The sequence below is a fragment of the Chelon labrosus genome (assembly GCF_963514085.1).
Source record: "Chelon labrosus genome assembly, chromosome: 21".
Lineage (NCBI taxonomy): Eukaryota > Metazoa > Chordata > Actinopteri > Mugiliformes > Mugilidae > Chelon > Chelon labrosus.
Window position 1 is genome coordinate 16,754,041 of NC_140354.1, and position 288,358 is coordinate 17,042,398.

General features: G+C 42.8%; 13 protein-coding genes and 1 gene segment (V, D, J or C); 6 read left to right on the top strand and 8 right to left on the bottom strand.

Moving 5' to 3' along the window:
* The window catches only part of col1a1a (collagen, type I, alpha 1a), a 19,213-nt gene extending 12,392 nt beyond the window's left edge, over positions 1 to 6,821 (top strand). Inside the window, exons 30-48 of the mRNA XM_084570784.1 lie at positions 196 to 294; positions 399 to 506; positions 755 to 916; positions 1,022 to 1,075; positions 1,182 to 1,343; positions 1,442 to 1,495; positions 1,583 to 1,744; positions 1,907 to 2,014; positions 2,175 to 2,282; positions 2,396 to 2,449; positions 2,889 to 2,996; positions 3,146 to 3,199; positions 3,303 to 3,410; positions 3,503 to 3,556; positions 3,666 to 3,773; positions 3,922 to 4,201; positions 4,319 to 4,509; positions 4,657 to 4,899; positions 5,119 to 6,821. Coding sequence (XP_084426910.1) covers positions 196 to 294; positions 399 to 506; positions 755 to 916; positions 1,022 to 1,075; positions 1,182 to 1,343; positions 1,442 to 1,495; positions 1,583 to 1,744; positions 1,907 to 2,014; positions 2,175 to 2,282; positions 2,396 to 2,449; positions 2,889 to 2,996; positions 3,146 to 3,199; positions 3,303 to 3,410; positions 3,503 to 3,556; positions 3,666 to 3,773; positions 3,922 to 4,201; positions 4,319 to 4,509; positions 4,657 to 4,899; positions 5,119 to 5,265 — 2,364 coding nt within the window. The 3' untranslated portion in view covers positions 5,266 to 6,821. The remainder of the gene's footprint in view (positions 1 to 195; positions 295 to 398; positions 507 to 754; positions 917 to 1,021; positions 1,076 to 1,181; positions 1,344 to 1,441; positions 1,496 to 1,582; positions 1,745 to 1,906; positions 2,015 to 2,174; positions 2,283 to 2,395; positions 2,450 to 2,888; positions 2,997 to 3,145; positions 3,200 to 3,302; positions 3,411 to 3,502; positions 3,557 to 3,665; positions 3,774 to 3,921; positions 4,202 to 4,318; positions 4,510 to 4,656; positions 4,900 to 5,118) is intronic.
* A 14,777-nt stretch (positions 6,822 to 21,598) lies between these two features.
* On the top strand, positions 21,599 to 25,184 carry LOC311506179 (T-cell receptor beta chain C region-like). The segment is given in 6 exons: positions 21,599 to 21,639; positions 21,898 to 22,010; positions 23,462 to 23,809; positions 23,904 to 23,927; positions 24,015 to 24,121; positions 24,755 to 25,184.
* Positions 25,185 to 28,013: 2,829 nt separating this feature from the next.
* Positions 28,014 to 34,256, bottom strand: LOC311506180 (complement C1q tumor necrosis factor-related protein 4-like; the record flags this gene model as incomplete). Its single annotated transcript, XM_084570057.1, has 8 exons — positions 28,014 to 28,019; positions 28,102 to 28,374; positions 28,501 to 28,745; positions 29,647 to 29,730; positions 31,952 to 32,102; positions 32,229 to 32,473; positions 33,377 to 33,460; positions 34,241 to 34,256. The coding sequence occupies 8 exons, from the start codon at positions 34,254 to 34,256 to the stop codon at positions 28,014 to 28,016; spliced, it is 1,104 nt and encodes a 367-aa protein (XP_084426183.1).
* Positions 34,257 to 44,813: 10,557 nt separating this feature from the next.
* Positions 44,814 to 47,732, top strand: pex12 (peroxisomal biogenesis factor 12). Of its 2 annotated transcripts, XM_084571473.1 has the most exons (4): positions 44,814 to 45,022; positions 45,601 to 45,728; positions 45,825 to 46,360; positions 46,444 to 47,732. In XM_084571473.1, exons 2-4 carry the CDS (start codon positions 45,606 to 45,608, stop codon positions 46,850 to 46,852), a joined length of 1,068 nt encoding a protein of 355 aa, XP_084427599.1. In that variant the 5' UTR covers positions 44,814 to 45,022; positions 45,601 to 45,605; the 3' UTR covers positions 46,853 to 47,732. The 2 variants fall into 2 exon arrangements, with proteins under 2 accessions (XP_084427599.1, XP_084427598.1); XM_084571472.1 differs by having other exon boundaries at positions 45,601 to 46,360.
* A 3,106-nt stretch (positions 47,733 to 50,838) lies between these two features.
* Positions 50,839 to 105,616, bottom strand: hdac5 (histone deacetylase 5). The gene is made up of 29 exons (XM_084571306.1): positions 105,226 to 105,616; positions 93,332 to 93,501; positions 78,844 to 78,930; positions 77,314 to 77,561; positions 77,079 to 77,223; positions 76,843 to 76,948; positions 74,723 to 74,856; positions 72,728 to 72,859; positions 71,191 to 71,300; positions 69,903 to 70,019; positions 69,530 to 69,641; positions 68,566 to 68,676; positions 68,288 to 68,481; positions 68,083 to 68,201; positions 67,792 to 67,987; positions 64,872 to 64,983; positions 63,036 to 63,169; positions 62,752 to 62,872; positions 62,538 to 62,587; positions 62,339 to 62,446; positions 61,672 to 61,727; positions 61,501 to 61,588; positions 60,449 to 60,568; positions 59,138 to 59,235; positions 58,775 to 58,893; positions 58,523 to 58,656; positions 55,857 to 55,938; positions 55,576 to 55,756; positions 50,839 to 54,406 (listed from the first exon to the last, which is right to left on the bottom strand). The coding sequence occupies exons 2-29, from the start codon at positions 93,351 to 93,353 to the stop codon at positions 54,367 to 54,369; spliced, it is 3,276 nt and encodes a 1,091-aa protein (XP_084427432.1). The 5' UTR covers positions 93,354 to 93,501; positions 105,226 to 105,616; the 3' UTR covers positions 50,839 to 54,366.
* Positions 105,617 to 114,055: 8,439 nt separating this feature from the next.
* On the top strand, positions 114,056 to 124,346 carry cyb561 (cytochrome b561). The gene is made up of 6 exons (XM_084571246.1): positions 114,056 to 114,144; positions 116,087 to 116,294; positions 121,062 to 121,160; positions 121,272 to 121,375; positions 121,463 to 121,620; positions 122,315 to 124,346. Exons 2-6 carry the CDS (start codon positions 116,090 to 116,092, stop codon positions 122,505 to 122,507), a joined length of 759 nt encoding a protein of 252 aa, XP_084427372.1. The 5' UTR covers positions 114,056 to 114,144; positions 116,087 to 116,089; the 3' UTR covers positions 122,508 to 124,346.
* Positions 124,347 to 124,508: 162 nt separating this feature from the next.
* Positions 124,509 to 154,748, bottom strand: tanc2a (tetratricopeptide repeat, ankyrin repeat and coiled-coil containing 2a). The gene is made up of 27 exons (XM_084571304.1): positions 152,979 to 154,748; positions 149,429 to 149,565; positions 146,416 to 146,584; positions 145,971 to 146,294; positions 142,344 to 142,469; positions 141,993 to 142,259; positions 140,097 to 140,239; positions 137,431 to 137,662; positions 137,161 to 137,333; positions 136,492 to 136,572; positions 136,208 to 136,408; positions 135,990 to 136,124; positions 135,692 to 135,888; positions 135,481 to 135,589; positions 134,932 to 135,054; positions 134,713 to 134,850; positions 134,534 to 134,632; positions 133,980 to 134,171; positions 133,692 to 133,785; positions 132,223 to 132,356; positions 132,013 to 132,136; positions 131,612 to 131,787; positions 131,386 to 131,518; positions 130,429 to 130,520; positions 130,202 to 130,336; positions 129,985 to 130,085; positions 124,509 to 129,560 (listed from the first exon to the last, which is right to left on the bottom strand). The coding sequence occupies exons 1-27, from the start codon at positions 153,262 to 153,264 to the stop codon at positions 127,670 to 127,672; spliced, it is 6,012 nt and encodes a 2,003-aa protein (XP_084427430.1). The 5' UTR covers positions 153,265 to 154,748; the 3' UTR covers positions 124,509 to 127,669.
* Positions 154,749 to 172,232: 17,484 nt separating this feature from the next.
* On the bottom strand, positions 172,233 to 177,861 carry LOC311506182 (ornithine decarboxylase-like; the record flags this gene model as incomplete). Its single annotated transcript, XM_084570059.1, has 9 exons — positions 172,233 to 172,469; positions 173,986 to 174,107; positions 174,369 to 174,531; positions 175,193 to 175,276; positions 175,376 to 175,592; positions 175,674 to 175,846; positions 175,928 to 176,101; positions 176,174 to 176,289; positions 177,840 to 177,861. 9 exons carry the CDS (start codon positions 177,859 to 177,861, stop codon positions 172,233 to 172,235), a joined length of 1,308 nt encoding a protein of 435 aa, XP_084426185.1.
* Positions 177,862 to 197,501: 19,640 nt separating this feature from the next.
* On the top strand, positions 197,502 to 208,356 carry LOC311506183 (ornithine decarboxylase-like; the record flags this gene model as incomplete). Its single annotated transcript, XM_084570060.1, has 9 exons — positions 197,502 to 197,529; positions 197,736 to 197,845; positions 197,937 to 198,110; positions 198,190 to 198,362; positions 198,442 to 198,658; positions 206,815 to 206,898; positions 207,075 to 207,231; positions 207,404 to 207,525; positions 207,788 to 208,356. The coding sequence occupies 9 exons, from the start codon at positions 197,502 to 197,504 to the stop codon at positions 208,034 to 208,036; spliced, it is 1,314 nt and encodes a 437-aa protein (XP_084426186.1). The 3' UTR covers positions 208,037 to 208,356.
* A 3,129-nt stretch (positions 208,357 to 211,485) lies between these two features.
* LOC311506184 (immunoglobulin superfamily member 1-like) lies at positions 211,486 to 215,095 on the bottom strand (the record flags this gene model as incomplete). The annotated part of the gene is made up of 7 exons (XM_084570061.1): positions 211,486 to 211,853; positions 212,721 to 213,014; positions 213,162 to 213,455; positions 213,555 to 213,848; positions 213,962 to 214,255; positions 214,357 to 214,644; positions 214,774 to 215,095. The coding sequence occupies 7 exons, from the start codon at positions 215,093 to 215,095 to the stop codon at positions 211,522 to 211,524; spliced, it is 2,118 nt and encodes a 705-aa protein (XP_084426187.1). The 3' UTR covers positions 211,486 to 211,521.
* A 1,299-nt stretch (positions 215,096 to 216,394) lies between these two features.
* Positions 216,395 to 227,625, bottom strand: LOC311506186 (uncharacterized protein; the record flags this gene model as incomplete). Its single annotated transcript, XM_084570063.1, has 15 exons — positions 216,395 to 216,696; positions 216,798 to 217,085; positions 217,216 to 217,509; positions 217,611 to 217,898; positions 218,029 to 218,322; positions 218,424 to 218,711; positions 218,841 to 219,134; positions 219,236 to 219,523; positions 219,653 to 219,946; positions 220,048 to 220,335; positions 220,468 to 220,761; positions 220,889 to 221,179; positions 222,077 to 222,382; positions 222,989 to 223,303; positions 227,595 to 227,625. 15 exons carry the CDS (start codon positions 227,623 to 227,625, stop codon positions 216,395 to 216,397), a joined length of 4,155 nt encoding a protein of 1,384 aa, XP_084426189.1.
* Positions 227,626 to 229,839: 2,214 nt separating this feature from the next.
* Positions 229,840 to 240,264, bottom strand: LOC311506187 (immunoglobulin superfamily member 1-like; the record flags this gene model as incomplete). Its single annotated transcript, XM_084570064.1, has 9 exons — positions 229,840 to 230,194; positions 230,344 to 230,637; positions 230,787 to 231,080; positions 231,230 to 231,523; positions 231,673 to 231,966; positions 237,315 to 237,510; positions 237,657 to 237,823; positions 240,132 to 240,144; positions 240,235 to 240,264. The coding sequence occupies 9 exons, from the start codon at positions 240,262 to 240,264 to the stop codon at positions 229,893 to 229,895; spliced, it is 1,884 nt and encodes a 627-aa protein (XP_084426190.1). The 3' UTR covers positions 229,840 to 229,892.
* Positions 240,265 to 253,349: 13,085 nt separating this feature from the next.
* LOC311506188 (uncharacterized protein) lies at positions 253,350 to 285,395 on the bottom strand (the record flags this gene model as incomplete). The annotated part of the gene is made up of 17 exons (XM_084570065.1): positions 253,350 to 254,341; positions 254,444 to 254,737; positions 254,840 to 255,133; positions 255,283 to 255,576; positions 255,679 to 255,972; positions 256,075 to 256,368; positions 256,471 to 256,764; positions 256,867 to 257,160; positions 257,263 to 257,556; positions 257,706 to 257,999; positions 258,102 to 258,395; positions 258,545 to 258,838; positions 262,306 to 262,620; positions 273,752 to 273,916; positions 279,758 to 279,913; positions 281,396 to 281,576; positions 285,336 to 285,395. 17 exons carry the CDS (start codon positions 285,393 to 285,395, stop codon positions 253,974 to 253,976), a joined length of 4,479 nt encoding a protein of 1,492 aa, XP_084426191.1. The 3' UTR covers positions 253,350 to 253,973.
* On the top strand, positions 267,039 to 270,932 carry LOC311507100 (zinc finger BED domain-containing protein 4-like). The gene is made up of 4 exons (XM_084571307.1): positions 267,039 to 267,565; positions 268,250 to 269,310; positions 269,552 to 269,868; positions 270,063 to 270,932. The coding sequence occupies exons 1-4, from the start codon at positions 267,383 to 267,385 to the stop codon at positions 270,425 to 270,427; spliced, it is 1,926 nt and encodes a 641-aa protein (XP_084427433.1). The 5' UTR covers positions 267,039 to 267,382; the 3' UTR covers positions 270,428 to 270,932.
* Positions 285,396 to 288,358: the final 2,963 nt, after the last annotated feature.

The following is a 288,358-nucleotide window of genomic DNA, read 5'->3' on the forward strand; positions in this document are numbered from 1 at the left end:
AAGACAGAGCAAAGCTAATGCTAACAAGCTATTTTGAGGTAGTGACTGGCCAGTGCTAAAGGGATGTTGCAAGTCAAAAAACTGACAACAACTGAGAGCAATCTTTACTAGATATTTCTTTGTGTTTTTGAAACACCTCTTCTGATAGCAGACAGAAACTCAAAACGTGTTCTCTCTACCACCCTTTCCTCCCAGGGTGACAGAGGATTCCCCGGTGAGCGTGGAGCACCTGGCCCTATTGGACCCGCTGGTGCCCGTGGATCCCCCGGATCTGCTGGAAACGATGGTGCTAAGGTATACACCAGCAGACGTCAAGAAAAAAGAGGATCATTTTCATCTGATGGGTGACTAAACGGTACATATTCAACAGTTTGACATATTTCCCTTCTCTTCCTCAGGGAGATGCTGGTGCCCCTGGTACTCCTGGAGCTCAGGGTCCTCCTGGACTGCAGGGAATGCCTGGTGAGCGCGGAGCCGCTGGTCTTCCAGGACTGAGAGGAGACAGAGTGAGTTTCCACAACTGTCTTGTAGTACTCCCAATAAACTCATCACTACTGATGTACATAGCCAGTTTAAGGTCAGAGCTAACTCATCCGTTCAACAAAAACACAGACCAGGCCTTCCACTTTGATGAGTCTGGCCATTTCTAGTTACTGATCCAGCTCTAGTGCCACCCACAGAATGGCTGCAGTATTACAACATCCTGCAATCACTCATTGTTTAACCCAAACTCCCTTGTCATCGAATAATTCAGGGTGACCAAGGAGTTAAGGGTGCTGATGGTGCTCCCGGCAAAGATGGTCCTCGTGGTTTGACTGGACCAATTGGACTTCCTGGACCTGCTGGATCCACCGGAGACAAGGGAGAGCCTGGTGCTGCTGGACCTGTCGGACCTTCTGGCGCCCGCGGAGCCCCTGTAAGTACATTTTTGTTTGTTGGTCTGTCTTCAGAAAATTGACCTTCAGTTCTACTGGTCAGTGAATCTTAAAATACTTGACTGACTCTTCTTCCTCTTCCACAGGGTGAGCGTGGAGAGTCTGGACCACCAGGACCTGCTGGATTCGCTGGACCTCCTGTAAGTAATTTCTCCATGAATGTCCCAGCCTCTTGCTGATGCTTTTCTTTTGCTTGAAGCTCCACCAAAAACAATTACTGATAAATTATTTCTCTCTTCTCTTCAGGGTGCTGATGGACAGCCTGGTGCTAAGGGAGAGGCTGGAGATAATGGTGCCAAGGGAGATGCTGGTGCCCCTGGCCCTGCTGGACCAACTGGTGCCCCCGGACCTCAGGGTCCCGTTGGAAACACTGGTGCCAAGGGAGCCCGTGGACCCGCTGGACCTCCTGTAAGTCCCCACTCTTGCGCCACTCTGTTAAATATCACAATAAGCCCATTCCAATGTTTCTGAAACTTATATCCGCTAATGGCCATCTGTCTCCCTAGGGTGCTACTGGCTTCCCTGGTGCTGCTGGCAGAGTTGGACCACCCGGCCCTGCTGTAAGTCTTTCTCAGCAGTTCTTGATGCTGAAGCAAAGCTAAAAACATCCAAGATTGCTATAATTTACCCCTTCACCTACACCACAGGGAAACCCTGGACCTCCCGGACCTTCTGGACCAGCTGGTAAAGAGGGACCCAAAGGAAACCGTGGTGAGACTGGACCCGCTGGTCGCCCTGGTGAGGTCGGTGCTGCCGGTCCTCCAGGAGTTGTTGGAGAGAAGGGTAGCCCTGGTGCTGATGGTGCTCCCGTAAGTTGTCTTCACAAAGAAACCCTCAGAACAGATTGATACAGTACAAATAACTGATGCATTTCCAGTGACAGAACAAAGAACTAGTTACTGTCAGTTTTTCTACCCTGAATCTTCATGTCTGACCACGTTGTCTCTATTTCTCTTTGCTGCCCCCTACAGGGTAGTGCCGGTCTGCCTGGACCTCAGGGTATTGCTGGACAGCGTGGTATTGTTGGTCTGCCTGGACAAAGAGGAGAGAGAGGTTTCCCTGGCATGCCCGGACCTTCTGTAAGTTCTTATTGTTACTCTAAAATCTCAACTTGAAAAAACTACAGGTTTCTCAGCTCCAGAACAGCAAACCACACTGAACTCTGTTACCCAATCATCTTTAGAAATGCACAAGATGAATTTATTTTGACTGGACTGATTTTGTCTGTCCAATCTACAGGGTGAGGTTGGAAAGCAGGGACCTTCTGGCCCAGGTGGTGAGCGTGGACCTCCTGGACCCATGGGACCCCCTGGTCTTGCTGGTGCCCCTGGTGAGCCTGGACGTGAGGTATGAACAATCGCAGTAGAGCAAAACAATGCTGCGTGTCTTCCCTTATATACTACCATGTAAAAGTCAAACCCCTGTTTCTCAATAAGCTAACCTGCTGTGTTGTTTTCTAGGGAACCCCCGGAAACGAGGGATCAGCTGGTCGTGATGGAGCCCCTGGACCCAAGGTGAGTTCATAAGTGGTAAATCAAGACTTGCAAAGCCCAATTTGGTAAAGTACATTTGTGGAGAAAATTATCTTTTCATTGAACCTCCTCTTTGACACCTCTGTCTTTAGTTTCTAATACGGAATTAGGTTTTAAAAGTGATTCTCCTGAACCAACCAACCGCTAAATGAACAGCATCAAACTCCTTCAGTAAATAACACAGTGGCTTCTATGATACACATGCATATCTACTGGTTAGATAAAGAGTAAACATTGCCACATAAAATCATCAAAGTGAATCTGTACTGACATCACTTTTGATGTGCATGGCCTGTCCTGGAGGACAGATATTTGGCTAAGCAATATCATCATGGCAGCTCTATGATTTTCTTAACATGCCATGGTAATTAAATACAGAAACAAAGGCTAGAGATAAACAAATTCTGTGTTTGCATTTTAGGGAGACCGTGGAGAGAGCGGCCCATCTGGAGCCCCCGGTGCCCCCGGACCCCCTGGTGCCCCTGGACCCGTTGGACCCGCTGGAAAGACCGGTGACCGTGGAGAGACTGTGAGTGACAAACCTACCTTTTTGTCTTGGTCTTTTCATGACAATGTGAAAATGAATCAAAGATATTGAATGTACAATTTCTGGGAGTGGAAATTGTGCTTCCATGTAATGTGCCTCAAAATTGAACAGATTATTTTTTTGCGTTCCAGGGACCTGCTGGCCCTGCTGGTGCTGCTGGCCCTGCTGGACCTCGTGGCCCTGCTGTAAGTTATAAAGTCTGCACTATTAGCATACAACTACAATGGATGGATCGGCATGCAAATGAAGGAAAAAATAAACATTTCATCTCCTTCTTCCTCCTAACAGGGACCCTCTGGAGTTCGTGGAGACAAGGGAGAGAGTGGAGAGGCTGGAGAGAGAGGCATGAAGGGACACAGAGGATTCACTGGAATGCAGGGACCTCCTGGACCTCCTGTATGTTACTTTACTCTTGAGCCTACAGATACAACATACTCCATACAGCAACATAAAACCCCTAACTTCTGTTTTTGTATGTGGACCCATAGGGATCTTCTGGAGAGGCTGGACCTGCTGGTGCTTCTGGACCCGCTGGACCTAGAGTAAGCTGACACCACACTGTCTTTGAATATTCAGAGCAGTTGTCCATGTTCATATATTCTGACTGCAGACTTTGGTTTTCTGAGTTTTTTGTCTCTGTGTTATTTCTAGGGCCCTGCTGGATCTGCTGGTTCTCCTGGTAAGGATGGTATGTCTGGTCTGCCCGGACCCACTGGACCTCCTGGACCTCGTGGACGTTCTGGAGAGATGGGACCTGCTGTAAGACTAACTGTTCAAATCCATGCACCCATTTATCTGTCTGTTTATTTTCTCCCACGACACATGAGGCAATATAGTGTTGAGAAAAAATCTTTACTTGTAATGAATTAACCAACCCCATCTCTTACTTCTATTTCCCTTCTTCTAGGGTCCTCCTGGACCTCCTGGACCCCCTGGAGCACCTGGTGCACCTGGCGGTGGATTCGACCTTGGCTTCATTGCCCAGCCCCAGGAGAAGGCCCCCGATCCCTTCCGCATGTTCCGTGCTGATGATGCTAACGTTCTCCGTGATCGCGACCTGGAGGTGGACAGCACCCTCAAGAGCCTGAGCCAGCAGATCGAGCAGATCCGCAGTCCTGATGGAACCCGCAAGAACCCAGCCAGAACCTGCCGTGACCTCAAGATGTGCCACCCTGACTGGAAGAGCGGTGAGTTTTTACACTTCCGCAGTAGAGCAACGGATGAAACACAAAACAGCCATGGCCCAATGACCAATTGCATTGTGGAGTTTTGACTTCTCTGACCTTTGTGTTTTTTTCCCCTAGGCGAGTACTGGATCGACCCCGACCAGGGCTGCACTCAGGATGCCATCAAGGTCTACTGTAACATGGAGACTGGCGAGACCTGCGTAGCTCCCACTCAGCGTGAGGTTGCCAAGAAGAACTGGTACATCAGCAAGAACATCAAGGAGAAGAAGCACGTCTGGTTCGGAGAGGCTATGAATGACGGCTTCCAGGTAAACAAGCAGGCAAATCCCTACTTGACATCTCTTCCTTCACTCCTCTCTTCTCAATCCCGGATCCTCCTACTTCATGTCTTCCACAACTGAATCTTACCTCCCCTCTCAGTACCAGTCAGTAATTCTTCCCCATTGTCTTTACAGTTCGAGTATGGCAGCGAGGGTTCAATGCCCGAGGATGTCAACATCCAGATGACCTTCCTGCGTCTCATGTCCACCGAGGCATCCCAGAACATCACCTACCACTGCAAGAACAGCGTCGCCTACATGGACGCCACCGCTGGAAACCTCAAGAAGGCCCTTCTCCTCCAGGGCTCCAACGAGATCGAGATCAGAGCCGAGGGCAACAGCCGCTTCACCTACAGTGTCCTGGAAGATGGATGCACGGTGAGGGAACAGTAGTCTATTATGTCATGTTTGTCCCAGTGACCACTGAATGAGCCTCGAATGCTAAATATTCAATGCATATGTTCTTACTTTTGAAACTCAGTGGGTCACATAGCAAAGATAGCTATAGTAGAAAGTCTTTCAGCTCATGTGTTTTGGACAAATGGTGGCTGTTTTGGACCTTGAGCCTAATCCCGCTTTCTTCCTCTCTCCTTCCAGTCACACACCGGTACATGGGGCAAGACAGTCATCGATTACAAGACATCAAAAACATCTCGCCTGCCCATCATTGATATCGCTCCTATGGACGTTGGTGCTGCAGACCAAGAGTTTGGCCTTGAAGTTGGACCCGTCTGTTTCTTGTAAAAAGAGAAATCTGGACTTGAAATTGTTGTTGTTGTGTGTGTGTGTGCGTTTTATTTTTTCTAGCAGTCATCTCTCTAAAAAAAACACCCCACCAAAATGTTCTTCTAACGCCCTTTTTTTGAAAAATCCAACCCCTCGCTCCTGATTCTACAAGTTTCCATTTGGCCGTTGCTCCAATGGTCCACTTTGCCTAAAAACCTGCACTTCAACAAGAAAAAGACGGCGGCGATGTGGCGGAATCTGCATCGTCGCGTTTGGGACCACTATTTTTATTTTTATTTTTTTTTGTTTCTGACTTTTTTCGTTTCATTTTTTTTTGCCATCACCAACACCAAGGATCCTGTAGAGAAGACATTTTGTTTCACTGGCAACAAGAAAATAATATATGCCTCTGTAAAGTGTAAAAACAAATTACTCCCCCTCTCCATCCCGCCACACCAGCCGTCTCTGGAGTTTACATAAACCAACAGAAACACACAGGTGACTTTTGTATTTTGATACACCTCTGCGGCGAGAGGAATGAAAGGACAGTCCCAACAGACAGAACCCAATTGCTTTGTACCACGTTTCCGGTGTTGATGAATAAACGGTGAAACTGACAGCCACGTTTGTCTCTGTTGTTCTGCCCTCCCCACCTCCACCTGCCCCAGACAACGCTGACAACTATTCCCTCCACCTCATCTGCTTGTGTTGTAGATGATTTGTTTGTTGTTGTGGTCGCTTTCTTGTTTGTTCCTCTCTGTTTCTCCCTCTTTTTTTTATTTTAAAGAAAAGCTACATTAAAACCACCAGCAGAGAAACATGGGTTTAAACCTCTTTTTTGAAAAAAAAAAAAAAAAAATCGTATGGCTACCTCAGAAAAGCAAGGAATTCCAGCTATTGAAAAAGGGCCCAGTGTTTGTGAAGGGACGCCTGCAGTAGATGGAGTGGTTGGTGGGGTGGTTGAGGTTTTACAGACACTTCCGCAGAAGCAGAAATAGCTAAAACTTAAGGTGCTATTCTTTCATTGAGGGTTCCTGGCTGTCCGTTATGGCTATACTGTTCTGTAGTGTTGCAGTCACTCTGGCATTGCGTGGTTCCCTCTTGGTGCTAAAACAAAACCACAGTTTTAATTCTTGCTGTCCAGAGTGAAACAGAATTCTTCTAGTTCCAGCCTTGCTAGTTAGTGTCGGCCTGTCACAACTCTTGCTCTGTTTCTGAGTTGAAAGGGAGACTAGCGTCTCTTCTCGCTTTTACATTCTCCACGTCCCGTTCACCTTCTCTTTCCGATCCTAGTTCCCCACTCCATCCCCTTCATTCATGCATCTGTTGTAGTTTGTTTCTTGTTTTCTTGTGCAACGGGTGAAAAAAAAAGAAAAATTGGAGATTTTTTTTTTAAAAAAATGCACAGAAAGACATCAGTAAAGAGTTTGTGAGAGAATGCAGACAGACACACCCATGGGAGAAAAAAAAACACCACAAGGATCTGTACCTATTTTGTATATGTATAATAAATTGAGATGTTTTTAATTATTTTGAATGCTGAAATAAAGCATGTTAAGTGGTCTAACATTGAATCCTGCCTAATTCCCTGTCTGACTCACTGACTGCCCAACCCCCCCCACGGCCCCCACTCCACACAGGACTTGAATTAAATCATCTTGTCCAGTGACTGGCTGAGGAAATAAAATAAAATAGACTGTAACTCCCAGACAAACAGTGTGTGTAAAAGAATATGCAGCAGGTGCATGTGGCACGTTCTTAATGACAAATCACAACTTAAGGTGGCAGCACTATGACATTTCGCCTCAAATCTTGAGTTGTTTTTCTAATAATGTAAAGCTTGCAGTCTCTGTGGTCTCAAAATGATTCCCATAAAGCAAACAATTTAGTAAATGTGGCTCCTTACAAGCAGCTTGTGCCACTTTTGGGGTCAGGAAGGAAAAGGTAAAAAAAAATAATGGCCTACCTGTAGGTCGGTGGGGACTCCTTGTAATCGTCAGATATTCCAGGCCGACAAATCCAATGAGGAAATCAAAATCCATAATCCAATCAGGAGATAGATGCAGCTAGTCCAAAAGGTTAATAGTCCAAGAAGGATGGTCAGGATATTGGGTGCATTGTGATATTAACCTTTTTTTTACTTAAAATAATCCAATGTCTCTGCAGCTGAGACCATCAGCGCAGCTCACACTGCAGGACTGAGGGGCTGCCGGGTGGACCTGCTCGATGCTGTTGGCATCGGCCTGGCTTCACAAAGACACCGATTGTCCACCTTGAGGGAGGCAGCTGCCCCGGGAACAGCGGATAGGTTTGCACTCCCAGAGGGAACCTGGATTATTTCTTCTGCAAGAATTTGTGTCTTTATTCGAGGCCCGGGCCGAGGAATGCTAACCTCTCCGGTTTCAGACAACAGAGGAGGGTCTGTTTGCAGAGAGGAAACCCCTCGACGGGCCGGCGGGATTTCACAGCGAGGGTAAACATCAGAGCGATGGTGATGAGATGAGGCCAGATAAGGTGAAAAGTTTGGGTACACTAAAGCTTCAAAAACCTAAACTTCAGCTTTAGATTCATCTACCAGTCTCTTTCTCAGAAACCAACACTGGATTAAACACAATCTAAGCAAGACAATAAACTGTTTGACTGTTTGTGACTTTATAGCCAAAACCAAATGACGTCTAGGTCCCTCCTTTGCTCATAAGGTGGCAGTATATCTTCACTTACTGACTCTGGTGGTGTCACAACCCACTCTAATAGTCTCTGTGTTTTATACTGACTGGAAGAATGTGGGTGAACAGTCTGACTGTAGATCCAATGAGAAAAACAACATAAAGAAACATCAAGATGATTCCCTTGTTCCTGATTCTGATTTGTCCCAGTAATATAGTTTCAGGTAATGTCGTTAAACGGGGAAGTTTCATATCTCTAAATGGCTGTCGGATAATTCCTAGTGTTAATTGTTGTCTTTTTCCTCAGGCGCCTCACCCGGTGAAGTCCACCAGACTCCAACGGAGATGTACGGACCCTCCGAAGGGACGGCGGAGCTCAGCTGCTCGCACACCATCCCCAGCTACAACCAGATCCTCTGGTACAAGCGACTGAAGAGTGGACAGTTGCAGCTGCTGGGATACATGCTGAGGAACAGTCCAACTCTGGAGGCCAACGTGTTGGTGAAGATGGGGGGGAGCGCGGAGACGAATGAAAGCTGCACGCTGACCGTTGAGAGGCTCGGGCGCGACAGCAGCGCGGTGTATTTCTGTGCAGCTAGTTTACACGGTGTTATCTATCGCTGTTCCTCAACACAAAAACCTCCCTTTCAATTACTTTGCACATCCTTAATACAGCCTTGCACCTGGTTAGCTTTTTTTGGGGGTTTTTTAGAGGTTACAGTGGGGGGTTTCTTTATTTAACCTCACAGCTCTCTTTATCTCACATGTGCCTACGAAGCATCTTATTTTGAAAGGATCACTGTGACTAATTGATTTTCTCATAATTTTCTCACAGATTCCCAAACACTGGTCCCCGGACCAGTACTAGGCCATAATTAATTGCAATAACCTCTGCAAAAACCTGTGAAAAATAAACTTTTAACATATAAAATATGGGTGATACAGGTGTGCACAAATTACACTCAGCTTGACCCACTAGGGTTAGGTTGGGGAAGAAGACGCAGGTTCAGCAGGTGAGTTAGGGTTAGGGTTAGGGCTGGCCAGGGTCCATGAGGCCCTACAGAGATTTCTTTAAGAGGAAAAGTCACTGCTAGCACTGCAGAACAAGAAATTGTTGGTAAAACTTGTTCCTCAACTTGCAAAGTAAATTTAGTGTCAAAACAGATCGTGTTTTTGGTCCCAGCATAAATTTGGGGGCTGTGAAGGTGGGCCGTCTTCATTCCAGCTGATGCACCTGGTCACCTGGCTTTGATTATGTCCATGGCTCTGTGATTGCTCCTCCCTTCCCAGGTTCTCTGCCTGCCTTCTCCCACCTCGTGGGAGTGGCGTCCTCCCCTTCCTGGATTCCTGGTGCCTCCAGGCATCCTAGTGTAGTTTTGTTTGTTTTGTTCATTTTGTTTGTTTTGTTTGTTTTGTTTGTTTCATTAGGTTTGGTTGTGTTCTGTTGGTTCTTTAGTTTAAATAAATTTATGGTAATTTCACTGGTCGCTGTGTGTTCTCCCTATTTGGTTGTGCTCTCCAACGAGTTGGGCATAACAGGCCCATTTGTAAATGTCCCAGTGATGTCCGTGTCTGCATGACAAGAAAATCAACTCCTTGAACTTGCAAATAGCATCAGGCTAAAAAGTCTGACATAATATCTGAATATAAATATCCTGAAGCACCCAGTAAATGCAACATTGCTTCCTTTTTCCAACATCAAATCTCTGTGAAGTGAAATATACTTCAGTTTTTTCGCGGGTTTCAAAATTTCAACAGTAGAAAAACCTTTATTTCTCTTTGAATTGATTTCTCACGTTTCGCATCAAATTTATCACGTGACCCCCTGAAAAAAGACATGGTTATGTGTCATGGTTTTGAATTTTGAGTATTTTCCGCGACCCTGTTTGGTTTTCCTTGCGTTTCCTGTTTTTATTTTTTAAAGTTCTTCCTTGGCGTTTCTTGTCCTGCTTTACTTCCTGTGTTTCCCCCTCTTCGATCACTGGATTGGTTTCTCCTTGTGTGATCCGCCTTCATTAGTTTCACCTGTGTCCCGTTAGCCCCTCTGCCCATGTGTGTCTTTATATATAGCCCTGCCTTTCCCTTTGTTCTGGGTCAAGTTGTCTGCTATGTTACCCCTGTTTTGGTCCTTGCCTGGTTTTTGTAGTTGTTGTTCCTTTTGGATATCCTGCCTTTCCTGTACTGCATTTGTTCCCTGAGTTTTGAGTTTTCATTAAAGTTACCTGGCTTCCTACTCCTGCCTCCTTCTGGGTCTTGCATCTGGGTCCTACTTCTGCGGAAACTGTGACATTATGCATTTAAATATAAATAGAGTCACTCGTATTGTATATGCTAGTAGAGTGAGCTTCATTAAGAGGCCATGAACTTAACTGTCTACATGGTGGTTTGTTAACAGGACTACGGAGAGGCTCAAATAGGTATTAACAATTATAAGGTCATCAAAACTGTGCCTGCACTTTCTGACGCAGCCGTTAATTGCGAAAGCATTCATATTATGGCTGCTTAGATCTTCTTACTTGGTGATTATTTGTCTTTAAAGGTCTTCCACACTTCCCGAATCAGTTGACCTATACTGTGGTTTCATATATACTGCAAATCCTAACACTTTTGGGGAGTACGGTTACTGGCTTTCCTGCTAAGAGGTAGGTGAAAATAAGAATTCCTGTCACTTTAGTAGGTTTTGCATGCCGTAAAAGACTCATTTAGACTGAAATGGAGACAGATCGATGTCTAATTTTGACCTGGTGGGATGTGAACACAGAGCACTTATCTACCCTTGATAATGAACAACGTTTTTCTTCCTGTGACGCAGATGCCACAAAACCCCCACTCTTTCCTGCTGCAGAAATGTATGTCAAAGGGTTCTCGTCACTCTGCAGAGATGGTGCTCAACATGAACAGTGCATTAGTCATAATTATTATCCACCTGTTCTGTATTAAAGGTACTTCAAGATACTTATTTCTGCCTCAGTGCTGAAAAGGTTTGTCATATGCCTTCAGTTAACATCTATTTCTTTTCTGTAGGAGCATCACCAACTCAAAGTAAAGATGTCCGTCAGACTCCAGGCGAAGTCCTGGGTGGCAAAGGCGGAAAAGCCACGCTGACCTGCAAACACAACATCACCAGCTACGACACGGTTCTGTGGTTCCATCGCCCATTGGGAGACAATGCTTTAAACTTGGTTGGTTTCACAAGTTACACGAGTGTTCAGAACGTCGAACAACCCTTTATTGGCTTCTTCAAGATGAACGGAGACGGAGAGTCCCAGGCGTCCCTTCATTTGCTCAACATGAGGCACCCCGAAGACAGTGGGCATTATTTATGTGCAGCGTTCAGTCGCACCGCGATGGAAAAGCCACGGATCCCTATACAAAAACCTTTATCTGATCCTGTACACCTGCGGAAAACCACGTGATGTTTGTACAGTTCACCAAACAATGAGTGGAGCAGAAGAAATAATGATTGACGGAACTTTTTTGAAACCTAAATATCTTCTTCTTTTACTTTCTGCTGTTCCCTTCAGGGGTCGCCACAACGAATCATCTGCTTCTATCTCGCCCTATCCTGTATGTATCCTCTTCCCTCACACCAACTACCTTCATGTCCTCCTTCACTACACCCATAAACCTCCTCTTTGGTCTTCCTCTAGACCTCTAGCTCCAGCTCTAGCCTCAGCATCCTTCGACCAAACCATCTCAACCTGGCCTCTCTAACTTTATCTCAGCTGTCCCTCTAATGTACTCATTCCAGATCCTACCAATCCTGGTCACGCCCAGAGAAGACCTCAACATCTTCAGCTACGCTACCTCCAACTCTTCCACCTGTCTTTTCCTCAAAGCCATTGTCTCTAAACCATACAACATCACTGGTCTCACCACCGTCCTGCAGACTAATCCAGCTTACCAATTTCAGCCCTTGGCAGAGGGTTTACAAATTCATCCTCTGGAGGGTTGCAGGGGGGCTGGAGTCTATCTCAGCTGTCATTGGGCAAGAGGCGGGGTACACCCTGGACAGTTCTCTAGTCTATCGTAGGGCACAGAGAGACAGACAACCTCTCACACCCATGGCCAATTTAGAATCACCTAATGAGCATGTCTTTGGACGGTGGGAGGAAGCCGGAGTACCCGGCAAGAACCCACGCAGACAAACTCCACTCAGAAAGGCAGATAGATTCAAACCCGTAACCTTCTTACTGTGAGGAATGAGTGCTAACTGCCACACCACTGCGCTGCCGGGTTTACAAGTGAATACATCAAAAATTAGATTCAGCCAATAGGTGGAGGTAGAGCACGTAGCACAGAGGGCTTCTTACTAAGCATGTGCTGTTGGAAATAGCACCTCCCCAGTCCAGAAATACAGCACATAACCTTAGTCACTCAGAAAAATTAGCCTTTTCACACAGCAGTATGTGACAATGTCTCCATTCATGCACACATTTGGTTTACTCCTCGTCTGCTTTACAAGTAAGCTCTTAAATTTCAACAGATTCTCCAATTTCCTCAAATGTAAACTCTATTCTACAACAAATATGAACCTAATCTGTCCACAGCTCAGGTGATCAGCATCACTTTACACCAAAGTCTTCCTCAGATAATGAATGAGAGCTCTGAGGTCCACATCAACTGCAGCCACGACGACGAGAGTTATCCCATCATGCTCTGGTACCAGCAAAGGAAGGACAGCAGCTCTCTGGTCCTCATTGGGTTTGGATACGGAAAGGGTGCCCAAAACTACGAGGGTCGGTTTGAAGAGGAGTTCGAGCTGAGGAGAAGTGAAACGGTGAAGGGAACTCTGGTTGTTCGCAGGGCGAGCCCCTCGTCACACTCTGGCGTCTACTTCTGTGCAGCTGCTGCACTGTGATGTAGTCTAATGCCACTCCCACACAAAAAACCCTCGGCATCTTTCATCTTTCTCTTCCAACAAGAGAGGGCACACATCTTTAGAAAGCAGGTGGTATCAGGAACAGGAGTCTCTTATTATTGACTGGATCCAGAAGAGAAAGATGTTTTCAGTTTGGATCAGACTTTATCTTCTCTGGCTTCCATGTAACGTTTCTCCTAAGAAGTTTTACAAAATAAGTCAAAAAGCAACATTTTAAGGTTTTTATTATTATTATATTTTGCCAAGTAATGCATGCACCAACCTTACTTTAAATCTCTTTATCCACAGATCAAGTCAAGGCTGTGATGTTCGAGCAGTCTCAGTCTAAAATAGTCAATGCGACAGAAAGGGTAGAAATTCAATGCAGCCATGATGACGACAATTTCTACTTGATGTTCTGGTACCAGAAGAGAGACGACGGACCCCTGAGCTTAATGGGATACACCTACGACCGCAATGCGCCCCAATACGAGCCACAATTTAAGGATCAAGTTGAGATTTCGAGGGAAAACCGACTGAAAGGAGCTCTAATCCTTCGCAGCGTGAACGTGTCAGACACAGCTGTGTATTTCTGTGCTGCGAGTACACAGTGATGTGGCTCAGTGTCATCGACTTACTAAAACCACCTGCCATGTTCTCCCATTCATTATTCTGTCCTTTTATTGAATAGTTTATTGTACATCAAATGTAAGAGCAAAAGGGAAAGGAAACTCTTATTTGCAAGTCTGAGATCGTTTTCAATGGTGAAAAATATAACAATATAACCTAATTTCATCAACTGAATACCTTTAAAAAGGAAAAACATTTTAAATAAGGAAATGAAAATATGTGATATGTGAAGAATATACTATATACATAATAACTGGAACTGCAACGTTATTACAGAAACATCCATAGAAAAGCTGTCATCAAGTTTGTCTTTTCTTGTTGAAGAAGGTCTTGTAGGTCCACCTGAAGGCCTGGACACATCAAACTGAAAGAACTACAGGCGGCAAAGAAGCCGACTTGTCCAGAGCAAAACATTGCACTTGAACACATCGCACAGACTACAGCTAACTGGCACACATGGTACCGCTTAGAAGTAGTGTTTTCTACATTTCTGCATAAAAAAATAAAAAAAAATGACTTGAAACATCAGCAGAGTCCTGAAAGTAGACACAGGGAACCCGATCAAAGAAATGAAATATTATTCAGAAAAATTAGCCAATATTAAGATAACAAGTTAGGCCAAATTAGCCAAATTCAGAAGTTTCCAATCAATATAAGGAGACTACGGTGTCATTCAGTGACACGTTTTGTTTTAAAAAAAATAAATAAATTAGAGATTTGTCTCAGTCTGATCTTCACAACACATGTTTGTGGAAGGGTATGATGGTACAGACAGAGGAACTTTCTGAGTAGCTCAGGAAAAGACTTGCTCTCGATCATCTTGCTGGAAAAGGTTACAAAACCATCTCTAAAGAGTTCGGGATCCACAAATCCACAGTAAAGACTGATTGTGGACAAATAGAGGAGATTAAAGACGACTGTTAACGTCCACAGGAGTGGTCCAGCAACAAGATCACTCCATAGTAGTCCGATAGGTCTCCCAGGGTGACTTCTAAGCAACTAAAGGCCTCTCTCACACTGGCTAATGCTAGTTTTCATGAATTTGCCATCAGGAGAACTCCGAACAACCATAGTGTGCATGGCAGAGTGGCCACTACTCACCAAAGAGAATATTTCTGTGGACAAGCCAGAAGACAATTGTGACAATGTTTTGTGGACGGATGAGACCAGAGTGTTTGGTTCTGAAACAACACAGCATTCCAGCAGATGAGTCTTTTTTATGCTAACTAGAAAATGTATTCTAATGTGTGTAGATGACCAACTTACCCTGCTCTAATTCCATTTATCTGTCTAATTTGCATTGACAAGCTTAAACGGTTAAACATGTGTTAATCAACAACTAGTGGGTGGAGCATTCAGAGACCACTCAATAAAGGTGCAAGACAGAGAGTGTGGTCTTATTTTGCATGTCCCAATATGAACATGATGCTCTTCGCTCTAGGACTCCTTCACTTTGCCAGTAAGAACATCTCTTTTTTTTTTTTAACATGACTGATGGTTTGATCTTTATATAAAACATAATTTCTGACTTCTTTATTGTTCAGGTTTTTGCAGCGGCGTGAATGTACATCAGCCTCCGTTTGCACTCAGCCAAGAAGGAGACAAGTCTGTTACGCTGCAATGCGAGCAAGACAACGAAGAGCATTTGTACATGTATTGGTACAGACATGGAAGCGGAGGGCAAATGCAACTGGTAGCGTATTCTGCTAATAAGGGCATATGGACCACAGAACGCCCGTTCAACAGCTCGCAGTACACCATGTCGCGGCCTGCAGTGCGCACATCCTCTCTGCACGTACACCATGTCGAGGCTGGAGATTCAGCTGTTTATTACTGCGCTTCGCAGCTACCACGATGGTGCGCATTCACTCTGTGGCTCAGCAACAACCCCCAGACAGGGTCGTCAGTGCTCTGTCACTAATACATTGTCACTTTTCCTTCAGTTTTGGTGTGCTGAACAATGTTCGTTGCACACACATTTTCGTTTCATGCTGTACTTCGTTAGTAGGTTGTCTCTGCAACTTAATTTCAGAAATGTTCTCTTCTTTTAATTTATTGTATTGCTTCAGTAACTGTAAAGCTTAAAAGATTTAATGGTAATACTTGGACAGCTTGCAAGGCAGTTTGTGAAATAATTCTAAAATTAGACCTAGGTAGTCTTAACTGATCCACAGGGGAAATTGCTTGGTTTTGCCGCAGAGCTGTACAGCTGAACAATATAAAGAAATCAAGACAAGTTAAAATAAATAATGAAACACCAAATAAAATACAAGTACAACTGTCAATTAAAAAACTGTGTTAGCAAAATAAAATCCAAGATATCCTGCTCAACTCAGACTGAAGGGCAGCCAGAAGAAGTGGGTTTTCAACAATGATTTAAAATGCTCCAAACTCTGGGCAGATTTCATATAAAAGGGCTGGCTGGTTTTCGGGCCACCACCGAAAAAGCTCTATCGCCCCTGTTTCTGAGCCTGGATCTGGGGTGGTCCAGTAGCAGCTGGTCCGTTGATCGCAAAGCTCTGGGTAGGACTTTACATTACTTAGAAGTCCAAAAGGTGGAGTCAACAGTCACGCCGAGATTTCTTCTGACAGGGCGACAGTAGGATGCTAGAGGGCCGATGGCAATGTCAAAACCATCTAAGAGACGGTGAGAGAAAATAAAATAAAGTTGTTTAACCCTTCTATTATCTTCAGTGTTTAATGTCTTTAAATATATGAATTATGTTAATATTTTCTAATTTAATGGGGACACTGACACAGACACTGGCCCCAATATATAATATAGTATGTTATTATTCTGGATAATAGTTGTGATAATAGTTTTTTATACCAAATGTTATAGATAACAACAATATGTACACATCTCTTTCCAATTTAAGGTTATTCATTCATTCATTCATCTTCTGTAATCAGTGGGTTATCAGTGGGCTTAAGGTCAATCAGTGAGATTTTATGGTTATCTGCATATTTCACCATGGTCACGTAACTTGTATTGTGGATGTATATGTGGGGTGAGAGATTTGTTTTATTTAAATAGCTATTTAGGCAGTCAGCAAACAAACATAAAGAGTCTGACACATAACCTTGAGAAAATCTTTTAATTTTAAAAGATTTTCCCATGGTATTTCCTGTACAAATCTACACGAAATAGAAATACAAGTAAATATCCGGAGTTACCTGTTATCATCATCCGGGGTCTGTAGATTGACCTACTAACCGATCTGACCTGGATGATGTCATCTCTGAGCGCCGCGCGCACCCCCGCGGCTTGTTTACCTGTAATTTGCTACTGCTTGTTTTTTGCAACATGGCTGAATATTTTTCCAATTCTGAGGTTGTGGACGACGACTTTGTTTATGATGGACGTCCTTACCGTTTTGAGCCAGAGTATACAGATTAGGAGCTCGTTGAAAGGAGGATGCGGAGGCAGAGAGAGGAACAGCTGGTCAAAGAACAACAAACCGCTGCACGTTCCCGAATAGATAACAGGTAACTCCGGACTCAACGGGGAATAACACTAGCGTATCATAACAAAATATTGGTGAAATGAACGAGTTTCGCGACAGACAATGCGTTAGTTAGAGGCTGCTTTGCGGTGCCCCAGTCACTCCCATTATATGGATATAGCTACGCAGATCTAAATATCTGACGAACGACACCAAATAACACCAAAGTTATATGGGTGAGTAAACGATCGTATTTTATGCCAGAAATAAGGTCCAGGTTGTAAAAATCAGTAATTTCCCATTAAGTAAAGCACTGCCGCTTAAAATATGTTTTGCACGAAAGTATTATGTTATGTTCAGAATTTTGGATATATTTGCAGCACTTAATATAGCCTTCATGTTAACTCAGTGATGTACATTGATCAGGCTTAACATTATGACCGCCTTCCTAATATTGTGTAGGTCTCCCTAGTGATGGGCAATCGAGGCTTTGTTGAAGCCTCGACACGTGATTCAAAAAAAGGTTCATTACTCGAAGCTTCAATGACACAGTGCTCTATTAGAATAGAATATCTTTATTTGTCATTGCACAAGTACAACGAAATTTAAAGTGCCTTGGACATCTAGTGGACAATAAAATGTAGTGCAATGGAGACGTGTCATACTGGTTCATGCTTGTATGGGACTTGATTTGCCATGCACATTCCTATTCGACTACATTACATGGATATGTGGTTTAAAGTTGATTATAAGAAAATTATATACATATAACAATAAAATAAATAATAAAGAACAAATGGGAATCGAACCCTTATTTCGCTAACGAAAGACCGGTGATTTCACAGTGTACCACGAACCTCATCAGTGATGCGCCGTTGTCGGTGGACCATTTTGATTACGTCACTGCTACACTCTATGAACCTTTGCTAACTTACACTAATGATTATGTTTCAGCGCTTACATCAACTATTTTCTTTTGCTCTTGGTATCATGGTTTAGTAGTGTTAGAGAATATTTGTACTGAATGCAACAGTGTCAAACCAAATCTCTCTTGACTCAGTCATTATTTGCTTCGAAGACTCATCTCATCTCTCCCGAAGAGCCAAGACAACCAAACAAGTGACAGGGTTTCTGAATGAAGCAGTGAAATAGTTCATACGTCACAAAACACGTGATTTGTCCGAACCAAAACTATACACGCACTTCTGACTATATGTCTATATCTTATCTGTATCTCTCGCTCTCTATCTTATCTATAATGATATTTTGAACTATCTATGTAACTATGTCTATCTATAAATCTAGTGTTGTCTAACTGTGTAACTATTTTATCTATTTCAATCTGAATCTTACAATCTATCTCCACAAAATACGCAACTAACTCCAACTACAGCAACAAACCAACCTATTATGCAAAGAAACATTCAAATGAGCATCATTAAATAAGGATAGGATATCCGAGATATCCCTGAACACACTCGATCCCACCAGGTGATTCACATGACAAACCGAACCCCTCAGGTGATTCGTTTGCCGCTGAAGCGTTCGAAGCACTTGAACTGCTTCGAACGTCACTCAAGTGCTTCAAACGTCACTAGTCACGTGACCGAACCACGCCTCGGCACAGTGGTTCGATACAATTGCTTCATGAGCTACGGCGCATGTGTCGGAGCCTCGGGCGTCAGAGGGCCATCACTAGGTCTCCCTCGTGCCTCCAAAACAGTTGTGACTCATCAGAGAATGAACATAGGCCTTCTGAGGGTGTCCTGTGGTGTCAGAATGGGGGGGGGGGGCTTTGGGTCCTATGTGTTGAGGGGAGGGGCCTCTGTGGATCATCCCACAGATACTTGATCGGTTTGGGATCTAGGGAATTTGGAGGCCAGGTCAAAACCTTGTGCTGTGTCAGGCTGCATCCTGCTGGGTGTCACCGCTATGGGGTGAGGTTGCCTGGTCTGGTCTAGGTGGGTGGTGCATGTCTAAGTAACATCTTCTGTCAGTGGTCATAATGTTGTGGCTGATGGGTTTATATGTAGGTTTTATTTTGGTTCCGCAGCAATGATTTTTTTTGGGGGAGTACCATAAAAAAAGTCTTATAACCTCCCAATGTTTTTAAATTTTAGGCCTGCCTGAAAACAAACTGTACTATGTATTAAATGTTCTCTTTTTTTAAGCATGATCACGTGTAGTTTTCAGTAAATTATATTATCTAAGCTTATCCTGTTTTAATGACTGAACAATATAGCTTATAATAAACTTGATGAGAAACACACTGATCATGTTCCTATTCAAAAAAAGCTTCTGTCTCATTTCTTCACTGAAATTCCAGCAGCACCGCAGAGCTGATCAGTGAGATAACCACCCAGGTGCTAGAACAGAGAGAGAAATGACTGTCTGTCACACACAGTCTGACTGCTGCACATCCATGTCTCATTCATTTTAATTCTCATGCTTTTCTTATTTATTCTTTAATTGAGTCTACTGTATCAGCAGAAAGAGTCTCCTCTGGACTTAGAAGGAAAGTTTAAGAGTTGATCATACCCTGACCTCTGCTGGCTGAATTTGGCATTACATTTTTTTTTGACAAAATCAAAAAAGTGGAAATATTACATATCAAATAGCGTTTACGTGTAAATACGAGCAGATGGGTGTAACTGAATGGACGACTGATTAAGAGTTGAAACGCTTTAATGTTCTCAGAGTTTCCTGAGACTGGAGCAAATCTAGCAAACTGGATGGATTAGCTAAATTGTCTGCTGAGCAATGTCTGGTTCATCTTTTCATCTTAAAATTCAAGATTCAAAGACATACATTATTTATTCTGATCAGTAATAAAATAATAATAATAATTAAAACAAGATAACCAAAGATGTGATTACACGGACAAATTTTATCAAACCAACTTGGTTAGACATTTCTATGCTAGTAATGCCAATCATGTATAATCTTTGGGTTGACAATCACTGCCCTACGGAGGAATTTAAGGCAGCAATCAAAACCAGTACAGGCCTGGAAACGTCGATCTGCTGTGTTGTTAGTATTTCACGTCCAGTTGAGTGGTTGTGAATTTTATTTTGCGGGGAAAACATAGAGTTTGGGATAATTTAAAGCCAGATTGGAACAAAACCAAAGTGCGTTTGCGTGTGTGCATGTTGTCCACCAGTTGCTGTGATAAGGTAAGAATTTATTAGTTTTATTTGCCACATGCATGGTTATACATACTACAATGCACAGTGAAATGTGTTTTTCATACCTGCAGTGAGTAGTAAAAAATGTAATACAGTAAAAACAGTAATAATTGCACAGAGCATTATACATGTATAAATGTAAAACTGAGAAAAATAAAATAAAATATAGACTATAGACTTGAAATGTAAACTTAAAGGGGGGTAGCTCATAAATATATACATTTACAATATTTTAAAGTAGCTATGTGATTAAAGTGCAGTAATGCGGTGGTATTTAAGACCGATTAAGGCTCAGAGTTGAGCAGACGGATGGCATGGGGATAGAAACTCTTCTTCGGCTTCTCAGTCTTTGTCCTCAGACAGCGCAAACGGAGAGTGTCCGGGGCTACTGGGCTGTTCCAGGATCTTCTTGGCCCTCAACCTCCAAAGTTTTGTGTAAATGTCCTGCAGGTTGGGGGGAGGGGAGTTCTGATGGTCCTCTCTGCTGAACGGACCACCCTTATGAGATCCATGAAGCCCTGCCTGGTGCAATTTCCCATCCAGGTGGTGATGCTCCCACGGGTGTGTTGGTGGTTAGCTGCAGAAGATTTCTATGCTTAGGCTGCACTAGCGTGAGCAATCTGGGTGTTAAACTAAATATTAATCGAACATTCGGCCGTCTCTCCCAAACCCTTACTCTGGCGTGGGACGCAATTGCTGACAACAGTGCAACTGGGCGTGACGAAGAGGTGTGACCCCCCGAAAAACGTCACTTCCTCCGGGGCACCTACTGCACGTAGAAACTCGCAGTCTTCTTTTTCCTTTCTGAATCTTTTCTTAGCTGTCACAGAAATAGTGCCTTAGCCTCAGCCTCAGCCAGAGTCAGCCCTGCACAGCTGCCACTCTCAGGCGCAGAGGAAGATGGAGGCCGAGATACGGAGGAGCTGGGTGGGGGTGGGGGGGTGAGAAGGCGAGAGCAGCGAAGAGAAGTCAGGTTTTTGTGTAGTGCTTTTTCACTGTGGGGACAGGGGGGGCACGGTGATACAATCCAATAGAGCCGCCGTACAAAAACCTCCTCCATTTAGCATGCATTGAGTCGATTGTTGCAGGTCGCCTGGGACAACCTTGCAGCAATAAAATGGGCTATTTTTTAAAAAGCAAAGGATTATCCTCATCCTGGCACTGCATAGAAACCACATTAAGTGGTGAAATTTGTTTAGAATACAACAAAATTTAAAAACAAACTCTGCATCTTTTGGGTTTTAGTCACTCGTCTTAGTAGGACAGCAAAGTCAGATGAAACCAAGCCCATTTTCTTTGCTGAAACCAGAGTGGTTTCGTGGATATTTAGCCAGTTTCCAAGTGTGAGATTTGGTACTTTTTGCTAAAGGATGCAGTCAGTGTGAGACTACAGCTCCGGCGTACTTTGGAAGGGGGACGAAACTAACTGTTCTTGGTGAGTCAAAGTTCTCAGTTCACCACAAAAAAATAAAATAAAATGTTAACAAGGTTTGACAATGATTAGCTAAAAAAAAAAAGCTTAAATATTTCTTCTTAACCTCGTTGCTTTTTGATTTCGAGCTCATGCATTGTGCCGGCTATGAAACCCGGATCAACTGTTTTAGGTAGAAAATACAATTAAAGGCAGATTCTACTCACTTATGAACAGTTTATTTAGATTTGATGTGCCCTTCACTACTAAGACTGACTGACATGGTGCAAGTGGTGATGAATGCAACTTAAATTATCAACTTAAAAAATGTCGAAATGTTTTATGTTGAAATTTTGAGGGTGATATTTGGCAGAAAGCAGCTTAAAATCGTTGTCAGATAGAGCAGGATTGCGCCGCAAATCTCACGTGTGTAGAAACGTGACAAGTAAAGAGTTAGAAGAACTGCAAAGAGGAGCAGTAGGAAGAGTTTTTGTAGGAGTTTGAGAGCACTGTGTTCATTCTCTGAGGCATATTTTGGAGCTGGGACTAAACTGACTGTCTTAGGTAAGAAAAAAAAAATAATAAAATATATATATATATATATCCACAGCTTGTTAACATGAGAGAGTCAACGTCCGATGCTTGGACTCTGCTTTCGGGTGATTTTATTTATCTGCAGATGATGTAGTATTCTCTCTTTTTTTTTTTTTTTTTAAAAAAGAAAGAAAGTCAAATGCATTAGGAGTTATTTTTGTTTCAAACAAATCAGCCGTCTCTCGTTCAGAAAACTGCAGGAGGAATAAAAGAGTTGGCTCCGTGCCCGGGCTATTGCTCCCGGCGACGGTTCGTATAAGCTCTGTGAGCAAAAGTGTTTCCACTCAGAGGTTTAGATTTCGACGAAAAGCAAACACACAGACTGTGCTAAGGTTTGAAAAAGTAATTTAATCCAATGTAACATATTTAGATATATTTGCATGTTAGTTTAGTCACTGTTTGGCTTCTCTTTACCCTATTCTCTAAGATTTATCAAAAAGGAAAGCTTTGAGTTTGTAATTTTGTCTTTCTGAAAAGAGCAAAAGACTTGGTAGTGGGGCGAAATTGGCTGTCTTAGGTAAGAAATTATCATTAATATACTCTACACATCTCTGTAAATTTATAACTTCAGCCTTCTGTTTTGTTAAGTTTAGTATTGTAGATGCAAATCTGTACCTCGGGGGATGTGCCTCCTTATTTCTGAGAAGAAACCAGGTTTCAACGCAAGTTTGAAACAAACAATGCAATATGTTATCTGGTTTGTTTGGCATGACAAAATCCAATAATGTTTATGATGCCTCAGCTCCTATTGGCAAAGTCAAGCTCCTCTAAAGCTCATTGATTAAGCTCTTAAATATGTTAAAAGTTTGATTAAGACCTGACTGACTTGACGTCTGGCAGAATTAAGCCTAAAACACTGAAATGTGTTTACCGAACCCTAACCCTAATTCTCTGTTGTTTCGAGCTAACTGCCTACTACATCTACGTGCCACACACACCGATCAACCACAACATTAAAACCACTGACAGGAGAAGTGGATAACATTGACCATCTTGTGACAATACAATGTTCTGCTGGGAAACTTTTGGACCTGGCATTCATTGGTGTGGATGTTACTTAGGCATGTAGCACCCACCTAGACCAGACCAGGCACCCCCACCCCATAGCAATGACACTCCTGGTATCTCTAGGATAATCCATAGAGACCTCTGCCCTCAAACCATAGGACCCATAGGACCCCCACTAACAACATTCCCTTGCCAGACACCACAGGACACCCTCAGAAGGCCCATTCTCTGATGAGTCACAACTGTTTTGTAGACACAAAGGAGACCTAAGGTGGTCATAATGTTAAGCCTGATTGGTGTATTTAGTCAGCAGACATGACTGTGGTATCTATCTTCTCATCTTAACAATAAAGCAATGAAATCATAGTTCCCAAAACCGTCCAACAACCCTAATCATTTGTTTCCATTGACAGAATCAAACCGCAATGCCACAGCGCCAACAGTGAAAGTTCTTCCACCGTCGGAAAAAGAATGCCAAAACCAGTACGAAAAGAGAAACAAGAAGACCTTGGTGTGTGTGGCCTCTGGTTTCTACCCAGACCATGTCAGCGTGTCCTGGCAGGTCGACGGGGAGGACGTCGCAATCGACGTGGCGACCGATCGCTCTGCCCGCCCTGATGGCGGCAATTACACCATCACCAGCCGGCTGAAGGTCAAGCTTGCACATTGGTTCACACCCGGCAGGAATTTCACCTGTATTGTCAGCTTCTTCAACGGGGAGAAGACTGTTAACTACACTGGCCACGTCAAAGGCATTAACGGTATTAGCAACGTTTCGTGTAATGATATGAAACCCTAAACTCATATTTGCACACACAAAAAAAAAAACATTTCATCTTCTTGTTTTCTTCTCAGGACCAGGAGCTCGACAGATAAGAGGTAAAGTTTTGTGCGAACCCGAACTTCTCAAAATGTCGACTTCTCCTCGTCATGTCGGTCTCTGAACTGCTGCGAAATTTTCTGCAGAAAACTACCTGAGAGTCACGCATGCTGCCAAGCTGTCCTACGTGGTGTTGATCTTCAAGAGCAGCGTCTACGGGCTCTCCGTGGTGATCTTGGCGCTGAGGCTTCAGGTTCGTGATCACACCGCTGACCGTCCCGCAAGACACGGCCCTGATCTTACATGATTTGATTTAAAAGAGCCGGACAGAACATGAAGCCCCTCTCAGAGATAGAATTGACCATTGCGAGAAGCTGCAACTTACAGTTCTGTATCAAATTTATTTTAGGTGTAGCTATGCTGAAAAGTAGCCTGAAGCACATCGTCTTTTTTAGATAAATGTTTCTATCATTACCTTCTACATTCTAGTTTGTCTCGCCTTTAATTTTCTTGGATAGTCGCATAAACTGCCTGTTTTATATGTCCCAAAATCCAGTGATTAAAGAAAGAGATCTAATCCAAAAAGAGGATGCCGTCGTTGCCGTTGGCCTTTTCTCCTGCAGAATATTTTAAAATTTTAATGCTCTAAGTACGTTTATCTGATTTTTCACCTCGTTGAATGGAGGCTGTGAAAAATCTTTCCACATGTGTTAGTGAGCAGTTTGCCAAAATCACATGCAAAAAAAAAAAAAAAACATACTGTAAGGAACTGACACATCTGTACATCTGGAAGGGGTTTGTACGAGTTCAAAAATACGAATCATTTTTAAATAAATTACTGACATGGTGTCTTTTCTTTGCTTTTCTTTTCTTCTCTCTGCTGCAGGGTTCTCTTGGAAAACGGAACGACTGAGACCTGAGCCCAGCACCTGCACCTGCGCTCATCCTGGTGGTTTATCTATTAATAACAGCGTTTTGCTTTCAGATTCAAACGTGCTTCACTGAAAAGCTTGTGAACAGCATGAATACTCTTGTTAATGCTTAACTGTGCTGCCTGTTTGTGCTTAATGCTGAACAAACAATAAAATTGTTTTAGAAGAGACGAATGACTCTGATTAGTTCTTTTACGTCTGAAGTGACAGAAGACGCAACATATCCAAACCTTCTCACATTAAAAGCACTGACAGGAGAAGTAAATTAGCGAGGTGTTGACCTGGCCTCCAAATCCTCTAGATCCCAAACTGATCAAGTATCTGTGGGATGATCCACAGAGGCCCCTAAACTCAACCCATAGGACCCAAAGGCCCCCACTAACAACGTGTTGCCAGACACTACAGGACACCCTCAGAAGGCCCATGTCCATTCTCTGATGAGTCACCACTGTTTTGGAGGCACAAGAGAGACCTACACAATATTAGGAAGGTGGTCATAATGTTATGCCTGATCGGTATATGTCAGCCTTCATTGCATTGCACACTCAGCAGGGAGGTATTTTTACCCGCTTATCTGTTGGTTTTCTGTGAGCTCAACCTTTTTTATTTCTGGCACATGTTTCCATGAAGCTAGCTCCATAAACTGGGACGTTTGAGTTTTTATGAGAAAGGACCTCTCTAAAGACAAACCCATGCCTGTGGATTTCTCCCAAATCTAATTTCTCCACTCCAGCATGACCATATTTCTTTATGTACATAGCTACATTGCCTCACTGCAGGTTTAAGTAAGTGTTCAAAATGCGAGCCGACTCCACAGTTCAACAACAGGAAATCAATACTCTCTCTCTCTGCACAGAAGAAGGTCGAGGGCTGCTGCCGGTGAGAAGCAAACTGGGGCGCGAAAAGCCTGCGGAGGCGTTGAGAGCGTCGTCAGAGGAGAGGATGTGGTCGCAGGTCGGGCTGCAGGCTGCCGAGAAAAACGGCAGAGGTGCAGACTTCTGCTTCACCGCAACCTTTGCACCGGTGCAACAGCTCCCTCGACTGCAGGGCTGCAGAGACAAACAGCTGTTGCCGTGTCAACTGATGCTTGAACAGCTGTTCAGTAGGATCTGCTGCAGCAACCTGAATATAAAGAATATAGTTTTATATGCATGTTGCATTCTCTAAGGTCTTTCCATGTTGTCAAGCGAAGCCAGTATTGGTACTGTCATAATAAGAGTTTGAGGGCGTTGTGTGATACAAGCATTGTCAGGACGTCAGTTTCCACCACTAAGACATTCATTTTAATGAAAAATGAATGATGATCAGCTCAAGATCAACCACTGAAAAACAACTGAGCTTGTGACACACTATCAGAGGATAATGGACAGTACTCCTATTGGATATTTGTATGAAAGGTTAATATGGGTGTATGTATTCGTCCATTTTAGCCCAATGTCTCAAAGAGATACACCGATCAGGCAACATCCTGGCAACAGAATGGTGTTAGTGGGGGCCTCTGGGTCCTATGGGTTGAGGGGAGGGGCCTCTGTAGATCGTCCCACAGATACTTGATCAGTTTGGGGTCTAGAGAATTTGGAGGCCAGGTCAACACCTTGTGCTGTTCTTCATGTTTAATTGAGTTGTTCCTAAAGCGTTTTTGTGTGTGTGACTGTGTCATTGCTATGGGGTCGGGGTGCCTGTTCTGGTCTAGGTGGGTGCTACATGTCTAAATAACATCCATACGATTAAATGGTTTTCCAGCAGAATATTGACTTGTCACAAGAAGGTCAATGTTATTTACTTCTACTGTCAGTTGTTTTAATGTTGTGGCTGCTCAGTATAGGTATAGAGAGACTGTTGTCCAGTTTCAGGAGGATGGTCTTCTTAGTCAAGGCCATCGATATGTGATTTATATATTTAAGTGGTAACAGAAAAGGAAGTAGCAATGGTAGCTGAATCTGAAAACCTTGTAGTCCATAAGCCTTTACGTCAACTGGTGAGGCTACGTTAGTAAGTTTAAAAAATAAATAAATAAATAAAAAAAAGTAGGAATAGGTAAATCTGAATTTTGTTCTTTTAATTAAAAAAGATTTGTAATTATATTTGAAAATATAAAGTTATATATTAGCTGTAACCCCTATCCCTGAGTAAAAAATCGCAGTGCCATTCTCAAAATAGTCAAAAAGCAGTCCTGCAGAGGTACAACATTGATATTTAGGTTTAAATATTAAATATACTTCATATGGAACCCTACTCAGCCCTTGAATTTTTAACTTAAATGAAAAAGGTAACACATTATTGTAATAGAAGCTGTACATGACTGACATCCCAAAGCCAAACCATGGATGTGTCTGTTACAATATGCAATATGTGTCTCCATCTGCTGGGCAATCCATGCATGTCATTACCTTAATTCAAACACTTGAAGACTTCCATGTAAATAGGTTAAACGCATTTCGCCACAAGTGAAGCCAGCCTCAGAAATAGAAAAAAGAAAACTAAAATTCAAACAGCAACACCATAGAGTTTTATTATTTTTTAAGCTAATTGTTTCGGGTATCTATCTCACTGTTGCAAACCAACCTTGATTGCCACTACTAGCTTGCCATGTCCAACAATTGGTATGCTACAAATAAGACAAATAATTATGAGCATCAGTTTTCTTTAACCCTTAAATGTATGGACTTCTACTGTACATACAATGTGTTTCTACAGACCCAATATTTAACAGTGCATATGTACTGTCTTTAAAGCAATAGTCTCAGATACATCTTCAAAGAGCAAAACTTTACAGTATCACACTAAGCCTGGCCACCCAAGTGCTGCACCGTAGACTGTATGAAGATGGACGGCGGAACAGCTCCTCGAATGTGAAGCCAAAGCAAGTAGAGCTCCCCCTGGTGGCTGGGTGCAGTATAGGTCATAAGCTCCACCCCCTCTATGTTAGTGGATGGGACTTGGGCCGAACTAAAACACTAAAATACACGTCAAATAATTTTTTTTCAAAGATGGTTTCAGTCATTTTAGGTAGTTAATATAATACTGATGCATTCCCAAGTGTCCATTTTTCTGATAAGTTTTGTTTTAGTTTTAGTATTTGACGCTGTAGAGACTACATGTGACATCATGATGACTACCAGTTGCCATGCCAACCGCTCTGTGAAGGTAGGACCATGAGATTTGAGGAAAAAAAAAAAAAATAATAAGGATAGTGTATAATCCAACATTTCTTTATAACTGGAGATAACAGCATAAACAGAATGAAAGACAATCACATACACAAGCACAAGGTTAATGCAAGACAAACCAGCAGAATTACACTAGATGGAGCAAAACTCCGTTCTGCTCTGTCGGTCAGCGTGTTCATGTTGTGGCTTAAACTGGGCAGTGGACAGGAGAAGCCAGAGCCATACTTCTCTCCCAACATGGGAGCACCCTCACTCGCCAGCAGGATGCCAGAGAAGTTGATAGTTTTGGAGTGAGAGTCGGCCCAGGCACATGATCCTGCCTTTTGTTTTATCCACACCCGGTCACCTTCCTGAAGTTCCACCATGAAGTAACAAGTGTTGAGGACTGAGGCACCATCAAACACCTGGGTGATAGGAGTAGGGAGGAGAATGGGTTTTTTAGACACACTGATCAGCTTAGTTTTCAAATATCTAAATCACCTATGACTGTCAGTTAGTTTGTTTAATTAGTCTGGTGTTGTCTTGAGTACCTGAGCATGGCAGACCATCATTTTCCTGTAGTTGACAATGACGTGCCAGAAGTTGTTGAGTTCTCCGCGGCACAGCTGGGCAGAAAACACAAACTGGTAGATGCCAGCGAGTGGTGCAGTGAAAATACCTGTCTTATTGTCATAGGCAGAGCCCTGGTTCACCAACACCTGGTTGAAGACCACTGGGTCGACAAGGATCTCTCTCAGCTGTCCTTGGTAGGTGGCGAAAAACAAAACAGCGCCCCCTACAGCACAGATGGTTGTGTCACAGTTTGTATGTAAAAATGCTGGATCCCTATGCCGTGTCATTTCATGACCTTTTTGAGTTAGAGTTAGCATTAACATTCATTTTAATGTATTTCTATGTATATGTGCGCAGGGTTAGGGTTAGGGTTAAGGCTCATTTAACATATTGTGATACATAGACGCCGTAACCTACACATGTAGCCTACATCGGTGCAAGCCATTTATACTTGTACGCTTATCAGTCTGGCTTACTCTGTGAAAACTCCATCCTAGTTGGCGCTGTGTCTTTTTTGCCAATTGGCTTCATTTTTGTTTCTACTTCCTGCTTCACTTTCAACATAACCTTTCGCTGAACTTTCGCTGAAGACAAGTCCTACAAATGTTTGTATCTCCGAACCTCTTCAGCTAACCTTTCCTCAATGTGTTCCGTCTTTATTGATCCAAAACCGTCAGTTCGAAAATTGTGGAGATGGAGAAGCAGCTGGAATTAGTAAAGCGGTAATACGCTACTACCAAGCGGACCAATCAACTCTTGTGGTCTGCATCGTCATGACGGGTAGTTCCATTTTTGGGAAGGTGCATGTCAGGCTGTGGCGTTAGGGTCTGCGTAAGGTCTTTGTAGGGTTTGGGCTGACGCTGTTGCTATTATTGATGTTGAAGTATAAACCGCACATTAGGGTAAGGGGTTAGGGTTGTTGTACCCTATGCGCGCAAACACACACAACGCTTGGGTTATACAGTACACAATATAGTTACAGGTGCGCACACACTTCCTACCCTGTTTTCTGGCTGCTGTGAGACGGGGGGTCTGTTTTGAGAAAAGAAAGGGTGGCTCATTACATGCTGTACCAGTATCAGGAGCTGAGGGCCGATGGGTCACTCGCCGGTCGGATCACTCACCATTTCCACTGGGCTTGCAAAAGCCAAACTGGTAACGCACAGCACAGTCACACTCACGGTCACAGTTCCAAAAAAGGAACTTCTCTGCAACAAACAGCAAACACAAGGTAGGGAACAAAAGAAAAATCTGATGCAATTAGACAAGTTACAATTAATCAATAATTGATAATAATAATTAATGAGACTGGCTAACAAATAGGTACCTTGGCGGCTCTCATCTCAGCTTAGAGCTAAACAGCACTAACATATACTGCAAGGATTCAGTAAATGTGTCCCTATGTCCAGAAGTCAAAGTCCACCTGCTACTGTTTTGTCACAAAGTCTGTTGGCTGAAATATGTCTGCAACCCACACCTGCCAAACAAATATATACAGTTGTGCTCGCAAGTTTACATAAACTGGCACAATTTGTGATTTGATTATCTGGCCATTTTTCAGAGAATATAAATGATAAGAGAAAAACTTTTTTTTACTCATGGTTAGTGAATTGATGGTTAATGGCCTGATAACATGCACACATTTTGACACAAATGTCATCCATGTTAATATGGGTGTATATATTTGTCTAGCCCAATGTGTTTTATTAATTCACTGTGACCTTTATCTTTGAACATTAATCTCATCCTCGCATCCAGGTGAGCATTTGTGCCACATTTGAAAACTCTCTTAAGACCTTCCCGAGAGATACACTAACCAGGTATAACACTACGACCACGTTGCTAATACATCCTGGCAACAGAATTGTGTAAGTGGGGGCCTCTGGGTCCTATGGGTTGAGGTGAGGGGCCTCTGTGGATCGTCCCACAGATACTTGGTCAGTTTGGGATCTAGAGAATATGGAGGCCAGGTCAACACCTTGTGCTGTTCTTCATGTTTTTGTTTTAGTTGTTCCTAAAGCGTTTTTGTGTCTGCCCCTGTGTCAGGCTGCATCTTGCTGGGGATGGCTGCTGCGATCAAGGAGTGTCATTGATATGGGATGGGGGTGCCTGGTCTGATCTAGGTGGGTGGTATACGTCTAAGTAACATCCACACGAATAAATGCCAAGTCCAAAAGTTTCCCAGCAGAACACTGTATTGTCACAAGATTGTCAATGTTATTTACTTCTACTGTCAGTGGTTTTAATGTTGTGCCTGATCAGTAGGTGTAGAGAAACTGTTTTCCATTTTCAGGAGGATGGTATTCTTAGTCACCGTCAAGGCCATCGATATGTGATTTACATATTTAAGTAGTAACAGAAAAGGAAGTAGCAATGGTAGCTGAATTCGAAAACCTTCTAGTCCATAAGCTTTTGCTTCAACTGGTGAGTCTACCTTAGTAAGTTTAAAAAAAAATGTAGGAATAGGTAAATCTGAATTTTGGTCTTTTAATTAAAAAAGATTTGTAATTATATTTGAAAATATAAAGTTTTATATTAGTTGTAACCCCTATCCCTGAGTAAAAAATGACGGTGCCATTCTCAAAATAGTCAAAAAGCAGTCCTGGAGAGGTACAACTTTGATATTTAGGTTTAAATATTAAAAATACTTCATATGGAACCCTACTCAGCTCTTGAATTTTTAACTTAAATAAAAAAGGTAACACATTATTGTAATAGAAGCTGTACATGACTGACATCCCAAAGCCAAACCATGGACATGTCTGTTACAATATGCAGTGTGTGTCTCCATCTGCTGGGCAATCCAAGTGCTGCACCATAGACTGTATAAAGATGGACGGCGGATCAGCTCCTCAAAAGTGAAGCCAAAGCAAGTAGATCTCCCCCTGGTGGCTGGCTGCAGTATAGGTCATAAGCCCCACCTCCTCCATGTTAGTGGGTGGGACTTGGGCCAAAATAAAACACTAAAATACACGTCAAATAATTTTTTTTCAAAGATGATTTCAGTCATTTTGGGTAGTTAATATAATACTGATGCATTCCCAAGTGTCCATTTTTCTGATAAGTTTTGTTTTAGTTTTAGTATTTGACGCTGTAGAAACAGGATGTGACATCATGATGACTACCAGTTGCCATGCCAACCGCTCTGTGAAGGTAGGACCATGAGATTTGAGGAAAAAAAAAAAAAATAATAAGGATAGTGTATAATCCAACATTTCTTTATAACTGGAGATAACAGCATAAACAGAATGAAAGACAATCACATACACAAGCACAAGGTTAATGCAAGACAAACCAGCAGAATTACACTGGACAGAGCAAAACTCCTTTCTGCTCTGTCGGTCAGCGTGTTCATGTTGTGGCTTAAACTGGGCAGTGGACAGGAGAAGCCAGAGCCATACTTCTCTCCCAACATGGGAGCACCCTCACTTGACAGCAGGATGCCAGAGAAGTTGATAGTTTTGGAGTGAGAGTCGGCCCAGGCACATGATCCTGGTCTTTGTTTTATCCACACCCGGTCACCTTCCTGAAGTTCCACCATGAAGTAACAAGTGTTGAGGGCTGTGGCACCACCAAACACCTGGGTGGTAGGAGTAGGGAGGAGAATGGGCTTTTTAGACATACTGATCAGTTTAGTTTTCAAATATCTAAATCACCCATGATTGTCAGTTAGTTTGTTTAATTAGTCTGGTGTTGTCTTGAGTACCTGAGCATGGCAGGCCATCATTTCCCTGTAGTTGACAATGAATTTCCAGTCGTTGTTGAGTTCTCCACGGCACAGCTGGGCAGAAAACACAAACTGGTAGATGCCAGCGAGTGGTGCAGTGAAAATACCTGTCTTATTGTCATAGGCAGAGCCCTGGTTCACCAACACCTGGTTGAAGACCACTGGGTCGACAAGGATCTCTCTCAGCTGTCCTTGGTAGGTGGCGAAAAACAAAACAGCGCCCCCTACAACACAGATGGTTGTGTCACAGTTAATATGTAAAAATGCTGGATCCCTATGCCGTGTCATTTCATGACCTATTTGAGTTAGAGTTAGCATTAACATTCATTTTAATGTATTTCTATGTGTGCAGGGTTAGGGTTAGGGTTAAGGCTCATTTAACATATTGTGATACATAGACGCCGTAACCTACACATGTAGCCTACATCGGTGCAAGCCATTTATACTTGTACGCTTATCAGTCTGGCTTACTCTGTGAAAACTCCATCCTAGTTGGCGCTGTGTCTTTTTTGCCAATTGGCTTCATTTTTGTTTCTACTTCCTGCTTCACTTTCAACATAGCGACTGAACCTTTCGCTGAACTTTCGCTGAAGACAAGTCCTACAAATGTTTGTATCTCCGAACCTCTTCAGCTAACCTTTCCTCAATGTGTTCCGTCTTTATTGATCCAAAACCGTCAGTTCGAAAATTGTGGAGATGGAGAAGCAGCTGGAATTAGTAAAGCGGTAATACGCTACTACCAAGCGGACCAATCAACTCTTGTGGTCTGCATCGTCATGACGGGTAGTTCCATTTTTGGGAAGGTGCATGTCAGGCTGTGGCGTTAGGGTCTGCGTAAGGTCTTTGTAGGGTTTGGGCTGACGCTGTTGCTATTATTGATGTTGAAGTATAAACCGCACATTAGGGTAAGGGGTTAGGGTTGTTGTACCCTATGCGCGCAAACACACACAACGCTTGGGTTATACAGTACACAATGTAGTTACAGGTGTGCACACACTTCCTACCCTGTTTTCTGGCTGCTGTGAGACGGGGGGTCTGTGGTGAGAGAAGAAAGGGTGGCTCATTACATGCTGTACCAGTATCAGGAGCTGAGGGCCGATGGGTCACTCGCCGGTCGGATCACTCACCATTTCCACTGGGCTTGCAAAAGCCAAACTGGTAACGCACAGCACAGTCACACTCACGGTCACAGTTCCAAAAAAGGAACTTCTCTGCAACAAACAGCAATCACAAGGTAGAGAACAAAAGAAAAATCTGATGCAATTAGACAAGTTACAATTAATCAATAATTGATAATAATAATTAATGAGACTGGCTAACAAATAGGTACCTTGGCGGCTCCCATCTCAGCTTAGAGCTAAACAGCACTAACATATACTGCAAGGATTCAGTAAATGTGTCCCTATGCCCAGAAGACAAAGTCCACCTGCTACTGTTTTGTCACAAAGTCTGTTGGCTGAGATATGTCTACAACCCACACCTGGCAAACAAGTATATACAGCTGTGCTTGCAAGTTTACATACCCTGGCACAATTTGTGATCTGATTATTTGACCATTTTTCAGAGAATATAAATGATAAGAGAAAAACTTATTTTTTCACTCATGGTTAGTGGCCTGATAACATGAACACAAGTTGACACAAATGGTACCATCCTCACCTGTGATCTGTTCGCTTGTAATCAGTGTGAGTGTATAAAAGGTTAGTGAGTTTCTTGTCCAAAGTCATTTGGAGTGGTGAGACCAAAATTGAACGTTTGGGCCACAACCATAAACGTTACATTTGGAGAAGAGTCAGCAAGGCCTATGATGAAAGGTACACCACTCATATCATGTAACACGGAGGTAGATCACTGATATTGTGGGGATGTGTGAGCTACAGAGGCACAGGAAACTTGGTCAAAACTGACGGCAAGGTGAATGCAGCATGTTATCAGAAAATGCTGGAGGAAAATCTGCACTCATCAGCCCGGAAGCTGCGCATGGGACGTACTTGGACGTTCCGACATGACAACGATCCAAAACACAAGGACAAGTTGACCTGTCATTGGCTACAGCAGAAAAAAAAATGAAGGTTCTGGAGTGGCCATCTCAGTCTCCTGACCTCAATATCATTGAGCCACTCTGGGGAGATCTCAAATGTGCAGTTCATGCAAGACATCCAAAGAATTTACAGCAACTGGAGGCTTTTTGCCAAGAAGAATAGGCAGCTTTACCATCTGAGAAAATGAAGAGCCTCATCCACAACTACCACAAAAGACTTCAAGCTGTCATTGATGTTAAAGGTGCCAAGAAGTGGGAAGTTTTTGTGTTATCATTCATATTCTCTGAAAAATGGCCAAGAAATCATAAATTCTGCCAGGGTATGTAAACTTATGAGCACAACTGTAAATATAAAACACCACCTGTTCGAGCAGTGGTGACAGATACCTATAGAATGGCCTTAGGCTGCCGAAGGTCTAGCCGCATTTTTACAGAGAAAATTGAGCACGAAAAAACCTACGGCATGAGTTTCAGAAAAAAAAAAAAAAACTATTTATGTGTGATAGCGCCACGTTCGCAGCCAAAAGACAACGCTGAAATCAGCCCAATCGACAAGGAGGTCGGGGAAGACGGACGGGTCAACAAAAAGCACCAGGGGTCTTTTTGGTTTCCAATTCCTACTGACAACATTACCATGAACTTAAAGGTCTACCAATCCTTTGGGGATTAATTCTGCTTTCACTAACAAATATTTAGTTCATGCTAGGACTTTTATTGGTTGGCGGTGAAATGAATGGAGGGATGAATGGAGTCGAGGTGATGGACAAAGGCAAATATAGAGAGTTAAGCACTCCTTCATAATATAATGACAAGTGATTTTTTTTCTTTCAATCTGGCTTGTTTGCCGTGTTTCAAAATTTGTAAAATTATTCTTGAACAAGATTTTAACCAAAAACCTTAAGGTTATGTTTTTCCCAGTAAAGTCCCATGCTCAGAGAAAGAGCATTGACATTGTCAGAGTCAGTTTCAGGAATGGGTTAGATGAAAGTGGAATTTGGCCTCAGGCCTGATTGGACCACAAAAAAAAAGAAAAAAAGAAAAGAAAAAAATGTCAGTCAAAGACCGGTGACCCATTTAGATGAGCCTCTCATTGGTTTACTCTAGCATTTTGTGTTGGTTTACAGAAAACAGGTGTCACACTCGGGAAACAAAGCAAATAAATGTCCCTTTAAGCAGCTGAACGTATGTTCTGTCTCAGTTCCTGGACGTACCAGAGGAAAAAGTCAAAGGAGAGTTATTAGTGGACTTACTGAACATTATGATGAATGACAATGTTCCACAATTGGAAATTTGTAAATAGGCGTCATGTTAAAGGGAAACTACTGTTTTTTGCAACCTGGACCTTATTTCTGGCATAAAATACGATCGTTTACTCACCCATATAACTTTTGTGTAAACTGTATTCCTTCGGGAGATAATTATATCAGCGTATATCCATGTAGTGGGAGTGACTGGGGCACCGAAACACAGCCTATAACGCATTATCTGCCGTGAAACTCGTTCATTTCACCAATATTTTGTTATCGTACGCTAGTGCTATTCCCGTTGAGTCCGGAGTGAGCTCCGCAACCTCAGAATTGGAAAAATATTCAGCCAATTTGCTAAAAAACTAGCAGTAGCAAATTACAGGTAAATAAGCTGACCGTCGCGGGTGTGCGCGGCACTCAGAGATGACATCATCCAGGTCAGAAGACATCATCCCCCAGATGATGATAAAAGCTAACTCCGAACTCAAAATATTGGTTAAATTAGACATTGTAATTCCAGGTTTATGATCCCAAAAGCAATGTTGACTTAAGTTGATCCTACTTTTGAAGGATACGCCGTATATACAAGTTTGACTCAACTTAAAACTTGTCTGTCATTGAGTGAAGGAGAAAATGTTTAGTCAAAATCATTTCAGTCAGTTTTCTTCATTTAAATTTTTGACCAACTTCCTAAAATAAGTTATCAGGTCACTAAAACGTGTACAGGTAACAAACTCTTGAACCAATCAGAGCCGTTACACCTCTCTCCATCCCCCTATGAAGTCCATCCAAACGACTGACCCAATGAAACATTTTCCCATCAGCTCCCTGCAAAGTAAATCTCCCTCTAATCCCTGTTGTTCCAGTCTGCTCTGTTCAGCCATAAAAGCCGTTACCTAAAAGAGACGGACGAAGGTCAGATTTGTTTCTTGATGTCATTATCAGCTATCACCGACCTGTAGCGATTGGCTAAACAACTTTAGGGATACTATGTTTAAATGCTTTATTTTTATTTGCTGCCCACTTTGGGGGTAATCCAGTCGGATAAGTCTCAGTCAGTGTGGGGGAGGAATGCATTACCTAGCAAAGACTTTCAGTTCTATTATTACTGTGACTGTAATTTTAAAAAAGCATTGAACATTTGCCCGTGTTCATTAATTTTGTATGTTAAAATGTTTTTGTTTTTTTTATTATTATTTGTTTTTGCATCAACTCCATCATCCTCAGGGGATACTGAGTGACACTCATGTATCCAATTACTATTTAATTAAAAGAATCAACAAAAATTAACGAATAAGGGTTAATCTTATTTTATATGTAATTTAATATATATATATATTATTCTTAAACATTATAATTATTATTATTTTATTGTTATTAATTATATATGTGTATTTTTATCATTTATATATGTAGTTTTTAAAAAAAAATCTTAATTATATATTTTATTTATATACAGTTTTATTTCTAAATTACATATTAAATAAAATTAATCTCGTTTTATTCATATATATTAAATTACATATTAAATTAGATTAACCCTGGTTTATGCATTTCTGTTGGATACTTTGATTGAATAAATCTTTCTTTTTGGATCAACCAATAACTGGATATATCTGTCACTCAGTACAAGCGAAGGATGATGGTGTTGATGTAAAAATGCTGTCATATCCAACTGATAAGCTTTCATGGTATAAATAAATACATTATAAACATGTCAAATTTAGACCAAATAAACTAAATGTGACAAAACTGAATTGCTGCTGTCAGGGGTCAGTCAGGTTTCCTACTCTGTTTCTTTAATCCCCCCTCCACCCCACACCCCAAGCACACGCACACTGAATACATTGAATACACATTCCAGTCAGGCAGTAATTATCTTGACATCTGGCCACGTCTGTGACCTCAGTAAAACTACGCCTCTATCTGTTCTCTCCATCAGTCCTCCAGTAATCTTCTCTGGAGTCCAGAGACATATGGTCCTCATAACACCCTCGACATCTGATTGTCCGTCCGCGAGGACAGTAGTGTCAAACGGGTAACGGACATTTGGAGTACCCTCAAGCAGTATTTTACATTATGAGTTAATAGTATGATAGCTAGGGCCATGTTCAAGTGACAGTGTTTTCCAAAAAATGACACAGAAATAGATTAAAATAATATTTTGCAATATTTTATCACTAAGCAAAAATTGGCGACGGTGAAATAATCACTATTACGGTGTTGTAATTTTATTTCGTACGATGGGAGGATAATCTGACCTTCTTAGAATAAAACGCAACACATGATGCAGCATTTCTTGTGTTATGGATATTGCTAATGTCTTGTGCTACTGCTAATGAATTTACAAATCAAACGTTTTCTACTGATGCCACTTCAGATTTAAAAGGAAGTTAAATGCAGGGTGGCTTTTATTGTGAAAGATGAAGCCAGTTAAAACAGTGCATTAGTTAGTTATCGTTAATCAAATTTTTCTCTGCAAAAAAAAACAAACAAACAAAAAAAAACCTTCTTACAGTGGAGCTGTTTTAGCAGCATGGAAGTAGATCAAGGAGGCAATTAGAAGTACATAAGGAGTGTTTGTTGTAGCTTAAACGACACTTGACTGGCTCCAAAGGAAAGTAAAATGTACTCGAAAAGATGCGCAAAAACTAAAAATGTACTTCCAGACTTCCAAACAGCACATGTTTTTGCCTGTAAATTCAAAGGAGAGGGGAATTTTTCTATTCAAGCAATCATCAGTTTCTGGCAACCATCTTGAAATATATGCTACAAGCTATCTTGTCTCTATGAAGAGTCATAAAATATCCATATCCTCCTCATTTCACTCATTCTAAAAGTCTCTCAGGAAGGAGGGCTCTGAGTTTGGCCCTGCGACTCGGTGTCCCAGTTCTTCCCGTTATTCCTCTTCCTGTTCCTCTCCGCCATCACCAGAGCTGCCACCACGGTGACCAGCACGGTGGCGGTGATGACGAGCACGGTGGCAGTCTCTGCGATGCACAGCTGGCTGTCCACCCAGGCCAGTGCGGCCCCAGCCAGCTGGGGAGGGTCCTGGCACGTCACGTTGCGGTAGTCGTCGATGTGGAGGTGGCGAACGTGCAAGATCTTGCTGAAGACGCGGTGCAGCTCGCAGTCGCAGCTCCACGGGTTGCCTGGAAGGGCAAAAAAAATAAAAAGCGTTGAGTCTAAAGGTGATCAGATCGGAGCTGTCTATTAAAATGTATCAGATTTACAAAAAAATGTAAAGATGTACCCTAGAGATACTGAGATCACAAGTATACGCCTCCCTAATCAATTGAAGATTTTGACAAAAGCCAAAATTCTAAATTTACTGCTGGCTAAAACTTCATCTGATGCACCATGACATGCACATGAATGTCTCTACCAAATTCCATCCCAATCTGTGAAACGGTTGTGGGGATATTTTATTTAAAATCCCTGTTGTGACGGATTTAGTTGGCGACTCACTAAAGCCAGTGCGATTCATTCGTCGGGGACAAGAATCACGATGTTCGCTTTTACCGCCTTTAACCATGGCTATCTCTAAAATACGTAATCAATTTAATGTTACATGGCGACCTATTAAGTACACACAGTATTTTATGGATTGGCATGAAACAAGTCTTGGCTAAAGTGCTGGATCAGCCGACAAACGGACTAGCACTGCCATGCCTATTAATAGCTATGTACTGCAGTATTAGAATAAGCCTCTTAAAAAAAAAATAATGATGATTGTTTGGCTTAAAATAATTGAAATATGCCATTACACAAACACAGGATTTTTAACATCTGTTTGAGGTTTTCAATGCACTTTTATTGTTGCTATTATTTTCGTATTTATTCGTATTTCTGTCTTCGTCTTTTGCAGTTATAAACTATCATGAACACCGTTCTGTAACGTGATATAACATGGAACATAAGGAACTGTATGGTTCTGGCTTCAAACTGTCTTTGGAAGACAGAGTGCATGGAAAGTGTGATCCAAAACATTTAAAACATTTCAGTATTTCAGCAAACCTGACAGCTGAATGTGTGTGGCTGTTGTATGCAGGCTGATGAAAGTCTTAAACTTGAGGTGATGCAGGTTGTTTCCTTCCAGGACGAGAACTGCCAGACTGTAGAGAGGAGCCAGAGCATCAGTGTCTATCTGAGAGATGTTGTTGTTGCTCAGCTGGAGTACCTAGACAGATGAACGAGGGAGGTAATCAGACAAACAGGCAAACAGACATGAGACACAAGAGATGGTGTGCCACAAGGCTCTATCCTTGGTTCACTTCTCTTTTTTTCACTATTTATTCCTACTCTGCACATGAGTATCTGTTTTTTTTGCAAATGACGAACTTGACAAGGTTGGATAGACTACCCCAGAGACGAGGAGAAATAATGATTCTGTTCATGGACTTTGGATGATCCAAACCTCGGCAGCACAATGTCAGCAAACCACCCTCAAACTAGTATATTATACCTTTTGGGGTTTTTAAATCGATCTCCACCTCAATGAGACCCAGTTCAATTGATTTTAAAGAGAACCTACTCACCTCTAGTCCAGGCAGCATGTCCAGGCTCCCCTGCTGCACCACAGTCAGTCTGTTGTTGTGCAGATAGAGTTGTCTGAGCCTGGAGAGGCCCCTGAACACACCGGGGCCAACAGACACCAGCTGGTTATAACTGAGGTCCAGCTTTTCCATGTTGTCCAGATACTCCAAGCTGACAGGAGTGAGAAAAAAACATACGAGATGCTGATACGGACGCTGAAATAGAGAGGCAAAACCACTGCAAAATGCTCCCATCTGCAGCACCATTCACTGGTTGTTAAAGGTTGTTTAGGTGTTGGTGCATTTGCTCACTTTAAAATGACAACTTTGTTTTACTTATTAATGTATCGTGTTTCTGTCGGTGAGACTCTCAACAGCTGTAGTACTTTTTCCAGATAATTTGTCCCAAAAACACACTGAGAATATTGTAAAACTGTAGTCAAATTCCTTTCATGTGTGTGCATAGTTGGCCAAATAAAGCTGATTCTGATATTCATCCCCTTTGAGCTCTGTTTTTGGTCTCCACCATTTGTTTTGAGCAGCTGTTGAGTCTGTTCCAAGATATGTCAAATAATCGAGGCAGTGATAGATATTTATGGTGCTAGCTATAACATGAATATGACAAATCAAGTGATTTGACACTTGATTAGCTATTCCCAAAATAAACTACGTAAAAAAAAGCACTATAGCTTGAAAAGATGTGCATTTGGGAGTTTTACTATTTTAGGCACTCAAGTTGATTGTATGATGGATCATTGACCTTAAAAAACAAAATCGAGTCAAGGAAGAGATCCTTGCGTGGTTGACATGAATATAATGGAAGAGAGATGGCCTTCCATTGGGCCAACAGAAAGACCTAGGTACCTGTATCCAGATATATAATGTAAGTTGTTGTGTTCTAGTCGCAGCTCTTTGAGAGCGGACAGGCTGGTGGAGAAGTCTACAGGGAGAGTTGTTAACTGGTTCCAACTGAGATCCAGCTTCTCCAGGAAGGACAAAGAGAAAAACGCCTGTGGACAAAGAGGAAAACCTGTTTCAGACTTCAACTGAAAGCTACTTTTCAAATGAGCAACTACTTTCCTATTTAAAATGGGATCCATTATGTTTGGTCTCAGTCTATTTGAAGCTCCACTACCTAAAAAGACCATTTTGTTCTGATGGACCAACTTCTGGAAAGCGTCTGCAGGCAGCAGTCAGCAGCAAGACGTGTGGCAATTATCTTATTTGTACAGTAATGTTGTATTAAACCATTTGGGCATTTACATGGCAGCCAACATATCAACAGTTTTTTATGTCACGCATTTACTTTGTACTTCATCTACCACTTTGAACACACATCTACTGTAACTCTATTGCAATGTCTTACAAGGAAATGTACATTTACAGACTTCTTTCAAATGTCTCTGGTGTCATTTTCAGAAGATGCATGTCAAAATATCCCTGCGTTAACAGTTTGTGCAGTCGTTTGTTCCCACCTGTGGTTGAATTTCTTCTATCTGACTGTTGGTCAGTATCAGCACCCGCAAGGACCACAGTCCAGTGAAGGATCGGGTGCCTATCGCGCTCAGATTGTTTCTTCCAAGCTCTAGCAGCCACGTGCCGTGAGGGAGGCCCCTGGGAACATGCTCGAACCCACGGTCGCGACAGTCCACCAGGTCGGCGTGCTCGTAGCAAACACAATGGTGCGGACACAACCGTGAACACTTGACAAATGGAAAAAGGGACTCGGGGTGAAAGATGGCAAGAAAGAGGAAGAGAAGGGTGGGGTAAAGGAGATTCATGTTTCCCTGGATGGTTCACGAAGAGAGGGAAGCTCAGTCACAGGGGAAGTTAAAAAGTGGAAGGTTTAATGAAGCTAGCTCAGTCCGGCTGTTCTCCTCATCAAGCCTTGAAATTTGTGTCGACGGAACTGTAAATAAACAGCAAGCACAGCACAGAAAGTTTACTTCACTCACATCAGTCAATCTTTCATCAGGTTTGGTGGGTGTAATACCACTTTTGTCCACAGAGGGCAGCAGAACAAACTAAAAGAACACAACTAATCCTAAATATTTCGCAATATTCACTTCATTTTGATCCATGGTTTCTATCAAGTCTCGGAGGAAACAGTTGGTACTTTAGCTGCAAAATGCTACAATGTCATTGTGATACTACTACTGTCAAAAGTGTGGCAGTTAGCATGCATTTTAGCTTAAACCCGCTTATTAACTGAAAGGAGCCACCTGCTGCAGTAAAAATACATGTACATCTAAGGCACAGTAACCTATAAATAACAACAACTCCAGATGTTTCCCTTTGTTTTAGAGCTAAAAAGAACACAATGAAGATGTTTAATGAACTATCCTTTTACAAAACATTTCATGAACAACCTCAAACATCGTGGCAAATTTCTGCCATCTGCTGTTTAGCGTGTCTTAGTATCGGGTTTTGTCTCTGATTAAAACAGTGCAGCCCCTAGTTGACAAATTAGGAACAGCAGTTACTTTTATTGAAAAATTGCAGTGAATTCACAACGCAGACCAGATTGGACCCTCTGGCGGTCGGACTTTGGCCCGTGGGCTGTATGTTTGACACCCCTGATCTAACGGGTAGCTGTAGAATTTGATAATAATTATACCTTGTTAGGTTTATGGCCACTAGAAGCACAGTGGAGAAGTGTTTTTAGAAGTACATCTCTCTGTTGTTTCAAGCATTTTAATACTTCTGTTTTATTTGAGAGGTAACATATTAATCTGGGAACCCATTGGCTAATGTCAGTCTTGTGGTACAGGCAGTGGATAATATCCAAGACTTCTCTATCTACCTGTCATTGTTTACCTTCCAACTATAGCAACTTGAGACATGCAAATGGATTTGGAGTTGAGAGACGCCACTCAGTTGAGATCGATCACTACTATTTGGGGCACAAACAGAAACCAGTAAGCTTCTGACACCAGAACCCTGTTCTTAGATTTCATTATTTAAGATTACAGTGTATATATATATAAACACAACTTTGTTCCATTGTAATTAAAATTTAATGGGAAGCTTTAAGTATGGGACGGTGCCCAACAGTGCATCATCCAGGGCAACCGCATCATGGGCAATTGACAACAAAATGGCATACAGAATTAAATCAAACCATTATTTTTCACGAAAAAGCTAAATTTAACCACCTCTCAGCCATCCAACAACTGGATGCACTCCAATATGATACAGATTTAAAGCTATTTAACTTTTGATCTTGGTGGTTATAGAAATAACCCTAGCTCTTTAAGTGAGACTGTATTCTTTATAGTTTAATATTGCCAACAACTTATATTATATAGACAAATATACACCAATAATGTATTTCTCCTCCACTAGGATGGCCCAGAAAGCTTACATGACTTTTGCAAATGGCAGCTTTACAGCAATAGTTGTCAAATATTCATCATTACGTAACTTTCTCCAAGTTCCCCATCTGTTGTGCCCTCCGTTTTCCCATCCAACTGTAAATATATAATCACGATCATTAAGAGCAGAGCAGCTGAAAGGATTAAAGTCAGCAAGACGGTCTGATTATACTGTGGTTTGTCGGAGGATAACATAGTATAAAAGCAGTATTTTTATTTATTTTTTCAGGATGTGGGGTTTACAGGAGGAGATGACTACCTGCTAATACCAATACATACTTCTCCATAATGTGTAATGAAAAACATGACAGATAATACAGTTTCCTGAATTATATAATGATTGCAAAAAAACAAACAAACAAAAAAAAACACATCCAGTTAAATAAAAATCATTTACTGAATGCTTGACTCACCTTTTCTGCAGATGAAGTATCCACACCTGTCCATGCTGCATCCTAAACTTCTGCATGTCCTCTTACTTCGCTGGAGGTCAGCGAGACAATGAAAGGTAGGCAGATGATAGACAGAGGGAGAACCAAAGACAAACTGAGGATGCTGATGGAGGCTTTCAGTGCAGTCAGCTGCGTTTGTAATCCTCTAATCCTCTCCAATCACCAAAAGCTTCCTCTCATCCACTCTGCTCTGCAGCTCGTCTCATGTTTTTTATTGTGTTTCTGTTTCCTTCATTTCCTGTAAATACGAATCGAAAGCCGTGGCACCCCTCCAACCGTCTGTTTCACAGATTCTAATATAATATAAAGACTGTTAACATTGTGTAAATAGTTTGTGTGAGTGTATTTTTCATTTTTATTAATTTTATCTTAACCATGTAGCATCTCATGTGCAAGGGGCCACACAAAGAGAGTTCAAGAGATGTTTATTTCCATCGGTTGATACAGCACATAAGTACGTGGCACGTGGAGTCCCGCAGGGTTCAGTTGTTGGGCCTCTATCATTCAATTCAATTCAATTCAATTCAAAGCACACTTCAAAGTGACAATGTTGAATAGTGAATGTTTTGATGGACTAACAGCCTATTCGTCAATCAATATTGGTCATTTTGAGCCATGGGACCCTCTAGTCCTCCAGAGAGATTGGGTAATTGTAACAAATTTAATGAATTAATTTTGTTTATGTTTGCTTATTTTAGTTATTATATTATTAAACATGAATTGTCATAGTTTTATTATTATCTTGTTTCTTTAAATACATTTTTACAAATTATACTCCAAGCGAGTTTATATTATTATTATTATTATTATTATATATTTTTTTACTACCAGTCTATTTTCCCAGCTCGAAGAAGCTCGACAATACCGGAAATACGTACCCTCTGCGTCATGACGTCGCTTGGTTGAGAACGTCCGTTGAGTGCGGAAGTGGCGTTTGTTGTGGACTATGCACTTTGCTACTTCGACAACAGAGCACACATGGCAAATAAACCGACTCCCCGTGCTCGCTGTCGCGTCCAGCTCGGCGGCAGGTCCTCTTAAATCACCGGGTGATGTTTGCTGACGGACACTGACGCGTCGGAGCGACTCTGTCCTGCTAGCTTAGAGCTAACTAGCAGAGGAAGGTATGCAGTGGAAGTTGGAGCTCGTGCTTCAATAAAGCAATTCATGAATACACGTTTCTCAAAATATGGCTTTTTAGACAAGTTGCTGTTGGTTAAACTGGTTAGCTATTGCAGCGATAATTAGCTAAACTTTGTGGTAAACCCAGTGTGGTTCACGTATTAGTGGAAAAGTTTGAGATTTATTTTATGTTACGATATATCTGTGGGGTCAAATTGTTCACGAAATGATTTGAATTCCTCGAAAGCACGGGTGATTTGTAATACTGGCCATTTTAAACGCAAAACAATCTCTTTACTTGACCCATATAACTTTCTGTGATATTCACGGAGTCTTTCCAACTGAGCTTCTCATTGGTCTGCTGACCAGCCAATCAGGTGGCTCCTACTCTCAGACAAGTAGACCTCGACTTCCTGTGTTACTGTTGCTAGGTTAGACAAACAACAGGGGGTCCATGTCACTTGGAAAAACTTTAAAAACCAGCAGACTCGTAATTGCTAGTCTTCAAAAACGCGACGAAGACTTCTTTGTTGGTGCGGACGATGTTCAGTTAAAGGTATTGGTGTTTGTGTTCGTGCAGCAGCCATGGCGGAGGCCGGAGCTCACATCACCTCCACGGCTGGCAACGAGCAGCCGTCCATCTTCGAAGTGTTGGCTCAGGAGTCTCTGATGGAGGCGGTCCGACCGGCGCTGAGGCACGCTGTCAAGGTGAGAACTGCTCATTCAGCAAGAAACATTTACTATTCTGTGAATCTTTGCTACAGAATAAAATATTCAGGTCTAATAACACCAAGACCCTCTCAGGTTCTGGCGGAGTCCAACCCGTCCCGTTTTGGCTTCCTGTGGAGAAGCTTTGACGAGCTCTACCTGCTGCTGGACGTCCTCCTCCAGAACCACTTCCTGTCTCACTGCAGCGCCTCCTTCTCCGAGAACTTCTACGGCCTGAAAAGAGTCTCGGGCGGGCGGGGGCTCCCCGTTCGCCTGGGCCTGAGCAGGAAGTCCCACTGGCGCTCCCTCCTCCTCCTGTGCCTGGCGCCGTACCTGCGGGCCAAGCTGGAGGCGACGCTGGCGCGGCAGAGGGACGAGGAGGACTTCTCCATCCGGCTGGCGCAGACCAGGGGCCAGAGGCTGTACCGGGCGGCCGTGGCGGCGTACCCGTACGTCAACTCGGCCTGGCAGGCGTGGATCTTCCTGCAGCAGCTGCTCTTTGTGTTCGGAGCCACCAAGACCCACAGTCCTCTGCTGTGGCTGGCACGGGTCAAGCTGGCGCGACTTAACACTCGAGATATCAGAGACATGGAGCAGAAAACCAGCAACACTAGCAGCCCACCTGGTGGAAGGTGCGCCTGGCAACCTGCACACACGTCTGTCTGCTGTTAGAAAAAAATACATCACCCATAATGCATTATTCCTGTGTTTGCAGCCTGGCGCAGAGAGCGTGGTGGCTGATGGGACAAGCAGCGAGGGGCGCGGTCGTCTCCCTCTCCACCTCCCTCACCCTGGGCGTCTTCTTCCTCCAGTTCCTGGAGTGGTGGCACTCGTCGGACAACCAGAGCACGGTGAAAAGCCTCACCTCCCCGCCCGCCCCTCCACCCCCTCTCCACCTGCAGCGGGACGTGAGCGAGGAAACCCCGCCGGGCGGCAGCAGCAGCAGCAGGGACTGCCCGCTGTGCCGGAGGCCGCGCGCAAACGCCACGGTGCTGTCCACCTCGGGCTTCGTCTTCTGCTACCGCTGCGTCTACACGTATGTGAAAGCCAACCGCCGCTGCCCGGTCACGGGATACCCCACCGAACTGCAGCACCTCATCAAGATCTACGCACCGGAGAGCTAGGTCACATGACCTGACGAGGCGTTCAGGTTCACTTCGAGCGTCTTTGGACTTTCCAGCTACTTTTAGAAAACCTGGTTTTCTTCTGCAGCTTGGTGTTGACAGCTCTGCCATGTTGATATGTTGTACATATGTTTTTTTTTGACTGAGAACAAACAAGAATTTTGCTTTTGTATGCAACCGACTCTTCAATGCTCCCACAGTTCTTGTGAAATAATGCAATAATACGAGCCGTTATAAGACGCTGAATTGTTTTTCAGCACATCACATTCATTTTTATACATTCCATAATTTCTCTGTGATAATGCCAGTAATTCATTGCAGTAAAAATCTGAACATATCAGCGTCCTGAGATGTGCTCATTGCTTTGAGTTATTGGACGCAAACACCTATGATTTCTCAAAAAGAAACGGTAAAGGAATAGTTTGACATTTTGGGAAATATTTGTGCTTTTAATACTTGATGCCACAGTCAGGTGTTGGCTAGCTTAGCATTAAAGCTTAGAAATAGGGGGGCAACAAAAAGCCTGGTTCTGGTGGAGCCAAGCTAACTCTTTCCTCCAGTTTCCAGTCTTTGAACTAAGCTAAGCTAAGCTAAGCTAACTGTGTGCTGGAAGTAGCTTCACACTGTGAACTCTGACTGTTTACACGGACAGTTGAAATCATTCTGACTAGGAATTCAAATTTTGCATGGACACTAAATAAAATGATCATATAAGATCTATACAGATCGGCCACAACATTATGACCACCTACAGGAGAAGTAAATAACACTGACCATCTTGTGACAATACAATGTTCAGCTGGGAAACTTTTGGACCTGGCATTCATTCATGTGGATGTTACTTAGACATGTAGCACCCACCTAGACCAGACCAGGCACCCCCACCCCATAGCAATGACACAGTCACAAACACAAAAATGCTTTAGGAACAACTCAAATAAACATGAAGAACAGCACAAGGTGTTGACCTGGCCTCTGAATTCACTAGATCCCAAACTGATCAAGTATTTGTGGGATGATCCACAGAGGCCCCTCCTCTCAAATGCCCCCCCACTAACAACATTCAGTTCCCAGACACCACAGGACACCCTCAGAAGTCCCATGTCCATTCTCTGATGAGTCACAACTGTTCTGGAGGCACAAGGGAGACCTAAAGAATATCAGGAAGGTGGTCATAATGTTGTGGCTGATTGGTGTATTTGACATGCACACAGTGGGTCTCCATCTGTCTCTAATTTCCTGAAGATAATTCAACACACTGAACTATTCCCTTACAGTATGGTCACATGAGTGCTGCGACAGCAACAGTCAGTGAATTGCTTTATTGAGTTGCCAGACAAATTTAACAACAGGCCCACTTTAAAAAAAAAAACAAAGAAACAGATAATCAGGATCAACGTCACAACATTACAGTGAGAGTAATAAAAAAAAAAAAAGAAGAAGAAGAAAGGGCTTCATTAAAATGTCCACAAACCCTTGAAATTAAACCGGAGTCAACTTCCCTTTTTTAAGCTCCTGCGACACAATTCACCGACAAGGAAATCAGGACGAGGAGGGGGAGGAAAAACGAAACAAAACAAACAAAAGAAAACAAAAAAGGGCTTAAACTTCGAGAAAAAAAAAAAAAAAAAAAGAAAAGGGGGGACAAGTATCATCATCAATAATAGTCACAGTAATAGATTGCTCGAATAGCGTGTATTGCACATGTGTACACATATATGCGCTCTATGTACATGTGAGTCGGCGAGAACTAGACACATGTTGTATCGTCGCGACGGGAAAAAGGATCTGGAGAAAGAAGGAGACGACGTCGACGACGGCACGGACAGAGGAGAGTCAGGAATGTGCTTGTGATCAGTTCCAACAAAAATGGCGCCCCCCCCCTCCCCTCCCCTCCCCCAACCCCCCCACAAAAAAAAAAAAAAAAAAATTAAAATGTTTCGGTCACGAGCCGGTAATGAAAGGAAAGGTAATATAGAGAGAAAGAGAGAGACAAGGTGACAGTCACACCGATACTGAACCTCTCCCGTCCCGTCCCACCCTAAGAGTTCAAAATACACCCCCCACACGGCGTCATAGAAGGACACTACATTTACACCACAGTATCAAACATATCAAGAAATATACAGTATTAACTCATGTAGCAAAATAGTCTTGAGTGTGTGTGTGTGTGTGTGTGTGTGTGCTGTGCCTCGGTGTCTGTGTAACAATAAAGCTGTGTGGTTTCAGGTAGTGGGGAGGCGCCTCGCCGCGACGGCGCAAAACCCTCCACGTCGGAGCCGTTAAAACCATCTCTAGGTGACCCCTTCGTTCCTTTAGGACGGTGCTTTAAAACATCCGAGATTCAGTCAAGTATCTGCAATCTGTGCTTATGTGTCCTCCCACCCACTCCCTTCACCCACCCACCCTTTTGAGACCAACTTAAAGGTCCCTTGAGTAGGATGGGGGGGGGGTAAAGGCCGTTTGGTTTGTCCAATCTGAAAAGTGTTCCTTTTTAAACTAAGCAGCCAAACAGCAAAATGAAAACGTGACTATTCCTTTTCTGCTCGTAGATCCCTTTAAGTCCGACACGGCGGTTCCTTAAAGGACGGTTCTCTTTGCCGCAGTTTCAATTTTTGTAGTTTTGGCCGTCTTTTTCCCGCCAGCTTGTAAAATTATTCCCTCCGTGTTTATTTTGTTTTCCAGTGGGCTTCACTTTCGGGGGTGACCTTTCCTCAGAGGCATTCTTGGTGCTGTATTAGAAAAGTGTGACGAAACACGAGGAAAGCCAAAACCACTCGATCCATGTGAGTTTTCTCTGAATTGAAATAATCTGAAATATTTCCGTTAAAACGCAAACAAAACGTCACCTTTCCAACTTTCGTCTTTGCTGTTTCAAACCTTTAAAGTGAGGACACCAATGGAAATCTTGAATTTTTTCGTTCGTCTCTATAATCCTTCCTCCAAACCTGAATATCAAATTGAATTTTTTGAGAATGTAACATTGAAGGACTTCGTGCAAACAGATTTTTCATTTTTCTCTTTTTTTTGTGAATGCGATGCGCTTCCGTAACGGCCTTCCCAAATCTCCCGTAACCAATTTTCTTACTTCTCGTAAGGAATGATGGCCAAAACTACAAAACAAGATTTTATAAACTAGAAGTAACCCTTAAAGCTACCGCAAGGAAAGTTTATCTCCCCCTTCTGGCAGTATAAGTAATTACACCGTTGACACGATATTTCTTCAGCCCCTTTTCTTCTTTCAGCAAGGAAAAACCACACCATTGGCAATCTTCGTTTGATTTCGCCATTTATCGCTTCGGTTCTTCGAGTGTAATCCTTTTCTTTAATTATTTTTTAATCTGTGGCATCAGAAATGTCTCTTCTTTGAAGCCTTGCAAGAAAAACTCATGGAACCGTGGTTACATTAGTAACTTTTTTACAAGAGTTTCTAATGTGGTTGCTCCCTCTCTACAGTTCTGGGAAACCAAAAAAAAAAAAAAAAAAAAAAGAGAAAAAAAAAAGCAGTGGGAATGTCACCAGAGAAAGCAGTTTTTGAATCACCTGCCATTGATCGGCTTAATCAGTGTCGTGTGAACTCGTTTGAGAAAGGATTGAATGTAGCTCGGCAGCTAAAACGTCATGTACGTGTGAATGTGTCTATTGTTTAAAGCCGCAGTTCCGCTAGTGGCCAACAGATACCGCCCTAGTGACTCGGATAATGATAAAGCTCCTCCAAACACTGAATCCATGACCTGTTGGTGGTCATTCATTAAAAAAAAATAATAATAAAATTATTAAGGCATTTTCATTGAGTTATAAATAGCTATAAGTGACAGCTCTGGTGCTTACTCATCTCAACACAGATACTTATTTCGTTCCTTTGTGCTTGCATGAACTCCAGTCGAGCTCAGCTGTCGACACCCACCCAGTCACCCATACGTCCAACCGCCTCCCACCCCACCCCGCCCAAAAGTAAAATGGACAAAAATGGCCATAGTGTTTACATTAGTACAAAAAGACTACACTGAACCACCTGGAAACAAAGGTCAATAAATCAATCAATCAATCAACCAGTCACCCCTTTGATACCGTCTACCCATCCACATACGTATAAACTCTGGTTGCAATGTTACCACGGCAACGGCGAAGCAGGACTCCGCTCCAGCGACCGCAGTTGCTATTACTGTGATATTGCTTTGAGCCGATGAGACCCGAAATGTAGTAGCGTAGTAGGGGTCCCCGGGAAATGGAGTCAAGCGAGGATCGAGGGTTTTACTGTAACTTCCTGACGTCGCCGGATAGTGTTTACTGAGTTTGTCGATAAGACGTGGAAAAAAAAAATAGGGTGGTCCAGTTTCTGAAGCTTTGCGTCCAATGAGCGTGGCGTGATTGTCGGTTTGTGGAGCCGTGATTTAAGGTGAACAAAAGCGAAAGCCGCGCGTTAAAAAAGTGGTTTGCAGGTTTGAGCTTTGGTTCCCAACAGTTCGTCCTTTTTTAAAGCTTATAAGAATGGTAGTATTTGTCCTTTCAAAGCCTCAAAAGCTATGGTTCACCTTGTTTGATACGTCAGCTGTAGTTTGGTTGAAATGTACTTGGGTGCAACACGTGACGCTCTAAACTTGAGCGATTTACAGAAGTTGTCCCAGCTGTCAGATCGGGACTAGCGTTGATTTGTCCTTTTGGTCAATTATGAGTAATGCTGACTTGCGAGAAAAGCACTCGCCCAGTCCTATCATCGCCTTCTATAACTGGTGGTCCATTAGCACTGATCCAGGAACAGCATAACAAACATTAACAGTCACTGAGAGGATCTGCAATTAGTTTTGAGTGTTCCCTGAATTACACAGTTTAATTAAGAGAAACGTCAGAGTTTTATTGTACAGTCCGGGACCGCAAATGGCGTTAATCATCGTTAGCAGCACTTGCAATATTAATCATGTCACACTGCTGATCCCTTTCCTCTATTTTAAGCTACGACAGTCCCTGTTTAGCAGCGTAACAACATTATACCAGACGCACAGGCCGGTAAGATCAGAGGTAGCCAGGAGGCACCGTGGTAGATACAGATAGCTAAGTGGTGGCTGTACAGCAGCAGCAGCAGCAACCACTTACCGTCTGAAAGCACCTTTACTCATCTCATAGTGTTATTTCTGGCTGCGAGAGGCAGCTATTTTCAGCTAAAAAGCTCTAAAAAGCCACTCCACGCTTCCGGCCCAGCACCGAACTGCAGACAGACAAAGCTGGCGACAACCTGATGACGGGAGTGGAGCCTATGGAGCGACGGATATTTCTGTCAAGGGGTGGTGGAGACCAAAATAGAGCAAACAGGGGAGTGAGTGCAACGGAAACTCACATGAATAATAATGTTGCTCTCTATCTGCTGGCTGTATAAAAACAGATGGGGCTTGATTGCACATTACCCCGTATTGACTTTAGAAGGCAATAACACGCAAGTGATCTGTTCACGGCTTGAGTCTGCTGCCCCCAAGTGGCAATGATGAGAAAACAAGAGACAACAGACATCTTCCTGATGTTAACAACACAAAACATACTTTTCTCAACTACAGATGTCTGCCTGTTGTGTAACACTTTTGCTGTATGTCATTTTCTGAGCCACTCAGTGTCCGTCGTGCATAGTTTGCTCTTCCTGGATCAGGGCTAATGAGACAAAGATAATTCGGCTGGTGATTCAAGTACCATGATATGTAACACGACGGCCGCGGCTAACGAAAGTCAAAAAAAAAAACCCACGAAGGTAGCAAGCCGCCTCCCTGCTGGACTGCAAAAACGCATCATCACTGGACCAGCCTATTAGCAATGACTTCTGACCTCCTTTGCGTAGTTGCTGCTGTTCGCCTGAGGAGGGCAGCGCTGGTCCTGCCAGAGAAAGTGGAGCTCGCCAAGTTTCCCTCCAACAAAAACAACAACAACGACAACAACAACCGTCCTTTAACATCTGTAAACAAACAAACTCAACAGGGTGCGGTCCGACGTCATCAGACCGTGTGCTTACTTCCTGTCAAACCTTTAAAACATCAAATCTCCAAATAGAATATATTCATAAATCCAATCTGACTGGATGAAACACTGTTTACATTATATATATATATTTATAATTTATATAGAATATTATTTTTTGCTTTTTTTTATACAAAAAGAGAAAGCATTTTGTGTGTTTTATATATATATAGATATATATATATATATGTATGTATGTACAGATATAGAAAAGTGACCACACAGAGTCTGCTGTGACGTAACCGTGGGCAACAGGACAGGAGACAGCATTTATACACCGAACTAGAAATATTACAATTAAAAAAAAAACATCAATAATAATAATAATTGTGGTGGTTGTCATGGTGTTTCCTACTTTAGAAAGGGGGCGCGGGGCTGGGCTCAGGTCACATGACTCTGAATCGGAACAAGTGAAAGAGAGAGAGACAGTTTCAATGAATACTGCTGAAGGTGACCTGATCCTGATATTATTTTAACGTCACTATTAATATTCAATGCATACTTTTTTATTCTATGGATTTTTTTTTTAATGATGGCTTTTGCGGCTTTTCTTGCGTCAGACAAAGTTGGGACAATCCGCCATGGATATTGCCAGATTTGAAAGACAACACAGTTCCTACCAGTTACAGTCTGTATGATTTCTGTAAATTCTCTCCCTCCGTCCCTCTCAAGGTTGCTAAATAGTGAGATTAGAACAAACTAAGGCATCCAGATGAAGAAACGAAAGACCCAAAGATGAACTGACTGACTGGAACAACAACAGCAGCGTGTTTTGTTTTTTTTGTGTGTGTTCGTGAATGTGTGCATTAGTGTTTCTTCAGTCCTGGTTGGCTGGTTTGTTTTTTTCTGAGGTGCTGCGGCGGTGGTTTGTGGTTTCTGATTGGACGGTTTGTTTTTGATAGACAGAAAAAAAGGCACCTAGTTCCTCCTCCTCCTCTGCTCATTTTTTAAAACGGATTGTTCCTCCTCTGCCGGGCGACCTCGCGTTCGCTCGGCCCGCCAGTCTCTCTCCGCGACGCACAAGAGGACAAGTCGTCCACTTGGTCTCCGACGTTTAGTTTCGAGTTCAGGGTTTGTTTTTTTTCCCCCCTCGGTGGAAACAGAGGAGCAGGCGTGAAAATAAAAAGAAATCATTGGAGGGTGGAAGAGAGAAGTTCAGTGGTGCTGTGTACAGGTGGTGAATTACAGTACACGAGGGCACAAGATGTGTATCCTTGCCGACGATCCCCTCCTCTGGTTTCCGTGGAGATGCTAACAAGTCGTCTGCTCCTCCCTGGGCTGGTGAACCAGTAGAAAAGAGATGCGTCCACGCTTTTCACAGGGCCCCGCCGCCTCCTGCCTCCATTGTGTTCTCCTCTGCCAATCGGGAGTCCTCCACAGCGGCACAATTCCACTCTGTGTGTGCGTACCTACGCACACTTTGCGGAGGAAGAGGCAAAGGAAGAGGAAGAGGAGGTGCTAGAAGGAGGTGAATGTGGAGTTTTTTTTTGCGTGCTTCTCGGTTTTAGCTCCTCCTACAAGACAGGCTCTTCTTCCATTGGCTCCTCTGTGGACCTGCAGAAGTCGCAGAAGAGCAACAATTATCAAAACATGTGCAGCAAAGTTAAATTGTAAGCACAGATTTAGTCAAATTCAGCAAATAACTCCTCAACTTTACAGTAACATAAAATGTACAATTGGTGTGCCGCAAGGATACCTGTTAGGGCAACACAAGTTTTAATAAAACGGCACACGATGTTTGCACACAAGGGCTTCCCTGATATCCCTGGCAGTCTATTCATAGTCACTTTTAGTAGTTATGAAGCTCTAGCAACTACTTTTTTTATTTAAATGTGTCTATACACCGATCAGGCATAACATTATGACCACCTTCCTAATATTGTGTAGGTCTCCCTTGCGCCTCCGTACCAGTTGTGATTCATCAGAGAATGGACATGTTCCTTCAGAGGGTGTCCTGTGTTATTAATGGGGGCCTTTGAGTCCTATGGGTTGAAGGGAGGGGCCTCTGTGGATGTCATAGATACTTGATCAGTTTGGGATCTAGTGAATTTGGAGGCCAGGTCAACACCTTGTACAGTTCTTCATGTTTTTTTGACATGTCATTGCTATAGTGTGGGGGTGCCTGGTCTGGTCTAGGTGGGTGCTACATGTCTAAGTAATATCCACACATATGAATGCCAGGTCTAAAAGTTTCCCAGCAGAACACTGTATTGTCACAAGATGGTCAATGTGATTTACTTCTCCTGTCAGTGGTTTTATTGTTGATCTGTTCTTGGCAAATGGCAAAACCCATTAAATTCTTAACTTACAAATTCATTACAATACAATATTATAGTTATGGTTGAGTGCTGAAAGCGTGTTAGTTGCTAATGATTTAAGCTACTGTAATATTTAATGTTTAATAACTGTTATCAATAAATCATCTGATGACTGTGTAAGGCAGCAACACACTGTGCTGAAAGTGCTGCTGCAGGCTTATCACACTCCCAAATTAAACATAGATATCAAGTTAGTATCAGGTTGCACAATATGTTACTGTGCCAGCTACTGTGTGCGCTTGCCTCTGATTCTCTCTAATTAGATTTTTGACGGAACAACAGTGACAAACAACCCTGCTCATAGTGGAAAAACCCATTAATATCAGTGCTTTAAATGATCCTTTTGTACTGACTCCCATCGGTGGATCCTCTAATAATGGTATGAGGCTACGCTACACTGCTGACCTGTTGGTTTCTGTGTTTTCTGGAACGGAGCCCGGCTGCTCGACGTCGACACTCAGGGACGCCATGGCGCTGACGGTGTCTGCCTCGTCCTTCTCCGATTGGCCCTGAGCACCAAGGGGACTGTCCAATAGACAGTAACCGCAGGTCTGAGACAAACTCTGGAGACAAGGCCAGTGTTTACCTGGACAGGACAGAAAGAGGCGCAGAAATTAATGACGAAGGGGACAACATGCCATAAAGTACCACCCCACCATTGTGTTGTATTTACTGCTTGTTCTTACTCTGGATCTCTATTACTCTCTCCAGTGAGGCGCAGGCTTTGGGGCAAGGCTTCTCCTCAGGCCACTGAAACATAGAGTCACACTGAGACAGACAGGAGAAGATGTGTTAATAAATAAATAAATAAATGTCCGCACTTTATGTTTAACACATTAGGATAAGTCTAAAATCACAATGGTCATCACTGATTGAGGGCTAGATTACCACTGACTGAAAACAAACTGAAAACAGTCAATGTCTTTCTTGTTTGTTAAGTAAAGAGATGTGATGCCGTTTTTCTGTGTTTGAAGTCTGAATTTAAAATGACCACTTTGTGCATTTTCAATAAAAAAACGCGTCAGCATGTTGATGCACGCAAAGTCGTCTCGTCGAGTTAAGTTTACTGCATTTACTCAACAATCAATGGTGTCTTTAGTCTTCTTTATTTTTCTTTTTAGACATTTTAGAGGCGGAGACGAAGACATAAATCACAGGTCATTATTTCCACAAAAGCTGCTATCATGTTACTAGACCAGAACAGTGATGTTCATGGTTCTGAAACAGCAGTGGGACAGATATGGAATGAATTTACTATCATAATGCAAGAGCATTTTAAATTGATTCGAGGGCAGGATTTATCGATTTCATTCTCAGATTTTGTGATATTATCTCTCAAAACTCTGCTCTCGCTCTCAAATTTGCTCTGCGCTCTCAAATTTGCTCTGCGCGTGCTCAAACTGTGTCCACGCACTCGGTTACGATGCTGCTCGCGCAGATTTCCTGCGCTCAATCTCCAGCTATCTCTCTTGCTCTCACGGAACATGTGCGCTCACGAAACTCTGCTCTGCTCGCGGATCTTTGGTGTATCAACGCTGTCAACCAATAGAAGGCCGGCTGGTAGTGACCAATCAGATGATCCCTGTTTGTATACGGTGCGTTGGCTGTTTTTCAAAGAGCGTCGCATACGGGCGGGCACTCTTTCAACAGGTTTCATTCACTCCCTACCCCCGGGGCAGTAATAAATGTGATTTCTTTTATTTGTTGGACCACTGTTCGAATAAAATATCATTCAGCACATACAAGAGCGTCCGAGCTTCTCATTAAAATGGCTATATTGTATAATAATAGTGTTCGATGCTAGCCTGGGTGTTCCCATACTGCTTTGCGCGCAATTTCATTCTCACTGCAAAAGCAGTCTGGAAACCATCGCCCTTATTTTCGCCTGAGATAGGGAACCAATCACAGATCGTCGCATAGACGATGACGACGTCTATGCGCGACACCGAAGCTTGTAGTGTGTTAATCCAACATGGCAGCGGACCTAACGTTACCGTTCGATGCAGCCTTAGACAGTGTTTTAAGTAGCTTAGAACGCAAGTTTATTTTAAAAAAGAGCAACGTTTGGCGTTGAAAGACTTCACTGCCAAGAAGGATGTGTTTGCTCTGCTACCAACAGGCTTTGGCTATGAATCGCGCGCAAGGCAGCATGGGAATTACCAGGCGCATTTGATAGACATTCGTAGCGCCCAATAAACGGCTCTAGGCATTTGTAAAACCACGCCTCAAATACGAGAAAATAAACACGTAGTTTCCAGACCAGCATCTCATTGAGATGTGCAGTCGCGTCAGCCAGGCTAGTTCGATGCGGCTATTATTATACAATGTAGCCATTTTAATGAGAAGCTCGGACGCTCTTGTATGTGCTGAATGATATTTTATTCGAACAGTGGTCCAACAAATAAAAGAAATCACATTTATTACTGCCCCGGGGGTAGGGAGTGAATGAAACCTGTTGAAAGAGTGCCCGCCCGTATGCGACGCTCTTTGAAAAACAGCCAACGCACCGTATACAAACAGGGATCATCTGATTGGTCACTACCAGCCGGCCTTCTATTGGTTGACAGCGTTGATACACCAAAGATCCGCGAGCAGAGCAGAGTTTCGTGAGCGCACATGTTCCGTGAGAGCAAGAGAGATAGCTGGAGATTGAGCGCAGGAAATCTGCGCGAGCAGCATCGTAACCGAGTGCGTGGACACAGTTTGAGCACGCGCAGAGCAAATTTGAGAGCGCAGAGCAAATTTGAGAGCGAGAGCAGAGTTTTGAGAGATAATATCACAAAATCTGAGAATGAAATCGATAATTCCTGCCCTCGAATCAATTTAAAATGCTCTTGCATTATGATAGTAAATTCATTCCATAACAGACAGCAGCTCGACTGTTCCCCAAATGACTGCATGAGCATTTGATACCAGGTCTGAAAAGGGTCATAACATCAAAAAAAAAAGGGAGGCAAACAGCTAGTCTGGCTCAGTTTAAACCAAAAACACTTGATTTAACACAGCGGTTGTTCGCATTCTTATCCATATTCATAACCACAAGGGGGCGCCAAATCAGCCCCAAAGTCATTGTACAGAAGGACAACAGAACTACTGCTGTTTTCAAGACAATAGGTGGAAATATCATAAATATTTTTTATATAACAACAAATAAAATCATTTATGCACTTCAGTTTTCCATACTGAGCAACAAGAACAGTTTTTAACATAAACTTCACCGTCATAACGCCTACTACAGTTATTTTTCCACATTACTCATAGGGACGGTTGGACAACACCTCCAGGTTGAGAAAGGTTAAGTCGTATATATTAATAATGAATTTTTTCTGAAAATCTGACTCTCGTCTCTCACCGGTTCTCCCAGGAGCGCCGAGACGCAGGCCTCCGACGCGTCACAGATAGCGGTGAGGTCATGACCGCCCTCCAGCGCCATGACAACCCGCCCACCCGCCAGACCCATCAGGAGCTGCGTTAGCTGACCGAAGCCTGCCGACACACATCCGTCACAGTTAAGAAACGCTGCTTTTGAAAAAAAAAAACGGCTCGGCGATCATTGTCGCTGAGTCACAGAGACCCGAGTCGCCTCCGTCTGCGCTACACTCACATTTGGCAGAGACATTGTAGCCTCCCAGAGGAGATTGGTGGCCCTCAACTGCGTCAAAGCCTGCGGACACCAGCACCACATCAGGACTGAACTGCTGGGCGATGGGCATGACCACACTCCTACACACACACAACGGACATTTTAAGATATATTATTTGCTCAAGTCCTGTTTTTCTTTACTGTATTTGGACACATTTCACCACTGGTTGTAGCTTTTGTTAAATGCATTTATTTTTACTGAAACGTCTTTACTGATCTATTTTATTATTATTTATTTTAATTTATCTTTCCCGCTGACTTTGTATGCATTCACAACCCCCAAAATAGTTATATATTCAAAACCCGAATCTTAACACTGCTTACCTGAAGGCAGTGAGGTACTCCACATCACCCATAGGGGGCTCCACTCCTCCAGTCCACGCTATGTTCACATTAAAACCCACACCTGCACCTGATCCCACCTGTAGAGAGAGAAAGAAATTTAATATATACTGTCTGAGTTGGCAACTTGCACATGAAAATAACAATTTTGTTTAATATCTGCCATTTAAAAACACCAATAAAGAAGTTTTCATTACGCAGCAATGCTTGCTAGCTAATGTTAGCTTAGCGGCTGCCGCAGTAGCTTCATATAGGCAAACAAGGAGACAAGTTTTGCCGCTGCGGATTGTGGTGTCTACATTTGTTTGATAGAAAAACGCTGCAAATGAAATATGTTCACAATAGTAACAACACCAGAGGATGGTTAGCATTAGAATCTTACATATAAAAACATTTCTGGTTTGTGGTGACATTTTAGCAAGTTGTCGCTACTTTAATGGACTGATTGATAGAGGCTGGCTTTTTTAAAGGTTCGGTTAAAGATCCCATATTTTTTAGATTCTTTGAAAGCAGGATTGTCTGGACTTTTGGGAGAGGCGCATGTGAAATTATTATAATGACCCCACATTGGCTTTTAGAAACCATTGGAATTATTCCAATAGCGCAAACCGTGACGTAATTACGGTAATCCATAGTACACTTGTGCTAGCTATGACCCCGGGTAAAGTACAAAAAAATGTCAACATATACCTTTACACCTTTTTTTTTTTTATCATTGTCATTCATATTAAACAAGCCTCTCTTCTGTTCTCGGGTATTGCATAGCCAGGCCGATAGTCTTACAAACAGAAATGTACAATTGTGATCGGAAAAGCATTGTTAGAAAAAAAGTATGACATATTTTTCATATTTCCTATCAAAACAGTATTTTTTTTTAATCAAAACTTCATTGAGAAACCTGCACAGTTTTGAGCTTGATTTAGCCACTGGTCTTCATATTAGGTCTTTATGTTTTATTTGAGACAAGAGAAAGGATGTTTAATGATATATTAGCTTCTGACATCCAACAAATTTGCACTTTTCTGTCTTGTTTCTTGATAATTAAGTAAAAACCACCGACAAAAACAGTTGGATCATGCTTCCAGGTGGGCTGTGATGACTCGTTTAAAGGCAGTAATGGGCAATGTGCCGTTCTCTATTTAGTAACACCTACAGTAAACCTGCTTTATAATAGAAAAAAAAACCTTTTCCGACAAAATGAGACCTTCAAGGTAGGGGTAAAGCGTCGAGGGAGGGCATTACATAAACAAGTGTCCTAACGACTGCATGAAAAACCAACGCGTGTGCGAGTACCTCCTCGGGAGCGCCGCTGCCGGGGAAGAAGTTGCCGTCGTCGTAGCGGTGGAGGGAGATGTAGAGGACGTTGGGGTCGCTGTAGAAAGCCTGCTGGGTGCCGTTGCCGTGGTGAATGTCCTGCGGCGACAGGTCACATTGGCGTCAGAGAGAAGGTCAGAGGGATGTTACGGTACAGACACAAGGAACAAACACTGAGTTTGGTCAACATCTCACCCAGATTACGAAACCCACTCTTACTCTACCTCTGAGACCATATGTTTAATTGGCAGTCAGCAAAACAGTTTTAAAGAAAGAAATATCGACGTGTCCTTTTAAATCCAAGAGGTCCAACCAGACCAGCACATATGTTAAACTGGACCTAATGGCTTTGTGCCAACGAGCCTCCAGATGTTTTCTGTTTCTGCAAGTGTACAAACATGTTGCGTGCGATTAAAGGTGCTTGGTCTTAGGATGCTGTGTGATCAATGTTCATCAATAAATCGCAATCCATGTGTAATATTTAACACATGGTGCACAGTTGTGGCTAAGAGTGGTGCTCTTTAAGAGGCATCTATCCTTTAATTTCCTCTCTCTTACCGCTCATGCGTTTGTGTGCTACTACTGTATAGCATGTTCATAGCTGCACGTCCCTCTCTCCTCTCTCCGCCTCCATCTTCTTGTGAGTGTCTCCAGCCTGGAGCTGTGTGTTTCTGACCCATGGAGCTCTGTACTACTCATCTGTGGTCCTGCTCTCATTATCCTGCCCGGTTTAATGTCCCGCAGTTATCCACTCCTACTTGAAATGCATGATTCTCCAACCTTCCTATGATACCATTTATATTCAATCATTATAGCAGCTAAATCACCTGTGACAGAACAACTACTGTCACTAACAGTTTATGCCCCTATGCTCTGGTTTCTATTCATTCTATTGTTGCTGCCGTGACCCGACTTCGGATAAGGGAACGAAAAACGATGGGTGCATGAAGGGTAGGGCAGTGACGTACGTAAATAAATGTAATGTCCACTGTAGTGAAGAAAAAACAACGTGTGTGTGTGTGTTAACTCACCCAGTCCACTATGAGGATCTTTCCCACTCCTAGTTTCTGCTGCAGCAACTTGGCAGTGATGGCCACTGAATTGAAGAAACAAAACCCCCTGTCCACACAAACACACAAGTTAAAAGCATTATCCAGATGTTGTGAAAGAGTGAAATGTGGCTCTGTAATAGAGATACTGACATTGCAGTGGACTCCTCAGCGTGGTGACCCGGTGGACGAACGACAGCAAAGCCATTCTAGTTCAAACACAGGCACAGAGTGAGAGGGGGGCAGGATGGACGGTATATTTAGTTATACAACTTAGGTTCAGGAACAAGTCCACGCCTCAAACATTCCATTATTTACGTCTACCAATAAAGGCACGGCCATTACCTCGATCACTTCATCCCATCCCCTTGACACATTTCATCCCACCCCCCTCATCCCATCCCCTTGACACATTTCATCCCACCACCCTCATCCCATCCCCTGGATCCCTTCATCCCATCCCCTTGACACATTTCATCCCACCACCCTCATCCCATCCCCTAGACACATTTCATCCCCCCCAGCCCTTATCCCATCCCCTAGACACATCTCATCCCATCCACCCCTCATCCCATTCCCTCGACACATCCCATCCCCTCGATCCCTTCATCCCATCCCCTGGATCTCTTCATCCCATCCCCTGGATCTCTTCATCCCATCCCCTAGACACATCTCATCCCATCCCCTAGACACATCTCATCCCACCTACCCCTCATCCCAACCCCTCGGCCCCTCTGATCCAATCCCCTACCTTTCCCTCCCCGTATATGGTCGTACCTACTGAGGTGTTTATTTTAAGGGTGCGCTTCTAAGCGTTTACCTTCAGCTCCCCCGCGGCTACTCTAAAGGCCAGCTCGATGACCGAACCCACCGCCATGCGTACGGCTGCCGACGAGTGCATCTCGTTCCACACAGTGTCACTGTCCACCTGAACACAAGGTGGATAACAAAGAGCTCACACCGAGGCTAAAAACCTCTGATATACAGTATAGATAGCAGAAAAATAAAGAGGGCCTCACCCCTATTCCTCCACAGGGAAGAACAGCATACATTTTCTGGCTGATTGGACCTGAAAAGAAAATCAGAGAAAGGGTTACAGTAAAAGACTTGAACACTGTGATGCACTGTGAAGCCGTACTAAAAAATCAAGACATGACATCAAATCAACTAAAAAAGTAAATGTTTAAATGTCTGTAAACTCTATTCCAGTGTGAGTGTGGACAGATAGGTTACCGAGCAGCTTCTTGTGGTCCAGTTTGTGCCGATTGAGCGGACTGGTTCCATAAAGCAGCGTGTGGAACTCCGAATGAACGGACTGGATCTCATCCAGAGACGCTTTACGCCCACGGATCCTCTGCTCACACACACAAAAGGAAAGTGAGAGGCTTTTAAATGAGAGAATAATATTATAATACTACAGATATTTGGTCTTTTTTTTCAAATTATTTTTAGGATAAAACTAGTGAAAGTGTTTCTACTGCGGATGCTTGTGACAGTCTGTAGGCGTGTTCGTGTACCTCGCAGCGGCCCAGCAGGCCCGTCTCCTGCAGTCTGGACCAGATGCTCTGAACTCTGCCAGCATGCTCCGGGTGGATGTGAGCGTTGCCACACACACACTGATGCTTCAACATCAGACTGTCATACACAAGACCTGGAGACACGCAAGGGGGGGAAATAAACTGACATGAATACCATATACAGCACTCGACCCTACAAAGAGATTTTCAAGCAGCTTTAAAAGCCCTATTTGCACGGGACTAGTTTCATCTGGGGACCTCCGGTACTTTGTAATAACAGCGGAGGTCGTCTGTGATCTTGATCCCGTGCGAATCCGTCTAAATGGGTGACCCATTCACCAGAACGGGGCTAAAGACACCAGTGGCAGGTATAGTACCACATAATAACCACAAGATGTCAGTAAGTACATGGGATATAAATGCAAGGTATCCAGAAGATTTAATGTGGCACAGCACTAGTCGAGGAGTTCTTCAAAACTGAAGAAATCAAAACCTATGAATGTGTTGTAGTTTTCCACTGAAAAAAATATTAATTAATATTAAGGTTTTACTTCACTTTCAGAAGCTAGACAATAAGCTAGACTTTCACATATAAAGGAACAGCTCCAGTCCTAAACAAACATAATTAAGCCCATTAAGCGACACGATGAAAACAAATCTGGCGTTTACGGCTACGTTTCAGCTCTGGTGCACTGTGAGCGGTGTGATTTTACCAGTAATAACTTGTCTGTTTGAGCCTACAGCAGCTACGGTGGAGTCGGTGGCGGTTTTACAAGTTACCGATGTAACCCGGGGTTCTGTGAGTCAGAATCAAGATCCTGGGGAGAAACAAAGCGCTCAAAGGAAAGGATTACTGTCTAAACAAGAAGGTGATTGACGGCCAAGGACGAGGATTACTATATGTGCGGCGTCTTCCTCATTGGAGAGCGCTCAAAAGATGAGAAGGGGCCACGGACTACGGGCGTACAATACACGTACGCGTCAACTCACTCTCAAATGCCAGAAAGGCGGGAAGGAAAGTCGAAAGTTCAGCACTGTAGCTTAAAATATATTAAAATATTGACCTATTGCTTGAGATGATAAAACTGAACCGGTTTCAAATATGAAAATCTTTGTTTTGGTGCAGAGACCACAAACTAAAGGCATTAAATAACAATTTGGTGATTTAGTATGTGACTAAACTATCAGTTCTAACTGACACAACACGGTTCATCCGCCATATATCTTGCTGTAACAGTTTAAGCACTCAAACACGGCTTTATTAACAATAAATTTAATATATCCCGAATTATTTTGAATGAACCAGTAAAGGCAGAACTCCAATTTCAGCTTTAGAACTGCATACATGCATTTCTCTCTTTTTGTCAACACTTACATTTATGGGATTTCTGTCAATTTTACAGACAGAAATACTTATTTGCACCGCAACTTCTTAGATCGAGGCGTCGCTTTGTAAAGAACACATGCACTGCCGCACCCCTACCTCTTAGCAATGGAAAATTATGCTACCCCCTCACCATTTTCATCAAAAAACCCAGTAAAGGAAACTTCCAGAAACTTAAAAATCCGAGAGCTGAATGTGACTGATATTATACAACTATAGAAAACAGCCGTAACGACAGACGAGACACTTTTAAATAAATTATGGTGTTCCATTCAGTTTCGCTCAGTTTCGTCCTGAAGCGTCAGCCAAAGAGTGTCAGCTCCCCGTTGCTAGGCAACAAGCACGGAGGCTTACAGTAGGAGGCGGGCTGGCGCCGTCACACTCTCGTCAAATCAAAAAAAATCAAAAAATAAATAAAAAATTAGCCAACACACACACAAACAAAAACTGACCGGTAGTGAAGAGGTGTTTGATGGGATTGACAGTGGCCGCAGGGGAGGACTGCGCTCTTCCCAGGGGTCTGTGGGGCAACGAGGACTGGAACACACCCAGCTGCTGCAAGGCCTGACGGGATGGGGGGAGAGAGAGAGCGAGAGCGAGAGAGAGAGGAGAGAAAGTTATGATTCATTGCAGAAGGATGAATCAGAGATTAGTTCATTCACTGCAGTGATGGAGGAGGGACAAGCGCGCTCAGCACCGAAACCCCTTCTGCCTCCCTCGCCGTTACCGCACACGCTGAAATTACTATGATTCAAAAAGCCATTCACAAAAATAAAGAATGAAGTGAAACCAACTGATTGATAAAAAAAAAATAATAAATGTGTGCAACCTACGGCTTTTGTTTTCATGACACCGTCCTGAAATTCAACAGATCGCCGGCCCCATCCCATCAATGTGTGTGCGTGTGTGTGTGTGTGTGTGTTTTCAAGGTTTGTGCGAGCACTGCAGTCGCACGCACACACATATTCTGTAGCGTCTATATATAGGGAGTGTTGCTGTGCTCCCTGCTGCGAACTGGGTGACTCATCATGCGTGGGTGGACACTAAAACACACTTGAAGATATGCAGACGTACAGGACACACACACACACACACAGCGGTGAGTCCAGCGGTTGAGTCATCGCTTTGTGACGTCACAGCGGCGTCAGCAATTGTGTGTTTGTCTCGGTGACGGCTCAGGTCCGACTGGACGCGGTGCAGCTGGGTTTATTCGAAGTGGGCGGTTCGTCTTTGCTTTGTCACGTCGCAGAACATCTAGACGGAGCCGTGAAGGACAAGTCCCGCAAAAAAGGATCCGTCCATAGCCCTGATCCGATTCAGCATCGGCGAGGACACAGACATAGCTGCATGTTCACATCTCGTCTTTTTTTTTCTGTTAAAAATGTCAACTCTCTCTCACTCTCCTGATGACTCACCCTCTGCTTTTGTATAAAATGTTGTTACTAAAATGATCCATTCAACCCTCCCGCCCCGTCCAACGAAAGGCTGATGCTTCGCCCTCGAAACAAAAACGCCCTAAGTGCCGCCCACAGCGGACACGAACCGGAAGGCTGCGCGGGAGCCGTGACGAGAAGCGGTGACCGGGGAAAGCTCGGAACACGCGAGCGCCCCAACTCGTGGTCAATGCCGTCACGTTAAGAAGACCGACAGAGACGGGCGCTGCCGAGGCACGGGCGTCACACGTACGCCGTTCGTTCACAAGACAGGCATCAAAACACATAAACGAGAGGCGACACTTAAAAGGGGCGTTCCGGTATTTTTGCTGTCAAAGTCCTTACTTTTGTGCACATCTTGGCAAAGAAGATGCCTTTATCCGTGAAATCGAATAAACGTCGGAAAGCGGACAATATTCGCCTTAACGTGCACTTTTGCTTCTTCCACGCTACCGTACGTCCCGGAAACTCGTCGCAGGACCTAATGTTTACCTCACGTGGTGCAAATAATCAGAAGGAAAAATTACTTCCAGCTCTATTAGTGGAATATTGGTGTGTAAACACATCAGCCACAACATTATGACAGGAGAAATGAATACCATTGACCATCTTGTGACAATACAATGTTCTGCTGGGAAACTTTTGGACCTGGCATTCATTCCTGTGGATGTTACTTAGACATGTAGCACCCACCTAGACCAGACCAGGCACCCCCACCCCATAGCAATGACACTCCTTGATGGCAGCAGCCATCCCCAGCAGGATGCAGCCACAGGAACAACTCAAAAAAACATGAAGAACAGCACAAGATGTTCACCTGGCCTCCAAATTCACTAGATCTCAAACTGATCAAGTATCTGTGGGATGATCCACAGAGGCCCCTCCCCTCAACCCACCAGACTGCAGCGTGGATGCATGTCTTTTGCTGGACCTTGTCTTGCTGAAAAAACGTTCTGGCGGTTCAAATATTCGCTTTGTTAGGAAACACCAATGCTAAATAGAGTAAATGGGTTTTATGTGGAGTAGATGTAAACTGTAGGGATGCACTGAAAATTTTTGGCCCGAAAACCGAAAATGCACTTTTGGGCAACAAAAGTGTTGGGAAACAACACAGCCGAAACAGGATGTCGTGGTGATGCAAGCAACAACCGCAGCAATTTTTGGCCGAAAATGGCCCAAAAGTGCATTTTCGGTTTTTGGCCGAAATTTTTCGGTGCAGCCCTAGTAAACTGTAAACTCCAGAGCTCTCTACTCAGTCTTTGAGAAAAGCAAAACTCTTTGTTAGGGCTATCAAAGAGTGTCTGTAATGGATTTGTCAGATTTTGGTAAATTAATTGCATATACGCTTTACTCAGAGCAGATAAGTCACGGTAAGTAATGAGTTCACCATACAATAATTAAAGTAAAAAGGAATACTTAAGAGCGATGCACGCAACAGAATTTCAGAAGTTCCACGTGTGAAAATAGTTGCGCGACGGTGAACAAAACACCTGAAGCCTTCTCAGGTTTGGAGATAACTAAGAGGCCAGCCATTAGCAGGGATGAGTCAGATCAGCTAACGCGCAGCAAACCGCTGCAACACAGCAAACGCTGGGAGACGGGGAACAGCAGCAGCAGGGGCTTGGGCGATGATGCATTGGCGTGATTCATCCCTCTGTGGGATGATGCCGCGTAACAAACATGTTTAAGACTCACTGGACCGTTAGGCTTTTTCCACGTACACCCCACATCCCTATCAGATGAGCTCAACCGCCCCTTAATCAACCCCACCCACCAGGTTCCAAATGTGTTCGTTGGGTTTCGCAGTAACGCTAAAATAAGATCTGTTTTTTGGGCTGATTTGGTTTGCAGTCACGCTGGACGTTTATATTAATTTGTTAGTTTAAGTTGATTATTTAACCCTTTATGGACCCTGAGACTTGTACAGCAGCACACAAACCTGCGTATAGCTCCCCTTGTCCTCGTCGTCGCCCTCCCGTAGCTGAATGATGTCTTCGTCCTCTTCCTCTTCATCCAGTTCGCTCTCAGTGCTCTCCCCTTTGATGTGCATGCTGCCGAACTCGTCCTCGCCCTTCACGTGCACACTGAGCCGCTCAGATGAGGGCGTGCTGTCGTCTGAGCCCTCCTTCTGAAGCCTGATTGGATGAAATTAGAGGGCGCATTTAAAAAAAAACCTTTATACACAACATAGATACGGATTAAGATCGTCTGTTTGTGAGAAACGCCGCACCTGTGAAGGCCCGCCCCAACGTCGTCCTCCTGCATGTCGTTGGTCTCTGTTAGCTCCTCCTCTGTCTCCTCTGGGTGAGTGGGCGGTGGCCGAGGAAGCTCTCCCCCCTTCGACAGCATCTAAAAACATTAAAAAAGTATGTTAGCATGTGGATATGTGTGACCGTCTGTGTGTGTGTGTGGTGTGTGGTTGGGAACGCGTGTACCTTGTAGTGTTTCTCCAGGAAGTGCTGGTGTTGCTGTTGGACCACCAGCTGCTGAAGGGCCTGGGGCGACTGGGGCAAAGGTGCACTCTGGGTACGGGCCAGCGGCCGATGGCGAGGCAGCTTGTTGACCGCCCGCATGCCACCAGAGACGCCTCTCTCCGCCGTAACCAGTGGCGACTGACTGTACATGGGGACTGAGCAAGAAGAAACACAGTAAGCAGGATGATACGATGCCATGGATTACAGCGTTCTTCTGCATGTGTGGGTGTTTGAACCACCTAGCATAGCAGTCTGTTGTCTGGCCTGCTCCAGCAGTAGTACATGTTGCAATAACGAGGAATGGGCTGAATGAGAGCTGGGGGGTGGAGTCTCCACGTCATGGCCCACGCCTGAAAAGAAACATTTCATACATCACTAAACCCAGATAGAAGCAGTTCTCTTATTTATTTTCCCTGTATTACATAAAAATTATGCTGTTTTTCATAAATATTTAAACGTTGGCTAGCTTTTCCCATGTTTTTGGATCCAAACAATTAACAAGGATAGGCAACTGTGCAATGTTTGCGATGGACTACTGTCCACTGACAGTCTCAGATTGTTATTTTATGTCGGACAACATTCAGTTGAATTAAATTTTGTTCATAAAGCGTCAATAACGATATACAAATTGTCTCAAGGCGCTTTACAGAACCTGAAGACTCTTTAGTATTAGTTACAGTGCAAATAAAGTACTCTGTAGTATTAGTTACAGTGCAAATAAAGTACTCTGTAGTATTAGTCATAGCCTAAATAAAGTACTCTGTAGTATTAGTTATAGCCTAAATAAAGTACTCTGTAGTATTAGTTACAGCCCAAATAAAGTACTCTGTAGTATTAGTAATAGCGCAAATAAAGTACTCTGTAGTATTAGTTATAGCCTAAATAAAGTACTCTGTAGTATTAGTTATAGCCTAAATAAAGTACTCTGTAGTATTAGTTATAGCCCAAATAAAGTACTCTGTAGTATTAGTTATAGCCTAAATAAAGTACTCTGTAGTATTAGTTATAGCCTAAATAAAGTACTCAGTAGTATTAGTTATAGCCCAAATAAAGCACTCTGTAGTATTAGTTATAGTGCAAATAAAGTACGCAGAACGCAGGATTACACAGAGCACAGTATAAAGTAGTTAACATTTGCACTTAATTAATAATTCTTTCACACAATAATTAACAAATAATTACCTTTACTGAGGTTAAGCTTACCTGCAGGTAGGGAGGACGTGGAGAGAAACTTCCCCGTTAGAGCGCCGCCCCCTCGCAGCGACTGGATAGCTTGTCGTTCGGCTTCTTGTTGGCTGGACAGCTTCTGGGGGGGCTATAAAAGGAGCACTGCAGCTCAGTCATAGCACAGACGAGTATAAATAACTAGCAAATAAAAGTGTGTGGCAATAACAGGTCACGTGACATCCTCAGTGCAAGTGTTGGGCACTCAATATATGTATATACTTTGTCCTCTGTAAATAAAGTTGAATTGAAACACAGCATCACAAGAGTGAGGACTGTGCTTTGCAAAAGTTGTCGTTGTGTGCGCTTATATGTGCGTGTTTAGCTGAATACGTGTGCTCTGCTGACCCACCGTGATGTGTGTGTTGGCGGGGAGGCCTAGAGAGATGTTCGGCAGGGACGGCGAGGTGTAGAGACTCAGAGGACTCAATGTACCATCAGCCCCCAGCGTCTGATGCAGAGATCTCAGCTGCAGACAGACAAACAGGCAGAGTTCATTCAGTACCTGAGAGGGTATCATTCACATCGGACGTTGTTCTTGATGAGGTAAAAGGATAACCAGAACATATCGGGATAAATGGTTTCTGTGCAGCAAAACAAATAATAATAAACTTCGCCCATGTTTCCCATTAATTGCCTGGAATAGGGCAGCCAGAAACAGTCACTATAGTCTCATAACAAACCGGAAAATGTTTTCCGCGTCTCAAATAATAAGGTTGTGTTTTTGCCCCACTGTCTCTCTCTCTCAAAAGTCCACCCTGATAAATGATTGTGTTCCATCCTCTGGGATAGTTAGATCTTGAGAAAAAAAAAAGAGTCAAACTGATAGTCTTAATAACTTTCAAACAAAAAAATATCCCGAATTTTTAATCTATGTTGTTGTGAACGTTCTCAATGCTGCCCCATTAACATTTGAGACAAACTGAAGTTAACTTTTTTGGACTTACAGTATAGGGCAAACCTTGCTAAGATCAATACTAAGAAATATCAATAAATATCAATAAATATCAATAAATGAATATCAACTGCAACTGATAAATTTTTCATTTTGCTAAACTCTGCGGTGTGCCCCAGGGATCTATTTTAGGACATTTTGAATTTTCATAATGTCTGTAATTATTTCTCCTTAAAACTGAGCAAAACACATATAACCTTCTGTTTACTTAACACTACAAAGAAACACAATGGAAACAGACCATAAATACAGAGAGCACAAATACAAAAACTCTTGCTGCACGGGACACGATAGACATGAGTCAAGAAACTCGTCGTATCCTCTAATCATTTAGTCTTCACCATTAATTCCCATTGACTGAGCATTTCCGTTCCCGTCTTTAACTTTCAAACAGTCCCATTCAAAATTGTTTTAATTGAGACATTTGCAATTATTCATCCGTTTATTTGGTTTTGACTGTATTTTTAATTTTACTGTAAAACACTCAGCTGAAAAAAAAAAAACAGACATGACATAACAATGACCTGCAGGGGGCGAACTCGAGCTGTGTGCTCATTCTACCGGAGGTGAACGGATGACTGTGAGAATAAAACCAGCCCACGCGGGTCAATGGGTATAATTTATTTTAACCTCAGTTTGTGGGACTCTGTGGGATTTGTGTGTGTGTGTGTTTGTGTGTGTCTACCTCTGTCTGTATGTTGGGGACTGATCCTGTGTTGCCATTGGCGATAGCACTATTGGAGCTGTTGGGACTGCTGGGACCCGATCCTGGTGCACTGTTACAGAGAGAGGAAACTGGTGGAGAGACACAGAAAAACATTTTTTTTTTTAAGGTTAGGACATGAATGTGTTGTCAAACAAGTTATTCAGACTGAGTTTGTGTACTATACACCTGAGTTTTTCGTTTGCACGGTTTCCCATACAACGCTAATACTATGGCGGCTCACCAGGGTCTAATTTACTCTGCCCATGGTCTCATAACGAATTGGAAATTGCTTGTGTTGCGTTCCGGCTATTGCTCCCGAAATCATCTCTCCCCATTAGTTAGATAATCTCTCCCTCCCTCCCCTCCCCTCCCTAAAGCCAACCCCCTACAGAACCCTCCCCTCCACATAAATACCAGTCGCTCACCTGCCACGGAGATTTATTAGCTGATACAGGGTTCCCACTCCTGACCTGAAATTATTTTCCAGGACTTTTCCAGGACATTTTCAGCTGCTACAGAGACAAGTTATCATGTCATACACTAATACATTCCCCTGTCCCGCTCATTCTTTGGAATGATATTAGCGACACTGGCACTTTTCAACTTACCGTAGTCCCGAATTTTGTCTCTAGGCGCGGGGTCTGAAAAGTCGCTAAAGCCAGAAATTCTCTGCTAAAGCTAGCGACAAAATCACTGCGCTGGCTAGAAGCAGAGAAGCTCCGTGCCGTATGTTGCCCAGAAGACATGCATGCGCATAACTTTTAACCCGTTTGCATTCAGTCAGAAGGCAGGGGAAGGATAAATATTTTTCCAGGATAACTTAATAATTTCCAGGACATTTGACCTTTTTTCTCTTCCATATGTTTTCCATGACTGGAAAATTGGTCAATCATTTTCCAGGTTTTCCAGGTTTTCCAGGACGCGTGGGAACCCTGTGATACTTTATTTAATCTTACATACATTTGTTTATAGAATAGTTAACTTTTTTGGACGTACAGTTTAGGGCAAACCTTGCTAAGACCAATACTAAGGCTAACATGAAATACTAACCTAAATCCATATCAACTGCAACTGATACATTTTTCATTTTTGCTAAACTCTGTGGTGTTCCCCAGGGATCTATTTTAGGACATTATGAATTTTCATAATGTCTGTAATTATTTCTCCTTAAAAGATTTATTCGCCGATACTTAACCTTACATACATTTGTTTATAGAATACCACATATTATTATCTTATGTTTAGTATTTCTGTATATGAACTGCTAATCCTATATTATTACAGTAATTTGGAGGCAGTTCATATAGTTTCTAAATAGTTTTTAAGAGTTGAGATAGCATCACAGCAGATATTTAGGGACTTTTATTAAGACAGCAGAATTTACAATAATAATTTACATGCCCCACCCCCCTCTTTCCCAGGAACCTGCCAGGGTCTCACAAAATCTTGTGGGAAACACCGATTTTTTTACTTTCAAAATCAAAACGGGGATTTCCATGCGTGAGTGTGTGTTCACCTGATATCTCTATGGCTCTCTTCTTAAAGGTGCTGATTACGGTGCCGTCCTTCCTGCGCAGGAGCGGAGAGCTCCGCCTCTCTGCGACCTTCTGCTTCAACCGTGAGCGCACCTTCAAGTTGGGCTCCGAGACTGGACGAGAGACCCAAAGGAAACAGAATCAGAACTGAGCTCATCTCTGAGCCAAAAAACATAATGAATTACCCGTAACTCTACTGAATTAAAGTCAATTTTAATTATGCTCTCCTGTGTGTACTTTGGATCTTGTAATTTTGAGTTAAGGATTGTGTCATTTTCTATCTTGCGTTACATGTTTCAGTGGAGGTGCAGTGTTTGGTTTGGTAGCGTACTTCATAGGGGTATTTTAAGGTGCCTGGTGATTTGCCAACAGCAGACTATCAGGGCGGACACAGGAGCGCGGGCCGTCGGCTAATCCCACATTACATTTTGGCCGGCTGCGCATTTTGGCTGGCTGGTTTGATTGCTGAATGAGCGGCTGCCGAAGGTGCATAAGTACTTTTCGGTGTACGATTCAAGGTGAAGAGGGAAGGAGCAGGATGAAGGGGAAGCAGCCAGGTTTTTAATGGTTCCAGCTGCCCAAACAGTACGTGTGGATCCAGGGAAAATTGGGATGTTTTGTCAACGCTTGCCCCCGTGGCATCGGGGCAGCCAATGAGTGAGAGATCTGACCGAGAGAGACTTGACATCCTAGAAATGGGGATAATTAATAAAAATACGAAACTACAGACGTAAAGTCTAATGCGAATGTCGAAGTAATTAAAAAAGCTGAAGAAGATCTCTGTTGGTGATCCCATTTCAAAATAGAAGTCTATGTTTCAAATACAGCGTAATTCACCCAGTGAACTTCAAGTAACCCAACTGCCCCCATCTTGGCTGTGTCGGGCTGCCTTGATTAGATCCGTTTACCTAGAGAGAATTCATGATATCCAGTAGCCGTGTTTTGTCTAGCTAGCAAGCTATATGTCAACAATTTATTCCAACAGACTTATTACACGCTTAGCTTGTTAGGCGTGGCATTATCTTGCTAATTGGGTAAGCCTAAGGCGGTTACCACAGTGAGATGACTAATGGAACATAATACCGCCAATCACAGGGGGCGGGGCTTATAATGTGTACTGCAACCAGCCACCTGGGGGCGATCAAGAGTTTCATTTTCTTCGTGCTGCATCCTTCATCTGTATACAGGCTACCACCGGGTACTATGCATGTCAGTTTTAACTTCCATTCTTATCATCAGGCATAACATTATGACCACCTTCCTAATATTGTGTAGGTCTCCCTTGTGCCTCCAAAACAGTTGTGACTCATCAGACAATGGATATATAGGCCTTTTGAGGGTGTCGTTAGTGGGTCCTATGGGTTGACGGGCGGGGCCTCTATGGATCATCCCACAGATACTTAATCAGTTTGGGATCTAGTGAATTTGGAGACCAGGTCAACATCTTAAGTTGTTCTTCATGTTTTTTGAGTTGTTCCTAAACCGTTTTTTGTGTGTTTGTCTGTGTCAGGCTGCATCCTGCTGAGTGTCATTGCCATAGGGTGGGGGTGCCTGGTCTGGTCTGGTCTAGGTGGGTGCTACATGTCTAAGTAACATCCACACGAATGAATGTCAGGTCCAAAGGTTTCCCAGCCTAACACTGTATTGTCACAAGATGGTCACTGTTGTTTACTTCTCCTGTCAGTGGTCATAATGTTGTGGCTGATCAGTGTATGGGCTAAACTAAAAAGAGGACGGAGCTTAGAAAGAGCAGGACCCGGTCTGTTCTTCAATGGTAAAAGTTTTAAATGGTGTCAGAGGTATTTCAAAAAATGTGTGTGTGTGTTATTGGGCTACCTATTCCCTGATGAGTCAGACTGAGTCACCAAGCAGGTGCACACACACACACACACATCATTCAGCCACAAAAACACAGATATCAACCACACAAGTCGCTGCCTTCACATCCTCATCTGCCTCGGTCTTTGCCCCCCTACCCGTCTTGCGCAGCGGGAAGTCGTCTTTGCCCTCGTAGTTCCCCAGCAGAGGGGGCAGTTTATAGGAAGGAGGCGTCCCTGGGGTGTTGCTCTGCGGAGGAGAGCTCTGATCCATGGAGGTGTGCTGGGCTCCCCTGCAGACACAAACAGACACGGCATGTTAGCCGAAACCCTTTTCATAACAACCAGTCATTTCCCTTCAGCGTTCTCAGTATAGTTCTACCTCATTTAGTCATTTCCCACATTTCCTAGAAAGCCTTTCCTGTTATTTCCCCGAGTATGGAAACATTTGCTCTATGCCTCTTCCTCCATTCGGACAAATGCTTTTTGAAGCTACAACCTTTTCTTTTTCCATTTCAGGCGGGGAACGTTTTGCATTCACGTATTCATTGGAGCGACGGCTTCTCGTCATACAAGCACAGGCATCTGGTATGTGTTACAGGGATGTGTTAGAAGTGTCAAAGCAATATTACTAAAACAGACTCAGGTGTTTATCCGTCAGATCAATATGAGAAACTGCTGTCACGTTCACATAGCAGGGCTCGTTGGTTGACAATACATGAGAGACAACACACTGAGAAGAGCGAATTTAGCTTGTTTTTACTTGCACGAGGCAAGTAAAACACTTTTTTTTTTCGCAGCAAGAGAGGTTTGTGTAAGGACAAGCGATTGCAGCAGTAATAAATCAAACTCTGATTGCTGTCACAGTGCCTCATTAAGATAACGCACGACTAACGTGTCCTGAGCGCGAGCGCGGGCCTGAACCTTTATTTTGAACAAACGCAGACTCCTGGATGTCATCTGCTTAACTGCAATGAAGAACAGCTCAAGTTAATTATAGATATTAGCTTCTTTTTTTCTTCTTTTAAATTGCAGTGGAAAGGAACTATAATAAGAGACAACTAGAATTACAGCCTGTGTGCCTCCACCGACAATCCAAGTTGCCGTTTGCATCCCCGTCTGTCCGCAAACATCACGTAGTGACGACTTTGGACGTGTTTTCACAACATTACGACATCGCGGTGAAGTTGTTTTCCGACCTTTCGGATATGAAAATGTCATTAGGTAAAATGTAATCGGTTTGCGTCGCGTACTTTTACAAGGAACTTTACTGACGTTCTTCTCTGATCTCACACGTGCCCTAGGATATCACGTAAGATTCTCATGGATTGTTTTAATATCTGTGTACTGCAGCGTGCTAACGTTAGACCATAGGGTTACATACTCCGCGAGAAGTTTGTTCTTGCAGCTTGTTCTCGACACATCAACCGGGCAGAACTTTGTTCTTGTGTGGTGTCCAACAACTGTTCTGTGATTGGTCAGAAACTGGAAGTGGGCGTGGCTACTCTGTGATACACTGCCATACTGCTAATTTTGCAATATGACAGTAAAAATGACTGGCCGACATTCGAAAAAAGAAAAGAAAGCAGTGCAGAAGAAAGAAGTAAGAAAAGTGCGTCTTGTCGTCTCATCTCCCACAATGCTTAGCGTGTGTGACGTATACTGCAGTGGGAGGGGCCTATGAGGACTTTCGGCATTTGAGTTTCTCAATGCATAGCGTGTGTGACGTATACTGCAGTGGGAGGGGCCTATGAGGACTTTCAGCATTTGAGTTTCTCCTGAAGTATAAATGACCTGGCCAGAACAAAATTTTTTCTTGTTCTTGCAGCCCAAGTCTGAGAACAAATTTCTCGCTTCTCGTGGTGTATGTAACAAGCTTTTACTGCGTGATCCGTCAGCTGCTCGGATTTCAAATAATAATTTTAAATTTATTTCTAATAAGCCCTTATAACCCCTTAATAGTGGATCATTAAACACATCACATTACCAAATAATCTGGGCTGGATTTCTTTGCTGATTCTCTGCATAAATCGAACTGAAACACTTGAAGGCATTTTATCTTGCATTCGACCACTCAGATCTAATCACTTCATCCCCGAGTTCAAGCGAGTTCTGTCCTTAGTTAGTCTCACGGTTAAGTCAGGATGCTAAACACACACCATGCGAGGCCTTGCAGTTCTGGTTAAACAGAAACAACTGTCAAAGAGGAAAATTTGCAGCACAGGACGCGTAACACAAACAGCATCACAAAAATAGGTCTGCTCTGTAGCAATTCTTACCAGCACTTTGGGGAGAAGGAATGGTTCAGTCCGCCGGGACCAGGCTCTTTCTTACTGAGAAGGAACTCCTGCAGCTTCAGCTTCACCTCTGTGCTGGCAATGGCACCTCCAAAAAAAACACACACAAACACAGACAGCAATAAAGACACTTGGTTGTCTTTCCGCCAACGGCTTGTAGATGCAGTGCAAACAGGTGCATAGCATGGTAGGAAGTGGTAGCGGCAAGTATGACCTACTCTCTTTGCCTTTCTCCTTGTTCCTCAGCAGTAGTAGTTGTTGCTCTAGTCGCTGTTTCTCTTGTTCTTCGTGTCTCTGCTGCTCCAGTTTCCTCTTCTGCTCCAGCTCCTGCTGCCGTTTAGCTGCCAGCAGCTCTTGTTGTTGCTAACGAACACACGCATATACACAGGTTACCGGATAACTCCCGGGACAAAAGGTAAACCAACAAGGTTGCACGGTTGTCATTTATCCTACCTTTAAATGTTCCTGCAGCTGGACTTCGTGTTGTCTGGTTAGCACTTCGTGTTTTTTCTGAAACTCTGCAAACAGTAGCTGCTTCTGGAGTTCCTGCTGCTGTTTGAGCAGCACGAGTTCCTGCTGGAGCTGCTGCTCTCGCAGGGCCGTGTCCACCCCTGCACCCCCGGACAGAGACCCCACCCTGGGTTCTGTTCGCAGGTCCACTGGACCACCACCTCCTCCAGGGCCTTCTCCTGGGCCTCCACCTAGATACAAAAACTACTTTACTCATTTTGAAAACACAGCAAATTTAGTTCCTTGGGCTGCGTATTAAAAGGGAACTACTGTTTTTTACAACCTGGACCTTATTTCTGGCATAAAATACGATCTTTTACTCACCCATATAACTTTTGTGTAATTTGTAGTCGTTCGGGAGATAATTAGATCTGCGTATATCCATATAGTGGGAGTGATTGGGGCACCGAAACGCAGCCTCTAAATAACACATTATCTGGCGCGAAACTCGTTCATTTCACCTGATATTTTGTTATGCTACGCTAGTGCTATTCCCCGTTGAGTCCGGAGTTACCCGTTATCATCACTCGGGGTCTGTAGATTGACCGCCATGCTTCGTCCACAACCTCAGAATCGGAAAAATATTCAGCAATGTTGCAAAAAACTAGCAGTAGCAAATTACAGGTAAACAAGCCGACCGTTGCGGGTGCGCGCACGGCGCTCAGAGACGACATCATCCAGGTCAGAAGACATCATCCGGGGTCTGTAGATTGATGATGATAACAGCTAACTCCAGACTCAACAGGGAATAGCACTAGCGTACAGTAACAAAATATTGGTGAAATGAACGAGTTTCCGGAAGATAATGCGTTATTTAGAGGCTGTGTTTCGGTGCCCCATTCACTCCCACTATATGGATATACGCAGATCAAAATATCTCTCGAAGGAATACAAATTACACAGAGTTATATGGGTGAGTGCGCGCAGCGCTCAGCTATGACATCATCCAAGTCAGAAGACATCATCCGGGTCAGAGGTTAGTAAGTCAAAGGGCAATAGCACTAGCGTACGATTACAAAGTCATGGTGAAATGAACGAGTTTCGCGGCAGATAATGCGTTATTGGAAGTGGGCGTGGTTAATGCGGAAAAGCGGAAAAGCTAGTTGCCGCTCCATGAGCTTCCAGATGCTAATATTCGCAGTGTGACCGCTAATCTCTCCTGGGTGGAGATCGACATACTGTGTGCGGGTGCATGCCAAATGAACGGTGTGATCGAAACGACTAACATCCTAAAATAATAATCCCGCATCTCCCACAATGCTTAGCGCATGCTTAGGAGTTTCTTGTGAAGTACAAATGACCTGGCTAGAACGAACTTTGTTCTTGTTCTTGCCTACCTCGAGATCAAGAACAAATTTCTCGCTTCGGGCGGAGTATGTAACAAGCTTTAGGAAGCATTGCACCCCTCTTTTAGACACATGGACCCCCCTCCCCCCACCTCCATCAAGGACTCCTGGAGGACTCCCTACTCACCACCTTCTCCGCCTCCTCCCCTCTGCTCGCTTGCTGTTCCTACAGGGCTCTGCATACCTGATGGGAGGCTGCTCTTCACCTCCACTACTGCAGCAGAGAGAGAGAAAGAGAGAGAGAGAAAGAAAAATGAATGACTGATTATTAGTCTGAAAAGTGTTGTCAGGGACACATAGGATTATTATTACGTCACTCATTGCGCGCACACACACACAGTCAGATTACATTTGGTTTGGCTGAACCGTGATAATGTTGTAAGAAAGTGAGGGACACAGTGTCCTACCGCTTAAAAATAGCCGCAAGGCTAGCATTAGCCTAGCGCTGGATAGACTTGTGTTGTTACCTCGGCTTTGGTCTAGCCTATATTCAGCAAAGGCTAAAGGCTAAAGGACATTCCAGACTATGTTAGCATATGCTGCACATATTAATAGAGACAGTTTATTATAGAAGGCAGCTGCTATTCATAGCAGCATGGCAGAAATAAAAACAAGGAACAACTTGTGAACTCTTTCATGACATGTGTTTCCCTCCCGTCTCCTCAATCAGTGACAACCACACCGCCTTGTTCTGCTCTCAGGCCGGTCAGTGTGACAGGTTAATATAGATTTCCTGCTCCAGGTAGCGGAGTGGCAGTGGCTGACATTTCACCTTGTGACATGACACGCATACACAGATGAGGCATATCATTATGACCACCTTCCTAATATTGTGTCGGTCTCCCTTGTTGTCTCCAAAACAGTTGTGACTCATCAGGGAATCGACATGGGCCTTTTTCAGGGTGTCCTGTGGAGCGATTTGGGTCCTATGGGTTGAGGGGATCATCCCACAGATACTTGATCAGTTTGGGATCTAGTGAATTTGGAGGCCAGGTCAACACCTTGTGCTGTTCTTCATGTTTTTTTTTTTAGTTGTTCCTAAAGCGTTTTTTTCAATGGAGAGTCCACAGTCGTTTACTCACCATATAGTGGGAGTGACTGGGGCACCGAAACTCAGCCTCTAAATAACGCATTATCTGCCGCGAAACTCATTCATTTCACCAATATTTTGTTATGATACGCTAGTGCTATTCCCCATTGAGTCTGGAGTTAGCTGTTATCATCATATCATATCATCATAGGTCAATCTACAGACCCTGGATGATGTCTTCTGACCTGGATGATGTCGTCTCTGAGCGCCGTGCGCACCCGCGACGGTCGGCTTGTTTACCTGTAATTTGCTACTGTTATGGTTCGTCCACAACCTCAGAATCTGAAAAATATTCAGACATGTTGCAAAAAAAATACCAGCACTAATGCACGATAACAAAATATCGGTGAAATGAACGAGTTTTGCGGCAGATAATGCATTATTTAGAGGCTGCGTTTCGGTGCCCCAGTCGCTCCCACTATATGGATATACACAGATCTAAATATCTCCCGAAGGAATACAAATTAAACAAAAGTTATATGGGTGAGTAAACGACCGTATTTTATGCCAGAAATGAGGTCCAGGTTGGAAAAAACAGTTGTTCACCTTTAACAGGCATTTTGAGAATAATTATACGACTAGTAAAGATGTTTTTATCAGTTTATTTTGAACTAAAAAGCACTCCCCTTTTTTTTTTTTTTTTTAGTCTGGCTGACTGCATCATCATGCGCTCTTCGTGTACGTGGTAATGTACATGTTCAGCACTCGGATCGGAAGTTTCCAATCAGCTTAGCTGCTCTCTTAGCAGTGCTTTAAGAGCTAACAGGTTAACACGTTGCCTGACAGACAAGAGGCAGATACGAGAGAGAGAGAGAGAGTGAGACAGAGAGAGAGGGAGCTCCCTGCATCCCATTTCCATCAGGAGCTGTCAGAGTGTCCTTGAAGAGAGCAGTGACCCTTATCTGCCACGGTCCTGTGGCAGCTACGCTCTCCTAGCCTAGGATGACGTCGGCTATGTGATCAGACTTTTTTTTTTTTTCCTTCCAGAAAACGTCACACACTGCAACATGCTGAGACGTCAGGATATTTCCTGTCTGCTGGCCAAGAAGGAAATTCAATTAGGACTTAACTACCTTGTAGTCTGACCTTTGACCTTTGCAAGGTGCTTTGGACGGTCATCTCCTACTCTTTGGCACACCCTTTCTGTTTCTGTACCCCACGTGGGTACTAAGCTAATTAAACGTCAACATGCACAATAAGACAAAGCCTGTTAGCTACATCCTGGAGGATTGTGACTAGTTTGGAGTCGGACGCCGACACAGATAAAGAGAAACGGAGTAAACTGCATTGCCTTACTCGGTTAAATCCACAGTTAATGCTGAAGTTTGCAGGATTTTGTCAAGCATTTACTTTAGAAAAAGTTGCCCCAAAACTGAGGGCTGCGGATAAACAAGGTTATGTGTGTGTGTGTCAGAGTGTGTGGTCTTGTTTTTATTAAGTTGTGGGGGTAAACTCTTCGTGGAATGCAAACGTCGTGAGGCCTTCTGGCTTTCTAAGGGGTGAAAACCTACTAGGGTTAGGGTTTAGGCTTTGGCACGTAGGTGAGATGGTTGGGGTTCGGGGTTAGGGGATGCATTATATCAATGGAGAGTCCTCACAAAGATAGAAACGCAAGTGTGTGTGTGTGAGTGTGCACCCACTCACATCTAAATTACCTAAACAAATATTCTGGCATTTCAGTGTGACGCACGTGTCTCCCCTTCCACTACAACACACATACTGTCTGTGTGCATGTGTGTGCATGTGTGTGCGTGCATGTGCATGTCTGTGCATGTTTGTGTGTGTCTACGTGAGAGACTGGTCTGTGTGTGTGTGTGTGTGTGTGTACAACCGTCCGTTTGGCAAGAGAGCAGCATTCCACAGCAGCCAGCGTCTGACGTCAAACTGAAGACATTTATAGTCTGGTAAACACACACACTAACGTACGGTTGGACACAGAGGCGGGGTCGGGGCAACATTTCAGTCAATCATATCGGTTTCTAACGGACTGCAGCTCGCTGCCGTTACACACAGTAATTCATCAGCGGGGCGGACGCAGTTGAGAAAAAAAAAAAAAAAAAGACTGAAAGACAGACTGTGCATCCAGTTTGTCCGGATTGTCTGTGAATCCAGATAGAGACGAACACAGACCGGTGATTGTAGCTTGGCTCTGATATGACTCACACTAAGGCTGCACTGACGCAGCCAAGCTTTTTCATATCTGCTAATCACTGATTAAAAACTTGGAGTAACCATTTGGCCAATATTATGTCAGAAAGTAGTGAAAAGGAGTTAATAACAATTAGTCTGGGTCTGATCCAGGCATTTAATACTTCCTCTTCGTCTTTGCCTAGAGTAAAAACTGCGCTAAAAAAGCACAAAAAAGACTACAACTTCTTCTATTTTAGTGGCTGTTGGCTAGCGTCAAGGCTGCCAAAAATCTGAGTAAAAGAAGAAGAACCAAAACAGCAATTTGTAAATTATGCAATGTTAATGTTTCACAAAGTGGTAGTAGGAGATCGTCATTCAATACTACCAACCTGATTCACCACCGAACGACGTGAAACTGAAATGATAACAAACAATGAACGCTGCGTTTGGAAAAAGAAAGTAAAAAAGTTTACTCAAGGTGGCATCAAGGAGAAAAAATTCTACAGAGGGTTATATGGGGTTTATGCTTCTACATCAATCTGACACCATAGCTAGCTAACGCCATAGCCTGATGCACACGTCCCCCAGAAATTCAATGGCGACACAGAGCTGACTAGTCCGCTTGGTAGTAGCGTGTTTCCGCTTTAGTATTTCCAGCTGCTTCTCCCACTCCGCAATGCTTGAATTGATTGTTTTGGATCGATAGATAGATACAAACATTTGTACAACTCGTCTTTGGCAAAATTTCGGCAAAAGTTTCAGTCGCCATTGTTGAAATTCACTTTCAGTCACTAGCAGGAAGTAGAAACAAAAATTGACCCAAATGGCAAAAAAGACACAGTGCCGAATAGCACACGGGTGGCGTTGTCACAGCAAGCCAGATGGACGAGCGCACAAAAATAAATGGCTAGCACCGGCATAGGCAACGTACGTAGGTTACTGCGTCTTAGTCTCGCAAAGTCATAAACTGCGCTTTAGGGAGTTAAACCGGAACGTCGATAATAACAAATGACGCTAGCAAATTGACTGTCTTAATATATATAAAGAATATTAGCTTATGAGAATGGGAGACACATTTAAACTAACTGTTAAAAAATATTGCAGTTTATTGCATTAGCTAAAATTTGGTGCCTGCAGTCTCATTTCAGTCAATACCTGAAATTGGTGGCCAAGGCTCAAATTGGTTCGTAACAATTTTAATAATCATAATCAAGTAGCCGCTCAAAGAAAACATCACTGATTGCTTCTCTTCAAAAGTAATTGTAATTTTCAATTAAAAAATGAAAAACAATTGCTATTTTCCAAAAAGACATTGAACCTGGGATGGCACAGGTAAAATATTATCCAACGCCTTCAGACTAGAGCAGGGGTGTCAAACAATATTAGCATCTGGAAGCTCGCTGAGTGGCCGCTGGCATTTTGGCTTTTCCACATTAACCACGCCCACTTTCAATTTCTGACCAATCACAGAATAGTTGGACGCCACACGAGAAAAGCGTTGGGACCGGTTGATGTGTCGAGAACAAGCGGCAAGAACTCCCAAACGAGGGTGTGACGGAAAATTACGTCATTTCGTTCTTGATGCGAGAACAAGAACAAAGAACAAGAACAAACTTCTCGGAGAAGTTGTTGCAGACGTAATGCAACACTGAGAACTAAACAGCAGATGGCTACAATGTGCGGAAATTGCACTTTTCTTATGAATGACGTTCATAAAATGAAAGGATGGTTCATTAAATGTAAACATTTTCATAATGTACTAAAACAAAGGGAAACATTTGTCGTTATTTGTAGGTTATAATGCTTTTGTGTTACCTTTGTATGTGGCCCCTGAGCTAAAATGAGTTTGACACCACTGCTCTACAGCTTCTTAAAAAAAACATCAACACGGGCGAAAACAACAACAACACAACAATATGCACGAGTCTCAGCTCCTAGAGAGTTTCCCACTGGTGAAGTAAAGACTCTTTTTCGGTTCACACCACTGGAATGCGTCAATTCTTCACCACAATTCACCAACTGGGAATTTCCCCCCCGGCACGTGGCCGCTATAAAGCTCCCAATATGTAGAGTCAAAGATGCTATGCTAAATGTTGACCAGGATGTGCCACTGCTAATAACTATGAGAAAAAACAGGGATATGTAGTTTGTGGACTAATGTGGATGACATTTCACTCTTTGCTTCTTTTTCCTGGCGCTCCTGTTTGCTGCTGCCGCTGCTGCTACTGTTGCTGCTAGGAGGTATTTCTGGAAACCAATATTCGTCTTTTCTTTTCTCTCTCTTTATCTCCCTCCCTCCCTCTCTCTCTCTCACTCTCCCTGTCTTGTTCGTTCTGCATTGCTAAAAGAAAATAGGCACCATGACGTCAGCCCTGCAAAACACTCTAAAAAAAGCCAGGAGACAGGGAGACAGAGAGGGAGAGAGAGAAGACAGAGCATTGGGGGGAGAGGGAGGTAAAAATAGTATAATGGCTGTGTGTACTTCAGACAAATTAGAAGCTAAGAGAAAAAGAGAAAGAGAGAGAAAAAGAAAGAAAGAGGAGTCACATGTGTGGCGTTTCTATAGAGATTCATGAGGGGGGTCTAAGTATTATGGGCTAGCAGACTGTAGGTCATCCATTGTGGATGTTGTGTTACAGCAGGCTTAATGAATTTAACAACATCTGGTTGGAAACAATTACCCAGCACGCATACACGGTTTTAAAACTGCGCTAATCCATATTTTCAAATTTAAAACGAGTCCCTCGGCTCTTTAAACTTTTCTTTTTTCATGATGTTGTTTTTGTTTTTTCAACCCCCAGCTTTAATGTTGTGGTTCAGGTCTCCACACTCTCATCAGCCTTTTCCGTCAACAGCAGGGAGCAGTTATTTATTTTTTTTTTTTTTGCATAAAAGCTCTCATTATCAACCCGTTCAGCAGATAGACGAGCTTAGCAACCAATACGCGGTTCAGGCTTCTGCGTCAGTTTGACGGCGTAGCTATGGCGACAGCGCAGAACATACGCAAACCCTACACAGAACATACGCAAAACCTACGCAATACCTACGCAATACCTATGCTTTGGTATTTCCGGCTGCTTCTCCATCTCCGCACTTTTCAAATTGATTGTTTCGGATCAACAAAGATGGAACACACCGAGGTAAGGCTAACTGAGGAGGTTCGGAAATACAAATATTGGTAGGACTCGACTTCCGTGAAATTTTGGCGAAAGTTTCAGTTGCCGTAGCTCAGTTGACGGCGTAGCTATGGCGACAGCGCAGAACATACGCAAACCCTACGCAATACCTACGCTTTGGTATTTCCGGCTGCTTCTCCATCTCCGCACTTTTCAAATTGATTGTTTTGGGTCAACAAAGATGGAACACATCGAGGTAAGGCTAACTGAGGAGGTTCGGCGGTACAAACATTGGTAGGATTCGTCTTCGGCGAAATTTTGGCTAAAGTTTCCGTCGCAATTGTGGAAAGTGAAGCAGGAAGTGCTAACGTTTGAATGCTAATTGTGGAAAGTGAAGCAGGAAGTGGAAACAAACATTACCCGACTGGCAAATAAGACACAGCGGCGACTAGCGTTTGGGTGACGTAGGCTACGTACGTAGGTTACGGCACCTATGTCCCGCAGTACTCTTATCTCTTTGACATGGCCTTAAGTGTACCAAGATGGTGGAGACCAAAACGGACCTAAAAATAAGAGTTAACGTTGCATTTACATCATCAGAAGGAACTCTCAATGAACGCTAACGTTGGTCTTAATCTGATGCGAGTCGTGAAATACAACACAAAACACATTCAAGGCTCTGAATTCTGGCGTGGCTTCGGCAGCGAGCAAACCCTGAAACTGCAGCCGAAAAAAAAAAAAAAAAGAAGAAGATTAGAGCGGACCAAGGTCCTGCTTTATACCGGCTAACAGGCTGCTGGCATCAAGCGACACTCAAACCAGCTCACCTCATATATTAACAAACCAGGCTACACTCACACAAACAACCTACACTCTACGCAGACCTCAGCGGCTGACACTGTTATAGCTGTGCTCCCTGCAAAAAGCCCACTGGATGCGTGTACAAGCGTTGCATAAATTACTAATATTTGAAAGTGTTAAGCGAGAAAGGAGACCCCGCAGTGTGCAGAAAACTGTTCTCCCGAGCCCCGTGTTATACGTCTAGTTTAAAATTACTAATAATCTTTAAAAGTACCTTGACCTTTGCAGGAAATCACGAGAGAACAGAATTTATAGAAGAGTGTTTTTTATTTTTTTGGTTAAAGGCTGAAGGATTCCTCTAATGTGTCCTTGCATTTAATCAGTTGAACAAAACTGCACTGTACTGCTTCTTAGTACATGAATACTGTCAATAAATAGATAGACAAGAGCTTTCCTGACAACCAATACAGCTGATATTACAGCTACTGGACATATTTTGAGCATCCATGTAATCCCCTTAACTGCAACAGTTATGTGCTCTACCTGCCCGGTGCAGAACATTTATTCTCAGAGCCTTTTCATGTCTCTTCTACCTGGTTTAAAACAGAATTTCACTTATTTCCGCTGCCGTGTACTCCATTTCTTTAGGACCTTCAGTCTTGCGGCAGCATCCTGCATCATAACTTGTTTTATTTTTTAGGAAACTGGTCAAAGGGAAGTCTCCTATTTCTTTTTGAAGTCGGGTCTACATGCTGAGTAGACCCAAACCGCAGGGCTGTTGCTGGGGTAAAGGCTTTCGGTCTGGTGCAAAGCCTGATGAGCAAACACTTGCCGGATCTCTAGTTGTCAAGTTTTCTTGACAAACTATTTCAATATTTTGCTATTCAATGTGCTGTTAATGCGTTTATTTTCTTATTATTGCGCATTCTCCACATGTAGACTGATGTAGCGCAAATATCGGTACAACATGAAAACCATATGCTCTATTTTTGCATATCTGGGGTATGTTGGTGTGTGTTGGTACTAGCCCCTTTTTTGCAAATTTGTACCATTAACCTGCAACTTGCAACGCACCCCAAAGACACTACTACCAATGAATTGCTTTCTAAGCTGATATAAAGTTGTTTATTCGCAAAAGACATTGGAAATAATGGCATTGTTGGGAAATATAAGTCACACTGAAGCCGAACATGCATGTGATGCCTGTGCAGGACTCTGGAGCGAAGGATTTGGCGGCAACCGAGCGCTAAGGGTTCGAAAGCACCTGGATTTATTCTGCGGGCTTTGCCACAACTCGTGCTGCTTCTGCTGGAGCTGTTGACCGCACTGATAAATGAAACTTCCTGATATTTTCACGATACCACAACGCATCTTCTGGACTTACGTCTCTCCCTGCTCAATCCCAACTCCCGTCCAGCCTACACCTGCTACCCTTCGATCCCATTCCATCCCACAACACGCACAGCTAAAAGCCTCCTTACAAAAGGTACGACATTTTAATCAATCCCATCAAACCACCTCCATGAGCAACACACTCCCCTCCTCCCTGCCTCTCCTATTCCCGAGATGACTCACCGGAGGTGGGCATGGCAGTGCTGGAGCTCCTGTTGCCACTCAGGAGCTCCAGAGGCTGGCGACGGCCGTCTGTGCCGGCAGAGGAAAAACAGGACTCGGTCTCGTAGATGGTCTGCAACATGGCGCACAATCCTGACACCGTGGGATGCAACAGCATGCCAAGACGAGAGCCGGGGCCGCTTTGTTTTGCTGTGAAAACACCAGTCAGTTCTTCTTCTCCTGAGATACCGCCATGGCTTAAGTCAGGGAGTGAGTTGCAGAGGACTGGGAGAGCGAATGTTTTCTGTGCTTCTGTTATAAGATGGCTTTTAAATTGAGTGGAAAAACGTGTAAGCGAAGAACTCCGCTGTGCTTTTTATTGCGTAATCCCGGTCACAGTTTCATTTTCTGTTTTCTTCTGAGCTCCGGGTGTCCCTGGACGTTCGGTTTGTGTTGTGATGATCGGTCACGGACCAAATCCAGGAAGCCTCCTCCCCTCTGTTTTCGGGCTTCAGGAATAAATCAAACCGCACAGAATCAAAGGAAACGGGGAAATACAGCCTTCCCGGGAAATGACCTGAAATGCGACTTGGGCTCAGTTAGCCTCCCTCTCTCTGCTGCATCACCTGGAGTCCTGGTCCGTGCGGTAAAAACACTTTGCCGGATCCTGAAACAAGCAGGCAGCGGCTGGTGTGTTTTTAAGGGTGCAGTTGCAGATAGATGAAAAAAAAAAAAGTTCTTGTCGCTCTGCACGGGCTGTGCGGCTCCAAAAGCCGAGGAGCGATGCGCGGGATCGTTTCAAAAGGCAGAACGGACAACACAACAGAAACACAGAGACGGAGGAGAAGCCGAATTCCCCCGCTCGAGAGCATCAAAGGATCCTCATGCTGTTCTCCTTCTGGACGAGGAGAGGAGAGGAGAGGAGGAGGAGGAAGAGGAGGAGGAGGAGAGGCGAGGACGTAAATAGCTTTGGGAGAGCGCTCCCCGAGGTTCCATGTTTCCAAAATTAGAAACGCTGAGAGAATGACAGAGAGAGAGAGAGTGAGAGAGGGAAAAGGAAGAAGAAAAGGAGGAGATGAAGGCTGGGCTGGAGGAGGAGGAGGAAGAGGAGGAAAGAAAAAAAAACAGCCGGGGATCACACGTCGTCCTCTTATCCCTCGGTTTGAAAACACAGGCACGGAAAAAAAAGGACAGAGGCTGCCGTAAAGTGGAGCCTCCGCTGCCGCTGCTGCTGCTGCTGCTGCTGGTCAGACGACTGAGATTCTCTGTCTGAGAGTCAGCAGCGAGTGTGAGCGTATGTACGCGGGCGTGTGTCTGTGACGCTCTCTGAGCTGCTGAATGAATGTCAAGAGAGAGAGAGAGGGAGAGAGGGAGAGGGATAGGAGACAGAGGGAGGAGGGTGAGGAGAGAGAGCGAGAGAGCGAGAGAGGCTGAAAGTAGATCACTGGGTGGAAAGGAAGTTGGACGGACGAAGAGAAAAAGTCAACAACGGCTCATTTCATTACGCCGAGCGCCACAACACGCGCGGCGGCGGCGGCGGGGAGGAGGAGGAGGTGGACGGGGGAGAACAAGGACGCTCCTTCAACGTCCGTCCGTCCATCCCTCCGCTCACCTTCACACCCGCTGCTGCACGCTTGCACGCTGCAGAAGAAGGAGAAGAAGAAAAGAGAGAGGAGAAGCAAACACTAACACAGGAGATGGGGGCTTGATGGAGGGACTAGTGATGAAAATAGCTTGCCAGGGTGGAGGAGGAGCGAGAGATAAAAATAGACAGAGAGAGAGAGAGAGAGAGAGAGAAAGCAGTAAGCCTACAGCTCTGGGTTGGGTTGGGGTGGTGGCGGGGATGGAGATGGAGATGGGAGGGTGGCGTTCGGTGCTTTCATGTTTTTTTTTCTGCGCCGCACTTCCCAGAGATTGTCTGTCAATCAAAGAGCGTGGGTGGGCGGGGACTAGTGGCTTCATCTTCCTCCTGCCTTGAGTTTCCCTCATTGGTGGAGCTTGTGTCCACTTTTTTTTTTTTTGCCACTGTCGCTGTGACAACAACCTATACGCTCTTGCATGCAACGTAGAATAATGCTACGGCGCAAGTTGTAGCCACGCTAGTCTATGTTTTTTTTTATTTATTTACTTTTTATTATTATTATTATTATTATTATTATTATCTGGTCCAAAAAAACTAAAACATCGCCTTAGCGCCACCAGCAGGTTAAAGTTTGAGTAATTTAACGGTGCAGCTCTGACATTCCCAGATGATAAAACCTACCGGAGCTCGACGGTCCTCTGACTTTTCCTCTAGTGCCACCATGAGGTTAAAACGTGTCATTAAAAATATATGTAATTATGAATAAAAGAAATTGTTTAGAATTTGTTTTAAAGCCATAATCTTTAAGAAGCTGAGGTTATATTGGAATGAATTAGTTGACATTTTCCCAGAATACAACACACACCAATCAGCCACAACATTATGACCACCTACAGGAGACGTGAATAACATCTTGTGACAATTCAGTGTTCTGCTGTGAAACTTTCGGACCTGGCATTCTTTCGTGTGGATGTTACTTACATATGTAGCACCCACCTAGACCAGACTAGACACCCCCACCCCATAGCAATGACACTCCTTGATGGCAGCAGCCATCCCCAGCAGGATGCAACCACAAAAACGCTTTAGGAACAACTCAAAAAAACATGAAGAACAGCACAAGGTGTTGATCTGGCCTTCAAATTCACTAGATCCCAAACTGATCAAGTATCTGTGGGATGATCCGAAACCCACAGGACACAGAGCCACACCCTCCCCCTTCACTACCAACATTCTGTTGCCAGACACCACAGGACACCCTTAGAAGGCCTACGTCCATTTCCTTGGTAAAACCACTTCCTACTTTTACCAAAAGCTGTATTCAAGAGGTTGTGTCGCATATCGGGGTAAAAGTCCCAGAGAACCTGGCAAGGTTGTTTTGGTTTTTTTTAAACCAAAAGCTGCGCTGCTCGCTTCTCTGTCAGTGTGGATATTATTAATTGAAACCGCTGGCTGCTATTTATAGTGATTGTTCAGCTCCTACAGTTCGCTCCTAAGTGAAGCTGCGCTCTAAGTTCCGGCGATTTAACAGAGTATGAAGGGATGTCTCTGTCTGCTGGCGAACCCAGAGCTAAAGGACGTCACGTGATTGACTCTGAAGCGTTTCGTTTTGTCAGATCCAGCAGATGAGCTCAGGACTCGTCTCATTTATTGTATTTATCGGCTTTTTGTTGTTTTGTTTTTAATACCCACACTGACCGCATTCTGCCGTGACGGTCTCCCTTTCCCAGAAATGATGCTTCCTTGAGTGTTTCTTGAATCATTTAATCATCGCTCCCGTCCCACCTCCTCCTCCTCCTCCTCCTCCTCCTCCTCCTCACCACCTTCATCACGCTCATCATCCTCGCCTCCTGAGAAAACAGCTCCGTGTGTCCTCTAGCAGGTTTACCGGCACCTCGGCGTGACTCACAGCTAAAGACTAAACACACGGATATAAGAAGAAAATAAAATGTAAATAGAGGATGTGAGGTGTCCTGTGTGGTTTCACTCTGACTTGAGGCGTCTATTATTGTGAATCTATGATTATTTATTAAAGCCTCGTCCTCTTAAATCATCTATTTAAAATGCCTGGTCGGTGGTGAGGCGACTGACCAGGCAACATGTCGGACATCTCAATGGTCCAACATATTAAACACATGGGATAAAGGTAGGTGTGTGCATGTGTGTGTGTATATATATATATATATATATGTGTGTGTGTGTGTGTGTGTGTGTGTGTGTGTGTGTATATGTGTGCGTACTGCAGTAGCTCAGCGGATGACTCATCTCTGCGTTTCTATTTGAGGCGCATCAACCCCTGGAGTCACACTGCTGTCTGTGTATATGTGTGTGTGTGTGTATTTGTGTATGTGTGTGAGTGTGTGTACTATATCTGTATCCATGACAACCAAATTACAGTCAGTCAACCATTCACAGAGGACCCAAGACAAAGCTGTCAAATAATACCTGGGGAAGGACGTACAGGTGTCCCGACCGTGCGCGACCAAATTAAAACCAGAACGCGGTTAATGTTGAATTTTATGTTAAACGCGGCGGGTTTATATTTACCAGGTGACCAGAGGCTGCAAATGTGCAGACACGACTTTAAAACAACCGGACAGTAGCGCCAGTGTTCGGGCCGTTACAGTGAGTTCTGATCGATTGTCGATTGGTGTTCCTGCGTATGTTTTCCCTAGCATGGCAGCGCCGCTTTCCAGCATAGACTGTATATAAATATGGACGACGTGTCCCCACTTCCTTGCATTGGCGAAACTGACGCTATTTTCCCGGGGATACGGGCGACGCCACACTCTACCTCTACCCGTTACGAGGAAACGTTGGACTAGACACTGTACTTGTTTTTAATTCTCACGGTCTCACGGGAGTGCTTTATGGAGCCGTTAGCATGGCAACTGGCAGTCGCCATTATGTCACATCCTGTTTCTGTAGCATCAAATAACTGAAATGAAACGTATCCAAAAAATTGACACTTGAATATGCAACAGCGTTATGTTAACTACCTAAAATGACAGAAACCGTCCTTAAAAAAAATGATTTGCCATGTATTTTAGTGTTTTAGTTTGGTGCAAGTCCCATCCACTAACATGGAGGGGGTGGAGCTTATGACTTATTCCACAGGCAGCCACTAGGGGGAGCTCTACTTCACTTTTGAGGAGCTGTTCCGACATCCATGGTCTCCACACCTGTACCTGTAGAACTAAACAACTTGGCTTTCCGTTAACGTTATACTCTAAGTAGGTGCAAGCAATGTTTTGCAGTAGGGCTAGGTTTTTAAAAAAAAAAAAAAAAAACTCAAACTATCATTGTTTGAACAATCCTATATTAAATCATTGCTACTGCATCCTCTCGTCACAAATCTTGCTGCAATCCCACGAGGCTGTTTTTTACATGACTGGTTGAGATTTGTCCACCTTTGAGGGAGATTCGAAACATAACAGAAGCTACAGCTGCAGGTCTGAAAGCCGATTTTGTATTGAAAATAGATGCGCCAACTAAAAGTTAAATTCCACAAATGTTCAAAAGCACATAATACTAAAAATCTTCCATGACAAAGCAAAAAATAATTAATTGATTGGGGATTTAAGCATGCTTGAGCTAAACACCCATGACAAAATACTAATGATAGTCACTGATGATCTGTCAGAAACCCATTTTTCCTCCAGTTTCAGAGTTTTGTGTAATTTAGCTGTACTTGGGAGACATGGGAGACACCAGACGCAAATACCAGCCAATCCAACCAGGGAGTAGTAAATACGCTTACACGGACGCTCTGGTGCTGGACCAACAGGCTATAATCAGCTGACAAGCGCAACAACAAACTACAGCACTTATCTGGACTCAGCACCAGATGTCAGAACTTTGACAGACAAAACACAAAGATCATGTGTGTGTCAAGAGCGGTGTCTCATGTTGGCATTGCATAGAGGTACATCCACCAGCCGCAACAGTGCAGTTTCATGTTTCTGGGATAAAGGCTGGTGGTGGATTACTGATGTCCACTGACCAGCCAACCGGTCAGACACCGTTTCATTTGTTCCACCCACAGACCGTAAAAAATATGGACGACATGTCTCCAATTGGTCAAACTGACGCTAAAATTCCAGGCATACGTGCGATGCCGTGGTCATGGCAACTGCTAATAACTTACTAACTTCTCAAAAAGTCCCATCCACTAACATGGAGGGGGTGGAGCCTATTACCTATACTTCTGCTAGCCACCAGGGGGAGCTCTACTTCCTGCAGGCTTCACTTTTGAGGAGCTGTCATGGCGTCCATTTTTTATACAGTCTGTGGTTTCACAGATACAAACCACATTGAGACAGACATCTTCGCAGAGACTTACTTGAGGGGTGTGATGAATTCATGAAGGGTGAGACCGGACTTCCCCTCCCCAAGCCTTCCGCCGTATTTATGTGTGCGTTAAAGTGGGTCCTCGGAGTCGGCCATGTGTTGGAGCACGGACGGCGGACAAGGCGTGGAGGTGAATCGGACTTGTTCTCAATGCGGGATATTCTGCAAAAAAATGAAATTACACTTTAGAGTAGATCAATATATTCATGAGTACTCCAAGCCATGATTTGACAGTGAGAAAGTGAGTTTGTCGCAAATAACTATCTTCCCTGTGACACTTTCACAACCTTCTGACGGCATGTTTCACACGATCGCAACGCAATTTAATTTAAAGCAAAGTTCTGCTGGAAACGTGAAGCACAGCCATATTGATAACTGCTTTAACTTGAACAAGCCTCGGCTGACTAGATAAAATCCACACTGGTGCCATCTGCTTCAACAGTAACGACACATAAAGGACCTTAATTGATTGTCGATCTCGTAATTATGCCGAATCTGAATAATTTCCTCAATTCTTCAAGCAAAAACTTGTACATGAACGTGTAGTTTTAAGTCTTCAAACTTGATTAATTCCAGCAAGTTGTATTTATTAACAATATCTTTGAATAGATAAATTAAGGCAGCCTGTGTAGTAAAGTCTGGTTTTGTCTTCTGACCTTTTGTTTGTTCGCATATTCTTTAGAAATTACATTTGATTTCAGCTGTATTTATTCTTAACGTAAATTATCTATGTTCTGACTCAGCCCCCTTAGTGAAAAAGCTGCAAAATCTGCACCCTGGTGCCTACTGGAGCCTCACCCTGGTCCTCTGGCGCCACCTACTGGTCTCCCGTGTGAACGCAGTGGCCAAGAAACAGGATGTGCACGGAAAAAACATCACACACTGACATCCTGAATTATTGTCTTGAATGAATGTCAAAGGGCCTTCGTGTGTGTGTGTGTGTGTGTGTGTGTGTCTGTGCGTGTGCGACACAGTTGAGGCTCTGGCTACTTAACTGTAATGTGATTTAAAGGAACATGTTTAGCTCCGATTCCCTCCACCCCACCCTATGTTTCCACACTGACACACACACACACAAACTTGTTGGCTGGTTGGTGTGCACATCACACACACACATACACACACAGCAGTAGCAGCAGGTCTGTCTGAGGTCTGCTGGCACTCAGCCCAAACGGTGATCAGAGTCATTTAATGCTCTTAACTGTTGGGGGGGGGGGGGGGGGTGCACCACGCTGTGGGTAGATTCTTCCTCGTCATCCTCATCATGTCACCTTGAGCCTCCATATAACTGCAGCTTAATGATTATAAAATGGCTTATAATGAAGCATTTTTTACATGTGGAGTCAGGTGCACCGCGTGTGCCGTACAATGGTCCTGACAACAGACACGTACACAGGACTGCAGGTGGCCCGCCAGTACGCCGCGCTTAGCATTGAGTCAAATGAACTGCATGTAGGGTAAGATATGTGCACTAAACTGTTTCCTGCTCATGCAAACTGTGGATAAAATGGTCTACATTCATCTTAGTAATCTTTGGGAAATAATAATCACATATTAATAAGTATATAGAATGATATATCCATGTGTTCTAACAAATATTCTGTAACTATGCGGTGGTGGCGCCGTTTCTATAAATCCACAAACCTTGACTTGCACGTATGTCCCGACCTTTCTGACCCACGCAGCCGCAATAACTTATTCATACATTTGGCTTTGGGGGAATTTATTCATCCGGCTCAACAACGCAGTGGGAAGCAGCTACAGAAGAAGTCGGTGGAGCGCAGCTAACAAGCTAAAGCTGACTAAATATTGACCTTGCAATCATCATCTGGACACAGACATGACCTAAAGTACATAATACATACACAGGTAGACGGGCAACTGTGCGCTGACGAGGTATCTTAGAAGGTGATGAAGTCTGGTAAATGCTCACGGCTTACGTCTGCAGCGACACAGACCAAAATATTAGTTAATTAACTTGATAAAGACCTTTTTAAGCATATGACATGTTATTTTTAGGGATGTCCTGATAAAGTTTTTTGGTCCCCGATCTGATAACGATCATTTAATATTCAACATCAACCAATCCGAGTCCCGATCCAATCTTAAATAAAACAAAATTTCCTACCCTGTAGATTCTTAGACTTTTCTTGTATTACGTGTATTTTCTTAGAGAGGGGTAGCTCGTACCTTGGCTACAGGAAGTCCAACAACCCTTTGTTTAATATTTTTCTCCTTGATGCTGTCTTAAGGAAACTTCTCACTTCTTTTAAACCCAATATTTATTCCGTATTTCGTTTTTTTTTGTTGTTATTTTGTGCTTAATGAAGTTGGTAGTACCGAACGACAATCTCCTACTACCATCTCGCCAAACTTCCACATTGCATGATTTACAAATTTCTGTACGACTGGCTTCACTTTCCAAAGTTAAGTTCTTCCACACAGCAGATATGTTAAGTCATGTGATTTTGGTTCTTCTTCTACTTCAGTCAGTCTAGTTTTGATTTTTGGCAGCTTTGACGCTAGGCAACGAACGGGAAATAAGGTGCTTTACAGGGACGTGGTTTTGGTTTATGGCAGACCTAGATTTGATCATTTTAAAAATACCTGGATCGGCCCAGATATCGATTGGGACGTGGCTAGTTATTACTTTTTATAAATTCAGGGCTTGGTATTGTGCACATGGTTTCACCAAAGAGGCGTCCTGGGCAACTTAATGGAACAGAGCTTTTTTGAATATTAGTTGCTACTATGCCTTGCCCATGTCAAAATGTTTGCTGTGATAAAAGGTCTATTACCAAATTGCACTGGTTTTTGTGAAGCTGGACACTTAAAGCCTTCGATAGCAGAGAAATAGCCTTTAGCGTCAAACTATTACTGTGCTGCACCTTCCAGGGCTTAAAAATGGAAATTGCCAAAAACTGCAGTTCCTTGAATGGCCACTTGAGGCTGTATTCGAAAGCAAATCAGAAACACTAAAAAAAAACATGTTTACAGACTAGTACAAAGTCTCATTAGATAATTTCCAAATTCATTATTGTAAAAATCACCCGATTAAATCATATCAAGGCGTAAAGCTATGCATAATTTAGGGCGTGGCCGCTTTGTGAGATGGTCACGTGTTCCTAGCCGCCAATAGCCTAGGTATCACTTACCTGCCTCAGCTCCACTAACACTCCACTTCTTTGCTCATTAGTGAATTAGCCTGGAGTTAAGCGGATACAAGCAAAAAGGCCAGAGTCACCACCAGCTTTTCAGGAAATCTACGAGTGACGGCACGAAGGGTTCAACCAGCACTATATACAGCTACCGGTTGCAACACAGGTGCAGGCGCACGCTAAAGGTGGTAAAAACAAATGTCGATGTAAAGAGGGGAGGTTGACATTTACAGAAAATTTTTAGAGTGTACAGAAATTTAGTTTGAAATTATGCACAGGATTGTCAGCTTTTTGCAAAAAAAAAAAAAAAACAAAACAAAAAAAACAACAACTTACAAACGAACCAAAAATGCTAAATCGGGGTTGTAGAAGTGCAGCGTGTGAATAAGCCACAGGCCGTCACTACAGCAACTGGGCTGGGTGCCGTGGTAATAGTGTCAGGGCCCAGATAATGGGATGAAACACTGCGGGTGTGTGCATGCTTGTGTGTCTCTGAGTGTGTGTCTACTTAGATTATGGTGCTAACTTACTGTGACAGACTAACCTGCTGGCCAACTTCTCCATTAACCTAATGACATGAACACAAACTCATGCAAACGGGTTAGAAAGAAAGAAGGAGAGAAAAAAATAGAGCATGCTCGGAAATGGGACAGAACAAGCTAGCGTAGCTACCGAAGCTAGTTTTGTGTGTCAGTGTTTGCCAAGTATCAAGAAATATAAACGTCTCTATCTCTCTCTCTCTCTCTCTCACTCTTCCTCCCTCTTTCTCTTTCTGCCCGCCGCCACCTCCTCCTCCACCTCCTCCTCCACCTCCTCTTCACGCCATCATTTCCTAAAATACCTGGCCCCTCCCATTCTGGAGAGCAGCAGGAAGTGCTGCCTGGCAACTGGGGAGCTGGCTGCCGTGGTAACGGTTCACCTGAACACCTCTTCCCTAAACAAACAAGCGAGTGTGAGCGCATGTGAGAGGGATACAGAGAGAGAGGGATGATGCAGGGTTTAAGTCATAGCTGATCTCTTGTAGTATGTTTATAGTCTCTTTGTCTTGCATCGGCTAAAGTGAGCATCGGCTAACACGTCCCCTCGCAGATGATCCAAAGCTACCCCTAACCTTGATCTAATCAAAGCTTCAGTCATATCTTCACCTTTACACGCAATGAGTTGTGGTTTTTGTTTCAGATTTAGGTTCCCACAACACGAGTGGACTAAACAAACACACCGAAACTGTTCGACCATGACTGCGTATAACACCCCCCTCCGCAGTAACAGCAGATTCAAGGAGAAAGAAGACAAATACACATATTGCACTACACACACACACACACACACACACACACACTGTAACTGTCCTTTCAGGGGTGACCTTAAGATTGAATATGGAAGATTAGTTTTACGTGGAGCTTCAGAAACTAGTGTTATTTTCTGTCAATACTGTATACGCAGAATAAAATATATGGAAAAGGTTGCACAGCTGAGACAAAAGTTCAGGGTTTCAGACTGCTCCATATGCCGCTGACGTCAGCTTTCTACGGCACAGTGCACCCGCAAAGTCAGACAACACTCTTCTTGGTGAACGTGCCCGTTCCTGCTTGAGTATTATTAACCGCTGAAGGTCCTCTGGTGCACACGCATGACGAAACGAAAAGCTGGCAGTGACCGTAGAGACGTCTTGTTGTTATCTTTGTCATCGTGGATGTTCCTGATCTCAGATTCGAGATTGGACAGGAACATATACGGACAGATTTGAGAGGTTCCAAATTAAGACTGAGAAAATACTTACCCGGTCGCTTTCCCTTCCAGATTAGCAAGAGGATGAGACACCTCTTACCCGCAAAGGCAAAGGCCAGATGCTGATTTTATGGTCTGCAAAATACTTAAGTGCGGTTTACGCCTCTGCGGGACACAGCCGGCGTAACCTACGCACGTAGCCTATGCCAGTACGAGCAATTTATACTTGTGCGATTCATTTTTGTTTCTACTTTCTGCTTCACTTTCAACAATGGCGACTGAAACGTTGGGTTAGGGTTAGGGTTAGGGTTGCGGTAACCTACGTACGTAGCCTACGCCACCCAAACGCTAGTCGGCGTGTCTTTTTTGCCAGTCCGGTAATGTTTGTTTCCACTTCCTGCTTCACTTTCTACAACTGCGACTGAAACTTTCGCCAAAATTTCGCCGAAGACGAGTCCTACAAATGTTTGTATCTCCGAACCTCCTCAGTTAACTTTTCCTCGATGTGTTTCGTCTTTGTTGATCCAAAACATTCGATTCGAAAATAGCGGAGATGGAGAAGCCGCCGGAAATACTAAAGCGGAAATACACTACTACCAAGCTCTTGCGATCTGCGTTGCCGTGGTGCTTAGTTATATTTCTGGGGAGGCGCGTGTCAGGCTACAGCGTTAGGGTCTGGGCTGTCGCCGTAGCTGCGCCATCAAACTGACGCCAGTTGATTCACTTCAACTGGTCAACTCAAACAGCAACTCAGTCCCCTCTTTGTTGTAGTACATCAACCAGTAAGTACAGAGACCCTAAGATGTCTCTCTAGGATAGCTCTGTACAGCTATCAAGTAGTAGTACTACTAATATTTCCAAGGTAAGGGAATCTCAAGCTTAGTTAAAGATAGAACCAAACATAACAGCGCTCAGAATCAAGTCCGGACACATGAGGTGAAAGTCAGTAGCATGATCCGTAAGGCTCTTATGCAACTAATGGACTGACCCTTGACTTCTAAGGTCTGACCAGCTTGCGTTAATAAAAAAAATCACACTGCACAATAAAGCTGCAAATCTCTCATCAGTCCTTCCAGCCACACTGACACCAGCCGGAATGATGGCCCTGCAGGGAGGAGGGGTATGCCCACGTATTAAAAAGGATGCCAGGTTCAAAGATGGCGTCACATTTGCTAGGACACATTTGCGTAGGTCTTCTAGATTTTTGGGGTCCTAGAGTGTTCGTCTATTGGAGCCTACCGACTGCCAGGGTGAAAAAGATATCTTGGTTTTCTAGCGGGCCTAATGGCTTGAAGTATGATGCAATAAGAGCAAATGTAATGCACTAGACAGAAGGAAGGAAAGAGCTGTTAGAGATCGTATCATCCATCTCTCTCTCCACATCTATCTATAGTATCTGACTAAGGTTTAGTGCCACATAAAATGTCAAATTCTGACAGACAGATTTACTGTGATTCATTGCAGCAATTTAAAAAAAGAAAAAGAAATCCATGATCAAAACATCACCTTCCACATCAACACGCACTGTGACTGAACATTTGCCGACCTCGCAGCAAGAATTAGACGTTCTAACGTCAAAATTCACAGCACTGAGAGTTGACAAAAATAAGACGATGGCTATAAATCCTCACCTGCACGTCATTAAATTAGTTCATCCCGTCCAAAATAGTGTATTCCCAAAACGTCCTGATGTCACGCAACAGATTTTGAGCTATGACAATTATTTGAAAAACATTATTTGACTGAACAGGCCAAGAGTTGCATTTGACTTGAGCTGAGTGACCACATGAACCGAATACACCAAACTTCTTTAGTCTGTTTATGGCAATTTATGTAAATTTCAATCCACTCTTGTGAAGGTGGAAGTCAGGTGTCTGTGGCACTTATTCTCAAGTCAAGTGTTTTCGAACCAGTGCAAAATAAAAAAAGTTGCAGTGAGACAACTTACGGGTATCAATCAAAATTCAAACTGTCAAAACGAATTACAATTTTGCCGCAGGACAATATGACAACCGATGCAGTCACACAAGTGTGTGTGGTTTAAGCCACTTGTAGGGATGAAGAGTTCGGTCCAAGTACTCATGGGTCGGAATATCAACATGTTAGCAGGCATTGTGGCCGGTGTGATCCCATTGCGCCCATGGTCTCATATATTAATGTTTGAAAAATGCTACAAACTCTGCATCAGTCCACAAGCATAAGTCTTCTGTAAATACACCGATCAGCGACAACATTGAAACTACTGACGAGAGAAGTGAATAACATTGACCATCTTGTGACAATTCAGTGTTCTGCTGGGAAACTTTTGGACCTGGCATTCTTGTGGATGTTACATAGACATAGCACCCACCTAGACCAGACCAGGCACCCTTACCCTGTAGCAATAACACTTCTTGATGGTAGCAGCCATCCCAAGCAGGGTGCTACCACAAAAACGCTTTAGGAACAACTAAAAAAAAACATGAAGAAAAGCACAAGGTGTTTCCCTGGCCTCCAAATTCCCTCGATCCCAAACTGATCAAGCATCTGTGGGATGATGCAAAGAGGCCCCTCCCCTCAACCCACAGAACCCAAAGGCCCCCACTAACAACATTCTGTTGCCAGACACCACAGGACACCCTCAGAAGGCCCATGTCCATTCTCTGATGAGTCACAAAAGTTCTGGAGGCATAAGGGAGACCTACACAGTATTAGGAAGGTGGGTATAATGTTATCCCTGATCGCTGTATAGGTATATTTATTTAGTGCTATTCAGGCCCGGCTATGTTACTCTTTGGAAATCCCACCTATGTTTCATCTGTTGGCTCCCAAAATTAAACAGCTGTCCACGCAAATGCCAAACTTCCAGCATAAACACAACGTCCACAGCAGCACTCTGAAAGTTTACACTGCCACGGCTGCAGCCCTGACCATCATCGACAAAGCTTTCTAAACAACGCTGAACAACTCCTGATATCCTGCTTCCTTGGGAAAAGTTGGCAAAAAGTTACAGCATTTGCTGAGATAATTCACAAATTCCCAAAATCAGGGATGGCTAATTTTAGAAAGTTACAGTCCTAGCTTTTGATGCGTCACCTGTGCGCAACTTGACTCACTGCTCTTAGCTCCTTAGCTTCTGACTGGAGGCTGTTTTTCCTGTGCCAACCACGAGTAAGAGAGACAGCCAGTCATTGGGTTGACGCACACTGAAAAAATCCACCGCAATTAACAGGAAACCATCATCACGGTGCAATTTTTATAAAATAACTACATAAAGGACCCATTCAAGGGGTTTAAATCCCATTAAACCAAGGAAACAAGCTGACAATAGTACTATTTAAACAGTACCAGTATTGATACTGACCAGTCCTAACAATATCACCACCAAACCTCCAACAAGGATGGAAGGAAGCAGGATTTTTTTTCTTGATTTTCATGAAAATGTGTGCTGGTTGATGAAGAATGTAATCGTGTTAATGTGTATACAGTCTTCATGAAAATTTTCAAAGCTTGCGCATCTAGAAAAATCAGCTGAAACAAAGTTTGTGTTAAATAGTCGAAAAGGGAAAATTGTCCACTGTCCGATTTTCCCCTAGATTTCGGTCTTGGAGCATAACCTCCAAAAGAGGCAACTTGGATGAATAGTGAAATTTCTTGTCGTCTCGTACTTCCATTGGCAAGTAAATGTTGGCTACTGGTCCTCAACTAACCATCAATAAGATATCTTGTCTCCTCTGCTAGCTCTAGGCTCATACTGTAAATCCAGTTTGTTGCATATTAGCCACACACGCACTAAACAGCAACGTCACGTCATGCATACCCTCTTTAAAAAAAAGGTTCTAGACAGTCATCTGTAACGAAGGGTGACGTAGTCAAGTTGCAGGTTGGGCTTTTTATTTTCGGCTACATTTCATGTGCGGCGAGATTCAGTAAAATACTTGACAGCCTCGAGGCACTTAGCACGGATAGTAGCTTCTTCACTGGTAGCCATTGGGAAGCAAACATTGGCTTCTAGTCATCAACTAACCGCGAATAAGATATCTTGTGCCTTCATTTAGCTTTAGGCTTGTAGTTTGCTGCATGTCAGCCATTCATGCACGAGCAAAACATATATATATTTCCACATACGGCAACATCACATGCATAGGGTATGCATGTGATGTTACTCTTAAGAGTTGTAGCAAAGGGTGACATAGTCAGGCTGCCAATTTTGCTTGTTTTTTGCCAGACTACTGTCTTCATTTGCAGTAAAACGCTTGACAGACTCAAGATTAGTCAGCGCACTTGTGTGTCAGGTTCCTCATGTTGTAGGATCAACTCTGGTACTGGCACAGATAGTAGCTTGTTTACTGGTAGCCACTGGGAAGTAGTCACGTCCTGTACTGCTCGTACTGCAAATGCAGTTTGCTGCATTTTAGCCATTCACGCTCAACTATTTACACACACAGGAACATTAGTTGGAGTTTTTAGACAGTCAGTTGTAACGCTGGGTGTCATACAGTAGTTGAGTTGCAGGTTGGGCTTGGTTTTGAAGACTACTGTCTTCATTTGCAGTAAAAGAGACATTCAAGATTACTCGGTGCACTCTTGTGCCTTTCATAGATGCATATACAAATATGTTATAGGGCAATAAACACAGGTTGATACCCATATTTCATTCTCAAAGGGGATCAGTTCTGGTTTTGGCATCTTGCAATTTTTGTAGCTTCTTTACTGGTAGCCATTGGGATGTTGGCTTACAGTCATCAGCTACCCATCAATAAGATATCCGTGTGCCCTTGTCTAGCTTTAGTAGCTTGTACTGTGAATGCAGTTTGCTGCGTGTTAAACATTCATGCACAAGCAAAGAAAAAAAAAACCCCAGCAACATCACATGCACGCTCTCTGTAGAGTTTTTAGACAGCTGTAACAAAAGGTGACATAGTCGGATTTCAGGTTGGGATGGTTTTTGACGGACTACTGGCTTCATATTTGCAGTAAAATGCTTGACGGATTCATGATCAGCCAGTGCACTCTTCTGCCATTCATAAATGCATATACAAATGTGGACATGTTACGGGACAACAAAGACAGGTTAATGGCCGTATTTCATTCCCAAAGAAGAGCACATCTGGTATCTAGCAATTTGTGTAGCTTTTGTGTGCCCTCTGCTAGCTTGTACTGTAAATGCAGTTTGCTGCGTGTCAGCCAAAGTTGCACAAGCAACAAAATGCATTTATTTTCACATCCAGCAACATCACATGTATACTCTCTTTGGAGTTACAAAGGGTGACACAGTCAGGTCGCAGGCTGGGCTTGCTTTTTGACGGACCACCGTCTTCATTTGCAGAATCTCGACAGATTCAAGACTAGTCGGTGCACTTGCGTTCCTTTCGTACGCATATACACAAATATGGACATGTTATGGGACAATGAACACAGGTTGAAAGCCGTATTTCATTCCCAAAGATGTTCACATCTGGTAGGCTACTGGTATCTAGCATTTTCTGTAGCTTTTGTGTGCCCTCTGCTAGCTTTTACTGTAAATGCAGTTTGCTGCGTGTTAGCCAAAGGTGCACAAGCAACAAAATGCATTTTCACATCCAGCAACATCACATGTATAGCCTCTTTGCAGTTACAAAGGCTGACACAGTCAGGTCGCAGGCTGGGCTTGCTTTTTGACAGACCACCGTCTTCATTTGCAGAAAATCTTTTGCAGAATCTCGACAGATTCAAGATTAGTCGGTGCATTTGTGTTCCTTTCGTACGCATATACACAAATATGGACAAGTTATAGAACGATAAACGCAGGTTAATGGTTGCATTTCATTCCCAAAGACGATCACATCTGGTACTGGTATCTGGCAATTTGTGTAGCTTTTGTGTGCCCTCTGCTAGCTTTTACTGTAAATGCAGTTTGCTGCGTGTTAGGCAAAGTTGCACAAGCAACAAAATGCATTTTCAAATCCAGCAACATCACGTGTATAGCCTCTTTGGAGTTACAAAGGGTGACACGGTCAGGTCGCAGGCTGGGCTTGCTTTTTGACAGACCACCGTCTTCATTTGCGGATAATCTTTTGCAGAATCTCGACAGATTCAAGATTAGTCGGCGCATTTGTGTTCCTTTCGTACGTTGCAGAACAATTAACGCAGGTTAACAGCTGCATTTCACTCTCAAAGAGGACCAGTTCTGGTTTTGGTATCGAGCATTTTTTGTAGCTTATTATTACCGGCTGCCACTGGGAAGTAGATGCTGGCTACTAGTCATCGACTAACCATCAATGACGCTTGTACTTTGAATGCAGTTTGCCAATCCTGCACAAGCAACAAAAACGCATTCATTTTCACATCCAGCAGCATCACATGCATGCCCTCTTTACAGTTTGGGGTGACACAGAGCGGTCCGTCCGCAGGTTGAGCTTGACTTTTCGCCAGACTGCCGTCTTCATTTGCAGTAAAACACTTGACTCGTGTGCCATTCGCGAAATGCACAAACATTTTGGACACGTTATAGGACGCTACAGACCGGTTAACAGCCATGTTTCGTTCGTCTTTAGCACTGGTAGCAGCTCCTTTACTGGAAACCAGTGGCGAGTAAACGCTGCAGTCATCAACTAACCATCAATAAAGATAATTGCTGCCTTATGCTAGCTCTGGGCTTGGTCTGTGGGTGGTAGCTGGTTAACTTTTTCGGCTGCCTTCAGTTGTACGCCAGCTCGCTGCGCTGCTATTATGCGCCAAGTTAACTCTCCCAGGCGCACGGTTTAGCTCGCCGTGCGGAGGGGCAGAGATAATAGCCGTGATAATAACTGTTACCTGCTCGGTTAGCCTCGTAGCTAGCCGCGGCGCTAAGTAAACACTAACTGTTTCCAAGTTGGCTAACGTGTAGTAGGAGCGGAGGCGGAGGGGTTAGCAGGAACAAAATGTCACCTATTCAAATAAAAATGAATAGAAAAGAGAACAGCTGTCTGTGGGTGTCCTCCTCGGACGGCCGCGCACACATTTACGCACACTCTCTCTCTTTCCCAGTCACAAACGGTACCGTGGATGTCGGCGGGTCCTCCTGGAACGCGTATTAGCGCAGAGGTCGCTTCCTCCCGGCTTTGCTTTCCGCCGAGGCTCGGTGCCTGTGTGCGCGTGTGTGCGCGTCCTCCCCCCGGTAGAGGCTCCGTCCTCTGCGCTTTTATTTCGCACGACGAAAACGCGTAATTTACCAAGCGGGTCGCGTCTCACCTCCTACCGTTTCACCTCCTCCATATTTACAGTCTCTCTCTCTCTCTCTCTCTCTCTCTCTCTCTCTCTCTCCAACACCAACAACAACATTATTGACGTCCTCCCTCCTGCCACGTGACTCGTCTGCTGGGGCTAAAAATAGCCTCAATAGAAACCAGCGGAGGCAGACAGGAGGCACAGATAGAGGCAGGAGGACGCATTTACCCCTTAATTTGACATGTTTGCCCGTTTAAGCCGTGCTTTTGTCACGTCCCCCTGGCTCCCCCGCGCGCGCAAACGCACGCGCATCTGCACGCATAACTTCTCCAGCCTAAAGTCGACTACTTCTCTCCTTCGGACGAGGAGTGTAGCCGCTGAAACGCTTCCAAATGCTATTGTGCAATAGATGCATTGCCGAAACAAGTTGGCTACCGAGTTAATCAACTAGTTAATCAACAAAAAAAAAAAAAAAGGGCAGACTTTGATTTCCTTCTCTGAGCTCGAGTGTCAATGCTCCTCATGAAAAAAAAAATGACCCAAAAAATGTAAACCAGTCTTCGAAAAACACCCTGAAAGTTGTTTAAATAACTCCCGGTGAGCTTAAAGAAGCTTTTCATGCTGGGAAATCTGGGATTATTGTTCTGTTTTGTGAGTTTAATCAAATCCAGACCCGCAGCGGCCTCCAGAGTCCGCCCGTTTAGTCTGGTAACTTTGATTTGTGTTGTGGGAATGTGCGCCTGCAAAGCACCACATGCAGTGAAGCGATATGGCTGTGTTGCCTCATCTTAAAACTGTCTTGTAGATAGTTCTTCCCCTCATCTTAATGAGTCAAAGTACTGTGCAAACCCACGGGCCAGTGCCCAGACGGAAACCTGCATTCGAAGGTTCGCGTTGGCTTCATCGGCGTGCTTTCTGTTGCAGTAAAACAAGGTTGCGCATTCAAACAAGAAGAAGCTTTGGAGCACACACTGAGGAGTTACGGTGCCAACGACAAACATATTGCTAACGGTGTAGGCAAATACTTATAGGCGCTGGCACTTTAAGGCCGTTAATGATGCTATTTCAGATAAAATATTTGACCTTAATATTCAATATATGTCTATAATCACCGTGACTAGATTCAATTCCCACGTCTGCCTGCTGTAGCTGTCTGCCGGAAACTATCGCTAGTCTTATTTGTGGTGGGACTGTTGTCGGTTCTTTAGTTTTGCCCTTGCTGCTAAAAAAAAAACGTATACCACACCTATACATACCTTTGAAAACCCAGTTTTACTATTGAGCCAGTGCAGTGGGAAGTAGGAGTACTGCAGATGCTGCAGTTGGATGATTTGCCCACGTTTGATCACAGGTTGATGTTTTGGCCATATGCCGTTGCAAGAATGCAGCTGTGCAGTTGTGTTCTGAAGATTTTTCTTTGCCGTATCAGTGTGTGATTAATGAAACACACGTATAAAGACAAAACCACTGAGGGCAGCCACATCTTCACAACACCACACACTAACGCTAGGTTTCATAGTATTTTAGTTTTACTCTGACACTTGAAGTTGTCGCCTTGATTAAATATACTTTCAGGAACAAAGACCACACTTTAATTATATGCAAATAGGTTTATCGGTTGACAGTTTGTGAGACAAATGGATAAGAAGGGTCGAAGGGCATGGGATGAAAAGAGGTCGAGGGGATGGGATGAAAAGGGTCAAGGGGAAGGGATAAAAAGGGGCTGAGGGTAATGGATGAAATGAGATGAGATGAGGTCAAGGGGGATGGGATGAAAATGTCGTGGGGAAGGGATGAAAAGAGATGAGATAGGGTCGAGGGGGATGGGATGAAAATGTCGTGGGGAAGGGATGAAAAGAGATGAGATAGGGTCAAGGGGATGGGATGAAAACAGATGAAAGGGCTTCGAGGGGATGTGATGAAAAGGTCAAAGGGAAGGGATGAAAAGGGATGAGATGGGGTCGAGGGGATGGGATGAAAACAGATGAAATGGATCGAGAGGTTGGGATGAAAAAGGTTTCAGGTGATGGGATGAAAAGGAGTCAAAGGGATGGGATGAAAACAGGGAGGGATGTGTAGACTGATGATGGTAGAGGAACCCAGGGAGTGAGACTCCAGGTAATAGCACATCTCAGAAAGCTTCAGATCCTTGTCCCCTGGTTCCTATAATGAAAAGTGGAAGAGGACAAAAAACTGAGAACTAAGAAATCAGCAATATCACCTCATATTTTATATTTTCTGTAGAAATTCACAGTGTAGCTTGAATGATCGTGACTTGTTGATACCGGCAGACAAGCACGCCAACACGTGATTGTGGGTGAGAACATTCTTCCTTTTTTTACTTTTAACACTTAAAGCACTGTGAGAGCGTGGTTTTCATCAAGATGCAAACTATAGCTACTTAGCTCACCGCCAGTGGGGGGTTGGGGGGGGAGGTGAGGACTTGGAACTGCCGCTGCATATTTAGCAGAGCATGCAGTTGCAGCAGACACTCTGTTCTGGAAGTCTTCAACTTGATCTCGCTGTGCATCGCATTTGCCAAACACAAATTCCCGTTGGGAAACATGCTTCCTAAAAAACATTAAAGCATACATCAAATTTATCTCTCCATAAATCTGAATGTCATCCGTTATCTGGCCACATATGTCTCAGTCTCAGTTAATACCCTCCCATAGTCGAGGACTGTAATGTTTTTGAGCTGTTAGCTTTAGCATCAGTTGTTAAGCATGATATATGTAGCCTTTATGCTCGTAAGCCCAGAGTTAAAGTTAGGTGGAGTTTAAGGGTTTTTAGCATTAGCATTATTAACTTTTAGCATTATTGTAGCAAACCATATCCACCGCTGTTGACTAGAAATTAGCATGTGGAGGAGGTGGAGGGAATAGGAAAAAAAAAAAAAAAAAAGGAACATTGGGGGACAAAATAAGAGGCCCGAACGGGAAGGCAACAAAGGAGGTCGGACAAAAACACGTTGAAAGGAGGACATAATCACGGGAGAGAAATAAGGCGAAGACTGGAGGTGGGAAGATGGACGGCTGGAGAAGGCCTGCGAAAAAGGAAAAAAAAAAGGAGAGCGGAGGGGAGGCATTCTGCATGAACAGAGGAGCACAACGAGGAGAGGAAAGCGGAGGGTGCAAATGAAAAGGGACGGAGAAAGTGCGAGACAGAAATAGAGAGAAAGAGAGAGAAATAAAGAGCTATTCTGGTAATGATGTTGTTGCCATGGAGACGCCATCCTCAGTCTGACTGCTCCACAGGTGCCGCGTGGGTATTTTTAAAAGGGCTCCGCTGATTGGCGCAGGTCTTGGGAACAGACGGATATGGATTGGCTGACATAGGTAAAGGTCAAAGGTCACAATGTTGGTCTCTTTCATTCCATTACTTGTCTATAAATAGGCCTGGTCATACTAAAATAATTGACATGAATATACTGTGTACTGCCCAGTGCGAATTCAACTACACACCGTGCCACACAAGTCCCTATTAACCTGAAAGACACTTACATAATCAATATTTTTACAAAAACAATGGATTGTATGATGGCGTGTATAGGTTAGAGTAAATACTGGACACTAAACACTAATAAATAATGATGCAGCCCTCCTAAACTCTACTGAGAATTTTAGTGTTATTCAGCTCATTGTTTGGGTTTCACAGCTCATGGCTGTCTGGTCTTGCAGCAGGCAAGACTGGATTGGCGAGAAACTCCCCGAGGGCCCCAGACTACCAGGGGACAAGCTACCACAAGGCAATTAGCCTGTGACAATACAATGGATTTCAGGTTATTTTCATTATGTCTGCGCCACCATGCAAAATAGGGGCCCACGGAACAGTTTTGGCCAAACCCTTGTACTCAAAGTCAATGTTAAAGTCAGCTTTAATGACAATTCTGACATGTGCAACACATCCACAGGATCTAAAATGTGTATAAACAAAATAGAATAAAAATTAAGGCACATAACAACAGACATAAAGTGGCTGGTGCAAGTTGTGCAGGTGCAAAAAGGGATAAAACGAGTCAATAAATATAATATACACTATAAATGTCACAGACGAAGCGTAGAACGGGGGGGAGAGGGCAGAGAGTTGAGCTTCCTGACAGCCTTCTATTGACGTAGCCCAGACCAGACCTGGATGCCTGCCCAACAACAAATGTCACCGTTAGCGGTTAGCAGCATTTAGCAGGTAAAGAGTCAAATATGTCCTCCTGGACTTGGTAGATACCAAAAACAGAGCTAAAAAAGAAAGTGTTTCGGGTATGATGTAAATAGGAAACTGAAAGCTACCTCAGTCTAATAATAAAAGGTGAGAGTTCACTATAGTCGTTGTGTGTCTGTAGTTTGTTGTTAGACAAAGCATTACCGTGGATGGACATATTTTAAAATTTAACATTTTACATTTTTCTGTGGTTCTACAACTTTGGATAGGCTAGCTTCCACAGTCTAGATGTTTCTCCGTGTTTCCTGTATTTATGCTAAGTTAAGCTAAGCTAAGCTAAGCTAGCTCATGCCGAACACTTATCTGAAAGGTATTATTCCTGTAAATAATAAATAATAGAAAAAAAAAGATCGTTTAGTAGCTATATAGACAAACAACTATATAAATCTGCAGTTGGTGGAGACCAAAACAAAGCTAAAAGGAAAGTGTTTGGGTATGCAATAAGGAAGAAACTGAATTCTAATCATCTTGTGTTTATAGTGATTTTGTATATAGTTAATTACTCTGACCTTACAAAAAAATCTGTTATTAGGAGTGAAAAACATTTTAATCTTTACATCAAAGTTAATGTTGACAAAGCATTACCGTGGATAGAAATACTTTAAAATTTAACATTTTACATTTTTCTGTGGTGCTACAACTTTGGATAGGTTAGTTTCCGCAGTCTAGATGTTTCTCCGTGTTTCTTATTTATGTGCTAAGCTAAGCTAAGCTAAGCTAAGCTAGCTGATGCGGAACCCTTATCTGACAGGTATTAATACTGTAAATGGTCTTGCGTTTAGCTGATAAGTTCGTGTTTAGGTTGTTTCCTTTATCCCACCTTGAGATAAAAAAATGATTGTTTACAAGCTATATAGACAACTGTATATCTGCAGTTGGTGGAGACCAAAACAAAGCTAAAAGGAAAGTGTTTGCAATAAGTAAAAGTAAAATAAATAAATGTAACCATTTTACATTTTTCTGTGGTTCTACAACTTTGGATAGGCTAGCTTCCACAGTCTAGATTTTTTCCTGTTTTTGTGCTAAGCTAAGCTAAGCTCATGCCAAACCCTTATCTGAAAGGTATTAATCCTGTAAATGGTCTTGTGTTTAGCTGATAGTCTCGTGTTTTGGTTGCTTCCTTTACCCCACCTTGCAAAGTGAAAAAGAACAAAAGATAACTTAGTAACTATGCAGACAACTAATTCCCTCTGGAGCCTCTTAGCTTCGAGCTAAGCTAAGCTAGCACATTTGGAGCACTTACATCTGAAAGGTATTAATCTAACTGTCGTCTCGGCCGGAAAGCAACTCATCAAATTCACCGTGCATAATGACAAAAATGTGACCTCGCGCCGCACCAGTGGGTGGATGTAGAATCTCAGACTAATAGAAGCGCGACAGGTTCAAACCCACACAGGTAGAAATGTGTCCGGTCACACTGAAGGAGGGAGACTTTTATTACTGCACCGGGAAGAAGGTTGGAGGGAGGAAACGGTCTCTCAGGTGTCTTTAAAAGCTGCCGTGAAAGATGAAGACAGGGATGGATGGAGAGAGAGAGAGAAAGTGATGAGAAAATATTAACAAATAACATGTCAATATGCGGCGCACACACACACACACACACAAACACCGCTAAAGGAGCAGTGGTGAGTCAGCCTCCTGTGAGTCACAGGAGAAATCAGAAATGTCAGACAGAAAAAGAGCACACACACACCGACACACACTAAAACACACACACTAACACACACACACGGGCTGCAGACACCAGTTTCTGACATTAATGAAGATAGCCTTGACAACTGTTCTCTTTCCACCTTCTAAAAAAGTAAGAGTGGAAGTCTTGACGCACGTTCAGCAGAGGCGCAGAAACCTGGCGAACACGTGAGCCGTGGCCCGCCCCCCCCCCCCCCCCCCCAACTTAACACCCATCCATTTTCCAAACACGCTTTTTATTTTTTAAATGTTTCACAAGGCAGCGGCGCAAATTTATAAATTAAGCAACACTCTCACGGCAACTGTACTGCGCGCAGAAGCATCGCCTAATTGTGCATGAAAGCTTTTCTGTAGTTTTTGCCATCATCCCCCCATGCACCCCCACCCCACCCCGGTGCATCTCCAGACCCCTGGGTGAACGGCAGTGATCCTGCAGCTTCGCTAAATGTCAGACTGCTAAATAAATAAAAAAATAAATGTCAGGCCACTAAGTCAATTATCAAGGACTGCGGCGCCCTCAAGAGGACAGGACCACAGAGTGCATGGGTAGTAACTGACAGCAGTTCCTTCAGTGCACTGCCTTTATACAGCATGATGCTTAAACACAATACAAATCTAAACCCAGAACAATATGAGATAGAGACATGAAGATAAGCAGCGTTAAAAACAAACGTCTAACCATGCACGGTACAGCTAGCATGTCTTGTGATGTCTGCATCTGGACTGTTGCATGTTGTCTGTGCTCCAGGCCTCTGCGTTTAAGGACAACTCAATTTGAAATTAGACTAAACGCATACTGGCTTAAAATCTCGGCTTTAATTACGTTAAGCGTTTCTGGACCGTGAGCCATGTCAACAACATGTTCACTGAGAGCTGGGGTTTGGTTTGAGGTGGGGTTATATTTCTGTGTGAGGAGTAAACAGTGACCGATGTTAAAGGAAGCTGGAGAAACGCTCGAGTGAATGGCAATATGCGCCGGAGATTATGAGAGAGATTATGAATGAGTGAAAAATGTTTCGTGTGGTGAGGAAACACTACCTTGTGACTCGTGGTCCAAGGACCTAGGTCAGGGGCGTCAAACTCATTTTAGTTCGAGGGCCACATACAGTAACAATTTGATCTCAAGCGGGCCGGACCAGTAAGATAATAACCTATAAGTAACGACAGCTCCTGATTTTTTTCATTTGTTTTAGTGCAAAAAAGAACAAGTAAATTAGGAGAATGTTTACAGTTGATGTATCCTTTAAAAAAGGAAATTTCTTAAGCAAAATAAGTGCAGTTTGGGCACTTTGCTGTCTGTTGTTTAATCCTGGGGGTCTGTGTTGTGTTCTGTTCACTTCTCTTACTGAAACAGTGGACAACTTAGGGCTAACAGTTATTTTCATTGAAAATCTGCTGTCTTCTATGTAATTTTCACACTGTGGGCCAGATTAGACCCTGTGGCGGGCCGCTTTTGGCCCACGGGCCGTATGTTTGACACCTGCGACCTAGGTGAACAAATGTCCCTGTCAAAGATGAAGAAACCAGAACTGCAAGATGCTAAACCCCTGAAGAACAAATAAAACCGAAAAGTTGCAGTGGTGGAACAAGGCAACGGGACGCGTGCGGGGGAGCCTACCAGGAGTTTTCATCATTCAGAAGGACAGAGCTTTGTGACGGCAAAGAGGTGGCAATTCACCTGATCCCAGTCGTATTCAGGTGCAGCCCGTCTGCTAACGACCACACTGAGTTAGAGGCGACACAGGGGCACGAACTGAAGGTGTGTAGGAAATAAAACACTTCACGGATAACCGTCCACTTAAGTTTGAAACAGTGCATGAGTTAAAGGCGTGCACCTCCCCCACAGATATGCTCTTATACTGATGTAAAGTCACTTAAAGCCGAGACTCGTCCCTGCATCGTGAGTTAAGCCAGTGGTTTAGAGTCAAATACACCTTAATGAGCCACAGCTTTTCTTTTTCTAATCCAGCTGGTGTTAAAACTTGCTTGAAATCTGAGTCACTTCCTTGGCGTGCTGCTGCAAAAAGTGGCACCGCTGTGTGGGGATATTTGAAGGCGCAGCTTGTGCAGCATAAAATCAGTCAGTCATGAATGGCACGTTTTTTAAATTTATTTTGTTCGCTTGCTGACGAAGCCACCTTGTATTTAACCATTTCAAACGCGACTGCTTCATTAACATATTAGCATGCCTAAATAAATCGCTCTCTGGGTGACGACACAACCCCAGCTTCTCTCTTAACCCTTCCGGGAGCAGAAGCAGCAAAGGGGGGGGGGGGGGGGGGGCGGCGGCAGCTTTAATTTAGCCGCTGATTAATCCGATTTACTTCCACTAATGAGCCGCTGTGATTCTAAAACAGTCACTCCCATCCTCCTCCTCCTCCTCCTCCTTCCCCCCTTCACCTCCTGCTCCTCCTCCTCCTCTCCAAATCCATCCCCCCGCTCCAGCGTCGCCAAGGCAACGCACCTTGCTGTTAGTCATCGATCTGCGCAGTCCACCTAACCCCCCACCCAAGCATCTCTCTCTTGGTGACACTTAAGAGTTGAATTAAACGCCTCATTTTGCATAATTCAATAAATTTAGCGTTTATTTGCATAAATACCAATGATGATAATAATAATAATAAGAAGAAGAATGATTATGCTGGCAGTGCGTTTTGCTTCCTTCTCCTTATCTCAGTCCCACAGTCACATGGTTTGCGCTGGTTTAGGAGGGCATCCAAAACACACCCACACCCACGCACGCAGAGCACACACACACACACATCTGCGCGGTCTGAGGGCGGATCTGTTAAGTCCAGACTCCAGGACTTCCTCAGCACAGCAAAGCGAAGCCTGCAGCGCAGTGAGTATTAACCTCCACCGGCTTCTTTATTGTCCATTTCCCCTTTTTCCTATTGTGCGTTTCTTGTTTTTCCTTCTTTCTTTCTTAACACCACTATCAACATCAGATAAATATAGGCTACTGTCCCTGAAAAGTACAAATATTGGCTGCCGTCGCGTCGCGTTGATGTCAGGTAGCTAACAGGTGCCAGCGCACCGCCGCGGCGTGTCATTTAATTGCAATCGCCTCGTAATTCTTGCTCCTGTGACACTTTTACGAGGTGTCTGAGCAGGTGATGAGCCTCGAACGCAACAGTGGCAAGTGTCAGCCATAACTGTCTTTGCAGAGGTTGTGATAGTAATTGACTTTTGGGTGCGTCAAAGGGTCGTTTGATTTCGGCTCGCTTCTGCTACGTGCCCTCTTAAAGCTGCTGTTGACAGCCGCCAGCTCCTGTGCGACACTTCCTGTTATGACCCCTTAACGCCACCGGCGTATCTCATGACTCCTTGTTGATGAAAAACATGATTAAAAAAAAACAAACAAAAAAAAAAAGATCAGATGCGGGCTTTGTGAAACATTATATCATGTTATTCTCAGGGCTTTGCGCTGAGTAGTCCTGTTCTCACAGTCACAGATGTTTGAGACATGGCAGCATTTGCTCCTGCCAGCAGAAAAGCCAGTGTTTATGTATTTACCTACAGCAACCATCGCCTTAGTGGATGTAGAAGTGTGAGATGTTCCTCAAAGCACCCTTTAGAAGTACTTAAACTTCACTCAAGTCTTTTCATGCTCACATTTCACTGCATCTCATTGGGAAACCTCAAGCACTGCGTGGTGTACACCGCTGTGAAGCATGGCGGCAGCAGCATCATGAAATGCATTCATCTGACGCTCAGAAGAAACTGGACGATGCGGCAGGACGATGAGCCTAAGCTTCAAAGTAAATCTACTGCGGAAAGATTTTAAACAACAACCTTGGGTAATGTGCCAAGTCATGTTGCGTGCTAGCACTAGTAGTAGATTGTGGTTATGGTGTGTTACTTCAGGCTATGTAATCTCCATCCTGTCCTTAGCTCTGGCCTGTCAGCTTTACTGACTAACTGCAACGGAGGCAAGGGTCTCCAGAGGAGTCCCATGGTGGATTTCTTTACTTATACCAGTCGTCATGTTCGTGGCCGTAAAAGAGCGAGATTTTCCTCAGGTACCTTTTCGTCAAACTTCACTCAAGTCTTTTATACTTACATTTAACTACATTTTCATTGGGAAATATTGAGCACTGCATACCAGAATGAATACAGTGAATCCCCACTGTGAAGCACGGCGGCGGCAGCATCATGCCGTTGGATGTCCTGCCCTGCCGCCTTTGAGTGCAAAATGTATTCCTGACTGTCGGCTGAAGCTCGAAAGAAGCTGGACAACGCAGCAGGACAGTAACCCTAAGCGTCAAAAAGTATTTTAAAAACCCCTTTTGGAGTAACATGTCAAGTCATGTTGTGCGCTCTCAGTACACATATTGTGGTTATGGTGTGTTATATCACGCTGCGCAACCCCCATGAAGGACTGTCTGCCTTGTGTGTAGTTCTTACCCTGAGAACCGTCTTTCAAAAGCATCCTTCTTTTTGTATGCAATTCCATGCTCGACTGTCAGCTCTTCAGGACATCATGTGGCCCCTGACCTCTCATTGTCTCCACCCAGATAGAAACTTAAAGAGCGCGTAAAGATGCCGAAGCATCCTTAGCTGTGTGCTTCATGGATACAAATCCTTATATTTAAGGTGGTAAAATGTGTTTTTGTTCCGCCATAAATGCTGAAATAGGTCCAACAAAATTTATTTGTGGGGTACAGATTTGCCACGTCATGCACTGCGTTTGTCTTCGTCTACCTCAGCTTCCTAATTGAATTCGCTCTGGAAATGGTACAGCCCGAGGCATCAGTTGTGATTGCTCTGTTTCTGTCTCTCAGATCATGGATGAATCTGGCCCCCGTCAGGGTCGCTCTTTGTTTGCGGGGCTGGTGGGAGCGTCGCAGGTGCTGGGGCTGGCGTCGGTGGTGCTAACCGGTGTGTGGATGGGTCACTACCGAGGGGGTTTCGCCTGGAATGGCTCCGCACAGGAGTTCAACCTGCACCCCCTGTGTATGGTGCTGGGTCTGGTCTTCTTGCATGGTGACGGTGAGTCTGCACCTGAACACAATACATCCACAGCATCCGTCTAAATGATTCTTCTATCTCTAACTGACAAAAAACTGAACAATCAAACAGTCCATCCCTAGAGCCTTTACGGAAGTGACGTTTTCTCTTTGCAACCACTGATATCTCCCATCACGTCTGTTGTCATGGTTATGAGAAGTCCTTTTGGTTAATCTTCTGTAAATTGAGTGAAACAGGAAGCAAGTCATCATGATTCTGTGTTTTCTTAGGTCTGTGCCTATGAATGCGGTTATACATGTGCATCTTAGCCTCAAGCCACACTCTATTACTGACCTGCTGCATTAGGCCAACACTAACCAGACACACAACAGTTTCCCTCATTCATCCCAGCTAGTCTGATTGTTGCAGAGAAAGGGAACCATTTTTAAAGCGTGTGTTTTTATGACACATGCAGTTTTGACCCGGTTTCCCAACAGGGAATTAAACTGGTTGACAAGGAAAGCGCCTGTCAGCACACAGGGCGCATAAATCAATGCATAAACAAATGATGCACTCATAAAAACCTCTCGCGTGTCCACAATATGACTTACTATTTAGAAACTTCTTATAATTAGTATTTAAAAACTGCAGTTTTTTGGCAAAGAGGGTAATGGTAGCCACTCTTATTTAGGCACCACAAAAATTTTGCAAATGGTTTTAGAGAAGCCAATTTGACCTTATTGTCCTGTTAGCAACAGAGCTAATGGGTTTGGTAACTGATAATTAGCAATCACCTGTTAGTATGAACTGCTTTCATTGTCCCTTTAAAGTAAAACTCTTTATTATAATCATATTTTGACTGACTGGCACTAGTATAGCTAGCCAGTGTTAGCCATTACCTCATAAACTACAGTTGTTCATCATCTAGACACGTGAGAAGTCAATACATCGCAAAGTAGATATAGGTATTTTGTAATACCATGTACATTCAGTTTGTTTTTTCTCTTTCTTGTGAAACTGGACATTTACAGTCCCTTTTTTTAAGACAGGAGTCAATTTCAAGGACATGTTTTGAATCAAGTGTGTGACCTTATTGTCCTATTAGCAACCAAGCTAATGCGCTTGCTAACTGACAATTAACAAAAATTTAGCAAACTTGTTATTAGCCTTATGTCCCTGCAAAGTAAAACTCTTTTATATGATCATATTTTCACGCACTGGCACTACCATGTTCCTAGCTAACTAGTGTGTTAGCGGTTAGCCCCCGCACGACAGTACTTCATCATCTAGACATGCGAGCATTACTACTCCAGGCTTTACGCACTAAATATTTAGTAAAACTATGTAAATTAGCATTTATAGTTATAGTCATATATAGTTTGAGGAGTTAATTTTAAGTACATGTTTTATATTAAGCGTGTGACTTGACTGTCCTGTTAGCAACCAAGCTAAAAAAGCTTGCTAACTAACAATTATCAAACAGTTATCAAACTTGTTATTAGCTTTTTATCCCTGCAAAGTAAAACTCTTAAATATGATTATATTTTGAATGGCACTTGCACGTTCCCAGCTAGCTAGCGTGTTAGCGATTAGTAGTTCACCATTTAGACATGCGAGTACTCACTACTCCACTGAGTGTTATGCACTAAATATTTTGTAAAATCAGGTAAATTAAACTCCAGGTGTGTCATTTGTTATTCTTTTTATTCTCTAGCTGGAGGAGTTTATGTGACTTTATTGTCCTGTTAGCAAACAGCTAATGAGCTTGCAACTGGTGATTAGCAAGCAGTTAGCAAACTTCTTAGCATGAAGACTATTCTGTCCCTGTAAAGTAAAACTAGTTTGTTAGCAGTTACCTTACCAGCTACAATACTTAGGCTTATTTCTGGCATTCTGTTTTGGCCATCTTTCCTTATTTGTGTAAAGTAATCTTCTCTTCTTGTTACTGAAAAAAGTTACATTTCCAAACCACCACTATTACCTGTCTTAATAAATTTGCCACAGGCACTCAAGGTCCTGAAAGAAGAGTCCTTGTACTTTTGGCCTAACTGTGATATTTTCATGCTGACTGCTCATGATGCACCAAATCCCAGTGATGTCAATGATCCATGAAATGAAGACAGCGTGAGATTTCCCTCCTTTTTGGTTGCATGTCTGCAGCCTTGGGTGCTTTTGCTAATGAGCGTAACCACATTAGCTCAACTGGTCCAGCGCTAGATTGCATTAGAGCAATAAAATAAAAGGTCAGCTGGACATTAGATGGGCTCTGGGAAGGGGGGGTTAATGTGAGTTGGAAACACCCTTGGGGGTTCCTCACACAAACACATGTCCGCGCTAACGCGGTTACATTTTGACAGCACATATTTTTTCTTTCTTAATAAACCCTTTTGGCCACTTTCCAGTATGTTTCAACACCTGAGGTTGCGCAGAGCTTATGTGGAGAACAGAACCTTTCAAAAGGCCCTTTCAGCTTTTGGGCCGCTCGCTCTGAACAACAAATGTTGCACCTTGAAAAGAAAAAATATGAAGCTGCTTAGTGGAAATCGAATAAAGCCGCTGGCACAGGTGGCCAAAAGAAAGGATTTAAACTGAACACAATAAGCAGTTGTGTGGGGGTGTACATGAATCTCTCCAGTAAAAGGTGACATTGGGGGCTCTGTCTGTGCACAGTACATATGTCTGTCAGCCCTTTAACCCAGCCTTATACATTCAATATGTAGTACATATACACTATATTACCAAAAGTATTCGCTCATCCATTCAAATGATCAGAATCAGGTGTTCTAATCACTTGGCCTGGCCCCAGGTGTATAAATTCAAGCACTCAGGCATGCAGACTGTGAAACAAGACATTTGTGAAAGAATGGGCCGCTCTCAGGAGCTCAGTGAATTCCAGCGTGGAACTGTCATAGGATGCCACTTGTGCAACAAATCCAGTCGTGAAATTTCCTCGCTCCTAAATATTCCACAGTCAACTGTCAGCTCTATTATAACAAAATGGAAGCGTTTGGGAAAAACAGCAACTCAGCCACGAAGTGGTAGGCCACGTAAAGTGACGGAGAGGGGTCAGCGGATGCTGAAGCGCATAGTGCAAAGAGGTCGCCGACTTTCTGCACAGTCAATTGCTACAGAGCTACAAACTTCATGTGACCTTCAGATTAGCCCAAGTACAGTACGCAGAGAGCTTCATGGAATGGGTTTCCATGGCCGAGCAGCTGCAGCCAAGCCACACATCACCAAGTGCAATGCAAGGCGTCGGATGCAATGGTGTAAAGCACGCCGCCACTGGCCTCTAGAGCAGTGGAGACGCGTTCTCTGGAGTGATGAATCACGCTTTACCATCTGGCAATCTGATGGACGAGTCTGGGTTTGGAGGTTGCCAGGAGAACGGTACATTTCAGATTGCATTGTGCCAACTGTGAAATTTGGTGGAGGAGGAATTATGGTATGGGGTTGTTTTTCAGGAGCTGGGCTTGGCCCCTTAGTTCCAGTGAAAGGAACATTGAATGCTTCAGGATACCAAAACATTTTGGACAATTCCATGCTCCCAACCTTGTGGGAACAGTTTGGAGCGGGCCCCTTCCTCTTCCAACATGACTGTGCACCAGTGCACAAAGCAAGGTCCATAAAGACGTGGATGACAGAGTCTGGTGTGGATGAACTTGACTGGCCTGCACAGAGTCCTGACCTGAACCCGATAGAACACCTTTGGGATGAATTAGAGCGGAGACTGAGAGCCAGGCCTTCTCGACCAACATCAGTGTGTGACCTCACCAATGCGCTTTTGGAAGAATGGTCAAAAATTCCTATAAACACTCTCCTCAACCTTGTGGACAGTCTTCCCAGAAGAGTTGAAGCTGTAATAGCTGCAAAAGGTGGACCGACATCATATTGAATTCTATGAGTTAGGAATGGGATGGCACTTCAGTTCATAGAATGAGTAAAGGCAGGTGAGCGAATACTTTTGGTAATATAGTGTATCTCCTAATGTCTCCCTCTCACACAGTACTAGTATAACTGTCTTATGCAAATGTTCAGGTTTTCAAATTTAAGCAGAATCAATTAATTTCTATTTAAAGTCCCCAAAGAGAAAGCAGAATGCTTTTTTTTCTGCATATTTATTTTTTCCCTGGAAAAACCTTGTAGACATGGCAGCTTTGTGAGGGGATTTCTGTACAAGTAGAAAGTGGGTGGAGGGACACAAAATTACAGTACACGCCCCTTAGTGCAGGATGAGTCATGAACATTTCTTTCTTTGTTTTTTTTTTTTTTAGAATTTGACAAATACGTTTAATAAAAGCTACAAAACAACTTTGTGCCGTTTCAGATGCTGGCAAACCCAACTGGTGACATATAATAGAAGACACATCCAATTGAAAAATACTTAAGTAAACTGATGTTTAATTCATTTCATGGGGACTTTAATGTGATGAAATCTTGTTGGGATGTTTCCCCATTTTCAGTTTTTAACTGTTGATTTTTTCATGGTTGTTGTCAATATTTTTAAAACTTAGTTTTAAAGTCCAAATTTAGCACATTGCTGCCCTCTGCTGTTTAGTTATGTGTCTTAGTGTTGCGTTACGGCCGCAACTCTTACTAAAACAGTGCAATCCCTAGTGGAAAAACTATGAATAGCTTTTACTTTTATTGAAAAATTGCAGCTAATGTCATTTTTGCACTTTGAAAATTCCAGACTGGACCCTCTTATGGGCCTAGATCTAGAGTGTTGTTTTTCTTCAAGGTTACGAGGACATTTTGATGCCTGATGAAGACCTCTCTTTCTCTTTTTCCCTTTCTCTTCCTCTGCAGCCATCCTGGTCTATAGAGTATTTCGTAATGAGGCGAAGAGGAATGTGAAGCTGCTCCACGGCATCATTCACCTGCTCGCCCTCATCCTCAGCATCATAGGTGAGGGAAAGCGAGCGAGTTGTCATTGTGAAACGAATACCAAATGGTTAGCCTTAGATCTGAGACACTGACATGTCAGTTCTACATGTGTGTCTGATTTTGTTCTTGCAGGTTTTGTTGCTGTGTTTGACTTCCACAGAGCTGCTAAGATTCCAGACATGTACTCCCTACACAGCTGGTGCGGCATGGCTACCTTAATTCTTTTCTGCACACAGGTACACACCCTATTTTTACACGGTATACTGTACGCCACGAAGTGGAACGCGGATTGAAACACAATGCTGTCACTTTGTTTCTTCCAGTGGGTGATGGGATTGATGTTCTTCCTGTTTCCTGTTGCATCGGCATGGCTAAGAGCCTCTTACCTCCCCGTCCATGTGTTCTGTGGCCTGGTCCTACTGGTTATGGCTATAGGGACCAGCCTGCTTGGGATCACAGAGAAACTCCTCTTCAGCATTATGTACGTTGGTCTGCCCTTATCTTTTGATATACTTATATATAGTCTCTTTCAATGCCATCTCTTGTGAATGCAATGTTCTGCTGGGAAACTGGGAAAATTCGTGTGGATGTTACTTAGACATCTACCTCCAACCTAGACCAGACCAGGCACCCCCACCCAATAGCAATGACACTCCTTGATGGCAGCAGCCATCCCCAGAAGGATGCAGCCTGGCACAAGCACATACACAAAAACGGTTTAGGAACAACTCAAAAAACATGAAAAACAGCACAAGGTGTTGACCTGGCCTCCAAATTCACTAGATCCTGAACTGATCAAGTATCTGTGGGATGACCCACAGAGGCCCCTCCTCTCAACCCATAGGACCCAAAGACCTATTGCCAGACACCACAGGACACCCTCAGAAGGCCCATGTCCACTCTCTGACGAGTCACAGCAGTTTTGGAGGCAACAAGGGTGACCTACACAATATTAGGAAGGTGGTCATAATGTTATGTCTGATCAGTGTATGTATAGCCTGTATAAAAACAAGCTGAAACTCAGCACCATCAATAGCATTTAATAGTACTCCAGCCTTCTCGCTGCACTGAGTCGACTAATCTGTACAACCACTAGGATGCATCTTATCTAAGTTTGCATCGGTCTCTTTCTTTACCTCTGTCTCCTGAATGTCCTCCTCTCTTTTCGGATTCAGGCCCACCTACTCCAAATTTGCCCCGGAGGGAGTTCTGGCCAACGTCTTGGGGATCCTGCTGGTGTGCTTTGGTGTCCTACTGGGTTACTTGATCACCAGGGAGGAGTACCGGCGCCCGCCAAACCCAGAGGAGGAGACTCTCTCGGTCCACTTCAAGACCCTGACCGAGGGTGGGTCTCCGACCACGCCCTGACCTCACTCGTGACACCTGGTGCCTCCCTCCTCATGTGGATACAAAGTCCAGACTAGCTGTGCCATCAGTCTCTGTCAATACCTACGTACGAAGTCATGCATTTAAATTTCAAATTAGTTTTTTGGTCCATCTCACAAGTGTGATTTAGAGCAACTGTGGGCTGCGCACATATTGATTCAACTTGAGTTTGAGTGCAGTAACTTTTACGTTATCAACTGCTGTGCATTTCCCAAGTTTACATCACAACGCCCATTTGTCTTAAACGTCCCCTTGACTCCTTCACTTACACCATGTCTACGCAGAAGGTGTAGCGTCATGCAACACAAGCAGACACTTGTCTTTAACACAAAGGAGCCTATACCTCATGACCAAGTAAAGAAGGTAAAAACTGAACACTAAATAAAGCAGCTGAAAATCACACAATCACCTCTCACGCTGCCATCGTTTTTGCAAATATATTTGTGACTGAGAAGTATTCCTACATAACCTAATGAGAGCTACCATTCCTGTATCTGTATATTAGTTGATCATTTAAGATAATCTTTACTTATCACACGCTATAGGATAATCTGTTAACATCTGTCACCTCCAGCAAGGATAAACCAAACAGACCTGTCTCACCTGGTCTAATCAGCTCAGTAGTGGTTGTGTGGGTGGCCATCTTTCTCAAGACAGCATCAGAATTTAACCTAATTCTCAATATCTACAAAAAGAAAGCATTTTCCTTAAAAGTGGTTTCTTTTATGAGTACAAATAATACATTTGATCAGTTCTAACCTCTTAAAAGCACCAAAACAGCCTTAATTATAAGTGAAATATAAGGGTAGTCGAGTGGACTAGAGTAGCTCTGCATAATTCATGAATTTAAAACAAATCCTCAGTTCTTATGTCTGAAACATTTAAATTCCTGTCTCTGCGGTCTTCATTTTAAGCCCACTTTCCTAAGACTGGACAACTCCTGAAAGTCTGCAAGTCTGGTGTGTTGTGCCTGTAGCACATGATCAAAAGTTGAAAACCCCTCCAGAAACCTACAAGAATTACCTTATTACCTCATCATTTGAAACTGTTGCATATGGAAAATGACAGAAAACAAAATAGGTCTCCCTTAAGGTAAATAACCTATTAACAGCTGATGTCAGCTCAGCTTTTGATGCCGTTGATTGCCTTGAAAGGCTGGTTGGCCTCAGGGATGCTTCCCAGAGATAATTGCTTTAGATTGTTCTTGTCAAACGGAACACATGCAGCAATCATTGGTGATGCCTCCTCTGACCTGCGGTGTTCCCCAAAGCTCCATCCTTGGTCCCTTGCTGTTTTCTCTTTACTTCCTCCCACTGGAGCACAGTGTTCATCATGATTGTTATGCAAACCATACCCAGTTTTATTTGCCCACTAGTAAGGTGTTTGTATTTAAATGTCAGTCATGGTTAAAAAAATTAAAAAATCTACCGGGTGTGTGTACAGTTTCTATTATTAGAGTTTGATGCACTTTTCCCTAAAGATGTTAAATTCATATATTTGAATGTGCTTTTTGTTTTTGCCTTTGACTTAAAGACTTACCACTGGATTGTGTCAAAAAGAAAGCTCTGGCAAATTTGCATTAGTCGATGTTATTTATCTTTATGTAGTTCTTGACAATGTCATAGTTTAGAAGGAAGTCCTAATCTAATTGGGACAACCTGAAATAAAAAGGTGTCTGAAATGGTTGCAATTGTCATTCTAATTTTATTTTTTGCAAAATTTTAACATATGATAAATTCTGTGTAGAGCATTATGAATAGTTTCCAACTTGTGATGCCTGTATTTTCTCTCTTTAAGTTTTCTCTTTATGGTAGACTTGGATAATGACATGCTTACCTCCTCACTTGCCTTTTTCTTCACCACGGTAGTGCTCCTGCAATCGTCTGTCGATGTTGCTTTCTATGGATGACCGCGCCTTCTTTTTTTTTACGTTGCAAAGCTCACCTTCTTTTTCTTCCTCAGAATGTACCCACCTGTTGATTTGGCAACAATTCATGTTAGCTAAAGCATTTTGTCACTCATCCAAGTAGCTTCTTCTGTTCTAATAGCCTGGTGGGCAACATCTATGGGAGTTGCTCATCTGAAACTTGCATGACAAGGGTCTGTTTGAAACAGTTTCCTCCAATTACAGATAAGAAGCCGGCTTTCAATTTTCTCGCAAACAAAGTCGACCACGTTGCGGTCACCGCATAAAGCCCACCCAAGAGATTTGACGGAGCATAATCAGTCCCCAGCAGACCAACTTTCTTCTACAAAAAGTTTGTAGGTGGGGATGTTGTTCTGTCGTCCAGGCTAGGAATATTCCACACCAGTCCATGAAACAGCTTTGGTCCATTGAAAGAATTGTAAAAAGCTCAAATAATGTTGAGTAATGTAGACTGTCCTTAGCTAAAAAAGGGAAAGGAGAGAGAGAAAGAGAGACTTCTAGCTAGGTCTGTGTTTCAATCAGCTTTATTCCTCTCAGAAATGTAATCAGTGATTTCATGTCTGAGCTGCTTCAAAACAAATTCTGAACAAATGTTTAAAAGTCGGCGCTCCAAGTAGGTTGACGGCTAAAATCCCACATGTACAGACTACCCGTCTGTCATCCAGCTCTTGAAACATTTAAAGAAACACTGATACAAAATGGCAACTTGATCCCTTTATCACATCAGTAATTTTTAACTTGTCTTCAACATCTAGCCGCCTTGCTAATAACGTATTGTTGCATTCAGACTGGCAGGAATTACTTTCCAGTTCACACAGCCGCACTGTGAAAGTGGGTATTACTGCGTATCCTGAGCAGCAAGAAACAAGGGCAGTGTGCGGAAAGACTGTACCGTAACAGAGAGTTCAGAGATCATATCAGCACCAGAAACTCTGAAACAAGATGCTGATTCATGGGAAAACATACAAAGAAGAAACATACAAAAACAGGCAGTCATGTGCATAAAATACATCTTACAAAAATGAAAGTCTTTCCTTCTGCATACCATCCGTTGGGTGGAAATTTAGCCTCAGAATAAACTACTAGCTAACCCCTTCCCCTTGTAATGATTTACCTCTTGAAATGGTAGCTAATCCGTTAAATAACTGGTCCTTAATTTTACACAAATGTAGAAAAAAATAGTTGTAAATTGCTTTTTTTGCTGGATATGACAGCTAATGCTAGCACAATTTATCAGCTTTAGTAAGTTGAGTAGCCAGTCAAGCTAGTTTGAGCTAAACGATCTGGCTGAAATCCTCACTTGAAATTTTTTAAAATGTAATGCTGTAAATGCACGTATAAACTCAAAATAGCAAGTTTAAAAGCGGAAGTATCTTCCGCAATTTGAATCACAGTCAAAGAAACAGCACTGCTCTTGTATCGCACTGTAGTTAGCTTGTTAGCCTTACTATTTAAAATACGATTGGGAAAATGTAATTTTAGAGCATTTTGTCTCTTTAGCTTAAGCTCTAATAAGCTAATATTTTTATATTTTCACACTATGCATTTTCCCTTAAAAATGATGATAAAGTTTATGCCATCTTTGCTAATGGATTTGACTAGGGCTGCGGAACCGTAAACTACAAATAAAGACAGCAAAGATTTTAATAGCATCCAAGACTGGCTTGAACTGGTTTTTAAAATGTAACTCGTAAACTAACGTACTTGGTTAATGATAAGCTTCATGTCCTTGGAAGTAACGTTTGTTTCCTGCTGTAGGTAGTTAGCCAGACATGCTAGTGACTGAAGCTTAAGTTAAAATGGATGAAAACTTAAATCAAGCTATTCCTGACGCTCTTAACTTTGGAAGAACAAGACAAAATACACTATAATCCAAAGTTTTTAAAGCCAGATTGTTGTCTTGATGTAATTTAATGCACACCATTTCACCACTTGGATATATCCAACGATTCCATGCCTACAGTAGCTAAGGCTGAGAGGAGGGCATCGGCGAACAGTCAATTTTTGCTGCATTACAAAGGAGAAGGCAATGGCTAACTCAAAGAGGCAATGAGTTGTATATTTCCATTGCAATAAGTATGACTAGCCCTGGTATATCAGTTGGGAGCCTTGTGGTTTGCATAAATTGGGACCATTAGGATTATATAATACAAAAAGCGTTCATAGAAAAAAAAAATTCTACGAAGCTGAAAAGGAAAATTTAAAAAAAATGTCAAAAAAAGGCATTTTTACAGAACTCATGCCAGTGTACCCAAGCACAGACAGACGTTAACAGAAAACTGAGTTCTACAGTTTCAGTTTCTGTCTTCTGAGTGAAACCCACCCAAAATGAAAATGAAAAATACAGTTTAAAGAAAAAAATAATCAATATTTATACAGTTTAATACAGACATAACTTAAAAAAGATAAATATGACCTTTTTTTTTTGTTTTATGTACAGCAAGTCCATGATAGCATTGTCTTAGTTTCCCTCACTATGGCTTGGGTTTGGGTCACTGGCCAGCGTCGGACTGGCACCAGTTTTTCGAGCTTGGATCCATCCATTCATTTCCAGTCATTGTATAATTTAAGCGCTTCAAACTTGAAATAAAAAAAAAAAAACTTCATTAAAGGCATGGGCAGCAGGCAAAGTTAATAGCAAATGTCACCATTTTAACTATACCTAAAGCCAACGATGAACATTTTCTTGTATATTTATTTTGGATTTCCCCCAATCCTCCACTTCGACTTTGTGCTTTGCAACGCCAAAAGCAGTCAAGTTGTTCCCTTTGTTTTTCCCTCCTTCCCCTCGTCATTGCGTCTTTTCTTTGTCTCTGGCTGGTTAACTGAACAGACCCGACCTTTAGCGAGCTATTCGTTCCATGCTGAACTTACATGTTAAACATCTTCTGCATAATAAGAGTCATTATTCTTTAACTTAAGTGCTTGCCATACAATACGAAGACACAACAAACACCTCTATCTGCGACTGACCAGGTCTTTTCTCAAGCTCTCTTTTTTCTTTTTGCGTACATTGGAATAAGTACAACCAAGTAAAAATAAGTGCTCTAAACCTAATTTGAACAAGACGTTCTCTTGTTTTTTCTGAACCACAAAGGAACTAGACATTTTTGGAACTCTACTTTGTTGGAACTAGTTAGTTTCAGGCATATTTTGGAGTACGCAAGTGCTGTGACTTTCATTTTTACCACTTTTTGTTGATATTCTTGGGTTGCCTTTACACGTTTGATTCCACAAAGGGTCTTTTTGGTTTGACAGGAGAGGTGGGACCTGTCCGTCTCTCAGTCGGTCTGTCAGAGCAGCTATGGATCACCGGCAGCGTTCGGGCCACCTTCACATCCAGGTAGGAGGGATTCTGACTGGCAACCTTTACCGAGCCTTCGCCGTGACAACTGTTGCTTGGCGCCACCTCGTAGAAGTCTAGTTGGTTGTCGTGAAGGAGGTGACCGTTGTGGGCATTGTTGTTGCTGCGGTTGTAGTAGGCAATGGACGACGGCTGAGGTGGTGCGAAGCCTCCCTGACTGGTGGGGTTTTTGCTGGGCGAGGTGACGACTGTGTCCACTGAAGACACGGCCCAGGAGCGAGAGGGGCTGAGGCAGGATGCTGAACTTGAAGGAACTTGTTGCTGATACGGCTGGTAAACTCTTGCTGTCTTGTCGATTATGCCCATGAACGGAGTGTTCCGCGATGAGCGCCCGGCCTCTCCTGGATAAGTCCCACCTCCCGCCATGGATACGTCTGACTGGGGAGAGGATGTCAGAAAGAGATCGTCATGGTAACCGGTAACGCCCCCTACAGAGGCCAGATCTGAAGGTAGATCCATGTGTTGGGCAGAGGCTGAGGTCCTGAAGCCCGGCCCGTGATTAGCTGGCTGCCCGCTAGCGAGGCTGCCACTGCTGGTAGAGAAACGGACGCTTACACTCTGGGAGTGGATGAGAGACCTAGGGGGATTAACAGCGGAGGAGGCTGGGTGGGCACTAAGCGGGCGTCGAAACCCACCCTGGTGGTGGTACTGATAATCTTGTGCTGATTGAAACCTATCAGGAGTCCCCATTGTTGCCTCTGTAACTTCTACGGGGTAGTATGCGGCTTTAGATTGGTTGCGGCTGAACTGATGGGACTGGCCAAACCGACTTACCCCCGCCCTGTCTGCTCCTGCTCCTATCCCATAAGAAGATGTCTGTCTTCCCAGGCAAACCAGGTCAACATCACCATCATCTAGCGCATATGAAGCTCCAGAGCTTAGACCAGGCTGGACACGTTGGCTTGGCCTGACATCAACGGAACTTGGGCAGAAGCTTTCCCCCAGCTCTGCCAGCTCTTGGGGCAGATGAGCAAAATGGGGGTAAGCAGAACTTCCTAAAACCATGCTGGACTGGGCTGAGGAACTGGGCTGACTGGATCTAACAACCTGCACCTTGGCTGGTTGTAGCCACTGGCTTTGGGCAGGGTTCTGCTTCTGGAAGGACCTCTGACTTGCCATATGGTGGAGCTGCTGCACTCCCTGGTTCTGTTCTGAGTGGTGGAGGGATGACTGTGGATGGTAGTGGAGACTTCCTGACAATGCCGGCATACTTTCAGACATTGGGCCAGCTCGCTGGTGATGCTGCACTGGGGAGGGAGGAGGGCTGAAATGGTGATAGGAGGAGGCAGGGTGAGGGTGTGAAGAGTGACTGGGCGAAGAGAGGGACGTTGAGTGGGTGGGACTGGATAGGTGATGATACATGTGGGTGGGGGAGAGGGAAGAAGGTGATGGCACCCCTGAGTGGCAGCGAGTGTCAAGGCTTTGAACGGCAGGCAGAGGACGAAAGGAGGAGTCTCCTTGCCTGGTCCTCCCTTCATCTTCCCTCTCATCGTCCTCCTCTTCTTCTTCAGTGAGCCCGTCCCTGTTTGGCACCTGCAGACAATCTGATTCTTTGCACCGTGCCTCGTTGATGGACATGGCCACATTTTGTTGATAGACATGATGAGACGAGGGAGGAGAATCCTGCTGCTGAGCAGCCTGCCGACACTCTTCTTTGACCCGAGAAAGCAGCCGCTGGATCTCCCGGTTGGATGGGCACAGACGGCTGGCCTCGTTCAGATCCTCCAGGGCTGCATGGAAGTGTCTGAGTAAGGAGAGAGCAATAGCACAAGACAGAGATGGCATTTTCAGAGGATTTAAAAGTGGAGTTTCTTAAAAGAATCGTATGAATTGTGATTGTCAAGGACATAGATTGTTGACTTGCAAGCACTTAGCCTAGCCTTTCATTTAGTGAATGCTATGGTGTATTACTAGTTAGTGCAGAAATCCGGCTAACTGGTAGTTTGATAACCTACACCGGAAATTATCTATTAATTTCTACCTACTCGTTGACATAAATGTGAAATGGAAAAACTTCCCTAACAGTACACAGCCTCTTGTCTGACAAGCCCTTGTACTGTGGCATCAGCTGGAAACTGAGACAGGGCACCCTGACTTACACATATGGCACATTTGTCGTTTGTCAATTTGTTCCATTTATCTACTGGTTGTAATGAAACCATGGTTACCTGAGGCCGCGTTTAGCTCGTGCTCGGGCGTAAAAGGCTTCGTAGGATTTGGATTTTAGCTCCAGAGCCTTAGTAGCAAACTCCTCCGCAAGGCTGAAGTCCTGCAAAGAAAAAACAAATTATGGTGGTACGTCAAGACTGACGACAGGGGTCACCGCAGAAGGATTCTTGGCGAAAGCACGTCATGGGTTCCAACATGTGCGCTCAAGAGACTCACATTCATCTTTCGATGGCAGCGAGACAGGTTGAGGAGCACACACACTCTCAGCTGTCTGAATGTCTTCAGCTCGTCTCCTGGAAACTTCTGGAGAGCTGACTGATAGGAGTGAGCAGCTTCCCTCAGTTTACTTTGCTAGAAACACACACACAAACAAGCCTTGCAGTAACAAATCAAAGTGTGTAAATTTGTAGTTGGTAAATTTTGCCTGTGCCTGCATGTGTTACCTTGTACAGTCTGTCTCCCTCTTGGATCACTTTACTAAGCAGAACCATCAAGATATCAGGTTTAGAGGTCGCCATGGCCCAGGTTGCTGGTCCTGAACACAAATGCACACAAGTTAATGGATATGGTCGATCCTGTTGGACTGTTTGCGTCTGTGAGTCATCCGTCTGGAAAGACCCAGTCTTGATGTGAGTATGAATGTTAACGATAAGGATGTATTTTTTGCTCTGGGTGCACCAGGGAGAGGAACAATACCTGTAAGAGTAACAGTGGAGCTAATGGGAACTTAAATAAACAATCGTATTCTGAGAGCCGAGAGACAGATAGAGATTAGATATGACTAATTTTTGTACAAACATTCATCATCTTCAGACAATAAATTCTACTGACGTTGGAGAGTGCAAGACTTTTTATCCAGGCCGTGACCACATCTTCGCAAAACTAATGACATTCACATCATCCCAAGCTGTAAGCTGTAGTTAAAGATTGGTAGCAATACTTTTCACCTCAACAAGTAATAATTGTTTACTAGAGTTGAAGAGGAAAGCAACCGTAATGAATGAGACGGATAAATGGTAGTTACTAATGTAACTAAGGTTCTATGAATCAACTCCAGAAGGAAAAAAGGATCAAAACAGTTTCCTCCAGCTACAGGTACGATGTTGATTGTTAACAGATTCTAGAGACACGTGTTTCAGAGTTTTAGAACTGAAGAAGCTACTTGGATCAACCCCTACATGTCCAGTTGCCCTTGTTTCTGCTTGTTTTTTCAATATATACTACATCCTGGATGACCGCGAACCTTCACAGACTGTATCTAGAAAAGTCTGCAATCAGATCATGGATTACATTCTAAAAGAGAAAGGAATTTGGTCAGGACAAACACTGGTTTGGCTTTGTTTTGAGAGGGACATTCCCCAACCACATTCTGGCTAGGGACCTTTCTTGCATGTTTCTACCTATTTTGGCTCCCTTTTTGAGGAGAGCGATGACCGCCGAGGTGTTTCTGCAGCCAACTGCTCTGTCGAGAGGACGCATCCCGCTGCAATCCACGTTCTCCACCGACGCACCGTGATCCACCAGGTATTGCACCTAACGCACAGACGGACGCAAATAAGATCAACCTTGTACTGTATTGTTTGTATTATTGTCTTGTCAGGGTGCAACTGCATCTGTTTTACGCACCACTTCGGGGTCACCGCAGAAGGCAGCCAGATCCAGAGGTGTCCGTCCACTGCGGTCAGCGTGAGTTGTGGTTGCCCCTCTCTCCACCAGCTCTCTGACTAACTGGAGCTGGCCTTTCAGACAGGCCCAGCTCAGAGCTGTTAACCCTTCCCTGTCACACTGGTCGAGAGATGCTCCTGGAAGCAGAGAGAGGTTCACCTCAGTACACATTAGGGTCAAAGATAGTGTCACGGTTAGAGGTCAAAGAATTAAAATGATTACAGAGTGTGAATTAGTAATTCATGATGCAAATAAGAAGCTATTTAAAGACATTGAAAACTTTTGGCCCATATGTGAAGATATTTCATCCGGGCGTTCATAAGAACGGACAGGACGGACGAAGGACTGTTGTGGGTTGTTACCGTGATCCAGCAACAGCTGCGCGGTGCTCTTATGTCCCTCGGAGGCTGCCGTCATCAGAGCAGTTCGACCCTGCTGGTCGACCATGTTCACCTCCACCCCGTGGTTCAGTAACAACTCCACCACCTGACCCAGAGAGACGTTGTCAGGTCAGGAGACTACAACAATCCGAGCTATGTTTACTCTGTGTTTGTGTGTGTTTTGCCTTGTACCTGCCAGTGTCCCCGTCTCACAGCGCTGAAGAGCGGAGCGACGCCCTGCCTGTTGCCTCGATCAACAGCTGCCCCCTGATCCAACAGCAGCCTGCAGACGGACAGCCTGCCGCGTCCTGCTGCTGCCGTTAGAGCTGACAGAGAGACAGACAGAGGGCGAGACAAGTGGAAATAAGAAGACAGGCTTTCTGAAAGTGACCAGCTCCAATCAGCAATAAGCTACCAACACTAGCTTAGCTTAGCTTCATTAAGCTAATATACCACTGTTTGTCATAGTACCTCGCTATTTGAATAGAGTCACAATACAGACATAAAAATAATCTAGTAGGAAATGTAGTTCCTCTAACACGGGTTCAAAAGTTAAATAAAGTCTTCGCGTCAACGTGGCTCTGAGTTTTCAGTTGCCATTTTCACTAACTATGAGCATTGACGTGGAGGAATATCTTTGACTGGCCAAAGATATTCCAAGTCAGTCATTGCAAAGAATTTAACAGTAAGACTGTGTTTGACATATAGTGTAGGTGTTAAATTACTTTTAAAGCCCTAAACTTTGGGTACAATGTGCTAAAAGAAAGTATATATCCCACACAGTTCTTTCTACATTAAGAAAGCCTACTGAAATTAAAACTTAAAGAAACTTTGCCCTTTTAAAATAGTACCAATTGCTTTATTTCTAACTGAACAGGCTGAAGGACATGGCCTGAAGAATTAAAAACGTCAAACTGTCCAATATTTATGGGCTATAGTACAGGTATGTTATGAACAAGGTGAAGTGAATATTTGTCCACTAGATGTCAGTAATGTGTAGCAAAAGAGTGGTCGTGCCATGACTGAAGCCTAAGAGGTGACAGTGAGCTAGCTAAATAAGCATTGCATTAATAAACTGAGGAACTAAGCAAGATTTGGGTTCACAAAGATGCCCTTTAGAACAATCTGACAAATTGTGCCACCATCTGCGGTGTCAAGCGCTGACCGAGGCAGCTCCTGGACCTGATCCGAACGGCAGATGTCTCTCTGGGGGGTATCCAGTCTGTAAAGTTTTCTTTCCAATGTTTCCTCTTAATGATATATTTTTTCACAAAACTGGATTTTGGATTAAACCTGCACAGCAGAATTAGCTCTGCTCTATTTTTTCGTGTTTTGATCTTTACTCACAGAAACACATCTCCAGCAAGTTACTGTTCTCTTTGAACATGGTGTTAAATTTAGCTTAATTTATACATCTGTGTCGAATCTACGCTGCACACCCAGCACTGTAAGCCGTCTGATGTGCGCCTCCCCAGGGAGGCAACTACAGAGCAACAACATCAACTGTGACTGATCTGCTCGGTGGCAATGCATTTCCTCCTACACACTTCCAGCTGCTAGACTGAGCGGATTATTTTGGAGCAAACAATAGACGACAAAACAAATCTTCAGGTCTCCCTGCCAAAATCCAAAAATGTCCCCCTTGTGTTTTCGTGTGGTACCTGTCTCTCCCCACAGACTGTCATAAGTGTTGATCTCAGGTCTCTCCTCCTCTTCCTCATCTTCCTCCGGAAGATCCAGCAGGTATGACACCACCTACGCGAACATGTGCGTTCATTATAAGCACACAAACAAATATTGGAAATATATTTTCATGATTCAGTGAAATTATATATATATATATATGTGTGTATATATATATATATATATACACACACATATATATTATGGCATGCCGTTCATATATATACATATATATATATATATATATATATATAGGGGCTGTTAACCTCTGTGTGGCCCGTGCAGGCTGCTGCGATCAGAGCCTGCTGCACCGCCTGGCTCCGGCTCGCCCCCCTCTGGCCGCAGCAGGCAGTGCAGCTCCATTCTGCACGCTTCAGCAGGAAGCGCAGCACCTCGAGTTGGCCCCGCTGGGCGGCGTGAACCAGCACACACCGACCTGAGTTGTCCACGTGACCCACCTGAAAGGGAGGACAGATACTTAGAAGCTGTGTCTGCAGCATCAACACGATTCATCCCACGATTTGACTAACAAGCCAATTTGCCCGTGTCAGATAGCTAATCAAGGAAGAAAATATAGGTTTCCAAACTTGTGCATCTGCTTTTTAATATTATCTATTATTATAGTTTGAATTTTTAAGATGTACGTAGATCACAAATGTAGTTTGGAGCTAAATTTACAATCTTGTTTGTGGAAAAATGAGCCATACTGGTTTTGATTTGTGCAATCTATGTGTCCTAGTCGTTATTTACCACCAGTACACAAAAATTACACAGTTTGAGTAAAACAATCTTGCAGGAAGATAGACAGGCAGACCTCTACCTTGGCTCTATGCAGACTCAGCATGGTGACGATGTCTAGATGACCAGCTGCAGCAGCGAATCCGAGCGCAGTCAAACCATCCTGTGACTGTGCATCCACCTGGAAATGCGACACAACTTTGGTTCACTCTGTCTCACGTTTAAAAACTCCACACTGTGATTCCGTGAAAATATTTTTACCTGCGCTCCGTGGTCGAGCAGCAGCGCCACAGCGTCTGTGTGGCCCAGGTGAGCGTGCACGCACAGCAAGGGAGCGTTGTTGAGGACGTCGCTACGGGAATCCACGTCAGCCCCGCCCATGATCAGCAATCTGCTCACCTGCGCGGGTGGAGAGCCAAGTTACAGCACCGCTGTTTTAGTGAATATGTGCGTGCATGTGTATGTATACATGCGCGTTACCTTGATATTGGGGGTGTAGAGGTTGCGCAGCGACGAGAGAACTGGGCTCAGGCTCCCCGTGCTGTACGACAGCCACAGCCCCTGCAGAACTGAGGACGAGACCCCAAGCTTCTTACTCAGACCCTGGAGGATGAAAATAGACGCAAGGATATCAGGCAACACAATGGGCAATGCTTGGAGTATTTGTTTGTGGCACTCAAGTTTCTAGTTGTTCCTAAAGCGTGTTTGTGTGTGTGTCTGTGTCAGGCCATCAATCAGTGTCATTGCTATGGGGTGGGGGTGCCTGGTCTGGTCTGGTCTAGGTGGGTGCTACATGTCTAAGGAACATCCACATGAATGAATGCCAGGTCCAAAAGTTTCCCAGCAGAACACTGAATTGTCACAAGATGGTCAATGTTATTTACGTCTCCTGTCAGTGGTCATAATGTTGTGGCCAATTGAATAAATGCTAAATGGCGAAATCCAGTTCTCTGTCCCAAGTGTTAGCATGTGTGTTGCTAAGAAACCTGTCTATACTGGGCCACTTTTAGACTTGGCTTATGAGCTAACCTTGTAGATGTGAGCCTTCAGGATGTGATGTCCCAGCTCCAGCGTGTGCTGTCGGTTCAGCTTCCCCTCTTGTCTGCAGAGCCAGAAGGCCAGAAGAGTGTGGCCACTCCTGGACACAAACAGACACACGGATCGGTAAAACTTTCTCTCTCTTTTTCTCTTTCTCTTCCGCTTTAGTCACTCTTTCCGTCACTGCTGCCTGTCATCGTACCTGGGGTCGCAGAGGAAGCGGTCATCCTGCCCCTCCTCCCTCCACACCAGCCACTCCCTGAAGGAGGCGTGGTTCAGCATCCGGCTGCCGTCACTTCGGCACAGCAGGAAGGAGGAGAGCTGCTCGAGACGCTGCGAAAACTCCGCCCACTGCAGTGTTCCTCCAGTCAGAGCGCCTGCGTTCACCACCTCAAACAGCTGGAGGACGAGTTGAAAACAGGAAAAATTACATATTAAGTCAGCGACTCCGTGGGGTAAAATAAGCTCATATTACAAATATAAGTCATGCTAAAGTGTACCTGCTGATCTGTCAGAGGGTGCAGCGATGCCACGGTAACATTGAGCAGAGGCAGAACTCTCTGAAAAGACGACTGGGTGGGGAACCGCATGTTCAGCTGCAGCAAGTAAACCTCTGCTAGGCTCACAGGAACCACCTGCACAAACACAAGTTAAAGCATTTTACCTTTGCACCGCCCCAATCTGTCTGATCTCCCTCCGCCCCCTCCCCCCTCCCCACCTTGAAGCTGGAGCTCTTCAGGACAAGGTAGCCTCCCTCGATCAGGTCCAGGGTCAGTTTTAAGTAGAGGTACGAGCCTCTGCTCAGGCTCTTCAGGTGGCTGATCAGCTTGGCCAGTGCTGTGTTGTCCAGGCGGCCATTGCTCAGCGACACGTTGCTCTGGATCTCTGCACTGCTGTGGATACGCTGCATCAGGTAACCCTGAGAATATAGAATATAGAGAGTAAAGATGTACGGACAAAAAAAAGACAAGACAGAATAAAATGTTTCCATGTGAACGTTACCTGCAGGTCCTGGTCTATGGCGCTGTTCTCCTCCATCCTGTCCAGAGAGATCCGGTGAAAGGGTAGAGAATGAGTGATGTCCTGATTGAAAAAAAGGGACGGAGAAACCCATTATGTGAGTTCAGACACTGAATCCTGACTTTGAATTGACAAATATGGATCATCACAGGTTGAGGAAGGACGGAGGAAGACAAAGCAGTTCGCAGTTAGCTTCAGGATTTTGCAAAAGTTGTGGTTTCTTGCCGACCTCCATGTGGGACGAGTCTTAAACATGCAAGACGCAAATTTGAATGACTCCTGACTTACATACTTGTTGGTACTATGGATGCATCAAAGGTGCAAGAGAAAGGAGCTTTTGGGATGAGGACTAACTGATATGTTTGACAAATGTACACTTACTCTGGAAATGTTGGCCAGAGCTGCCTGAGTTTCCCACATTCAAGAGCATGAAAGAGGCGATAATGTTAGATTAAACTCTGGTAGCATCATAAACCAGCTTCAACGAAGTTGGGAATGTGGTCTTGTTAGTTGATGATGTGCTTTTTGCTATTTATTGCAGCTTATCTGGACCTTAACTTGCAACTCACGTTAAAATATGTGACGTTTCTTCCAGTCTTTGTGTCATCTTTGCAGTATATTGCTTGTCTGTGGAGTTTGTGGAGTGTGTACCTGCTGACTGGTCCTGACAGTGGTAATGACCTTCAACCAGGAAGGAAATTTCTGGACATTTCGGGACAGGAAGGAGGTCAGCGTGTCTCCGTAGTCCGGCCGGTGGAACTCTGCCTCGTTTAGGCCATCAATCAGGACAATAAGCCCTGCCCCCTCCACATGCAACTTCCTCTCTGGAAAAAAAAACAACAAACAATGTGGTTCATCACAGGTTAAGCACTGTTCCGGACTTTACACAAGGACGCCGAGTGCAGTATCATCTGCATGTACCTCTGTAGAGAGCGTCTAGTGGTTCTAGTATTCCTTTCTGAAGGGCGGCGCTCGGATCCTGGATGCAGGAGCGGAGGCTGAGCATGCTCTGCAGCTGTGGCGACCGGTGCAGCAGCTCCCGATAGGCCGCCAGCTGAGGGGCTTCGCTCAGCATCGCCACCATGTTGTGCACGAACTCCGGAACGAGACAGGTGTGGCAGTTGTCGGCCTGACAGAAGTGATATGAGACTACCTGCAAAAGACCGACAGGAAGAAGATATTTTTGTCTGTAGAAAGGTCAAGACTCTAGCAGCAACTTTAGTACAGAACACTAAAAACGTTAAATCTTCTAATAAGCGACTACGGATGAAGGCATGAATATACACACATGGATAACCCTAACCCTAACCCTCGTCAAGAAAGTCTGGGACAAGACTACAGCTTGTAATCAATCGGCTGCTTGGATCTTATAAAACTTTTGTGAGATGTCAAAGCCACATTCTTATTTGCAAAGCTCAGCACAATACTCTTTAAAAGAATTGTTGACTTCTTTGTGGCCTGTCATCAATTTACAGGCTGAATAATGGATTACTGTAATTAAATTAGAGGCAGATTTGCTGAGTCAAACTGGCTTATTCTCATTCAGAGCTACCGTGACTGGTTTTCATACTCAAATGTATGTACGGCTCCCTTGATGGAAAGGAGGCTGTGTAGTTTGCGACCTGAGTCTCTCATTAAAGACAGATGGGCATCTGGAGAGAGAGTATTTATGTTGTTTTCCTGCAACCGAGCGAGAGAAGCTTTTTAGCTCAGAATTTCTCGCTTCTTCATGAGCACTAACCAATTATCTGCTCATGGAAGTAAACTTTAAGAGTTTCCCACTAGGCTGAACAACCTTGTAATTAGCTTTGAGGAGAAGATTTATTTCCGCATGTAGAGGTAAACTGTTTCACCACCAGAAGAAGGGAGTTAAGTGTACCCTAAGCATTTTCGGTTGGGCCGAGGGTAACTAGGCAGCTCCAGAGTACGAGGAACAGCTGCATGGTCAGGACACAGTTATACCAGTAATCTACATAGATGCCATCGTCGACAAGCAACTACAAAATGACAGTTTGGGTCAGCAATCACCTCTTCCGAATGGAAATGGACACACTTGTGTAATAACTGTTGCAGTTCCTCTGGCTTTGAAACTCATGGTCGGTCAATCCTATGGCAGTTATGGTCATGTGTTCCTGTTTGTGTTTACTGTAGGAAAGACATTTTAGTAGTCAGTGATAAATGTCTTTCGCCTTTTAAGGGGCAAAGTTGGTCTGAGGGACAAACAACCTCCTCAAGCTGTCCGGACGTCACGGAACGAGCTTCTCTGTCATGTAGAGGGTGGTGGACATTGTTCATGATGGACTGGATCCTGCCCAAGGACCTTGCCTCTGCCACCAATGTCAGGGACTCCAGCTCTGCCCTTACCAAAGAACCCGCCTTCTATATAAGTTTGTCCAGCCACAAGGTGCCCTTCTTCTTAGTGCTGTCTCTGGCAACGATAGTCTGGTAGAACATATCCAGCACACATTAAATGACCTTAGCCTCCTGAGGAACTAGAGACGGCTCTGACCTTTTTTGTATACTGAGTCTATGCTAGTCGACCAATCCAGTTTGTGATCCAGATGGAGACCCAGATACTTATAGGTCTGAACCACCTCTACACGCTCCCTGTTGATGGTTACGGGCTGCGGGAAATCCACTACCATCTCCTTGGTTTCAGCTGTATTGATCAGAAGATGGTTCGCTACGCACCATGAGACGAAGTTGTCCACCAGATTCTTATACTCATGCTCCTGTCCATCCCTGATACACCCCACAATTGCAGTGTCATCTGAGAACTTCTGCAGGTGACATGACTTTGTGTCGTGCTTGATTTTGGCTGCGGTAACCGTTTGTTGTAATTTCTGAATAACAGTTTAACCTTTGCCAGTCTATGATCACGCTGGCTGGCGTGCTCAAAGCGCCACGACGGCATAACTAGGTCACCTGGAGCGCAGCTGTCAACTTCAATCAAAAGTGCAGTTTTAAAACAATCTCCCTGCTTTTTGTTTGATGTTTGATTGACCATGTAAAACCGGAGATATGATACAAAAACATATGCTGATACTACTCTACGTGATGAATATACCAGAGAAGTCTGATGTGGATTGGGGGGAAGGCGGCAAAGTCGCCAAACTGGAAGGCATCCGTGGGAAAAGACAGAGTTTGTTGAAATATTAAGTTGATTACAGTTGATCACTGCTGTAGCTTTCTATATAATTTTGCACATACATTTGTTTTGAAGAGAAATATTTGTATATAGTTTTACTATATTTCAATTTTACCTTTATATGTTCATATTTGCCACCTATGTTATACCTTTCCCAAGTTCCACAACGGTTGGTCTTTATTGTGCTAAATGGTATATTTTTTCAGTTCGGACTTTACTAGTTTAATAAAGTGAAATAAGGTTTTATTGGGGGACTAGTAGGGGACTGAAGATATTTACTGTGCAATGGCCCAAGTGTTAACTCTTAATTAATATAGCGTAGTTAAATGTTCAATACTTCTTTCTGAAATTGACTGCACTTCAATGTAAAGTAGAAAAAGTGCAATTCTAAGTCATTTGTGGCATAGCAGATGCACATTAAGTGATTTATGGATGCTACCTGTCCCGCGAGCCTCCTCAGTGCCTCCTCTTGTCTCCTCCTCATCTCTGGAGTGCCTGGACAGCTTCCTCCTCCTCCTTCCTCTCTTCCTCCTCCTCCTCCTCTCCCCAGGGAATCGTGGGAGAAAGAAACAGGCTCTACATCTGGAACGACAGTAAAGACACTCTTAACTACGTACATTCATCAGGATGTTCCTGGCTGAGATTGTGGTGGAGTTCTTTTCGGCTGTTTCTTCTAATGAATGAGCTTGTGTTCACGGCTGGAATTACTCACTGGGAGTTCTTTAGAAAAAGCATGTGAAATGGACTATTGCCAACAATTCACCATCAAACCCCTATAAGGTCTTTTTGTTTCTGGGTCTGGAATGTAATATTCTTCCACACGTCTATTGTCTGACTCATCCTGAATCACTGAGAATGGACAGTCACCATATAATAGTAACAGAAGGCTCACATATGCTCCTAAACATATTTAGACCCCTTTTTGACATTTATTGTTTTGTAGGTTAAATCTTTAATTGACAAATTTGACATTTGGGATACCCTAGCTAGCCCTTTCTATTCATCAGTCTACACTCCCTAACCCAAAATGATATGACATAAATAAATGAAATCATTTATTTAGTACTTTGTTCAAGCTCATTTGGCAGCAATTACAGCTTTGGGTCTTTTAGAGTATGTCTCTATGGGGTTTACAGAGCTGGATTTGGCCAGTTTTTCAAATTTTCCCTTACAAACAATCTTGAGCTCTATCAAATTTTGAAGGACGGGTTAAAGAACTGCCATTCTCGGGTTTCTCCACAGACCAGGGGAGACAGGGGTTTAGTTTGGGTTTTGGCCTGGCTGCAGAGGGACAGATAACTAATACTCCTGAGGGATGTTCCATTATTTGCCTTCAGGTCATTGTCATGTTGAAACTGAAAATTTCCCGGCATTTATCTATTCTCCCTGTCCCTGCCACTGAGAAGCAAAACCATAGTATGATCCTGCCACTACCATGCTTTGCTGTGGGGGATGAGTAGTTCCAGGATTTCTCCAGACACAACTTTTGCCCAAAGAGCTCAAGTTTTGTTTCCTCAGACCAGAGTATCCTTGTGCTTGTCATCTCAGAGTCCCTTAAAAGCACTTTAAATTGGCTGTAACGCATTTTACTCAAGAGCGGCTTCCACCTAACAGTTCTCTCACAAATGCCTGATTGATGAAGTGCTGCTGCAATTAACGTCCTTCTGGCAGATTCTCCCATGCCTGCAGAGGACTTCTGAAGCTCTATTAGGCCGAACGCTGGGTTCTTGATCACCTCCCTGATCAAGGCCCTTCTAACTTCTAACGTCACTCAGCCCGAGAATAAATCTTGGTGGTTCCAGACTTAATTACGCCTTGCCACAATTTTATGGCATGTCCACAGAGAGTTCCTTGGACTTCATGGAACCATATGCACACAGACTTGTGACTTTTCCACTCTGTCCAATTAGTTAAATTTGCTATGGGCGGACTCCAGTCAAGTTCTAGACATGGCTCAAAGATTATCAGAACAAGACGCCTTAAGAAAGGGTAGGCTGAAGGAATTTATGCCATTTTCACCCATTCAATTTAACAGACAACACAACAGAACTTTCAGAGGTAACTATAGATCTTTGTCTTTGTTTATTGGGCTTAGTAAAAGACGTGGACAGAACATTCAAGGGAACAAAATGAGATACAATTGTAATGTGATGAAGAGCCCAAATGGTAGAGCACTCGCTTAGCATGTGAGAGGCAGCATGGACATACACCATCGTATAGGCTACAGGCTAAGATCCTGGGTGCTGCAGAAGTGGCAGCTCACTGCTCAAAGTGTACACATTGCTGTGTAAACTAAGGGATTGAATTTCCCCATTTCCACTCCCTCCCTACTTACGTTTGGGTAGGACCTCATTGCCAGCAGTGGTTGGCCACATGCGATTTCCATGACAACTGAGCGCCACCAGACGGGCGATGATGGCCGTTTTGCCGAAACCCATGTTGCCAACAATCACCACACCCCGACCGGTCGCTGGGTCGTCACTGCGGAGACAGTTGTCCACTTCTTGGAAGAGCCATTCCCTCCCAGTGAACAGCCAATCAGACGAAAGGCCGGGGACTTCAAAGTGGAGGGGCTTCAGGTTGAGAGAGGGAGTGAAGCGGACTGCAGGAGGAGAGGGAAGGAGTATTGGAATTTTCAAAATAACTATTTCGGTTTGTTTGAGGGGTAACGTGTGGGAGTGTTTACCTCTGTGGTCCTGTTGACTACGACTCCCAGAGTTTTGTCTGGGCATCCTGAGGGACGTCCTCGCAGGGATGTGTCTCTGCTGCTCATCGAGATAGGCTAGATCTTCAAGGTGGGCTGAACTAGTGGCTAGAGAGAAAGAGAATATAAAAAGAAAGTTAATTTCCTGCATAGACTTTAGAAAGCAGAGTTGACTAACTCTGAGTTGGTTAACTAAACCATCAATGCAAAATATGACTAATTGCTTTAGAAAACAATTGCATTTCGAATATTTCGAATTTCCTGCCGCTTTGAAAGTTCAAACTAGCTTTTCTCAAACAAAAGTGACGAAGGCTTGTGGGTATTGAATTATTTAGAACAATATGTCAGCATGAAGAAAATATGATTAATGTTTATACAAAATGTTAACTTGTACCCCGTTTCAAGACTTTATGCTAAGCTAGGCTAAATGTTTATTATTGACTAGTGTCTTGAATAATGCTCAGATATTCACCTTCTTCTTGCCATGTGTTTGAAGAAAAGCTCTTCACCATTCTCATACCTGCTCGGTTAGCTTAGCTTAGCATACATTCTTGAAACGGCGATAAATAGCTAGCCAGGCTCTGTACAACAATAACAAAAGCACTGGGGAAAGCTCACAACTTCACACATTATACTATATATTTTCTTTGCATTTCAGGATGTTCTGTGTCTATGACTTCCTGCAACCTCACGCCTCAAGTCAAGACTCCTTAAATAATGTTCCTGAATGGTAGATAACAATACAACTTGTGAATTCAATAGTGTTTTGTGTCTGACTTGAGTGCTCAAGAATGTGAGCCATAACAAATAAATCCACAAAGAACGAAGCACTGTATAAACAAATAACACATGCTAACATCTGGACAAAACCACAGATAAAACCCAGAAAACCCGGATAGATCTGTTCCAGCTTGAGTGAAGACCCACATAATTCATATGGATTTTTGAATTCAAGAACAGGCATGCTTTGTAGGACATTGTCCGAGCAGTGCTGTGTCTCGAGTGCCGCTGTGGGTGCTTTAAAGCGGCGTTGAAAGCCAAAAAAGTGCCAACAGCTGTCGAAAACCTTAAAGTTGCCTGGACTCCAGACAAAAGCAAACATAAACCTACCAAAAAAGAAGTTTGATCCAATCAGTCCAGCTACGATTCACTAAAACAGCAGAGAACATGAGCGCTGGCGATGCCTTGTATCCTGTGCGTTTTTGTGTGTGTGTTTGAGAAAAATGACACACATGTCACTTCCTTCCTTTCCCAAAGTGCTTATGGGGCTTTTGAAACGCAGAGAAAGAAAAGAGGAAAGGGAGGATGAGACGTGAACATGTTGCCATAGCTCTGACTCTGGCGGTTTTGTGTGTCGACACAATACAAACCGCAGACATACAGCATCGCCTTGTTTTTACATTTCTGCTTTTGTGCGGATTAAACAAAGTGGAAACAAGTATCAATAGGTGACCTTTACAGATGTTATTTGGATGGGCTTATCTTATTTTGACCATTTGACCCTGCTTCTAGCCTGAATGCTATGCTAGGCTAACCATGTTGTGATTCTGTAATTATCATACAGGCAACATCAGTCTTCCCATCTCCCTTTAAGTCCACAAGGATTTCTGTTTATTTAAATTTAGGCAGAACACAGAATAGGAAAAATCGTTTATTTTGCCTTCAACGTGGGCAAACTTGTTAGCTAACACAGATACGTAACATTGTTATCAAGTATTAGTCATCACAGTGACGTGCGATGAGGTTTGTGGCTGGTGAGGCACGTATTTACAATTACGAAACCAATGGAATAACTGAAATTTGCCATGCAACTGGCTGCTTCCACAATAACTGGTTATGTTTCATATCTCAAATGAGCATATAATCAGTTATTTGGCCAAAGGAGTATAAAAGTGTGAAAATCAAATATATATTATAGAGCCAATAGTAATATTGAGTTGTTAAATCTTTATATTCTGATATCTTCCATCATTTACCACTTCCTGTCTAGACTTAAGGTCTAGTTTTGAGAATGTTTTAAGCTTAGCTATACAATCTTCCATTTTTTGGTTTCACACAAAGAGAAAATAAATGGGCCGTGGCCGTACAGTTGACTCAGCGTAAAAGAAGAGCGACAGCATGAACCCGTGGCTCACTAGCGCCCTCTTCCATGACGTAGAAGTACTGGCTGCCTCATCTTGTGCTTTTTCAGTGTGGTTTAATGTCAGATCAAGACTAAATGTGTTACACGCGTACATGAAATACATTAACTAGGCTGTGAAAAATTAGGACATATGATAAATAGCTTGTACAACCATTATATTGGTGACATACAAAGAGTTAGCCACAGGCAAGTGCCAAGGACACGAGCCTAACCCAGTTTGAGAGACATGGCGCAATTCGAGGTGAGGCTCAGCTCGCTGCTGCCTCGCCTCTGTCCCTGTATTTACACAGGAAATACGTAAATTCAGCGATTTTGACGATAAAAACGATCGAAATGACTGGAATCATACTGAAATTACATTTACATCACAGACCAATAGACAAATAGTGTAATTTGTTTTATCAGCAGCATAATTTATTTTATTGTCATCACTTTTCAGGATGACACCGTCACCTGCCTAAGTTGTCATAGCTGCTTAATGTTCCAATCTGTTCACTAAACTAGTGTTACGTCTGGTTGCATCTGGTAGCAAGATGGTAAGAAGCGAAAAAAAAAAATAAACTAAGCTAGTATGATGATGGTAAAAAGCTACTTTTAACTACAAAAAAGTGTTTCTACATCATACTTACGTTATTTCAAAGTAGTATAATATACTGATTAATGCAGCTTTGTGAGAATTTGTTTCATCAAGGAAATAGGTTTGGTTTCAGAAAATGAGATGACTACGTTAAAATGTATTTGCATAATATAAATGTTGTATAAACCTTGGTATAAAACAGATTGGCAAGACAGAGATGGAAGAATCTGCGGCGGTGCATTTACAGTTTATGAAAGTCAAGATATGCCTCATACGATGCTACTGTGAATGTGGTAATGTGAATAAGTCCAGAGTGAACACATCATTTTCGTGATTTGCTGACTATCACTAGGGAGCTCACCAGTCAAGTTGGGAAAGAGTGATGCATTTCCTTCCTAACAGGAAAGCATGTGTGGGAGCAAACTGCAAGATTGGCTCACATACAAACAGTACATGCACACACCAGAGACATTAAGAAGGAGAGACAAACTCCTTAAAGAATCCTGTCTATAAATCTTACGCTCACACAGAGGCTGTTTGACACATGTTCCACTCCTTCGCCAAAAAAAGCGAATGATTGCCTTACAAGTCATGGCAATTGTGTTGCTGCGGTGTCACAAGGATGCGTGGTGGCAGGTAGTATTATTTTCCTTGGCTGACTGTATCATAATATGAATTTTAAATGATCTGGTTGGACGATTTGTTGGTAACATCACAGCACTACGGACTGAGCAGTGAAGAAACCATTGTGAACGTGTAGTAAAAGTATAATCAGTTGAAAAATAATGGTTTTAAAAGTTATTTTAGGGTTCTGATCATATTTATACTGTGGTTCTGTCATGATAAATGTTGAAATTTACATCCACACCACATCCATCTGCCATCTTACCAGCTACAGAGTTGGGGCGAGGCATGAGGTAGAGCGGAATGGAGTGGGTGGAGCCGGACGAATGGGCGGGGCCAGAGCATCGGCCGGGGTGGAGCTTGTTGAGGCTGTAAGTGGAGGCAGTCATGTTCTCCTCCATCCTGTACATGAAGCCTTCGTTAGCATTCCCCGTCGCCACCATAGAAGAAGACGAGGTGGAGGCCACCACAGGCCGGCCCCCCTGCTGCCACAAGTTGAGGCTGCTGCCACGGTAACAGTCGCCGGGGTACTTGGAGGAGCTGTCGTCCCTCTCTACGGCTGAGTCGGCAGAATAGCTCGTTAACGTGGCTAGAAAGAAAGAGGGAGGAGGGAGGAGGGGGGAGGACGTGAAATGTTAACGATTTAGTGATTTAAAGGGGGGGGGGGGGGGGGGGGGGGGTTTGAGGTCACTGCATCGACAGTGTCTCACCTATGATTCCGCTGTCTCTGCTCTCCAGGGTCGAGGTGGGGGAGGTGACAGAGGCGTGGTTGGAGGAAGCGTGCATGTTGTTATTGTTGCCCTCCCCGCCAGCTGGTTGCTGCAGTGTGGAGCAGGGGGAGGTGTTGCTACTGGCGAGACTGGAGGAGGGAGAGATCCTCTGTGGGAAAGACAAGAGACAGAGAGAAAGTCTACGGTGTAGTTATAATGCGTCAAACATTAATCAACCACTGCATTTAACAGATCAATGCTTGTCATTTTATTTTGTGATATGTCACATCAAATACACAATAAACCATTTAAACAAAGACAGACTACTTCTTTCTTACATTGTCAACATAGACTGTATATAAATATGGACAATGCCTCCCCACTTCCTTGTACTGGCCAAACGGATGCTATTTTCCCGGGGATACGAGTGGAACTATCTTGCGACTTTGAAGTCTAATTAATACTACGCTCTGCTCTACCTCCTACAAGTTACAAAGAAATGTTTGATTATTCACTGAACTTCGCATTGCAACTGGTAGTCACCTTTATATTAGAGCCCGACCGATATATCGGCCGGCCGATATTATCGGCCGATATTAGGCATTTTCAAAACTATCGGTATCGGCATTTATAATGGCCGATAAATTAATATTTCAAAAATAAAATAAAAACGAAACACACTTCAACCATGTCATGAGTGTTGGCGTTGTATAGTTTAGTTTGTCCACCAGAGGGCACTCTACACCGTCCCTGTTGGCAACACTCGTGTATAACTCGTGCTGATCCAGCCAGAGTCGGCACAGAGAGAACCAATTATCCGCGAGTAAGATCATCGGTGAAGTGTGTTCATGGTGAGTTGGTCACGAGACATACATTGCTTGAATAACAATTAAAAGAACATCCCCATCAGTTCTCTTAACTCAAATAAGCATGACAAAATTCTTGACTATCATGTCCAGTTTTGCTGCTGTTAAATAAGCCGAGAGCGAAGCGGAATTAGCTAATTACGTTACGTTGTTACAGTGTAGTTGACTGACTGTCCTTTTAACTTTTGACAATGTGACTGAAGTATTTCTTTAATAGCGTGACAGTTATAGCAATGAGACGTATCATCTCTCCTTGGCCTGTTATATTGAAAATGTATGTTTTACAATTTGCAGTATGACGTTATCCATTGCTAAATTATGGCTCATCATAGACTAGCTAAACACAAAGCTAGCTAATGCCACTATCAGTGGAAGACCGCTAACGTTAACATTAATGAGCTTGGAAACCACAACGAACTTATTCTGCCTAAATAAAGTACTGTAATAATTACTGTATTTATAACTAGCATATCCCTAGTTACAGTCCCTGCATTGTAAAATGTAATTTAGACTTGCGAGGAGTGAACATTTAGACATAGAGAAAAAGTATCAAACGTAGCTTGTGCAGCTTTTCTTTTACACGTGTGTGAAATCCAGTGACACCAAGTGTGCGTTGCAGACTGTCGTTCAGCCGCAGCATTAACGAGTCACATAATGGATTTAGATCGCTAAATAGTAGGTTTTAGAAGGCAGGCAGCAACTGATGATTGAAAATGGTTTGATGTAGCTTGATGGAAAGAATTTAAAAAGTGCAGGTAAAGGGATGCATTATCATATTATTTTAGTTAAAACTCATAAATAACTACAAATAGCTAATGTAAGGGAAATCTGTTAATGTTTTGTTGCGCGTTTCTGAAAAAAAAAAATATCGGCGATATATCGGAATATCGGTTTTTAAAACCAACAAATATTTGTATCGGTATCGGCCTTCAAAATCCTTTATCGGTCGGGCTCTACTTTATATCACATTGTGTTTCTATAGCGTCATTCATTAACACACTGGATTAGATGTTACAATCCCTTGTGCCAAGATCCCAGGCAAAACACATTTAGAGGCCCTGTCCAACTGAGAAACCCTAACAAACCTACGGTCATGAGATATGACGATTAACCTACAATCTAAATGAACTAATTAAATGCTGCTGGCTTGTAGGCCCACAGAGGAGGAGAGGATAATTCAACCCTTGTGAAATATAAGCTAACCAAATGCTGCTGGCTTGTATGGCCCACAGAGCAGCACACAGTTCAAACCTTGTGAAATATAAGCTAACCCAATGCTGCAGGCTTGTATGGCCCGCTCAGCAGCTAACCAAACAAAGAAATATCGCTACCAACCAACATGAAGACATCAGATACCTGGCCTAGTCAAATAACTAACTAAAACGAAACTTATCCAAACAACTGAAACTTGGACGTGCAGCAACGTTATATTAACTACCTTAAACGACAGAAACCATCCTTGAAAAAGTCCCATCCACTAACATGTAGGAGGTTGAGCTTGTGACCTGTACTGCAGCCAGACACCAGGGGGAGCTCTACTTGCTTTTGCTTCACTTTTGAGGAGCTCTTCCGTCCATCTTTATACTGTCTATGGTTGTTAAAGGTAACTTGTTTAATCAGATACTGACACACAATTTTTAAGGAACTGGGTACCCTCATGAATAGTTGACAGATTTAGTTACTAATTTAAATATCCTATACATACTACTGCATATTTAATATATATCCACCCATCGGTTATTGTTAACGGCTTATCCTGTAGGGTTATAGGGGCTAGAGCCTAATCCAGCTGGCACTGGGCGAGAGGCAAGGCATGGACACAACACACAACAGCTAATGTAGCTTGTGTCTGGACCAAACAGATGAAGATAAAAATGAGAGGAGCCTTCCAAATGTGGCCTCTTGACCTAGTCTTTTTATTTCCTTTCCTCATTTCCATTTCTCAACTCACACACTGTTTCAACAGGAGGACAACAACTAGAGCCAGTGGTCTGGAAAGAAACTAGGTCCACAGACGATATCCCGGCACTGGCAAACGTTCAACATCCAGCTTGTTTGGTGCATCGCGGCTATAACATGCATGTCTTTGGACTGAGCAAGGAAGCCGGATTTAATAGGTGAGCCTCTGGAGACTTAGAGTTGATTACCTGTCCGTCATCCTGGACGTGGTAAGGGGAGCCTGGCTCTCCACTGATGACCTTATCCCCCAGCAGGAAGCCCAGCCTGGTCATGAGAGCATCAGCCGCCTCGTCCACTGAGGGGGGCGGCCCCAGCTCCTCCTCACCTGGAGAGAGAAAGCGAAGAAGTTCTTTTTAAACTGTTATGTGATGAATGTCAAGTCAAGTAATTGCAGATGACATCACGTCAAGTGACGCTTTACAACAATGAAATCTATGTTCTTGACCTGATTACAGACAGCCCATGTGCTACATACTGTGTGCTGCAGATATGTATAGCCTGTATGAAAACAGGCAGCAAATCAGCACCATCAATAGCATTTAATAGTACTCCACAACGTGGAAGCCTTCTCCGTGTGCTGCAGCTAATGGTCTAATAACTTTGACAATGAAATTCACCAACAAATTGTTTATTTGCAGCCTCCTTCCACAGGCCACAGGGCGTTTTAGTGACGTTGTTAACTGACTGCTGTTGATAGGATTTGGACCGTTCTTCTGCTACTGTTAGCGGATGTCTTTTCAGATGCATTGCAGTAGTACTTTTGCTGTATTTCAGACTGACATGTCATGGTAATATGGGCTTCATCTTCAGTGAAGTATTTCCATACAATTGATGAACCGCTGCTAGCTTGCTGCAAGTCGACAAACTGACTAGTCAACTAGTCTGTACAACCCCTAGTATGGGGTGTAGCTGCTGTCCAGTCTACAGGCACGAGAGTGATATTAATCTTCTTGATAATCTTGTTGCTGTAATATTGTCCAGGAAAAGTCTTGCTGTCAAATTACAACATCAAATACAAATGAAGTTGTTGCAAAGATGCTGGCAAAGACAACACATGCTGACAACCGGAATGACCCAGAAAGAAAAACCACCCAACGTTTACTGTCCTCTTATTAGTGGACCACAGAGATTGGCTACAAGATTGAAGCCACTCCCATCTACGCTGTTGCCCCGGTGACACGGGGCCTCACCTATTTACACCAGTCAGGTTTAAAGAAATTTATTATTAATCGGTCCAATTAGAAGAGAGAACTTAAAACACAAAAAGAATTAAGTCACACAAAGCCAGCTGGGGAGAATGTGTGCACACGTGTGAAAAAAAAAGTGATTGATCTCCATGTTAATGTATTCAGTGCCGTGACCTAAATATGCCATGAGGCCTGTATATACTGCACACACACACAGACACACACACACACACACACACACACACACAAGAATGTGAGCCACAGCATGAAAGCTCATACTCTGTCTCTGTGACAGTCTGTAATTACAGCTATAAATTGCTGACTGTTGGACAAAATACTAGAAAAGCGGCATCGCAGACACTCACACACGCACGCGCTCTGAAAATAAAACCAATCAAACACAAAGCAAAGTGTGTGTGTGCGCGTATGTGTGTGTGTGTGTGCTTGTGTGGTGTGTGTGTGTGTGTGGTCAGTCAATAACAGGGTGAGTGAGTCGTTTTTAGACGAAGAAAAATAAAATGGAAAGATGAGATACACAGCGCGCAGACTTTTCCGTTTCTGTCTCGTTAACTTTTCTAGCCTCTGATTCCTCCTTCTCCTTTTCTTTCATTCCTCTCTCATCTCCATCTGTTCTTATTTTCATTTTTCTCCTTGAGTTTTTCCCTTTCTTTCTTTCTTTCTTTCTTTCTGTCTTAATTAGTTGCATTCTTCTTCTCTTTCTCTTTCACTTCTTTATTACTTTGTCGGTTTCTTGCCTTACTTCTTGTCCCCATGTCTGTCTTTGTCCTTTTGTTTTCCTTCCTTCTCTTTTTGATCCATCTTCCTTCTACCCTCCTTCCTAATCCGTTTTTCCTCATTTCTTTCTTCCTTTCCCCTACATTTTGTCTTTTCAATTCCTTCTGCCCCTTTTCCTCATTTCCTGCTTCTGTATTTGTATCTTCCTTCCATCCTTGTCTTCATCTCTTCTCCATGTGGATTCCTTCCTTCCCACTTTCTTTCTTCGTGGCTCAGCTAAGCTCTCACACAGAAAATCGTTAGACCTGGATGAGCGAGGACTCCCGTTAGCTTCAGCCGAAGAGTTGGAAGTCGCGTTGGACGGCATCCGACTCTTCTGTAACTTTCCAGACCTGACAGTGTGACATTCACACCCACACTCACTTCCACACAGTGATTGGTTTTGGCTGTGTGGAGGTGAGAATGCAAGCAGGGTATGAACTTCTCTCTCTTCGGCTTTCATCACAAAGCCATACCACGTAGTTCTCGTTAGTGGCTTTAGCTAATAGAAGTTCACACTGGTGCATTTTTAATCTCAATCTAACCACAACTAATCTTAATCCAAAAGATAAAAAGACAGGAAATTGGTTTAGAGTTATGAATCTGTTCTAATTATTCACATGGCCCTATAAAAAGGCCACGATTTTTAAACATGTGATGACTCCAACCCCTGTTGGTACACATAACGCCTTCCACAATATCAAATCCTATTCAGGTACCGTCACGGTCCTTTAAATAAGCCGATCATTCACTTTGACGATCAGTTTGAGAAGAAACTGCTTTTGCTAGTTCATCTAATCCTGCTTGACGTCTTGTGAAGACACTGGCCAGTCATCTGCAGACATCGCTACAATCTTCCATCGACTCCCGTAGTTATAGTTTCATCTCTCATACCCAAGAAAACAAAAACTTAAAAATGCAAAGACAGAGTTGTTCTGTTTGCACCCAATTTCAGGATATCATGGTAAAGGCCCAGACTAGCTGTTCGCTGACCTAGTAAGACCAGACTCCTCTCATAGATGTGACTGACAAAGCCGGTGCACAGAGACTGTGAAACTGCTCATGTCATGCCAGCAAAATTTTGAACGATTCAAATAATTGTATAAAACCCATCTTAAAAGGGTCAAATAAACCAAATTTATCCAGGATATTCGTTGCTGGGATGCCGACATGCTGTAAAATTGACAGATTTTAAGTCCAGTTTTCTTGGCACAAAGCAACACCTGAGATTGGGCCTAAATGCATTTTCTCATCCATTTCTCTCATTAGCTCCAACTCCTGCATTAGCTGCTTGGATGCAGTTGCCATTGTTTGAAGTTAACAAAGGGAACTCAGCACAGTTATCAAGGCGCAGACTAGTGTTTTAGTGGGGCATCGACAAAACGATGCCAGCGCATGAGCGTAAATGTTTATAACAGCGTAGGGCACTTGCATATGCAAAAACGTAGGCTCTGTGTAGATCTGATGCAGAGGTGTGGTAGTGATGTTTGCACTGTGTGTATTCAAGAAGCAGGCATGGGCTCTAACAAGATGTATTATGGGAAATGTACGTCAAAAGCTTGTTTTTTAAGCATCAGTCAAACCCAAAAAGTCAGAAAGACTGTTTCTTTAATGTGTCTAATACTTTATGAAAGTGCAATGCTAAAATGCTAAGAACTTTTGCAGAAGTTGATGCACAGTTGCTTAGACAGTGGGCAGAGAACCCAGAGAAGGACTTCTGAACTCACATGTTCATTTATTTCCCCTGGACACACTGGAAAAGCTACACTTCTCTCACCTTCATCCTCGCTTCTTCCTCCTCTCTCCACTCCCTCAACGGGACGGTCCACCCATTCCCGACACAACTCCGAACTCTCCTCGTGCGGCCGACAACAGCACGCGTACAGCAGCAGGCACCGCAGGAGGGACGAGGCGTGGCCGGCGACCCCCACGGCCACGACACCTCTGCCGCAAACGCACCCGTCCGCCAGCCTCCACGGGTGACGGACGGAGGACCGGCTCGGGCGGCACCACTTGGTTCGGGAGCGGGCGCACGCTTTCAAAATAGCCGCCATGCAGTCCATGGCTGGCTCGCGGCGGGGGGTTGGGGGTGGGGGGGGCTGATTGGTTCAGAGCGTTTCCATATAGGGGCCAACGTAAACAGAGCCAAATGCAGTCGCGCTTTTCGTCCTCTCCATTAAGTTTTCTCGGCGAAAATGGGATTACATCCGTGTTCTGTCTTCTCCTCTTTGCTCCTGAGCTCCTCCTTCTCCAGAGTGCACAAAGGAGAAAGGGAGAGAAAGGCAATGAGGGTAGGAAAGAAAAGATAAGGAGACGAAGAAACTCTCCAGGAAAATAAAAAAAGGCACTAAAGGCACTTCATCTTCTGAGGCACAATGACTGCAGTATAGTAAAACATGCACACACAGTGATAGCAGCCTCACATGGTCCTGGAGAAGATTCTTTGCTAGATTTCAGGTGAAAAGGTGAAACAAGAGAGACATCAGCAGAGCTTGACCGCAACTCACAGCCGACCTGGAAGGTTTCCACTGGTTATTGTCCCTTTTTAGACGGAGAACTGCAAAGTTTTTCATTCACAGGTAGAGCACAAGCAAAGAGAGAGAAGGACAACTTCAGCATTCAGTGGAAAAAAAGCAAAAAAAGCAATCTTCTTCTACCAGATGAAATCCTCGCCGGTGAGATACACAACGGGTAAAGTTTCCAAGTGTTCAAAGAACCTTTCTTTCACCAGCGGAGCCTCCATATCTGGTCTGTAAGACGACCTCCCTCGTCTGACTGCACCGCAAATCAAAACCTCCCCTCCTCCAACCCGAGAAAAAAAAAAGAAAGAAGAAAAACACACACACTCAGGACGAGAAAGGAGAGGACTGCAGGAGGAGCCGAAGCAAGAAGAGAGTAATCTGTTACACGTCGAGAGTCGCAAAGGAAAGTTCGAAAGGACGGTTCAGTTCCTTCAAACGGAAAATAGAATCAGTGAAGTTCAGCCGAGCAAAGAAATTCACGTGAAAATTCCTTTTCCAAGAAGACAAGAGCATCTGACCGCAAGTTACAGAGAAGATGAAAGGTTGTAATCCACTTAAAATGTAAAAAAAATGTTTAGAGAAAAGTACTTAAAAAGAGATCGGCTTAATCAAACATCACTTAAATCATGTTTAGCTGAAAAAAAGAATTTTTTATCCTGATTGCTTTACCAAAACTATTTACGTGCAACCTAAAGTATGTACAATAACTAAAAAGTAACTGAACATTACAGCACCCTGCCTTTGGTTAATGTTCAGGTAGTTAGACTTAGACAAACTTTATTCGTCCACAAGGGAAACTGCTTGGTCACAGTAGCTCAGTTGCACATAAAAAAAAAAAAATAAAAAAAAAAAACCAAAAATAGGTGAAGCTAGTAAAAAAAATAAAAAAAAATAAAAATATTTAATAAAATAAAAATATAAGTAAAAATCTGGTCAAATAAAATAAAATAATAAAAGCAAAAAAAATGTCTAGGAAAAATTCTACAAAATTCAACTAGTTCAAGAAAAAAAACATCTCTTATTTACAGTCCATAGCAATTGTAAATGAAAGGAATTTGTTTCAAGCTGAAAACTGATACTGAAATCAATATTTAGAGCAGAATTTCCTTGGCTTTACGGAGCTTTACTATTTACAAATCTTGGGTTTTTCAGCCATCCATCTCAGACACATCTGAAACCAAAGAACAACAAGAACCTATTTCTCCTATTTTCGTCAAAACTCTGTTTATGACAAAAAAAAAAATAAAAGCTTTAAAAATCCACTGTACCTAACCGAACGTGGAACAGCTGGTTAACACAGCGGAGTATTTAGCAGCTAAAAAGCTGAATGTTTTCCTCTGGAGTTGGCAGAGACCAAAAAGAGAGCTAAAAGAGACTGTGTGATACTGTACGTCAAAGTTGTTGCCCTAAGTGACAAAAAGAGTTGACTTCTGATTGGCTGTAGAACTATCAAGTCGTGTGCTGAGGTATTTTTCATCATGGCGTGTTGCCAGACTCAGCAAAGAGAGTCACAAGAGTCAAAAGCTTTTAGCAGAAGTTAGCTATCTGTCAAGTAAGAACAATTTAGTTAAAAAAATATTTGTAAGCACAGATTTTAGTGGATTTTTTTGTAATATTTTACCATTTCACAAGAGTTAAGCTTTGCTACATACTCCGCAAGAAGCGAGAAAGTTGTTCTGAGCAAGAACAAGAAACTTCACGAGAAACTCAAGTGCCAAACTCCAGGGAAGCCCTCATAGGCCCCTCCCACTACAGCAAACGTCACGCACGCTAAGCATTGGGGACTTTTCTTATTATTTTCGGATGTCGGCCAGTCGTTTCGACGACCGTGCCTGTCGAATCACGCCGTTCATTCAGCATGCACCCACACACGGCATGCCGATCTCCACCCAGGAGAGAGTAGCGGTCACGCTGTGAAAATTAGCATCTGGGTGCTCAGAGAGTAGCCGCTAGCATTTCCGCTTTTCCACGCTAACCACGCCCACTTCCAATTTTCCGACCAATCTCAGAATGGTTGTCGGACACCACACGAGAAAAAAGTTCTGCCCGGAAGCTGCGAGAACTCCCAAACGAGGGCTGCGAGAAGAAATTTGTACGTACCAAGCGTTAGCCTTCGCTTGGTCAGCGCATGTGCTTTAGCTGTCTACTTGGCTGAACAAAAAGTGAAGTTTCTACGACACAAACCTTTTTAACACAGTATCAGTGTCACTAAAGTTGACAACGAACAGCCAGAAGGAGGAGGATATGAACGAAGAGGACAAGGAGTTGCTTTGGTAAGCAGGGAGGGAGGCTGGTTTGTGTATGTGGACATGGTGTACTGATTTTAAGCCGCCGTGGCCCGCAATAAGGTTTCTGTTGACAGAAAGAGAAACACAGAAAGAGCGAGAGAGGCTCCATGTGGTAATGTTTAGGAGAAGTGTGCCCAATCAACTCTGAGGAGAAAGAAGAGGAGCAGCAGGAGGAGGAGGAGGAGGAGGAGAAAAGAGAGGACAGGAGAGGAGAGGTTGACGGAGGGTGGGGGAGGGGGTGCTAGATTTCTGTGTTTTCCTCTCTCGCCAACGCGCATGGGGCGATCAAATGCAGGGTCAAACACTACCAGGCGCAGAGTAACAGGTCACAGCTGTGTGTTTGTTTGAGGGAGAGGGAGAAAACACGGCGGCTGGGGAGTTTTAAACGGCTTCTCTGCTTTGGCCTCCTCCGATTGCGCATTTTGCCGCGTACGCAAAAGTAATGTGCCGACCGTCTTCAAGAGTTCAAGAGTTGACCTGCGGCGTTCGCGGCCTTGCGAGTGGAAATGTTCGGGTCACGCGATGTGGACTGGCTTAGTGGAACGGTAAGTTAACATAATGGAATTTAGTCTCATGGAGTTTCCTTAGTAATTTTATTATACATCCGAGGAAAATGTTGACTCGTCATTTTATGATGCGCTGGCATTGCCTCCTGAACTGTTGACGCCGACGGTTCTTCTCTCAACTCAAGGCTAATGTTACCACGCCAAGGCCAAACACTTTGTGTACACAACTTCCCGTGTCATAAACACAAACTTCCATTTGAAAGCAGGAATAATTAAACCTCCATTTGGAAGCGGACCAAGAACCTTGTTTTCAAACCATCTGAATCTGCCTGTTTACATCAGAGTGTGACAGTTTACACAAAATGCTGAACCAACACAAACCCCCCGAGCTCCCTTTAAGCCCGCGATTTCACAGTCAAACAGCAGCGTTTGATTCAAACATTACTGGTCACGAGTGACGTCACAGCCTAGCACTCAACACATGGCGAACAGGCATCGATCAGCCACAACATTAAAACCGCTGACAGGAGAAGTAAATAACGTTGACCATGTTGTGACAATACATAGTTGTGCTGGGAAACTTTTGGACCTGGCATTCATCCGTGTGGATGTTACTTAGACATGTACCACCCACCTAGACCAGACCAGACCAGACCAGACACCACCACCCCCATAGCAACGACAAACCCCCAGCAGGATGCAACCACAAAAACGGTTTAGGAACAAGTCTTTCCAAATTCACTAGACCCCAAACTGATCAAGTATCTGTGGGATGATCCACAGAAAGGACCCAAAGGCCAGCCACTAACCCACCACAGGACACCCTCAGAAGACCCATGTCCATTCTCTGATGAGTCACAACTGTTTTGGAGGCACAAGAGAGACCTACACGATGTTAGGATGGTGGTCATAATGTTATGCCCTGATTGGTGTTATCTTGAGGTTGGTCTGATTTCGGCCTCATCATGTGATCAGATCACCTGGACACCAGATAGATAGATAGACCTACCTGCTCTCTTGGCCAGGCGAAGGTTAAGAAGGGGAGAGGAGGGAAGTGAACGAGTGAATCCCTCCATCATCCTAACGTCTGATCCGTCTGACTCTATGCTGCTGCCACCTGTTGGAAAAGCGAAAGAAATTCAAGACTGCATTTTAGCAGCCAGACTAGAAACACACCTCGAGAGCCAACACCAAATTACAGGGTACACAACATAAAACATGGAGGTGCCGACCGCTGTTGTTGTTGTTTTTGCGACCTTTGCCGCCCAGCAGCATCTTCAGGCTGTTCCGGAACATGGTTGCTCACGACGACGGGTCCGCACCCTCGTCCGCACACTTCCTGTCAGGGAGAAAGAGAGAGAGAAAGGGAGAAAGAGAAAGTTAAAATTCCCTTTTTTTGGAGCCGACTCGTGACGCCAGTTGTGTTTCTTAATAGAAAATTTGCATTTAGTCATTTGCAATCATTGGGCATTTGCTTCGCAGAGAATGTCTCCGACTGAACCCGACGTGCTATAAGACTGATAACAACAGAGCCCCAGAGCATTTTTAGAGACCAACTCTGTAGCTTTGGTATCAGAGACAGATTGTTGTTGGGTTACCGCCACGAGTCACTGGTCCTTTAAATGATGTAGTGCCAGGCATTCGCATTAGTTACACGTGTTCATTGAATCACCTGGACTGAGTTTTATGTCAGCGCTAAAGGTTAATTTGTGTTTCGTTTTCGCGGGGTTGCTGGAGCCTATCCCAGCTGTCATTGGGCGAGACAGGTCTCCAGTCTATCACAGGGCTAACACACAGAGAAACAAACAACCATTCACACTCACACCTGCGGCCAATTTAGAATCACCAATGAACCTAACGAGCATGTCTTTGTGCGGTTTTGGGCGGTGGGAGGAAGACGGAGTACCTGGAGAGAACCCACGCAGACACACAGACACTTGGATTCGAACTCAGAACCTTCTTGCTGTGAGGCATCAGTGCTAACCACCACGCCACTGTGCCGCCCCTAATGCTAAACTAATGCTAATCTAAAGCAAAAACAACTTGTATGAAATAATGCACGCCCATTAGCAGCTGACAACATCCATTTATTACTGTTATTCTATCACTAGACCGTTTTAAAGGCCTCCTTAAAGAGCACAGGTTTATGAGACACATTTGCACCCTAGAGCTGTAGCACACCGTCTGGACTTGTTATCTCCTTAAATTATTAGCACTTTAACCTCCTCGGCTGGACTACTACGTTTCATATAAGCTGCTCTGCAAAAAAAAAAAAAAAAAAAGAAGCATGGCTTACATACAGTTCTGGGATAGAACTCAAAAGCACAAATTAATAACATTCAACAAAATTTACAGGAAAATCATTTTGTGTGAAACGAACAAGCTTGCTAACTGACAGCCGACATCGCTCGAGAGCTCGGTTCACACCGCTGACAGGAGAAGTGAATAACATTGACCATCTTGTGACAATTCAGCGTTCTGATGGGAAACTTTTGGACCTGGCATTTGTTTGTGTGGATGCAATGGCACTACTTGATGGCAGCAGCCATCCCCAGCAGGATGAACCACAAAGACAGTTTAGGAACAAATCAAAAAAAACATGAAGAACAGCACAAGGTGTTGACCTGGCGTCCAAATTCACTAGATCCCAAACTGATCAAGTATCTGTTGGATGATCCACAGAGGCCCCTCCTCCTCAACCCATAGGACCCAAAGGCCTCCCACTAACAACACCCTCAGAAGGCCCATGTCCATTCTCTGATGAGTCACAACTGTTTTGGAGGTACAAGGGAGACCTATACAATATTAGGAAGGTGGTCATAATGTTATGCCTGATTGGTGTACACTTCTGCAATGAATTTACATACCCTACATGAGTGGCCATTCTTTAATGAAACTGCTAAAACTCTGCGACTGGATCTTCGAGGCTCATGTCAGAGTCGGGGATAATAAATCTTGAACAACAGTTGCTTTTACTGAAATCACTGCGTCGCAGATAAGAGACGGAGGGTGAGTTTTCTGTGCTCGTGGACTAGGAAATGCATTTCAGACCAATCCCAGCTGTTTGTTTTCTGGGGAGGCGCACGTCGGGCCCCAGCAAACATCCGACACAGAAGCGCAAGTCAGTATTCACACCTAATTTTAGTCCAGCTCTACCTGGATGCAGGAATCATCCACGTTCAATTTCTATCCCTAGTTTGTGTTTGTATGAGCACGCTTGTAGAGTCTTCCGCAGGTGAATAGCTGACTCTGCAAAACACTTAATTAGCCCAACTGGCACAATAATTAATACTCTCACAATTTCCCTTCCCCCTGTCTTTCTTTCTTTCTTCCTTTCTTTTTTCTTAACTACAGTGTGACTTTGGAACACACCCACACTGCTGGCTGGTAATGCTGTTGCCAGGCAACCGACTGCTGTTGCTAAGCGATCCACTAATGAGAACGTTCACCTGATGCCGTGCGCTGTGCAGAGAACGGCAGGGTCTCACACGTGGGTCGCTGTGACGGCGGAAGTTGATTTTAAATTAAGAACAGAGGCAACTCTCACGAGGCTTCAAACACTTAAAAGCAACTTGAAAGCAAGATAAAAGGAACTTGCGTGAGTGCGAGAGTAAGAATGGAAAAGTATACAAGATGTATGCAGAAATTATAATCTGTTGGGTTTTCTGTTCTATAGCTGGTCAAGTTAAGATAAAATAAGATAATCCTTTAATTTATCCCACAGTGATAATGCAGTTGCCTCACACATACTACAGGTGATTTGAATTTGAGAGAAGACATGTTTGTTTGTGTGTGTGTGTGTGTGCGTGCGTGGGTGAGAGAAAGAGAGAGAGAGAGAGAGAGAGAGAAAATGAAATGATCAGAGAAGGAGCAGGGAACAGATGGCAGATTAAAATAGTACAGACATCACTTCCTAGTTTCTCATTCACACGAGGTTGCGTCACGCACACACACTCTAAATTCCAGCTAATAAAGTTTCCCTTAAAAGATCAAGGCGGTGAGTTGGACACACTCAGATGCGACGCACGTCCGCAGCGTTTGAAAGGACATGTGAACGGTCGAGGCCGGCTCAGAACGCACTCCAGGTGTTCACGTTTCAAGCAGCGCCGAGGAAAACCGCTGACCTCTGGCGCTCCCTGTCGACCGTGAGGGATCACAGGAGCAGCGCGGTTCTTGCACTTTTTGCTACCGCCTCCCTGGGGGATGTTTTCGTGTCCAAGTAACGTTGTAATTTAATTAAACTTGATCCGACCACTCATGCTTGTCAGCAACAAAGCAAACTGATTGGTGTCCCGGTCCCTGTCATGGCTTTTGCTATTTCATTCATACTCATATCACCGTATCACGTGTAAAGACATTTGATCTTTGTTATATGCATTAAAATATTAAATAATATTGTGACCACCTTTCCTTCACTTGTAAATTGTTGATCCAATGTCTACAGCATGTCTTTGTGCACTGCTGTCCTCATATTGTATCGTTTCTGCTTCTCTTGCACTAACATGCATGGACACACGCGCACGCATACACACATTAAATATGCAGGTACATATTTTCTTGCACAAACATGCATGGACACACGCGCACACATACACATATTAAATATGCAGGTACAGATTTTCTTGCACAAACATCCATGGACACACGCGCACACATATACACATTAAATATGCAGGGACATATTTTCTTGCACAAACATGCATGGACACACACGTACACACACGCGCATTAAAAATGCAGGTACGTGATGGATGAGGCAGCCTCGCAGCGGACCATCGTTACAATGTGCAGAACGTGGCAGCGAGATGCACCGCATGTTCCGTATTTTCCCTATTGTTCGCTACGTTCCTCTCGGGGGGTGCCTTTTGTGTGCCTTTTCCACACCAGAGTGGATCAGGTGCTCTGAAAACTCTACTGCCAGGTGCAGCGTGAGCAAGAGAGCTGTGACTCCGCAAGGGTGAACCCACGCCGAGGTGTCCTTTGAGGTGCTTGTGTGTGTGCAGTCCAGATAAGCCACTGTCAGTCACCGCTTCATGTTTGCATTTAAACTAATTACTGAAAAAAAACACGAAGTGAAGGAACCAGTTCAGCAGAACAAATATTTATTCCTCGTGCAGAATGTAGTGGTAACCCGAGGAGCTGTAACCCGCAGCAGTTTGCATGCTATACCCTGGGAGTAAATGTTTTCTGATTCCTTAGATATGACGCGCGCACGGAGGCGGCCGGCTCGTCCTTGCGTGGGTGCGTAATGTGTGTCAGTGTGCTAATCCTTGACGGTAAGCAAGGAAGAATGATGGGATTGAATGTAAGGCTGCATCCCACACGCACAAACACACACCCCTGCAGACACGCATGGCCGAGCTGCAGAGCATATATTAATGTGACAGCTAATGTGTCTGGGAAGAGGAAGATGTTGGCTTTGTATGTAAATGCACTGAAGACAAATTAGACAATGGCTGGGGAAATAGAGCAAGAGTCCTTTTGTTTCTGGCTGAGAGAGACAAAAAGAGACAGATGATATATTGACCTATACTAATGAACCGAAACAATAACATTAAATAAGATATATGGCTTTAGGACTATATAAAAATGCTAAAAAACTTGGAGGGGCAGCAGAAAGATGTTTAGAACATAGCCTGTTTATAATATGGACTACGCGTTGCCACTTCCTTGCTTCGGCCAAACTGACGCTATTTTCAAATAACTAACTTGAACGAAAAAAATATTTATATCTGACGTGTATTTTGGTGTTTTAGTTTGACTCATGTCCCATCCACTAACATGGAGGGGGTGGAGCTTATGACCTATACTGCAGCAAGCCACCAGGGGGAGCTCTACTCGCTTTGGCTTCACTACTGGGTATCAGTTCCGTCGTCTATCTTTATACTGTTTATGGTTTAGACGCTATAAACTACAAATGCTTTTATGGCTAACATGCTGGCAAACAACTGTTCATTAACTCCTCCTGTAAAAGTAATTTGAAATACGTTTTTCACTTGACGAATGTTAAGCCACAAGATAGCTGCTAACTTTGCACGTTTGGTGTTGGGCAATTAATGCAGAGTGGTTTTTAATCAGTTTTTTTTTTTTTCTCTTTAAGGAAAACAACTGGCGGGTCTGTATGTAAAATGACGGCGACAAGAGCGAGGGAACCAAAACAATAAAGCTTAGATCGTAAAAAAACAAAAAAACAAAGCAATGACTTTAAAGCGGCTGTAAAACTCTGTAGAGTTGATGGAAACTGAAGAGTTTAGTGACTGAACTTCTGTAGGGAATGCCTTTCATATTACACACAATCAATTCATCCATTGTTAATATAAAAAGAGCGCCAACTGTAATGCAAAACTACACGCACTGAGGGTTTACCACAGCTTCATTGTAACTTCTTGTTTGGGCTCTGTGTTTGGGCTCATCTTATCTAAAAGAAAATAATGGATGAAACATTTAGTAGTGTCCTGTTAATTTTAAACAATCGCAAGTTGGGTTAAAAGGACTATATTTCATTGATGGTTTCTTCTATACTGAGGCAAACCAACTCAAATTGCTGAGACAGCTCGGATGTGGTTCTCCAATTAATGTCCGTTATTGTATTCCATGCTGAGACTAAAGGACAGAAGAAGAATGCTGGTAATGTCCAATTCTTCCAGCCTGGACTCTACGTGACCACAAACAACCCGGCGAAACACGAAAAACTCAGGAGATGTGGGAAGCGAAGAATCTGAATCTGAGTCACTCAGATCAGTCTGCAGCCAGTAAATGTGACTCAGTGCTGACGTGGTGAGAAGCTCATTCATGTGAGTGTTTGTCTGCGTGAAACAGAGAGAGAGTGAGATAAGTGTGGTGTTTGTAAGTCTCGCTCTCTTTCACACACACACACATGCACACACACACACCATCTGTTGTCAGTTACAGCTTCATCTGACCTCCTCTAACTTTTTTTTCTGCTTTAAACACAAAAACAGAGGGTTTTCATATCCAAACTTAAAAGCAGCATAAAAGACACGCAGAATATAAGAAAAACTGCACAGCTTTCTGTAGATGCTGTAATAAAACCATAGATTGTTTAAATTGGCCTAACCCTTTATAGTCTTTAATAGCTGGTCCAAAAACAACTGCAGTTAAAAGTATGGCAGCCGTGTTGAAACGTCTACCAACGTTAATTAAATTTAGCTAAATTCATGCTAGCACACTTATGGACTAACAAAATGTCCATTTTTAATTCTGACATGTTACAGAACAGATGGACAGTCGGCCAAATACTGACCAACACTGTTTTAAAAAGGGCACATTACTTAATTTGGAATACCAGATAAAATAAAGATCCTAATTTGCAAAATGATTACTTTTACTACCTATAATCCAGTAGTCAGTTATGCTAAATACAAGAAATACTGTATGTCAGTGAAGACAAAGCACATTGTGGCTATTGCGTGGTGGCTCTGATTCTGGACAGAACTAAGGACTTTCAGAGCATCTGTCCGCTTTTGGAAGCTGCGGCACATATTTCTTTTTCTGTACATGTGGCCGTAGCAGCTGAAGGCCAGTAGTTTCCAGGAAAGTGTTCAATCATGAGACCTTCTGGCTTTCCAGGTTGTAAATTTGTCCTGCAATATTACTGCTGCATTTTAAAGCAGCAGGGTTATCGAGTTAGCACTCTGGACTATGAATCCAGTGATCTAAGTTCAAATCTTGGTGGAACCTGACTCTTTTTGATGTGCTCTACACGTCATACTAGTCCAGATTAAGACTATGGACTGGTGCACAGTCAGGTCTTCTACATACCTCGCTTACAGCAACACAAATGGTTTAATATAGGATTGATGGTAGATAATCGCTAACAGAAACTGCCATATTTCTTTGGGATAAGCAGCCTGTCACACCTAACTTCTTCTTTCAAGATGGCAGTAGATGTGGAAGCACATACTATAAGGCAAGCTGCACAAAACAATAATGAATGTACGGTCCTCTAAAGCAACTCACTGACAATGTGCAATCAAACTCTATGCAGCCATGGGCTCTAGGGCTTTCTAAGTTGGAAATGTGTCCTAAAAAACTACTTCTGCATTCAAAGTAGCAGGGCTACCTACTCTATATGAGTCCTTACTGCGGTCAGGATGCTCATTCCTAGCATTATGTTTGCTGTGCCATGCAGAATCCATATAAGCTGATATGCAATCCGTAGGTCTTGGTCCAGTTTTGCAGATTTTTCATCATCAGTAGCCTCGGATACATTTCCGCGTGCTGAGCTGCTGTCATCAAAGCCCTCGAATATCATCGTAAATGCTGCTCTGCGCTAAATCTGACACCCAGGTGCTGCACCATCATGTTGCCGCGAGCGTGAGATAAGCCAAACGGACACCACCACACCACAGGTTTATGCATCATAGCAATGTGACGTAGCGGCCAATAACAATATTGCCATTTATGTAAAAAAAGGTATATTTCTTTGATATGTCCAAAAGGGAGAATAGGAGAAGACTTATAGTTTGAATGAGATACAAGACCAAGTGAAGTAAAAACGGATGAATTTCACGAGAACAACGGAAAATACCTCAAGGACTGGAATGATTTTGGTGAGCCGCATTTTTGCTGACGTTAGCGTTTAGCATCCCTATGTTATGGTGACTCACGTAGCTGCCATCTGTGTATTCTTGATACGTTGTTGAAGGTTTCCCAACTAAAATCTGCTGCACTTACAACAGTATATCCATTATTCAAGAATGCAAATAGTGCAGTGTGCAAACTACATGCAAATTCAATTCAAATGACTCTGCCGGTTCCCAGATAAACTCTGCGCGTGGTTCCGCAGACGCTTCATTAGTTCCTCAAAGGGATCCTGATCCAAGGCAAGCTGGGAGATGTTGTGCACCTTCCCGTCTCGCTAACTGATTACCCCCTTTTCCTCAACACGTCAGAGGGATTTCCCCTTTTGCCAACCACCCACAGAGTGCCTGCTTCCAATAAGCAGGGGAGAATCAGCAGCAATATTCGCAAAACTTAAACAGGAACACACCTTCAAAACACACTAAAACCCAGAGCACACACACAGGCTTGTTTGACTAGGCTCAGCTGTGTGTGTCTGTAGGTGTGTTTGTTATTAGCAATACCTGAGTGCAGACGGCCTTGCCTTCATCTGAACTCACACTGCCTCTACACACTGTACCAGACTCTTATCTCTCTTCCCCAGAGAAGTCAATCCTGACTTCCTGCAAACGTTCAGGACTCCCACCGCTGGCCCACATGCAGGAAGGGAGTGTGAATGTGTGTGTGTGTGTGTGTGGCCTCAAAACAACTTCCTGCAGATAAACAAAGACCTTACTGATATGCTCACCTTTTACCCTTTCTTCACGCTGTAAACTTTTGCTCCCTTATCCACACTTTGAGGTAATTTTAAGCTTCAAAAGTAAACTTGGCGGATCCCAAGTGGATTCTAGGGGGAACTGTTGAGAATAAGAGGACTTCCATACCCAGCAATCTCTACTATGGGGACACTAAGTGTTTTGGTGATATCAACCTACCGTATTTCCTCCAATAAAAACTGGCAGTCAATTAACAGCCAGGATTTGGATAATGACCTAGGGGTGCGGTCGACACGCACCAATAAGGGCTAGTTCCAAAGATGTTAGATGTTAACAGCTAAGCCTTTCCCTGTTTTTGTATTTTTGGGCTTTTGGGTGTGTGAGATTGGCTAGTGAGTTTGTGTTAACAGAAGTAGACTCCTGGGAAACATGTACGAGTCCAGTTGAAGCTTGTTTCAACCAGCCAAGCTAACGCAAGTGAAGCTAGCTTAAAACCAGAGGTTTCACTACTACGGTAATGCAACGCCGCCATTTTCCCTACCAAATGGAAAAGAATAAATAAGATATTAAATAAATTTAAGCTCAGTGGGAGAGTCTACTGCGTTTTCCCTTTCTTTTAGTCTACGGATGCACTATTTCTCAGCTGTGCTAACCTCTCTGTTTCACTGTTGTTTAGCAGAGATGAAGTGGAAGATAATGTTACTAGAGCTGACAAGTTGCGGTGTTAAAAGCTTCCAAACAAGATCGATTAAGTATTAATCTATCTAAAACCAAAATGGACCGAAAATGACCTCAAACTTCTAAAAGTCAGTCCAAGCTTTTTTGGAAATGGACCTAACCTGAGTCTCATGACAGTGGCCAGGTAAGCTAGTTGCTCTGTTGCTAATGCTAAGGAAGCTAAACCTGACCGGAGCCGATAGCAGCATCCCCTGACAAACACAGAAGACAAAGCCAATAATGTATTCTTAATTCACCTTCATAAAATCGTGAAGCACTCAGACCACAATCGAACTTCTGCTCACCGAAATGTTAGAAGGCTTTTTATTTGAATGTTTACAGGAAGAGTTGAGTTTGTATCCACAGCATAATGCAGTCACATTAAGGAGATAAAAGCCTTCATTTCCAATCCAAGGGAGAATGGGTTATTGTAATGACACGTGATGTTATAATATAACAGCCTGACAGAACAAGCTGCTGCTCAGCTCTGGATATCGAGAAATTCTCATTAAGGTAAAGACTATTTTCTTCTCTTTTTTGAATGAGGTGTTCTTCCATTTCACATTAGACTAGACTGAATACTCTAGATTTGGTTAGTCTCCTCTGCTAGTTTTTATGAGAACTCCTCCCAAACAAAATGTTAATTAACTTTTGAAAAACTTAAGCTTATAAGTTTTAGAAGAACCTTGGATGGGATTAAATGAATAACACTAGTATACTCTGTCCAAGCTGATAAAGTATAGCTCCGATAAAGTACATTATCAACTACAATGAGTTCTTCATCCTGTTGCTCTGATCTTGTGCAGGAAATTTTATGATATACTGCGGTAATTTTTTGTGCTTTTTCGTCTTGTCTGTAATTAACTTCCAGAAAACCACGAGGGGAGAGGTAGTACCGCTCTATCACAGGAGTATTTTAAGGCTGCAAAGGAACAACGATTATTCTATTTATTGAAACGAGGGGTGGATTTGACTGAGAACCGGAAGACTCTAAGCACGCCGGTAACATACCAATTTGCCAATCACGAGGTACCCACCACCACCAGTGCTGTTGAACTGTTACATCTATTGATGTGACCATAATCTACAAAATTGACACCGTGCCATATTGATGCAGGCCTGGAACTAATGATCGAGACTAAAAACGCAATCAGATAATGCTTACAGAAGCAATAAATTAACATGGCTCTTGCACATACAGTACATACACTGATCAGGCATAACATTATGACCACTTTCCTAATATTGTGTAGGTCTCCAAAACAGTTTTGACTCTTCAGAGAATGGACATGGGCCTTCTGAGGGTGTCCTGTGGTGTCTATGTTGTTAGGGGGCCTTTGCGTCCTATGGGTTGAGGGGAGGGGCTTCCGTGGATCATCCAACAGATACTTGATCAGTTTGGGATCTAGTGAATTTGGAGGCCAGGTGCTGCTCTTCATGTTTTTTTTTTTAGTTCTTCCTAAAGCGTTTGTGTGTGTGTGCTGCATCCTGCTGGGGATGGCTGCTGCCATCAAGGAGTGTCATTGCTGTGGGGTGGGGGTAACATCCGCACGAATGCCAGGTCCAACAGTTTCCCAACAGAACATCGTGACATGATGGTCAATGTTATTTACTTCTCCTGTCAGTGGTCATAATGTAATGCCTGATCGTTGTATACACATATGATATAAGGGTGTTTCTGATATTTTGTCTTCCTCACAACTTCACACACTTTGATATTAAAATAACTCCAGAATCTGAATTGATTACAAGATAATCAATGCATTCGAATAATTAGAACTGTTACACGTGCCATTTAAAAAAAAAAAAAAACTGCTCTGAGGTTTTTCTATTTCACCCAGAGCACAGGATGGACTGACACTGGAAGCATCCTAACAGAGTGCACCGCTCCACTGTATTTTATAGCCACCGGAACGCTTAGGCCAGCATGCTGCTGAAGCACAGATTAAAAATATATTGGCTCACACAGCTTCACGGTAGGTGCATTACCAACTGAAATATAGAAAGCTCAACGGATTACCAAGGACACCACTCAGGTGTCTCCTATCATTTCTACCCTATGGAAAATGATACTACCGGGGCATTAAATCATGCTCTGCCCATTTCCAAGTCCAGCTTTTTTTTTTTCTTCTTCTTCTTACAGGAAGTTGGAATAATAAAATGTGCTGACACAGAGGCGCTGCACACTAACACCAGAGAATATTTTATTCTACTATTCTGTGATTGTTATTTATTTATTTTAGTATTTTGGGCTCTAGAATGAATCAATTAATTTGTGGCACTAAAAAACAAACCCTTACGTGAAGCATTTTCTATATTCTTTAATTAGCACCAGTGATGCTGTATGAGTGATCTAATTAAACTAATGACTGGCATGGCGGTGGGATGGGATTTGGGGGGGGGGGGGTTTAATCAGTGCGGAGTTAAACCCAGACTACGAAGTACAGGGTTAGGCAGATTAACATGGATTACACCCATCTGCACGGCCACTGTCTAGGAAAAGAAGGCAGAAAGAGAGAGAGAGGCTGGAAGGAGAAAAAATATGATAGATAGATAGATAGATAGATAGATAGATAGTGGCAATAATAATCAAGTTTATTCAAACAAGGAGGCTTTGTCCTCAATATTGAAAAAGAAAGACAGCATGACTCTGAAGCTGACACTGATTTAGAGTTAATTTAAACTAATCCTTGGTTAATTTAAGTATTTATGAGTGTTTATTATTGTCGGACAGATAGATAGATAATAGATAGATAGATAGATAGATAGATAGATAGATAGATAGATAGGATAATCTCATGTCATTTAAACTAATTAATGGTCAATTTCAGTCGATTATGTATATGTTGTGTTGCTGGACATTTATTTCTTTTATATGGGTCAGAATTATATGCACTGACATTACACCAACTGACTATTTTTGTTCTTTAATAGCCTAGAATTTAATAGCCTGTCATAGCCAATGAGACACAACTAAAGTTTAATCTTTACAGAAAATTGAAGAAGACACTGGCTACTTCTAGATAGATAGATAGATAGATTGCATCCCGACTCAGAGCCAGCAGCATGGCATAGATTAGTATGTAGTGCACATTGTGCGAGAGATAATCCCGTCATTTCTACACAAAGGATTTCTGCTTCCTGCCAAAACAACTGTAAACCACCAGCTGGCTCAAACACATGTCCGGCCCAGTACGAGCAAGGAAATTTGAAATGTGACCAAAAGGTGGGAGAGAACGAGGCCATGGAAGGGCGGGAAAAGTGAAAATACTTTTCACACGTATACTGTACATTCACACAGTTCCAGGTGGGGGTTATTTATTTATTTATTTATTTATTTTTGTCCTCAGTCTGTAACCACGCTCTGTTTACATCAGTTTATACTGATATTTCATTTTTTTCAAAGATTTTTTTGAACCACAATAATGTGAAATGTTGAATAATTCACGTTGTGTCATTTAAAAAACATGGAGATACACTCATGGGATTCAAGAATGATGTTTAAAGTGATATTTTAACACAGTATTCCTGAAGACTTTAATATCTTATGAGTTATTTTAAGATTACAAGACAACAACAATCATGATATTAAGTCTGGGGCATCATGACAGATATGAATATTATTATATAGGCCTGTGTTATTGATTTCCCTGATATCATGGCTGTGCTGGCAGGAGACACACAAATAAAAAACACACTATACACACACACACACCACCTTACTACAACATCCAGCTCTATCTAGAATTGCGAATAAACACATATTTATCACCAAAACACACAGTAAACCTACCTTAAGTGTCGTTTTTCTCCAATTTACCACCGATGATGATAATAATGTCAGACCGGTAGAAGAAGAAAAAAAAAAGGTCGGTCACGGTCGGGTTAATATCCAGCCCTCGGTGTGTCCTCCTCCGTAAATCTCCGGTACAAACCAGCGGAGTCTTTGTGCGTGAGCCGGATCCCCGCTCTGCCCAGTTCCCCATTCATTATTTACTATCTCCTTATCAATAAACGGGCGATATTGTGGCCATTATTTCTCCTTCCTTCCCCTCCGGTGTGTGCACGAGCTGACGTCTCGAGAGCTCCGGTGGCACGAGTCTCTCCTCCGCTCGACGGGAGGTGATGCATAATTCATGAGAGAGGGAGGGGGGCGTGGTCAGTGCGCCGACAAAAAAGGACGGGGGTTCAGTTGACCCAGCAGATGTCGCGATGAGGCGGTGGTGAGGCGAACGGGCGACGCCTGGTGGTCAGAGGGGGGAGTGCAGCTTGGAAATCACAGCGAGTCATGTTAACGCTCCCTGGCCAGTTTATTAGGTACACCAGTGCATTCTAAAATCAAACAGTCCTGCACAAAACCCTTTTCGTTACGAATGTTATTTATCATTTATTTAAAATAACAGTTAATTCAACTGTGTTTTCATTTTGGAGACTGTGATTTGTATTATGTTTCTATTATTTTTACCACCCCATTTTAGTCATTGGGCCAGACTGAACAATTTTTTTTTTTTTTTGTGTTAATTCAATACGGTTTAACAGCACCACTAACTACATCCTCCAAAATGATCATAAAGTTGAATTATCACCTTTCCGATGCTGTTTCAACATGAACCGAGCAACGTAAGAGTCATGAAGTCGTTTCACTAGTGTACCTAATGAACTGGCAAGTGTCTGTAGGTGACATGCTATTATTATTTCCATTTTCACCTCTGTGCTGCTCTTTGAAAATCTCACCACAGCACCGAATGTGTCAAATCTTCAGATGCAAACCGTCACACCAAGAACATTAAAACATTAAAAACAATGCTGAGCTGTTTTCAGAAATTACTTTAAAAAAAAAAAGTGAAATGTGAAAACTAAAAAATGTATTTTCATCAGCTGTTATTAAACATTTTCAAATTCTGATATGAGCTTCAGGCTGAGAGCCAGATATGAGGGTGACATTTATGTATTTAAATTTGTTGTGTTTTATAATTACTGTTGGGTCACTGGTTTTAATCCCCTCTACACACATGGCTGAAATGTTTTTTAGCAAGACAGATACGCACTAAAATTTTTGGAATCAAAAGTCAATGCATGCTATAGTTCATATTACAAGACATATTGACTTTATTACAGTGAACTAGAGTAGGCCTATGTGTGGCTTTGATAGTTGTTTTTCTATACATATATATATATATATATATATTCCAGTCTCTCAATTAAATCAATTAAAGTCCAGAGTTTTTATAACGAAATTAAGAACACTTTAAACAAATGTGATTCCATTATTTAGTTTGTTGGATAGTATTACAAAGATTTACATTATCATTATTATTTTTTTGTGGTTGGCTTAGTTTTATTAGATTTGATTTTAACCACAAGATGGCGCCAGAGTGCCAACATACTTGTAGTTTAAATATATAAATTTTACTTAAGAAACACAGTCAGGACTAAGTACAAGAATTAGGGAATGTCATCTAAGAAAACAGATAAACATCACTAGAAAACCAGTAGTAGTTTGTTTAAGTGTTATGTCCTGACTCAGGTGGAACTCATCACCGTGGAGGTCAAGAACGTGGAGCAGGAGCTTCTTGCAGATGAGGAGCATGAGGGTTAATGTTGAGAAAGTGTCTATCTTAAGCCAAACTATTATTGCTTTTGAAGTCTCAAAAATGGCAGTTTCAAATTATTAATGAATAATAATATAATGAATGCAGTCAGACAAGTTTATTGGCCCGCCATGTTTTCGTGGTCACAACAGGGTAAATGCGTGCCCTCTCAAAGCCATTGAAGTCAGTGGACGCACAAACAGAGTAAGCTCCCGTGTTGTCGATGAGAAGCCAGTCCCCCACGTGCAACTCAGGAATCCAGTAGCTTTCAGCGACTTTGTCAAAGCTGTCGCAGGTTGGGCCCCAGATGACCGACCGGTATCTGGCCTCGTTGTTCTCTACAGCCTGCACAGGGAACAGAAATCCACATCACAATGGTTGTGGTATGTTCCCATGATTGCTCCATTAACATCCAATTCCAAATTAAAATTCTAATAGCCCCATCACCAAAACATTCATTTATTTATCTGCAGTTCATTTTGAAATAGCTGGCTACATATGGCGAATGCAACACCGAATCTGCAGTGATGTAATGGACTAGTTTTATAATTTTGTCAAGCTTACTGTAAACACTCATAGTTCGTAGATGTTTGTAGTGCTTTAAATAAAATGTTTATAATCTGGTCAGGGATTTTTTATATATGTTTGAACACAACAAGTTTGAATAAGTATTCACATTAGAGTCAGTTATCTTGTTATTTGGGAAATTTATAGTTTGACCAACTTATGGGAAATTTGGTCTGCAATCTCTCCATTGGGAAGTGGTTATGCTCGGGCAAAGATCTGCTGAGCCAATCAAACTGTTTGTTTATGTGGTAATAGAAAGTGTAAGAGCAACTCATCTGTGTGCCATGGAGTAATATTTGTTTACAACAAAATGGCTATGATTGGTTGAACGACTAATCAGAGCCATGACATCAGGAGAATGCGACATGATGAGGTCATGACCTCAGCGGAATGAGTGACATCATGAGGTTTCCCTTGACAGGTCGTCAGTCTATCACAGGACTAACATTAAGAGACCAAAATCCATTCACATATGCACACCTACCATCAATTTTAGATTCGCCAGTGAACCTGTGCATGTTTTTGGACAGTGGGAGGGTTTCGGAGCACCCAGAGAAAACCCGGGCAGGCACAAGAACCTGGCCCTTATAGTATAACAATACTAAACTATAAGGGCCACTAATGGCCTTCCACTGGATTGGCTGAGGGCTACACCATTAGCAACAGCTTGGTGGCTCGTGGAGGCTGAGACCTCCACCTGCAGCCGCAGTGGGCTGATTATCTGGCTGTTGGGTTTGACAGGCCAGAGTCAGCAGAGGAGGTTGGACCTTCCAGCCCATCCTCCAAACTATTAGTGAGTGTTAGAAATGACTCCTATTTAAAAACTCCTGCAGGCTTTTCTTATTCTTATTCTTATTCTTAACGTGATGATGTCATCATCAATAACACGTCACAAGTATATTTGCGAGAGTCAGTGGATAAACTCAGATATGTGATCTGTGACAACACTACATTTTAATTTCAGAGGTTCATTTTAAGCAAGCTAAAGTTATCTGAACTGGACACATACACACACACACACATATATATATATACAGTATATAATGTCACTATAGTGACATTATATACACTTACAATGGGTATACAACAAATTATAGTTTGCAGTTTAGAACACTGGATTGACCTTAACCACATTGCTAAGATACTGTGGAAACCGAGAATTTTAAATAGTTGGTAAAAGAGGCAAAGAAAAACTGGTGTCATTAAACGTAAATTGGTGATTTGGACAGCTGTTCAAATTTCTGTGATATTATACGACATGTATGACTTATGTGGAATAAGAGTTGATATTTACCCTGTGCAGATATGGTTCCACCTTTGGGTGAGCAGGATCGTTGATAAGGAAACTCAAAGAGCCATACAGTCCGTCGTTAATGTAGTACATCATCACTCTGTCAGGGACGTTTTCCTCACCATCTGGAAAACACATGCAAAATAAAGAAAGCTGTTCAGGTTCTTCAAAAAATCCGTCGAATATGGAACAGTACCTCTCATTCATCCATCTCATGCAAACCACATATATAGGGCTCCCTACAAAGTCAGTGACTACAACTTTGGAAGTCAGGATGGTTTTTAGAAGATCAAGCATTCTCGTCAACCCTCGCGCATTTAAAATCAAACACAGTTACAGCATCCACGGTTTCTGCACTCATTGAAAAGAAACATCTACGTCCTTACTGCTGTGGTGCTCTTTGTCGCTGGCGACCACTCTTTTGGCAATTACGTTCACGGCCAGCGTGAAGGCCGATTCCACGTAGAACCGGCCCGGTTCCGCGATAATCTCCACTCCGCTGTTAACTGGGAAGAATTTATCCAGTGATTCATTGATAACTTCTGAAAACTAAGAGGGAAAACACAGATTAAAGGAACACTTAAGATATTATACCATTTTAGACCTTTTGTGGCCTAATGCGACAAATGCAAATAAAGGCCACACAATCTCAGTGTCAGTGGTTGTATTGTGGACTCAGGTGGACTACCTATGCTAGTGTCTTCTCTGTATTCATGAAACGTTCCAGGAACATTTAGTCCCAGCAAATAGTTTACAAGGAACTTTCAGGGTTCCTTTACCAAACATACAGTCCCCTCAAGCCAGATTGCAATATTTACCACTCCTACTTGCCAATTTAAACAACCCTGACTATGATTTGAACTTATTTTACCAGCTTACCAATAGCACATTTTAAAGTCTTTGTATTCTGTTTTGTGGTGGAAGTGGAAACAGTAGGGAACAAATGGAAATTTCCTTCTTTTCTCTACTCCTCAGATCAAGACGAATCTTTCTTATGAGCAGCACAAAGTGTGGGCAGTTATAATGTGTAGCACAGTGCAAGAAATCAGTAGCAATCAGCAAATGACACATTATGTAGACGTTAAAGTACCTGCAGCACAGATAAAATGTCCTTTTCTAGAGTAAACTGTGGCATTTAAAGTCCACATGGTTGTAAAGGAATAAAAAAGATTAAAGTCTGTGTTGTGAAATGTACATTTTTAAATCATACATCTTCAAATTTCTCTTGGAAGTCCCCACTCCCAGAGAACCCTCCACCGATATCCAAGAGCCTCATCTGGAATCCCAGGAAACTCTACGAAAGATGGACAAGTTACTCCAAATTTAAAGATGGCAGGTTTTTGCAAATTATTGATGAGAACTTTTGTGTTCTACTGTCGTCAAAATGACTTACCGCTGCGTCGAAGACATGTCGGGCATCTGCTATAGCTTGCTTGAAGGCCACACTTCCAGTGCACCCGCTGCCTACATGGAAGCTGACCCCAATCACTTCCAAGCCCAGCTTTCCAGCGCGTTCCAGCAGCCCTCCAACTGAGGCCAGTCTGGCTCCAAACTTTGAACTGAGTCTTATCGGTGACTTGGAGTCATCCACTGCGATGCGTACCACCAGTCTGAGAAGTTATTCAAAAGAGTGTTAATCAGGACTCTAAATAGTAGCTGCAATAAATGCGGAAGCAGAGACATTCACTTACTTGGCTTGGGCATGAGTACGAGAAATTTTTACAAGTTCATCCTCGCTGTCAAACGTCATTATATCTACTCCATGACTGCAGGCGTATCGGATGTGGGACATTGGTTTAGTTGGATGCGCATAAATGATCCTGTCAGGTGTTACTCCATGGGACAGAGCCAGCTCAATCTCAGCCTGAGTCGGACAAAATGTGTTTTGAATGAGTAAACTGAGAGTGAAACAATCCGGCCAATCTTATTTTTATTCCATCAATACCTTGCTGGCACAGTCAAAACCTGTGTCCAGAGCACTCAGCATCCTGATAACTGCTGGTGTGTTGTTGCACTTTACTGCATAGAAAGGCTTGACCCGTGGTAAGCTGGCGATCCAGCGGAGGTGCCTCTCTATAATACAGTCAAGATTTGCCACGTAGAATGGCTCTTCATTGTCCTGGATGGATAAAATAGAAGTAGCATTTAGAAAAAATTAATGTTTCCTCGACATAATGTCTCTGATACTCACCGCTGAGCCAAGCAGTTTTATTTTACTGTCTATGAAATCACTGATGGTCTTTCCATCGTCTAAAATTTCTATTTCATCGCTCTCAGGGGACAATACGTGCATGACCGATCCGTTTTCTGCACGGGATGAGAACAATAAAAGACAGAAATGCTTACACCATAAATATTTTCTATTTAAGAATGCGTGTGTCTGTCTTGGTCTAAATTCATCAGTTTAACCCTTGTGGTCTCCTCAAATTTACTGCCTTCTGGACACCTCTGTGGCAAAAATGTACACACACATGAAATCATCATGCATCAATATTATTTTTTCTGCTTTTTTTTTTTTCGAAAATATCTTAAACAACTTCAGCCTTGTTCAAAACTATCAAAATTTCAATAATTTTCAAGATTTTAGCCCTTTAAATGCCTGTCTAATGATTTGAAATATTTCATTATTTTTTACAAAAAAACAGTAAAAGTGAATTATTTTCTCGAAAATAAACAGTAGGGGGATGAGGCTTCGGTGGTAATTGGAGTCTTGGATATGTCAAAAGATTAGCAATAAAATTGATTTGATTGCATTAGTATTTTTTAAGTAGTGTCAGATTTAAAATTTTGCACCCTCCGGACACCTTCAAAAAAAAAACAAAAAAACTGCCATAACATCCTCATACATTAATATTTTTTTCTGCTCTTTTTCCTAAACAACTTCAAACTTGCTCAAAACTGCCAAAATTATGTATTTTTTTAGTATTTTTTATGTAGTGCCAGATACTCCGTCTGGACACCTTTGTGGTCAAAAATGCCCCATAGACTTCCATTCAAACCACATTTTTTAATCTCTCAGCCATTACAGTATAAAACCATGCATTCTGTAACGTTAGTATTTAATTTAGAAGAAAAGTAGTGATATTTTACATTTTTTTCACATTTTTACTGTTCAACCATTTTCCCATTGTAAATTTGCCATTTATATTATGGAGCTATGTGACTAAAAGGGGGCGCCAAGTGTGTGTGTCTGTGTGTGTGTGCAAGTGTGTGTGAGTTCATGTGTGTGTTTGCGCATGTTCGTGTGTGGGTGCATGTGCATGTGTGAATCTGTAAGCGCATGTGCAAGAGAGAGAGTATGTGTGAATCTGTAAGCACGAACTGACTTTGAAAACAATTAATATTTCATATAATCAGACTGGCATTTAATCAGACTGGCATTTAAAGGGTTAAAATCCTGAAAACTATTGAAATTTTGGTAGTTTTGAGCAGGTTTGAAGTTGTTAAAGTGATTTATGAAAAAACAAAAAAACAAAACAGAAAACAAATATTGATGTATGTTGATTTTATGGTTGTTTTGCACGTGTACATTTTTGCCACAAAGGTGTCGAGAGGGTGCAATATGCATCATTAGACTATAAATAACAAATGAGAGTAAAAGACACTGGATTTCAAAAATTTGACTAAAAAGAAAACTTCTTGCAGTAATTCATGCCACAAGCTGCATCACAATTTAAGAAAAACCTTTATTCGTCCCACAATGGGGAAATTGCAGTTTACAACAGTATACAAAAAGGACAGAAAAAATATCAAGAGCATTTTTTATGATCACCAAATCAAAAAAAAGTTGAAAAGAATGTACAAAAATGCATTTAGCTTACACACTAATCATCAACCTGTGAAAGTCTTTTGCCTACCGTGTCTTGTGCAGCCCTCCATATATTTCCGTCCTGACGATATCATAAAGGTTGAAATGGGCTTTAGTGTACTCCGAGTGTGTTCGCACTCACCGAAGTCAAACGGATCCTCATTTGTTTTCTATTCGCTCAGACTAGGAACAACCTACCTTTAGAAACTAATTGTATTATCTCCATACCATTTAAAGAAAACACTACACTCATAAAACTTAAACAAATATTTGTATGAAGACCGACAGTCAGGGTGAAAACAAAAGGTTATTTATTCTAGGTATTACACCGATCAGGCATAACATTATGACCACCTTCCTAATATTGTGTAGGTCTCCCGTGTGCCTCCAAAACAGTTGTGACTCATCAGACAATGGACATGGGCCTTCTGGGGGTGTCCTGTGGTGTCTGGCAACAGGATGTTGTTAGTAGGGGGCCTTTGGGTCCTATGGGTTGAGGGGAAGAGTCACAGATGCTTGATCAGTTTGGGATCTAGTGAATTTGGAGGCCAGGTCAACACATTGTGGTGTTTTTCACGCTTTTTGTTTTAGTTGTTCCTAAACCTCTTTTCTGTGTGTGTCTGTGTCAGGCTGCACCTGCTGGGGATGGCTGCTGCCATCAAGGAGTTTTCATTGCTATGGGGTGGGGGTGCCTGGTCTGGTCTAGGTGCGTGGTACAAGTAACATTCACATGAATGCCAGTTCCAAAAGTTGGAATCCCAAGCTCTTTCGAGGCTTGTTGAAGTATTTGATCCCTCAAGGGAATTCTGGGTCTACCCTGGATCTACCCCAAGTGGAGGTTCCCCCAAGACGGCATGCTCATCACGTGCGTGAACTGCCTCGACTGGCCACTTTAATCATGAAGGAGCAATGTTGTGGGTGTATTGTTGGTAAACAGCAAACACTTTTATTCAAGAACCACTTAGATAAGTGAAACAGAATCCACGCTTTATCATGACCTTAAGACACAAAGGTCTTGAAAGTGAATGATGAAACGAGCTCTTTGGGTGGATGCTCCAAAAAAGGAACACCAAGAGTTCCCTCTGCTGCAGATGTTCAAGTTCATTGGTGTTAGTGCGTCAGAAATCCAATTAGAGCCCTTGTGCATCAGTGCATCCTGGAGTTCAAGAAACAGCTTTATCTCAACATCAGCGCCACCGAGACTGTATGAATCGAGTCTCCAGAGTTTTGGATGGCCTGCCCTCCGCAATCGCCTCAGCTAGACTCAAGTCAGATTATTTGGAATGAGGTGAAAAAGCACGGGAGCTCCTCCAAGACTGAAAAGCCTTTCAGGTAACTACCTCAAAAAGCTGGTGGAGCTAAATAGAAGCATGCAAAGAGTTGTGTCAAAACCTTTGTGTATAATACCATTGTTTGCTCACTTCTTTTGAACCCGCCGCCACTTGTTGAAACTGGCTGTCACCTGCACTGTGCTAATATTTGTGTAAAGAGTCTTCACAGAATCTCTCCTAAGCGTGACAGACGACTGACATGACAGTTCCCCTTACTGTAAGAGGACCGTGGTGCTTTTTAAATTTGCTCAGTTCAGCTTTGGTAGAGAAGGCTGTAAAGCAGCTGCTATTCATTCCCAATGAAACCTCTACTGATTGATTTAAATAAGTACCACAAATAGCATAGGACAATGTCAAATTACTGAGACTGACTCCTTGTTGGTTGTCCTCTTCAAGGACTCTTTTTGGCAAGAAAAGAAATAAAGTCTATATTACACCAGCATTATGTTCAGGAAGACAACTTTAGGGACTGCCTGTCTGTCATGCATCAATTAATCCACTCCATTAACAAGCTTAAACAGGCAGCTCATACAGCAGAAAAGCAAACAACAAGATATCAAGACAAATTAGTGTGGGCAAATGCTAGCTTCCAAATATTTGTGTAGCCAGTGATGGATACGTGTAACTGGCTCAATGTTGTGTTTAAGCCTTAACTTTTGATGACATAGTAAAGCTAATGTTGATATTAGCTTTCAGTCATTTGCAAACATCGAGTCAGAGTCATGCCTGTTTGGGAAGTACAGTCTGCGTGCATCAGCATCAACAAACAAAGATAACTCATATAAGAGCTTTTTCAACCTATTCACTCACACTGGAAACTATTGCAAAACATTTCAAAGAAGAACAAAAAAGGTAGAAACAAATATAATGTTGTGTTTTTTTGCACAATAGAATGCACACTATGTCTTGAGGCCTGCATTATATCAGTGCAGGCCTGTTTCAGAAGTTATTTAAGTCATATTACTGATGGTTAGTGGTCCACTACACCTGAATGGTGTGGCCTTCTAACCCTAATAGGCAGTTTAGGCTTCTGGGTCGATTTGACGTTGTAGCTACGGCAACACCGCAGACAATACTCAGACCATATGTAGACCATATGTAGACCATACGTAGACCTTAAAACCATAGCTGACGTGCACATCCCCAGAAATGTAACTACGCGTCACGGCAATGCAGACTGCAAGAGTTGCCATTAGTCTGCTTGGTAGTAGCATGTTTCCGCTTTAGTATTACCGACTGCTTCTCCATCTCCACAATTTTCGAATTGATTGTTTTGGTTAACTGAGGAGGTTTGGAGATACAGTTTGGAGTCTTTGGCGAAAATTCAGCAAAATTTCGGCGAAAGTTTCAGTCGCCGTTATTGAAAGTGAAGCAGGAAGTGGAAACAAAACTGAAACCGACTGGAAAAAAAGACACAGCGCAGACTTGCGTTTGGGTGGTGTTGTTACAGAGCAAGCCAGACTGAGTATAAATGGCTCACAGCGGTGTTGGCTAGGTGCATAAGTTACAGCGTCTAAGTCCCGCAGTACTTTGAATGAGCCTTAACCAATGACCCCGATGAAGCTTTTAGGAACCATAAAAATCTATCAAAATGAAAAGACAATGATTTTAAGAAAGGTTCAAGGTTCAAGGTTCTTTATTTGGCCATTTGTGCATAAACCAACAGTCCAGGCACATTGGAAATCTTGTGCAGGGCTCTCAGAGTCAACAGTTTAGTTAAAAAGAAGAAAGATTCACAAGTCTCAAGACCATCTTCAAGTATCATGTGTTATAGACTGAAAATGTGTTACTGTGTTATCAGGGAATGGCACCCCGGAACCTTTATTAATTAACCCAGTGACCCCCAGGAATGTTTAGAAGTGTACCCCTCCCGGTTGATACGCTGCTACCTGTGTGATGCTACCTGTTTTATGAGTGCTGTTGCAGACGAAGTAAAGTCCGTTAAGCCGTTCGAAGAGTGCGTGCATTATTAACCATCCAAGGTTATAACACTGGCGACGAGGATTAAAGTCGATTTAGGTCGAAGAAGAAGTTTTCCGTGTAGTTAAAATCATGGCGACTGTTGGTTCACTTAGTGAATATGTCGAGTCAGACGGGGACTGGATTGAATACGTCGAGAGACTGGAGCACTTTTTCCTGGCAAATGACATTACAGAAGAGGAGAAGAAACGCTCCATCCTCCTCAGTGTGTGCGGGGCAAAGACGTATAAATTGATACGCAACCTGGCCACGCCGCGGAGCCCAGGAGGTATTGGATTTAGGGAGCTGGTGAAGATGGTACAGGACCACCACAACCCGAAGCCATCTGTAATTGTTCAGCGTTTCAAGTTCCATACGCATGCCCGCAGGCCAGGAGTTTCGGTGGCGGCGTTTGTGGCGGAGCTGAGGCAGTTATCACAGCACTGTGAGTTTGGAGCGGCCCTGGATGACATGCTACGCGACAGGTTAGTCTGCGGCATCGGTGATGACGGTATGCAGCGCCGGTTGTTGGGAGAGGCCACACTCACGTTCAAGAAGGCGCTAGAGATTGCACAGGCAATGGAAACAGCGGCAAATAATACTAAAGACATTCAACAAGCTAACGGGAGTGTGCAGCCACGCGCCGTTCATCGGGTGTTCAAAGAGACAGGCAAGCCATCAAAGTCAGTTGAATGTTACCGGTGCGGAGGTGCACATTTTGCTAATGACTGTAGCTTTAAAGACGCCGTATGTCATAACTGTAAGAAAAAGGGGCACATTGCAAGGAAGTGCAGAGCTGCTAAAAATAAACAGAAAAAGGAGTGGGGGAAGTCAAAGCCCAAAATGAACACACATCACCTGCAGAGTGAGGAGGCTGAGGAGCAGGTTTCCTTTAACATGTTCAACCTCATCGACCTCAGTGAGCCCCGGGCTGAGCCCATCACGGCAACATTGCACATAAATGTAAAGGGGCTGGAGATGGAGGTGGACACGGGAGCCTCAGCATCAGTCATAAGTCAAGCTACATACCTCAACTTGTGGCGCTCGGAGGAGGCGCCTGCACTCAAAGAAGCTAACGTCAGACTGAGAACTTATACGGGTGAGTGCATTCCACTTCTTGGATCTATAGAAGTTAACCTTGTGTACCAAGGGCAGGAGGCTGCAGCTAGACTGTTTGTGGTTAAGGGGGAGGGGCCGAGTTTGCTGGGTCGGGACATCCTGAAGAAAGTTCGCCTGAACTGGGGGGAAATCAAGCACATGAGAGTGATTGAAGACATCCTAGGGAAGTACGCAGATGTTTTTAAAGATGAGCTGGGGACCCTTCGTGGCACAACTGTGAAACTATGTGTAGACCCCAGAGCACAACCACGTTTCTTCAGACCCCGCCCAGTGCCATATGCTATGAAAGCCAAGGTGGAGGCAGAGCTGGTGAGACTCCAGCAGCTAGGTGTCATTGAGCCTATTGAGTTTTCAGACTGGGCAGCCCCAATTGTGCCGGTTTTGAAAGAGGATGGTGAGGTGCGCATCTGTGGGGACTACAAACTGACAGCAAACCAGGCCTCACAGCTTGATACCTACCCTCTGCCACGTGTGGAGGACCTGTTTGCCACTCTGGCAGGTGGAAAAACGTTCACGAAACTGGACATGAGTCATGCATACCAGCAGCTGCTGTTGGACGAGGAATCCAAACAGTACGTCACCATCAACACCCACAAGGGGTTGTTCAGGTACAACCGCCTGGTATTCGGCGTCGCATCCAGCCCTGCTATCTTTCAACGCACCATGGACAATCTGCTCCAAAACATTCCCCATGTGGCAGTCTATCTGGATGACATTTTGGTCACAGGTAGAACAGAGGAGGAGCATCTGAGTAACTTGGACCAGGTGTTGAAGAGGATGGCAGAAGCCGGGCTGCGGCTGAAGAGCAGTAAGTGTGTTTTCCAAGCACCAAGTGTCACCTACCTGGGCCACAGGATTTCGGCTCAGGGTCTGTCCCCTGTGGAAGAGAAGGTGAGGGCAGTGAAGGAGGCTCCAAGCCCAAAGAATGTGGCAGAACTCAGATCGTTCTTAGGCTTGGTGAACTATTATGGCAAATTCTTACCTGACCTCTCCACTGTTCTAGCCCCCCTCTATCAGCTACTACACAAAGACAGCTCATGGAAATGGCAACAAGCCCAAGAGACAGCATTTCAGCAGGTAAAAGGACTGTTACATTCTGATCGACTGCTGGTGCACTTTGATCCGGACAGGGACGTCATCCTGTCCTGTGATGCGTCGCCCTATGGTGTGGGGGCGGTCCTTTCGCACCAGATGGAGGATGGCTCTGAAAAGCCAATTGGATATGTGTCGCGCACCCTCACAGCAGCCGAAAAAGGATACTCACAGTTAGAGAAAGAGGGACTAGCTGTGGTTTTTGCTGTAAAACGGTTTCACCAGTACCTGTATGGTCGTTCCTTTACCATTTACACAGACCATAAGCCCCTTATGGGTCTGTTCAGTGAGTCAAAAGGCATTCCACCCATGGCTTCAGCGAGAGTACAGCGCTGGGCATTAACCCTCTCAGCGTATCAGTACCGAATCGTGTACAAGGCAGGTAGTGAAAATGCCAATGCTGATGCCTTTAGCCGACTCCCTCTTCCTGACACACCCAATCAAACCTTCCTGCCCCCAGAGACTGTGTTCATGTTAGACAGGCTGTCTAACACTCCAGTGACATCAAAACAAGTCAAAATGTGGACTGAGAGAGACCCAGTGTTATCTCAAGTTAAGAGATGGGTGATGCAGGGCTGGCCAGCAGCGGTTGAGCAGGAGGTGTTTAAGCCCTACTTCAAGCGTCAGCTGGAGCTAAGCGTCCAGGATGGCTGTCTCCTCTGGGGAGCCAGAGTGATTGTTCCACCCCCAGGGCAGGCTCGGGTGTTGGACGAGCTGCATGACGCCCACCCTGGAGTGTCCCGGATGAAGAGCCTTGCCAGGTCATTTGTGTGGTGGCCGGGGATGGACAGCACTCTAGAAAAAAAAGGTAAAGGCATGTGTACAATGTCAAAGTAACCAAAAGATGCCAGCACCTGCTCCGCTCCACCCATGGGAGTGGCCTGGTCGTCCGTGGTCGAGGCTCCACCTGGATTTTGCAGGTCCATTTGTTGGTCACATGTTCCTGGTGCTGGTAGATGCGCATTCTAAGTGGCTGGATGCACACATCATGTCAAACATTACTGCTTCAGTCACCACAGAGAAGCTCAGGAGCATCTTTGCTACTCACGGGTTGCCAGATACAGTTGTGACAGACAATGGGCCCACTTTCACCAGTGAGTTGTTCCAGGAGTTCATGGAGAAAAATGGTATCCGACATGTCCGCACAGCTCCATATCATCCAGCCTCCAATGGCTTAGCAGAACGAGCTGTGGAGACCCTGAAAGATGGTCTACGAAAGATGTCGGGACAGACACTGGAAACTAAGCTCTCCCGTTTCTTGTTCCAATACCGGATCACTCCACACACAACCACGGGTATATCCCCTGCAGAGATGTTAATGGGGAGGAAGCCCAAATCTAATCTGGATCTGCTCCACCCAGACGTTGGAGCGAGAGTTGTTCGGTCGCAGGAAGAGCAGAAAGGGAGGCGAGACCGACATGCTAAAGAGAGGCTTTTTAAGCCTGGAGACTGTGTGTATGTCAAGAACTTTTCCCACGGTCCACCCTGGCTGCCAGGAGTCATTTGCCGCCAGACGGGACCGGTGTCTTTCATGGTGGACTTGTGTAATGGACGGCAGATCCGCAGGCACCAGGATCACCTGCGGGTTCGCCATAGAGCTGGAGGAGAGAGGCCTCAGAGTGTTGCACACAAGGACAGTGTGGGCAGCTCTACGGCTGTTTTGGAGGTGCCAGTAGCACCACAGGACACTGATGGACTGTCTGTGCCCACTGATGGACTGTCTGTGCCCACTGATGGACTGTCTGTGCCCACTGATGGACTGTCTGTGCCCACTGATGGTCTGTCTGTGCAAAGTGAGGCTGTACAAGTTACCCAACCTGTCGGTAGTCCAAGCCCAGCTCGGAGTACACAACCTGATACAGAGCCTGTGTGTTCCACAGTTGGACTGAGGAGATCTAAAAGGCAGCACAAGCCTCCAGATAGACTGACATGTTGAGCTGTACAAAAGCTAGACAAGGTGTGAAATGTTCAGCTAGTAAAGAGCAAAGCACTTGGAGGTTTGTCGTTTGAGACTGTTAAATTGTTATTTTAAAAATGTTGTGTTATGCAGGTCAAAGACACAATTCTGTAAGGTAGCAATATGACAGAAGATATTTTAGTTTACATGAGTTTTGAAAAGGGGACCTGAACTGCTCAGTCTGGTTTGTTTAATTATATTGCATGTTTTCACTTAAAGGGGGAGAAGTGTTATAGACTGAAAATGTGTTACTGTGTTATCAGGGAATGGCACCCCGGAACCTTTATTAATTAACCCAGTGACCCCCAGGAATGTTTAGAAGTGTACCCCTCCCGGTTGATACGCTGCTACCTGTGTGATGCTACCTGTTTTATGAGTGCTGTTGCAGACGAAGTAAAGTCCGTTAAGCCGTTCGAAGAGTGCGTGCATTATTAACCATCCAAGGTTATAACATCATGGTTGTCAGCTTTATATGTGAATGTAAAAGTCTTAGAACAAAATTTGCTGTGCATAAAAAAAAAGTGTTTCAAGGGGACTCTTTAAAAGACGTTTTTTTTTCTTTTAAAAAATAAATTAAAAAAAAGAAAACAGCAAGGAAAAGGTCTGAATTACTACCAAATAGTGAAGGCTGCACAAACCTTCTGGTAATTTAACTTATAAGAAATATACAATAAAGGAACACCCACACAAACCCAGCAATGGCAGTAACAACCAATCAAACATGCATGAATGGAGGTGAATCCATCTTGTTTTGCTGCAAAAGGGAAATTGTTAGCTTGAACCTCCACCCAACATATGCATGTCATAGAGGTGCACTTACTTTTGCACTTAACAGATATCCAATGAAGTCTCACGACCTGCAGGGTTCACGTCTATTTTGTGCCACAAGCAAATCTGGCAACACAACACACCATTACCAATTAAACACTACATGCATGGTAGCAGGCCAGCTGACAGTCTTGCCTGGGCCCGGGACGAGATAATCTTAAGTTTCTGGGCCCCCCCCCCTACCCTGGGCCCGGGACAGCAGACCCGTTTGCCCCCCCCACACCCCACACATTGGCGGGTGTGCATGGTAGTACTGTGGAACATGGTGAATCTACTGCTGAACCAATTAAACATGACACACCAAATTGCATTGAGCCTCAGCTGCTTCTATGGAAAGATGACACACAATGACGCTGGTGGAATCGTGCAGTGTTCTTTATTTTGATTTAAATTTCACTGACACCAATGTAGAAAACATTAAAAAACAGCAACACAGGGATTGGTTTATAGAAAAAAAACAACAACAACTATCACATCCATTTCATATCAGACCAGTGACATTTTGGCAGCTTGTGATTGGAGCATCATTACTTGGTCCTTCCTCATGACAAGTGAAGCCCAATCGAGGGTTGTTTGATTTTGGGCAGTACCAAGAAGTTCTCAGGCTGAGCCTCCTTGATTTCCCTTTGATACTAACTGTAACACAAGTCAAAAGAATTTATCTCGGAGTCAGTAAACACTGTAAAAACATTCAAGCAATACTCTGTAGAACTTTGGATTGAGTCTCATTGGCTGACTGGATGTGTTGTCTCCAAGCGGCGTCTTGTTCGGTTTCAGACTGTCAGAAGCTAATAGTTTTAGACACACAACACACTGTGGTCTGTCCTAGTTTCCCACCAGTGAAACCAAGGGCGTTATATGCATGGTCATATTTTCTTTTCTTTGCTTTGGAAGTTGTGTTTTAAGTTGATGAAGATTCATCCTCTGCTGTACGTTCATCTGGAAACCTTCTCATAAACCTCTCCATTGTACGCTAGCAGTGCTCAAGCAAGCCTCATTCAAGTGCCTTCCCACCTGCAATAGCTCCTCACCCCCAAAAGGGAGGCATGCATCCCATTTTGGGAACCTCTGATTCAAAGTAACTAAGACATATCTTTATGTTGTTGTGTGTTTTTTTTTTTTTTTGTCACTCACCAAGGATTCCTCCCGCTGAGGTGGTCTGAAAAGGAGGATACAAAGCGGAGCGAAAAATATATTGACCATTCCAATTATGGCCATGAGAAAAGGGAAGCCAATCGATGCCACGATGGGACCTGCAATAGCTGGACCTGTGGAGAGAAGAGACATTATTGAAATGAAACATGAACATTAAAGGCTCAATATGGCCGTTGTACTGTCAATAGCATAATAGCAACTTAAAGCGGGCTCAAACCATGGCTGTGCTAACAGAAGTCACCCAGGCTCAAAAACCAATCTGCCCAAGTTTTGCTCATGCTTTAGGCTGGGCTGAAATCACACAATCTTTTTAACCCCATTGCTATATCTACAGACTGTGTCATTTAATCTGCACTATCTGCGGGTAATGTTGACTGTACTGTTTAAGATCATATAATCCAATAGATACAATAGAGTCAGACAGCAAATATTTACCTACAGAAAATCCGATACAGACTGCTACGTCAGCAATTGCATAAACCTTGCCGTACACTGGCACATATCTCTGGTCTACCAAGTAACCCATGAAAGGCATTATTGAGGAGTCCACTGTGCCTGGCAGAACGAGAAAATCAGTGATTACTTCAACCGACAAAGAGTTTATTGGATTAACATCAAGTATTGAGAACAACTTACCAAGTGAAATGCCAATTAATGCATTTAGTGCAAGGAGATGGTAGATGTTCGTAGAATAGCCAAACTGAAACACAGCACAGATGTTCGAAGGGTGATGATTAAAGCGTGGTACAGTCATATGCAGTAGGATTCATAAACATTTGGACACTGATATACTGTAGCTATTCTATATAGACTGACTCACAGAACCAAGAAAAGACTAGCAACACCCCCCGATTGGGGGCAACTTAGACCAAACTGCAGTATTGCGTAGAAAAAGCATAGCCGTTTCAAGCATTTTGCGAATTATGCATTATCATAACTTTTAGTATCCTGCAAGCTGCCAATCAGGGTTATTAGTATTAACTCAAATGCACTAAACTCACAGAAATCGTGGTTCCTCCTGCCAGGATCATTCCAAAGAAAGCGCACAGCCAACTGAGAGAAGAGAAGAGAAGACATTACCACCTTGGTATATTTATATCATGGTACTTTTCTTGTAGTTAATTTCCTTGTTTTATTGTGAAAGATGATTTGTTTTTACATCTCGCCACACAAATGCCACTTGTTCTTCTCTGATTTGGGAACTTGGAGCTGAAGATGCGTTAAGACAAGTTTACCAGAATTCCAGTACAAGAAGTACAAAGATGTTGTTCTTAGCCATCGTTGACAATACCACTTGATAACAATGCATGTTTCGCACGTACAAACACATTAGCACAATGCCCACAAGTTGAATTTGTGTTATAAGAAAGACTTCTTTGTGTATGACTCAACATACGTACCTCACACTGTATTTTTGGGACAGGCGTCCAAAGATGATGGATGCAATAAGGTAGCATACGCTGTCTGGCAAGAAGACAATACCTGACAGAACAAGATGGCAATGGAAAACTGCAGTTTGACTCAGATATTCAGCAAACATTTCTTAAAGGATGAATGAACTTAGTTATATATTAAAGTGCATTGTATGTTTCCAGATGCTCTGTAGGTGAGCATGCTGATGAGTAAAAGACTTTCAGCTATCACAATCAAAATAGAAACCTGTTAAAAACTGGTAAACTTGTGAATGACTACAATATTGTGTATGTGACCATGGATTCATTGTAAAATGCCCTGCAACTTTAAGGTGACTTGTTCAGTTGTGGGTTGAACAAGAAAAATACACAAAACACACAATGAATATATGTGAGTAGTGGCTGTGTACAAAACATAGGTGTGCCTTGAATACCTTGTTGCCATTTGCTGGCACACATGGTCTTCATCATCCAGATTGGGAGTGTAGCCTCTATTATGGCAACAATCAGAGTTGTCAGACAGATTGCTCCTGGAAAGCAAAATCAACAATACAGTATTATTACTTCCTTAATATTCATGCAAAGCCCAGTCCAAACCATGGACAGGGAGGATGTCGCCTGATTTGCAGAGTACTTTCCCAGATCTCCCGCCATTCCACAGAGCAATGCACAATTGCTTCCTTTTTGGATCAGCAACATAACTGATACTTACTGATCTTCAACCAAAAACACTTGGGAGGGCCATTAGCGATTCCGGTCAAGAAGGGAAGCCAGCTAGAGTTGTAACTAAAACCACCACATTACTGCAAATTATTGCAGAACTACACTCACACAAGGTGATGCACAAACCTGAACCGAAGCCTGAGGCAACAAAACAACTGCTGGAACTCATTGTCCCCAGGGAAGACTGGGTAGAGGAGGCCCTTGATTACGAAGAAGGTTAAGTTCCAACTGGTAGTCAAGTGCTAGAGGCAGAGATGGAGATCAAGCTGGGAAGTGGGTTGCAGAAGTTCTACAGAGCAGTCACTCCATCTGACACTCAAGTGTGTGGGAATATAAGCAGAAGAGCCACATAAAACACCCTTGGAGCTGCTAAAAAGGCTTCACAGTGGCCCTGGATCAGAAGGGTGTAATGCATGGTCATACTAGAAGACAAAATCCTGGATACAAGGTGATCAATGACCCCGCAACACCCTATGACCCTGGAGGTATCAGTGATTATGAGTGTATGGGGATCATATAATGTCTATTGCAAAGAATCACTACAAATATACGAGACACTGAGGAAGAAACAAGCATCCAGCGCAAGACTTTCACCTGGGTTTGTGTCCCATTTGAAGCAGTTAAGGCTGACTTGTTCTTTTGGTTAGGGTACTACTTGGTTTAAAGCCTCTCAGCTAGGTGCAAATAGCATCTGCTGTCAGTTAATTACAAATACATAAAAGAGAAATACATATTGCAAATTGTTTTGTAATTTGATACAACTTCAAAGGTTATAAGGGTACAGTCTCTTCTATTTAAAATACCTGCAGCAATGAGAATGTATGGATCCCTCAGGAGAGTCAGCAGTGGAGTCTCCTGTTCCCTCTGTATATGAATAGATTTGATTTTTAGAGAGGGGACAGTTACAACAAAAAATAATTCTGTTATCAAGACTCATCAGCACTTTTTAACTAGATTTTCACAAGTCTCCTACTCCTAAGTTTCTAGGTTTTTATGTTCTGACGTTTCACTGGGTCACCATTGGAAATCAATACGCACTTATTTTTTTGAAAACTTGAGAAAACTGAACAGAATTCTGTCATAATTATTCAGTGGTACACAAATGTGTTTCTTCCATGTAAATAAGTCACTTCATTGCACTGTAGGAAAACACACCTGTAACAGCTTACCTTAATTTGGACCCGTTGTGGTTGAAAAATGACGAAATGCAAACCTGTGTAAGGATAGTGAAAAGAGACAGGGTGATGCACACAAGCCACAAACTGCACAACAATGTCACACGGACACTTTTCAGCATTTTATATTATGCACACACACAACATCTCAGAGTATCACCTCCACCCAGCACAGCAATGACAGCTAGGACCAGGAATGGAGCCGTCTTGCCGACAAACTGGTACATCATGCTGCCAAATGGAGCACCCACTGTGGGAGATGGAAGACAAGTTATGAGTAGGAGGTCACCTCAAACTACTTATATTAATACAGCATAGGGCCTCTGTTGCTACACCCTGTCAATGGCTATGGCTATGACAATACTGGTGTAAAACATTATAGATCATTGTGAGTGGAGGCCAACGTCAGACACTTTACTGACAGGAGTATTAGTATTAGCATTAGTCTGTTCTATGCGGGCATGATCGTTGACGTGATTGCATCACATTTCTGCAGATTTGTCACCTACACATTCACGCTGCCAGTCTCCAGTTCTGCCACATCTCAAAGTTTGTTTCTAAGATGGCTTTTGCTTTGTGACAAGCAAAATACACTCCTTTGCATTTCTGCTTTTAACTGTGAGGAGCAGGAGGATTTTAGAGTCTTCATTTTTGAATGGGTAGAGTGCATACACACCTATCAGTCCCAAGGCCAAACCAGTGAAGGATATACCCATCGCACATCCTCTTTCTGTGTCATCTTTGTACACGTCAGCTATCATACTCATTCCTGCAAAACGAAAAAGAAAGAAGCAACATATAACAGCAGCGATCAGTGGAATTCAGGTATTTTACTTGTATTTAATCAAATGTCTTAATCATAAAGTTGAAAATTCGAACTAAAAATTTCCTATATGAAAATCAATTTTAAGTCGAAATGCAGGGTATTTGATCTTATGTATGATTAAAAGCAAATGCAGGCCTTCACGTACAACCACAATGCAATGCTTTCTCACGTCAGGTCCAGATCTCTATCAGAACCGGTTTCTATAACTGAGATTTATTGCATTTTACTCAGCAGGATATTTGCAGCATTGACACTGTGCGCATACGGTACCAATGCCTACAGGTAGAATGTGACCTCTCTAATCATTAAAGTAGACCAACTACTGAAATAATACAACAAGAGCCCTAGAGAAGAATGAAACGCATTTTGTTGCCAAAGACAGACAAATTAGCATCAGCACTGATGTCGCCAGAGGGGTCCACATGGAGTCTCGCCGACTGGGGTAAAACGTCAAAATTTGACTTGCCCACACGGAAATCATGAATTGGCTGTGACAACAGGTGGATTGAACACACACAAGGTATACATGGCGTATGTAATTACTTATTTGAATGTATTTTTGTACTGGATCGAATTAATTTGTCCACCACAAGCTCTTGCATGGTTCAAACTGGGGTATCGGGCCAGGGTGCTGCAGGATTTCTGCGTAGTCTACCTAACCTATTACATAAGATCCAATATCCCACATTCCAACTCAAAATTAATATAATTACTGAAAGATGATACTGTTTTAAATGAGTTAACATCGTAGTAAAATTGCTTAGGGGTGCACTTTAATGTATAGTGTAACTCACCTGCTACAGACAAGCAGGACCCACCTATGCCTTGCAGTGACCTGGCCAGCAGTAGTAAGATGTAGCTAGATGAGAAGGCAAACACTTCAAAGAAACAAGAAATTAGACATTTAGACAATACAGATAGCACATGAGGAAATAACTGTGGAGTAACTGTAACAGAGACACAGTTCTGTTCGTCGAAAGAATTTGAATTCGTTGGGAATAGGACAAGGTTGGAAAACAGAGGAAACTTTCTGCATTCCTTAATATCCTTATATTCCATTTATGCTGACAACTTATGCTACTGAGTTAATTGAGAGGCATCATTCAAATGATTGAGAGCTGTGGCAGAGCTGTTGTCTTTCTGAATCTAATACTCACGAGTGGTCGCAAAGATGATTACACAGAAACCAGCAGACATAAGGATGTGGTACCCAATCCTGCACAACAGACAGTACACATGTGGGTAGAGTTATTTTGACAGAGTTAATACATGTCTGCCTGTTTCCCACGGATCAAAGTCTCTTACCTGTCAGAAAGCTGCCCAACGAAGGGGTTAAAGATAAGCTGTATGGTGGACTTGGAGGCCAACAGCAGCCCTACTTTAATGCTCACCGCATCCACAAGAGAATCTGCTTGAGAGCAGTTTGCAGTGGAGGGCCCCTGGGTGAAGGGAACACCAGAGAGAGTTGAGTTCTGGTATGGAGGTGCAAATGTAGAGCCAAGAACCACTGATGTGTTGTTGACCAACTGGGTGTACGGAGATCTGACTGTTAGGATAGTGCTGTTCTCCAACGTGATGGAAAGCTGGTCAATCCCATACAGGAGGTTTGGAAGGATTGGCACTGTCAACAAATAAAATATTAACATTAATTAAACATTAGCTGATGAAGTCAAAGCAGAAGTGCACAAAGTTGTATTTTCATTAATGACCACTTGAGGCTGACTCATAAGTGGGTGAATCCCCAACTTCACAGGAGACATTAATATGTGTACAGCCTGGTACAAAATGGATTTAGTCGATATCGCTAATTTAGCTGTTCAAGACAACCAGGCAAAGGTGAACTTACCTATTTAAATTATATCGAGGCTTAAAATTATGCACAATTAAGGATGTAGCTCCTTTGAGCGACAGGTGGGTTTCCTCACAGGTTGCTAGCTGGCGTCACTCGCCCACCTAGGGTTTGTTATCTAGCCAAGATGGCGACCATCAGTGCCACTGACATTGAGCTTCAAAACTTCACTTCAGGAGGCCTTTACAGATGGTTTGTCCTTCTTTAAATACAGCTGGAAAACTATTTTTTTTTACTCTTATTAACATCCGATTTTGTAGCTTATAACTCATTCATTCATTCATTCATCTTCTGTACCCGCTTATTCCTGTGAAGAGTTGCGGGGGTCTGCTGGAGCCTAGCTATTATCGGGCGAAAGGCGGGGGTACACCCTGGACAGGTCGCCAGTCTATCGCAGGGCCAACACAGAGAGACAGACAACCATTCACACGCACACCTATGGCGAATTTAGAATCACCAATTAACCTATTGAGCATGTCTTTGGACGGTGGGAGGAAGCCGGAGTACCCAGAGAGAACCCACACAGACACAGGGAGAACATGCAAACACACAGAAAGGCCCAGTCGGCCCATGGCCTCAGTCTCTGTTTTTTGAGTGTTCATTCATTCATTCCCATTTGCTTATCCAAGGTCGGGTCACCGTGGCAACAGGCTAAGTAATGGAACTCCAGAGTCCCTCTCCCCAGCAACACAATCCAGTTCTTCCCAGGGAATCCTGAGGTGATCCCAGCCCAGATGAGTTACAGTAGATAATCTCTCCAGTGAGTCCCGGGTCTGCCCTGGCTGGCCGTGCCTGGTAAACCTCCAAAGGGAGGCGCCCGTACGTTTGATACAGTGATTGCACTACCGCAGCCGCTGTTTTTTGAGTGTGGTTTCTTTATATGTCTTCATATGCCAAAATCCAGGCCAAAAAACAAAAAACAAAAAACGTAAAATCTGGACATTAATATAATAAACAAATGTCCGTACACATTCATCAGGAAAACATTAAGTTATGAACAGGCAAGGTTGAAACATTAAATGTTCAGAGACAATCTGGTGAATGTATCATGAACCGCAAGGAGTATTTGCAGAGTAATGGCTGACTGAACGCAGATGATGCAAACAGTAGTACGATACTAAACAAAGACAGGAAGTTAGAGTAGTTGAAAAGCACTGAAATGACGGTGGTGTCACAATAAAAGAGGAATAAGAGTGATCAGATTCCTGCAATTTCTTTCATTTCATCCGTCTTCACAGCGTCTTTACTTTTTTACTAACGTATTGGAACTTTTACAGGATTTTTTCCTCCAGCTCTGTAGCATCAGATGGCTTTGTTTTCAGATTCCCAGTCAGCTGCTCATGGTCTGAAACTCTAAGTACAGTTATTCATCTGTCTTACAAGTCCAGGGCAGTTATTTGCTCTGGACAAACTTTTTCACGGTACACAACGTACCACAGCCTGGTGTCATGAGAAGGCATTCAGCACGAATGTCACACGCCCAGTCATCGCTGTACATTTTGTACCTTTTTGCATAGGTATGCAAAACTATTTGCATTAAAAGGGAACTACTGGTTTTTTTACAACCTGGACCTTATTTCTGGCATAAAACACAATCATTTACTCACAAATATAACATTTGTGTAATTTGTATTCCTTCGGGAGATAATTAGATCAGCGTATATCCATATAGTGGGAGTGACTGGGGCACTGAAACGCAGCCTCTAAATAACGTATTTTCTGCTGCGAAACTCGGGGTCTGTAGGTCAATCTACAGACCCTGGAGGATGATAACAGCTCCGGACTCAATGGGGAATAGCACTAGTGTATCATAACAAAATATTGGTGAAATTAATGAGTTTCGTGGCAGATAATGTGTTATTTAGAGGCTGCGTTTTGGTGCCCCAGTCACTCCGACTACATGGATTAGACTGATCTAATTATCTCCCGAAGGAATACAAATTACACAGAAGTTTTATGGGTGAGTAAACGATCGTATTTTATGCCAGAAATAAGTAGTTTCCCTTTAAGTCTCAACCTTTAAACCAAGTAGGGTACATTGTTACAAAAAAAAAAATCAGATGGAAGCAGATCTTAAAGCTGTACTGTAGTGCAAGTGTTTATATTTTAACGTAGGTCAAATTATCGAGTTTGTATTTGTGAACCTACCAACCACTGACAGCAGCATATGATCCAGGAACAAGGCAATGAACACAACAACCAGGACCATCTTCTTCAGCCGGACCTCCTGCTTCACCCAGTTCAGTATCCCTAAGATAAACAGAAGACATGGATGCTCTTTGTAAAGCCAATAGCTGGTCTAAGTTAGTGTTAAAATCCCAGTCATCCAAACATAAACACTTTCTTGGTAAATAAAATGCATTATGAGGACTATATTAAAGGTTAAAAAAAAATAAACCGTGTAGTGCATTTTTATGGCAAAATGAACAAAATACAAACTTACCCATCTTTAGTGAAAAAGAGAGGACCAGCAGCTTGACAGGTGTGCAGATCAGTCTCCTGACAAACACAGAGAAACCGGATTTATTAAAGGGCTACACCTCATCCTGTTACACATGCATGAAAAATAACATTTGCGTTAGGCTGCTGGTAAGTACAGTAAGTGATTTTGACTTGATAAGGGTTCTGTAAACAAGGACAAGCTTGTCCAGCTACAGGAAGCCTCATGTGCAATCACAGAGAGTAGAACCCAACCGGTTACACAAAGCATAAAATGCACTGAGAGTGGACTTACAACATTAACAGTAATAGTGTTCATACAGTAATAGTGCAAATGTATTTTGTTTTGTAAGAGATTATTTACCCCCTAAGCTCTGTGGCTCAACAGGCCCTTGCATCAAATGGTCTCTATATTATTATTGGCCAAAAAAACTACCTTGCATAACTATGCTAAGATATCACTGAGTCCTCTTTAAAAACTAATGGAAATTAAAAATTACATTGCTGATTTGTTTCGGGGGGCACAGTGGAAAGGTAGTTAGCACCGATGCCTCACAGTGAGACGGTCCTGGGATCGAATCCTTTGTGTGTGGAGTTTGCATGTTCTCCCTGTGTCTGCGTGGGTTCTCTCCGGTAACTCTGGCTTCATTGGTGATTCTAAATTGGCCGTAGGTGTGCATGTGAGTGTGAATGGTTGTCTGTCTCTCTGTGTTAGCCCTGTGATAGACTGGCGACCTGTCTAGGGTGTACCCCACCTCTAGCCCGATGACACCTGGGATAGGCTCCAGCAGACCCCGCGACCCTTCACAGGAATAAGCAGTTACAGAGTTTAGTTTGGTTCAATTCAAAGATCTTCTGGATAGCAGCATAGAGTATAGCATTGTGGAGCAGAATAAAGTCATACATAGAAGGGTTTGTAGGTTGTAGGTTTGCAGCAATCTACACTTGTACAACGCTCTAACTCTAACCCTAACCCTAACCCTGCATGAGATGATGAATAATGTTTCATTATTGCTTCTTCAGTCCAAACTCCAAAACATGCATTTTAAGGTGTTGGTCCACTGGTAACCCGTGGCCTTAGTTTTACCCAGTGGGTCCCACACCGTTGGCACCAGTTGGACACCTTTCGCCATCTTACCGACCGATTCCGCTTGTTGAATGGTTGATTGAGTCGCTCTGACAGATCACTATGATCAGCAAGAAAAAAGTAAATGAAACAACATTGTTCAGAAGTCAAACAGTTGGTTAAACTTCCATACGAACATACAAATACACAAATTATTTCCACAATGACACGATCATCTAGGATGAGTAAGTTGTAGCTCTATCTCGCTTCCTAGCCTCCCAGCCAAAGCTAAAAGAAGATTTTCTGGTTTCCTAGAAGAGTTATTTCCTTTTGTCTGGCAGAAGCACAGGCTGGGCTATAGAGTCACTGCGATGTGATCATGAACTACTTTATGGCCTTGTCAAGCAAGGTGACGTACTTTCGGTACTATCCGTTTAACCGGTAATTTTGTGGTGGCACTGCTATAGATAATGTTCATTAATGTAATGGCAGACACATTCTTGATTTATTACAACAACAAGACTGTTTTGTAAACGAGTGCTAACCTGTCCTGACAGCATTCCAGACCAATGAAAAAATACGTTGAGTTTCTATATGCTCACAGAGCCTTGTCAAAAGAAGAGGTGATGCGTCTGTGTGTTCAACAGGCAAGGCATTGTTTGTTTAATAGACAAATAGACGTATGTTTCTTTACCTGCTGCTGTCTGTCTTGTTTCATTTCTGTGAGCGCTTACTATAAGGTTTCCCATTCTGCTTTCTGGAGACGTACAGTTGACGAAAATGGATGACAATAACACAAAAGACCACGGTAAGACCAATCAAATAATTAATAACTGAATAACTTTTGGATGTTGGTGCTGTGTTTGTGGCAAAATTTTGACAAAAGGCGAATATGATTTCTACCGTGTTTCATTTTTTCATTAATGTAGATTTTTTTTTGACTCACAAGCATACATTGAGAGTTATCATTAATTTTATGAACCTGAACCTGTGCATTCTTACCATCGCTTGCAGCACAAGCAACTCCAACGCAAGATTTTTCCTCTGATGACATTGAAATGTTAGACGACGGAAAGACCATTAGCGATTTCATAGACAGTAAAATAAAAGAGCTTGGCTCAGCAGTGAGTATCAGAGATGTCACCTCACTTGAATATAGATTTTTGATTTTTTTTTTTTTCTAAATAAAATGGCACTTCTATTTTATCCACTCAGGACAATGAGGAGCCATTCTACGTGGCAAATCTTGATTGTATCATAGAGAGGCACCTCCGCTGGATCGCCAGCTTACCACGGGTCAAGCCTTTCTATGCAGTAAAGTGCAACAACACACCAGCAGTTATCAGGACACTGAGTGCTCTGGACACAGGTTTTGACTGTGCCAGCAAGGTATTGATGGAATAAAAATAAGATTGGCCAGATTGTTTCACTCTCAGTTTACTCATTCAACATATTTTGTCCAACTCAGGCTGAGATTGAGCTGGCTCTGTCCCATGGAGTGACACCTGACAGGATCATTTATGCGCATCCAACTAAACCAATGTCCCACATCCGATACGCCTGCAGTCATGGAGTAGATATAATGACGTTTGACAGTGAGGATGAACTTGTAAAAATCTCTCGTACTCATGGCCAAGCCAAGTAAGTGAATGTCTCTGCTTCCACATTTATTGCAGCTACTATTTAGTCCTGATTAACACTCTTTTGAACAACTTCTCAGACTGGTGGTACGCATCGCAGTGGATGACTCCAAATCACTCTTAAGACTCAGTTCAAAATTTGGAGCCAGACTGGCCTCAGTTGGTGGGCTGCTGGAACACGCAGGAAAGCTGGGCTTGGATGTGATTGGGGTCAGCTTCCATGTAGGCAGCGGGTGCACTGGAAGTGTGGCCTTCAAGCAAGCTATAGCAGATGCCCGACATGTCTTCGACGTAGCGGTAAGCCATGGTAAACAAAACATTGCAAAAAAGAGTTAGCAGTGATGCACTGCAAATTAAAGTGTCAACAAAATTAATTAATTAAGTGCTGTTTTGAATGATTGTCAGACACCTTGGTGCCACTTTTTAATAAAATTCTAAAACATATGTTAAAATCTATGACTGTATTATTGGCTAGCAACCTGTTAAAATAATCATTAAATTGCTGCCTTCAAATGAGATCGCGTTTGCCTTGTTCATGAGAAAAGTTCGTATGAACAGCGCCCTCTTGTGGCATTCACAACCTCGTAAATTTTTGATAAAGTTCACGAGTTACGACAAGTTTGCTTCATATATATTTTTTTTTTATAAAATACTGGAATATGTTGATCATCCTCAACTTTTCATCTTGTCATTTCCTAAACTAAGTTACCCGGCCATTATCTTAAGACTGAGGCACTTTTATGACTACATCGATATGTTGCTTAAATTAGTCAGGGCTAAGTGTCAATCTGGAGTGGACTAATGTTACTGAATGGAAAATTAAATCGCAGGGAAAGGGGATGCTAGAATTAACAGGAACAGAAATACAAAGCAGTAACCCAGTTTTAAATCACAGCAATGCAACCCTTTGCTTGTCACTTTCTTTCTTTATCCCTCCTCCCAGAGGCTTCAAGTTTGCAAAACTACCAACTCTCTCCACAGCCTAATCAGTGTGTAAGCTTTACAATTAAGAACATACAAATTAGCAACTGCCCAAATTTGTTTCCACAACTGTTGGAAAAAATAATGGCGTCTCACTACGAAGGCCCTTGGAGGTGTGCTCCCGTTGTAGGTGCTTGAGCTAGTGTAACACTTACAATAAAATATTCATATTAAACAATACACAATAGATATGAGGAATAAGAATAATAATTTGCTAGGCTACTATATGTAATTTTGGGCTAAGGTTCGACTCATGGAGCTGTGTGAAGATCAATGAAGCACATGACACAGTACTGATGTTACCGGTATTGTATTGAATATTCTTAGAACAAAAAATACTTGAAATGCATCAAGAAAAACAATGAGCAAAAGTATAAAGCCAAAACAATAACACAAAAATCTCACAGTTGCAATGCAATAGGTTATATTCAGTCCTACTAGTAGCGGTTTCAGTAAAAGTTCATTAAATGCACCTCTAAGTCTCAAATTCAAACCTTTCAATCACTTAAAAGCAGTATGAATTGGCAGTTCTTTGTTCATGAGGTGAACAATGAATGCAGTGTAGGATGTGATGTTCCTACCACACCATTGAGAAAGGCATGAAGCAGGTAGGCTTGAGGCCTGCCAATAGGTGGGGAGGGTGAATGGGTGAATCCTCGAATCCTTCAGAAGTTGTCCAGTTCTTTCAAAGGGGTAGCTCGCCATCAATCTCAAATCTCTCCATCCATAAAAGCCTAACCTGTTTTGCAAACAGGCATTATTAGAATCATCATCATCATCATTATCATCAGTCTTTCCACATTAAATGTATGCACTTTTCCTCAGTCTCACCAGTGTTCAGCCAAAAGTCACTATCCAGAAATCCAAGGCAGCAGTAGAAATGGTTGGGTAATGGAATGGTGGAGGCCTGTTAGCATTAGCATTTGTTAGCTCTGATACTGAACAGTTTCCAACTTGTTTCAGTTGAGATGTGACTCACCAATCCAAGGAGAAGTCCTGTTTCCAAATTCCTGCTGGTTTACGATACAGATTCTGATGTGGAGTGATATGGTGCGATCGAGTGGCTGCTGTGTGTCTGAATGAAGCTGAGTTCACTTCAAACAAAGGAAGGGGTGAATACCAGGTGGAAAGGACTGCAGGTGATTAGCAAGACTGCTGGTGATTGGCTCAGGTGACAATGAGGAAGTCCAGTGCTTTGAAGGTGTCTGATTGGCTGTTTCCTGTTCTCCTTCAGGTTGTGATTTGTGTTGGCCAACAATAAACTATGGCAGAGTGACTTAAGTTACCAGTGCTACATCCTCCCCCCTTGAAGTAATGCACGTCCCGCTGCATCCTTTTTGTGGCTGTGTGGTCACAGGGATATCCAGCATAGGGCTCATGGGCACAGAGGGTACAATACAATTAGGGCCCACTAAAGAGTTGGTAACAGCATTGCTTAGGCCTAGGAACAATGACTGAATGACAGAAATTAGTGGATTTCCCAATTGATCATAGTGTAAGCGATCTGGTTGTTTTCTCTGTCTTTTAGGGTATCTGCCAGTCTCATTTGTGGGATCAGAATCTAACAGATTAAGTTCTTGATTAACATTTTGATCGACGTCGTCTCTACTGCTTGAATTCAACAGTACATTCTCATCAGGACTTATTTCCTGGTCATCATTCATTTCAGGTAAGTTTTCTCTTTCAGGTATTACGTCATGTTCAGGTAAGTTTCCTATAAGGTCATTGTTTCCTTCAGGTAAGTCCTCTCTGATAGAAACAAGGTCCACATCTGGAGTATTGTCTCGTTCGGGTAATGTCATATCAGGGTGTTTGTCAATTTCAGGTACTGATTCACGTTCTGGTTCAGGTTCTGATTCGTTTCTTCCAGGGTCAACCTCATGAGATATGACTTCAGGGATCTCTACAACTGGGATGGAAACACTCCCCTCGTCTCCTGAGGAAAGTTCAGGAGGGGGTGGTAGAGGAGAGGAAGTTTTAAGAGGATGAACTCTGGAGAACTTTGAGTGTTCAACTTGTAGGTTCCTGTGCAAAGGAAAGTCATAGTCAGAATCAGAATTAAAATCATTATCTTGGATACTGTCATTGCTGGTACCCGGACAGTTTCGAGTTCGGGGCCGTCGGGGTAGATTGGAAATGACAGGTTTCTCTTGTTCAGTAATGGGAAGAAATCCACAAGGCAGAAGTAAATCCCGATGTAGGGTACGCAGAGGGCCATCTTTAGTTTCCGGCTTAACTGTGTATACGGGAAGATCTCCTGAACGGTTTGTCACAACATAGATGTCGGACTCCCATTTATCTGCCAACTTGTGTTTCCCTCGCAGTCGAACATTTCTTACGAGTACTCTATCACCAACATTGAGAGTAGATTCAGTGACTCGTTTGTCAAAACGTGCTTTGTTTCGATTTGCGGTTTTAACGGCATTCCTACTTGCAATTCTGTAGCTCTCTTCCAGGTTGCTTTTGAGCTTTTGCACATATTTAGAGTGCGATGGTTGTGAACTGTCAAGGGGAAGACCAAAAGCCAAGTCTATGGGTAGACGAGGTTGTCGACCAAACATGAGCTCATATGGACTAAAACCAGTGGTCTCGTTCTTTGTGCAGTTATATGCATGTACCAATGGTTTAACAAAGTCCTTCCAATGAATTTTATCCTTGTGACTTAAGGTACCTAGCATCTGAAGAAGTGTACGATTGAAGCGTTCCACAGGATTTCCTCTGGGATGATAGGGTGTTGTTCGGACTTTCTTTATTCCAGCTATTTCACAGAGTTCTTTGATGGTTTTGGACTCAAAGTCTGGTCCTTGATCACTATGGAGGCGTTCAGGGAATCCATAATGGACAATGAAATGATCCCAGAGCGCTTTAGCAACAGTGCGAGCCTTTTGATTTGGAGTGGGAATGGCTACAGCATATTTGGTGAAGTGATCAGTGATTACCAATATATCCTTAGTGTTGCTGCGATCTGGTTCCAAGGACAAAAAGTCCATACAAACCAACTCTAAGGGACGGCTGGTCAGGATGTTTACTAATGGAGCTGCTCTGTCTGGGGAAGTTTTGCGGCGTACACACCGGTTACATGTCTGTATTTTCTTCTCAATTGCAGCTGCCATTTTGGGCCAAAAGAAACGAGCTCGTAGAAGGTCAAGTACACGTTCAACCCCCATATGTCCCATGTCATCATGGAGACTATGTAATGCCAGTGCTCTCATTTCTATTGGCAATACCATTTGAAGGGTGGTACTTGCGCCTTCTTGTCGTTTCCTGTACAATATACCATTTTTTAGCATGAGGCGATTCCACTCTCTGAGCAAAAGAGGAAGTTCTGGCAGTTCAGCTCTGACGGTAGGGGATGGACTCACTCCTGACTCCATTTGCTGAATGACTTCCCTAATACAAGGGTCAGCTCTTTGTTTCTCCCTCAGCTCATCTTCTGTCAGGTGAGAAAGAACAAGGGAACCACATCCATTCTCATCAAGGAACATGTCAGGAACTGCCTTAGAATGATGTGCCAACGATTCAATGAGTGGTAATGGGTGGTATCCATCATTTACATCAGCCACAATGAAGTTACAGACAATGTGTTTATCACAGATAGCATGAACATCTGACTCAGATAAGTGCTGTGATGCAAATTGCCGAATTCTCGCATTCTCCTTTTGGGAAAAATAGTCATCAAGAAGATCACCATGGGGACGTCGTGATAGAGCATCCGCATCCACATTCTGTTTTCCTGCTCTATACTGCAGCTTGAAAGTGAAAGTGGAAAGGTCAGATAACCATCGGTAGCTTATTGCATCCAGTTTAGCTGTTGTCAGTATGTAAGTGAGTGGATTACTATCTGTAATGACCGTGAAAGAAGCACCATACAAATAATCACTGAATTTCTCAGTAACAGCCCATTTGAGAGCAAGGAACTCTAATTTATGGGCCGGATATTTTGATTCACTGCGAGTTAATCCTCGACTTGCAAAAGCAATGGCTCTTAATTTCCCTTCTTGTTCTTGATATAATGCAGCACCCAATCCTGTGGTACTAGCATCCGTATGGAGAATGTAAGGCAGTTTAGGATTAGCAAATCCAAGAACAGGGGCTGTAGAGAGTTTTTCAATAAGGTTTTCAAATGCTTGTTGACAAGCCGATGTCCATCGAGAGCCAAAGGGTTCCTTTGGGTTGTGATATTGGCAGTTCTGACTCTTTTTCTTTCCCCGATTATGAAGTGGTGGATATCCTGATGTAAGATCATTCAAAGGCTTAGCCAGTTGAGAGTAGTCTTTGATAAATCTCCGGTAGTAACCAGAAAAACCAAGGAATGACTTCAAATCTTTGAGGGTTTGGGGTCTTGGCCAAGTCTTTAAAGCTTGTATCTTGTCAGGGTCAGTTTCAATACCATCAGCAGAGACAACATGGCCAAGGTAGCGTACTGAGGTTTGGAAGAATTTACATTTTTCAGGTGACAACTTCAAACCATATTCTTTCAGCCGTTGGAGCACTTTGAGCAGGCTAATTTCATGTTGCTCCAGAGTGTCAGAGAAAATGATGATGTCGTCTATGAACACTAACACCTCTTTCAAGTTGAAATCTCCCATGCATTTTTCCATTAAGCGTTGAAATGTACTTGGGGCATTGGTAATTCCTTGGGGCATCCTGTTAAACTCCCAGAAGCCTAAAGGACAGACAAAAGCAGTTTTTGCTTTATCAGCTTCTTCCATTTCAATTTGATAATATCCAGATTTTAGGTCTAAAACAGAGAACCATTTAGAACCAGCAAGAGCACGGAAAGCTTCTTCCACATTTGGAAGAGCATAAGCATCCTTAATAGTCTGCAAATTAAGCTTTCTGTAGTCAATACAGAGGCGAACAGTGTTATTTTTCTTTCGAATTACCACAATTGGTGAAGAAAAGGGTGACTCAGACTCCCGAATAATCCCAGCCTCTAACAGCTCTTGCAAATGTTTGCGAACTGCATCAATATCTTGTGGATGAATAGATCTAGCACGCTGTTTAAAGGGAGCTTCATCGCTTAACTTGATATGATGCTTTACTTTATCAGTGTGACCAAAATCCAAATCATGCTGTGCAAATACTTCAGGCATAGCATTGAGGTGTTTAGTTATCCTTTCTCTCCACTCAGATGGTAAGGGTGAATCTCCAAAATCAAAACTCAAGCATGCAGGTGTTATGGATTCTGATGGTTTAGAAAGATCAGACTGAGAATAATTAGGCAACGAGACAGACTGCTGTTTAATGATGCTCTGTACTGCACTTAATTCAGCCAGTACAGTTTTAGGTGGTATGGTTACAGCTCGTCCAGTCTCATTATGCAGCACTACTGGAAGGCGACTGAACTGTTTGGATGGTAAAGTGATGAGACAACTAGTTACAAGTATTCCACAGGGTAAAGACGAGTTTGATGGAGGTTCTATGAGAGCCCATTTCTCTGAATGGGAACCTCGATTGTTGACGATACCCTCCAGAACTACAGTGCTGAATGCGGGAATCACTTCAGGTGTCTGGCCTTGGAGTTTTATCAGACCCAAATGACCATCATGAGTGTACTTGTGCCTCAGTTGCATAATTTTCAAGACTGCACGATACCCAGGTTGTGCAGGAAGAAAAGTGGGGTTGTGCTGACAGTAAGAAGAGTACAGAAAATCAAGAGTATTTGTACCAATCAACACTTGGTCACTTGTAGCTCCACCATGAGCTGGAACTACCAAAGCAAGCGTGGAAACATCCAATTCCTTCCCAACAAAGTCCTTGGGAAATGTTATACACAGTTCAACATAACCAAGATAAGGCACATCTTGCCCATTTGCGCCTTCTATCTCAAGAAGAGTATTTAAAGGCTTAACTGGTTGATCAGCTAGAAACTGTGCATGATATGACAAGGGAATAGTTGTGACCTGAGAACCAGTGTCAAGTAAGCAAGTTGTTGGATTGCCTGCAATTTCAACCTTTGCCGTGCTTTTGGTTCCCACAAGCCCTTTAGGGAGTCTAGAAAAATGATTGTTTGTTTTGGTTTCTCTTAATTCTGCCCGCTTTGCAGTGGGACTCTGTTTCTTATCACCAGCTTCTGAGTGTCCCTCCACAGAAGCTGAGCTTAGTTTAAATCACTAGAAGGTCCTTGTGATTTCATTTTTCTCTGTTTCTCTTGCAATTGTGCCTTTTTAAATGCTACCAAAGAAGGGTTTGGTGCTTGATCACAGTTGGGTGCAATATGACCATTCTCTCCACAGTTAAAGCAGTATCCTGGGCGAAGTGAGTTGCTTGACTTAGGGTATTCCTTTGTCTGCTTTCCATACTGTGTAGTTCCTTTTTGACATTTGGCCTTATCAGAAGATTTGCTATTGGTTCCTGTTGTACTTTTTGAGCCTGGAAAATGAGAGGTACTCAACTTTGACAACTGGGTTTGTATCTGAGTGATCATCTTCTTCAATTGCTCAATTTCTGAAGACTGTTCAACCACAGTACAGGAACAAGCACTATGCACATGTGATGCAGCATGTGCTCTTGAAGAGATGGATGTTGGTTTGAATGTGCCAAGGTGATGCTTCATACGAGAAGCTTTAGCAGCTTGTCTGTCCTCCTCCACACGAAGCAGCAAGAGTAACTCTGCAAAGGATGGAGGGTTGTCTCTCTTTTGCTCCAGCTGAAGATCACTGAGCAGAGTATTGTCCCAACAGCCTCGACAAAACTGTTTCAGTAGATGACGACTGCATTCAGTGGGAGAGACACCACCTCGTTTCATGGCTGTGTTCAAGACAACTTGAAGACGATGTAAATACTCAGAGGGGTTTTCTCCAGAATTTTGACAAGTGCTCAAAAACTTTGCAAAGCACTCATCCCCATCTGCTACTGTACCATATGCTGAATCCAAGAGCTCAAGATATACATACGGTAAGGCTCGAGGGCCCAAGTGTTTGACAATATCTGCAGCGGGTGGCAGCAAGCTTTCAAAAATCTTCCGAGATCTATCCAAGTCAGATATAGAAGGATCAGTAAGAAACAAATCCACATTGGTCCGCCATGTCTCATAGTCCGCTTCATTACTGGAACTCTCTAGGGTTGATGATTCCTCACAAGGTTGGCCACAACTTGGGTTTCTTTTATTCCAGTTTTATTAACTTCTGTTTGCTCTACTGGTGGAACAATTGCACTGATGCTGTCTTGCCCCCAAGTGTTTCCCACAGTAGCTTCCAACTTGGTCAGTTGTTTTTGTTGGTCTGTTGGACTAGCCTGGCTTAGCAGTTTGGTAGTCTTGTATAATGCTGCTGAGATTTCATTATGAAATGCAGAGGAGAAAAATATCTCTGCATGCAACTAAATAGTTCTGCAATCAATGAGAGGCATTTGTTGTAAACTAAATTCACTCCACGGCGCTCAAAGTATGTATGACTACTGCTACTCTTCTGTCAGTCACTACATAATGTCCGCCCAAATGATTTAATTGGTACTCCTATATTTTTCAGAATTCAGTGGGCTTCCAGATGAGTCTCTTGGATATTGGTGGAGGGTTCTCCGGAAGAGACGACTTTGAAGTGAAATTTGAGGAGGTAAAGAAAATGTACTGTCCATAGTAGTACATAATAATGTAGTCAAAATATTATACAGAGAGTTGGAGAGTTTCCTTGATTTTATGTTTGTTGCAGTCTGCTTTGTGTTAAAGTGTCAGAAATATTAATACATGTGTAATATCTGGGGAATAACCTATTGTGTTTTGCCCTCTTAGTTTTCAGAAGTCATTAATGAATCGCTGGATAAATTCTTCCCGTCTGACAGCGGGGTGGCGATTATAGCGGAACCAGGCCGGTACTACGTGGAATCAGCCTTCACGCTGGCAGTCAGCGTCATCGCCAAAAGAGTTGATGACCTGGAGGAACATAGCAGTTAATGCTTGGACATATTTTTTTAAGCCACATCCAGCTGTAACAAAGTCCCAGATAACGTTTGGAATGTGTTTAAATGGATTAATCGATTGTTTAAAGGATATCTCCATATTATATACATTTTAGGAACTCCCCTGACTTCCAAATTTGCTTGTGTGTTTGTGTTTTTCAGATGGTGAGGAAAACCACCCTGAAAGAGTGATGATGTACTACATTAATGATGGAGTGTATGGCTCCTTGAGTTGCCTCATCAATGATCCTGCACACTCCAACGTTGAGCCATATCTTCACAAGGTAAATATCAATTCACAGGCACATATGAACGCAACTAATGGACAATCTGCAGAGCACTAGGTAGAGACTTAATGAAAACCTCCAGCACCGTCACTGAAAATGTGGAGGTGCTGAGTAGTGATATAATTAGTTGGATTATGAATGAATTGTGATAATGTACATTCGAGGTTATCATTTACATTTTGGCCAGAAAAAAATAGGAGCAAAACAAGAAATTACAACCAGTGTGGATTTTATATTCCAGCGTTTGTGCTCTGCTCAGCCCGTTGTGGACAGCGAGCCACAGTACCGCTCTGTTATCTGGGGTCCAACCTGCGACAGCTTCGACAAAGTCTCTGGCGGCTGCCGGATGCCCGAGTTACATGTGGGGGACTGGCTTCTGATCGACAACATGGGCGCTTATTCTACTTGTTTAACCACCGACTTCAACGGCTTTGAAAGGGCACACGTTTACACAGTTGTGACAGCTAAAACATGGCATGTTGGAAACCTGTCTCATACCCATTCATGATCTAACTTAACTATATACAGGAAGGTAGTTAATGTAAATTAAGCAAATAATAAATGGTAGAGTAAGATGGAGAAATGGGTAATAAATGCAAAGTGATAAAAAAAGACGTTGTCCTTTGAGGAGGATTCAAAACAGTAACAACTAGACTATTCTAGAGTAGACTGGAGACCAGACTGACATTGTTTACGATATATTGTCAAAAACATTCCCCACGGTAAGAATATGTCATCCTGCAATAAAAACGATAAATTCCCATTGATGAGGTATATGTGCGCGACACAATCGCAGCCCAACACGTGTGGAATATTGACAAATTGACAAGGTGGAAGGCGGAGTAGATACTCCGGGCAGCTAGGAGCTCGTTCCTAAACGAGGCTCCACCTCCATTATCTAGTTTGGTTTTAACCCCTTCACGCCTGAATTGATTTTTCAATTATATAAAGAAATGAAATATTTGTATTTTTGCTTACCACTCCGGCCGGTCCTACGAGAAACTAGTGCAAACCGACATCGGAGTTATGCGCTATTTCGGCTGCAGTCTGAACGGAAACATTGCGTCGCGAATTCGCGACACTAGGCATGAAGGGGTTAAAAAGTCTGACGTGGAGCAGCAAATTACAACATGCAAGGTTTGCTTACAAATAGTGCATAAAAAGGACAGTAACACCACTAATTTGTTCCACCACCTCAAACACAAGCACAAACCAGAATATGAAGAAAGCCAGAAAATGCGCAAGGATGCAGAAGCAGCGTCGACTTCATCCAAAGAGTCCGGTAAAAAAACAACTCAGATAAAACTTGCCGATGCATTATAGTCAAAAAGATTAGGCTGAATTGGTGTTTATTTATCGTCATTTCTATCGTTACCGTGATAAATACCAGAAATTATCGGGATAAAATATTTAGTCCATATCGCCCATCCCTAGTCCCCCGTGCCATCAAACTGTTCAACTATTCTCTGGGGGAGGGGAGAGCCAAAAAGAAAGGAACCGTTTTCTTCATAATGTGCAATAACAAAAACCATGTATAATCATAATATTTTTTAATCTTTATTTGGGTGTTGGGTACTTGGGGTATCTTGTTTATATTTTGTATATATTGTCTATCTATCTATCTATCTATCTATCTATCTATCTTGTAAACTACACTTGCACATACCACAACAAAACGTGGTTATTTAAAGCTGTTACAAGACAAGATAACCCTGACAGGATAATGTTAGAGAATAATTTCACTTCCCTATAGATAGTTTGTGTAGTTAATGTTAGATTACTGCTGGGGTCAGTTATCTGCCCTATTTTCTCTCTGAGGAACATGCCAAGGCCATTGTCCCTCTTTGGCATCTTCAATCTTACTCTCTGGCTGTCTACAAACACAGCTGTAGAGTTATATGATAACGCCCTCCGTCACTGGAGGACACTTTGTATTTCCTAGCTGGTGTTAATCCTTATCTTCATGTTTATGTACTATAGCCAATTGGATGTTAACACATCTCCCCTTTGCTGCCTCGACCCACCTTTCTAGTATAAGAATCTGAGCTTTACTGTTTGACCCTTAGAATTGAGGTGGACTCATGCACTTATGTTGTGATGACGAATCTCATGTTATGATGATGAATCTTCTGTTCTCCTCGTACGAGCCTAAATAAACTCCTTCAGCATAAGACGTACAGGACTCTGGTACTTCTTCTTCTTCATCGGCATCACCACAAATTCCTCCCTAACAGATAATTTCACTTGTATCAAGCTGTGCTGTCTTTAGTTTAGAACTAAATTTGTGAGCGGTACATGTAATTCGTTGATGACTTCTGCATTCTTAGAAATGAAGATCATCACTTACGTCAGATTATATGTCTATGGGTGCACAGGAAGTGTGGCGCGTTACTGTAGTGTGTTACCCACCCTGACTGTAGCATCAACTACAACTACACTACTATAAAAAATGTGCTTCAGGAACAACTTGCCAAGAGAATCCTTTAACTATGACAGTTATCAGAGAGCATGAAAAGGACAGATTCATGTGAGGGGTGACTCGTGTAACAATACTCGATAGAAAACTTAATATTTCCGAAACTCAAGGAGGTACAATAGGTTGAAGCAATATGAAAACAACTTTTTTGTTAAATTTTTTTACAAAGATATAGTATTATGTACTTAATATATGAGCTTTTAGTCTGCAGGCTGCAGCCAAGGAGCTATTTTAGTAGTTATTTTGATCCAATTAGTGACTTACTGGAATGTTGAGTGTGTCAAAAACAGCCAATTTACATCTTTTATAGGGTAATAAACTGGTTGTTACGTCTGAGAAGGTTCTAAGTCAGGTCAATGTATATCCATTGTGTGTGTGTGTATATATATATATATATATATATATATATACAGTTAGGGTTATTTAGGGTTTTTTAGTTTTTTCTTAGGGTATATATTTCACATAATCAAGCAGCGCGGCATGTTACACTACTACTCAAATACTGTTTATTCGTCCTATTTGTCATCTGATTATTTAGAAAGTTGCTGGGACACGAGAGAGGTGGAGAGCAGACAAAAGAGAGACGTGAAGAGATAAAGATAGAACACCGTACTGATGATGAAGCCCAGGCAGTTTAGAGTTTTGAGATGTTTTACACCTTATGTTACTAAACGTAGTTAATTCAGCATAATGTATTAATTGCGATGCATTGAATATATGACATTCTGATGGGGGGCTTAGTGTCCCTAAAAGGCTTTTTCCACACTTGGTGCTTGCTCCTGCGTCTTCTTGATGAGCATCTGTTTATGCTCCTCTTCCTCATGGTTGCAATTGTTCTTGCGAGTCACTGCAATGAAAACAACAAGATATCATGCCTCAGCGTGGAACTGTTTGCTTAAAGAAAAAAACATATTCAGTTCATGAAATGTAATCTCGGTCCTGATGAACACCGACTTTCAGTTTGGTCGTGGTTTCCAAGCTTGTGGAATCGTCGTCTTCTCTTGCAGACCAGACAGGCCACCAGCAGGAGCAGCAGGAGCAGCAACAGAGGTGCAGTGAGCGAGGAGACCAGCATCAACAAGAGAGGCACTAAGAGAGAAAAATTCTATTTTTATTTTTATTTCTATTTTTATTTTTATTTTATTCTATTTTAGGTATGTATGCGTGTAGTATATATATGTGTATATGTATATGGGTGTGTATATGTATGTATATATAGATACATAGATATATATATATCTTATATTTTTACATTTCATATTTGTACATTTTGTGTTTAAGTTGCTGCACCGTAGGTACTTTGAGGAAAGAAATTTCAATCCTGTTATGTGTTGCACATGTCAGAATTGACAATAAAGCTGACTTTGACTTTTGACTACTCTAATAAGTTTATCCTCAAGAAATGTCCGATTGTCTCTTGATTGGTTAGTTGGTTCTTGCATGTACCCTGAGATTTCTACTATGGGTAATTCAAGTCCAATAATAGTCTTTAGGGTAAGCTTTGTCTCAAGTTTAGTCTACTTACTTTTAATGGTGACCGTCACGATCGCTGTCATGTTCGAAGTGAATTTCCACGAGGACAGTGTGACTTCATAAACACAGCTGTAGTTGCCTTGGTGTTCATACTCAGCTACAGGGAAACTAAAGGAGGCTGAGTTGTTGACTGCTGGTTGGGTCTTTGTGACGTTGGAGCCAGAGAAGATGAGAGAGAAAACCCCTCCAGGATAGTGGGAGGAAATGGAGCAGGTCAAGACAAAGCTGTGACCCCTGGTGACCTCTGCACTCTCAGGACCCCAGACCGGCTCTTGGTTAGCAGATGTCAGGTAGATGCTGGGTTGCTGCAGTGGCACTGGGTAAAAGACGGACATACACTTTTTGTGTTCAGTCAGTTTTTTCTTTTTGTGTTCAGTCTCAGATTTTAAAACTCTGGAAAAGCTATGAGAAATTAGAGAATCCTCAGCATCAGCTTTTACATTTGTACCGACAATTTATCTTTAAATATCTTCACACCTGCCCTGTTCAGACCTTGGACTAATGCTCCTCCTTGGAAATCTGTTCACGAGTGACCAGCGTAAAGTATAGGTGTGAACACACCCAGGACAAGGTGTCTGGATGTTGTTAAACAATGATGCCGTCATGCTGAAATATGAAAAATCACGTTTGGATAAATTACATATTTCCTCAATCACCAGTGTCTTAATTTACCTTTATTACTGGTGATTGTGGTGCCTGTGGAGGCTTCCAGGATTTGAGTTATGATCAGAGTTTTGTGCAGGTTTAACTAGCAGAGGTCAGTACATATCAACTTAAAGTGTCTGCCCAAGTCATGACACACACATGAAAAATATCACTGTTAATGGTTCTGAACAGCAATAGAGATCCATTAGAGACAGCATCTGTTAAAATACTCTACTGTGCCCCAAAACTGACACTGGATGTGAAGAGTTGGCTAGAGACGGAGTAACATGTGGAGACACATATTGATGCCAAGTGAGAACACAACGCCATTAACTGGCCTCTTGCGATAGGATTTCCCCAGTTGGATGCTAATGGTCTGAACTAGGTCATTGTCTTATATTGCTTTTGTATTCATTTGTTCTTTTTTTATAGGTCACTCTGATAAATAATAATATGTTGGATTTTGTCAAGGGCAACCATCGCATCTATGATACTGAAAAGTAGTCTGAGAGTTCAAACAGTTTTCTTAATTCCTTACCAGTAACTGAGATAGTGACGGAGGAACTTAGAGGGGATGTGAAGTCTCGACTTGACACCCTTGTTTGATACAGACACTGATACATTCCCTCATTTTCAAAGTCCACTTCATGGATGTTGAAGGTAGCAGAGTTGGTACTTGATGTCTTGGTCATTCTGAAGGAACTTGAGGTCTTCTGCAGAGTGAATGTTCCTCCTAAATGTTGAGTTGAGACTGAACAAGTGATGCTCTTGTTTTGACCCCCGGTAATCTCATCAACAGGATTCATGGAGATACTTGGCTTTGGGAGGATCACTTAAAAAAATTAAACAAATTATTAGAGTAGCAACCTTTGAGCTGAGGTATGAATCTTCATTTATTTTTTTATTTTTTTTACCTCTGACGATGTCTCTGTCATTTATTACAAGCTGAGAAGAAAGGCAGCTGAATTTTCTTACTTACCAGTAACTGAGAGTCTGACAGAGTCACTTTTTGGGGAGCTGAAGTCTCGACTTGAAACCCTTGTCTGGTATTGACACTGGTACGATCCGTCATTATCAAAAGAAACATTGGGGATAGTGAAGGTAACAGAGTTGGTACTAGATGTCAGGTTCTTTCTGAATGAGCCTGTGGTCTCCTGCAATGTGAATGTTCCTGCTAAATGCTGGGTCAAAATTGAACAAGTGATGCTGACGTCCTGACCCCAAGTTACTTCACCAGCAGGTATTAAGGAGATACTTGGCTTTGGAAGGATCACTGAAAAACACAACACAGTGTCAGTGCAGTAGCCTTTAGGGAGATGTCCCAGTTATCTAATACGTTTAAAAAGAAATCCAGCTGTATTTTCTTACTTACCAGTAACTGAGAGTCTGACAGTGTCACTTTGTGGGGAGCTGAAGTCTCGACCTGAAACCATTGTCTGGTATTGACACTGGTACGATCCCTCATTATCAAAGTTGGCACTGGAAATACTGAAGGTAGCAGAGTTAGTACTTGATGTCTTGGTCTCTCTGAATGGGCCTGAGGTCTTTTGCAGGATGAATGTTCCTCCTAAATGCTGAGTTGAGACTGAACAAGTGATGTTGACGTCGTCACCCCAGGTAATTTCACTAGCAGGATCAATGGAGATACTTGGCTTTGGGAGGATCACTGAAAAAAAAACAAAAAACAAATAAATGAAAAGTGTATTCTTAATTTTAACCTTTAGCAATGTTTCAATAAGCACAACTTCAAAAGAAAGGAAGTTATATTTTCTTACGTACCAGTAACTGAGAGGCTGACAGAATCACTTTGTGGGGAGCTGAAGTCTCGACTTGAAACCCTTGTCTGGTATTGACACAGGTACAGCCCCTCATTATAAAAAGTGATATTAGGGATAGTGAAGGTAGTGGAGTTGGTACTAGATGTTTGGGTCTTTCTGAATGAGCCTGACGTCTTCTGCAGGATGAATGTTCCTCCTAAATGCTGAGTTGAGACTGAACATGTAATGTTGACGTCCTGACCCCAAGTAACTTCACCAACGGGATTCAAGGAGATTCTAGGCTTTGGGAGAATCACTGAAATATGACACAATATACACAACATGAAACACTAGTCTCTTTTTCATAAATGAAGAAAGTTAAGAAAAATAAAGACTGATGCAGTTATTTTTCCTTACCAGTAACTGAGAGTACAACAGAGTCACTTTGTGGGGTGCTGAAATGTCGACCTGAAACTCTTGTCTGATACTGACAGTGGTACGATCCCTCATTATCAAAAGCGATACTGGGTATCCTGAAGGTAGCAGAGTTAGCACTTGATGTCAGGGTCTTTCTGAGTGAACCTCTGGTCAGGATGAATGTTCCTACTAAATGCCGAGTTAAGACTGAACAAGTGATGCTGACATCTTGGCCCCAGGTAACCTCACCAACTGGATTCATGGAGATATTTGGCTTTGGAAGGATCACTGAAAAAATAACACAAGGTCAGGGCAGTATCCTTTGAGTAGACATTTAAACCTTCATTACAATTTTCGGTGATGTACCAGTTATTTAACACAAGTTAGAACAAAGGGCAGCTGTATTTTCTTACATACCCGTAACTGAGAGTCTGACAGAGTCACTAAGAGGAGAGTTGAAGTTTCGACTTGAAACCGTTGTCTGATACTGACACTGGTAAGATCCCTCGTTATCAAGGTTGACATTAGGGATACTGAAGGTAGCAGACTTGGTACTAGATGTTTGGGTCTTTCTGAATGAGCCTGAGGTCTTTTGCAGGACGAATGTTCCTCCTAAATGCTGAGTTGTGATTGAACAAGTAATGTTGACATCCTGACCCCAAGTAACTTCACCAACAGGATTCAAGGAGATTCCAGGCTTTGGGAGAATCACTGAAATATGACACAATATACACAACATAATGCTCTGGTCTGTTTTTCATAAATGTACCAAGTTAAGAACAATAAAGACTGATGCACTTATTTTTCCTTACCAGTAACTGAAAGTACAACAGAGTCACTTTGTGGAGAGCTGAAAAGTTGACCTGAAACTCTTGTCTGATATTGACAGTGGTACGATCCCTCATTATCAAAAGCGACACTGGGGATCAAGAAGGTAGCAGAGTTAGCACTTGATGTCAGGGTCTTTCTGAGTGAACCTCTGGTCAGGATGAACGTTCCTCCTAAATGCTGACTTGAAACTGAACAAGTGATGCTGACTTTTTGGCCCCAGGTAATCTCACCAACTGGAGTCATGGAGATACTTGGCTTTGGGAGGATCACTGAAAAAATAACACAAGATCAGTGCAGTATCCTTTGAGTAGACATTTAAACCTTCATTACAACTTGCAATGATGTATCAGTTATTTCATGGAAGTTACAGAAAAGGAAATCCAGCTGTATTTTCTTACATACCCGTAACTGAGAGTCTGACAGAGTCACTAAGTGGAGAGTTGAAGTTTCGAATTGAAACCCTTGTCTGATACTGACACTGGTACGATCCCTCATTATCAATATTGACATTGGAGATACTGAAGGTAGCAGACTTGGTACTAGATGTTTGGGTCTTTCTGAATGAGCCTGAGGTCTTTTGCAGGACGAATGTTCCTCCTAAATGCTGAGTTATGATTGAACAAGTAATGTTGACATCCTGACCCCAAGTAACTTCACCAACAGGATTCAAGGAGATTCCAGGCTTTGGGAGAATCACTGAAATATGACACAATATACACAACATAATGCTCTGGTCTGTTTTTCATAAATGTACCAAGTTAAGAACAATAAAGACTGATGCACTTATTTTTCCTTACCAGTAACGGAGAGTACAACAGAGTCACTTTGTGGGGTGCTGAAATGTCGACCTGAAACCCTTGTCTGATACTGACAGTGATACGATCCCTCATTATCAAAAGCGACACTTGGGATCCTGAAGGTAGTAGAGTTAGCACTTGATGTCAGGGTCTTCCTGAGTGAACCTCTGGTCAGGATGAATGTTCCTCCTAAATGCTGAGTTGAGACTGAACAAGTGATGCTGACATCTTGGCCCCAGGTAACCTCACCAACTGGATTCATGGAGATACTTGGCTTTGGGAGGATCACTGAAAAAAAAACACAAGGTCAGGGCAGATATCCTTTGAGTAGACATTTAAACCTTCATTACAACTTTCGGTGATGTACCAGTTATTTAACGCAAGTTAGAACAAAGAGCAGCTGTATTTTCTTACATACCCGTAACTGAGAGTCTGACAGAGTCACTAAGTGGAGAGTTGAAGTTTCGACTTGAAACCCTTGTCTGATACTGACACTGGTACGATCCCTCATTATCAATATTGACATTGGAGATACTGAAGGTAGCAGACTTGGTACTAGATGTTTGGGTCTTTCTGAATGAGCCTGAGGTCTTTTGCAGGACGAATGTTCCTCCTAAATGCTGAGTTATGATTGAACAAGTAATGTTGACATCCTGACCCCAAGTAACTTCACCAACAGGATTCAAGGAGATTCCAGGCTTTGGGAGAATCACTGAAATATGACACAATATACACAACATAATGCTCTGGTCTGTTTTTCATAAATGTACCAAGTTAAGAACAATAAAGACTGATGCACTTATTTTTCCTTACCAGTAACGGAGAGTACAACAGAGTCACTTTGTGGGGTGCTGAAATGTCGACCTGAAACCCTTGTCTGATACTGACAGTGATACGATCCCTCATTATCAAAAGCGACACTTGGGATCCTGAAGGTAGTAGAGTTAGCACTTGATGTCAGGGTCTTCCTGAGTGAACCTCTGGTCAGGATGAATGTTCCTCCTAAATGCTGAGTTGAGACTGAACAAGTGATGCTGACATCTTGGCCCCAGGTAACCTCACCAACTGGATTCATGGAGATACTTGGCTTTGGGAGGATCACTGAAAAAAAAACACAAGGTCAGGGCAGATATCCTTTGAGTAGACATTTAAACCTTCATTACAACTTTTGGTGATGTACCAGTTATTTAACGCAAGTTAGAACAAAGAGCAGCTGTATTTTCTTACATACCCGTAACTGAGAGTCTGACAGAGTCACTAAGTGGAGAGTTGAAGTTTCGACTTGAAACCCTTGTCTGATACTGACACTGGTACGATCCCTCATTATCAATATTGACATTAGAGATACTGAAGGTAGCAGACTTGGTACTAGATGTTTGGGTCTTTCTGAATGAGCCTGAGGTCTTTTGCAGGACGAATGTTCCTCCTAAATGCTGAGTTATGATTGAACAAGTAATGTTGACATCCTGACCCCAAGTAACTTCACCAACAGGATTCAAGGAGATTCCAGGCTTTGGGAGAATCACTGAAATATGACACAATATACACAACATAATGCTCTGGTCTGTTTTTCATAAATGTACCAAGTTAAGAACAATAAAGACTGATGCACTTATTTTTCCTTACCAGTAACGGAGAGTACAACAGAGTCACTTTGTGGGGTGCTGAAATGTCGACCTGAAACCCTTGTCTGATACTGACAGTGATACGATCCCTCATTATCAAAAGCGACACTTGGGATCCTGAAGGTAGTAGAGTTAGCACTTGATGTCAGGGTCTTCCTGAGTGAACCTCTGGTCAGGATGAATGTTCCTCCTAAATGCTGAGTTGAGACTGAACAAGTGATGCTGACATCTTGGCCCCAGGTAACCTCACCAACTGGATTCATGGAGATACTTGGCTTTGGGAGGATCACTGAAAAAAAAACACAAGGTCAGGGCAGATATCCTTTGAGTAGACATTTAAACCTTCATTACAACTTTCGGTGATGTACCAGTTATTTAACGCAAGTTAGAACAAAGAGCAGCTGTATTTTCTTACATACCCGTAACTGAGAGTCTGACAGAGTCACTAAGTGGAGAGTTGAAGTTTCGACTTGAAACCGTTGTCTGATACTGACACTGGTAAGATCCCTCGTTATCAAGGTTGACATTAGGGATACTGAAGATAGCAGAGTTGGTACTAGATGTTTGGGTCTTTCTGAATGAGCCTGAGGTCTTTTGCAGGACGAATGTTCCTCCTAAATGCTGAGTTGTGATTGAACAAGTAATGTTGACATCCTGACCAGAAGTAACTTCACCAACGGGATTCAAGGAGATTCCAGGCTTTCGGAGACTCACTGAAATAAGACACAATATACACAACATAATGCTCTGGTCTGGTTTTCATAAATGTACCAAGTTAAGAACAATGAAGCCTGATGCAGTTATTTTACCTTACCAGTAACTGCGAGTACAACAGAGTCACTTTGTGGAGAGCTGAAGAGTTGACCTGAAACTCTTGTCTGATACTGACAGTGGTACGAGCCCTCATTATAAAAAGCAACACTGGGGATCCTGAAGGTAGCAGAGTTACCACTTGATGTCAGGGTCTTTCTGACTGAACCTCTGGTCAGGATGAATGTTCCTCCTAAATGCTGAGTTGAGACTGAACAAGTGATGCTGACATCCTGGCCCCAGTTAATCTCACCGACTGGATTCATGGAGATACTTGGCTTTGGGAGGATCACTGAAAAAATAACTCAAGGTCAGGGCAGTATCCTTAGAATAGACATTTAAACCTTCATTACAACTTGTGGTGATGTACCAGTTATTTAACACAAGTTACAAGAAAGGGCAGCTGTATTTTCTTACATACCCGTAACTGAGAGTCTGACAGACTCGCTAAGTGGAGAGTTGAAGTTTCTAGTTGAAACCCTTGTCTGATACTGACACTGGTATGTTCCCTCATTATCAACGTTGACATTGGGGATACTGAAGGTAGCAGACTTGGTATTAGATGTTTGGGTCTTTCTGAATGAGCCTGAAGTCTTTTGCAGGACGAATGTTCCTCCTAAATGCTGAGTTGTGATTGAACATGTAATGTTTACGTCCTGACCCCAAGAAACTTCACCAACGGGATTTAAGGAGATTCCAGGTTTTGGGAGAATCACTGAAATATGACACAATATATACAACATTACGCTCTTGTCTCTTTTTCATAAATGTACAAAGTTAAGAACAATAAAGACTGATGCAGTTATTTTTCCTTACCAGTAACTGAGAGTACAACAGAGTCACTCTGTGGAGAGCTGAAAAGTTGACCTGAAACCCTTGTCTGATACTGACAGTGGTACGATCCCTCATTATAAAAAGCGACACTGGGGATCCTGAAGGTAGCAGAGTTAGCACTTGATGTCAGGGTCTTTCTGAGTGAACCTCTGGTCAGGATGAATGTTCCTCCTAAATGCTGAGTTGAGACTGAACAAGAGATGCTGGCATCCTGGCCCCAGGTAATCTCACCAACTGGGTTCATGGAAATACTTGGCTTTGGAAGGATTGCTGAAAAAATAACACAAGGTCAGTGCAGTATCCTTTGAGTAGACATTTAAACATTAATTACAACTTGCAATGATGTACTAGTTATTTTACGCAAATTACAAGAAAGGACAGCTGTATTTTCTTACATACCCGTAACTGAGACTCTGACAGACTCGCTAAGTGGAGAGTTGAAGTTTCGACTTGAAACCGTTGTCTGATACTGACACTGGTACGATCCCTCGTTATCAATATTGACATTGGGGATACTGAAGGTTGCAGAGTTGGTACTAGATGTTTGGGTCTTTCTGAATGAGCCTGAGGTCTTCTGCAGGATGAATGTTCCTCCTAAATGCTGAGTTGAGACTGAACAAGTCATGCTGATGTCCTGACCCCAGGTAACTTTACCAACGGGATTCAAGGAGATTCCAGGCTTTGGGATAATCACTGAAATATGACACAATATACACAACACAAGGCTCTTTTCTCTTTTTCATGAATGTAAAAAGTTTAGAACAATAAAGACTGATTCAGTTATTTTTCCTTACCAGTAACTGAGAGTAAAACAGAGTCACTTCGTGGGGTCCTGAAATATCGACCTGAAACTCTTGTCTGATACTGACAGTGGTACGATCCCTCATTATCAAAGGCGACACCGGGGATCCTGAAGGTAGCAGAGTTAGCACTTGATGTCAGGGTCTTTCTGAGTGAACCTCTGGTCAGGATGAATGTTCCTACTAAATGCTGAGTTGAGACTGAACAAGTGATGCTGACATCTTGGCCCAAGGTAACCTCCCCAACTGGATTCATGGAGATCCTTGGCTTTGGGAGGATTGCTGAAAAAAATAACACAGGGTCAGGGCAGTGTCCATTGAGCAAAATCCTTTAAACCTTCATTACAACTTGTGGTGATGTACCAGTTATTTAACGCAAGTTAGAAGAAAGGGCAGCTGTATTTTTTCACATACCCGAAACTGAGAGTCTGATGGAGTAACTAAGTGGAGAGTTGAAGTTTCGACTTGAAACCCTTGTCTGATACTGACACTGGTATGATCCCTCATTATTAAGGTTGACATTGGAGATCCTGAAGGTAGCAGAGTTGGTAGTAGATGTCTGGGTCTTTCTGAATGAGCCTGAGGTCTTCTGCAGGATGAATGTTCCTCCTAAATGCTGAGTTGTGATTGAACAAGTGATGCTGATGTCCTGACCCCAGGTAACTGCACCAACAGGATTCATTGAGATTCTGGGCTTTGGGAGAATGACTGAAAAGTAATAAAATTGGAGACATAGTCTTATATGCTGATGCCTCTATATACCCTCTTGTCATTTTACATGATTTTGATCAGTTTCTCAAGTAAATTGAAATAAATAAAAACACAATGATTTTACCAGTTACAGAGAGCCTGACAGAGTCACTTAGGAGGGTGCTGAAGACTTGACTTGAAACGCTTATTTGAAATTGACACTGGTAGAATCCCTCATTATCTGAGGTCACTCGAGGGATATTCAAGGTAGTAGAGTTGGTGCTGGATGTAAGAGTTTGACTGAATGAGCCTGACGTCTTCTTGAAGATGACCGTTCCACCTGATTGCCCTTCTGAGATAGAGCAAGTGATGGTGACATTCTGACCCCAGGTAATCTCACCAAAGGGATTCATGGAGATGCTGGGCTTCAGAAGGTCTATGGAAAAGCAGGCCAGGGTTAGAATTTGAGTTACATTACCTTTGTTTTCTGTATGGATATAACCATGAGCAATCATGACAGATAATATGAAAATAGTACATTACATCTATCAAGTTGATTATCTTCTTTTCAAGTGGGCGTTTTGCGTTCCATGAAGTTATTGCCTTCTGACATTTTACTGACATATTTAAACAGTGTACAGTGTTACAGGCACAGCCTGATACAGCTGGGGGCCTTAGATGTAACCTATGTTTATGTGTAACAAGTGAATTGTGGGAAAAAGGAAGTGCCGAAAAACGGTGTGTGCAAAAGGTTGACATTACAACTCCGCAGGTGAAGCCAGGCAGCTAAAAATAGTGTCTAGATAGGCTCAGGGCTACAGCACCATAAGTTGTTAAGGCCGCTGTTCCTGTCAACCGAATAAAGTTCATTTGTGACCGGCATTCCACTTAAGTCCTCCTTCTTCTCAAGAGGTGCCCAGACGTTACCAGCTAACCTACGAGCCGCAAGTGGAAAAATAAATAGAGGCCGGTGCGCTCCCAACTAGTTTCGGAGCCGAATAGACTGGTTCAGGGAACAACAGTATATAATAGATTAGCATTTAGTAAACTGAAATTATACATAAATGTAGTTCCTGGAATGAATCCCTCTTGTTTATAGGTCAAAATACAATGTACATTCTTGGAAGATGTACAGCATGTCAAGCGAAGGCTGAAGGATTGGTTTATCGCACCCCTGACAAATACATTGGTGACCATAGAAGTTCCTTGTGAGGCCTCTGAGTCATTTACATTTCATTGTCCCAAAACTGTTGTCAAAAATGTCCTAGTTGCCAATCCAACATTCCCACTTCCACTATCTCAGTCTTGTTGAATTGACAAAATGTCTCCTCACCTGAACAGACGACACCAGCATCCTCACCGTGTCCACAGTTGTTTCTCCCAAATCCTCTGTGCTGACACTGAGTCACATAACTTTCATTTCCTGAACAGTTCACATCATCAAGCAAGATTGGTCCAGTTCCTTGACCAAAGTGAGCAGAGCGTGTGGCCCTCACTGCTGTCCCACAGCCCAACTGTCTGCAGACCACCTTTGCATCATTTAAGTCCCAGTTGTCATCACAGACTGTTCCCCAGGAGCCACTGTGGTAGATTTCAACTCTTCCAGAGCACTGAGCTCCAACTAATCTGATTTGGCCAGCTATGAGGCAAATAAGACATAATTTGCAACATTTATTGCATGACATACACCAAAAAGGCAATAAATGTGCATAAAAATAATCTTATTACCTGAACAGATGACACCAGCATCCTCACCGTGTCTGCAGTTGTGTTTCCCGAATCCTTTGTGCTGGCATTCAGTTATAGAACTCTCACTTCCTGAACAGTCCACATAGTCAAGCCATATTTTTCCAGTTCCTTGACCAAAGTGAGCAGAACCGGGAGCATCCAGTGCCGTCCCACAGTCCAACTGTCTGCAGACCACTTTAGCATCATTTAAATCCCAGGCATCATCACAGACCGTTCCCCATACATTGTTGTGTTTGATTTCAGTTCTTCCAGCACACCGAGTTGGCCCAACTAATCTGACCTGACCACCTATCAGCAGGTAGGACATATAATAATATATTTAATTACAAAGAACATAGATGGAAAACTACAGAAATTATATGAAGCACTCTTGAGAATAAAGCATCACTTGCTCTGGTTTCATACACCATTCAGCCACAGATCCTTAATGTATCAATAATAATCAATATGACCCAAATATCACATAAATCAGTGAAAGAACAAAATTACTTCTCACCTGCACAAACAACTCCAGCATCCTCACCATGTCCACAGTTGTGTGATCCAAACTCTGGATGCTGACACTGACTTAGAAATTGTTCACTTCCCGAACAAGCCACTTCATCAATCCAGATATTTCCAGTTCCTTGACCAAAGTGGGCTGAAGGTGGGGCCTGGAGGGCCTTCCCACAGCCCAACTGTCTGCAGACCACCTGAGCATCATTTAAGTCCCAGTTGTCATCACAGACTGTTCCCCAGGAGCCACTGTGGTAGATTTCAACTCTGCCAGAGCACAGAGTCGACCCAGATCCAACCAGTCTGATCTGAAGTTCTAAGACACGTGAGACAAAGCAATAGATATGTAAATATTTCACACAGGACAACTACAGGAAGTGTAAACATCACACAGGAGGATGGACAAACCTGCAGCAAGTGAAGATGCAGTGAAAAGAAGAGAGGCTGTAGTGGAAGAAAAAAAGACAGATTTAATTGTTGAAGTGTGTTGAAATAGATTAGAAACAATTGGATCTGGGCTCCAGGGGTGGACCACTGGGACATCGAATATAAATACTAATTGGTATTTGTCCCTGTATGCCTGTTGAATGCCCAGCATTCCCCCGGTATTATTCAAAAGTCTGAAATCACTTGTGAAGATATTTCTATTTTGGTATTCTTGGGCTAGGTATCCTACTGCAATACAAATCTTTCTCCAGAAAGGTGCAAACCCATGGCATGTCTCTGAAGAATGGAATGGAGAACCACATCTCATCAATCAGGGTGGAGTTATATAAAATATCAAACAATCCTAGGCTTGAATATTCTTATCACCGCCATGTCTAATTGCGGGTTTTTTGGGGTGGTGAGAAGCTTTTTGGTCTTGTGGTTTTGAGATATAACTCCTCCTTGTCAAGTTTCTTTTGATGGCACTTTTGTGACTGCAATCTTGCATTCTTTATGCAATTTCTGTACGTGTAAAGAAATTTTCATAGTGTCAACATTTTTTTTCCTTTGTCTAATTGTACTACGGATCCAGTTTCCCCAAAGTGTTTTAGAGTGCATTGCTGCCTTTGAATCCTTCAGCTTTGCTGTGATTAGATGGGGAAGAGACGCTCAGTTCTCAAAAAGTTAAGTGCCAATGTCAGCACTTTCTTTTGCAGAATTCCACTTGCTGAAGCAACAAAATGCAACAAGTTGACAAGTTTCACTTTCACCTGATCCTACTTGGTAAGTAATGTTTGATTGGAAACTTGAGATTTAACCTCTGACAACTAGTTCTAATCCATCTGAGCGTCATCTGAACGCTGCTTCAGCAGACACAAACAATTCTGATGTTTTTTTTTTTGAGGTTAGCAGCCAACGCAAAATTGTTTCATTTTGATTGCAGACCAGGTGTGAAGAATGTTAAATATCGGTTCACATGTGTTTTTAAATGTTTCTAAGTCCTCAAAATTCACGGTCATTTTCAAGTTTCCATGAAATTATAACAGATGTTTGACGTGGGACCAGACTTTTGAATGCCGCTTTATTTAAGCGTGTTTTCTGCTCTGTTTTGCAAACGTTCAGATACTGTTACAAACCATATGTCAAAATTAGTATTAAAGCATGACATTAAAAATGCTTAATTAATGTAAAATTACCTTGGAAAAACATTCACAACACTGGAATTGCCTGTAACTTCCTAATCCTGACCGCACTTTGTGAAAAGATATGTACACTCTGTGAAACATCTGCATTTTTGACACTTGTAGACACTCAGACAACATACAGTGTTTTTAACTCACCGAAAACCAGTTTTGGCAGATGATTCAACATCCTGGTGAACGCAAGGACTCAGAAGAGATGCTTCTCTGCTCAGGTCCACAGTGACAGGATCTCTCAAGTGCACGGACGACTGCAGACGCATGTGCAGTAAAAAAAATGAAGCAATTTCACAACCCAACCTCTGTATTTATACAGCAGATATGAACTCCAGACCGAGGGAAGGGAGGGTTTCCCAAATCAAAAAAGGTCATAGTTAGTTTCAGCAGGTCACAAACGCATATCCTTTGAAATGTCACTACTGTGTGCCAGATCTTGTCGAAGCAAAAATCTTGCAGACAAAAATCAGAATGGTGTTTAACCACATTTTATAGTCATTATCCCCACATTAGAGAGAATCACCTCCATAATGTGTCACAGAGAATTTCCCTGGACATTACTAAATCCAGTGAACAGTGATCTTGGATATAAGGACAGTGCACAAGGGATAGTTAATCTGAGAACATGTACACACAATGATAAAGTGTTGTAGTGCACGTCGTAAAGAGTTCCTAAACTCCAAGAACACGTCAAACAGTTTGAAAAAAAAAAAAAAAGGGAATTAATTCATGACCCCTGACACACTTGCGCTTAGTTATGCAACTGTATTGATTACAGGACTACATGATTGAGAATTAAATCATGAATGTCATGAAAACACCAGTGACTGTGTGTAACCTAAAAATGCAGATCAATCATTGACTAAAAACTGCTGCATTTGTGTGAAATGTGAAATTACAGTCAAGCTTAATCCTCAGCCTACCCTCTAGGTCAGGGGTGCAGTAGAAAGCAATGAATCAGCACAGCATCACATAATTTTAATATCACGCAATATCCCTCATGGTTCTGTCCACATCCCTTTTTGCTGAGTATGACCTGTTTTTGCTGCGCCATTCTCTTTGTCACTTCCACTTTCCCACACTGTCGAGAAGCCCTTAAAGTAAACTCTTACAGAAATGGTGCGTTCAGGGTACAGCGGCTTCGAACGGGCATTGACCGTATATGCAACACAAGAGACTTGACTCATACGCAGATGACATTCTTCCGTTTGCAGATATCTCAGTCAGTCATATTTTAGACCACTCAGCAGTTAGGATAAAGCATCATTACAACACTGGATTCAAACGATATGACTTCTTTAACTGAACCTTTATTAGAAAAGCTCATCCAACAAATAAGCTTACTGTCAATTGCATGGACACCCAGGACAAGAAATGTAAATCGTACAATATAAAAAGACAAAGAGAAAAAGGATAAGGATAAAACTGAAAAGGAGTAAACAGGCATAGCAATAACAACTTGAAGAAAAAATACAATCTCACACAAAAATATAAAACTAGCGTTCATTTAAATCTAAATCCCATATAATAACATTATTGCATATACTTTCTCAGATATGGTTTTAAATGCACACTCCCTTGAGACTTTCCATTATTCTCACTAAAGCAAGATCCTTAAAATCTGCAATAACACAGTCCAACTCTCACTGGGGTTAATTGGGAGAGAGATTTTTACACTATAAAACATGAAAAACTATATGTAAAAAAGAAGAGAATGGAAAAGTGTGCACTATCATCTGCATAGAAACACAACTCAATGTGATTGGAGAAAATTCCAAATAAGAGCTGACCAATTTAGATTAGATCAGATTGGATTAGATTAGGTAGATATTTGGCGTCCATATCTTTATCGCGCAGAAACAGATATAAAAGACATAAAGGATATTTAAGTTATATAATAATATGAATATATAATGCTGTGTAAAAAATATACAGCAGTGGCAGCAATAACCACAGTCCAGCTGTTTCCTCACAGGGAGGCGTTGTATAGTCTTATGGCCAGAGGGACATTCATCACTTTGCATTCGGTTATTTCCCATTGACCGCCCTTTGACAAGTTCAAGACCAGTGAGTTTATGAACATGCAGTCAATAGTTTGGTTGCATCTTATCAATTTAGACCACTGACGTCACTGGCGAGTGGAAAGCTAAAAATTTTGATAAATGTCTTCCTCCTCTTCATAACTATCCTGATCATCGTCATGCAACGCTTGGCCAAAATTCATATAGGTGCTATCCTCTTCCTCCATTTCGTCATCTACAGCAGCATAAATGTCCTCATCCCGCTCGTGGGCAACATAACAATTTTCCCCTTCGTCATCGGTTTCCGTATCCTCGCTGTCGCTATCTTCTTCACTCTTCTCATGACCGTAATCGTCATCATACACGTTTCCTTCTACACTGTGTGCTTGCTCATGTCTCTCACTGGTGCACATCGCTTCATCCTCCTCCTCCTCCTCTTCCTCCTCCTCATCCTCCTCCTCCTCAACGTTATTGATGAAGTAAATGTTCCTGCGAGTCACTGCAATGAAAGCATCAGAAATGCCATGTCTGCATGTTAAAAGAAGTTTATCACTTTGTGTAATGTAATGTTGGCCGTGATGAGCACTAACTTTCAGTTTGGTTGAGGTTTTCTAGCTTCGGGGCTTGTCGTCTTCTCTTGAGGACCAGACAGGCCACCATGAGGAGCGGCAGGAGCAGCAAAGGAGGTGCAGCGAGTGAGGATACCAGCATCAACAACTGCACTAAGAGAAAAATTGTCCGATTGTCTCCAAGTGTGTAAAAGTTCAAAAATGTAACTTTCTTCTGACCAAATTAGGCGAGACAGAGTAGAAAAATTACATTTATTCACAACTCACTCATACTTTCCAATAACTTTGTGCTTTTGATTCAGTATTTCACCAAACCAGTTAGTTTTGTCTTGCACGTACCCAGAGATCTCTACTATGGCATTTTTTAAGCTTTGTCTTAAGTGTAGTCTTCTTACCTTTAATGGTGACATTCACCATCGCTGTCATGTTCGAAGTGAATTTCCTTGAAGACAGTGTGACTTCATAAACACAGCTGTAGTTGCCTTGGTGTTCATACTCAGCTACAGGGAAACTAAAGGAAGCTGAGTTGTTGACTGCTGGCTGGGTCTTTGTGACGTTGGAGCCGGAGAGGACGAGAGAGAAAACCCCTCCAGGATAGTGGGAGGAAATGGAGCAGGTAAAGACAAAGCTGTGACCCCTGGTGACCTCTGCACTCTTGGGACCCAGTACCGGCTCTTGATTGGCAGACGTCAGGTAGATGCTGGGTTGTTGGAGTGGCACTAGGAAGAAGGAAAAATGTGATAAAGACAATGGATGACATTAAGATGGATCAGCTGGTTTGGAGGCAAATAAACGGTTGTAAAGATGGTGGTATGAGTAAGTTATGTACGGCTGTTAACCCTCAGATGCATAAGTGGGTCAAAAATGACCCGATGAGGTTGTTTTCTTGCAATTTCTACATAATGAAAAGTTGTTATGACTCCATATTGCAGTTATTCCTCAGAAAACATGTTATTGATAACATGTCATTTAAATTTCAACTTACCTTTTTTAAATTTTTTCCAAAATTACAGTTTTTTATTACTACCCAAAGCTTCCATAAGTGGGTCAAAACTTTCATGGGAACCGGACTTGTCTCATCATCCCGCTTCGAATTTTGGGCTTAAACTTGAGGATGTCCAAAATAAAGTTTTAACCAGACCCCTCCTGCAGTGACCCTCTCTCTTCAAACCCCCATTCACCCGCGTACACACGGATGATTTTTCACCACTTCCTGAGGCTCTGCGGCCTATGAAGCATTCCTGAAGCACAGAAATAGCATGTAGCCATTGTATGGCAGTTGAGCCGCGCTGGACTTCAGCTCTGATTGGCTGGACTGATGCTACCTTGCGTGTTAACAGCCTGTATGTGCCAGTCAGGTGGTGAGTCAATTTCTCTCTTTTCATGTTGACATAAACAGCAAATTGCTTTTAGAAGAATTAAGACATTTTAAGGTTAACCAAACCTCTTTTCCTCTCTGCAAATAATACAATAAAATAAACGATTTCTACTGGGCACTTCAAGTTTGCTGCCCCATTTTCTTCTAATCAGCCCCATGTTTATGTAGCGAGCTAGAGCCTTGACTCACAGTATCTCAGAGGGCTTTACTGGCCTACAAGAAAACAGGATCAGAGTTACATTTGTCTTGTGTCAAATTTTCCTGACAAAGATTGTAAAAATCCTCCACCAACTTTGTAACTGCACAGCGAACCACACCGACTGCTTGCTAGCATCCGACCACTGCTGCTACCAGACTGCTGTGAAGACTTGAACTCATTTCATTGTCAGTTGGCTGAAGCAGGATTTATGCTTCGAGTATAAGACATTTAAACTATTTAATGTAAACTCATCACAGAATATGCTACTAAACACTGTAACCACAGTTCTTTACTTCGAGAACAGTCTGTTTGTGCCCCTTTTTACTGATCAAATAAGTGAGGGAAAATTAATTAACCAATTTATAATATTTTCATACCAGAATCACTTTGTGGGAAACTCGACTTTAGTCTCAACTTTAAACTCTGGCACAGGTATGATCCCTCATTTTAAGTCCTCCTCAAGCATGTCAGATTTATCAGAATTTGGGTTTGGGTCTTTCTGAAGAATAAATATTCCACCTACATGTTGAGTGACCTGACTCCAGGTTACCTGAATAAAAGGACTCATGGTTATCCTGGGCTTTGGGAGAATCACTGAAGAATAGCAAAATAATAAAGAAGCAGATATGGCCTTGGAGCTAAGATCCATGTTCCTGTATTTTTTTTCAAGGATTTGATCAATATGGGAAATTAGTCTTGGTGAGTCACTTTGCATGGACCTGAAGTTTCGACCTCTAGCACTTTGTTCATAGAAACACTGGTGCAATCCCTCATTATCAAACTTGACAGCAGTAAGGGTTAGAGTTTGATAATAAATTCATTTGTCTTTAAGCTTTAGTGTATCTTTGTATTTTTACTTTTTGTAATTGTTTCAGTATTTAATACAAATTAAAGAGGAATCAGGACTGGAAATAAAACTTTTCCTCTTTCCAATAACAAAGAGTCCGACAGAGTTACTTTAAATTTTGTCTTTAGTGTGTCTTTGCATTTTAACTTTAAACTTAAAGTCATAGAAAAAAATGCCTTTGGTGTATTTTTGCATGTTAACTTCTTCCCACTGTTTAACAATTCATAGAAGTTGGAGAGGAGGCAAGATAGATTGGAAACTATATTTTCTTACTTACCAGTAACTGACAATCTGACAAAGTTACTTTGTGGAGAGCTGAAGTCTCGACCTGAAACCCTTGTCTGATACTGACACTGGTATGATCCCCCATTATCAAAGTTGACATTGGAGATACTGAAGGTAGCAGAGTTGGTACTAGATGTTTGGTACTTTCTGAATAAACCTGAGGTCTTCTGTAGGATGAATGTTCCTCCTAAATGCTGAGTTGAGACTAAACAAGTGATGCTGATGTCCTGACCCCACCTAACTTCACCACCAGGACTCACTGAGATGCTGGGCTTTGGGAGAATGACTGAAATAATAACAAAACATAAAGTTATAGATGAATTTGCCTTTTGGCTTTAGTGTATCTTTTCACATAAACTTCTTCCCATTATTTCACAATTTCATAGAAGTTGGAGAGGAGGCAAGATAGATTGGAAACTGTATTTTCTTACTTACCAGTAACTGACAATCTGACAAAGTCACTTTGTGGAGAGCTGAAGTCTCGACCTGAAACCCTTGTCTGATACTGACACTGGTATGATCCCTCATTATCAAAGTTGACACTGGAGATACTGAAGGTAGCAGAGTTGGTACTAGATGTTTGGTACTTTCTGAATAAACCTGAGGTCTTCTGTAGGATGAATGTTCCTCCTAAATGCTGAGTTGAGACTGAACAAGTGATGCCGATGTCCTGACCCCACCTAACCACACCACCAGGACTCATTGAGATGCTGGGCTTTGGGAGAATGACTGAAATAATAACACAACATAAAGTTATAGATAAATTTGCCTTTTGGCACGAGTGTAACTTTGCGCGCAAACTACTTCCCATTGTCTCACAATTTCACAGAAGTTGGAGAAGAGGCAAGATAGATTGGAAACTGTATTTTCTTACTTACCCGTAACTGAAAGTCTGAGAGAGTTACTTTGTGGGGAGCTGAAGTCTCGACCTGAAACCCTTGTCCGATACTGACACTGGTACGATCCCTCATTATCAAAGTTGACGTTGGAGATACTGAAGATAGCAAAGTTGCTACTAGATGTTTGGGTCTTTCTGAATGAACTGGAGGTCTTCTGCAGAGTGAATGTTCCTCCTAAATGCTGAGTTGAGACTGAACAAGTGATGCTGATGTCCTGACCCCACCTAACGTCACCACCAGGACTCACTGAGATGCTGGGCTTTGGAAGAATGACTGAAATAATAACACACCATAAAGTTATAGATAAATTTGCCTTTTGGCATTAGTGTAACTTTGCGTGAAAACTACTTCTTATTGTTTCACAATTTCATAGAAGTTGGAGAGGAGGCAAGATAGATTGGAAACTGTATTTTCTTACTTACCCGTAACTGAAAGTCTGAGAGAGTTACTTTGTGGGGAGTTGAAGTCTCGACCTGAAACCCTTGTCCGATACTGACACTGGTACGATCCCTCATTATCAAAGTTGATGTTGGAGATACTGAAGATAGCAGAGTTCCTACTAGATGTTTGGGTCTTTCTGAATGAACTGGAGGTCTTCTGCAGAGTGAATGTTCCTCCTAAATGCTGAGTTGAGACTGAACAAGTGATGCCGATGTCCTGACCCCACCTAACGTCACCACCAGGACTCACTGAGATGCTGGGCTTTGAAAGCATGACTGAAATAATAACACACCATAAAGTTATAGATAAATTTGCCTTTTGGCATTAGTGTAACTTTGCGTGAAAACTACTTCTTATTGTTTCACAATTTCATAGAAGTTGGAGAGGAGGCAAGATAGATTGGAAACTGTATTTTCTTACTTACCCGTAACTGAGAGTCTGAGAGAGTTACTTTGTGGGGAGCTGAAGTCTCGACCTGAAACCCTTGTGCGATACTGACACTGGTACGATCCCTCATTATCAAAGTTGACATTGGAGATACTGAAGGTAGCAGAGTTGGTACTAGATGTTTGGGTCTTTCTGAATGAACTGGAGGTCTTCTGCAGAGTGAATGTTCCTCCTAAATGCTGAGTTGAGACTGAACAACTGATGCTGATGGACTGACCCCACCTAGCGTCACCACCAGGACTCACTGAGATGCTGGGCTTTGGGAGAATGACTGAAATAATAACACACCATAAAGTTATAGATAAATTTGCCTTTTGGTTTTAGTGTATCTTTTCATGTGAACTTCTTCCCATTGTTTCACAATTTCATAGAAGTTGAAGAGAAGTCAAGACAGATTGGAAACTGTATTTTCTTACTTACGAGTAACTGACAGTCTGACAGAGTCACTTTGTGGAGAGCTGAAGTCTCGACCTGAAACCCTTGTCTGGTATTGACACTGATATGATCCCTCATTATCAAAGTTGACATTGGAGATACTGAAGGTAGCAGAGTTTGTTCTAGATGTTTGGGTCTTTCTGAATGAACCTGAGGTCTTCTGCAGGATGAATGTTCCTCCTAAATGCTGAGTTGAGACTGAACAAGTGATGCCGATGCCCTGACCCCACTTAACCTCACCAACAGGACTCATTAAGATGCTGGGCTTTGGAAGAATGACTGAAATAGAAACAAAACATAAAGTTATAGATACATTTGCCTTATGGCTTTCGTGTAACTTTTGGTAAAAAAACACTGAAAATAAAACAATATTGGAAAAACGTTCGCCATACTTTATATTATATACTGTACGTTCTAAGTGTTTGCCATATTTATTTATATCAGTTGTCATTATTTTTTCAAGTCAACAACAGAATCTGAATTAGGAAATGCAGTTTTTACCAGTTACAGAGAGTCGAATAAAGTCAGTGGAAGAGGACAGGAATGCTTTATCCCATCCGATTACTCGAAGTTGACACTGGTATGATCCCTCATTGTCGAAGTTCACTTGATTGATATTGAAGGTAGCAGAGTTGCCACTTGATTGTTTTTCCTGACTGAATGAGCTTGACATCTTCTTGAGGATGAACGTTCCTCGTGAAATATCAGCTGAGACTGAACAAGCGAAGCCAACATTCTGACCCCAAGAAACTTGACCATAAGGATTCATCGAGAGGCTGGGCCTTGGAAGGTCTGTTGAAAAGAATCACAATATCAGAGAACATTTTCATTAAAAACATACAGATAAACGCCTCAGTTAGTGAACAATGTGTTCTGAAATAGCTTAATTGCTTAATAAAGGCAGAGTGTGAAGAGGAAGTGTAAAGGTAAGCATGTGAATGTCAGAAAAATGTATTCTGTATACATACATACATACATATAAATAGTTATCTATTGTTTCTGTTAAGGTTTGGTTTTTCCAATTTGGCATAGATGGCTTCTTTTACTTTTCTTTCAAACCATCTGTCTTCAGTAAGTTCAGTGCAGTGGTGAATATACAGACTTAAAGTACATTGGGGAGACAAAACAACCCATCCACAAATGCATAGCTCAACACTGGAGAGCCAGCTCATCAGGAAATGATTCTTACATCTGGAAAATAAAGGGCACTCCTTTGAAGACAACAACATCCAAATTTTAGCCAGAGAAGACAGATGTTTTGAAGGAGGAATAAAGGGAGACATCTATGTCAAGTTGTAAAAACCTTCTCTGAACATCTTATTATCTTACAATAACAACTTCTGTCAAGTCAAGCAAGTTTCTGATGGGTTACACCTACAGATGTTCCGATTTAAACCTCAACTCCCCATCAGTCCTTTACAACTGAAGAAGCTAGTCTTGATGAAAAGTCTTCAAGAAGGTCCAGTTGCTTTTCCTTAATGTGTTTGGATATATTATCTTTAGTATTTTCTTACACAAATGATCCTGATAAAGGTTTGGACATACCAACTCTGTCAAGATTATTTAATTTGTTTTATGCATTGAGAGCAATATTGAAGACATCAGACCTGGGAAATAAATGGTTGCTGTGGCACTTCAGAATCATTGACTACATACAGCAAGAAGACAGATGCACCCACCCAGAGGTAGAAGCTCAGTGTGGGGCCTCCGGCCGTCACCATCTTGTAAGAGTTGGACTCTGACAAGTGGCACCACCCTGCATAACACTTTATTTTTCTACCATCAAGTTAATTTCTGCTGTAAAGTTAACCGTTGTAACATGGGAGGACCGACTAACATTTGGAGCGAGCCACAGAATTCAAGAAGCCAGAAAACACTTAACCAGCATGGCTGCCACATTCTGCAATGACATGCTATACCATCTGGTCTGAGCTAAATGGGCGTAAAACAATTTTCAACATTTTGAGTGCAAAGTGAAGGAAAAGCAGCCAGCATAAGTTTGCTTGTTTTTTCCTTCCCAAATGTGTTTTGAGGTCTTAATAAAATAAAATCCATGAATGAAAATGACTCAATTCAATTCAATTTTATTTATATAGCGTCAATAACAATACAAATTGTCTCAAGACGCTTTACAAAAACCGGCCTGAAACCCCCAGAGCAAGCCTGAAGGCAACGGTGGCAAGGAAAAACTCCCTTTTAACAGGAAGAAACCTCGAGCAGAACCCAGCTCATATGGAGGGACCCATCTGCCTAAGGCCAGCCGGGTACAGACAGAAGAAAGAGAGAAGAGAACAGCAAAGAGAGAAGAGAAGAGAACAGCAAGATAAACATACATCTGTCATAGATACACATATCTGACTAAAGCGTACATGTGGAATCTTATGATACAAACTGATGATGTTACATGACAGTTTGAAAATGTAAGAGGAATCATAGGCAGGTTGGAGAATTGTTCATTCAGGTAGGAGTGGAGAACTGCAGGATTCCATGAAGACTGGGCAGGCTGATGAGACCACGACAACAGATGTAGTATGGAGCTCTACAGGAAATGCACAACTCCAGGCCAGAGATACTCACAAGAAGAGGGGGGACACACAGCAGTAAACATTCTACATAGTAATAGCACAGAATTGCATGACTAGTAGTAGATAGGAAATTAGAGGGCAAGAGCTCTGTGCCAGAGAAAAGAAAGTGGAGGATGCGAGAGAGGAGAGAGAAAAAAGGAGGACATGTGTTTGGTGCATCGTCCCCCAGCAGCCTAGGCCTATAGCAGCATAACTAAGGGCTGGTTCCACAGGAGAGGAGCCTGATAGCTGAAAGCTCTGCCTCCCATTCTACTTTTTGAAATTCTAGGAACCACAAGTAGGCCTGCACTTCAGACCGAAGTGATCTGTTGGGATGATATGGTACAATGAGGTCTTTAAGATACGATGGAGCTAGGCCTTTAAGGGCCTTGTATGTAAGGAGGAGGATTTTAAATTCTATTCTACACTTTAAAGGGAGCCAGTGAAGAGAAGCTAAAACTGGAGTAACTAGTGCAGTGCCCGTCGGAAGTATGTATTCCTATAGTGGGAGCCTACAGGTGCTGTGTATGAGGATTAGTGGAAATATTAGAGCGGAGAAAACCTATTTTACCGATATATTTTACATTTCTTATCCAAACAACGTCAAACTTAGCAATGCACATCTTCGTGCCCGTAGCGAGACACCTGCCAAGTTTCAAATCAATCGAGCCAACGGTTCGCGAGATATGCGTGCCACAGACAGACAGACGGACAGACACACACACACACACACACACACACACAGACGCTTCTTGATTTATAGACAGGGTCAATTTTCACAAAATCAGAACCCCGAAGGCATTTTGTGATAATTTATAATATACAACATTTCTAGGGGTATTAAGGGGTGCTGAATCCAAATCTGCTGTATATGAAGCTCAAAAATGTCCCAAAATGCCTCAAAATTGAGAAATTCAAAATGGCCGCCACCGCCAGGCTGAAATCTATTTTTCAGCATATCTTTTTGACTAAACAAGGTACAAACATGAATTAAATGTGCTTTTGTAAGTTTTCCTACATGGGCAATTCAATGCCATATTCAGATTTGAGATGTAATGTGAAGAAACTGCTTAGATATGGCAAAATAGTTGTTTTAACTATGAATAATTACTCAGTTATTATTATTATTATTATTATTATTACTACTACTACTATTATTGTTGATATTATCAGGCTACATTTACTTACTTTGTATTTTGTTTTGAGGTCAAATGTACAAACAAATACAAAAAGTTACAAACTTTAATTAAATGTTCACAGGTTTTCACACATGGGGAATTTAACATCCTGTCCTGATTTAGATCAAGTGTCAATAATCAGCTTGAAAATCACACAAGTAGAGAAAAAGGTGGTCATTAGTGATAAAGAACATGTCAATCAAATAAGATCGAATAGCAGGAAGATCCATGGGTCATGGTGATTTTCATTGAACTATATCCCAGTAGAAGTTACAGTGACAGCTTATTCGCAGTCCTCTTCAATGTTCTGGCAAGTGTTGTCAAGTTTCCTGCAGTTGCATGCGTCTATACATTCCATGCGACTCTTTCTGAATAGAATAGGTTAAATAGAATAGAATAGAAAGATTACAACCAGTACACATTGGACTACTCTACTAGTCTATCATATTTGTACATTCTTGTACACAATGATCAACATCAGCTAATTCCCTATACACATACCTGCAGCTGCAGCGTTGGCTGAGGCATCCCTTGGTACACCCACATGAAGTGAACTCCCTGCAGGCTTTAGGCATAGGTGGCAGAGACATTAGCCGTGGCACTAATTGACCTTCCTTGTGCAGCCATCCCATTTCACCCACTGGAGGAAGATCAGGATGTGGCAGGTGAGCTTGGTTCCAGATTGTCGCTTGATAGTGTGAACGCATGATATGAAACTTCACTGCATCTGAGGTTGGAGGCAGAGTCTCTTGTGGACGACCTTTGCAAAACAACTTCACTCTTGCTTTGTTGCATGTATCAACCTCGGGCACACCATACATCTTACAGATGAATTTCTCTGTTGAATTCACAATATCTTCTGTGAGAGGGCCCTTCCCAAGGCCAGTAAGATCGGTGTGATGTTGCTCGAGCACCTGCCAGGCTGTTTTTTTTTTCGTGACCACTGAACTGAGACACACTATCACAGCCAGTGATGGCATGGAAGGCAAGGAGTGTGTCCACTTGATCATCAGAGAGTAACTTGCGAATGTCATGTACTGGAAAATACTTTGGATCCTTTGATGTCCCGGCTTTCATGTAGAGATAGGTACATCCAATTCTTTCATAATGTGCTAGAAGTAGAAGCGCTGACACGACTATTGTGTCCATAGGAGCCTGGATGCAGTGCAAAATCAGTCGTGTATCAGCCTCCTCATGGTCAGCACTCAGAGAGGAGATTTCAAGTTCTGGATCTGATGACTTGACAGTGGTGGCTTCAGCAAACCCACCTGATACTACAACCACTGGCTCATATTCTGGGCTGTGTTCTATCAGATGGTTTGAAAGTAGTCGAGCGAGATCTGCTTTGTTCTCTTCCAGTGCCATGAAGCTCGACCAGTCTGCTGGAAGTGGAACAGAGTCATTCACAATATCTCTGCGTACTGGTTGGTGGCGCTGTTTACGCTTCTTTCTTGTGCCTGTTTTCATGGATTCGTCATGGTACCTGTCAAAGACCACATCAACCCTCTGGTACTTCTCTGCCATCTTCAACACTGTGTCAGCAAATTTGTTGGCATAGTTGCCGAATGTTGTGATGTCAGGCGGCTTCCCAAGTGCCATTACAAGTGCTTGGCCATCAATAAGAAAGCAGCTGGGTTCCTGAAGGGGCACATCTGCAGGGGTTTGGATATGTTTGGTCAGTATATTTGCTAAAACAGATTTGTTGGTGGAATGTAGACTGCAGTTGCGGCCAGAGATGGCGGGATGGGCATGAGTTCATGCTGGAGAATATTTTCCAGGTCTACCTTGCGACCTGCTCTGTAAGCTGTGATGAGCCTTTGTAGAATCTGCCTGTCCACTTTGATGATGTTTTGCTTGTTCTTGGAAAGTTGCACGACTTCATACAAAGAGGCAAATGTTTTGGCTTTGTTCTTTCGAATGGGTGACTTCAGATCCAAGTGCTGGTCACTATCTGGAGGTTCACACAGACGTTTGTCCACAAACACTTTCATTTGTGCCTGTCCAAGGTGTTCTGCACCAAGCAGAGATTGTTGAATCTGGGGTGTGACCACATCCTTATTGATTATGTTCTTGAGTGTGTCCCCACCATCTTGAAACACACCGTGCTCTTTTAATGATAGACATATTCTGCTTTCATCCACATCATCTCTTTCCATTCTACTCTTTGTGCACTCTGTGTGTGTGTACTCATCGTCTTCATCATCTGTTGTCAGTCTCAGCATCACTGTTGTCTGAGAAGCTATGACTGTTCTCAGATTATACGACAGTGTCCATCTACTGAGGGATGTTGGTATCCTGGTGATACCTACTAGGCCTTGGTTGGGGAGTGAATTATAGCACATTTGACACATTTTACCTCAAAACAAAATACAAACTAAGTAAAAGTAGCCTGATAATATTAATAATAAAAACTTAATTATTAATTAGTTAATAATAGTTCATAGTTAAAAACAACTATTTTGCCATATCTAAGCAGTTTCTTCACATTACATCTCAAATCTGAATATGGCATTGAATTGCCCATGTAGGAAAACTTACAAAAGCACATTTAATTCATGTTTGTACCTTGTTTAGTCAAAAAGATATGCTGAAAAATAGATTTCAGCCTGGCGGTTGCGGCCATTTTGAATTTCTCAATTTTGAGGCATTTTGGGACATTTTTGAGCTTCATATACAGCAGATTTGGATTCAGCACCCCTTAATACCCCTAGAAATGTTGTATAATATAAATTATCACAAAATGCCTCCAGCACTTTAAATAAGCACATTTTCAGAAATTCTGCCTAGACGATAGATGGCGGACTACATGCTAGTTTTCCTGCCGGAGAAGATATTGAGCCTATTAGGGTTACCAGGGCAAAATATCATTTCTCCTTGAGTTTGGTTTCTTCTAAAGCCGATTTGTAAACAGTGCTCAAGATTTGTGCGCATGCTCCGCCTCTTCCTCTCCGTTTTTGGTGAATTTCTGAAAGTGGCTGTTTTTGATGCCATGGCAACCGGAGTAGTGGAAATATTAGAGCGGAGAAAACCTATTTTACCGATATATTTTACATTTCTTATCCAAACAACGTCAAACTTAGCAGTGCACATCTTCGTGCCCGTAGCGAGACACCTGCCCAGTTTCAAATCCATCGGGCCAACGGTTCGCGAGATATGCGTGCCACAGACAAACAGACACACAGACAGACGTTCCTTGCATTATTAGATAGATAGATAGATAGATATGATCTCTCTTGCTAATTCCTGTCAATGCTCTTGCTGCGGCATTTTGAATCAATTGGAGGCTTTTTAAAGAGCTATTTGGACAGCCAGACAGTAATGAATTACAGTAATCCAGTCTGGACGACACAAATGCATGAACTAGTTTTTCAGCATCACTCTGAGACAGGATGCTCCTAATTTTGACGATATTACGCAGGTGAAAGAAGGCAGTCCTGGTCACTTGCTTTATGTGACATTTAAAGGACATATCCTCATCAAATATAACACCAAGGTTTTTTACAGTAGTACTGGAGGCCAAGGTAATGCCATCCAAAGACACCACGTGATTAGATAATGACTCTTGACTATTACTATAGGATGAATAATTATGTTAATGTTATTTTATTTTCTTCCTAGTATACTGTTGGCCTAGCCTGGTCGTCACCATCCTACGTTTCCGCCCGAAATTTGATTTCGGTCTGCCACGGAGTCTGGCCAAATTGCCCTTCTGCGGTTCGCGTGTAACCGCGCGGTCTTAGCCAATCAGCGAACAGTTGAGTGATGACGTGAAACTCGCCTGCCGAGTTGCTTGTAGTCCAGCCAGCGGAGCTTGTAGTTCAACAGCATAGCAACAATGGCGACGGAGGAAGAGACGCTAGAAGCCATCCGCGAAGTTGTCTCAACTCTCGAGAGCATCACGGAATTAAAACCAGAACAAGAGGCTTGTCTTGTCAATTTTATAAATGGCAAGGACGTCGTAGCTCTCCTTCCAACTGGCTTTGGGAAAAGTTTGATTTATTTAACTGGAAGCGGAAGTGGTAAGCGTAAGAGCCTGAACTCCGGCGCACAATATACGTCATTACCAAACGTTGCTGATTGGTTAAGGGAACTCCAATGATTTTAAACCTCAAAATAAGCATCTGCCCATTACGGAGACAGATTCCTATTACATTGGGCCAGACTAATGTGCAGACCGAAATCAAATTTCGGGTGGAAACGTAGGATGGTAACGACCAGGCTACTGTTGGCCATCCCACACTGGTTAATTAAGCGCCTACTCATGGTGACGTCCTGCAATTAAAAGAATGGTAGAAACACCATGCCTGAGAAGGTCCCCTTCAATTTGAGTCAATAAAATGGCAAAAAGAAAAAGTGTCTTACCAGAACAGACGACACCAGCATCCTCACCATGGTTACAGTTATGTGTTCCAAATCCTCCGTGCTGACACTTAGTTAGAGAACTCTCTGTTCCCGAACAGGCCACATTATCGAGCCATATATTTCCAGTTCCTTGACCAAAGGAGGCCGATTGCGTGGCACTCTGTGCCGCCCCACAGCCCAACTGTCTACACACCACTTTAGCATCATTAAACTCCCAGTCGTCATCACAGACTGTTCCCCAGGAGTCACTGTAGTTGATTTCAACTCTTCCAGAGCATCGAGTTGACCCAGATCCAACCAATCTGATCTGGGCAGCTATGAGAAACAGAAGACATAGGTTATAGTATTTCAGTATTTTACTCACAACACAACTTGATATATCCGACATATGAACATATTTCATATTCTAGCATTATTGTTGTGATATTGAAGACATCAGACAAGCGAAATAAATGGTGGTTGTGACACTTTGACTACATATAGTAAGAAGATAGATGATCCCACAAGAGGATTATATATTCTCTTGGTGGGATATCTGAGTGTATCTAAAAAATGGATTCCAGAGAGACAGACGCTTTATTTATTGTGTGAGCAAGTCGGTAATTTATTTTGTGCTGACCGGGAATCAAGCCCAGGTCCACTGCTATGCTCACCACTATACCAACACCATCTCAAAGTAAAGCAGGAGCTTCTGTGAGAAACAGAGCATAAAAAAATAAAAAAATAAAAAAATAAAGAAAACCGGAACGACTCACAACTGCGAATTATTTCCCATCAGTCAATAAAATGGCAAAAAGAAAAAGTGTCTTACCAGAACAGACGACACCAGCATCCTCACCATGTCCACAGTTATGTGTTCCAAATCCTCCGTGCTGACACTGAGTTAGAGAACTCTCTGTTCCTGAACAGGCCACATCATCAAGCCAGATCTTTCCAGTTCCTTCACCAAAGGAGGCCGATTGTGTGGCACTCTGTGCCGCCCCACAGCCCAACTGTCCACAAACCACTTTAGCATCATTTAAGTCCCAGCTGTCATCACAGACTGTTCCCCAGGAGCCATTGTAGTTGATTTCAACTCTTCCAGAGCACTGAGTCGACCAAGATCCAACCAATCTGATCTGACCAGCTATGAGACACAGAAGACATAGTTTACAATATTTCAGTATTTTAAGTACACACCTTGATATATCTGACATAAATATTTCATATCCTAGTTTTATTGTTGTGGTTCTATTTTGTACTTTCAGGAATTTTAGGCAACAACGCTTGCACTAATGTCCTTTCATCATAAGTAACGTGTTTTCATTTATGTTTTGTTGGGGCATCTAGTTAGGTAACAGTCAAGATTTCTGCAGAATCCAACTTGTCAGGAACGCCTGGATGCACCAGCCAACTTGTCCATGGAGAAGAACATGCCCTTCACTGAGTGTAAGTGATCATTTTGTTGCTTTGAGGTGGGCAAACTGTTCACACCAAATTGTTCTAGTCAGTGTGTCAATGTTGGTACCGAGAACTGGTTGTGGAGGACCCAAATGAAACTCACACAGTCCAGAGAAGCAGGCTCATCAACTCAAAGTGTAATTTAATGGCAACTTACGAAACAAAACTTAAGGCACTGCAGGGAAGGCAGGAAATCAGGAATATTGACAGCACAGAAGAAAACTGACAACTTGACATTGAACAAAGGGAAAGGTAGGGTTACATACACTCACACACAAGGGCTGATGGAATAACAGGAGACAGGTGATACCAATGAGGGGAGGAGCATGCAGACAAAGGACACAAGGCAAGATAGGTGAGCAGAATCACAGAGGCGGGAACAGAGACAGGAAGTAAAACTTAAATCCAACAAGAAAACTGATTACAAAATAAAGCAGGAAACAAACAGGGTCACAGAAAACATCCAGAACTCAGAACCATGACAAATGTCTAGTTAGCATGGTTTTTATTTACCCATTGAATGGGTTGTCTTAGCCATCATTGCCAACATTGCCCACTCTAAGAGCAGGAGTTGCCTCTTGGGATGTCCCCGATCCGATCCAAGTCCCGATCTGGTTTTAAATTAACGTAATTTCCTCCTCTGGAGATTCATAAAGGCTTTTCTTATCTTCCTTGTATTCTCCTAGACCTGGATCGTGTGTACTGTCCTAGCCAATGTAGCACGGAGAAGGTAGCTCGCACCTTGTCTCCAGAAGCTCCTACAGACGGTGAAAATGTATGTTCTCTTCTCAAAAATGTTCTGGTTGTCCAACCCAGCAACTTTAGCAGTTTTGTAATTGACTTTGTCTTAAGGAAACTTTTCTCTTCCTTTACACGCATATTCAGTGTTTGTTTTGGTGCCGCCTTTGCTGGAGTGTACTCAGTAGGTTAGGGTGACGGCCCGATACCAGTCAGGACATCCCTAGACGCCACTGCTGCAAAGTTATTTTTTATAAATGTGATGTATCATTAATGACTAGAGGCAATTCTAATACATCTGGCACAAACATCAACTTGAACTTGACGATGAATTGATTAAGAACTGGTGTGCAAATGTGAAAGGTCACTGTGACCTTGCAAGATGCGTTTTTGGCCGTAACTCGAGAACCCATACTATAATTATGACAAACATTCACACAATTTTCTAATAGTAGTCCACCCATTTTCACTTCCTCTTTCCATGACGGACGGTGGATTTTTCTGAAAATTACCTTCAGATTATATCCAGAGGAGGTCAGTCCTTTGACCTCCTCTGGATATAGATTTCTCCAAAATTCTCACAGAAATTTTTTTCTTCTTTTTCTGGTGGTTCTCCGAGCTTTAACACAACCCAACTTTCTATACAGTACATGAACATCAATTCCGCCCGGGCATCATCACCCACTGCTCCCTAGGCACTGTTGTGGTACATTTCTCTCCAAGTCAGTTAGCCCAGATCCAGCTAATCTGTTAATATCAGATGTAATAATAGAAATTACTGACCTGTCATTTGTAAAGTTGAGATGAAGAGAAAGGAAACTAGAGGAGAGAAAAAAAAAAATGACGTTGTATGAGATGTAGATGCTATTCTATCACTTTCAACACATTTTCCAATTTCCCTTAATACATTAATTACACAGAGACAAATATAATGCATGGGAATTTACTTTTTATAATTATATACTCAAGAAATATAATTTGCACTATTTACCAAAGATGGGCAATTATTACACCCTTGACCAAAATCTAGTTTTCTCTCACTGTACCAACACTCAGATGATCTGGTCATTATCTTAACACGCTCCTTATTCATGCAGTAAAATTACACTATAAATTGCAGGTTGTATTTTTGGTATGAAAAGTAATTCTGATTTGGCGATGTACATACAGTACAGGAACATTCACTGTGTCACAAAAACCACGACCAGAGAGACACCAATCATGTTTTACTGCAGATAAGAATAAAAACTCAGTGTGACTCAGTGTACTCTTAAGCCAGTCACCCTCATGTACGTGAGAAATAATATATCTATTGCAGCCACAATAAACTAAATAATAAACTAAATGTGAAATGATTTTGCAAAATTAAAAACTAAAACAATACAATTTTGTTTTTTGCTTTGACACTAGATTCCAAATTCATTTGCATAAATTAATGCATGCACATGTTACTCACCAACAAACAGCTTAGGTAGGAATTTCCACATCCTGGACGAAGCAGGTGTTGCAGAGCATCCAGGCTCAAAGTGGTTGGTATCGACACAGGGAGGCAGCACAGCAGTACCACTTCCTGATTTTCTGCTTTTGCTCTCGCAGTCACAGTAGCTCTCTCACATGTACCTCACACACAAGACTTAAAAGACGAATAAAAGAGGAATTTGTTCAGCATTTCACAACCCTGCCTCTGCACCCTTGACACTTACATGTACACCAATCAGCCACAACATTATGACCGGAGAAATAAATAACATTAATCAGCTTGTGACAATTCAGTGTTCTGCTGACCAAAGACTTTTACACCATCACCACTGCACTATTGCACTATCTGCACATGCTCACTTTACACAATCTGTTTGCACAGTACTATGTACCGAATATTGCACTAGTCTAGTAACTTAGATAGCTACTGCTTATTGTTTACTTTTGCACTGTAAGTTGCTCACGTCATCTGTTTTTGCATCGCCTAATTTATCATCTGCCATCTCCTCTATTGTAAATTATGTTATGATAGTTCCTGTTATAGTCTACTCAGATTTAACGAACAAATCCATCTGTATAATATGTTCATAGTACCTCACTCAATCATTATGTATATCCTGTATATCCTACTGAGGTCCTCCTCATTGGCACCAAATCCACTCTATCCAAAACCGACAGCTTTTCTCTTAGTATTGACAACTCCTCCGTTTCACCCTCCCCCCAGGTTAAGAGTCTGGGTGTCATCCTTGACAGCACACTATCCTTTCAATCCCACATAATAAAATTACTCGGTCTGCTTACTTCCACCTACGTAACATTAATCGCCTCCGCCCCTCCCTTACCCCCCACACAGCCGCCATCCTTGTTCACAGTCTTGTCACTTCCCGTCTGGATTATTGCAACTCTCTCCTCTTTGGCCTTCCACACAAATCCCTCCATAAACTTCAACTAGTCCAGAATTCAGCTGCCCGCATCATAACTCGAACCCCCTCCATTCACCACATCACTCCTGTCCTTCAAGAGCTTCATTGGCTCCCAGTTCAATTTCATATCCAATTCAAAGTCCTCCTGCTTACTTTCAAGGCCATTCACAACCTCACCCCCCCATATTTGTCTGATCTCCTCCATGTTCCCACTCCCTCCCGCTCTCTACGATCCTCTTCCTCCATACATCTGTCTGTCCCTACTGCCCATCTTACCACCATGGGGAGCAGAGCATTCAACCGCTCTGCTCCCCGTCTCTGGAATTCACTACCACCCCAACTCAGAAATATTGATTAATTTCCCCTTTTCAAATCACAACTCAAAACATATCTGTTTAAAACTGCCTATTCCACCTGATGACAATTGCTCTGACTTTTTTTTTTTTTTTTTTTTTGTTGTTTTTATATATATATATTTTATTCTTCTGCTGTCTTTTCTTATGAATGCATGTACGGTGTCCTTGAGTGCCAAGAAAGGCGCCTTTAAATAAAATGCATTATTATTATTATTATTATCCTGCTCATTAACCTGTATATATGTTCTCACCTGTACATAGGTTCTGATCTGTAAATATTGTCCATAAGCTGTAAAAACCATACTTACTTACCATAATATTTATGCTAAACTGCATTTCGTTGCTCTGCACATGTACATGTACATGTGTAATGACAATAAAGTTGAATCTAATCTAATCTAATGTGGATGTTACTTAGATATGTAGCACCAGACCAGACACCCCCACACCATAGCGATGACACTCCACGATGGCAGCAGCCATCCCCAGCATGATACAGCCAGATACAGGCACACACACAAAAACATTTAAGGAAGAAGTCAAAAAAACATGAAAAACTGATCAAGTATCCCACAGGATAGCAACCCATAGGAACCAAAGCCCCCCACTAACAACATTCTGTCGCCAGACACCCTCAGAAGGCCCATGTCCATTCTCGGATGAGTCACAACTGTTTTGGAGGCACGAGGGAGACCTACACAATATTTGGATGGTGGTCATAATGTTATGCCTGATCAGTGTATATTCATGTAAATGTTTGTTTTAATCGTTTCTTTCTGGTTGGAATAAATATATTCGTTCTATGCATGTTTGCCATTTGGGCTGAACGTCAGGCAAGGCGATGAGTTTCCAGAAGTGACAGAAACATGGAGGTAGCAAAACAACAAGTCTTTCAAAGTGTTTGAAAAGATGAACATAGCTGGAATTGATGTGGACAGCGCTGTTGAAAACTTGTCTTGGTCATAATGTTATGCCTGATCTTCAGAATGCTAAAACGTATGTAGAGGCAAAAGTGTGAAAAACAAGATATTTGGTCAACACTTGCAGTTTTTTTAAACTTCTTCTTTCTCCGAATTGGGCAGCTCTAACTTCATTTTAATAATGTGCCCATAAAGCGTCGGAGTGAGAGTGCTACGTGTTGCCCGCCTTCGGTTTAGCACAGAAATATGGAGTGAAATTAGTCTCAAAATGGTCACAAATGCCTGTTCCATCATCCACACGTGAAACATGATATTCACAAATGCGTACAACGATTTGTGTGTGAATTTTGGGGGTCACAAATGCGTACCGAGCTTTCTGAACGTATGTGATTGTATTGCAAATTCACGAATCAGATCGTTCAACTTCACAAAGCTCATCCGTTTCGTTTTCAAAAGACTTCCTGCGCTTACGAGTGCCTAAACTACGCATACGGATCGGCAGAGATCAGGCTGCGCAGACTATTTTCACGCTGCTCAGATCCGCAAATCCACAAATGCATGGTGCCTTTTTTTGTGTCACCGGGAAAATGGGAAATTCATTTTGGCGAAGTGAGTTATGTCGTTCCTTTAGGGAAAATTAATCTTTACTGATATAACTCGCTTTTTGTTTAGTTACAACACTGAACTCAACCGAGGACCACGTACATATTAATATATAATTTTAATTTAACCCTTGGATGCACAACCTACCACTACCTACACTCTTCCACGAGTGGGGTCAAAAATGACCCCAATTAGAATCAATGCATTTTTGCAATAAACTGGGTTGTTAGTCTTCAAAATCTTTAAAACGAAGAGTTGTAATATATTCATATTCCAGGTATTCCTCATAAAACATGTTTGTGACATGAGGCCATTTGCTTCCATGTTTGGGGACATGTGAGGACAGCGTGTCTGGATATTTCTCAACAACTTCTTACCAGACAGTTGAACTGAAACTCTTTCCAGTTTCAGAATGATCAGGTCTAGTCTTTAATAATTAACCCTTAGATGCACAACCCGTTTGTGACATGAGGCCATTTGCATTTTTATTTATTTTTTCATTAATTTTAAGAAATTGCAGTTTTTGTAGCACTACCCCACTTTTCCACAAGTGGGGTCAAAAATAAGAAAACAGCCTGTACCAAAGACTTATTGGAACAAAGATTTTTAAATTTTTTAAATAATCTTAAATTGAAAATATATATTAATATCTACTGGTCCTCTGTTGAGTTCAGTGTTGTAACTAAACGAGAAGCGAGTTATATCAATTAAGATTAATTTTCCCTAAAAGAAAGATATAGCTCTCTTCGCCCAAAACCCAGATCTCCCATTTTCCCAGTGACACAAAGAAAGGCACCATGCATTTGTGGATTTGTGGATCTGAGCAGCGTGAAAATAGTCTCAAAACTCCGTGTGCGTGCGCAGCCTGATCTGTCTATGCGTAGGCTTAGGCACTCGTAAGCGCAGGAAGTCTTTTGAAAACAAAAAGGATGAGCTTTGTGAAGTTGAATGATCTGATATGTGAATTTGCAATACAGTCACACACGTTCAGATAGCTCGGTACGCATTTGTGACCCCCAAAATTCACACACAAATCGTTGTACACACACACAAATCGTTGTACACATTTGTGAATGTCATGTTTCATGTGTGGATCATGGAACACGCATTTGTGACCATTTTGAGACTAATTTCACTCCATACAGAAAAGCTTTACGTCTGGTATTCTGTCCCTCAGTTTTGTTTTGTCAGTATATTTTGCACTTGAGATTTGTTATGTGGCAGATTCTAGTTCTTTCTTTCTCGGTTAATCTGGCAAATGTGCCTTTAAGAGAAGCGTATCGAATTTGAGTTTGTTGACTATCACCGCCATCTAGTGGTGGATAGCGAAAGCAGGAAGTGAGTTTGTATAGGGAGGGAGAGTGCAGCTGAGTTCTCATAAACATATCGGCCCTGTGTGTCGTGTCTGCTGATTTCCTCACCTGTTGCACTTGAGAAAGGCATAATCTGTAAATTCAGCGCAAAAATGATTGATTATGGATGCATATTGGTGCCTTCGTTTGTGTTCTTACGGTCAGCTTGTTATTTAATCAAGCACAGAAAAATGCTATAAGTCTCACGAGTGATTACTGAAGCCATCTAGCTCACTGCCCAAGCTAAAGCACTCCATTTAGCTGAGGGCAGTAAAGGGGAGTAAAAAGATTGTTTACACATCGAGTGCATCATCAGGGTCCTGAGACACACCACGCCAGTGAAAGCAGACATGTCCAAGCATGGAGACACCCCTCTGCTCTCCCAACTGAAGTCAGGTCAAAGTGCAGCTCAGCTTCGTTACGCCGGTCAAGTAGCTCAACAGCTAGTGTAGCTGCAGCAAAAGCCACCTGTGCCAGGGCAAAGTACGCCAAATGCCAAATAGACATGGAGGTTGAAAAGGCACTCATCGAGATGGAGAAGACTCAACCGGTGGCTACTATGCCCTGAAGCAAGAGGGAGAGGCAGAAGCAGCGCTCGCAGCAGCAAAGGTCCTGGAGGCTGCATTTTTGGACCAAGCAGAGCATGTGGAGCCGCCAAACTTTCCTGCAACAATAGCCACAACGGCCAGCCACACTCAAGAATATGTAAATACCCACTTTCACTTTCATAACGAACTGATGTATCAGAACTTGCTGTGCTTCTCTCACGTCGTGACCTCCTGACAGCTAGACTCACAGTGTTTGATAACAGGCTTGAAACCTATAAAGCCTGGAAATTGCAGATCTTCTCCGAGAGCTCGAAGCAGCGAAAAATGAAGGGTATCTACCAGGCCTCAGCTTTCTCGACACTTCAAGAGGAATAAACCCAATCGTGGAAAAGCTCCCAATTGGCCTGCAGGAGTCATAGGTCAGAGAAGCGTCGAAATATAAGAATGATCACAAAGCTCAGTCCCCGTCACAGAAAACAAAATACAGACCCCAGCTTTATTCTGCAAAACTGCAGCATTGCACACATGAAAGTAGAAAAAAAAACACTGTTCAAAGTCCCCGTCACAGCAAACAAAATACAGGTCAGTGAAACTAACAACGAACCTAAAGCTCCCTCTCTTGACCCCAATAAACAGTGTCCAGTACATAAGAAGCCACATTCACTCGCCAAATGTTGAGGGTTTAGAACGAGAAAAACTGGATGAGAGGAAAGGCCTACTCAAGGAGTCGTGAATCCGCTACAAGTGTCTCTCATCAAGAGAACACAGGGCCAAAAACTGTATCTATCTATGAATATAGTATATATACAGAATCTATCTATGAATACAGTCCAATCAGTAATCAATGCATGTTCCATCGAGCACTGCTGGCCTGCACCTTTGGGCTGATTTCAATGTGGCTGTAAAATAACCTAGATTGTTCTGGGGAATCTGAATGGATTCTGGCAGGGCTTCCACTAATGTCCTTTCATCATACACTACATTTTTTTTATTTTTTTTTATTTTTTTGTATTGTTGGGATGTCCAGTTAGGTAACACTCAACATAAAGGAAAATATCTCACACAAAAACATAAAACCAGCATTAAGTTAAATCAGTCTGAGGTGGGTATACTGTAAATAATACTGGGCTAAGATTAGTCTTTACAGTGATCAGACCATAGACATCAACAATGCAGTTTGAAAATACTTTCTATTGCATATTCTTTCTCTGATATGTTTTTAAATGCACACCCCTGAGATTTTATAGTATTCTCACTAAGCAAGATACTTGAGATCTATAATAACACAGTCCCACTCTCACTGGGGTTTAATGGGAGAGGGATATTTACACTATAAAATATGAAAAAACTGTAAAATATATACAATAAAGAATGAAAATTGTCGCATAGAAACGAAACTCAATATGACCGGAGCAAATTCCAAATAACAACTGAGCACATGCCAGCACCATTACATTCATTACTTGCATTCAGTTATTTCCCATTGACTGCCCCTTGAGTGAGTCTATGAACAAGCAGTGAATAGTTTGGTTGTATCTTATCAGTGGAGACCACTAACGTCACTGGCAAGTGGAAAGCTAAAAAGTTTGATAAATGTCTTCCTGCTCTCCATAAATACCCTGATTGTTGTCAAGGAACGGCTGACCAAGAGTCATATAGGTGCTATCCTCTTCCTGCATTTTGTTGTCTAAACTAGCATAGATGTCTTCAGCCAGCGCCTGGGGAACATAATAAATTCCCCCTTCGTGATCAGTTTCCTTGTCTTTGCTGTTGCTATCTTCTTCACTCTTCTCATGATCGTAATCGTCATCACGCATGTTTCTTTCCACGCTGTGTGCTTCCTCATGTCTCTTATTGGTGCACATCTCTTCATATTGCTCCTCCTCCTCCTCAACGTTATTCATGGCGTAAATGTTGTTGCGGGTCACTGCAATGAAAGCATCAGAAATGCCATGTATCAATTGAAAAGAAGTTTATAATTTAATGTAATGTAATGCCAACCCTGATGAGCACTAACTTTCAGTTTGGTTGAGGTTTTCTAGCTTCGGGGCTTTTCGTCTTCTCTTAAGGACCAGACAGGCCACCACGAGGAGTGCCAGGAGCAGCAATGGAGGTGCAGTGATTGAGGAGACCAGGATCAACAACTGCACTAAAGAGAAAAATTGTCCGATTGTCTCCAAGTGTGTAAAAGTTCAGAAATGTAACTTTCTTCTGACCAAATTAAGCGACACAGAGTAGAAAAATTACATTTATTCACAACTCACTCATACATTCAAATAACTTTGTGGCTTTGATTTAGTATGTTACCAAACCAGTTAGTTAGTTTTGTCTTGCACGTACCCTGAGTTCGCTACTATGGTATTGTTTAAGCTTTGTCTTAAGTTTAGTCTTCTTACCTTTAATGGTGACGTTCACCATCGCTGTCATGTTCGAAGTGAATTTCCTTGAGGACAGTGTGACTTCATAAACACAGCTGTAGTTGCCTTGGTGTTCATACTCAGCTACAGGGAAACTAAAGGAGGCTGAGTTGTTGACTGCTGGCTGGGTCTTTGTGACGTTGGAGCCGGAGAGGACGAGAGAGAAAACCCCTCCAGGATAGTGGGAGGAAATGTAGCAGGTTAAGACAAAGCTGTGACCCCTGGTGACCTCTGCACTCTCAGGACCCAGTACTGGCTCTTGATTGGCAGACGTCAGGTAGATGCTGGGTTGCTGCAGTGGCACTAGGAAGGAAGAAAAACGTGATAAAGATGATGGATGACATTAAGATGGATCAGCTGGTTTGGAGCAAATAAACAGTTGTAAACATGGTGGTATGAGTAAGTTATGTATGGCTGGTAATCCTTAAATGCATAAATGGGTCAAAAATTACCCGGTAAGGTTGTTTTCTTGCAGTTTCTTCATAATGAAAAGTTGTTATCACTTCATATTCCAGTTACTACTCAAAAAACATGTTATTGATTTTTAGTCACCTTTCATACATTTTACAAAATTACAGTTTTTGTGTCACCTTAATTTCCTATGGAATTTCATCGGACTCTTAGATTCTTATCAACTGTGACTGCCAGGAATACATATTTTGTGGACCACACAGAATATATCATAAATGTTGCCCCTTAAGAATACTATTTCACACAGCAAGATCTGATACAAGTATTATCTTCATTTTCACACATCAGAAATGTGTGTGTGTGTGTCATTCATGACTACTGTGTGCGTATTAGTTATTATCATCTATCAACCAATTAGCCTGCCTCACCTGAAGGCAGCAGTTCATCCCCAGTGATTGTGTAGCTCTAGACAAACAGCTTGTGTCATTCAGGGGAACGTGCAGGCCTCTGGTACTTGTCAAACAGTCAAACAAGCCTAAGGTTTAAAAATCTTCTGGGTTTGAAATGCATGCATTCCCTAATCAATAGATGGAATGGTTTACAAGGGGAGACAACCAGCGGAAAGAGTTCAGAAAAATCTGGGGAAAACATTGTCAAGCAGTTGCAGCAGATTTTGAAACTAAGAGTGCGACATTACCACAGACAACTCTTTTAACCACTGTCTTGCACAGCATCTCTACTTTTGTGGGGGAACAAAACAAGCCAGACACCTCTCCTCTAATGAAGGCTTCCAAGTCCAGGGAAGTTCACAACACAGAGTTTGGATTGAATGGCAGTTTTACCATGGTCACCTATGTCAGAAAGAAAGGAATGGCTGTTGTGCTCCTGAACACCATGCATCACAATTAAGTGGTGGATGAAAATAGCAGAGAATAAAACAGAAGTGACCACATCATACAATAAGATGCCATGGACCAGCGTCAAACACAGAGGTGGCCCATGGCCCAACAAATACTTGACATCGCCACCCTAAATGCCTACACTCTTTTCAAGCTCGGTAACACATGAGTGGTATCACCAATGCATGGCATCTCTTCCTCATGAGATCTCAAAGGAGCTTGACACATATGAATAGTCGACTGGAAGGTTGTCGCCAACTGCAGACCCCAATCATTGAAGCAATGGGAAGATGTGGGGTGACAAAGGCCACAACTCAGCCAAAAGAAGCTAACGGGGCAAACCAAAGAGATAGAGGTGTCACATCTGCCAAAGTAACAAAGATCGTAAAGTCAACAGTTGGTGCGGGAAATGCAATCTACCTGTGTGAAATGATCACAGACAGAAACAGGTAGTTTGTCACAACTGCAGACAGTGATGAGCCAACAAGGCAAGTAAAAAGAGAGGTAGAGTCAGGATAGTTACACACACACAATGGTTGTTGACATTGTTCTACTGCAGGTATATAATATTCTTTTCCAATTTTCGAGATGATTTAATATGTTTTGTAAATGTTCTTTGAACCATGTTTAATGAGTGGGGGGCAAAGCAAAGCAAACACAATGGTGCAGCTCTCTGACTTCTTCAAAAGCCATGTGATTCAAGGAAGTCACTCCCAGAGAGACTGCCATGTCCCTTGAGGTCGCTGTGGAACTTTGAGAGTGCCACTGTTGGAAAGCCTTTGAATTTTGAATCAACTGATCTCCTTGATGTTGACTAAAGGTGGAAGAAAACAAGTAGCTGACTGTGGAACAAATAAAATTCACTGGAATGCTAAAATTTCCCTTTTTTAATTGCCTGACTGACCTACTGGATTGGATTTAATCTCCAAAACTGCAACTTGCCCACCTTGGATCAAAGTAAACTCACTGAGAGATAATTTGTAAGACCTTACCCACAGAGCAGGCCGTTCTATTGGTTGCTTCGGATATTTAGTTGTGGAAAGTCGACCGCATCGTCCGACAAACTCCGAAAACAAGGAGTTACAAAAAAGATTAACCCTAAAATAAAGCCTGAAAATGAACACAATAATTTTCATTTTCTTCTAATCAATCTCATGTTTATGTAGCTAGCTAGAGCCTTGACTCACAGTATCCCAGAGGGCTTTACTGGCCCACAAGAAAACAGGATCAGAGTTACACTTGTCCTGTGTCACATTTTCCACACAAAGATTGCAAAAATCCTCCACCAACTTTGTAACTGCACAGCAAGCCACACCGACTGCTACCAACCATGAACATGAGGCTGCAAGAATACTGAAAGACTGCTCTGTAGACTTGAACTTGTTCCATTATCAGCTGGCTGAAGCAGGACTTTTATGCCCTGAGCATCAGAAATTTAAACTATTTAATGCAAACTCATCACGGGGAACACTACTAAACACTCTAACCACAATTCTTTAGTAGAAGTCAGTTTGTTCCCACTTTTCACTGACCAAATATGTGAGGGAATATTAATTAACCAATTTACAATATTTTCACACCAGAATCACTTTGCTTAGAGTAGGATGATATTTGAATTTGTCTTTAAACCTAAGTGTATTTTTATAGTTTTACTTAGTGTAATTGTTTTCTGTATTTAATGTAAATGAAAGAGAAATCGGGACTGGAAATAAAACCTTTGCTTTTACCAATAACGAAGAGTCTGACAGAGTTACTCTGTGGGGAGCTGAAGTCTCGACCTGAAACCCTTGTCTGGTATTGACACTTGTATGATCCCTCATTATCAAAGTTGACAATGGAGATACTGAAGGTAGCAGAGTTGGTACTAGATGTTCGGGTATTTCTGAATGAGCCTGAGGTCTTCTGCAGGATGAATGTTCCTCCTAAGTGCTGAGTTGAGACTGAACAAGTGATGCTGATGTCCTCACCCCACCTAACCTCACCACCAGGACTCATTGAGATGCGGGGCTTTGGGAGAATGACTGAAAGAAGGACATAAAATAAAGTCATACATGAATTCTCCTTTTGACTTTAGAACTTAAAGAGAAGTCAAGACAGATTGGAAATTACAATTTTCGCCTTACCAGTAACTGACAAATTGAAAGAGTCACTTTGTGGGGAGCTGAAGTCTCGACCTGAAACCCTTGTCTGGTATTGACACTGGTATGATCCTTCATTATCAAAGTTGACATTGGAGATACTGAAGGTAGCAGAGTTGGTGCTAGATATTTGGGTATTTCTGAATGAGCCTGAGGTCTTCTGCAGGATGAATGTTCCTCCTAAATGCTGAGTTGAGACTGAACAAGTGATGCTGATGTCCTGACCCCACCTTACCTCACCACCAGGACTCATTGAGATGCTGGGCTTTGGGAGAATAACTGAAATGACAATACAACATAAAATTGTAGATAAATTTGCCTTTTAGTTTTAGAAGTTGAAGAGAAGTCAAGATAGATTGGAAACTAAATTTTTCTCCTTACCAGTAACTGAAAGTCTGACAGAGTCACTTTGTGGGGAGCTGAAGTCTCGACCTGAAACCCTTGTCTGGTATTGACACTGGTATGATCCTTCATGATCAAAGTTGACATTGGAGATACTGAAGGTAGCAGAGTTGGTACTACATGTTCGGGTCTTTCTGAATGAGCCTGAGGTCTTCTGCAGGATGAATGTTCCTCCTAAATGCTGAGTTGAGACTGAACAAGTGATGCTGATGTCCTGACCCCACCTAACCTCACCACCAGGACTCACTGAGATGCTGGGCTTTTGGAGAATGACTGAAATAATAACACAACATAAAGTTATAGATGAGTTTGTCTTTTGGCTTTGGTATATCTTTTCATACTAACTTCTTCCCATTGTTTCACAATTTCATAGAAGTTGGAGAGAAGTCAAGATAGATTGGATATTACAATTTTCTCCTTACCAGTAACTGACAAATTGAAAGAGTCACTATGTGGGGAGCTGAAGTCTCGACCTGAAACCCTTGTCTGGTAATGACACTTGTATGATCCCTCATTATCAAAGCTGACTTTGGAGATACTGAAAGTAGCAGAGTTGGTACTAAATGTTTGGGTCTCTCTGAATGAACCTGTGGTCTTCTGCAGGATGAATGTTCCTCCTAAATGCTGAGTTGAGACTGAACAAGTGATGCTGATGTCCTGACCCCACCTAATCTCACCACCAGGACTCATTGCGATGCTGGGCTTTGGGAGAATGACTGAAATGACAATACAACATAAAATTGTAGATAAATTAGCCTTTTAGTTTTAGAAGTTGAAGAGAAGTCAAGATAGATTGGAAACTAAATTTTTCACCTTACCACTAACTGAAAGTCTGACAGAGTCACTTTGTGGGGAGCTGAAGTCTCGACCTGAAACCCTTGTCTGGTATTGACACTGGTATGATCCTTCATTATCAAAGTTGACATTGGAGATACTGAAGGTAGCAGAGTTGGTACTAGATGTTTGGGTATTTCTGAATGAGCCTGAGGTCTTCTGCAGGATGAATGTTCCTCCTAAATGCTGAGTTGAGACTGAACAAGTGATGCTGATGTCCTGACCCCACCTAATCTCACCACCAGGACTCATTGCGATGCTGGGCTTTGGGAGAATGACTGAAATGACAATACAACATAAAATTGTAGATAAATTAGCCTTTTAGTTTTAGAAGTTGAAGAGAAGTCAAGATAGATTGGAAACTAAATTTTTCTCCTTACCACTAACTGAAAGTCTGACAGAGTCACTTTGTGGGGAGCTGAAGTCTCGACCTGAAACCCTTGTCTGGTATTGACACTGGTATGATCCTTCATTATCAAAGTTGACATTGGAGATACTGAAGGTAGCAGAGTTGGTACTAGATGTTTGGGTATTTCTGAATGAGCCTGAGGTCTTCTGCAGGATGAATGTTCCTCCTAAATGCTGAGTTGAGACTGAACAAGTGATGCTGATGTCCTGACCCCACCTAATCTCACCACCAGGACTCATTGCGATGCTGGGCTTTGGGAGAATGACTGAAATGACAATACAACATAAAATTGTAGATAAATTAGCCTTTTAGTTTTAGAAGTTGAAGAGAAGTCAAGATAGATTGGAAACTAAATTTTTCTCCTTACCACTAACTGAAAGTCTGACAGAGTCACTTTGTGGGGAGCTGAAGTCTCGACCTGAAACCCTTGTCTGGTATTGACACTGGTATGATCCTTCATTATCAAAGTTGACATTGGAGATACTGAAGGTAGCAGAGTTGGTACTAGATGTTTGGGTATTTCTGAATGAGCCTGAGGTCTTCTGCAGGATGAATGTTCCTCCTAAATGCTGAGTTGAGACTGAACAAGTGATGCTGATGTCCTGACCCCACCTAATCTCACCACCAGGACTCATTGCGATGCTGGGCTTTGGGAGAATGACTGAAATGACAATACATCATACAGTTGTAGATAAATTAGCCGTTTAGTTTTAGAAGTTAAAGAGAAGTTAAGATAGATGGGAAACTACATTTTTCTACTTACCAGTAACTGAGAGTCTGACAGACTCACTTTGTGGAGAGCTGAAGTCTCGACCTGAAACCCTTGCCTGGTATTGACACTTGTATAATCCCTCATTATCAAAGTTGACATTGGAGATACTGAAGGTAGTAGAGTTGGTACCAGATGTTTGGGTCTTTCTGAATGAGCCTGAGGTCTTCTGCAGGATGAATGTTCCTCCTAAATGCTGAGTTGAGACTGAACAAGTGATGCTGATGTCCTGACCCCACCTAACCTCACCACTAGGACTCACTGAGATGTTGGGCTTTGGGAGAATAACTGAAATATGAATACAACATAGCTTTGTAGATAAATTTGGCTTTTGGCTTTAGAAGTTATAGAGAAGTCAAGATAGATTGGAAATGACATTTTTGTCCTTACCAGTAACTGAGAGTCTGACAGAGTCACTTTGTGGAGAGCTGAAGTCTCGACCTGAAACCCTTGTCTGGTATTGACACTGGTATGATCCCTCATTATCAAAGTTGACATTGGAGATACTGAAGGTAGCAGAGTTGGTACTAGATGTTTGGGTATTTCTGAATGAGCGTGAGGTCTTATGCAGGATGAATGTTCCTCCTAAATGCTGAGTTGAGATTGAACAAGTAATGCTGATGTCCTGACCCCATCTAACTGCAACACCAGGACTCACTGAGATGCTGGGCTTTTGAAGAATGACTGAAATAATAACACAACATAACGTCATAGATAAGTTTGCCTTTTGGTTTTGTTATATATTTCCATACTAATTTCTTCCCATCATTTCAAAATTTCATAGAAGGTGGAGAGAAGTCAAGATTGATTGGAAACTAAATTTTTCTCCTTACCAGTAACTGAGAGTCTGACAGAGTCACTTTGTGGGGAGCTGAAGTCTCGACCTGAAACCCTTGTCTGGTATTGACACTTGTATGATCCCTCATTATCAAAGTTGACATTAGAGATACTGAAGGTAGCAGAGTTGGTAGTAGACATTTGGGTCTTTCGGAATGAGCCTGAGGTCTTCTGCAGGATGAATGTTCCTCCTAAATGCTGAGTTGTGACTGAACAAGTGATGCTGATGTCCTGACCCCATCTAACCTCACCACTAGGACTCACTGAGATGTTGGGCTTTGGGAGAATAACTGAAATGTGAATACAACATAGCTTTGTAGATAAATTTGGCTTATGGCTTTAGAAGTTTTAGAGAAGTCAAGATAAATTGGAAATGACATTTTTCTCCTTACCAGTAACTGAGAGTCTGACAGGGTCACTTTGTGGAGAGCTGAAGTCTCGACCTGAAACCCTTGTCTGGTATTGACACTGGTATGATCCCTCATTATCAAAGTTGACATTGGAGATACTGAAGGTAGCAGAGTTGGTACTAGATGTTTGGGTATTTCTGAATGAGCGTGAGGTCTTATGCAGGATGAATGCTCCTCCTAAATGCTGAGTTGAGATTGAACAAGTAATGCTGATGTCCTGACCCCATCTAACTGCACCACCAGGACTCACTGAGATGCTGGGCTTTTGAAGAATGACTGAAATAATAACACAACATAACGTCATAGATAAGTTTGCCTTTTGGTTTTGTTATATATTTTCATACTAATTTCTTCCCATCATTTCAAAATTTCATAGAAGGTGGAGAGAAGTCAAGATAGATTGGAAACTAAATTTTTCTCCTTACCAGTAACTGAGAGTCTGACAGAGTCACTTTGTGGGGAGCTGAAGTCTCGACCTGAAACCCTTGTCTGGTATTGACACTTGTATGATCCCTCATTATCAAAGTTGACATTGGAGATACTGAAGGTAGCAGAGTTGGTGCTAGATATTTGGGTATTTCTGAATGAGCCTGAGGTCTTCTGAAGGATGAATGTTCCTCCTAAATGCTGAGTTGAGACTGAACAAGTGATGCTGATGTCCTGACCCCACCTTACCTCACCAACAGGACTCATTGAGATGCGGGGTTTTGGGAGAATGACTGACATAACAATACAACATAAAATTGTAGATAAATTTGCATTTTAGTTTTAGAAGTTAAAGAGAAGTCAAGATCGATTGGAAACTAAATTTTTCTCCTTACCAGTAACTGAGAGTCTGACAGAGTCACTTTGTGGAGAGCTGAAGTCTCGACCTGAAACCCCTGTCTGGTATTGACACTTGTATGATCCCTCATTATCAAAGTTGACATTCGAGATAATGAAGGTAGTAGAGTTGGTACTAGACATTTGGGTCTTTCTGAATGAGCCTGAGGTCTTCTGCAGGATGAATGTTCCTCCTAAATGCTGAGTTGAGACTGAACACGTGATGCTGATGTCCTGACCCCATCTAACCTCACCACCAGGACTCATTGAGATGATGGGCTTTGGGAAACTAACTGAAACAACAACACGACATAAAGTTGTAGATAAAGTTGGCTTTCGGTTTTAGAAGTTAAACAGAAATCAAGATAGATTGGAAACTACATTTTCCTTCTTACCAGTAACTGAGAGTCTGACAAAGTCACTTTGTGGAGAGCTGAAGTCTCGACCTGAAACCCTTGTCTGGTATTGACACTGGTATGATCCCTCATTATCAAAGTTGACATTGGAGATATTGAAGGTAGTAGAGTTGGTACTAGACATTTGGGTCTTTCTGAATGAACCTGTCGTCTTCTGCAGGATGAATGTACCTAATAAATGCTTAGTTGAGACTGAACAAATTATGGCAATGTCCTGACCCAACCGAACCTCACTACCAGGACTCATTGAGATGCTGGGCTTTGGAAGAATGACTGAAATAATGACAAAACATAAAGTCGTTGAAAAATTCGCCTTTAGTGTATCTTTGCATGTTAATGTCTTCCCATTGTTTCAAAATTTCAAAGAAGTTGGAGAGAAGTCAAGATAAATTGGATATTATATTTTCTTACTAACCAGTAACTGACAGTTTGACAGAGTCACTTTGTGAGGAGCTGAAGTCTCGACCTGAAACCCTTGTCTGATACTGACACTGGTATGATCCCTCATTATCAAAGTTGACATTGGGGATACTGAAGGTAGCAGAGTTGGCATTAGATGCTTGGGTCTTTCTGAATGAGCCTGAGGTCTTATGCAGAATGAATGTTCCTCCTAAATGCTGAGTCGAGACTGAACATGTGATGGCAATGTCCTGACCCCAGGTAACTTTGCCAACAGTAGTTATGGAGATTGTGGGTTTTGGAAGAATCACTGAAAATAAAATAAAAATTCGAAAAATGTTGGCTATACTTTATATTATATACTGTATGTTTTAAGCTTTTGCCATATTCATTTATATCAGTTGTGATCATTATTTCAAGTCAACAATAGAATCTGAATCAGGAAATGCAGTTTTTACCAGTTACAGAGAGTCGGACAGAGTCAGTGTACGGGGACAGGAACGCTTTATCCCCACCGATTATTCGAAGTTGACACTGGTATGATCCCTCATTATCGAAATTCACTCGATGGATATTGAAGGTAGCAGAGTTGCCACTTGATTGTTTTTCCTGTCTGAATGAGCTTGACATCTTCTTAAGGATGAACGTTCCTCGTGAAATATCAGCTGAGACTGAACAAGTGAAGCCAACATTCTGACCCCAAGTAACTTGACCATAAGGATTCATCGAGAGGCTGGGCCTTGGAAGGTCTGTTGAAAAGCATCACAACATCAGAGAACATTTTCATTAAAGACATACAGATAAACACCTCAGTTAGTGTACAATGTGTTCAGAAATAGCTTAATTGCTTAATAAAGGCAGAGTATGATGAGGAAGTAGAAAGGTGAACATGTGCATGTCAGAAAAATGTATTATATATATATATATCTATTGTTACTGTTAAGTTTGGGATTTTCCAATTTGGCATAGATGGCTTCTTTTACTTCTCTTTCAAACCATCTATTTTCAGTAAGTTCAGTGCCGTGATGAATGTACAGACTACATTGGGGAAACAAAACAACCCATCCACAAAGGCATGGCTCATCAAAGGAGAGCCAGCTCATCAGGAAACAATTCTTACATCTAGAGGACAAAGGACATTCCTTTAAAGACAACAACATCCAACTTTTAGCCAGAGAAGACACGTTTTGAGGCAGGAGTAAAGGGAGACGTCTATGCCAAGTTGGAAAAACCTCCTCTGAACAGAGGAGGTGGACTGAGATATAATCTGTCAACAACTTACAATACAGTCTTAACTTCTGTCAAGTCAAGCAAGTTTCTGATGGGTTACACCCACAGATGTTTCTATTTAAACCTCAGCTCCCCGTCAGTCCTTTACAACTGAAGAAGCTACTGTTTCTTACAGAAATGATCCTGATAAAGGTTTGGACATACCAACTCTGTCAAGATTATTTAATTTGTTTTATGCATTGAAGAGCAATATTGAAGACATCAGACCTGGGAAATAAATGGTTTCTGCAATGACATGCCATACCATCTGGTCTGAGCTAAATGGGTGCAACAATTTTCAACATTTTGAACACACCAGCTCATTCAAGATTATTTAATTTGTTTTATGCATTGGAGAACAATATAGAAGACATCAGACCTATGAAATAAATGGTTGCTGTGACACAGAATCATTCACCACATCCAGTAGGAAGACAGACGCACCCACCCAGAGGTATAAGCTCAGTGTGGGGCCTCCAAAAGCCAAAATATACCTCCAGACACTGCGTGGTGCAGTATAAGTATATACCCAAAACTTAATCAACCTTCATATCATTGATAATAACATGATTCTGTACAAGTACCCCAACTTTTGTGACCCTTTAGTGTCTCTAGGGGGTGCTGAAAAAGCAACATATCAGTATCTCAAAAACTGCAATAGCTAACTTCATGAAATTTGATATACACACTCTGTAAAATATTGTAAAGACGCCCATCAAGTTGCAAGCATGACTTTACGTCGACCAGGGGTGCTACAGGTGACATGGAAACATTCCATATGACTTTAAGACCTATATTTTTTGAAGTATTCACCCAATCCTTATGAAGCTTAGCAGCCGGCATTATAATATGCTTGTGTACAATCATGCCAAGTTTTGTGAAATATGGGCTGTAGGGGGTACTACAACGACTACATGGTTATATCTCACAAACCACCTCTGTAAACTGCTTGAAATTTGACAATAATAATCTGTGGATGACTCCTTACAAGCCCACCAAGTTTCATGCAATCTGGTCTATTGGGGGCGCGACAGGTGACTTATGCCTCTGCATCCCACTCGGGGACGACTTCGCCACGGCCTGGACCCCTTTATGATTGCTTGCGATCATCAAGTGTTATTTTATTTTCTTCCCAGTATACTGCTGGCCATCCCACAATGGTTAATTAAGCACCTACCCATGGTGACTTCCTGCAATTAAAAGGATGGTAGAAACACCATGCCTGAGAATGTCCCCATCAATTTGAGTCAATAAAACAGCAAAAGGAAAAAGTTTCTTACCAGAACAGACGACACCAGCATCCTCACCATGTCCACAGTCATGTAATCCAACTCCTCTGTGCTGACACTGAGTTAGAGAACTCTCTGTTCCTGAACAGGCCACATCATCGAGCCAGATATTTCCAGATCCTCGACCAAAGGAGGCCGATTGCGTGGCACTCTGTGCTGGCCCACAGCCCAACTGCCTACAAACCACTTTAGCATCATTTAAGCCCCAGCTGTCATCACACACTGTTCCCCAGGAGCCACTGTAGTAGATTTCAACTCTTCCAGAGCATCGTGTTGACCCAGATCCAGCCAATCTGATCTGGCCATCTATAAAAGACACAGAACACAGTTTGTAATATTCAATTTTGGGCACGTTACTTTTAAAAAGTAATTAATTATAGTTATGAGTTACTTCTCCCAAAAAGTAACTAAGTAACTGAATTACTCCACGATAAAAGTAACTAGTTACCAGGGAAAGTAACTATTGCGTTGCTTTTTAAAAAATAAATAAATAAATAAATCTATGTTTAAAGAATTTGATTTTTTTTTCTGAGCGTAATGTACACTTCACCTGTACGTTCTTGCAACTTTACCTCTGAATGCTCCAAACTCGCCATTACTGCAGACTATCTCTGATGCTTGTGTGCTACTGCTATGTGCGCGTTTGTGTGTAAACAACACCTGCCCAGCTGAACACTGCCTTACCGCTGATTGGCTTACCATGAAAACTTACCCTACCTTAGCTAATCATCATCACTTATGCAGCTAGATTTGAGCAATCCCTCAGACTGACATAAAAGGTTCTAATGGAAACATTGCCCTGAGAAAAAAGTACTTGTTTCTCTGTCTGTGTGACATTCATATCGGCAAGCAGGGATGTATGTTTTATAATTAAATCTCTGACCTGAAAATAATGAAAAAGATAATTTCTTGATATGCCATATTTTTCCATAACTTGATTGAAAGTCATGAGGGTAATATTTCAGTATTTTACTCAAAACACAACTGGATATATCTGACATATAAACATATATTTGACATTGTAGTGTTATTGTTATTGATGTGATACTGAAGACATCAGACGTGTGAAATAAATGGTTGCTGTGACACTTTGACTACATATAGTAAGAAGATAGACGATATCACCAAAAGGATTCCTCAAGAGCAATACAGAAGCTCATTGTGCAGAGCTGAACTCTGCCAAATGGCACCACCCTGCATGACACTTTTTTTTGTACCACCATGTTTATTTCTGCTGTAAAATTGGGCAACTCGCCTTTGGAGCCAGGTGTGGCTGACACATTCTGCAATGGCCTTGCTTTTTATATAGCGCTTTTCTACCTATTGGTACTCAAAGCGCTTTACAGTCATAGACACATCTACCCATTCGCTCACACAAGCACACACACATTCACACACCAGTGCCACGCACTGGGAGCAACTGGGGGTTCAGTGTCTTGCTCAAGGACACTTCGGCATGTGGCACATTCCGGGGATCGAACCGCTAACCCTCTGGTTCGTGGACAACCCGCTCTACCTACTGAGCCACAGCCGCCCCGTATAGCAATGACATGCTATACCCTCTGGTCTGAGCTAAATGAGCGCAACACTTTTCAACAAAACAAAAATATACCTCCAGACGCTGTAAGCACAGTCTGAACAAATGGTTAACGGCCTTGCTTTTATATAGCGCTTTTCTACCTATTGGTACTCGAAGCGCTTTACAGTCACAGACACATCTAACCATTTGCACTGGGAGCAACTGGGGGTTCAGTGTCTTGCTCAAGGACACTTCGGCATGTGGCACATTCCGGGGATCGAACCGCTAACCCTCTGGTTCGTGGACAACCCGCTCTACCTACTGAGCCGCAGCCACCCACGAATTAGAGTGATGCAGTGCTGAATCCAATGACATGGGGCCTCATGTACAAAGACTTGCGTGGATTTCCATCTAAAACGTGGCGCACACTCAGATCCAGAAACACATTTCCTTTGCTCAATGTGGAATTGAGCGCACATGTTGTACCCGACCCCTCCCTGTTCACGCCCCCTTGTAAATATGGAAATTAAATTGACCCTGCACCTGAGATTCCAGAAAATGAAAACATGAGGTTGGCGATCCGATCCAAGCCCCGATTTGATATTGAATTAACATAATTTCGTCCTCTGGAGATTCAGAAAGGTTTTTCTTATCTTCCTTGTATTCTCTTAGAACCTGGGTCGTGTGCACTGTCAAAGCCAATGTAGCAAAGAGAAGATAGGTCGCACCTTGGCTCAAGAAGCTCGTACAGACGGTGAAAACATATAATAAGGGTTAGACGACCCTTATAAGGGTCCAACACAATAAGGGTTGGACGTCCAACCCAAAAGAGAGGGTTGCAGAGCTGCAGAGTTTCAACCCTCTCTTTAGAAGTTTTCTCCTTGACGTTATCTCAAGAAAACTTCTCTCTTTTTTTTAAACCCATATTTAGTGTTTGTTTTGGTGCCGTCTTTACTGGAGTGTCCTCAGTAGTTTAAGGTGATGGCCCGATACCAGTCGGTACATCCTTAGACGCCACTGCTGCAACATTATTTTTTATAAATGTGATATATCATTAATGACTAGAGGGAATTTTAATACATCTGGCACAGACATCAACTTGAACTTGACTTGACAATGAACTGATTAGGAATTGGTGTGCAAATGTGAAAGGTCACAGTGACCTTACAAAATGTGTTTTTGGCCAGCAAATCTGTTAATATCTCCAAATCATTCATAAAAACCGACAAGGAATACTAGAGCAACTGCATGTAACATGAGAAATTACTGACCTGTCGTGGGTGAAGTTGAGCTGAAGAGAAAGGAAACTAGAGGAAAGGAAAAAATGACATTAGAAAAGATGTCGATGCTATTTTATCACTTGAAACACATTATCCATGTTACACCCTTGACCAAAGTCCAGTTTTCTCTCGTGGTCTCCCAAGGCAGATTGGTCCGAGGCAAAGGGCCAGACAAAGAACGGTTCAGAAGACCCTTTATGAAGAAGAGGATGGGGGAGGATGCCACAAAGACCTGGTAGGCCCAAATGAGTAATGAGGGTCTGCTGGGAACGCCTGGTGGAAAAACCTGTAAGGATGGTCTTCCACTCCCACCTTCGGCAGAGCTTCAGCTGCATCCCAGGGGCGGTGGGGAACATTGAGTCCGAATGAGCCATGTTCCGCTCTGCCATTGCTGTTGCGTGTTGCGACTGCAAGGTCGCTGGTGCTGGTCGCAGCGGTAATCCCTGAACCCGCTGGTGGAGTGAGAGTAGGATGAAGCGTTCTATGTTCTATGTTTCAACTCTCACCTATGGTCATGAACTTTGGATAATGACCGAAAGAATGAGATTGCGAATACAAGCGGTGGAAATGAGTTTCCTTTGCAAGGTGGCTGGGCTCAGACTTAAAGATAGGGTAAGGAGCTCGGACATACGGGAGGAGCTCAGAATAGAACCGCCGTTGAGGTGGCTAGGGCATCTGGTAAGGATGCTTCCCAGACGTCTCCTAGGAGAGGTGTTTCAGGCATGTCCCACCAGAAAAAGAACTCGGGACTGACTCAGGACACGATGGAGGGATTGTATCTCTCATCTGGCCTGGGAACACCTGGAAGTTCCTTCGGAGGAACTGGTGGAAGTGGCTGGGGAGAGGGCAGTCTGGAATCCAGGATGCAGCTAATCTGTTAATATCTCCAAATCATGCATGCAACATAAGAAATTACTGACCTGTCGAGGGTGAAGTTGAGTTGGTGAGAAAGGAAACTAGAGGAGAGAAAGAAATAGCATTAAAGAAGACGCAGATGCTATTCTATCACTTTCATCACATTATCCATGTTACGCCCTTGACCAAAGTCCAGTTTTCTCTCATTGTGCCAAAACTCAGATGACAGTTAGATCCCGTCAGGAAAAGCAGCCAGCTAAGGTTTGCTTGTTTTTTCTTCCCAAATGTGTTTTGAGGTCTTAATTAAATACAATCCTTGAATGAAAATGTGTGAAAATACTTTTTACTGTTAGGACAGGATGAATAATTATGTTAATTTTATTTTATTTTATTCCTAGTATACTGTTGGCCATCCCACACTGGTTAATTAAGCGGGCCTGGGAACACCTGGGGGCTCCTCCGGAGGAGCTGGTGAAAGTGGATGGGGAGACGGCTGTCTGGACTTCCCTGCTGAAGCTGCTGTCCTCGCGACCCGGACCCGGATAAGCGGGATCAGACGAAGACAAACATCAACTTGAATTTGACAATGAACTGATTAGGAATTGGTGTGCAAATGTAGAATGTCACTGTGACCTTACAAAATGTGTTTTGGGCTGTAACTCGAGAACCCATACTATGATTATGACAAACATTCACACAGTTTTCTACTAGTAGTCCACCCATTTTCACTTCCTCTTTCCATGATGGACGGTGGATTTTTCTGAAAATGACCTTCAGATTATATCCAGAGGAGGTCAGTCCTTTGACCTCCTCTGCATATAGATTTCTCCAAAATTGTCACAGAAATTTCTTCCTTCTTTTTCTGGTGGTTCTCCGTGCTTTAACACAACCCAACTTTATATATGGTACATGAGCATCAGTTCAGTCCCAGGCATCATTGCACACTGCTCCCCAGGCACTGTTGGAGCATGCATGTAATCAGGGGCGTTTTTAGTCATTTGGGGGCCCAAGGCAAACCCAGTCATCAGTGGTGGACAGTAACGAAGTAGATGTAATTCGTTCCTGTACTTAAGTACGGAATAGATGTATCTGTACTTTACTCAAGTATTTATATTTGGTGAGACTTTATACTTTCACTCCACTACATTTCGAAGTGAAAATTCGTACTTTTACTCCGTTACATGAATAAAAAACCCTATCGTTACATTTTGTCGAAACCAATAATATTGAGATGTCAAAAAACAGTGCAGTCAGTCACGCACCAATCAGGGCTCAGTGCGCGATTTGCTCTCTCTGAAGTCCTGTCGATTTCGTCAGTCCGTTCGTCGTTCATTTGATGAGTGGTATTTGGAAGAGCTCGGTGAATTAATTTGGAAGCATTGCATTTAGAAGAATTAGAAGTTAAATCAACAAAATGACAGAAACGATGGAAGATGCTGACTTGCTCGAACACCCATGGCCTCACTTAGGCGAATTTTTTGAATTAATGGACAGAAAGAAAGATTCATTTTACTTTAAGTGTCTACTCTGCCTTCCAAAGCAGAACAGGATATCCTCCTTTAAGAATTCTCCTTCCAATTTGAAGAAACACGTCGAGGTAAGTTATTTTTACTTTGGTGTGTTTGACGGCTAGCAACCGAATTGTTTTAAATTTGACCTAAAGGATACTACATTGTTTGCATGTGTGTTCGGCTAAATTAACTATACGCTAGCATAGCGTATTAGCGGCTAATCGTACTGATGTTGAATGCTCCCTTCTTACTAAGCCTTCGTTCAGAGGGTAAATTCTTTGCATTGCCGTCAAGTAAAGTGGTCTTTTCATCCTACATAAGTTAATTGTCTTTGGCGAAATAGCCTGCCGTCATTTCTAACTAGAAAACGGTGAGGTTGTCGCTAAGAAATTAGCTTTTGAAGACACTTTAGGTGAAGTTTGTTTTGTTGTCATTTTGAGAAGTAGCCATAAGTGGATAATGTAGGCTACAGTATGACCACTAGAAATATAACCTACTACTGATGTTCGCATAATTGAAATTTAATGCATTTTACTTGTTTTAAATTAATGATATGATGCCAAATGAGTTGGTTGCTGGAATTTGCTTGGCAAATAAATGGACTGCATTTTTGCTAAATGGATAGAAATGAAATCCACTAATTTGTAGTTCACATTCTAAAGCCCAGCATAGCCTAGATTTAGGAAATGCAAAAAAGTGTATTTAATTTATTAATTGGAGTAGCCTGTGTGGATATGTTGTTAATGGATGGACTGTTTTTTTTCTTTCAGAGAAAGCATGCAAGTTATGTGGATAGGTATGACGCTTTGACTGCCCCACGGAAAAGAAAAGCAAAGAACCAAGACGGTCCCTCAACTGTCAAACAGTTAAAGTTAGGTGAAACAAACGTAGTTTCCCAAAGACATGTTGATCATGCTGTCATTAATTTTGTGATCCAGAGCCTCCAGCCCTTTAGTGTGGTAGAGAAGCCATCATTTCAAGAGCTTGTGCGAGATCTTCATCCAAATGCCACTGTCATGTCCAGGACCACCTTGAGACGCAAGATAGATGAGGCTTCAATTGAGATGAAAAGAAACATCAAAGAACATATGGAACCAATCAGTTTTATTGCTACGACAACAGATTGCTGGAGCGCAAGGCGAAGAGGTTTTCTTGGAGTTACTGCCCACTGGGTTGATCCCAATAGCCTAGAGAGGTGCTCAGTGGCACTAGCATGTAAGAAGCTGAAAGGTCCACACACTTTTGATGTTTTGGGTGGTGCGTTAAATGAGATTCATGCTGAATATGGCATACAGAACAAGATAACCCGAACTACTACGGACAACGGTTCCAATTTCTTAAAGGCATTCCGCATGTACGGAGAACAGGATGAAAATAACAATTCACCTTCAGATGAATCTGAGGATGATGTGGATGAGATGGATGATGACGAGGAACAGGAGTGGGATGGGTTTGGAGTGGATTTTGTCGAAGTCACTTCTATCTTAAATGAAGACGATGGTTTACAATTCCAACTCCCTAAACATCATCGATGCGCCTGCCACCTGCTGAATCTTGTCTCCACAGTGGATGCAGAAAAAGCAACATCTAACGATGCTTTCAAAAGGTTGTCTAGATCAGCTTTCTCGAAATGCCAAGCACTATGGAACAAGTGTGGGAGATCTGATGCTGCTGCAGAGCTTGTAGAGAATGTATGCAAAATTCAGCTGATCCGGCCAAACGCAACAAGGTGGAATTCTTTGTTCCTTGCTGTTGAGAGAATCCTACGAATTGTAAAAGAGCAGGGAGAAGGAGCTCTCAGAACTGTTTTCACTTCACTCAAGTTGCCCATGTAAGCATTGTTTTTTGAGTTTTTAAACTCATGTACTTCAAATAGCTAGTATGCCAGATTCTACATGGTTATTCTGCTAAATGGAGCACATCTATGACTCCAGAGTAGGCCTGGTGACATGACGGAAATATATTGTGATTTAACAGTATTGATAATTATTCATAATGTTAATGACCAAACCATGCAGAGTTAACCATGTGATCACATTAATTGATAAATTGTTGTTGTTTGAATCTATTAGGCTGAGTCCAGTTGAGATCTCCTTTCTAGAGGAGTACGCCAAAACGATGGGACCACTCGCCAAGGCCCTCAACATATTGCAATCTGAAACAGACGTGCAGATGGGATGGCTCCTGCCTACTTTGATGCTGCTGATCGCAAAGCTGAACAAGATCCGCAGTGGTTGCAGATACTGCAAACCTCTGGTGGATGCTGTCCAAGAGGGTCTGCAGCGACGTTTCGCTGACATGCTTGTGGAGCCAGAGTTTATCGCTGCTGCCATCCTTGTCCCAAAGTTTAAAACATCATGGACCTCTGACGAAAACCTCATAAAACTTGGTGAGACTTAACTAGTATTATTTGTTAGAAGAGTATTTAAACTTAAATTTACAGAAACAAAATAATGCTTAAAAATGCTTACAAACTCAAATGGGTAAGCATTACATTTTATGCACCTTTAAATTCTGTTATTCTGATTTAACGCATGATTACAGTGACTTTATTTCTAGCATTTATTTCAATGTCCATTTCAGGCCTGGACTACATTAAGGACCATCTGGAGGAAGACTCTTCACATCAATCACCAGCTAATGGCTCCAGTGCATCAGATGATGAGGACTTCTTCGCAAGCATGAAGACATCTAATGGTCAGGACAGTGTTAAACAATTAGATGGCTACCTTGCCTCAAAGGTAGACCACAAGGATATACTGAAGTCATACCCCGCAGTGTGTAAGTTGTCTCTTAAACTTAACACCGCTTTACCAGCCTCAGCCGCTTGCGAGCGCCTATTTAGCACTGCTGGGCTGATCTTTACCCCACGGCGGGCAAGGCTGGACGCAAAAAATTTTGAGAACCAACTCCTCCTGAAGCGAAATAAGAAATATTTTAAGCTTTAGTAAGTGGTGAACAGCTTTGCCATTTTAAGCTTGCTGTTTAAGCATGCTACGTGGGATTAAGGGTACCACACCTTTGTTGAGTATCCTCCACTATAATCTTAAGCACAAATTGGTATAACATAATGCTGCGCTAGTTCCTGGAGTGGTAGTTTTATTCCCACTTGTGATATCTGACTGAGTATTTTGTTCTGACTTCCTGTGTTTGTAGTATGTATCATTCACTACATACATTTTCATGTCTTCTGTGCATACCATTTTAGGCTTGCTGTTTTAGCATGCCACTTGTGATTCAGGATAGGTCAGGGAAACTGGTTTGTTGTGACTTCGTTATTGTGCGCCACAACTTTGTTAGAGTATCCTCCTCGATAATCTTAAGCACAAATTGGTATCGTAAAATGCTTTACTAGTTCCTGGAATGGAAGTATTTTGTTTTGACTTCCTGTGTTTGTAGTATGTGTCATTCACTAGCCTACTTTTTCTGTCTTCTGTGCAAACTGGCATGCACTGTAATTGTCTGTAATTTATGCAAAAGCTAGTTCTTGCAATATTATTTTTTTTTTTTCATATTTGATCTGAGGTCAAAGGTTTTATTTTGACTTTTGTCTGTTTTTGTACCTAGGTTGGTGTAGGTAATATCAAAAATATTATACTAGTCTTAAGCACCAACTAGTATGACACCACATTCTCTGATTTTCTAATCAGCTCAGGTAGTGGTATACCCAATGTTTTGAAGCATAAATCAGTATTTTTGAGTTGAAAGGTACAGTAACACATTTCAGACATATACATGTATGTGACAAAAGAAAGGTGCTTGTTTTACTACACATTTGTTGTAATGAAATGTGGAACAGCAACTAAGTTACAAATAAATGTAAAATTAATTAAATGTTCTTGAGAGCTGTTATTTCATAACCACTTGGTCTTACCTTATGGCAATAGATAGATTTTAATGCTTTGTGATTATATTCTTTAAATACACAAATGTAAGTGGCATTAGTATTTCACCTTATACAAGTTGAGAGAGCAGGAGCTTTGATGTAAAAATGATTTTAAAAAGCCATTAGAGCCATAATGCAATGAGGTACTTTTACTTTTAATACTTAAGTATATATGAAGGCAAATACTTTTATACTTCTACTTAAGTAGAAATTCAAAGTGCATACTTTTACTTTTACTTGAGTAATATTTGACACAAGGTATCTATACTTTCACTTAAGTACATAATCAGTGTACTTCGTCCACCACTGCCAGTCATTGGGGTCCTCCACATTCTCGTACTGCACTGACAAAAGTTTTATTCTCACCTCAACACAAGGTCTTCAATGTGGGGCAGCAGCAACTAGGTTCAGCCTGGACATAACTAAATGCATTTCTACAAGTGCTGTATTTCAGTTACATTTTGACAAAAGGTGAGTAAATAATTTAGGACACTTTGTCCTGCTTCTGAAATCTGTTACAATTATCTGACAGCTTAAGTCAGTTACTAGTTACATAACCGTTTTTATATGTCTCCCTGTCCAGTGAATAATATTTATCACCAAACAAAGATTCTGAATCAACTAAAAAGTGTGAATTTGAGAAAATTCTCATGTTTCCTGAGCTAGATAAAGTTCTCAACTCAAAACCGCGCCAACAACTTTGTTTTGGTACCGTCTTCCTGAATCAAGCGTGCAGTAACATGGAATGGTCCACTGCATTAGAAGGGAGAGGGGAGCAGTCAAAACGATCATGATAGATTAAGCATTTTTATGTATTTTTAAGTGCCCGAATTAAGACTACAACAATAATAATTGCTTTAAATCAAAGAAACCTTTATTAATCAGTTTGAGACGATTTGATGAGACGTTTGGGGGCCCCTGGAAATCTCGGGGCCCCAGGCAATTTCCTGTGTTTGCCTAATGGTAAGTCCACCCCTGCATGTAATATGAAAATTACTGACCTGTCGAGGGTGAAGTTGAGTTGGTGAGAAACGAATCTAGAGGAGACACAAAAAATTACATTATATAAGATGTAGATGCTATTCTATCACTTTCAACACATTATCCATGTTACATCCTTGACCAAAGTCCAGTTTTCTCTCATTGTACCAACACGGAGATGATAGTTGGATCCAGTCAGGAAAAGCAGCCAGCTAAGGTTTGCGTGTTTTTTCTTCCCAAATGTGTTTTGAGGTCTTAATAAAATAAACTCCTTGAATAAAAATGTGTGCAAAGACTCCTGATTGTTAGGCTAGGATGAATAATTATGATAATTTTATTTTATTTTATTCCTAGTATACTGTTGGCCATCCCACACTGGCTAATTAAGCAGGCCTGGGAATGCCTGGGGGTTCCTCCAGAGGAGCTGGTGGAAGTGGCTGGGAAGAGGGCTGTCTGGACTTCCCTGCCGAAGCTGCTGCCCCCGCGACCCGGACCCGGATAAGCAGTAGAAGACGAAGACAAATATCAACTTGAACTTGACAATGAACTGATTAGGAATTGGTGTGCAAATGTGAAAGGTCACTGTGATCTTACAAAATGTATGTTGGGAGAACCCATACTATGATTATGACAAACATTCACACAATTTCTACTAGTAGTCCACCCATTTTCACTTCCTCTTTCCATGACGGACGGTGGATTTTTCTGAAAATGACCTTCAGATTATATCTAGAGGAGGTCAGTCCTTTTTGACCTCCTCTGAATATAGATTTCTCCAAAATTCTCATAGAATTTCTTCCTTCTTTTTCTGGTGGTTCTCCGTGATTTAACACAACCCAACTTCCTATATGGTACATGAGCATCAGTTCAGTCCCAGGCATCATCGCACACTGCTCCCCAGGCACTGTTGGAGCATGCATGTAATATGAAAATTACTGACCTGTCGTGGGTGAAGTTGAGTTGGCCAGAAAGGAATCTAGAGGAGAGACAAAAATTCCATTATATAAGATGTAGATGCTATTCTATCACTCTCAACACATTATCCATGTTACATCCTTGACCAGTTTTCTCTCATTGTACCAACACTCAGATGATAGTTGGATCCGGTCAGCAAAGCAGCTAAGGTTTGCTTGTTTTTTCTTCCCAAATGTGTTTTGAGTTCTTAATAAAATAAAATCCTTGAATGAAAATGTGTGCAAAGACTCCTGATTGTTAGGATAGGATGAATAATTATGTTAACGTTATTTTATTTTTTTCCCAGTATACTGCTGGCCATCCCACAATGGTTAATTAAGCACCTACCCATGGTGACTTCCTGCAATTAAACGGATGGTAGAAACGCCATGCCTGAGAATGTCCCCATCAATTTGAGTCAATAAAACCGCAAAAGGAAAAAGTGTCTTACCAGAACAGACGACACCAGCATCCTCACCATGTCCACAGTCATGTAATCCAACCCCTCTGTGCTGACACTGAGTTAGAGAACTCTCTGTTCCTGAACAGGCCACATCATCGAGCCAGATATTTCCAGATCCTCGACCAAAGGAGGCCGATTGCGTGGCACTCTGTGCTGGCCCACACCCCAACTGCCTACAAACCACTTCAGCATCATTTAAGCCCCAGCTGTCATCACACACTGTTCCCCAGGAGCCACTGTAGTAGATTTCAACTCTTCCAGAGCATCGAGTTGACCCAGATCCAGCCAATCTGATCTGGCCATCTATGAAAGACACAGAACACAGTTTGTAATATTCAGTGTTGGGCACGTTACTTTAAAAAAGTAATTAATTATAGTTATGAGTTACTTCTCCCAAAAAGTAACTAAGTAACTGAATTACTCCACGATAAAAGTAACTAGTTACCAGGGAAAGTAACTATTGCGTTGCTTTTTAAAAAAAAAAAATCTGTGTTTAAAGAATTTGATTTTTTTTCTGAGCATAATGTACACTTCACACACTACGCTTGACTTCACTTAGTGCGCAGGAGCCGACTTGAGCGGCCGCTTGTTGCTGGTGCTCCCGACCGAGTTTCCAACTTTTGTAAATATTTCTTCGAAACTTTTTTCTTCTTTAGTACGCAAATAACCATTATATTTGTTAGTTTCTTTGTTTTATAAAGATGCTTCTCAGAGGACTTTTATTCACTTTCCTGGTCACAACCGGACTATTGTTTGGAGAGCTTTCTGCGTTCGGACAACAACAGGACGCAGCCATTATTTACAGTCGGGATCAGCTGTTTGACCTGAGACACGCCGGCACAGACCATGGCTACATCACAGACCTTATCCCCGAGGAGATAAAGAGAAAGCGACGGGGGAGAAGAGGCAGGAGATGGAGGACGAGGCAGAAGAAGGCAACGGCGAGGAGGGAGCGAAAGAGATTTAAGCCGTGTCTTCCCTCCATCATCATGGGAAATGTCCGGTCGCTGGCTAACAAAGTGGATGAGCTGTAAGCGCTAGTCAAGACCCAGCGGGAGTTTCGTGAGTGCAGCATCATGTGTTTTACGGAGACGTGGCTGCACCGTGACATCCCTGACCAGAACGCCACCATCAACGGCTTCCAGACTGTCCGGGCAGATCGGGACATCACCGCAAGTGGTAAGCGGAAAGGAGGGGGGCTTGCCATCTTTGTCAACAACAGGTGACGTAACCCAAACCACATCACCATCAAGGAACAAGTCTGCTGCCCTGATATCAAACTGCTGGCTGTGGGGCTCAGGCCGTATTTCCTGCCGAGGGAAATTCCCCATGTTATCGCCGTCACTGTTTACATCCCACCATCTGCGAACCCGACGGTGGCATGTGACGTCACTCACGGCGTTATTGCAAAACTGCAGACCAAACATCCGAATGCGCTGATAGTAGTCTCTGGTGATTTCAATCATGTCCCAATGACAAATACACTGACTAATTTTACACAGTATGTTGACTGCCCGACCAGAGAGGAGAGGACACTGGATTTGCTCTATGCTAATGTAAGGGATGCATACAGATCTACCTCCCTTCCCCCCCTGGGCAGGTCAGACCATAACCTGGTTCACCTCAAATCCTGCTATGTGCCCCTGGTTAGGAGACAACCAGTCACCACCAAAACAGTGAAAAGGTGGTCTGAGGAGGCCTACCACTCACTGCAGGACTGTTTTGAACTAACGGACTGGAATGCACTCAGTGAGCCACATGGAGAGGACATTGACGGGCTTACGGAGTGTATAACTTTTTACATAAACTTCTGTGTGGACTCCATTGTCCCGACAAAGACTGTCTACTGTTACTCAAACAACAAGCCATGGGTAACAAGTGACCTCAAAGACATATTGAATGCCAAGAAGAGGGCTTTTATTCACTTTCAGAGGGACCTGAAAGCAAAGATCGGCGAGGCCAAGGAGTCGTACAGGAGGAAGCTGGAGGGGAAACTCCAGCAGAACAATGTGAGGGAGGTATGGAGAGGCACGCGAAACACCACTGGTTTCAAACCAGCTGGGAGTGCAGCAGAGGGAGGTGTGGACAGGGCCAATGAACTAAACCTGTTTTTCAACAGATTTGACACAGTGGACCCCACCCAACCCTCCACAGACCCCCTTGTGAGCTGCCCATATCATCATCAACACCAACGATGGCATCACCATACCCTCCCCCACCTCGCAGCTCACCTGCTCCTATTGATGGCCCTGCTCCCACCTACACTACCTCCTCCATCAGCCCTCTCCAGAGGCATGGCAGCAACCCCCCACCAAGAACAATGACGACGACCTGCTTCACAGCTGACCAGGTGAGGAGACAGCTGAGGACACTCCATGCAGGAAAGGCTGCAGGCCCAGATGGCGTCTGTCCCAGAGTGCTTAGGGCCTGCGCCACCCAGCTGTGTGGAGTCTTTCAACTGGTTTTCAACATGAGCCTGAGCCTACAGAGGGTACCTGTGCTGTGGAAGACATCATGGGCACGTCCCAGTGCCAAAAACACCACGCCCCTGCAGCCCCAGCGACTACAGACCGGTGGCCCTGACCTCCCACATAATGAAGACCTTCGAGCGACTGGTTCTGGGACAGCTGCGAGACATGGTTGACACTCAACTGGACCCTCTCCAGTTCGCCTACCAGCCACGACTTGGAGTAGAGGATGCCATCATCTTCCTGCTCAACCGTGCATATGCTCACCTGGATAAACCGGCAAGCACTGTGAGGGTCACATTCTTTGACTTTTCCTGGTGTCCTGGATTGTTGACTACCTCACTGGAAGACCACAGTATGTGCGGCTACAACACGGTGTGTCTGACAGGGTGATCAGCAGCACTGGGGCTCCACAAGGGACAGTCCTCTCCCCCTTCCTCTTCACCGTCTACACCACGGACTTCAACTACCAGACAGAGTCCTGTCACCTTCAGAAACTTTCTGATGACTCTGTGGTAGTAGGATGCATCAGTGATGGCGAGGAGGCCGAGTACAGAACTGTGGTGGGAAACTTTGTCACATGGTGAGAGGACAACTTCCTACAGCTGAATGTGACGAAGACTAAGGAACTGGTTGTGGACATGAGGAGAAAAAAGGCTCCGGTGACCCCTGTTACCATCCGGGGGGCCCAGGTTGACATTGTGGAGGACTACAAATACCTGGGAGTGTACATTGACAATAAACTGGACTGGTCAAAGAACACTGAGGCACTCTACAAGAAGGGACAGAGTCGACTCTACCTTTTGAGGAGACTGAGGTCCTTCAACATCTGTCGGACAATGTCGAGGATGTTCTATGAGTCTGTGGTGGCCAGTGCGCTCCTGTACGCCGTTGCATGCTGGGGCAGCGGGCTGCGAGCAGCAGACGCAAATAGACTCAACAAACTGATCCGTAAGGCCAGTGATGTTGTCGGGGTGGAGCTGGACTCTTTGAACACAGTGTCAGAGAGGAGGATGCTGGCAAGAGTGGAGACCATCCTGGACAACTCATCTCACCCACTCCACAACACACTGGCCAGTCTAAGGAGTACCTTTAGTAACAGACTCATCCAACCAAAATGTACCACAGAACGCCACAGGAGGTCATTCCTGCCTGTGGCCATCAAATTTTATAACTCCTCCCGCTGAGTGTTAGTCACTCACCTTTAACACTTCAGATGCCGTTAATTTATTTGCAACCTCTTATCTCTGTATTTTGTGAATACTTGTGCAATATTGTTCTTTTACTTTAAAATGCATCTTACCTTTTTTAATATATTTTTGTACAACTTTTATTCTATTGTATTTGCTCTGTTAACTAGCAACTGATACTTTATGGGAGCAACAGCAACAAAACAATTTCCTTGAAGGATTAATAAAGTATTCTGATTCTGACATGTACGTTCTTGCAACTTTACCTCTGAATGCTCCGAACTCGCCATTTCTGCAGACTATCTCTGATGCTTGTGTGCTACTGCTATGTGCGCGTTTGTGTGTAAACAACACCCGCCCAGCTGAACACTGCCTTGCCGCTGATTGGCTTACCATGAAAACTTACCCTACCTTAGCCAATCATCATCACTTATGCGGCTAGATTTGAGCAATCCCTCAGACTGGCATAAAAGGTTCTAATAGAAACATTGCCCTGAGAAAAAAGTACTTGTTTCTCTATCTGTGTGACATTCATATCGGCAAGCAGGGGTGTATGTTTTATAATTAAATCTCTGACCTCAAAATAATGAAAAAGATAATTTCTTGATATGCCATATTTTTCCATAACTTGACTGAAAGTCATGAGGGTAATATTTCAGTATTTTACTCAAAACACAACTTGATATATCTGACATATAAACATATATTTGATATTGTAGTGTTATTGTTATTGATGTGATACTGAAGACATCAGACGTGTGAAATAAATGGTTGCTGTGACACTTTGACTACATATAGTAAGAAGATAGACGATATCACCAAAAGGATTCCTCAAGAGCAATACAGAAGCTCATTGTGCAGAGCTGAACTCTGCCAAATGGCACCACCCTGCATAACACTTTTTTTTTGTACCACCATGTTTATTTCTGCTGTAAAATTGGGCAACTCGCCTTTGGAGCCAGGTGTGGCTGACACATTCTGCAATTACATGCTATACCCTCTGGTCTGAGCTAAATGAGCGCAACACTTTTCAACAAAACAAAAATATACCTCCAGACACTGTAAGCACAGTCTGAACAAGAATTAGAGTGATGCAGTGCTGAATCCAATGACATGGGGCCTCATGTACGAAGACTTGCGTGGATTTCCATCTAAAACGTGGCGCACACTCAGATCCAGTAACACATTTCCTTTGCACATCCCAGTCAATGTGGAATTGAGTGCACATGTTGTATCCGGTCCCTCCCTGTCCACGCCCCCTTGTAAATATGGAAATTAAATTGACCCTGCACCTGAGATTCCAGAAAATGAAAACATGAGGTTGGCGATCCGATCCAAGCCCCGATTTGATTTTGAATTAACGTAATTTCCTCCTGTGGAGATTCAGAAAGGCTTTTCTTACCTTCCTTGTATTCTCTTAGACCTGGGTTGTGTGCACTGTCAAAGCCAATGTAGCAAAGAGAAGTTCTGTCTGGATTTCCCTGCTGAAGCTGCTACCCCCGCGACCCAGACCCGGATAAGCAGTAGAAGACGAAGACGAAGATCAACTTGAACTTGACAATGAACTGATTAGGAATTGGTGTGCAAATGTGAAAGGTCACTGTGACCTTACAAAATGTGTTTTGGGCCGTAACTCGAGAACCCATGCCATGATAATGACAAACATTCACACAATTTTCTACTAGTCGTCAACCCATTTTCACTTCATCTTTCCATGATGGATGGTCGATTTTTCTGAAAATGACCTTCAGATTTTTTTCCAGAGGAGGTCAGTCCTTTGACCTCCTCTGGAAAACACATTATCCATGTTACACCCTTGACCAAAGTCTAATTTTCTCTCATTATACCAACACTCAGATGATAGTTGGATCCGGTCAGGAAAAGCAGCCAGCTAAGGTTTGCTTGTTTTTTCTTTCCAAATATGTTTTGAGGTCTTAATAAAATAAAATCCTTGAATAAAATTGTGTGCAAAGACTCCTGATTGTTAGGATAGGATGAATAATTATGTTAATGTTATTTTATTTTCATCCCAGTATACTGTTGGCAATCCCACACTGGTTAATTAAGCGCCGACTCATGGTAACATCCTGCAATAGAAAGGATGGTAGAAACACCATGCCTGAGAAGGTCCCCATCAATTTGAGTCAATAAAACGGCAAAAGGAAAAAGTGTCTTACCAGAACAGACGACACCAGCATCCTCACTATGTCCGCAGTTATGTGATCCAACTCCTCTGTGCTGACACTGAGTTAGAGAACTCTCTGTTCCTGAACAGGCTACATCATCGAGCCAGATATTTCCGGTTCCTTGACCAAAGAAGGCCGATTGCGTGGCACTGTGCGCCCCCCCACAGCCCAACTGTCTACAAACCACTGTAGCATCATTTAAGTCCCAGTTGTCATCACAGACTGTTCCCCAGGAGCCACTGTAGTTGATTTCAACTCTTCCAGAGCACTGAGTTGACCCAGATCCAACCAATCTGATCTGGGCAGCTATGAGACACAGAACACAGTTTATAATATTTCAATATTTTAAGTACACAACTTGACATATAAATGCATATATTTCATATTGTAGTTTCATTGTTGAGATACTATTTTGTTTGTGTACCAAAAAAAAAAAAAGCTGTCAGTGACCGTTGCTGTTGTAGCCAGTCCATCTATCTATAAATACAGTCCAATCGGTAATCAAGCCATGTTACATCGAACACTGGTCACCTGCATTTTTGGGGTGATTTGAGTGAGCGGAACCACAGAGGCGGGAACAGAGACAGGAAGTAAAACTTAAAACCGACAAGAAAACTGATTACAAAATAAAGAAGGAAACAAACAGGGTCATAGAAAACATCCAGAACTTGGAACCATGATCGTCTAGTTAGCATGGTTTTATTTACTCATCAAATGGGTTGTCTTAGCCATCATTGCCAACATTGCCCTCTCTAAGAGCAGGAGTTGCCTCTAGGGATGTGCCGATCAAGTTTTTTTGCCCCCCGATCCGATCCAAGTCCCGATTTGATTTTAAATTAACGTAATTTCCTCCTCTGGAGATTCAGAAAGGCTTTTCTTGTCTTCCTTGTATTATCCTAGACCTGGATCGTGTGCACTGTCAAAGCCACTTTGGCAAGGAGAAGGTAGATCGCACCTTGGCTGCAGAAGCTCCTACAGAGGGTGAAAACATATGTTCTCTTCCCAAAAGTGTTCTGGTCGTCCAACCCAATAGACTCTGCAACCCTCTCTTTAGAAGTTTTCTCCTTGACGTTATCTCAAGGAAACTTTTCTCTTTTTTAAAACGCATATTTAGTGTTTGTTTTTCGTGCCGTCTTTACTGGAGTGTTCTCAGTAGGTTAGGGTGATGGCCCGATACCAGTCAGGACATCCTTAGACGCCACTGCTGCAACGTTATTTTTTATAAATGTGATATATCATTAATGACTAGAGGGAATTTTAATACATCTGGCACAGACATCAACTTGAACTTGACTTGACAATGAACTGATTAGGAATTGGTGTGCAAATGTGAATGGTCACTGTGACCTTACAAAATGTGTTTTTGGCCAGCTAATCTGTTAATATCTCCAAATCATTCATAAAAACCTACGAGGAATAATAGAGCAACTGCATGTAACATGAGAAATTACTGACCTGTCGTGGGTAAAGCTGAGTTGAAGAGAAAGAAAACTAGAGGAAAGGAAAAAATGACATTATAAAAGATGTCGATGCTATTCTATTACTTGAAACACATTATCCATGTCACACCCTTGACCAAAGTCCAGTTTTCTCTCGTTGTTTCTCTCGTGGTCTCCCCAGGCTGATTGGTTCTAGGCAAAGGGCCAGACAAAGAACGGTTCAGAAGACCCTTTATGAAGAAGAGGATGGGGGAGGATGCCACAAAGACCTGGTAGGCCCAAACGAGTAATGAGGGTCTGCTGGGAATGTCTGGTGGAAGAACCTGTAAAGATGGTGTTCCACTCCCACTTGTTACAGCTTCAGCTGCATCCCAGGGGCAGTGGGGAACATTGAGTCCAAATAGGCCATGTTCCGCTCTGCCATTGTGGAGGTGGGTGTTGCGAGTTGCGGCTGCAAGGTCGCTGGTGCTGGTCGCTGCGATAATCCCCGAACCCGCTGGTGGACACCGGAGGTGAGGGGAGCCGTCAGGCTGAAAAAGGAGGCGTACAGGGCATGGCTGGTCTGTGGATCTCCTGAAGCAGCTGAACGTAACCGGATGGCTAGGCATCCCATGGTGAGGGCAGTCGCTGAGGCAAAAACTCGGGCATGGGAGGAGTTTGGTGAGGTTATGGAAGAAGACTGTCGATCGGCTCCGATGAAGTCCTGGCAAACTGTCCGGCGCCTGTTTCAACTGTAGGGGGATCACACTCCTCAGCCTTCCCAGCATGGTCTATTTCAGGGTGCTGGAAAAGAGGGTCCAGTCGATGGTTGAACCTCAGATTGAGGAGGAACAATGCGATTTTCGTTCCGGACGTGGAACCATGGACCAGCTCTTTACCATCGCTAGACTGCTAGAGGGGAAATGAGAATTTGCCCAACCGGTCCACATGTGCTTTGTGGATTTGGAGGCTTACGACCGCGTCCCCAGAGGCATTCTGTGAGGGGTGCTCCGGGAGTATGGGGTGGATGGCCCCTTGCTAAGGGCTATTCAGTCCCTGTACCAAAGGAGTGCAAGTTTGGTCCGTGTAGCCGGAAGTAAGTTTGACCTGTTCCCAGCGAGGGTTGGAATCCTCCAGGGGTGCCCTTTGTCGTTGGTGCTGTTCATAACTTTTTATGGACACAATTTCTAGGCTCAGCCAGGTGGGGGAAGGTGTCGGGTTCAGTGATCAGAGGATCTCGTCCCTGCTTTTTGCAGATGATGTGATCCTCCTAGCTTCATCGACCTCCAGCTCTTGCTAGGGCGGTTCGCACCCGAGTGTGAAGATCAGCACCTCCAAGTCTGAGGCCATGGACCTCAGTCGGAAAAGGATGGATTTCCCACTCCGAGTCGGAGAGGAGGTCCTGCCTCAAGTGGAGGAGTTCAAGTATCTCGGGGTCTTGTTCACGAGTGAGGGTAGGATGGAGTGGGTGATTGACGGGCGGATCGGGGCAGTGTCTGCAGTGATGTGGATGCTTAACCGGACAGTCGTGGTGAAAAGAGAGGTACGCCTATGGGCGAAGCTCTTAATTCACCGGACGATCTATGTTCCAACTCTCACCTACAGTCATGAACTTTGGGTAATGACCAAAAGAACGAGATGGCAAATACAAGCGGTCGAAATGAGTTTCCTCCGCAGTGTGGCCGGGCTAAGCCTTAGAGATAGGGTAAGGAGCTCGGACACACGGGAGGAGCTCAGAGTAGAACCGCTGTTGAGCTGGCTAGGGCATCTGGTAGAGGTGTCTCGGGCGTGTCCCACTGGAAGGAGACCTCGGGACCGACTCAGGTCACGATGGAAGGATTGTATCTCTCTCCTGGCCTGGGAACACCTGGGGGTTCCTCTGGAGGAGCTGGTGGAAGTGGCTGGGGAGAGGGCTGTCTGGAATCCAGGATGCAGCTAATCTGTTAATATCTCCAAATCATGCATGTAACATGAGAAATTACTGACCTGTCGAGGGTGAAGTTGAGTTGGTGAGAAAGGAAACTAGAGGAGAGAAAGAAACAACATTATAGAAGATGTTGATGCTATTCTATCACTTTCATCACATTATCCATGTTACGCCCTTGACCAAAGTCCAGTTTTCTCTCATTGTGCCAAAACTCAGATGATAGTTGGATCCCGTCAGGAAAAGCAGCCAGCTAAGGTTTGCTTGTTTTGTTCTTCCCAAATGTGTTTTGAGGTCGTAATAAAATATAATCCTTAAATGAAAATGCGTAATACTCTTATACTGTTAGGATAGGATGAATAATTATGATAATTTTATTTTATTTTATTCCTAGTATACTGTTGGCCATCCCACACTAATTAAGCGGGCCTGGGAACGCCTGGGGGTTCCTCCGGAGGAGCTGGTGAAAGTGTCTGGGAAGAGGGCTGTCTGGACTTCCCTGCTGAAGCTGCTGCCCCCGCAACCCGGACCCGGATAAGCGGTAGAAGACGAAGACAAACATCAACTTGAACTTGACAATGAACTGATTAGGAATTGGTGTGCAGATGTGAAATGTCACCGTGACCTTAAAAAATGTGTTTTGGGCCGTAACTCGAGAACCCATACTATGATCATGACAAACATTCACACAGTTTTCTACTAGTAGTCAACCCATTTTCACTTCCTCTTTCCATGATGGACGGTGGATTTTTCTGAAAATGACCTTCAGATAATATCCAGAGGAGGTCAGTCCTTTGACCTCTTCTGGATATAGATTTCTCCAAAATTCTCATAGAAATTTCTTCCTTCTTTTTCTGGTGGTTCTCCGTGATTTAACACAACCCAGCTTCCTATATAGTACATGAGCATCAGTTCAGTCCCAGGCATCGTCGCACACTGCTCCCCAGGCACTGTTGGAGCATGCATGTAATATGAAAATTACTGACCTGTCATGGGTGAAGTTGAGTTGGTGAGAAAGTTATCTAGAGGAGAGACAAAAATTACATTATATAAGATGTAGATGCTATTCTATCACTTGAAACACATTATCCATGTTACATCCTGGACCAAAGTCCAGTTTTCTCTCATTGTACCAACACTCAGATGATAGTTGGATCCGGTCAGCAAAGCAGCTAAGGTTTGCTTGTTTTTTCTTCCCAAATGTGTTTTGAGGTCTTAATAAAATAAAATCCGTAAATAAAAATGTGTGCAAAGACTCCTGATTGTTAGGATAGGATGAATAATTATGATAATTTTATTTTATTTTATTCCTTGTATACTGTTGGCCATCTCGCACTGGTTAATTAAGCGGGCCTGGGAACACCTGGGGGTTCCTCTGGAGGAGCTGGTGAAAGTGGCTGGGAAGAGGGCTGTCTGGACTTCCCTGCTGAAGCTGCTGCCCCCGCGACCCGGACCCGGATAAGCAGTAGAAAACGAAGACAAACATCAACTTGAACTTGACAGTGAACTGATTAGGAATTGGTGTGCAAATGTCAAAGGTAACTGTGACCTTACAAAATGTGTTTTGGGCCGTAACTCGAGAACCCATACTATGATAATGACAAACATTCACACAATTTTCTTCTAGTAGTCAAACAATTTTCACTTCCTCTTTCCATGACGGATGGTGGATTTTTCTGAAAATGACCTTCACATTATATCCAGAGGAGGTCAGTCCTTTGACCTCTTCTGGATACAGATTTCTCCAAAATTCTCATAGAATTTCCTGCCTCTTTTTCTGGTGGTTTTCCTTGCGTTAACACAACCCAACTTCCTGTATAGCACATGAGCATCAGTTCATTCCCAGGCATCATCGCACACTGCTCCCCAGGCACTGTTGGAGCATGCATGTAATATGAAAATTACTGACCTGTCGTGGGTGAAGTTGAGTTGGCCAGAAAGGAATCTAGAGGAGAGACAAAAATTACATTACATAAGATGTAGATGCTATTCTATCACTTTCAACACATTATCCATGTTACATCCTTGACCAAAGTCCAGTTTTCTCTCATTGTACCAACACTGAGATGATAGTTGGATCCGGTCAGGAAAAGCAGCCAGCTAAGGTTTGCTTGTTTTTTCTCCCCAAATGTGTTTTGAGGTCTTAATAAAATAAAACCATTGAATAAAAATGTGTGCAAAGACTCCTGATTGTTTGGATAGGATGAATAATTATGTTAATGTTATTTTATTTTATTCCTAGTATACTGTTGGCAATCCCACACTGGTTAATTAAGCGCCTACTCATGGTAAAATGCTGCAATAGAAAGGATGGTGGAAACACCATGACTGAGAAGGTCTCCATCAATTTGAGTCAATAAAACGGCAAAAGGAAAAAGTGTCTTACCAGAACAGACGACACCAGCATCCTCACTATGTCCACAGTTATGTGATCCAAATCCTCCATGCTGACATTGAGTTAGAGAACTCTCTGTTCCTGAACAGGCTACATCATCAAGCCAGATATTTCCGGTTCCTTGACCAAAGAAGGCTGATTGTGTGGCACTGTGCGCCCCCCCACAGCCCAACTGTCTACAAACCACTGTAGCATCATTTAAGTCCCAGTTGTCATCACACACTGTTCCCCAGGAGCCACTGTAGTTGATTTCAACTCTTCCAGAGCACCGAGTTGACCCAGATCCGACCAATCTGATCTGGGTAGCTATGAGACACAGAACACATAGTTTATAATATTTCAATATTTTAAGTACACAACTTGATATACCTGACACATAAATGTATATATTTCATACTGTAGTTTTATCGTTGTGGTTCTATTTTTTTTGTGTACTGTTCGGCGTTTTCTCCACTGGGATGACACTCGCCAAAAACAACGAAAAGAAAAAAGACAGAGACCACCGTGTTTTAGCTAGCTGTCAGTGACCGTTGCTGTTGTAGCCAGTCCATCTATCTATGAATACAGTCCAATGAGTAATCAAGCTATGTTACATCGAGCATTGGTCACCTGCACTTTTGGAGTGATTTCCATATGGCTACAAATGGTGCAGATTATTCTGGAGAGTATGAAAGCATTCTGGCAGGACTTGCACTAATATCCTTTTATCATACCCAACATGTTTTCATTTGTGTTTTGTTGGGGCATCTACTTAGGTAACAATCCAGATTTCTGCAAAATCCAACTTGTCAGGAACACCTGGATGCACCAGCCAATATGTCCGTAGAGAAGAAAATGCCTGATTTCACTGAGGGTAACTGATCATTTTGTTGCTTTGAGGTGGGCAAACAGTTCACACCAAATTGTTCTAGTCAGTGTGTCAATGTTGGTACGGGGAACTGGTTGTGGAGGACTCCAGTGCAAGACATACAGTCCAGAGAGGCGGGCTGATCAACTCAAAGTGTAATGTAATGGCAATTTACAACACAAAACTTAAGGCACTGCAGGGAAGGCAGGATATCAAAAAACATAACTCCAAAATCAGGAATATTGACAGCACAGAAGAAAATCCAACGACAACCAAACAGGAGTAGTAGAACAGACGACTTGACATAGAACAAAGGGAAAGGCAGGGTTATACATTCACATACAATGGCTGATGGAATAACAGGAGACAGGTGAGACCAATGAGGGGAGGAGCATGCAGACAAAAGACACAAGGCAAGGCAGGTGAGCAGAATCACAGAGGCGGGAACAGAGACAGGAAGTAAAACTTAAAACTAACAAGAAAACTGATTACAAAATAAAGAAGGAAATAAACAGGGTCACAGAAAACATCCAGAACTTGGAACCATGACAAACGTCTAGTTAGCGTGGTTTTTATTTACTCATCAAATGGGTTGTCTTAGACATCATTGCCAACATTGCCCTCTCTAAGAGCAGGAGTTGCCTCTAGGGATGTGCCGATCAAGTTTTTTTGCCCCCCGATCCAATCCAAGTCCCGATTTGATTTTAAATGAATATAATTTCCTCCTCTGAAGATTCAGAAAGGCTTTGTGTTTTTGGCCAGCTAATCTGTTAATATCTCCAAATCATTCATAAAAACCTACGAGGAATAATAAAGCAACTGCATGTAACATGAGAAATTACTGACCTGTCGTGGGTGAAGCTGAGTTGAAGAGAAAGGAAACTAGACGAAAGGAAAAAATGACATTATAAAAGATGTCGATGCTATTCTATCACTTGAAACACATTATCCATGTTATACCCTTGACCAAAGTCCAGTTTTCTCTCGTTGTTTCTCTCTTGGTCTCCCAAGGCAGATTGGTCCTAGGCGAAGGGCCAGACAAAGAACGGTTCAGAAGACCCTTTATGAAGAAGAGGATGGGGGAGGATGCCACACAGACCTGGTAGGCCCAAATGAATAATAAGGGTCTGCTTGGAATGTCTGGTGGAAGAACCTGTCAAGATGGTCTTCCACTCCCACTTCCAGCAGAGCTTCAGCTGCATCCCAGGGGCGGTGGGGAACATTGAGTCCGAATGGGCCATGTTCCGCTCTGCCATTGTGGAGGCAGCTGTTGCAAGTTGCGGCTGCAAGGTCACTGGTCCTGGTCGCAACAGTAATCCCCGAGCCCGCTGCTTGACACCAGAGGTGAGATGAGCCGTCATGCTGAAAAAGGAGGCGTACAGGGCATGGCTGGTCAGTGGGTCTCCTGAAGCAGCTGACCATAACTGGATGGCTAGGCGGTCCATGGTGAGGGCAGTTGCTGAGGCAAAAACCTTGGGCATGGCTGGAGGTTCTGGCAAACCGTCCGGCACCTCGGGGGGTGGGGGGGGTGGGGGCGGGGGGGCGGCAACTCGCTCACACTGTTTTCACTGGGGTCATGGAGCTTCTGATGTCAATTGGGGATATCGTCTGGTGATGGAAGGAATACTTTGAGGAGCTCCTCAATCCCACCCACATGTATTCCATAGAGGAAACAGAGCCGGAAGGCCTGGGGTTGGAGCGTCCAATCTCTGGGTCAGAAGGCGCCGAGGCAGTGAAACATCTCCACCCTAGGTATCTCAAGGCTCTGGATGTTGTAGGGCTGTCCTGGCTGACACGCTTCTGCAACATTGCGTGGACATCGGGGGCAGTGCCTCTGGAATAGGGGGGATCACACTCCTCAGCCTTCCCGGCATGGTCTATGTCAGGGTGCTGGAAAAGAGGGTCCAGTCGATGTTTGAACCTCAGATTGAGGAGGAACAATGCGATTTTTGTTCTGGACGTGGAACCATGGACCAGCTCTTTACCCTCGCTAGAGTGCTAGAGGGAAAATGGTAATTTGCCCAACCGGTCGACATGCGCTTTGTAGATTTGGAGCAGGCTTATGACCGTGTCCCCAGAGGCATTCTGTGGGGGGTGCTCCGGGAGTATAGAGTGGATGGCCCCTTGCTAAGGGCTATTCAGTCCCTGAGTGCAAGTTTGGTCCGTG

What these genes read in the sequence shown, in the direction of transcription:
- pex12 (XM_084571472.1), top strand. Translation starts at nt 45,606, where the DNA reads ATGGCGGAGGCCGGAGCTCACATCACCTCCACGGCTGGCAACGAGCAG. An exon ending in AGCAGCCCACCTGGTGGAAG is followed by an intron (nt 46,361 to 46,443) that starts GTGCGCCTGGCA and finishes CTGTGTTTGCAG; the next exon opens with CCTGGCGCAGAGAGCGTGGT.
- hdac5 (XM_084571306.1), bottom strand. Translation starts at nt 93,353, where the DNA reads ATGAATTCATCACACCCCTCAA. An exon ending in TCCTTCTCCCCAAAGTGCTG is followed by an intron (nt 74,857 to 76,842) that starts GTAAGAATTGCT and finishes TTGTGTCTGCAG; the next exon opens with GGGAGCCCAGCACACCTCCA. An exon ending in ACAACAGACTGCTATGCTAG is followed by an intron (nt 68,482 to 68,565) that starts GTGGTTCAAACA and finishes CTTCTTGCTCAG; the next exon opens with TCCCCATGTACAGTCAGTCG.
- cyb561 (XM_084571246.1), top strand. Translation starts at nt 116,090, where the DNA reads ATGGATGAATCTGGCCCCCGTCAGGGTCGCTCTTTGTTTGCGGGGCTG. An exon ending in GGTCTTCTTGCATGGTGACG is followed by an intron (nt 116,295 to 121,061) that starts GTGAGTCTGCAC and finishes CTTCCTCTGCAG; the next exon opens with CCATCCTGGTCTATAGAGTA. An exon ending in CCTCATCCTCAGCATCATAG is followed by an intron (nt 121,161 to 121,271) that starts GTGAGGGAAAGC and finishes TTGTTCTTGCAG; the next exon opens with GTTTTGTTGCTGTGTTTGAC.
- tanc2a (XM_084571304.1), bottom strand. Translation starts at nt 153,264, where the DNA reads ATGGACTGCATGGCGGCTATTTTGAAAGCGTGCGCCCGCTCCCGAACC. An exon ending in ACGTCCAGGATGACGGACAG is followed by an intron (nt 146,585 to 149,428) that starts GTAATCAACTCT and finishes TCTTTCCCACAG; the next exon opens with AGGATCTCTCCCTCCTCCAG. An exon ending in TGAAGGCTCACATCTACAAG is followed by an intron (nt 135,055 to 135,480) that starts GTTAGCTCATAA and finishes TTCATCCTCCAG; the next exon opens with GGTCTGAGTAAGAAGCTTGG.
- LOC311507100 (XM_084571307.1), top strand. Translation starts at nt 267,383, where the DNA reads ATGACAGAAACGATGGAAGATGCTGACTTGCTCGAACACCCATGGCCT. An exon ending in ATTTGAAGAAACACGTCGAG is followed by an intron (nt 267,566 to 268,249) that starts GTAAGTTATTTT and finishes TTTTTCTTTCAG; the next exon opens with AGAAAGCATGCAAGTTATGT. An exon ending in ACTTCACTCAAGTTGCCCAT is followed by an intron (nt 269,311 to 269,551) that starts GTAAGCATTGTT and finishes TGAATCTATTAG; the next exon opens with GCTGAGTCCAGTTGAGATCT.